The sequence below is a fragment of the Xenopus laevis genome, chromosome 7S, assembly GCF_017654675.1.
Source record: "Xenopus laevis strain J_2021 chromosome 7S, Xenopus_laevis_v10.1, whole genome shotgun sequence".
In the NCBI taxonomy this organism is placed as follows: domain Eukaryota; kingdom Metazoa; phylum Chordata; class Amphibia; order Anura; family Pipidae; genus Xenopus; species Xenopus laevis.
Genome location: NC_054384.1, coordinates 86,444,428 through 86,684,836, shown reverse-complemented (window position 1 = coordinate 86,684,836; position 240,409 = coordinate 86,444,428). Strand labels below are relative to the sequence as shown.

At 38.4% G+C, this 240,409-nt stretch overlaps 3 protein-coding genes across 3 annotated transcripts; 1 reads left to right on the top strand and 2 right to left on the bottom strand.

Moving 5' to 3' along the window:
• Positions 1–8,319: 8,319 nt before the first annotated feature.
• On the bottom strand, positions 8,320–133,895 carry LOC108697689 (espin). The gene is made up of 14 exons (XM_018227966.2): positions 133,151–133,895; positions 122,102–122,295; positions 97,908–98,094; positions 95,666–95,848; positions 94,165–94,296; positions 80,622–80,838; positions 78,175–78,419; positions 32,738–32,899; positions 31,725–31,905; positions 21,722–21,867; positions 20,586–20,876; positions 10,699–10,778; positions 10,580–10,591; positions 8,320–8,809 (listed from the first exon to the last, which is right to left on the bottom strand). The coding sequence occupies exons 1-14, from the start codon at positions 133,442–133,444 to the stop codon at positions 8,662–8,664; spliced, it is 2,472 nt and encodes an 823-aa protein (XP_018083455.1). The 5' UTR covers positions 133,445–133,895; the 3' UTR covers positions 8,320–8,661.
• An 18,700-nt stretch (positions 133,896–152,595) lies between these two features.
• LOC108697688 (60S ribosomal protein L23a-like) lies at positions 152,596–153,098 on the bottom strand. The gene has a single exon (XM_041571482.1). The coding sequence runs from the start codon at positions 153,096–153,098 to the stop codon at positions 152,643–152,645; it is 456 nt and encodes a 151-aa protein (XP_041427416.1). The 3' UTR covers positions 152,596–152,642.
• A 6,998-nt stretch (positions 153,099–160,096) lies between these two features.
• On the top strand, positions 160,097–234,299 carry LOC108697249 (cytosolic acyl coenzyme A thioester hydrolase). Its single transcript, XM_018227156.2, has 8 exons — positions 160,097–160,154; positions 177,969–178,060; positions 189,550–189,664; positions 195,793–195,807; positions 197,413–197,499; positions 211,441–211,557; positions 222,419–222,603; positions 233,986–234,299. The coding sequence occupies exons 1-8, from the start codon at positions 160,097–160,099 to the stop codon at positions 234,088–234,090; spliced, it is 774 nt and encodes a 257-aa protein (XP_018082645.2). The 3' UTR covers positions 234,091–234,299.
• Positions 234,300–240,409: the final 6,110 nt, after the last annotated feature.

Below are 240,409 nucleotides of genomic sequence, written 5' to 3'. Positions count from 1 at the left end.
AGCGCCTGTGGCAACAGAAATTAAAAACAAGCATAGCGTAATACGTTCCAAATAGGTAATATCACCCTGTGCATGCACTTAGTATTAAGTCCGTGTTTTCTCCCCTTTTTCCTTAGATGGCTGTTAGTGGGGGGGGGGGGTGATAGGGTAACAATAGAGGTGATAGGAAGATGATGGCTTCCCTGCGAAGAGTTAAATATACTCCAGGAGTGCTTCCACCTTCTATAAAAATGCCTACTTACAAACCACAGCAGTGGTGTTATGCATGTAACAGAAAGCTCTTTTCTGGTCCCTCCTTTGGGTCACGGACTTAATACTAAGTGCATGCACAGGGTGATATTACCTATTTGGAACGTATTACGCTATGCTTGTATTACGCTATGCTTCTCTTATATATGTCCCTCTGGGAACATATATACGCTTGGTTTTGGACTTGTCCAAAACACCTGCCAAAGCCCTGATTACATATTTACCAGCAATGATGTTTTTAAAGTGATACCGACACTAAAAAAATGTATTTTCAAAATATAAATCTAGATTAAGGGGCAGATTTATCAAGGGTCGAATTGAAAATTCGAATTTTCGAATGAGTTTATTTCAGTGTAATTCGACTAGGGAATAGTCCAAATTCAATTTGAATTTAAAATTTTTTGAAATTTATCATGAACTGTCGCTTTAAGAATTTAAATATTCACCATCTAAAACCTGCTGAACTTGTGTTTTAGGCTATGGGGGACCTGCTACAATCAATTTGAAGTTGTGTGGTGGACTTTTTTTCCAAAAAATTTTTTTAACATTTTTTTGGTGAAAAAATTCGAAGAAAATTCGATTCGAATTTACAGCTCGATCCTATTCATCCATTTTAAAAAATTAGATTTTTTTTTTAATACATTTTGATTGGTCATTTTTTTTCTGAATTTTGAGTTCATGGGAGTTTCTAGAAACTTAAAATGTAACCAAAAAAAAGGTGACTTTATTCAAACGCAGAAAAGATCTTTCACAACTATTGGTTGAGGTCTGACTAATGTCAGAACAGCAAACAAAATTTTAAAAGAAAGAAAAAGAAACCCCACCAATATTTATGATTCTAAATTTATCAGAAAAAGGTGATGCACCCTACTTGTTCGCTGACAATTCCTAAAAAATTGTAATGATATTTAAAGTGCCAGTGCCGCTATAATTCATCCGTAAATAGAAAAATTCATTATTTAAGTAAAGTGCAGTGCAATAATTTAGAATATTAGACCCTAAAGGATAAATTGAATTGATTTAAAAAAGTTTGTTAAAAATGACCAAACATGATAGTGGGTTAAAAAATGTAGTCACAATCCAAAGAATTAGATAATAGAAATTGGAAAAAATAGATGGTGGAGTTGTCCCGTAATCTAGCTACCTGATTTTTTTCTAGAGCCTGGGACACCACAAAGATAAGGCAGGACAGGGTAAAAGGAATTGTTCTTCTCTAGACTCTTTTAGAGATCAGGCCAAAGACCTGAAATTTAGATTAAAAACTAGAGGCTACTCCGGCAAAATAGTCAAGAAAGCATACAATAGAGCATTACGGACAGAGAGATCAGAACTCCTGCAAGTCAAAACGAAAACAAAAACACAGGATAATAATATTGTAAGATTTATTACCACTTACAACACTAGTAGCTCTCAAATTCAGGAGATTTTAAAAAAAGTTTCTAGAAACTCCCATAAACTTGAAATTCGACCCTTGATGAATCTGCCCCTACAAACCTATAGGTCATGTTTTTCACGATAGTTCTGCTTCTGTAAGTAATTGTTACTTGAACTTCCTAAACCTGACTGTTTTGCCAACCTGACTGTCCCTTCTCAAACTGTCAGTTAGGGGCAGATTGATCAAAAAATTCGAATTTCAAGCTATTTTTGCGTACGACTAGGGAAGAAAAAAATTCCAAAATTCGAATATCAAAATGTATTTATTTATTTATTTAAAAATTCGACCATTCGCCATCTAAAACCTGCCAAATTGCTATTTTAGCCTATGGGGGAGCTCCTAGAACCTATTTGGAGTTGGTGGACTTCGTTTTTTTTGGGGGGGAAAAACTTCAAATCATTCAATTCGAATGCGGTATGACTTCGATTCGTACGATTCTAATTCAGCCGAATACGTACCTGTTCAATCGAAAACTGACCTATTCGGCCGAAAAAAAACCCTTCGACTTAATTTCGGTTGGTCTTTTTGAATTTCGAAGTTTTTCAAATTCGAAATTTGACCCTTGATAACTATGCCCCTTAAAGTTCTAATGCTAACGGACTTCTCTGCACAAATAGGGCAAAAATGTAAAAGCATCAGGCAAATACTTTTATGGTAAAATTATAAATAGCATTCAAAGACAATGTTATAATAGATAATAAAAAAAGGTTATTTTCTGATGTCACTATCTCTTTAATATCCTAAGTAAGATTCTATTAGAGAAGTGGCAACCCTACTTAGGGAAGATGTATCATATTTAGCGCCTCTAGTTAATCAGTGAACGAGACTGCCCTTATACAATGGTGTTCAATTAATAAACAAAAGTGTCATATTCTTCCTGCCACACAAACAAAATATACACAAAAGAAGTAGTTTGAAAACATATTATAGATTCTCTTTATTAGCCTTTATACAATATAGATCTGGACACAACCTCTAGGAGAAAGCAGGAGATATATGACATTTGGTAGAAAAGAATTGCTATAATGGCAATGACAATGAGTATGGCATCTGAGTATATCGTTTACAAACCAAATGTTAAGTATATTTTTCCGTATATTTATATATATATATATATTCTCTTTAAAATGTGTGTTTTGAAAAAAAAAAAAAAGAAGAAATTGCACACCCAATAAGACTGACATTTTCCTAAAATCTATAATCATTTAAGAATAAATTCTTTCTATATACAACATTTATGCACATTAGGATGAAATGAAGAGGCTTGGGGCAATCCTTCTCTGATACAGTTAATTGTATAGTAAACAACCGACTGGGAGATTGGTAGAAAGTCGTGGAATACACGAAATAATGGAAAACAATGATCTGATCTCACCTGTTCTTTTGCAAAACACAAATTGAGGAAAGGGGTCACATTTGGCTTTAAAAATTTCCTTTTCAAAGTTGTTTATATTTCATGGAAATGAAAAACCTTTAAGCAAAACAATTTATTTTCTGGAATTCTCGCTGTTTTGTGTATGGAGGGGGTGGATGGTTTTGGTAACTGTCTGTTGGGGGGTAAGATCACCTTGTTTTTTAACAGAAAGGGGCAGATTTATCAAAGGTCGAGGTGAATTTTCGAATTAAAAAAGAATTTTAGTGTATTTTGACTAGGGAATAGTCGAAATTCGAAATGTATCATGTACTGTCTCAACGTCAACCATTCGACATCTAAAACTTGCCGAATTGCTGCTTTCTAGCCTATAGGGGACCTCATAGAACCTATTTGGAGTCAATTGGTGGACTTTGAAAAATCTAAGTTTTTTTGGGGAAAAACTTCAAATCGAATTCGATCTAATTCACTATTCCTTTGATTTGAATTCGGCCGTATACGGACCTATTCGACCCAAAAAAAACAAACTTGATTTCGGTTGGTCTTTTTGAATTCGAATTTCGAAGGTTTTGCAATTCGAAATTCGACCCTTGATAAATATGCCCCAAAGTGTATTTCTAAGATTAACTTCTGTCAAGTGTAGAATTTATTTACAGTTATTTGATTTTTACTGATCTGATCTGCTCAGTCCCTTAAATTTCTAAGTGTTTTTTTGTTTCATCGTGTGTCTATAATTAAACGGGAATATAATTATAATTCATCTTCTGTTTCTTTTCCTGTAAATTATTAGCAAAATACTGTTTGAAAGCATCATCAAACTGGCCATACATGGTCAATAAAACCTGCCAACTTGGAAGCCTATAGACCCATGTATGGGACCCTACGGAGGAACTGCCTGACTGATACCTGCCAAAAACAGAACAAATGTCTGTCGGGAAAGTTTGGAATCCTGTTGGTGAGGACTGAATGGGTGTTTTGGTGTAGTCCTTTTCCAGCACATCTAGTTAGGCCCACAGTATGAACTAATCGTTAGCCCCACATCAACAAACAGATCAAACCAATTTGTACCTAATTCACCTATGGCACAAGGGCGCCATTGTTCATTGGAACCTATCCCAAAAAACAGAACATATTTTTAGGAATTTGGACAACTGCACAATTTTATTTGGACAAATTCATAAAACAAACACTAGGGGGGTTATTTATTAAAGTCCGAATGCCAAAAACTCAAAAAATTTCTAATTTCAAATCCTGCATCTCAGACCTGCCGACAAGGTTGGACTGGGGTGCTCTGGGGCCCAATAGGGCTGCTGTTGCAGGGCCCCTCTATGCCACCACTGCACTCCCCTCCTCCACGCGTATGCGTGTAAACGCACAAGCGCACTATGTTGGGATGGTCTCCAGCTGCAGGAAAAGGAAGCTCAGGGTGCGTATCTGGGCGGGTGGGGCCCACCAGGTTTTTTCCCGCAGCTCCAGTCTGACTCTGCCTGCCAAGGTTCTATATAAGTCAACAAGAGAAGTCCCGAAGAAATCCTGATCTGTGCTGGGTTTTGTGCAATAATGCAAAGGTTTTGTGGATTTCAGGCAAAAATCTGAAAATATCGGGTGGGAAAAACTGAAAGATTCATACAATTCAAATTTTTGTACAATTTTTTTGAGTTTTTTCCCACACTGGAATTTTTTCGGGAAAATGTATTGATAAATAAGGGGAAATAAAGCTGGCCGTAGATGTTGAGATTTTTAAAAGATCAGAACCTGATCGTGAGACCACGTTCTTCTCAGAACGATCGTACGAATTTACCATCAACTAAAAAGACCAATTTGCCAGGAAAACAAAGGGGAGCTGCCTGCTTGGCCCTGCAAACATAGATAGATTGCACTGGGACCGACAAAGATTTTTTGACCTGGCCGATCAATTTCCTGACAGATGTCGGCCGTAAAATCGTAAGATGTTCGATCGTTCGAATCCCACTGACCGCACGATAATTTCGAAGGATTGGTCGGGCTTTGCTAAAATCGGTCGTTCGGCAAGAAGAATCATCGTGTTTATGGGGAGCTTAACTCGTGCAGATTTGATCGGAGATTATTTCAGAAAATAATTAGATAAATTCGGATTTTGATAAATAACCCCCCAAAAGTGTTATTGCACTTTATACTCCTGTGAGTGCCAAACTACTGACACATGATTAAACTCCTGTCATTCTCCAAAGCTTCCAAAATGGGCAGAACTCTTTTTATATCCACTAGAATTGCTGCATGTGTTACTGCCTATGGACAGTGTCCTTGTAAGTATTATCCATCATTCATGTATAATTTATATGTAAAAATGCAGGAGAAATGTTACACTTAACAGGTAATCCACATACTTGCTGTTTATTTTAAAACCTACGCTAGAAAAAAGGGTAAATATTCCCTTGAGGGCAGTGTACAGAAGCAGAGTTCAGAATTATGTCTTATAACAGGAAGCGAAGGGGAAATAAAGCCTGTAATAAGTAGTACTGGTAAAAGACAAAGAGTGTGACTATAGTTGATGCAAGATAAGGGGTGATTTACAGATCCCTGGGACGCAAGTGTTAGAGCACTAATGGGTGCAAGAGTGTAAGCCTTAGCACAAAGGTCGGTGCCATTCTACAACAGCAGAACACAGTGTAGACAGTGTTCATTCTGCTTTGTAAATTACCCCTTAAAGGAAAACTAAAGCATAACTACAGAAGTAGGCTAGACATGTTGTACATTATGGGCCAGATTTGTCAAAGGTCGAAGTGAAGGTTCAAAGTTAAAAACTTCAAATTTCGAAGTAATTTTTGGGTACTTCGAATAGTCCAACTTTGATTCGAAGTTGAAAAAAATGTCGAAATTCGAATATCGAAATTTATCATGTACTGTCTCTTTAAAACGTCAACTTCGACCATTCGCCACCTAAAAGCTGCCGAAGTGCTGTTTTAGCCTATGGGGGACCTCCTAGAACCTATATGGAGGCAATTGGGCGAGTTTGGGAGATCGAAGTTCAAAGTAGAAAAAACCTTGAATCAAAGTAGATCGAAGGCGCTATTTGATTAGAATACGGACCACTTTGACCCTCAAAAAACTTTGACCTCTATTCGATTGGTCTTTTTGAATTCGAAGTTTGAAGTTTTTTTTAACTTTGACAGTTACTAAATATGCCCCAATGTGTTGGGCTTTTATACCAGCTCAAGGCAACCATAGCCCTTTAGCAGTAAAGATCTGTGTCTCCAAAGATGCCCCAGTAGCTCCCCATCTTCTTTTCTGCTGATTCACTGCACATGCTCTGTGCTGCTGTCACTTACTGAGCTTAGGGACCGACACACAATATACTGTAAATACAAAATAGAAATGTCACAATATAAGGCTGATTAGTAATTAATACAAATAATTAATACATGTTGGCTCAAAACCAGTGCAATTAGCATCAGAATTTAATAATCAGCCCTGTAGCATCAGCTTATATTACAGACAAACCTCATTTTCTGCTTGATAATTAGCAATGACCCCTAAGCTTAGCTTCTCAACAGTTGCTCAGAGCCCACTGAGCATGTGAGTGTCACAGACACTTTCTAAGATGGTGACCCCCTGTGACAAGTTTGAAGTCCTGGATCATTGCTGCTATTGACAAGCTGAAACTTTAGACTGGTGCAATAAGTTTAGTATATAAAATATGCCATTTTTTAAACATCTTCATTTTTAGGGTTTAGTTCTCCTTTAAGGCTGATGGCAAACAAGGAGATTAATTGCCGGCAATAAATCTCCTCTTCTGCAAGCAAGTAATCTTCTGTAAATGCTTTCCTCCTGGCAATAAAGTGAATCTCTGGTGGTAAAACTGCTTCAGTCTTCTAAAATTGCTTGAAGTAGCCACAAGAGGGAACGTCAAGTGATTTTGGAGACTGAAGCGACACATGGGTTTTGCCACCAGCAATTCACTTTATTGGCAGGAGGAAAGTATTTACAGAAGATAATAAGTCACACATGTGATAAAAATTAAATAAAGACGAACGGTCAAACTAATATGGATTCCATAGATTGCAAACCTATAACCTGCTATTAAGTCCACTTCCTCAATGGCATAATTATTAGGGATGAACCGAATTCACTATTTTGGATTCGGCCGAACCCTCGAAATGGCCGAATACCAAACAGAATCTTAATTTGCATAGGCAAATTAGGGGTGGGAAGGGGAAAACGTTTTTTACTTCCTTGTAAAGTCACGCAATTTCCCTCCTCACCCCTAATTTGCCTATGCAAATTTGGATTCGGTTTGGCTGAGCAGAAGGATTCGGCTGAATCTGAATCCTACTGAAAAAGGCGGAATCCCGAACGGAATCCTAGATTCGATGCATCCCTAATAATTATACCACCAGTAGGTAATGTTGTGGTCTGTTGCAAATTCAGGCAAATTATGGGTTTCAATGCTTTTGATTGTACAGTATCAGTAAAGCAGTAAATGATGACTTTAATATACTAGTAGCCTGCAATTGCTCATTGTTACAGGGTTGCATACAGTACAGGTATGGGATCTGTTATCCAGAATGCTCTGGACCTGGGGTTTTCCGGATAACAGATCTGTAATTTGGATCTCCATATCTTAAGTCTACAAGAAAATCAAGTAAACATTAAATAAACCCAATAGGCTGATTTTGCTTCCAATAAGGATTCATTTTATCTTAGTTTGGATCAGGTACAAGGTACTGTTTTATTATTACAGGTATGGGTCCTGTTATCCGGAATGCTCGGGACCTGGGTTTTTCCGGATAACGGATCTTTCAGTAATTTGGGTCTTCATGCCTTAAGTCTACTAGAAATTCATTTAAACATTAAACAAACTCAATAGGCTGGTTTTGCTTCCAATAAGGATTAATTCTATCTCAGTTGGGATCAAGTACAAGCTACTGTTTTATTATTACAGAGAAAAAGGAAATTATTTTTAAAAATTTGGATTATTTGGATAAAATGGAGTCTATGGGAGACAGTCATTCCGTAATTCAGAGCTTTCTGGATATCGGGTTTCCGGATAAGGGATCCTATACCTGTACAAAGAAAAATTCTAAATCATATTTAAAAATGTGGATTATTTGGATAAAAAAAAATCTATGGAATATGGCCTTTCCGTAATTTGGAGCTTTCTGGATAATGGGTTTCCAGATACCAGATCTCATACCTGTATATGCAACTAACACAACAATATGAGCACTTGTTTATAGGCTTTACTTTCTCTTTTCAGCCTCGGGTCTAGCGGAGTAAATCTGGCATGTGGCACAAGATGGCCACTGAAGTTTCACAAGTTTTAAAAAGGTTTTTGCTATTTCAAATGAGATGTTGTAGTACTTTGATGAAAGGAACTTTTTATCACAGAGTCAACCACAGTGCAATGTTTAAACTCGTTCGTTTTTTAGGTAAAATTCAGACTAAATCGCGTAAGCTTAAAAACGCCCCAAATGTCCCCATATATTCATTTTCTTTTTGTAGCTCCAAAGTTGTTAATATCGTGGGTGAGGTTTTGCACAGACGTTACCATGACATCCTCCAACTGAACAGTGCATTGAAACGGAGACTGAACAGCAAGAAGGTGAAAGTAAGAAATAAATTGCAACTAATGCTTTGCTATGTCCCCTTTCTTTAGGATAATTTGCCTCTGCCAAGGTGCCAGCTTTGTTTCATCATAACCGAGAGTTCTAAGCTTTTCTGTTTGTTCTTTTTCACGCTCTTCCTCCTCTTTCTTTAATTTCTCCTGTTCTTTCCTGGAGAGGTAACCATTAAAAAAAAAAGAATTGTTAAACAATAAATGCAATAGTCTATACACTGCTAAATGTAGGAACGTCTAAAGCATTTCTTACACATGGCGATGTTCAAGCTAGTGCTTTATATTCTTATTTTAGCTCATACTGTGACAAGTTAAACTTAGGAGCATCCACGTTCAGTCCTAAGGCTCATGGGAGAGATCTTGGTTTCTCTGCGATCATGTCACCTGTCACTGCCTATAATGGAAATCCATGGAAGTACCCCTCATTTCAAGAAGAAATTACATTTATTTATATAGGAACAACAAGGAAGTCAATTTTGGTTTTTGTACTTCATTTGTACTTATTTTTTGACTAATTAGATGCCAACTGCTAATCATACTATGTATATATAAAAATATATTTTTGGCTCCTGTGTATTAAACTATATTTAATTGTATACTTAATTGCTGAAAGCAAGGCAAGAGCATGAGGGTAGCATAATGGGCTGCCCTATTTATACATTTTTTGAAATTGTTGCCAAACTAACCTCTATATAAAAGATGAATTTAAGATGTGCCGGGAGATCGGTGGGTTCACTTATCTCCCGGCGCGTCTGTACCCATGTCCCATGGCGCATGTGTGTCTGATGCGTGGTCCCGGGCACCCGATATTCAAGCACGCCATGACACTCGCGTTTGTCGCGGAGCATCATGACGTCATCAGGTAGCACGAGATTCCACTTTGCCGCCAAATCTCCTTTAAAAGCCCTGCTCTTTCTGGTAGCGGTGCCCAAGCAGGCTTCTGTTTAAAGATCCCGCCTAAAGCAGACTACTGTGATTGATTCCTGGTTTTTTGACTCCTGCACGTCTGACTCTGATTCTTGCCGCCTGTCCTGACCTTTTTGCCTGTTTTGAGACTACAATTTTGCCTGATCCTTGCTGGTACAGTTTACAAACTTTCACTCTCCAAAGAGCACCATCCCCTGTTGGTTCTGCAGCAGAAAGCCCGGGGCCCCAAAAGGGCATTGGTGAACACCGGAATTTGCAGGGGTATTCTGGTGCATTTAGAGTGCCAGCTGCCAATAAGGTTCCTGACTGGCGAGACGTTACAATGAACTCCTGTTAAACAGTAACTCAGGGCCGCTCCTGCTATGAGGCGAGGCGAGAACCTTGCCTCAAGCGGCATCGAGTGGTCAGTTACAAGGGGCAGCAAAAAGCCGGCTCTTGTAACTTTAAGAGCCGAACTTCTGGGTTTTAAGGGGGCAGCATCTGGGGTGCTGCCTCAGGCAACAGCAGCCCCAGAATTGCCACTACAGTTAGTGATCTATGCTCTATGCCGGGGATCTCCAACCTTTTGAACCTGTGAGCATCATTCAGAAGTAACAGAAGCAACACAAGCATGAAAAATCTTCTTGGGGTGCCAAATAAGTGCTGGGATTGGCCAATTGGCCTATGTGGATTGTCAACCTACATTGAGGCTCTGTTTGGCAGCGCACCTGGTTTTTATGCAACTGAAACTTGCCTTCAAGGCTTAAATTGAAAAATAAGCCCCTGCTTTGAGGCCACTGGAAGCAACATTCAAGGGGTTGGAGAGCAACATGTTGCTCATGAACTACAGGTTGGGGATCACTGCTCTATGCTATTGGTTGAAGAGTGCTTACTTTCCATTTTGCAGCCAATTAGTGACATGCATAACATCTCAGCGCATACCATGCAAACTAGCTGACATACCAATCCAAATGAATAACTAAGCCCGAAGATCAAAAATTAGAAATTTAACAGAGCTTACCGTTTCTGTTCTCTGTTACACGTCCGATGTGGGAGTGGAATAAGAGAGAGAGAAAATATTATTAACTTTCTCACAAAGAGTCTAGTGCCACCTCCCAATAAAACATAAAAGTCTCTTACTTTTCTTCCTCCATCTTCTTCCTCAGGATTTCCCTGCGCCAAGCTGGCATGGCGGATAAACGGGCAGATTCTTCTTCTTCCTACAAAACAAGACAAGTGGCCTGTGAAACGTTGGGGCCCATTTTAAGGGGATTAAGAAACCTTATCCGTTTGCAAAATTCAGGTTGTAACAATGAGTCAGGGTCAATCCTGGTCATGATATAGATATGGTACATAAGAGCGGTACAAGGAAAATGCCACCCATTTACTGCTTAAAGATAGATTTTTTTTAACAAAATGGACCATATTTTCCAGCAATCTAACATCAGTTTACTTTACAATCAATTAGTCAGACCCTAAACATTCACATATTTATGCAATATTCTGTGCACACTTATTTTTCTTCTTCTTCTTCATGGGGTGAATGCTGAACACAAAATTAATTTGACATTTTCTACCATCATACCTACGATGAACCAGAAATATCTAAACACAGGCATTCGAAATTCCAGAGGATGGCTAGGAAAGGGTAATACATGCACAAGTATTCTAAACTACAAGTTTTCTAATAAAGAAGTTTTTTTTTCCTCACCTGTCTCTGGTAGCTGCAGTTTCTCCTAATCACTCCTGCCTTACTAACACAAGGTTTGATGGGAGGTGTAGCTGAATAACTGATGAGCCACAGAAGAGTGTTACTACTTACTAGCTCTGTCATTGCATCATTGTAATGTTACTCCCCTAGTGCCAAGCCACACAGTTTTCTGCTGGATCAGCCTGATTCTGAGCTGGTATGGTTTTAAATTGTCAATTCGATAGCAAGGCCTGTTTGACAATAATGGCAGTAGCAGAAGTATTTGCAAAAAGATATTTATCAGGACATGTATAGCCAATGATATCCTATTATTAGTAAATGTGAGCCTATGACTAAGAGCAAAACATGTTAGGCTATACATGTCCTAATAAATATCTTAACTTTTTCCAAGTACTACTGCTCTGGTGCTGCCTTTATTCTCAAACAGGCCTCGCTATCCTATTGACTTTTTCTTCACTTTTTGGTAAAATCCTTGGAATGGGGTATTAGTAGTGAGACCCCACCACATTATCCTCTATATTTTTGTATTTACTTATGCCTTTAGGTGGTTTTGAATTTCCCCAGTCTTTGCCACCCAACCTACCAGTAAATTCTCAGCCTGGCTGTTCAGACTCCATTTTCTTGGAAATTCCTTTCTAATCCCTTCCACAACAGAGTAATTCTGGTTATACATTAGCCCACCAATGGGTAAAACAACTGCTTGGTCAATCGGTTGTAATTGGTGTAGCCCAATCTTTTTCACAAACTCCTGGGTTTAGTCACTGTGTGCCGGAACAGAGCAATCTACTCTGAGTGTTCAAAATGGTTACGCTGGGCTTTATGGACATGTTGCCATTTTGACAATTTGTTCAGAAACTACTGAACTGCCTGATCCCTCTCTGATTAACCAGCTTACAATGTTTAAAAATTATGCTGGCAGAGGTTAAGTCATTTCTGTAAAATCAGTGATAAAATGTATTAAATCTATTATTTTCTTTTCTCTTCATAATTTTTCTCTTGGAAGTAATGTTATATAACAAGTATGCATGTAATGTACACTGATATGTTACCATAAACAAACAAAAGAAAAAGAGAAAAAATGGTACAATAAAATATAAGTTGAAAAAATAGTTTAAAAATAATTAAATCTAGGGTGCAGCATTAAATTCCCTACTCTCTTCTTGTGTGTGTGTGTGTGTAGACTTCAGTGACTTCTGACCAAGCCCAGTGGCCCTTCGCTTGGAGTATCTTGAATCACCCAAAACTTTTTGTACATGGGATTTTAAGGGTCATCTGAATAACTTTAGATCAATTTTTTACTATCACCTTTAAGGCTAATAGAAGCTTACACATAGTGTGTCTGGAGGCTCCACTACTAAGATTTTCCTCCAATACTCCCCCTTAGTTATAGTGTGGGCATTATATATATATATATATATATATATATATATAGACTTTAGATGGTAAGCTCTTGTGAGCTAGGACTATAACTGGAATTTACAATCTAAAGTCGATCTATATTTACCGGTATTTAAATGTTTGAAATTCAAAAATTGTATTTAAACCAACCCACACTGCTTTTCTTGTTTTCCTCCTCTTTTTCTCTTTTTTTTTTTTAGCAATCTATTACGGAAGCTGGATTTCATTGTGCCGCAGGCTACTGTGTAAAGGTTATTCTGTTTGAGCAGGAGACAACTGACTCTACCACATTTAGAGATGCAACAGGTGTGACCCTCTCCCTTTGTTCTGTTTCTTTTACAGAATATGTACTTAAGTACTTAGATACTCCATGAAAATCGCATTTCTGTTTGCCCGTGTAATTACAGCTGGGATAACTACAGACTCATATTATGAAGAATATATTATTATATTATGACAAATCATGACAAAGGAAAGGGAATTATGTATACGTCATTTTTTAATTAAAGTATACATGTTATATTGCACAACTTGATGTTGTCCTCGGCTGACAGTATATTCAGCAGTCCCAAGAATATGCGATTGCCCCCTGATATTAAGATAAGTAGTTACTTCCCACCCATAGGAAAAATGCTATAGACACCCTACAGGGAGCAAACAAGTGTAAAACAAGCCTTAGTTAAATTACAAATATATAGTCAGATCTCTAGGTCTATTGCATGAGAAAGAAAAAAAAAGGAGCAGAAAGAACAATAAAGATAAGGATCTTTCAAAATGTTGTGTTTCTTTTTATTTTTCTAAAATAATGGCACAATAGAGTGTACAGCTTAATATGTGCCAATGCAGTTACCTACAAAATGAACCAGCTGATTTTCTAAAGGGCGTTTGTTTTTAGCTTGTGGACTGTACTAAAACAAAATGGTCCAGTTTGTGAAATCAACCCACACACTGTCCCAAGCAAAATGCTTCCCATGTTTGTGCATTTGTGATTAGAAATAAAATAACCATAGTTTTATTGCACTTATCTAACCAGCGGCACGTGCCAACAGCATACAACTAGAGCATGGGTTGTCAGTCGCCTATTTGTTATGCTGGTCGTACTTACTGTATATACTTTGTCATGCCAATCATTATTGGCATGACAAAGTATATATAACCAATATTTCTTTGATGACAAAGAAGTTCTGCACAAATTCTGCCTCTACTATTAGGACCATATGCATATGTTGTTGTTATTATCACCATAATGTCTACCAGACCAGAAAATTACTCAAATAGGATAAAAAAACAACAAAAAAGTCATGTCATCATTTAGAGAACTCTTGAATAAAATATATTTGCCATAGTGCCCCTCCAAAACAATTGCTTTTCATACAAGTCTGTGAATCAAGATGCTACAAGCCTCATTCTGTAACATCTGCCCAGCAAATGTTTGTATTGCATGCTCAATTATGAGGTTGCACACCAACTTGTTTCTTTTGGCTTAGTGTATATACCATAGATGCCAAAAACACCCAAACCGAGGCAGCAGGCTCTTTTAATTGGGGGGAGTCAAAATATTTGGATATCCTAAGTTCCAGTGCCTGCCATCTGCTGTAGTGTCCTGGGGCAGCACAAATTTGGACAATTAAATCAGAAAAGTCTTTGGATGATTGTTCCCAGATCTCAAATCCTGCCATTGATCTTATAGAACATAATTTTACTTGAATATTTATCCCTGTATTATCCATATGAAAATGAGCAAATAGAGAATGAGATAAAAAAAAACAGTGTTTTTTAATTGGAAGGAAGAATATGGAGCTGGAAGAGGAATCTTCATTAGACACACACAAATTAAAAAATGTTTTGAAAACTTTAAACAGCAACCAACACACACCTAGTCACTTATGAATCGGTATTAAAAAAATAAACAAAAGAATATGGAGAGCTCAATTTCAATTTATTTATTTAGGAATGCCATTTTTAAATAGATATAGCACTTCAAAATATACAAAACAAATTAATTTTTTTGTTCAAAGCTTGACCTTGGAGATATTTTGTCTTTCATAGGATTTAGATTAAGAGACCTGCTGTATAGAATTACACTTCACACTCTATTGTGACAAATTTAGAAGCGAAACTTGGCAAAAATTTGGCTCATCACTGCTATCAACATCTTCAAAGGGACCTTCAAAATTCAAGGGACCTATGCCATTGACTTTTACATGAATTCAGCAGGTTTTAGGTGGAGAATAGTCAAATTAGAACTGCTTCCAGGGTCGAGATGTGATAAATTTTACATTCAAATTAAAATTTGAGTTGGTGGCTTTAAATTTGAATTCGAGTTTTGACCCCCAAAAATTTTTGAAAATTCGAATTTACCATTTACCATTCGAACTTTAGTAGATCTGCCCATTAAAGCCATTAAAGACTTACAATGTAAATTTATTATATGTGGCTTCCAACTCAATCTATAATAATAATAATAATAATATGCAACTGGCAAAAAAAAAACTAGAACAATCTACATATCAGCTTTACTGGTTATTTGTATCAAATTATTATATAAAATCCACTCATTTGTTTTAACTGCTGCGCTAACTACCAACAAGATCAACTCCACTAAAATGAGTTTTGTGGTTGACAAGTGTGTACTTCATCAGCGGCATTTCTGATCTCCATTTATCTCTATCATCTAACTCTACCATAACAGCAACACAATGATGTTAAATGTTTAAAGTACAACTAATTTAATGCCATCATAATTTTAATTTTCAAACATTGTTTGGAATTAAATGAAAAACATTTTGAGTATATTGTTTTCACTGTCTTCATCATTTTTTATGAACTTAATGAACTATAAACTAAGAAAACAAATTCAAAATATAATTAGTGTTGCTCTACACTTCTTTCTCATAATTATACCTATGCACTCTATGTGCATCACTTTACTTTCTTTCTGTATACAAAAACTACTACGTTGTAATCTATTTTTTATGTTTCTATTGGGCTTTTTAGTGAAAATTACCCAATCACAGAGAAATAGGTTGACATAAATATCCCTTTTCATATATGTAATCTTAAACACATTTCAACAGCCCCCTCCTTGTAAACAAAACAACTATCCTTTCATGGAAGAGAGACCAATTCCTTCCATTTCCACTCTAATGACTATGTGCACCATTTGTTAGGCCTCTTCATTACTTTTCTGCTGGGAATAGTAAATAATTCACCAGCTTTGACTGGAATAAATATGCAAAAGAAACATCATATATCATCTCTTCTTTCCAGAATGAAAAACTGCAATCAATTTAACGACATATATCATCGTTTGTAAATTCTTCAAGTTCAGATACCAGTTGGATAGAGTCCTTTCTACTTTTAGGAGGGGGCTTCAGATCATCAGATGCAACCACAGGATTTTCCTTAATTTTAATGTCTGTGGGCACTGGAACTTCTTTAATTGATGCAGTTTGGAGGTCAGTTTCTTCCAGTAGCCTTATTTCTCTAAAGCCATCAAAGCCTCCCATAACACTATGCCGTAAATATCTGTGTTTAATGTCTTCAAAGCCATCAGACCAATCTCTTTTTCCTGCTTCTATCTCTTCCATTACTGTTTTGTGAAAATTCCTAATGAGCTCTCAGTTGTTGCTGCCAAGGCGGTCAAACATTTCATAGCATAAAATATGTCTACATTTTCTCTCTTCTCGTGACATGTTCATTTCTAGTAGTTGAAAGTAACCGAGCATGAAGAGATCTAATGTTAAACTTTAATACTCAACTTGGACACCGTTGACATGGGGCAAAAAGTGTTCATTCCAGTAAATCATATTTGCCCTGCTTAGGCACCTTATCTGCCTTGTGGGAACTTGGCATGTTATGTTCCTCCAGTGGCTAAGCAACTTTCCTACTACTTGTCTCTGCTTCATTAAATATAAAAGCCTATCATCATTACTAGAGCCTTTGCACAGTTTTAGCCTTCCTTCTTCACCCTCCTAAATCTGTATTTTCTAACCCATGCATTCCCTTTCTTTTAGTATTGCCATTTTTTATGGACTCTGTGAAGGTCCATTTTTTCCAGTGCTCCAGAAAAAGATATACTATTCTCTCTTTCCTCATGTCTATTTAGTGTTGTACACAGCTAAGCTCGGTCTGCATTGGAAGACTTCTGTTCATATGATCTTCACTAAGTAATGGTTCTCCTAATGCATCCATAATAGTGCTCTGGTTGCCTGTTTCCATCTCCCTTGGGAATATACCTTGATCCTGATATTTTAGTTGAGAGTGCAGTATTATAGAATCTTAATTGTGCATTCTAGGTGGAACATGGAACTGACCATTGTTCGTCACATAGTCTTCTTCTAAAATTGGTTCTCTTTCATATGCATACCCATTAGTGACTACTGGTAATGATCTTTTCCTTTTGTAAATTCTTCTTGATGCTTCAGAATCATTATGAGGTTGTGTACATAGCTCATAATTAGCCTTAATGTTTTTAACAGATACACCACACTGCTTGATTTCTTTTTCAACTTCTTCTTTAGTAGAACTAAAGGACTGAGATCTCCCAATATTTGTTCCACCATCCTTTACAGGACTTTGAGGTTGTTCTTGTGTTTCACGGGTAACTAGGTCTGCAAGATCAGTTTCTTTTCCACCAAGAGTTGCAAGAAGGATTGCCATACTTTTTAAAAGAGTGGAGATATTGCTACACCAAGCTGGGAGATCCTCCGCTCTACCTTGCATTTGCTTTGGGTTAACTGTAAAATGTTCTTGAGCCAATGCAGCAGATACAGGAAGTAGTTGTTGTAGCTCTTGCTCAAGTTGCTCGAGCTCTGTCTCCACCATTTGGACTTTGTGCATTACTTGAAGGTTCTCAATTTGTTTCTCAATGCGATTTATATCGCTTTCAGTCATGAGTTCTCCAAAGGGTCCCAAAATTGCATTATGAGCATGAGAATATCTCCAGCCTTCATGGTGGTAGTAACTACCGGCCTCAAACTATGGCAAAAGAAGAAAACAGAGGGAAAAAATATCCCTCAGAATACAGAGCCATTTTTTTCTTTTTTTTTTTACATGTTCTCAGAAACTACATGTTTTTAGTGGTGTAACGGCATACAGACTAAATGTCAAGCTTGTAGTGTTCTGTCTTACAAACTGGTTCAGGAACCAAAAGAACAGAAGTAAAGAACAAACTTTTTATTGGTGGAACATACAGTTCACACTCCACTACTCATGCACAATTTTGCTTGTTCATAGAACCAAGAACACAATACCAATGATAATGAGGGAGACGGGTGATGATGATGATCATGACAGAAAGATCACTCATTACACCACTAAATGACCATGTACAACATTTAAACTTGCAGTATAATGTGTTCACTTGTTTCACTTTTCACGGTTACATACAGTGCTTTATATTCTGTATTATAGTAAAAGATAGTGGGGCTCATTTATCAACACTGGGCAAATTTGCCCATGGACAGTTACCTATAGCAACCAATCAGTGATTAGCTTTTTAAAGCCAGCTGCAAGTAGAACAATGAATGCAGCAATTTGATTGGTTGCCAATGGTTACTGCCCATGGGCAAATTTGCCCAGTGTTGATAAATGACCCCCAGTGTTTTTTTGATGACGCTTAACACTAAATGCTGCCGATTTTGACACATAAAATACTGCAGTTTAAATGCATATTTTAAAAAAAGTAAGAAGAAAATCATGCCCACACCATGCAAACATAAGAATTGGTAAAACAAAACTTTAATGAAAATTAAACTGTTGTGGGCCATTTTGACATTTTCTTTTATTACCAATTCTAAAATTGTGAAATGTTAATGGGACAAAAAATATAGGACTAAAGTAAGTATACTCATACGGCTGTCATAAGAACTTTCTGTTTTTTTTTTAACTCCTCTATTGGAGTCCTGGCTGAATTAATGTTAATTCTGTTACATTGCTTACATAGTCATGAAAGTCACGAAGAGTAAAGCAAAAGATTGACTGCTTTGACTAGCCATTACATTTACAAATACTTTTTACTGCATACTGTTGCTTAGAATTAAACCTTCCTTATGCAGGCTGATTGGTACAGGTTAAATAGCAGATATCAAATAAGCTCTGTAGAACACCATTACATACTAAAGAGCTTATCTGCTATGTAAACTGGCCTTTCCTCCTTTAAATGGCTGCCCCATGGCTACAAAGCAGCTAATTTATATAAATATATTATTATTTCTGAAGAAAACACTACTTTTTTAATGGTGTGAGGCTAAAGTACATTATGGGGCAGATTTACCAAGGTTCAAATTGTAAATTCACAACTCACAAATTTGAATTTAAAACCACCAACTCGAATTTGAATGCGCCATTTATCGACCCTGGAAACAGTTCTAATTCGACTATTCTCCACCTAGAACCTGGCAAGTTCATGTAGAAGTCAATGGCAGAGCTCCTTTTTACTATTTGAAGATGTTAATAGTAGTGATGAGCCCCATTTTTGCCAAGTTTGACTTCAAAAGAGTTTAAAAAATTTCACATCGCTCTAAAATTCAACCTTTGATAAATAACCCGCTACTTTAAAACACTCATTTTTTGCTGTTATTGTGCTTTTAAGGAAGAGATCATTTCTAGTTGTCCTTAGAGCCATGACAAACGAGAGACTAGACTGGATAAATCATGGGTTACCCATCTCCTTGCCTGTCAGCAGCCTTCATTTCTACTAGTGTGGGTCTTATTAATGTTTTACACTTTTATGATCAGCTCCATTTATGTCATTGTCACAGGGCTATCAAGTCAATCAGTAATTCATTTTCATATATTTTTTGAACAAGTACAAGAAGTTAAATCTAATGCTAATTCAGTAGAGGTTCTTTATACACTGTAGAATTGTGATTATATTCTAATGCTGTCTAACGTTGCTCTTTTAGGCACGGCCCTCTTTACCTCTTTTATCATTTATTTTTTTGTATGTAATCTGTATGTCTAATGTATACACATTTCCCAAAAACAGAAGACTACACTGGTGCTTTATAATTACATGTTAATAATAACTTTACTACTAATATTATTAACAATGCCTGTCTCTCCCTATAACTACATGCTCTAGCATACATTATGAGAAGTACAAAGGCAGTTGACCCACTAAAGATGCAAATGTTTACAGCCTTCCTAATGTGTTTACTTTGTTTATCACATTTTGTCTCCATACAGACTGATCATCAGAATAACGAACAGCCAATTTTGATGTCTGAAGATATTTTATTTTCTTATTTTTTTATACAGTGCTACGCAATATGTTGGCGCTATATAAATACATGTTAATAATAATTTTCTTAGTATGAGCTTAATATTCCTTATGTGTATGGAATCAGCTACTTTAAATGCAGCGTTTCCATGAGCCTGTACAGTGAATCATATTTTATGCTTATGCTTCATTCATATTTACATTTTGCATCTGTGACTTCTCTTAAATTATTTTATGGTTCCCAGTGTTGTTTCTTGCCTGAGGCAGCACTGCACCAGGGAAGTCAAAAAGTCATCCTTTATAATCAGAGATTTTCATTTTCTAATCTGGTATTTCCTAGTGTAGAAAGCAAGGCACATACATGATGTTAAACACTATACACCTCTACCTGACCCAACAGCACATTGCTGTTCAAAACACAGTGCCAATAGAACATTCCTGAACAATTGTGATTCCTATGATCCTAGCATATATATATATATCCATTTGTAATACATAAGAAGAGAGCACATCCCCCTCTTTTGTGAAATAGTGTATATTTCACTGGGTGGTGTGCTCTCTTCTTATGTATTACAAATGGATAGATAGATGATAGACAGATAGATGATAGATAGATAGATCTTAAGAGACCAAGTTCACTCATTAAAGCCACACCATAACCAAATCAAAACACTATATAGCTTTTATTCTTACCGTGCGTTTTTTCTCTTCTTCCTCCTGTATCTTTAGTTGTAGCTTCCTCACCATCACTTGCCGCTTCCATTCTGGAATAGGCCTGCCCTGCTCATCGTGTGTTGGTATCAGTGACTCTACATCAAGTTGGCTTGGCTGGGCCTGAGCCAGAGGGGATGAGTTTCCATTTACGAGAGGTTCAGGAGATTTGGGCCCTACTGTGCTGGATACGGAAACTGTACTGGTAACTGCATTGCTCGGTGGTGTTGAAGGTGAGGAGGGTGGTGGAGTTGTTGAAATGTGAACCTCTGCCTAGAAAAAAAAGCACAACAACAAATGTACATTTGCATTTCTAACAAATTTAATAATAAACTTTCAAAGCAAAATGAAAGTATGAGCTTAGTAAACACAGACATAAAATCTCAGGCAATATGGCACGCATTTAGCCAGTGACATCCGTATTCTGTATTCTCTAATACTGAGCCCATAGTCTTTTTTACAAAACTATATCATTGTTTTTATAAAAGAACACAGTACTTCACAATTCTATTCTGACATTGGGCATATAATACAATTCCTGCAAGTTTCAAACAGAATTCTTGCAAGAATTCAAGGAGGGTCTTGTGTGGAATGTAGTGCCGCCACATCTGTAAGGGAAATAGGATTAAGGTTACAGAAACAAGAAGAAAGGTCAGGTAACAAGTGTATGACTCAAGAGAAGAGGCTTGTCTAAAGAGGTAAGTTTCATTGGATGACAACCTGCTGTGGTATGCAACTTCCCCTTATTCAGGTAGTGGGTTCCACAGTCTAGAAGATGCCAGTTTAGTATTTAAAAGAGCAGAGAGTTTTCATGATCTTAACTGGAAACTCACACAGCAACCTCTCTTTTATCATTCTACAGCCTTCCCTAGGCCAAACTTGGACACACTGCTTATCATAACCAGCCAGTGACTCATTACAAATGCTTCATGTCATGTAAAGGTGGAGGAGCTTTTTCAGGGAACAATGTCCCTTTCAGTTTCATAATAAATTGCTCTAGACATTGGGTTGTATCTGTTTGCTTAAGTATTAATATTTTACTTAATAATATTATTTCCCCAATTCAAAAAATATTATACAATGAAAAGAAAACAGGGAAGTAGAAATAAGATACATACATTTGCGCCATGCTGCCCACTGCCAGAGAAGACTGTTGTAAGTCCTTTACTTTGAGGAGTTGGTTTTAGATTTATTCCTGCTTTAATTTCTGCCAACAGCTCAGAATTGTCACCAGCGGGGGACATCATGTTGAATGACCTTGTACCTGTAGAACATTGTGAAAGCATCATTATATTATATGATAGGTAATTGTAAGAGAGGAAAATATTTAATACTAGTCTGACCAACATTTTAAAAACGTTGTCATGACCTATAATAAAATTGGCTACCAACAGACAATGTAATGGTTACATCAAAAATTGCATCAAAAATACCCATAGACCAGTCATGATTATGATAGAAAAATCTTCCGGACTTAGGATAAATATTATATACCAATCTTCTTGCCAAATTCCAAGACAAGTGCTCAACAGTTGTAGTATCACTGGATGCATTTAAAGCCTGCTTGTGGGAGGCCCTTAATAGATTTCGACCAGGGGTAAACTTTAAAAAGTTGTCTCCTCTGCCAGTCCCTGGTGGCACTGGTGATGGAGACTGAGATCCTTTAACAACAATGCTCCTGTTGGCCGTGGCAATTAAAATGCTAGCAATTCTAACTAATCAAGTGGGAAATTCCAGTGTCTTCCCCATATAATAAAGATCCTCAAACATTCCGATACACCCCTTTAATTCTGGTAGATTTGTTCAAATGTATAGGTAAACCTCATGCTAATAATAATTATAATGCCAATTAAAATGCTAAATCACTGGGCATCGCTCCCAATACATTCTACGCCAAATTGAATATGTATTGAAATGTATTTCCGTCCCCAAGTACCTATTTATATAACATAAATCGAAAACAAACAAGTCTCATTTGGTTTTATAAGGTCAAATTTAAGGTCCAGGTGGAGCAGAGGCAGTTCGGGCCGAGTAATCTCCCCGAACTGCCTCCCCTGCCTTCCCGTCTGCTAGAAAGTAAATCACTGGCGGGGTGGCACTCGGATCGCTTTGTTTTCCAAAGTAGTCTGAAGTTTCCTCATGAGGCAACTTCAGACGACTTCGGAAAATGAAGTGCTCAGAGTGCCACCCCGCCAGTGATTTACAATCTAGCCGGCAAGAAGGCAGGGGAGGCAATTCGGGGAGATTAGTCACCCTGAAAAAGAGAGGTGATTTGTCGGCGGGCAACTAATCTCCCCAAATTGCAGCGTGTGTCTCTGCCCTTAAAGAAACATTGCAAATAGTATGCGTATATTTATTCAACAAGGTTCTGCCTTATCTGACACACACACATAAATACAGAAATTATACTATATAATAAAGAGGAGAGGAAAGAACATAGTTGGTCAAATAGGAAAAGCAGCAGTTGGGTTTCTCTACTGCAGCAAACTGAACATGCTTGATCCTATGGCGTACGTGACTTAATAATTAGGCGTTTCCCTACAGTGCAGTTTTTGACTTAAGCAGCTGGGCTGACTCATTCTCCAAATCTACTAAATGCCATTTGCATAACTTACAGACAATACTGTGTATATTTGGATGCCCAACACAACTCTCCTTAAGTTCAGTTAATGAATGGCAGTATACCTATGGAAATTTCAAAAACAGAAGCAGAAAATATACCCAAAATGAGAAAAACAAAAGTAGCAAATTAGCAAATCAAACTTGGAACAATTGGAAGATTTCCAGAAGCAAGGGGAATATAAGGGGTTATTCACAAAGGGGAAGGGTGCAAAGTGCAGAGCACATGTGCAAGGCAGCATCTTTTCTGCATTTTGCATCCTGCCCCAGCACAAATGCCCACATTCAAGGTCTTTGCGCTTCAAAAGAACCTGTGCGTTCCAGATAACTACAGAGATGCCTCCATTCATTCCGAGACCATATACGAAGCTGCAATAAAAACATATAGCATCTGATTTTATTTATCATTGCTAAAACTTTGAGGTAATTTACTAAGGCCAATGGTAGAGCATTTAAAGTTGAATGAGCCTGCCGTTAATGATCATGCAAAGAGCACTCCTGTCCCAGGTTTGGCTTTGCTCTGCAACTCACATTGGAAAGAATTGTGACTGAAAGACACATTTGCAACAGAGCAGACAGAAAAGACAGGGCTCCATTGTGGCCTGTATCCGCAGCAACTCCTTAACCGAATGACACAGAAGTAACAGGATGATTAACTGCTCATGAATAGAAAACTTACAATGTATTCATGGGGTCGGCTGCAAGTCTCTGTGCTAACAGTATGTTCCTTTTAATAACCAGTGCTATTCCAAGTTGGTCAACCAGTTACTGACTCCAGACAACCACTGTTCCTTATTACTAAAGTCAGCTTCTATGAATTAGAAAAATATTATGTATAGCATAACCACATCATAAGATAACCATCCTTTTTATATGCATTCGAAAAATTATAAACTCTTGCTACCCCCTAGATCAGTGGTCCCCAACCAGTAGCTCTCCAACCCCTTGGATGTTGCTCTCAGTGGCCTCAAAGCAGGTGCCTATTTTTGAATTCAAGACTTGGAGGCAAGTTTTGGTTGTATAAAAAACAGGTGCACTGTCAAACAAAGCCTCAATGTAGGTTGACAATCCACATAAGGGCTACTAAATGGCCAATCAGAGCCCTTATTTGGCACCCCAAGAACATTTTTCATGCTAGTGTTGCTCCCCAACTCCTTTTACTTCTGAATGTTGCTCACGGGTTCAAAAGGTTGGGGATCCCTGCCCTAGATGAAGCCTATAATAAAATATGGACTTCAACATTATTTAATCAAGCATTGGCTTTATATTTACATTTTTGGCATCTTCTGATGACCAAAAAGTGGGAGTGGATGCAAGAAACTGTGGGCTCTGTTATAATCTTGTTCAAACAGGACAACTGGGATTTTCATGCACCACAGGATTAGTTCTTCATAATATTCTGTCATATTTGACAAGACAAATACATAAAATACTGAAACAGATGACCCTTCTTTATAACATATATATATATATCTGATCATTGTCCCTTGTAATGGCTTGTGGTGTATATAGTTCATTGTCTATGACTTTTACTCTGTACTTGTTTTCCATGATTGAATATTATACCTTAAGGTCTAGACCTATGTCAAATGTTGCTTACAGTACACCTGGTGTTGTGTCTCTTATAAAATGGCAGATGTCTTCTCTCAAATTCTGGGCATAATACATCTGACATGCATATTACATGATTCTGTTATTAGATTATGGGTGTACATCAAAGCAGCTGTACCTGGGATATGGCCACCAGGGATGTCACCATGCCTATGGGCAAGTACAAACAGCTGGTAAAAAATAAGCTTAATCGTTCATGCTTTTATTCCAGCTGCCTCATTGTGATCTTTAAGACATTCCCTCCAATGAATCCTAAGGTTATGCACAAGCGCATTCAGGAAAGAAAACTTCAAAAGAGGCTGGCACAAGCCTGGACCCACGAAATGGTGAAGCCGGAGTCAGGTTGTAAAAGCTTACATTTATTTTCCATAAGAACCAGGCCTGACGCGTTTCGTGTCTACCAAGGACACTTACTCATAGTGTCCTTGGTAGACACGAAACACATCAGGCCTGGTTCTTATTAAAGGGATACTGTCATGGGAAAAAAATAAATTTTTCAAAATGAATCAGTTAATAGTGCTGCTCCAACAGAATTCTGCACTGAAATCCGTTTCTTAAAAGAGCAAACAGTTTGTTTTTATATTCAATTTTGAAATCTGACATGGGGCTAGACATATTGTCAATTTCCCAGCTGCCCCAAGTCATGTGACTTGTGCTCTGATAAACTTCAATCACTCTTTACTGCTGTACTGCAAGTTGGAGTGATATCACCCCCTCCCTTTTCCCCCCCAGCAGCCAAACAAAAGAACAATGGGAAGGTAACCAGATAACAGCTCCCTAACACAAGATAACAGCTGCCTGGTAGATCTAAGAACAGCACTCAATAGTAAAAACCCATGTCCCACTGAGACACATTCAGTTACATTGAGAAGGAAAAACAGCAGCGTGCCAGAAAGCATTTCTCTCCTGAAGTGCAAGCACAAATCACATGACCAGGGGCAGCTGGAAAATTGACAATATGTCTAGCCCCATGTCAGATTTCAAAATTGAATATAAAAAAATCTGAGAAATGGATTTCAGTGCAGAATTCTGCTGGAGCAGCACTATTAACTGATGTGTTTTGAAAAAAACAAATTTTTCCCATGACAATATCCCTTTAAGGATAATAAATGTAAGTTTTTTTTTAACTCTTTTACAACCTGACTCCGGCTTCACTATTTTGTGGGTCCAGGCTTGTGCCAGCCTCTTTTGAATTTTTCTGATGTTTGACTCCCTTTGCTGAAGGTCTGGGGCGTGTGCACCCGGGCCCCACGTTTACAGCGGTAAGCTTATATAAAGTGCCTCTAAATGCAGCACATACTGGTTAAACAATTTGCCTAGTTTGTATAGCATGCAGGAAAGGCCTATATTGTGGAACATTACCCATTAGGGCAGTTACATGGCAACAATGGTTTCCTGGTGATACAATCGGTTCTAAAATCCTTTGTATACTGAAGTAGCAACAGCACTGGAAAACACATCTCTGCTCTCTGCTTACATAATACGTAATATTAAAAAGTAAATGCTGTATTATCATAACTGCCATTGTGCCATATACAATTAGCAGGTGTGGGGCTTTAGTGCCATTCTTTGGCTTTTGTCATGGCCGCTGATTATAAAAACAGAGTGACTGAATGGTGCCCTTCATCCTACAGTGTTAAAAGAAAGTCAAATATGCCTTGAAGTATCGTTAAATGCTTCAAGGCAAAGTTAATAATTTCTGGTACAGGGTTTATGATACAGCTTCACAACATGTAAAAGAACAATACTGGAAGTGGCCAATTAGTAAGGAAGTCTAAATCACCTACTGAACCAGAAGATTTGTACAAATAGTTTGACCATGCTTCAAAAGATCTAATATTCAAATAATATAAGATTCTAGTAATCAAATAAGGTTTTAAAGCACTCCTCTGCTATTTTTTTATAAATGCATACATAGACAAACTATACTCAATACGTAAGGCCATTTTTACATGTTGCCTTTTGGGAAGTAGACCTCATGACCTAATAGTATGTAACGTAGCGAAGGAAAATCTTTTCTCAATGTTATTAAGTTCATATTTAGGAGTATTTGGAATGCACATTGAAGTTTGCACAGTTGACTAAACTTTATGATGAAGCACAGTGTTTTTAACGGATAATAAATAATCATAATAAAAAAGAAAAACATATTTAAAAAAGATTTTTATATTAGTCTTCAACAATAACTAAAAAATAAATTTCCTTGTCAAACAACCTTACAAAGTATGCAGCATAAAATGGCTCCCAAAAATATCAAATACAGAATGCTATTACAAATCAAAGAAAGATTATAAAGATCATCTATACTGCATGCCAAAGCACAAGTATGAAGGCAGACCCGAGCTGTTCATGGGTGTCTTTGCTACTACTAAATACCCACAGAATAAATGACTGCTTAGAGGCTTAAGAACATAATTCCAAAAACTACACAAATTTGAAGTGTATAAATATGTAAAATAAGCAAATTGAAGGAATAGTGAAGTACTTAAAGTACTTACTCTTTCTCTGTCTGAGAGCTGTCACTTCCGTGATGTAGAAAGAAGCAAAAAGGGTGCAGACAGAGGAGAGATGGAGTGGCAAGAATTGGGATCCAGGGCAGCCAGCAAAACATGCAGGGTTCAGATAAAAGGAAGCATGATTGAATAGGTTTGAAAAGAAACGGACGGGGAACAAAAGGAAGGCAAAAACGGGTCACATGGAACACAGTTTTCAAGCAACAAAAAGAAAAGAGTAAGAGTTAGAGAGGCAGTGTAGAAACATATAAAATATCTGAAATTATCCCATGTAACTAATGAATTAAGAAGTGACAGATTTCCTTTCTATGAATGTAGAGTAAATTCTAATTAATTACTACTAAACAACAGGAAATGGGTTGTTCTGCTGAACATACCATATAATGGGATTTACACAAACTCTGCTTTTAATGCTTTTATATTAGGTCCAAGACAAGCTCAAATAAAATATATCTTGTTTCTTTACATATTAAGTAGGCAGCTTACGCATGCAGTCTACTACAAGGATGATTACTCTATAATATAGTTCTTTATGTAAAAGGTGTGCTTTTTAAGAGACCTGGTCCGTGCCTTCTGGTCAATTTAAGAGGTGACACACAATAGTCAGGTACTAGGAGTTGCAGTAATAAAAGGATATCCCTGAAATATAAACTGAAAATCATGTAATTTGTACTTTTACAGGTTTACCCCCCAACTCACTTGTACTGGTCTCTCTCAGTCTAGTTAATTAGATGAACTGTTTTGTGGGCATGGTTCCTCAATACATATTGCAAAGAAAAGGTAGGTTTCATCAATTGCCAAAGATTTATAAAGCCTGTGGCATATGGGGGCCTGTCACTGCTGCCAGTTATTTATATGTAAACTATATATTTGAGGCAGTGACAGCGACAGATACCACTCAGCAATTCTAAAACAAGAGAGATTCCCATTTAATGCTACGGAAAGTAGATTTAAGACAATTTGCAATTGCTCTTCCTTTTTTTTTGTGGTTTTATTTAGGTTTTTTTTTTAGTTTGGCATTTCAGAATCTTGTCACTAGGGTCTAATTTTCCCTAGCAACCTGCCAGTGGTTTGAAAAGAGACTGGAATAAGTACAAGAGGGGACTAAATAGGAAGATATGTTATAAAAAGTAACAATAAAATTGTAGCCTCACTGAGTAATAATTGTTGTCTGCTGGGGTCAGTGGCCCCCAATGGAAAAGCTGGAAAGAAACAGGAAGGTAAATGTTTCAAAAACCATAAAGAATAAACAATGAAAACCAAATGAAAAGTTGCTAGGAATAGGACTTTCTATAACATACTAAAAGTTCTCCATCTCCCGACCTGTCACTAACCATTCCGATCAAATAAAGTAGTAAAAGAACAGATCAGCCGATGTTCTGCCCCTGACAGCAATCGTACAAATCTTAGGTCCGACAAAGCTAGTGACAGTCTCCCACTGAAAATCATCCGATCGGCAATACACGCAGAGATATTATCAGCAGCTGACAGAAATCTTTTAACCTGTCCGATCGGCCAAACGACCGATCTTCGACGGACGAAAATTGTCGGGACTCTCCACACACGGTCCGAAAATCGTACAAATCAAGGATTCGTACGATCGGATCTTTGCGTCTATGGCCAGCTTTAGAACTAAAGCTCAACAATAATCAGGCTAGAAATGTTACACTTTATGTTTTTGGCTTTCATACGTTAGTGGTATAGATCTGTGCCGCCAAATGTGCCTTCAGAATTGCTCATCTTCTGCCAATATAGATATGTACTGCATATGTATAAACAAAGAATCTTGTATCATACCTGATTTACAGTCAATCCTGGAGCATCAGGAAACCCATTATCCAGAAAGCCCCGAGGTTGTCTCCCATAGACTCCATTTTAATCAACTCATTAAAATTTTTTAAAACATATTCCCTTTTTCTCTGTTACAACAAAACAGTACCTTGTAAACCGAGACAGAAAGATCCCTTATTTGGAAAAACCCCAGGTCCCGATCATTCCGGATAACAGGTCCCAGTCCTGCATAACCTCACTCTCTGTTAATATTTTGACAATATGCATGAGCCTAAAGCTTCATTTCTAATGGCAGCCCTAGAGCACACTGAGTGTGTGATGTGAATAACAACAAACGTATACATTCCTATTAAAGTCCTTCACTCTGGCACATATGAGGCACTGTGGTCACACACAATCAAGGGTACACATATATACAGGTTACATGAGCCAGAGAAAGGACAATGGCACGTATATATTACTCCCACTTCCTGAACCAGCGTTATTTCCTGTCAGGTGATCAGTGAGGCAGCACACAGAACATCACAAAATGGTGGCTTAAGGCAAAAGGTGCAGAATTATTAAGAGATATGTATATGGCAGTTTAATAAGGTTCTGTAATAGGTCGCTTATTTGGATTCAGCCTTTGTTGGGCACCTGAAAGCAAACAGCTGGTTGCTACGGTTGCTACGCCTGGACAAAAGTTGCACCTTTCAGTTCAGAATATCCTCCACATAAAATGAATAGATCAGATATCTCCCTCTCCAGTTCACATGTCTAATGCTGCAATGACTTTTCCTTAGAATGATATTTCATGCCAAGGAGTTAAAAATGGCCAATGTTGGCCACTACAATGGAATTAAAGGCGAATTTAACCGTAAAGTAAAAAAACCCTACCCTACATAGACCCCCCTCCTTCCCCCCAGCCTAGCTGCACCCGGGCAAATGCCCCTAACTCTTTACTTACCCCTCTGTGCAGATTCTGTCCAGCGGAGTTCATGGCAGCCATCCTCTACTCTTTGGTAATCTTCGGGATGTAAGTGCCGTATCAGCACATGGGCAGTTGGAGCAATTTTCTGTTTCGCAACAACTAGGCATGCGCCAAAAGTCACGGAATTTGCACTGCTCTAATTCTGAAGATTACCGAAGAGCCAGAAGATGGCTGCTGTGATCTCCGCTGGACAGAATCTGCACCGAAGGGTAGCAGCTAGGCTGGGGGAGGGGGGCTATGTAGGGTAGGTTTTTTTTTTAACTTTACGGTTAAATTCTCCTTTAAAGGAATTGTTCAGTGTAAAAATAAAAACTGGGTAAATAGGCTGTGCAAGATAAAAATGTTTCTAATATAGTTAGTTAGGCAAAAATGTATAAAAGGTATAAAGGCTGGAGGGACTGGATGTCTAGCATAATAGCAAGAACACTACTTCCTGCTTTTCAGCTCTCTTGGTTTACACTGGCTGGTTACCCTGGTTACCAGGCAGTAACCAATCAGAGACTTGAGGGGGGGGCACATGGGTCATATCTGTTGCTTTTGAATCTGAGCTGAATGCTGAGGATCAATTGCAAACTCACTGAACAGATATGTACCATGTGGCCCCCCTTCAAGTCGCTGACTAGCTGAAAAGTAGGAAGTAGTGTTCTGGCTATTATGTTACACATCCAGTCACTCCAGCCTTTATACATTACATTTTTGGCTAACTATCTATATTACAAATATTTTTTATTTTGCACAGCCTATTTACACAGTTTTTATTTTTATACTGAAGAGTCCTTTAAAGGAATAATGACAGACATACACTGCTGTGTGATTGCAACCTTTAGCCCTTCCATAGGCATAACTGTAAATCATTGGTCACTTCTGTTATAATGAGGCAAGGTAAGATGGAAATCTGAAGAGATATTTTTTCCACAGTTTGAGATTTTTGCATACTTTTCTCACATTTTATCAAGTTATCTTTTTTGCTTAAAATGTCTGTAGATTGAACCTACAGTGATACTAAAGGGCACATCAGTGTGCGTTTGAAAGTAATTTTACTACTATAGTCTTAGGAACTATACTCAATTTTGAAAAAACAATTGTGAGAAAATCTGCCCCATAATGCAATGTGATGTCATGTACTAGCATAGGGTTGGCAGGACAACATAGGGTTTGCAGCCTTTCCTAAATGAATGTTCATTGCCAAAATATCTTTTGAAAGAATATTTGAACAGACAACGCTAAACCAATGGGAATTTGTTTACTCACCCCACTGGATGTCTGGGAACCATTCCTATATTTGTATCTATTTTCCTTATTAATAACATTGGCATTAGGAATCAGTTTTACCAGCCAGGCCAGTAAAATACAAGCCAGATGACAACTCGTGGTGTTTAACAAATAACCTACTACATGGATATGAACCCCTTCTTACTTCAGATGTTTTTTAAAATGATAACTATTAGCAGCTATTAACCAGCTCAGCCTATGGTTGAGCTGGTTACAAGGAGACTGACTCACTGGAGGAAGAACTAGCAAATTAGTGCATTTTCAGTTAAAATCCTTTAAGATGTTTATTATGTAAAGGCACCAAACATATTAGAACAATATCCTTGTTTATACAGGAAAACTTACTTCCGGTTGAATTGGAAGAGCGCCGATGACTGGAGCTCGAGATGACAGAAGACTCTGTTGGCAATGGAGGTGGAGGTGGTGGGAAACACAGATTTTCTGGGAGAGGTGGTGGAAGAGGAGGAGGTGGAACATTCCCAGACATATTTCCATTTTGCACAGTTTCATTTGAAATCACAGATCCCTTAGGAGAAAAGAAATCTAAGTATATGGGCATAAGATACTTTTCACAGAGGACCTTATTTATTTGCATCTTTATTTTGTGTTTATATTTATTCTGTGTTTAGGTGAATGCTGCCATGCTGTTCTATATCAAAGCACCCTGTAAAGCTGCATACATAAATAATACATTGATAATATTCTAAACAAGAACCTAGTTGTTATGGGTTTGTGCTTGGTATTCAAAAATGCATTGTACTAGTGGCATCAATCCAAACACCTGGTATGCCCTTAATCAGATCCACTGTTCTGGAAAGGGTTGAAAGTAATTTGACCTTAAATGTATTAAAAATGAAGCAGTATAATCAACAGAGGATGCACAAAGTTCAGCTGCAACATGGTGAAGACGCAGTAACCCACATTCACCAGTATTATTAGCAGTGCTTAAAATAAATTGGCTATGGGCACATGAGTGGCCTGTTATTTATTCTCATTTATTAGTGGGACTCTTCTGAAGGTTTTTACAATTGCTTAGCACCAGTATACATACACAGAATATATGTTATTGAGAAGACATTCTATAACATACATATATATATAGATACATTAATTTTAGGATTAATGAAAACTATATGTTATTTAGTTTTCATTAAGAAGTTAAGAAGTTTATAGGACTCCTTTATCCTGCTTGGAAAAGTGCAAAAAAAAAAAACCCCCCAGATTTTTGCAATCATTGTACCAAAAACAGGTAATCTACTGTAACCAAGCCTTTATGTGTTTTTTTTTTTTTAAATAGTAATCTCAGATTGTGATCTAATGAATTTATCTAGCTACAAATATGGTGCTTGTCAACTTACCTCTTCACTGTGTGCCATCGTTTTCACCTGTAATGGTTCCGTTGTGCTCTGCTCTATATATTTATAATAATCCCCAGTACTAGGCTGTTTATTGAAGTTCCTTGACTTTCTACAAGAATCAGCCCGTCGAAGCCCCTCTGGACTGTTTTCACGAGAAGGCAACTATAAGACAACAAACCAAAACAAACAAAAAAAGAAAATGAGTAAATGAGTGAATCCTTAAAGGGGACCCGTTGGCCAAAAAAAATATTCAAAATCCTATTTTATCACATTAGTCAAGCAAAATGAACTTTAATTACAATATATAAATGATCTGAATCTTGTTTCCTTCAGTCTGGGAATTCATAATTATAGCAAGCAGACAGGCATAGAAGAGGGGCAGACAATATTTGATTGACAGCTGAGATTTTTAAATGAGTTTACAACAGCTATGAATGCTTTAATAAAAAATAGAAATTGGATTTCATGTTTAATTTAAAAAGGAATTTTATTATACATCTTTGTGTATCTGGGTGATAGGTCCACTTTAATGACGTTATCATGAATAGCTCATTTTAACATTGCACTGTGTGTGCAGATTCTAGCCAGGCACTGGGTACCCAGAAGAACACTAATGCACTTATTTTAACCTTAAGTATGTTATAGAATGTCTTCTCAATTGTACTTTTTTTGCCTATTTCCAGCTTTTAAATGGAGGGTCAGTAACACTCTCTCAGTGATGGTACAATCTTAGTGCTAATATTACTTTTTTATTAATTATCTTTAAGACCCTCTTCTACTCATTTTACAGCCTGTCAGTGAAACCACTTCCTGGTTGCTAGGTCAATCGTACCCTAGCTACCAGGCAGTTGCTAAAATTCCAAACCAGATAGCCGCTGAACAAAAATGTAAACAATTAAAAAAAAGAACCAAGCAGAGATTTTAGACGATCACTGTCTACATTATACTTAAATTTAATTTTTTCGTTTTTCTGGTTCCACATCTTAGGATATTTTTATGCAAAGATTTTAGATGTAATCCATGTCATGAAAACAAATCATAAATATTTCAGTGGTTCTACAGTGACTAACCTATTCATTAACCAACAAGAGTTTGCCCAGTAGACCAGTGTTGTGCTTAATTGGTGGGGATATGCAGTTAAATACTATTGGTACAATGGCTTCATTGAAGCCACATTTCTTCCAGTCTATTTCCCACTGGGAGGAACAACTTTCACTATGAGAACAGCAAGGGCTTCTTGACTGTAAAGTCAACTAAGCAGTTTAATTCCCTATCCTGGGAGGTGGTGATTTCTGATTAAGTGATTGGGTTCAACCATGGGCCAGATGTCTTTCTAACAAGAAGGGAATTAGGTAATTATGATCAATGAAAGGAACGGGGAGTGACTGATCCAGGGATTATGACTGCTGTTTTGGGAACAGAAAGGAGTTTTCCCTTTCTGCAAGACTTAACTGGCTACTGGCTGGCATTTCCCTGCACCCTTTAAAGGAACAGTAACACCAAAAAATGAAAGTGTTTTAAAAGTAATAAAAATATCATGTAGTGTTGCCCTGCACTGGTAAAACTGATCTGTTTGCTTCAGAAATACTACTATAGTTCAACAACAACAAGCTGCAATGTAGCAATGGGGGAAATAGAAAAAAGGCTATATGACACAGGTTAAATAGTGGATAACTGATAACTCCATTATGTTCTACAGGGCTTATCTGCTGTGTAACTTGAGCCTTTTCTCCTTTGAATGGCTGCCCCTATTGCTAAACAACAGTTTATTTATATTAACAATAGTAGTGTTCCTGATGCAGACACAGCCGTTTTACCACTGCAGGGCAACACTGCATTCTATTTTTATTACTTAAAAACACTTTTATTTTTTGATGTTACTGTTTCTTTAAGTCATGACTGATGTCTGTTTTCAATGTGATATATAATGATATAACAGTTTTTAAATATGGTGCAATTTTATGATAGTTAAAGTGTTTAGTGCTAAAACACTGTGGCCAAGCTCAGTTATACTGAGTATGAAGATTGTAGACATATGCCTTCTTTGGTGGATAGCATTATTGCAGCTTCACATCTTGAGCCACAGTTTTGTGTTCTTTAGCCCTTTCCCTGCCAATGACCTGAAAATCTACAGTATGTCGCTGGCAAGGTACATATCTGGGCTTTATGAAAATCAATGAAAAAGTGCCTAGCAACGCACGGTTTCTGGCATTCCCAGCAGCTGGCAAAGGTAAAAGCAAAACTCACAAAAAAACAAACAAAAAACATACTTTTAGGGAAAGCATTATACTTATTAAACTATGGATCACAAGCCAAAATGAACCTGCAAGGTTCTTGATTCAAAGTGCAATGTATTTCTACAGCAGACATTATTAATGACATTGTGTTAAATAATTAATTCTAAAACTTTTAAAAGCAAAGCTTGCTTCTTTTGTAGCAAAGATGATTGCCAGAATTAATCTGGAATCTGGATCAAAAAACACTATTTTACAGGGACGAAAAGGACCAAAAACTCCAATTCACTTGATGGTAGTACACAGTAACAACTTAAGTTTCTTTGTCCTCCTTTTGTAATATTTGCCTGGTTTTGAATGATTGAAATCCTCAGGGAACATTATATATATATATTCACATAAAGGTATAGGTGCCAAAAATAGATGTGAAAAGGGAAAGCATAACAGTATTGAAAAATAAGTCATTCAACTTAGATCGTTGTCATAGGGTAAGTGACAAACAAGATAGAGGTTCAAATGCCAGCATAAAAGGTACTCAGATTATCAATGTCAGTCATGGGTGTCTGCAGAAGAGGGGGCAATTGCCCCACCCTGACTTCTATAGCTAGTTCCAAGAAATTGTTTCTAAATTTAATTCCCAACAATACAAAACGTTTTTTCAACTTCCCGTTCCAAGGCAAGCCTTAATTAGGCTATTTTTGCATTGTCACAAATAGGTTCATCTTCAGTGGGATGCTAACCTGATATTACAGGTATGGGTCCTGTTATCCAGAATGCTCGGGGCTTGGGGTTTCCATAATTTGGATCTTCATACTTCTACTAGCAAATCATTTAAACATTTAATAAACCCAATAGGCTGGTGTTGCCTCCAGTAATGAGAGAAAAAGGAAATCATTTTTTTTTTTTAAATGGATAATTTGGATAAAATTTAGTCTATGGGAGTTTCTTCCCCTAATTCAAAGCTTTCTGGATAACAGGTTTCCTGATAATGGATCCCATACCTGTAGCTTACTTGCACCTCCCTGGAAAAATTTTCTGCGGACACCCATGAGGTCAGTATTTATTTAAATATACCAGTCACAGAAATGAGGGCTTCTTGTGTCAGGGGCTATTCCGTTGTGTGTGGCCACAGAGGCAGGTTGTCAGGAGTTTTTTTAAAATTGATTCTTTTAGTAAAGACATAGAAAAAGTCCCTTTGGAAAATAACCAGAACATTCAATCGTTTTTTTTTTTTTAAACTGCTTACATTTGAAGTACTGCGGAAATTTGCAGTCTGTAAACTTGAATCTGCTTTTTTTGTTTGGGGTAATATCATTACTATTGTCAGTGCTCAGTAAAAAATGTAATACGTTATTGCGTTTTTGTTAAATAACAAAAGATTACAATAACTTTTAAATTTACAGGTAACTAGAATTTCAGAGAACATACAAATAGGCCATTAGTCTGGCAAGTAATAACCTTGACGTGAAAAAACTGCCCCTTAAAGGAACAATTCAGTGTAACAATAAAAACTGGTTAAATAGATAGGCTGTGCAAAATAAAAAAAAATTCTGATTTAGTTTGTTAGGCTCTATTATAAGTTACTTATAAACTCACACAGGTATAGAATTCATTATCCAGAAGACTACATTTTAATCAAATAATTTAAAAGAATATATATGTTTTCTCTGTAATACTAAAACAGTACATTATACTTGATCCCAACTAAGATATAATTAATCCTTATTGGAGGCAAAACAATCCTGTTGAGTTGAATTAATGTTTAAATGATTTACTTAAGGTGTGAGAGCCAAATAATGTAAAGATCCCATATTCAGAAAACCCCAGGTCCCAAGCATTCTGAATAACAAGTCCATCTGTATTAATAATAATATAGATTCAACCAGGGTTCTAGACCAAAGTTTCCTCTAATTAATTCTCAGTTATGTGTGCAAAAAATTATTTTGTGTGCACATTTTTAAATCTGTGTGCGCAGGTCAGAATAAATGCAAAATGTTGTATTTTCACACAAAATTCTTTGAGCACACCACAATTTGTTGTGTGCACTGGCCTCAAGATTTGTGTGCTTGCCCATGAGCTCACAGCTTAGAGGGAACATTGTCCTTGACCCTTCATAAATGCAAAAGCTTAACAGTGTAAACCAATCAGCTGTTCCTTTTATTAGTCACATGAGAGTGCATTACTAGATCTAGGGGCTTATTTATTAACATTGGATACAAACATCACTGTTGTTGCCAATAGAAGCCATCCCAATCTTAGCTTTTGTTTTCTAACTTCTAACTGCTGATTGGTTGCTATGGGCAACATCACCGGTGATGTCTCCAATGTTAAAATTAAACCACCTAGTGTATGCACATTATTATAAAAGCCTTTTGTTCACATTTACATCTGTAGGGCATTCGACCTGCAATGCTCTTTGCCTTACACATTTTTGGGGTAAACAGTGTCAAGTAATTAAAGTGCCACATGGAGGCCCCTGTTTGCGTAGGTAGACATGTTATGCAGAGGGAATTCTGCCTGTATTGGAATAAGATCTGCCAGGCAGGCACTTTATCAACCCAACATGGTTAAGCAGTGGAAAAAGATCTCCTGGCTACAGGATTGGTTAGCGAGGGTGGTTGTTAATGGTACATTCTCTACTTGGAGTAAGGTTCTCAGTGGGGTCCCTCAGGGCTCGATATTGGTCCACTTTTATTTAACTTGTTCATTAATGACTTAGGGGAGGGTATTGTAAGTAATGTATCAATGTTTGCAGATGACACAAAATTATCCAGCCCAATTAATTCCATCCAGGATGTGGCATCCTTGCAACACGATCTTGACAAACTGGCAATCTGGGCAGCTAAGGGGCAAATGAGATTCAATGTTGATAAATGTAAAGTCATGCACCTGGGATGTAACAATATCCAAGCCACTTATACTCTTAATGGGACTGCACTAGGCAAATCCATTATGGAAAAGGACCTTGGAGTCCTTGTATATGATAAACTTGGCTGTAGCAAGCAATGCCAGTCAGCAGCATCAAGGGCAAATAAGGTCTTGAGCTGTATTAAAAGGGGCATTGATTCATGGGAGGAGGGGGTCATTCTTCCACTGTATAGAGCACTGGTAAGGCCCCATCTAGAATATGCCGTACAGTTTTGGTCTCCATCACTCAAACTGGACATTATTATATTACCGAGAGTACAGAGAAGGGCAACTAAGCTGGTAAAAGGTATGGAAAATCTTAGCTATGAGGAAAGACTGGCCAAATTAGGGATGTTCACGCTGGAAAAGAGGCGCTTAAGGGGTGATATGATAACTATGTATAAATATATAAGGGGATCATATAATAATCTCTCTAATGCTTTATTTACCAGTAGGTCTTTCCAGCTGACACAAGGTCACCCATTCTGATTAGAAGAAAAGAGGTTCCGCCTAAATATTGGGAAGGGGTTTTTTACAGTGAGAGCTGTGAAGATGTGGAATTCTCTCCCTGAATCAGTTGTACAGGCTGATACATTAGATAGCTTTAAGAAGGGGTTGGATGGCTTTTTAGCAAGTGAGGGAATACAGGGTTATGGAAGATAGCTCATAGTACAAGTTGATCCAGGGACTTGTCCGATTGTGACTTTGGAGTCAGGAAGGAATTTTTTCAGGCAAATTGGAGAGGCTTCAGATGGCGTTTTTTTGCCTTCCTCTGGATCAACTGTCAGTTAGGCAGGGTAAAAAAAGTTAAAAGGTTGCACTTGATGGACTGTGTCTTTTTTCAACCTTACTTTCTTTGTTACTACATTACTATGTTAGATGAATTTGCACAGTTATGAGATTGTGCTAGCATTAAAATAGTCAACAAATCCTGTTAATTAATTAATTAGGTCTGATGTTAAATAAATTACATAAGTTATATATTTTTAAATAATGCAATATTACTCTTTAATATGGTGTGAATTTGTCTAGATTTTTACATCACAACACCTAATTGCTAATTTTAACAGGAACACAATGTACAGTGTTCAATATTTTACTGCATGTCACAAGAATGACTGCCTTCTACCCACTAAACAGCTGTGCTGCAATTTTTTATGGAATTTCATTAGATGGTACAGCACTCTCTAATATATTAAACAGACTTACTCAACCCTATAGTTAGGATGGTGCAGGATAAAGTAATTTAATTTATTGTATTACAATTTATTTATTCTCTCAGCCACCTGCTTCAAATAATTAGTGACCCATATGTTAATACGAATTAATCACCTTTTATTTACACATATGCAAAAACCACATATTTTAAAAATTACCACGTATAAATATATATCACAATTAATCAATACAAATAGAGTCAATTAATTGATATTGGATTTGATGCTGTTAATAATAATTTCATATTCCAAATTGATAATTATGGACCAGTTGCTGTGGCTATAAAGTTCATTAGTTGGTTAGTTTGTTATTGTCCCGGATAGATCCATAATAAATGTCCATGTGTTCCTGTTAAAATTACATTACTGAGAAAAACGCTAGCTGTTATTTCTTCCTTCTGCCGCTGTTAAGTTAATTGCAACATCGATTGCTACTGTTGCCACTTTAATAGATCCTCCTTCCAGTTGGAAACAAAGTGGAAACAATTGTAACGATTTATGACCAAAGTCACTCTTAACAGGCCACCTGCAGCCAGCCACTTGGAATTATGGCAAAATTGTTAAAACTGTTGCTAAATGGATATCTCGTGCTGAGATTTTTTCAAGGCCCATACTACATCAGGGAGTACTATACTTCTCGCTATTTCTGAGATAGTAGTACAGAAATAAATGCCGGTGATTAATTCGTATTAACATATGGGTCACTAATTATTTGAAGCAGGTGGCTGAGAGAATAAATAAATTGTAATACAATAAATTAAAGACTAAATACCGAGTGCAGATTTTGAGATACTTTTTAATACTAATTACTCTGCAATTCTTTATGGTCAGGTTCCATATATAACTTTATAACATGAGCCACAGCCATTTAATTTCAGCCAGTATATTCTCTGTGCACTTCATAATTGTTATGCTATTCCTATTATATAGTATTTTTTTTATGTCATTTCTGATTTATTAGTTTTCTTTCCAATTGCTTCCATGCAAAGAACAAACAGGTATTTGGTTTCTAGCAGAGTAGAGTGGAATTTGGCACCTCCCCAAATAACAGGCACAACCATTTAATAACATGGCACAACCAGTGCTGTAATGCAATATATGCAAGTTAGCAAAATACTCCATTCATGGAACAAAAAGTAGCATGCCCAGGGCACAACATGTCTTACATATAATTTTAATCAAAAGTGATGTTGCTGAAAAGAAACAAATGTGTCAACACATCCAAAGAAGAAATGTTTTAGGTTAGATGCAGTGCTTTCTCAGGTTCGAAGACAAAAGAGAAAAAGTATGATGTCTTTAGATAGATATTAAGGGGCAGATTTATTAAGGGTCGAATAGTAAATTTGAATTTGAATTTTCGATTTTTTTTTTTGTGTCAAAAATTTGAAAAAAAATAAATGTAATCCCCCTATTCAAATGTATATTAGAATGTGAGATGTATCAAACCTCGACCATGGAAACAGTCCTAATTTGAGTATTCGCCACCTAAAACCTGCCGAGTTCATGTACAAGTCAATGGCAGAGGTCCGTTGAGTCATTTGGAGATGTTAATAGCCTTCCTGACATTCGAGTTTTTATTTTTTTGTTCAGAGAAACTTCAATTTGTTGTCACATAAAAGAACATATATTTAAGTTTTGAATAAATAAACTATACATTCACCAAGATACATTCCCTTTACCAGGTGTAACACAATGCTGTTAGTAAGTTAAAATTTAAACCATAGTTAATTAAATGGTAAATGAAATACGGTTTTAAAGTATGTTGGATAAAGCTATTCCCCTTACCTTTCCACACTGTTACCTGGAACCACAATTAGTTCCCTGATCCTATGACGCTTCAATGTATGCCTTCTCTCTGTAACTTTCACCTTCTTTATCTCATCATTGTTCCACAAGTTACATCTCGTACCTTGGGTTAAACATCTCAAGTACCAAGTTTATATCCTATCCTACAAGATATACTTTCACATTTCAGTGTAACTCAATTTGTGATGCCTTCCAAATGGCTCACACCAGGAACACACTATTCTTTTACAACTGGGGTCATCATGACACTACAAACATACAGATAATCACCATCTTTCAACAGCAATTTAAATTAGTGGGGATTATTATACAGGTATGGGATTCATTATCAGGAAACCTGTTATCCAGATAGCTCTGAATTACTGAGTCTCCCATAGACTCCATTATAATCAAATACTGCAATTTTTTTAAAATTATTTTCTTTTTCTCTGTAATAATAAAACAGTACCTTGTACTTGATCCAAACTAAGATACAATTAATCCTTATTGGAAGCAAAACCAGACTATTGGGTTTAGTTAATGTTTACATGATTTTCTAGTAGACTTAAGATATGAGGATCTAAATTACAGAATGATCTATTATACGGAAAACCCCAGGCCCTAAACATTCTGGATCACAGGTCCTATACCTGTATCTATATTCATAAAATTCTTTTTAAAGAACCAGTAAACTTGCCAAGTAGGTTTCTTCTTTAACCGAGCCCTTTTCCTTATGCCATACATTCAGTAACATATACAGTCCGGTAAAGCGATCAGATCAACTGTTGAGCATAAAAATAAAAACTGGGTAAATAGATAGACTGTGCAAAATAAAAAAATGTTTCTAACATAGCTAATTAGCCAAAAATGTAATGTATAAAGGCTGGAGTGACTGGATGTCTAACAGAACAGAACACTACTTCTAGTGATCGGTCGGGATTTCCCCAACCTGCAACCAACCCTAATCCTCCCTCCCTTGGCTTGCCCGCAATAGAACTTCCGGGTTGCTTTTATAGACCCGCCAAAGATGTCATAAAAGGGGCGGGGCGAGCAGACACAGCGTCTATAAAAGACATACCCGGAAGTTGGAAACCGGCATTTGACGGTGGCGGATCGCCACCCGCAAAGAAGCGTGTGAGGACGGCCAGAACCTGCCCGAGGGTATTGGGTCAGCCCGCACATAACTAACTACTTCTTGCTTTGCAGCGCTCTTAGTTTCCACAGATTGGTTGCCAGGCAGTAACCAATCAGTGACTTGGGAGGGGGGTCACAAGGGTCATAATGGTTTGCTTTTGAATCTGAGCTGAATTCTGAGAATCAATTTCAAACTCACTGAATAGTTATGTCCCATGTGGCCCCCCTTAAAATCACTGACTAACTCCGAGTTAGAGAGCTGAAAAGCAGTAGTGTTCTGGCTATTATGTTGCACATCCAGTCACTCCAGCCTTTATACATTGCATTTTTGGCTAACTAAATATATTAGAAACATTTTTTATTTTGCACAGTTTTTATTTTTACACTGCACTATTCCTTTAGAAGGGAGAGTAAGTGCATTGCATACAATAAACAATACCACGAGAATTCCATTCCATTCTGATCTACTTCAGAGATTAAAAGGGCATCAATCCAGTCGGAAATGGTGCCACACCTGACAACTACCTACAAGGGCTTGTAACAGATGTTGTCCTGATGCAGTCTTAAATATGAGTGCTTATTCAGTTAACATGACAAGCATCAGGTTGGCTGCTATTATTTATTGGACGAGGGAAGCAGGAACTGCAACAGGGCTGTCCAACTGGATGCCTGATGTGGCTGGCTGAGAATTCTTTTATGGACTCCAGTCTGCTCAAGCACTCCATAGACTTCAATATAAGACATATGCCCAAAGACACTTGCAAGTAATCAAATTTAACCAGTTAACTCATAGCAACAGGTTGCATGTTTCGTTGTTTACATAAGTGCAGAGAGTGCTTTGTTTTCAGAGGTTAGTATTCTCTTAAAGAAATGGTAACAAAAAAATAAAAGTGTTTTAAAGTAATAAGAATATAATGCAGTGTTGTCCTGCACTGGTAAAACTGCGCCAGAAATACTACTATTGTTTGTATATAAATATATAAATAAGCTGCTGTGTAGCAAAGGGAGCAGCCATTCAAAGAAGAAAAGGCTCAGATAGCAGATAAGCTCTGTAGCACATAATGGTGTTTTCCGTTATCCACCATTTAACCTGTGCCATATAGCCTTTTTTAAATTTCATTTCATTGCTACACAACAGCTTGTTTATATGAACTATAGTAGTGTTTATGAAGCAAACACATCCGTTTTACCAGTGCAGGGGAAAACTACATTATATTTTCATTTCTTTAAAAAAATGTTGATGTTACTATTCCTTTAACTTCATGCACAAAGCTCTTCAAGCTCTCTATCTACATTAATGTTTTGTTCAAACTGTTCTTTGCCCTCAGTCAACCAACTATTCCCATCCTGCTTCACCCACACCTTTCACTTTCACTTACGTAGCTACAAAGGATAATAGATATTTCTTATGGTGTTAAAGTTCCTTAACCTTTATCTTGTTTTATTTAGCACATGTGAGCAACTAAACAACTTTTAAATAAATATTCATGCAAGCACCACCTTATAACATACCCTGGTATCCAGTGAGAGTGCTCGGACTAAATTCAAATCAAATGGGTTTTTACTCACACGTGATAAGTAACAAAAGTAGATATATGTTTTCACTGTCTGTCCAATAGAATACCTCCCAAAATTTTGGAAATAAAAAGAGGGACAAAAAAGTTGGCACACATAGAGCGCCAAACCTTTTGAACACGCCCATTTTTGTGGCCACACCCCCTGATTACCATGTTCATTTTACTAAATTTGGCAGGTTACTAAAGTTTGAACATATTTCTGTGTTTTTTTTCCACTTATAACAGTTTTGCTAATGAATTTGGTGAATTGCCCTTTAAGCCATGAGTCTAACCTTTCCCAAGGGACCTGTAAACTTATATTGTAACAATTACTTATTTGCTTATCTCAAAATTGTGGCTCTGGCTGTTCTGAACTGTCTGCCAGTTACGTTAGAAACTTTGTTTCTTTTTCTGGCTGTTCAGTGCAGAGAAAAACGGGACTTTCCAGTACAAACGAGGGACTGCAGGTTGAGCTGTCAAAAGAGGGACTTGTCCCTCTGAAAACGGGACAGTTGGGAGGTATGCAATAGACTGATAAAAACTAGCTTCTGTTGGTTTCTGCACTAGTGCAATTTAGCAGCAGTGTTAATAGCAAGCCCATATCGTATGCCAGTTTGGCAAAACCTGCCCAGACTGGCCCTGAAATAAGGAGACTTTCAGACTTAATAAATCTATTTGGCACATGATAAGTCATTGGTTTGGTCAGTGTATTATAAATACCACTAGCATGCCGCAGACATCATCGATTAACCTACAACCAAGTAATATATAGCTGAATTAATATGGAGACTATATGCAAGGCTACAGGACCAACCATGGTAAGACATTTGCAAACTTAGGGGGTTATTTATCAAAGTCCGAATCTATCTCAATGTTTTCTGAAAAAAACTCGGACCAAATCCGCATGGGTTTTTTGGGCTTATTTATTAATACAATTTCCAGAAAATGTTGTTTGTGGGAAAAAAATCAAAAGAATCGTGAAAAATCAGATTTTCACGATTATTTGGGATTTTTGACATGAAAACTCAGAATTTTGCCCAAAAACTACCAAAAACTCAGCACACATCAAAAAATCATTGGGACTTCTCCCATTGACTTATATGCAACCTCAACAGGTCTGAGATGCCGGATTTTCAGATTCTGACTTTTCCATCCTCGGGGTTTAATAATCCGAAAAATTCATGATTATATTAAAAGTCAGATTTTATAAAAATCTTTTCGTGATTTTTGCATTCGGAGTTTAGTAAATAACCCCCTTAGTGTGGGCAATTTCAAAGTCATGGGTCTTCATTGTCATAGTGCTGTGGTGCCACTAAGCTGATACTAAGCCTTAAATATGTAAACTTCTAGGAGTAGTTCAATGGACTATGTTGTTCTATGGGGGCGATTTACTAAAATTCAGATTTCTTTTTTTCAGAAATCATAGTTTTTCCTCTAAAAATTAGTTTTTTATTTCTCTAAAAATCTAAATAGTCAAGATGTATTAAGTTTAAAAACCATGAAAACTCTAATACAAACCTTCTCAAAGTAAAAGTAGTCAAAGGTCCTATAGAAGTCAATAGGAGCTGCGCTGATTTTTTTTTCACTAGTGATTGGCCAAAAAACTTGAATTTTTAGAGATTTTCTTATCGTTTAGTGCATCATTCAACATTTATTTTTTTCAGTCATACTTCTTATATTTGGATCTCCTAATAACTTTCATGGCATTCATGGTTTTTTTTTGGAGTTTAATTGTGCTTTCAAAAACCTAAACCCAAAATGCTTCCTAACATATGACAAACAGGTGAACAACCTGAATATCTAGACACAGTGGGCAGTTGGTAGGAGGATGTTAAATGAATGCCAGTAATATGAAAGAAAGATGGCTGATCACAGGGAGGCACATTTACTCAGGGGCACATTTACTTTAGAATGAAAAATAATTCGATTTGAATGAAAAATACTTTGAATTTCGAAGCATTTTTTTGGCTACTTAGACCTTCGACTACGAAATTGAACGATATGAACTAAAAATCATTCGACCATTCGATAGTCGAAGTACTGTCTCTTTAAAAAAAACTTCAACCACCTACTTCGCCACCTAAAACCTACATAGGCTTCCCTAGCAATTTCTGATTGAAGAAAAATCGTTTGATCGATGGATTTTTCCTTCGATCATTCGATCGAACAATTTGTGGTAAATCCTTCGACTTCGATATTCGAAATCGAAGGATTTAACTTCGAACCATAGTAAATGTGCCCCCAAAGGTCGAATTCATGGGAGCTTTTAAAAACTCCCAAAAATTCGAAATTTGTTTAAAAAAATCTAATTTTTCAACCTCGGGTGAATTAAATCGACCCGAAAACTCGGATCAAATTCAATTTGGATTTAAAAAAACTCTATTCAAGATTTTTCTCTGAAAAAACCTCATATGTCAGGAAGGCTCCAAATTGATCCCTGCATGTCTCCCGTTGACTTAAACAGCAATTCGGCAGGTTTTAGGAAATGAACAGTTGAATGAGTATGATAAATCTCGAAAATTAAATTTGTTTTTTCTTTTAAAAAAACTCAAATCGAATTTGAATAACTCCCTAGTCGAATTTGACAGTTTTGACCATAACATTTTTTTTTTTTTAGAAAATTTTAATTTTTCGCATTTTCAATTCAACCCTTGATAAATGTGCCACTTAGTCTCAGCCAGAAGCAAACAGTAAGAGGAGGCCAGGAATTCAAACTTAAAGCCACAGTAGCAGATGAGTGCCAGCACTCCCTCGGCATGAAGCTCATTACTGTTGCACCAGCAGCTCATGTCTAAAGCCAACTCAGGCAGTAAATACAACCTCCTGGATTGGGTTCCCAGATCGCATATCTGCTGACAGAAGAAACGAGAACTCCTATTATGCTAACAACTGGGCAGTGCATCCACTCACAGTCACCTTTGCCCTTTCATCAATAGGAAAGGAAAAATGAAATAAAGAAGGTGGCATGCAGCATATGTCATTCTAAGTCATGACCTAAACATACAGTAAGCATAAAGGAGTTAGTCATATGCAAAACTATCAGCTGGTCATTTCCAGTATGAGCTTTTTCACTTTCACAGTGATACTACCCACAGGTAAACCAGAATAACATGTTGTTTGTAGAGAATTTCAAAAGTTCATTAGGTTGATTTTGTTTTATATAATTATAATCATGATAACCAGTATCATAATGGACTGGATTTTGCCTGTTTGCAAAAATAACTAGGGATGCACCGAATCCACTATTTCGGCTTCGGCCGAACCCCTGAATCCTTCGCGAAACATTTGGCTGAATACTGAACCAAATTCATATCCTAATTTGCATATGCAAATTAGGGGATGGGAAGGGGAAACATTTTTTACTTCCTTGTTTTGTGACAAAAAGTCATGCGATTTCCATCCCCTCCCATAATTTGCATATGCAAATTAGGATTTGGATTCGGTTTAGCTGGGCAGAAGGATTCGGCCGAATCCGAATCCTGCTGAAAAAGGCCGAATCCTTTCCGAATCCCAAACCGAATCCTGGATTCGGTGCATTCCTAAAAATAACCCATCATAGAGACTTGGGCAGCAGCCCTGTGCAATTGACACTATTTTGCACTTATTCTTATTTATTAGTATAGTGTGATTGTGTACTGAAAGTATATAGATGCATTATGCTGCACTGCAGAGAATTTTCTTATTGCTGGGATCAGGATAGATAGATACGATAGATAGATAGATAGATAGATAGATAGATAGATAGATAGATAGATAGATAGATAGATAGATAGATAGATAGTTCAGCTCTGACACCTTAAAGGAGTCAAAAATCAGAGTGTGCAGAAAAATACTGTATGTGAAAGAGAGATAATTGTCATTACAGACAAGTATGTGAAAGTGCATAGGAGATTATAGTTGTTTATTAGTGTGCAAGTGCATGTTAATGCATGTATTTATGTCTGTGTGCATGAAAGTGTTTTCTCACTGTGAATGAGTGTGAATGAGCTCAAGTGTGGAAGAGTATTTCAGCCTGATGTGACTATATCTTTGCGTATAAGAATGAACCAGAATCTTCAGCACAATGGGTGCAAATGCCGCAATTGCAAAAAGTGCAACGTCCCTCGGCGACTGCAATAATGGTGGAATTATCATACCTCACAGCATTTTGGAAATAGAAAGAGGGACAAACAGATTTCCCACGCAGAGCTGCGGCGAAATCTTTTTACCACGCCCATTTTTGTGGCCACACCACCTAATTACCATGTTCTTTTTACAAAATTTGGCAGGTTATGAAAGTTTGTGCTATATGTGAGTTTGTGTTATTACAGTTTTGCTACTGAAGGTGAATTGCCCTTTAAAGGACCAGTAACATCAAAAAAAATTTGTTCATATACATTGAAAAGAAAACCCACCAAACTAAACTTTAAAATTGCAAAGCGGTTATTAAGAAATAATTTACCGAAACTCCGCTTTGGCTCCTCTTCAAAGGCTACAGGGCTACGATCCATCATGCGGCACTTAATTTCTCCTCCCAGATTATCTCCTATAGGGAGGAGAGAGGCTGGAGAAATCGAACGCCGTACGATGGATCGCCCGATCGCTTTCTAAAGAGGAGCACAAGCGGCGTTTCTGCAAGTTATTTCTTAATAAAGACTGTGCAATTTTAAGACAAAGGACCGCTCAAAGTTCACCCTCCCTATTTCTGTTCCTGTCGGGTGCTCTGTCCGCAGCGTCCCCACTGCTAAAATCCGTATAGCACCAAAGAAATGGACGGCACTCCGATCAAAGGAATACAGGTTTATTACATACTCCTGTAAGGATCCAACGCCCTACGCGTTTCAGAAATCACTCCCTTAATAGGCCTATGATTAAGGGAGTGATTCCCGAAATGCGTAGGGCGTTGGATCATTACAGGAGTACGTAATAAAACTGTATTCCTTTGATCGGAGTGCTGTCCATTTCTTTGGTGCTATATATTTGCAATTTTAAAGTTTCATTTGTCTTGGTGGTTTTTTTTTCCGGTGTATACTAACAAATTTTTAAAAAAATTTTTTTTGATGTTACTGGTCCTTTAAGCTGCAAGTCACAGTTTCACCAAGAGACATGCTTATCTTAAACTGTAACAATTGTATCTTTGCTTATCTTAAATTGTTAGAAATTTATCTATTTGCACCTGGCACTGGTGATGTGTGGGTCAGGCTTTTCCCGATCCGCACCCACCCACAACCCAACCATCCACCACCCATTCCCGACTTCCGGGTCTCTTTTATAGTCTATGACATCACAAAAGGGGTGGGGCGAGATGCGTGCCTATAAAAACTCAACCTGGAAGTTGGAAGTTGGCATTTGGAAGGTTGCGGTAAACCCGTGGGTATCGGGTCGGCCCACACATCACAACTGCCTGTTCAGTGCAGGAGATCGAAGAGAAAGTCAAGACATTTCAGTAACAATCCAGGACTGTGGTTTGAGCTGTCAAAATCGAGTCTGTTCCTTGAAAAACAGGACAGTTGGGAGGTATGGAATTATGAGAAAAACACTGCATTGTAGGTAAAAAAAATGGCAATTGCGTCCAAATTTGCACTTCACTTGAAGTTGTTGACACTTTACTTGGGGGGTCATAAATGCCCCCTTGAGTGTGTGCTTGCAAGTGTGTAAATGTAAGACTGTGTGTGAGTATGCAGTGACTGGATCTGCAATATCTCAAACCTTTAAACATACCTACTGTAGGTTGTGAGAGTTGGCTGTTGCTGGTTTATGAGGCAGCTAATTTCCTATTTCCTCTACTGTACATTCTCCATAGTGATCCAGCACACAGACGGGTGCAACTATAGACGTCATATTCATTAACCAAATACTCACATAGAAAGGATTTGTTGAGTTAAGTAAATTCAGCTTTCAACCAGGTATGTAAACTTTCCTTTTTGCATATTTTGAAGGCTAATGAGAAGGCAGGGACAAAACAATGCAATTAAGAGAAGAGTTCATTCTTTCAAATAAAAGCCAACAGGTGACAACTAAGGGCATCAGCCACAGAACAGATGGGAAAGACATATATCCTCACATTTGTTGCTAAGTATTATCAATTATTAAATCTGATGCTTAGTGACGTGACACATCATGTGATCCACTGAATCATTGGAAATGATGTCCCCTTGCTTTAAAATAACAAGCCTCATTCACAATTGCCCTGGGTGAAGAATGTGTTAAAACATTAATGGGTAGTAGGACACCTGCACAGTGGTATTGCACCAAGGCTATGATCTGTTTGCACTGCATGCTGAAGATTAAAGGGATACTGTCATGGGAAAACATGTTTTTTCCAAAACGCATCAGTTCATCTGCTCCAGCAGAATTCTGCACTGAAATCCATTTCTCAAAAGAGCAAACAGATTTTTTTTATATTCAATATTGAAATCTGACATGGGGTTAGACATATTGCCAGTTTCCCAGCTGCCCCAGTCATGTGACTTGTGCCTGCACTTTAGGATGAAACTACTTTCTTGCAGGCTGTTATTTCTTCTACTTAATGTAACTGTGTGGGACTTGGCTTTTACTATTGATTGCTGTTTTTAGATCATCCAGGGAGCTGTTATGTTAGGGAGCAGCATCTCCTTACCTTCCCATTGTTCTGTTGTTAGGCTGCTGGGGGGGAAGGGGGGGGTGATATCAATCCAACTTGCAGTACAGCAGTAAAGAGTGACAAGTTTATCAGAGCACAAGTCACATGACTGTGGGCAGCTGGGAAACTAACAATAGGTCTAGCCCCATATCAGATTTCAGAATTAAATATAAAAAAAATCTGTTTGCTCTTTTGAAAAATGGATTTCAGTGCAGAATTCTGCTGGGGCAGCACTTTTAACTGATGCGTTTTTTTAAAAAAACATGTTTTCCAATGACAGTATCCCTTTAAAGAATCTGGTGCAAGGTGCAAAGTGTAGTGCCGGGGACCATAAGCACCTTGCACCTGAATTACATGCATTGCAGGGGAGAAGAACCATGCCGCTAAACTACTGTCCAATCTTGATGACTCATTTACAATCAAAGGCAAAAGTGCAAAGTGCTATTGTGGATGCAGAATTGACTGTGCATTGAAGTTATACAGAAAAGCCACAGATGCTTCATTAAACTTGTGAGCATGGAAGCAAAGAAACCCTGGGAATACCCCCTGCACCCATGTTTTGCAATTTGCGCATTGCCCTGTGCTTAGTAAATGAGCTCCACAATAAATGATTTAATTCACTGTTCTGAAGCCAAGACAGAGCAGCTATTCTTTACATAGACACTAAATGGGGTTATCCACACCTGTAGGAACTGTTAGCAAGCTATCATTAAACCAAATGGCCAGTAACCCTGCTTAATAAACCATATCATAAAACTTTTACTTAAACCCCAGCGAGTTGTGAAGAAAAGCATTCTGCCGATGATGAATATTTTAGCTCCCAGATCAATATATCTGGGGATCTAGTGTCTACAGCAAAAGAAAACATGAATATCACATCACCTTTATCGCATTCTCAGGCTACTTACTTTTCTACAGCTTCTATTCTGGGGATCAGAAAGAGACAATTCCTAAGCCAATATCTTATTCTGCAGGTGAAAGAAGAACAATGCTCAAGGGTCTCTGTGTCAGCGAGGTCCTGCTGGTAATTGCTGGTGCTGTCCACAATTACACTCTGCCCTTGTACAAATACACACAGACATGTCCCTTACAGTTGCTCAGTAGGAACGCCTATGATTTTGCATCAGGTAAATACTGCAGGGAAATTTACTTTTCTATTGGAACGGATAGAATATAGATCACATTTTTGAAAGAGAAGGTTTTCCTTAGTACGCTTCAAAATATTTACGAACTGTTTTAGGAGAATGGTTCCTTTACCTGCATAAAATAATATCCTCAGATATATAGCTGTACACTGGCAGATAAGATAATGCGATATTCTCTTTTTAATACACAAATGCCATAAACAATCAGTAATGATAGCTTTATAATACACAAGAGCCAAGAATATTCTGTTAATTATATCCTTATACTACACAAGAGCCATGAATATTCTGTAAATTCTATCCTTATAATACAAAAAATCCATTAACATTCTGTAAATTAAATCCTTATACTACACAAGAGCCATGAATATTCTGTAAATTATATCCTTATAAAACACACGTGCCTTAAATATCCTGTAAATTAAATCCTTATAATATACAAGAGCCATGAATATTCTGTAAATTAAATCATTATAATACACAAGAGCCATGAATATTCTGTAAATTGAATCCTTATAATACACAAGAGCCATGAATATTCTGTAAATGAAACCCTTATAATACACAAGAGCCACGAATATCCTGTAAATTATATCCTTATAATACACAAAAGCCATGAATATCTTGTAAATGATATCCTTATAAACGGTGAGTTCTGATGTCATCAGTTATAAACAGTGAGTTCTGATGTCATCAGTTATAAATGGTGAGTACTGATGTCATCAGTTACAAACAGTGAGTACTGATGTCAGTTCTGTCACATGACTCACTGAAACTTGTGTATTATAATAAATAAAGCACACCCTGTGCAAAATATGAGGATATTAGAATTCACCTTCGGCTTCGTGCTTATATATGGACATGGAACTCCTTGGTAACTTATAATATCCTTATATTATACAAGAGGAGGTACTTTATTCACTATATAAACCACCATCGGTTATAATCTGCGCTTAATAATGTAAATGGTGCCATGAGACTCTGAATTTTGAGTATTATAGGAAATAATAATGCAATACCTTAAACAGACCCAGTTTACCGAAAGCTATAATTTTGTGATTTTCTCTCTTAATCTTGTTGACTTCACCTGATGAAAAGAAATGGCAGGAAGATTATTTGAAGCCGTAGTTACACAACAACACTATTAAGGGACAAGACCGCGGAACATATTTATAAAATTAGGGTTGAAATTCAGCAAACATCGCCACTTTCGTGGGCTTGTTCACCTTCCAAACACTTTTTTTAGTTCAGTTGTTTTCAGATTGTTCCCCAAAAATACAGATGTTTTTTAATTCCTTTCCATTATTTATTTTTTTACTGTTTTGTCTCTGGTGTTTGAGTCTGGCAGCTCAGTAAATTCAGGCGCAGACTCTAAACGGTTACAATTTTGCAACATTTAGTTGATACATTTCTCAGCAGCATCTCTGGAGTATTAGCAACTATTGTATCAATTCTAACAGCTGCCTGTAATGAAACCCAGAGATTCTGCTCAGCAGGGACAAGGATAAGACATGTATCAACGAAAAGTATCAAATTAGAACAGTTTACAGGGTTGGCGACCCCCCCTCCCCAGAGCTGCTTTGAAAGGTGAAAAATTACACTTTACATTTCAATATTAGGAAGACGTTGACACAGAAAATAATTGGAAAAAGTCGTTATTTCTGCTATCTGAAAACAACTAGTTGTTTGACTGTGAACACACCTTTATCAGTACGCAGTTAGGAGAAATAAAGTCTTATTAGCTACAGGGACAACTTTAGAAGGTTGGGGGCCCTGCCAATACATATGGCTGGGCCCCTATTTGAAGGAGTTAATATGCATAAATGACGGCTGTGGGGTTCCAGCTGTTGTTGAATTATAAGTCCTACGTTTGGCTGTCAAAGAATAGTGAAAGTTACTACTGTACTACAGTTTTAGGCCTACGGGTTAGACTTCTCGTATTTGCTGAATGCAAGGGTTTTAAATGTCCATAATATAAGAGCATTGTATGTATTTATCTCATAACAGAACTGCACACAGACAACGTTTCTATTGATTGTAATAAACCATCTGACAATATTTTGCAAGGTCAACTGTATTGCAATACGGCAGTTCCAGTTTCTGTTCACTATAAAACAGCCAGAGGAAATCATTTGTACTTAGAATAAATTGTATCAGTGAGTTTTATAGATATAGGCAAATGTCTGTGTGTATGTGGGAGAGGTCATCGGATCTTCATCTTAGGACCTGAAAGGTTCAGAACAATGCAGAGGTCCAAAATGATACCACTTTGGCATACACAGCATCTCTAGAATGGGTAATGCTTTGGACTTGGGGTTACTGGATAAGGGATCAGTTAATTCACAACAGAATGACACATTTCTACTTAACAGCATTTAAACCTGAGATACTTGTAGCCTTTCTTGTTATCATTAAAGAATGAGATTTCCATATAATGGATCCCATACCTGTATATATTACGTACAATATGTCATGCTAATATGCATACATACACACAAAGGAGCACGCACAAAAATACTCAGACACACTCACATACTACATTAAGCCATTCTATAAAACACACTGACAATTAAGAATGCAAATAACTGCAAGAGGCATTGGATGCTGGATCTGCCGATTGTATCCTGTACATAATAAGGATAATTCAGAAGAAAACCAAACAACCCGCTTACCTGACTGCTTATACAGCGGCTACATACATCAACAGGTGATTTGGCTATTAAATGCAACTTTTGCGTAGAAATATTTGCGATGAAATGAAGCAAAAATCAATCTTACCTGTGTCTGCCTTGGCTTCCCTGCCTGTCTGTGACCAGAGAGTTATCTGATACGTCCGTTCAGCACACCTGTGACACTCAACCCAGCTTCTCAGGTTACATTAACTCTCTACTGAATTACCTTCGCCTGCACCTATCAGATCACACTGACATGACATTTCATGGGTTCCCCCGGCCAATCGAAATAGATGGAGAATAATTTAGACACATACACAAAATATGACATGCTTTGTCTCAAAACACATGCTTGCCTGATCCATGCATGGCAGATATCTACTGGTGCGCTCATTATGATGCTATCAGCTAAGTTGTAAAAAATATGCAAAAATGAAAAAAATAACCAATGATTTTAAACTGTGATCCACAATTCGTACTGCATTATAATACCTATTGCTGCTGAGCAGAAAGCAAGGGGTTAAAGTCCAACTATTACAGGCAGCACTCCCTCATACAGGTAAAAAAAAAGCCTTTATTTAAATCTCAAGGGCGACAGCGATGTTTGGAGCCTAAAATGGCTCTTTATCCCGCAAGAGGTCAAAGAACAAATCAAATATTTGTGATCCGATTAATGTGCTGTGTAAGAAATACTAATTCTGCAATTTACTTTACTCTGTAAACTCACTTAACACAGGAACTTGTTCCTTACCTCCCCCATCAGATCGTATTACCCCCAAGACCTTAAACATGTGGCTGGCAGCAGTTAAGGGTTAACCAACAAACACCTTGCTCACATTGTGAACTAATATAAAGGGTTATTATCACATAATTTCCTTTGCAAATTACCCTATTTAACCTCTCACAAAGAGAGAGATACATATAATACACACAAACAAAACACGCACACAACCGCACACAAAGAAATTTACAATATATATCCGTCATTTCACAAAGAAATACTAACTGGGAATGTCATGCCCCTGAATATCTTATGGCAGTTGGGGGAACTCACAAGTTAAGGTCCATCGGACCACCATTCACTTCCCAGTCATAACTTCCCCCAGACCTTAGACTAGTTGGAGTTCGATCTGGGAGTACAAGTGACTTGGATTCCTGGATCCGAGCCCCCAGCCTGGGACAGAAAAGCAGAACATTTTGTTTAAAATATGGAAATAAGACTGTTTGCACAACCATTTGTAACAGAGCCGGAAAACATTGCAAGACAGTGGTTTGATGTAAAATATTTGGATAATGCAAATTTGGGAGTAATGCCCTGCCCTAGTCCTATGCTGTACCCATTAATGAACAATAAATATCCTCAACACCCTGTTTATATAAACAGCAGAAGCCACTGTAGTAGAGTTAAGAATCTTTACTAACTTTTTCACATATATCACTTTCTATTGTCTACTGGAGAATTCCAAGAAAAAATCCCTGCATAATGCTCTTCTCAATCAGCAGGAAAAGTCCTCCACGCAAATGTTCCAACAACACTTACAGTATCAACAGCTACAACTGTAAATATGCAGATAAGGAATGTTTAAGAGCACATTCACGTAAGATAAAAACTTTCTTAGTATATTTTTCCATTACAAGTTATTTATACTTACAAAAACACACTTTGATTCTTAAAGGGCAGCAATCATTTTTTTTTTTTTTACTTACATGAATTCATATACTGGAAATGATTTATTTGAGAATTCCCCATACTCCTTTATCTAGGAGGCAGTGTAGACATACACAAGTGGTATGTGAAATAAAGACATTTAGTTTTTTTTTTAAATTAATGCAAGTGAGTGCTTGGCTTAACCAAACATATGCATTTTAATTGACCGTACACCTCGACATACACAAACAGAAAGAAACATCAATACAAAAATAATAGAGCCTTCATGGACCTTTAAATGCATTAAAATATTTACTTGGTTTTAATCCTCTGGACCAAAATATCTATCTATCTATCTATCTATCTATCTATCTATCTATCTATCTATCTATCTATCTTTCTATTATCTAACAGGGAATGATTAAAGATCCACTTCACAGATGTTTATAATGTTTATAAGGGCAGTTAACATTTGAGAAAAGAGGAACAATTTATCTTAAAGGAACAGTAACTCCAAAAAATAAGTGTTTTAAAGTAATGACAATATAATGTACTGTTGCCCTGCCCAAAAACTGTTCTATAGTTTATATAAACAAGTTGTTGTGTAGTCATGGGGCAGCCATTCAAGCACAGGATACACAGTAGAAAGACAAGTTCTAAAGAATCCCATTGTATACTACAGAGCTCATCTGTTATCTGCTGTGTATCCTGTGCCTTTTCTCCTTTTCAACCTTGAATGGCTGCCCCCATGGCTACACAGCAACAGCAAACACAAAAAGACGTTATATTCTCATTACTTTAATACACTTTAATTTTTTTGGTGTTACTGTTCCGTTAAGGAAGGGAAAAAAGTTAACCTTGCAATAATTAAAACAAACATATCAGAAGAAGGTAAAGTGGCAGTGTGCATGTATCTAGCTATAATGTCATAAAACTATATACAAAGACCATATTACAGGTTAGAGTCCAGGCAGATATAAATCAATTGGCAGATAATCATTAATAGCCAAGAAAAAATATGTTTATAGTCAGTGCATTAATAGCCAAGAAGAAATATGTTTATAGTCAGTGCAGTAAATAGACCATAGGGATAACATAATTGCAAAATATATATATATATATATATATATATATATATATATATATATATATATATATATATATATATATATATATATATATATTTTACAGTGGGTAAAAGTCTCTGAAATGGAACACATGCTTGCTCATTCAATGTGTTTGCTATTAGTCATAGTGGACTATTACATCTCATACTGACTCAAGTTCCTTGTTTATTTACCTGGCACTACAATACACACACTTTATATGCAGAACATGTGAAGGACTAGTCAGATAAATTAAGCTGGTACTGTTTGGATAGGTTATAATGTAAATTAATATTAGCAGCAGGTACCAACAATGTAGGCACCCCCCTGGCAGGAGCAGAGGACTACAAAGTATCCAAAGGTTTTGGGGGAAAGTATTTCAGGGGGAGCAGTAACTTATAGCTACTATGGATAAACCGAATTCAGGATGCAGTTCGGTATTCGGCCAGGATTCTGCGTTTGAAATATGATATGAAAATAATAGTAATTTCTCTTAAATACATATGAAAAATAAAATAATTGGTGATATCAGTGAGTGGACACACAGAGAATGCACATAGCTTTAAAAGGGAACCTCTAGTTAATAGTTAAGAATTGCAGCTGAACTAAAGGATGTGGCAATCAATACACTGGAAATTCCTGCACAACTCATTGATGTTATTTTTTTTCCTATTGTGTCTATAACAAAGAAGAGTTCTTCATACCCTACCAGTAAAATGCATGGCAGTAAGCCTCACCCACACCAATATTAAGATATTACTAGGCACAGAGTTCCCAGAGGACAGAGGAGATAGATGGACACTAAGGGGGCACATTAAGAGTGATTTCCTGGGGAGAAGATGTGCTCACAACAGGGACAGGGACTGTGTCTCACACACAGGTCACAGGACCTTATGCAGGGCCATTGGTAAACTATATTGAATATTTTACAGCAGAATTTTAACAAGTTTGCAATATGAATGGGCTAAAGAATTGTCCCACAAGCAGGAGTGGGATATTTGTGGATAGAGTGTGTGAAACTGAGATTTGGACTGGAAGAGTGGGTGAATGCAGGTCCGGACTGAGAATTAAAATAGGCCCTGGCATTTCAGGTACACAGAGGCCCAAACAGCCCCCACCAGCCCACTAAATACTGACTTTCTATAGCACCTTATAGCAGCCCCTCTGGCATTTGCCGGAACCCACAGATTGCCAGTACGGGCCTGGGTGTATGACCTCCCATGCAAGTAAGTAGAAATGTCCTTAGGTTGCAGTTGGCTATATTGGAGTTTAGGCTATTAATGTCTATATTAGAGTTTAGGCGGGATATGTCTATGTTGGAGTTTAGTAGCATGGTGATAGTACCACACAAGCCTTAGGGTCAAAGTGTATCTACAAAAGGAGTGCTCAGTTGAAACTGCCAATATGCTAAGTACGAGCACTCGAGAAAGGTATAGAATACCTAGAAATGTTGTGTGTAAGGATTTCAATAAAATGTGAAATATATTAGCACAGTTGCTGGATCCGAGTGTCATCTATTGCAAACGTCCTATATAATTGTTTGTGAACTCTAGAACAACGGTGTAAACAAACACTATGGGGCAGATGTATTAAGGGTCGAATATCGAGGGTTAATTAACCCTCGATATTCGACTGGCGAATTAAAATCCTTTGACTTCGAATATCGAAGTCGAAGGATTTTGCGCAATTTGTTCGATCGAACGATCGAAGGAATAATCGTTCGATCGAGCGATTAAATCCTTCAATTCGAACGATTCGAAGGATTTTAATACATCGATCGAAGGATTATCCTTCGATCAGAAAAAACTTGGAAAGCCTATGGGGACCTTCCCCATAGGCTAACATTGACTTCGGTAGCTTTTAGGTGGCGAACTAGGGGGTCGAAGTTTTTTCTTAAAGAGACAGTACTTCGACTATCGAATGGTCGAATAGTCGAACGATTTTTAGTTAGAATCATTCGATTCGAAGTCAAAGTCGTAGTCGAAGGTCGAAGTAGCATATTCGATGGTTGAAGTAGCCAAAAAAACACTTTGAAATTCAAAGTATTTTTTATTCTATTCCTTCACTCGAACTTAGTGAATGGGCCCCTATTTGAAATGGCAAGGTGTATGTACTTGAGAGTAAATTGCCAAAAGGGTTATGGACATATGCAGTAAAAACAGGTGTTTTAACAAAGGTTTAAGGCAAACTCCATACTACATGCTAACTGGGAAAAAGCCTAATCTATTTGAATGTTTTACATACCAGTACGATAGAAAAAAACTAGACTCAAAGTGTAAAAAGGGAATTTTTGTAAGATATGATAAAAATAGTCCCTCATACCTGGTGTATTACCCAAGCATAGGAAAGGTATTTAAACACAGGCTAGTAAAGTTTATTACAAAGAGTGTGACTGAGAGACTGATGTGTTAGATGCTGATAACATTTATAGGGAAAGGGGTGTATGCCTTATATCAAACCCAAATCCAGCGGTGGTCCCAGTATCTGAATTTGAGAGTGCAGAGGGCAATGACAATGGCCAAATACACGACAGCCATTGTATCCTAAAAGGGACAGAAAAGCCCTTCAGTACTTAGATGACTATGTACAAAAGTCAGATTGTAATGATCAGATGCTGACAAACAATAACAACTGTTAAAGAGCACAGGATGTACCACAAACTTTTAGAGAAGCCATAAATTCACCCCAGTCACAGATATGGCTTAATGCAATTAAAGATTAAATAGATTCACTAAAAGAGAATGATACGTTCACACTGACCGCTCTACAGAAGGTAAAAATGCAGTGGGGGATAGATGGGACTATGCAATAAAAAGCAATGTAGTTGGATCTGAAACATACAAAGCTAAATATGTTGCTAAGGATACAGTCAAGTAAAGGGAATTGATTACATGGAGACTTTTTCTCCAACATTTTGATACAAATGGCAGTACAGTACGATTTTGTTGTTCATCATATGGATGTGAAAACAGCTTATTTACATGCCCCAATTGATTTTAAGATTTATATGGACCAACCAGAGGTATTTGAGATCAAAACTGAATTTAGTTCTCAAACTGAGTAAATGATTGTATGGTTTGAAACAATCCGGTAGAAACTGAAACAAAATGCTGCATTACTACCTATACACAAATTGATTTGTACAGAATTCAGTAGACCATTGTGCATACATAAGGCAGTCTGGAAATGAGAGAGTAATACTATTGATATGGGTTGATGATCTTATTATTGTTGCCAGTAATGAAACATTACTAAATGATGTGCTCACTACAAGGTTTAAAATGAAAGATCTTGGGAAGCTCAAATATTTTCTAGGTATAAATTTTGAAAAAAATGGTGAAGTGATAAAATCGAAACAAAAGAAATATATATATATATATATATATATATATATATATATATATATATATATATATATATATATAATTCCAGAAAGAACCGCACTCCAACTTGTTCTGTTGAATAAATTCACATTTTATTGTGCTCAATTTGCGTGTCCAACGTTTCGGCCCACATTAGGGCCTTTGTCAACGTGTCCAACGTGGGCCGAAACGTTGGACACGCAAATTGAGCACAATAAAATGTAAATTTATTCAACAGAACAAGTTGGAGTGCAGTTCTTTCTGGAATTATATGATGAATTTTGATCCAGCACCCACCATCGAACTAACAGATCCAGATCAGAGTGCGGCTGCCTATGTGGAAATATATATATATATATAATACACAAAAGCCATGAATATCCTGTAAATTATATCCTTATAAACGGTGAGTTCTGATGTCATTTCTGTCACATGACTCACTGAAACTTGTGTATTATAATAAATAAAGTACCCCCAGTTGTAAAATATGAGGATATTAGAAGTTACCTCGGAGTTCCATGACCTGTATAAAAACAGGCCTCGTTTATATGGTCATGAAACTCCTCGGTAACTTATAATGTCCTTATATTTTACAAGAGGGGGTACTTTATTCACTATATATATATCATAGATACTTGAAAAATTTGGTATGTCGGATTGTAAACCGAGATTGACTCCTTGCGAGCAAAAACTGGAGTTTAATGATCCTACAGATTTGAGCTGGGTGATAAGTAAACTGTCTCAACACTTTTCAGAGCCAAATGAAAAACATTTGACTATTGCTGACCATGCAATGAGATCCTTGAAAGGTACTACTGATTTTGAGTTAAGCTACAGAAAATGTAAGGAGAACTTATAACTTGAGGCATATAGTGATGCTAGTTGGGCCTCCAGCCTAAATGACAGAAGAAGCACAACAGGATCTTGTTTTAGTCTATACACAAATGGTGCACTGATTTCTTAGAAATCAAAGAAATATCCCATGGTTGCACTGTCTTACTGTGAGGCTGAATATATAGCACTGGCTGCTACCACAAAGAGAGTTTATACCTTGTGCAGTTACTCAAAGAAATGGACAGTGAACGTCAATATGAGACAGTAAACATTTTTGAATCAAGGTGCAATAGCCCTCGCAAAGAACCTGGTTTGCAAATACCATTTTCTTAGATCTGTACTAAATGAGGGTAAGATAACTCTCGAGTATTGTCCCACAAACAAAATGGAAGCAGATGTTATGACTAAGCTAGTAACAAAGTTTAAACTGGGAGAATTTGTACATTACATATTTGGAGTATAAACCAGTGTATGAGAGCAGGTATTGGGGGTGTTAAGATATGTATTAATGGGTGTGCTCTTATACAGATCCCATAGTAATCTGATACGGATACAGTGTCATGTAACACTATCTTTGTCTGCTAATGCAGAAGTGTTAATAAAGTTATGTCTTCTTGAAGCAAGAGAAGCATGGTGTCTGTGTGCAGTTTCTCCTCTGTCTAAAAGAAAGTTGCAGGCTCACGTGAGATTGAGCTACTGGTTATCCCATCTCTTAAGCAGAATGGCAACATATACCCATATCTATCACAATTGCCTTTAATATTATGTTTGTCCAAGAAATCTTTCAAGCCCCTCTTAAAGGCATTAACTGAATCAGCCATCACAACATCACCCGGCAGTGCATTCCACAACCTCACTGTCCTGACTGTGAAGAACCCCCTACGTTGCTTCAAATGAAAGTTCTTTTCTTCTAGTCTAAAGGGGTGGCCTCTGGTACGGTGATCCTCTTTATGGGTAAAAAAGGTCCCCTGCTATTTGTCTATAATGTCCTCTAATGTACTTGTAAAGTGTAATCATGTCCCCTCGCAAGTGTCTTTTTTCCAGAGAAAACAACCCCAACCTTGACAGTCTACCCTCATAATTTAAATCTTCCCTCCCTCTAACCAGTTTAGTTGCACGTCTCTGCACTCTCTCCAGCTCATTTATATCCCTCTGAAGGACTGGAGCCCAAAACTGCCCTGCATTCTCTAGGTGAAGCTTCTTACACTATAAAAGAGAAGCTACAGCTCAGAGACAAAGCACAGACCATTTGCATTTATAAAAGAGAAAAGTTCCAGTGCCAGAATGCAGGGTACTGTTATGGGTCCCTTTGCATAATAATGATTTGTTTTTTTCATTAATTCTGAAAGTGAGTCATCATAATAGTTCTATAGTTGAGACTTTTCCTAAGAAATGTAGCAGAAAAAAAATGCAAATTCTTGTGAGTGGCACTACCCTAAGGGCAGGCTTTCTTGTACTAATAAGACTACAGGTCTACAACTGGACTTGCTAAGCAATCTTGAACTTTTCACCACTCAACCAAGTGGTACCAGCGTTTTTAACCATTAATGGTAATGCAGCCACAGATATCCAATCACAATGGTTCCATTGAACATATTCAGATAGGTGTGCAAGTATCATCCAATCACAATGGTTCAATGGATCTCATTGAGGAAATAGTTAATTTTTCAAACTGAAAGTGAGAATTGTTGTAAAATCATCAGTGTAAGGATGTTAAAGCACTGTAAAAGACAAGAAACCGGCATTTATACAGGTATTGGATCCTTTATTTGGAAACCCTAGCTCTGAATTTGGGAAGGTTGTCTCCCATACACTCCATTTTATCCAAATAATCAAAATTTTGAAAAATGATTTCCTTTTTATCTGTAATAATAACACAGTATCTTGTACTTGATCCAAACTAAGATATAATGAATTCTTATCGGAAGTTAAACCAGCCTAGTGGGTTTATTTAACATTTACATGATTTTTTAGTAGAATTAAGGTATACAGATCCAAATTACAGAAAGATCCATTATCTGCAAAGCCCCAGGTCCCGAGCATTCTGCATAACAGGTCCCACAGCTGTATATCAAAGAAGAGGAAGACTGTATATCGAAATATATATGAAACACACTCTTGCTCAGTATTTGCTTTTTTAATTCCCACCACCTTCTAGAACATTATACCACTGGGATAAAACTGAGAAAGTGTTAAGGAATAAAAGCATCTCGATGGAGTTTTAAAAAGCCTGTGAATATCCAGATTGTGTCTTTGTCAAAACAGCATGAATGTCAAAAAAAAAAAAAAATACAAGATCAAAACAGAGTGAATATACTATATAATTAATAGTAATTCCATATGTTGCTGGAATAATGGAAAACATTACGTGTGTTTTCAAACTAAACAATGCCCTAAGACAGAAGTTGGTAGGCCCAAAAAACCCAACACGAAACACAAGAAAAGTGCACTGTAGTTAGTGCAGAGAACTATACATTGGGGAGACCAAACAACGGCCCAGTAAGCAAATGGCCACCCAAAGAAAGCTGTCTACTCCTTTGAGGACAGCAACTTGCACCCATCCCTAAATTGAGGATGGGGTCTGCAACACCACTTAGCAACTTACTAGCCTGTGTATGGGGCCCAATATCTGGCTAAAATTGTGCCTATATCTATCTGGAAATTTTAAAAATCCCGTTGGGGCAAAGACCTCATCAGCTCATTGATGTAGTTCTCACCCAGACGGAATGCATTTACTATTGTTGTGATCCTCATCCAACAAGTGGATCTTTTGGTATATGGGCAGCTTTAGTGATATATTACTATTAAATACTGTATATCATGACCTGAATAAATTAAAACCTTCATGAGTATACCCTAATGCTTAAATCACACACAGTACTCTCTCTGCCAGGGGAGCAAAATGCTGATATAGCCCACTACTGCATGCGGCATCAAACAGCATTTTTTTCACAGGAGTTTTTCTTCCTGCAGGGAAATGCCATGTGTGAGATTAGCTTAAAGGGGAACGATCGCTCAAATGAAAATTTAATATAAGCTTCAGCATACTGAAATAAGAAACTTTGTAAATACAATCAATTAACTATTCTGTAGCGTTTCTGAAATAATCAAGTTTATCTTCACTATTCCACTCTCAGCATCTGTCTCTCTTCATTCTGTCTTCATGCAGCAGTTGGGTGTCAGATATTCATTGACAGTTAGATCCAATATATCTTATAGGGGGATCCTTTTTCCTAAAAGATGTATTAGAGCTCACTCTATTAAAATTGCCAGCCCCTGTCCTGCTCCCCATACACACTGTGATCTGGGCCACTCTATTTCCCTGGGCCCCCCATGGCCTTGGAGTCTGTTTATAGTAGTTACACCTTGAGTTTAGCCATCTGCTACATTCTCTGAAAACAATCCTTTTTGTTAATGTTGCCTCACCTGCTACAGTTCCCTTTCTCTTGCTGTTCTCTTATAACATGATCACCAGCAATACATAGGTTATGATGAAATATTATATTAATATTATTTGTTTTTGGCAATGAACACAAAGCAGATCCACAATCTAACGATAACATTTTCTTTTTATCACCAGAGTCAGGCAGCGCCTGCTTATATGAAGAAAGTCTAATATTGTATGTAGATAGTAATTACTACTCTGTGGGTAAAATAACCTACAACAGTAAGGGGCACATTTACTAAGCTCAAGTGAAGGATTCAAATGAAAAAAACTTTGAATTTCGAAGGTTTTTTTTGGGTACTTCGACCATCGAATAGGCTACTTCGACCTCCGACTACGACTTCGAATCAAACTAAAAATCGTTAGACTATTCAATAGTCAAAGTACTGTCTCTTTAAAATAAACTTTGACTACCTACTTCGCCACTTTAAACCTACCGAGCATCAATATTAGCCTATGAGGACCTTCCCCATAAGCTTTCTAAGCTTTTTTTGATCGAAGGAAAATCATTCGATCGATGGATTAAAATCCTTCAAATCGTTCGATTCAAAGGATTTAATCGTTCGATGGAACGATTTTTCCTTCGATCGAAGTATTTGCGGTAAATCCTTCGACTTCGATATTTGAAGTCAAAGGATTTTACTTCGAGGGTCGAATATCGAGGGTTAATTAACCCTCAATATTCGACCAATAGTAAATGTGCCCCCTAATGTAAGGAACATTTATAGGAAATATAAAAAAAATATAAACTCTGCTTCTAAAAAAACCTTTTTCCTCTATAAGCCACAAGCTACATTTCCACAGGCTCTGGTGCACTGTGAAGTACAGAAATGGAAAATAAAACTACCTAGACAACATTAGCGGCAAGCTAATGTAAGGTAAAGAGTTATTTACAAAGAACCCCCATGAACACATTTAAAATTATTTGGTAAACTCGCTTTATTACTCTAGTGACCTTTGAACTGGAAATCAATCTCCTATCATCTCTTCCTGGGCAAAATTGCCAGTAGTTCACATTTCAGGGAAACCAGATACCCGTGTATTTATTTTCTGGCAACGTAATCTCCAAAGTTTAAAGCTCTATCCCTCTGGTGCTAGCGCAACACTTTAATTCTACATCACGTACAAAACATGTCTATAATAAAGAGACAACAGGATAATATGGTTAGGCTTTTTTCTACATTTGTCTGGAACATCAAATTGCTACTCCTTTCTAGATCGAAGTCGCCCTTCATTATTTCCACCTACAAAGAAGCACTTTGCTGTGCAAGAGAGGGACATAAATAATTTAATAGAACTTAATATCATATTTCTTGATCATGGCAAGATAATTAATACTAAGCCCCTAAACAACCGCCCCTCAAAATAATGAAGCCAAGTTCTGATTCATCCATATAGTATGTATTTATAAATATGTTAAAATGACATATATATGAAACATTTGCTATATTTAGTGTTCTGCTGTTCAGTAGCAGCCTGATTAAAGGGATTAAAAAACTCAGCCATCACATTTCCAGCCCACGGAGTATGTAAGAGGCAACTCTGCCAAAGGAACACAAAGGATCTATTATTCTTATTGTTGTTCTGTTTACCCACCGGCTACTATAATAAAAAGACCAATTGGGCAGCTTCTATCTCGGCAAGAAAAGCTTTGTCTGATGAAGATTAAAGGGCTGCATTCCACTTTAAAATGTCCATACAAAAACATGATATTCCATATCTTTAAAAGGAATAGCCACGGGCTTTCTGTTTCTGGGAATAAGTGAGCCGAGTTAGACACTAAGCAGCAATAATAGCAGGAAAATCACGCAGTTTGCTTCCAGCATAAAGAGTAAAAGTGTATTTTTAGATTATAAACTCTATAGATCATGCTCTCTTATTACGTGCCTGTAACATGACTGCACTGTTTGTTCTTCCTGTCTGTACTATTAATGAATACTGGGTATACTTGTAGCATTGACATAAAAAATAAAGGGAAGCTCCTGAGCTACTTTACATACATGAATTAAACATTTTTAAATGTAATTGATATTGAAAGAAAGAAAAGTCAGAACAAGAGAAAAAATGGGATAATGAAATACTGTTTTCAATAGAAATTACAATTAGAAATAACCATATTTAAAGGGATCCTGTCATCGGAAAACATGTTTTTTTTTCAAAATGCATCAGTTAATAGTGCAGAATTCTGCACTGAAATTTCTCAAAAGAGCAAACAGATTTTTTTATATTCAATTTTGAAATCTGACATGGGGCTAGACATATTGTCAATTTCCCAGCTGCCCCTGGTCATGTGACTTGTGCCTGCACTTTAGTAGAAATGCTTTCTGGCAGGCTGCTGTTTCCTTCTCAATGTAACTGAATGTGTCTCAGTGGGACATGGGATTTTACTGTTGAGTGTTGTTCTTAGATCTACCAGGCAGCTGTTATCTTGTGTTAAGGAGCTGCTATCTGGTTACCTTCCCATTGTTCTTTTGTTTGGCTGCTGGGGGGGGGGGGAGGTGGGTGATATCACTCCAACTTGCAGTACAGCAGTAAAGAGTGATTGAAGTTTATCAGAGCACAAGTCACATGACTTGGGGCAGCTGGGAAATTGACAATATGTCTAGCCCCATGTCAGATTTCAAAATTGAATATAAAAAAAATCTGTTTGCTCTTTTGAGAAACGGATTTCATCGCAGAATTCTGCTGGAGCAGCACTATTAACTGATTCATTTTGAAAAAAAAATGTTTTTTCCCATGACAGTATCCCTTTAATGAATGTATAATGAAACTCTACATAGGATTAAATTGTTTGCATCATGCAAAAAACAAATTTTGGGTGGATTTCCCATTTAAATGTTTAGAAACCATCGCCTAATGTGAATGGAGAGCTGGGGCATGGCTTGTAATAATCAGCTGTTGTGTCTATGGATATTACACAGTCTCTGAAGAGACAGAAGACACTATTCTAGCATTGTTTACATAGAGGTCAGTTCTTGGGTAGGAACAAGGCAGTAGAGGGAGGGATTCAGTGCTAATATATTTTTGAGCCTCTGCTTAGCGCAAGTACTGTTAAAATTGTTTTAATATACAAATTTCAGTGGGCACTTTAAAATGCCTGTCTCCGCCTTAGTGGTGATCCCCCAGTGGTAAATGCCAGGAATCAAAGCAACATTGTGTTGTGGAGTCAGCACACATGTCATATAGCTTGACCTACTTTATTTTCTGTCTAAACAGTGATTTATTTAATTCATGATTGCTTCACTTAATGGCTAGCAATTAGTTGCATGCAGCAGCCCTGAGGCGCGCCCCAAACAGCTCCGATTGAGAACATAATATTTCTCCTTTCCCCTTTCTGATTTCTCTCTCTCTAATCACAGTTATTTTTTTGCACCTGCACAAACACCTACTTTATTCACTGGCTGGGGAATGGCATGAATGGTGACCTACATTCTTTCAGGCATTGAATGGAGGGTGCAAGTGCTGCACTGAGGCCATGCTTTTGCATCCTAGTTTACTACTCAGATTCACCAAACAGCAAAAGAAATTTTTTTGCACCCTACAGCAGCTTTTTCGGAGGCACCGCAGTACGGTATCCATACTGCCAACTACATGTATATTTAATTATAACACAGTAAAGAACCCACACTTCCTTACTAAAATTGATTGAGGTCTAATTATAATAATTTATAAAGTGCTTAGTGCTATTATAATCACGTGCTCAGTTCCCAATCAATTTAGCACCAAAAGAAAATAGCTGCAGTTTCCTAAGCCCTGGGCTCGCCATCAAAACTCTTTTTTAAAAAAGTTTATTACTTAAAATAATCCTTCACCAATTTTATAAATCGAATCTCGGATCTATAGAAATTTTAACGGAGTTGTAGCGCTACAAGCGCAGCATTCATTCTCTTGATTCTCATTTTATTCTACGGCACTGAGGATTTGTTGGTTTTATAACAAAGTTAGATCTCTCTTTCTCAAGTTAATTATATGTAGTTTCGAGACCACAGTCCTCAGTGTCCTGCCTTTCTTTTATGTTTGGTGTCCCAGGGCTTAGGAAATTGCAGCTAGTTTCCCTATATGATACATTAAGATATAATGCAACTCCTAGCTCTCTGTTCGGTCTGCATTATGCCATATAGTGTATATTTTTTTTACTGTAATTACATTAACCACATAAATGACACAACATCCAAAAATTAGGGTTTATTTTACTAACCTACTATTGCACAAGTGCACTGTTTCCAGTTCATTCAAAGTAAAGTTTGGTTTTGCGTGAATAAAGGGATTCTGTCATGATTTCTATGGTGTCGTTTTTATTGCTAAATTACATTGTTTACATTGTTTTCTGGCAGGCTGTTGTTTCTCCTACTCAATGTAACTGAATGTGTCGCAGTGGGACCTGGATTTTACTACTGAGTGCTGTTCTTATATCTACCAGGCAGCTGTTATTTGGTTACCTTCCCATTGTTCTGCTTATGGGTTGCTGGGGGAGGAGGGGAAGGGAGGGGGTGATATCACTACAACTTGCAATGCATCAGTAAAGTGTAACTGAAGTTAATCAGAGCACATGCTACATGACTGGGGGCACCTGGAAAACTGAGAGTATGTCTAGCCTAATGTCAGCTTTCAAAATTAAATATAAAAAAAATCAGTTTGCTCTTTTGAAAAAACAGATTTCAGTGCAGAATTCTGCTGGAGCAGCACTATTAACTGATGCAGTTTGAAAAAAAAAAAACATGTTTTCCCATGACAGTATCCCTTTAAGCATCAAATAAATGGAAAGCATCTAGGATAAAACAGATGAAGGGCAGTTACTGATACAATTTAGCAGGAAGGAAGAGAGGATTCAAGTAAGCAAAGACTGATGTGATGTGTCATCAGCCTATAGTTGATAGTGAAGCCTAAAAGGGGTTTGTTTACCAAAGGCTAAATTATAGATGGAAAATAGTAATGGTTTCAAGACAGCAGGCGGTGCCAGAAGAGAGGAGCTGAAGCAAAATAGTTAGAAAAGTGAGACAAAAAATTAGGATAGGGCAGTGGCATGTACTCAGAGTGTAAGAGTATGTGCTCTCTACAATATAGCACAGGGTGAGGATGCATCAAGCTGATAAAAACCTCAATGTAATATAATAAATGCCATTCAGTTGGCACTTGGTCTAGTAACCCACAACCCTCAGTCAGTTTTCAAACAGATCAGCAGTAAACGCAACTTGATAACTGACTGCTGCAAGTAAATACAAAAGCAATGGTAGAGTGCTTACACCCCTGAGCATATACCTTTTGCAGTACCAGTTGCTACACTGGGGGACCCACGCCTGCCACAGGGGTCATATAGTTACATGCAGAAAAATACCAGTGGCACAGTGAAATTTGAAATTGCAAGGTTTATTCAGCCCAAAAACATACAGAAAAAAGGCAACGTTTCGTGCCACCTTGGGCCCTTTATCAAGGCCTGATAAAGGGCTCTGGTGGCCCGAAACGTTGCCTTTTTTCTGTATGTTTTTGGGTTGAATAGACCTTGCAATTTCAATTTTCAGTGTGCCACTGGTATTTTTCCTGCATGCTGCAAGTAAATAGACCTTGGGCAAAGTTTGTATCTTTTATTACATTTTCCGTTATGAGTCTAGTCATAAATACTTTCTTAGGAGAAAACAGGGAAGAAGAATATATTGATACAATTACCTCTCAACATTTCCATCAGACAAAACAAAGGTTTCTAAAAGATAAACTCATAAAGACCAGTTAAAGTCTGAAGTGTGTAGGTTATTAATAGCACATCGGTAGATATGTCAGGCAAGTATAGACAATTCACTCATCTTAGAGGCAAAGGGCAGAAGCATGAGTTAGTTGGGTTTCCCAGCATAATATTTAATGACAGCAATTATCAATTTGCACAGATAAAGATTGAATCCACCATGTTTTTGCCCTTTGCACCCTGTGAAAGGAGAAGGTACTAAGGTGTCTCCCATCCTGCCTCTATTTTATGCATCGTTTTAAGGCAAAGTTAGGGAGCAGTGGAGGAAGCAGGCCGCAATGGTGTCCAGTTCCTACATCTAGTCCTATGGCAGATGGTAACGTGGTATGGCAATTGGTCCAGCACAAGGCACAAAGTGCTGACAGACCCTGGACAGAAGTGCTCTTTAAATATGCATGGCTCTTTAAGGGGCATGCTTCAACATTGTGTTCCAAGGGATATGATCATTATTTGATGCCAAATGATATTGCAAATGAAAAAAAATGAACAAAAAGAAAGAAAATACAAAATGAAACATTACATAAGCTGAACAAATAGGGCAAATTTTGCAACCAAAACAATAGGACTGTAGTTACATTACTGGGTGTAGAGTCCTGCAGCGGGTCAGGTACCCGCGGGTTACCTGCAAAAACCTGCGGAACCCTGCAGGTTGCAAGTAGAAGTTTGGTGATCGGGTATAGACGCGAGTCAGCAGTTCTCCGGGTTTGCGGGTCGCAGGTCTTCTCAATAGGGAGTTTCATTCTTTTTTTTCTGATCACGCCTACTTCTAATAATGTCACTTCCGGTTTACAATGACAGCACTCCGTTTTACTCCTTTTTTTCTGATCACGCCTACTTCTAATGATGTCACTTCCAGTTTACAATGACAGCACTTCCTGTTTTACTCCTTTTTTTTCTGATCAAGCCTACTTCTAATGATGACACTTCCAGTTTACAATGACAGCACTTCCTGTTTTACTCCTTTTTTTTCTGATCAAGCCTACTTCTAATGATGACACTTCTGGTTTACATTGACAGCACTTCCTGTTTCTTGATGGTCAGCGAGTCGTTGATCGAGTTGCGGATAAGGTACTTGCGGGTCCAAGCGGCTAAGTATGCCGGTTGCGGGTCCGGGTCAAGGTTTAACAAATTGGTTCTGCACAGGACTCTAACTGGGTGTTGATCTATGTAAAATAAATGGGGTCCTCAGTGGTGCAATTTGGCAAGGAAGAGGGTTGCCTCAGGAGGGGGGCTTAAAGTTGAATCCTTACTTTCATTCTCCTTTAATACACACAAATACACGTACATGTAATAACTAGGTGTATCAAAAGGAAGAAAAGTACAAGTTAACAATGGAGAAGTCAGGAGACTGACACTGTAAATTGGTGGGTACATAAAGTCACAGAGAAGAGAGTAAATTTATAGACAGGTGCAAAGAGATGCACAAAAGGCTATAGGTGTGTCTAGCAAACATCCAGTCTGCTAGCCTGAAGGTAGAAATTAAAAATCAAATCAATTCCCTTAACAACAGCGCCGGCTGCAGGTTCAAAGCAAAAAAGAATAAGAGACCCTCAGATCAGCAACTGTCAGCTGTAATTATCTAACTGAACTAGGGTTCTATGTGGTGTGGTTCACGGTTCTGTATTGGGTCCACTTTTATTTAATTTTTTTACACTGGAAGGAGAGGGCTGAAAGCAGTGTTTGCCAATAATGCAAAAGTGTGCAAAACATCTGAATCCATCCACAAGGTGTGATCCTTGCATAAAAAAATTACAATATTAACGAAATAGAAAATAGCTTTGAAACAGGCACAGTTCTAAGTATATACAATGGGCTTCAGTATCAATTTAAAAACCCAAAAGACAAACTTTTAATGCTAAATGATTGTTTTCCTCTCTATCAAAAATGCCCAATATTAGAGATTCTACGGTAAGACTCAACTTTGAATCATTAAAGTGGCACCAATAATGATCTTCTTCTTCTCTGGTTCTCATGCAGCAGAAAGTTTTGCAGAGATAGCTGCTATAAGAATTTTGGTATATTGAATTTCTGTGACTTTTGTAATCCCTCTGCTATTCTGACAAACCTGCACCAATTTTGGCCATAGGTTATAATGGTAATCGCCACAGCTGATTAAAGGCAGTACCGTAACTAGAGGGGGGCGACCCTGGTGCGTGACGCTCAGCTGGGACTCCGCCCCCCTCCGTACTGCCCAAACTTCAGTGACGCACATCGCTGCCGGGGGGATTTCAGTGGCGTGCGGCGTTGCCGGGGGGCCCTGAGGGGGTGCGGGCCCTGGCCCGATTGCACCCCCTGCTCCCCCGGTAGTTCCGCCACTGATTAAAGGGGTTTTCACCTTTAAATGAACTTTTAGTTGCAATTGGTTTTAATTTTTTATTACAGTATTTGTTTTTATTTATTTAGCTTTTTATTCAGCAGCTCTCCAGTTTGCAATTTCAGCAATCTTGTTGCTAGGGTCCAAACTACCCTAGCAACCATGCACTGATTTGAATAAGAGACTGGGATATGAATAGGAGAGAGTCTGAATAGAAAGATGAGCAAATAAAAGTAGCGATAACTATAAATTTGTAGCTTTATAGAACATTTGTTTTTTAGATGGGGTCAGTGACCCCCATTTGAACACTGGAAAGGGTCAGACGAAGGCAGCAAATAATGAAAAAACTATAAAAAAATAAATAATGAAGAAAAATTGAAAAGTTTCTTAGAACTGGACCTTCTATAACAAACTAAAGGTGAACCACCCCTTTAACACTTTTAAGGGGAAAAAGACAAGACAGAAATGAGGACATTTTACTTTATGTAAAGTGCAGTAAAACATTTATTTTTGCATTTTGCATAAACTGTTAAAAAAAAAAATACCCAAGTGGGGAAAAGCACACAAAGTAAAAAAGCTTAACCTTTATTTAATCTGCCCCATAGTATTATTGTAAACTATGCTTTGATTATAGGAACTGTATGAATTTTACTCCTAAGACCTTGGGGCACATTTACCAAAATGTGATAAAAACTCACCCACTTTTTATTCATTCCTATGTGATTCTTTAGTTGAGTATTTATAAAGTGAAAGTTAGAGTTCAACATTTGATTAATATGCTTCTAAAATTCCCATATGAATGAATAGAAAAAGCGTGAGTTGTTCTGTGAGGAGCTCTATTTTCACATTGCTAAATATGCCCCCTTGGCATATTTGACCCATATGCATGCTACATTGATGAAACTGAACTCTATGATTCTCTACCATTGGGTTTGTCATATCCTGGCCTCCAAATGACTGCTCAAATACAGGAGAAGGAAAGGTTAAAACTAAGTAAGCCTTATCAGAAAGCTCCACCTAAATATGCCAGTAAACCCTCAAAGTAATGCTGCTCCAAGTCCTCTGTCAAAAAAACACAGCATTTCTTTCCTTCTATTGTGTACACGTGGGCTTCTGTATCAGACTTTCTGCCTTCAGCTTAAACCTCCTTGCCCCGGGCGTGAGCATGCTCAGTTTGCTCTTCTTCCCCCCCCCCTTCTCTGCTGTAATCTGAGCCTAGAGCTATAAGTGAGCAGGGAGAAACTCAGGCAGGACGTGATGTCACACCAAGCTAATACTGCAGCTGCTATCCTAAACAAACAGAGAGCTTCTAGAGCTTTTTACTCCAGTATGGTACAACATTTTACAGAATAAATATAGCATTCTAGCTTGCACTGTTGCAGCTAATATATTGGCAATATAATGCTTCCGTAGCTTTCCTTCTCCTTTAAAGGTATGCCTAATTTATAAGGGGGTCAATTGTATATTGCAAAAAAGTTATAGTAAGTTAGGTTCTAGATGGCAGGAAGTCTGGAAGCTGGAATCTGCTGAGAAGTTTCTAGAGAGGGGGAGGTCCTCAGTCCAAATAACCAGATTAGGAAGTCCAGTGTGTGTGTTTAAGTAAGGCTTGGGAAACTTAAAGAGATGCCAGTGCAAGGAAGGAAGAAGAAAATTGGGAGCCTGTATCAGGTTCCCACAATGAGGCTGTATTGTTGCAGTACAAGTTGTGCTGAGCATGAGAAGAGTCCTGTGCTAGAGATGTGGCTCCACTCTGGGTGTACAATCAGGTGTTCCATGACTATGAAGAAGTGCTGCAGTAAGGTTTAAATGTTTTGGTTTACTCCCAAAGTGTCTGCAGTAGCCTGAGCCTGAGCTTTATTCTAAGCAGGTATTCAACTATACATGCCTGTCATGCTTACAAACCGTACCATGTAACAATCAGTCTGATCAGTTTAATGTGTCTGTCCACATGTTTGCAACCGTTATGGGCTACAGCTAGAGATGTCGCGAACTGTTCGCCGGCGAACTTGTTCGCGCGAACATCGGGTGTTCGCGCTCGCCGGAAGTTCGCGAACGTCGCGCGACGTTCGCCATTTTGGGTTCGCCATTGTTGGCGCTTTTTTTTGCCCTCTCACCCCAGACCAGCAGGTACATGGCAGCCAATCAGGAAGCTCTCCCCTGGACCACTCCCCTCCCCTATAAAAACCGAAGCCCTGCAGCGTTTTTTCACTCTGCCTGTGTGTGCTGAAGAGATAGTGTAGGGAGAGAGCTGCTGCCTGTTAGTGATTTCAGGGACAGTTGAAAGTTTGCTGGCTAGTAATCGTTTTGATACTGCTCTGTTATTGGAGGGACAGAAGTCTGCAGGGGTTTGAGGGACATTTAAGCTTAGGTAGCTTTGCTGGCTAGTAATCTACCTTCTACTGCAGTGCTCTGTATGTAGCTGCAGTGGGCAGCTGTCCTGCTTCTGATCTCATCTGCTGACTGCTGCAATAACAGTAGTCCTTGTAAGGACTGCTTTTATTTATTTTTTTGTTGTTTTACTACTACTACTACTACTACTATAAGAGCCCAGTGCTATTAGTCTAGCAGTGTTGGGGAGTGGGACTGGTGTGCTAATCTGCTGCTCCTAGTAGTTCAGCAGCACCAACTTTAATTTTTTTTTTTAATATTCATTTTTTTTTTATTTTACTTTTTTTTATTTTACTACCGCTGTAGTAGTGTATAAGTTGACCTTTTAGGCATTATTTGCCCTGTAGGCATTATTTGCACACTGTTTTCTTCAACCCGCCATCTAGCTGTGTGACCTTGTTCACATTCTGTCTAAATATCCATAATATTACCGTCTCCAGAAAAAACACCGGAGTGACTTTTTTCAAGCAGCCATAATATATTTTACGTAATCCGTATCCATCGCTGTAGTAGTGTATAAGTTGACCTTTTAGGCATTATTTGCCCTGTAGGCATTTTTTGCCCAGTGTGTTATTCAACCAACTGCCATCTAGCTGTGTGACCTTGTTCACATTCTGTCTAAATATCCATAATATTACCGTCTCCAGAAAAAACACCGGAGTGACTTTTTTCAAGCAGCCATAATATATTTTACGTAATCCGTATCCACCGCTGTAGTAGTGTATACGTTGACCTTGTAGGCATTATTTGCACACTGTTTTCTTCAACCCGCCATCTAGCTGTGTGAGCTTGTTCACATTTTGTCTAAATATTGATAATATTATCGTCTCTAGAAAAACCACTTGAGTTACTTTTTTTCAAGCAGCATTCATATATTTTACGTAATCCGTATCCACCGCTGTAGTAGTGTATACGTTGACCTTGTAGGCATTATTTGCACACTGTTTTCTTCAACCCGCCATCTAGCTGTGTGAGCTTGTTCACATTTTGTCTAAATATTGATAATATTATCGTCTCTAGAAAAACCACTTGAGTTACTTTTTTTCAAGCAGCATTCATATATTTTACGTAATCCGTATCCACCGCTGTAGTAGTGTATACGTTGACCTTGTAGGCATTATTTGCACACTGTTTTCTTCAACCCGCCATCTAGCTGTGTGAGCTTGTTCACATTTTGTCTAAATATTGATAATATTATCGTCTCTAGAAAAACCACTTGAGTTACTTTTTTTCAAGCAGCATTCATATATTTTACGTAATCCGTATCCACCACTGTAGTAGTGTATACGTTGACCTTGTAGGCATTATTTGCACACTGTTTTCTTCAAACTGCCATCTAGCTGTGTGTATTATCGTTTCCAGAAAAACCAACTGAGTTTTTGTTGTTGTTGTTGTTTTTTTAAAAATAATGCCAGGCAAAGGCAGGCCGCCACGCAGAGGCCGTGCTAGGGGCCGTGCTGCTATGCAATCCTGTGGCCCTAGCAAATTGCCCAGTTTTAAAAAGCCAATGACCCTGAACTCCCAAAATGCTGAAGAGGTAGTTGACTGGCTTACACAGCACACCCCATCCTCTACCGTTTCTAACTTTACCACAACATCCTCCTCATCCTCCACTGCTATGGCCACCCCACGTAACACTTCCTCCACCACCGGTGCCCCTTCTTCACTGGAGTCAGAGGAGTTATTTTCCCATGAGTTTCTTGAACTGAGTAATGTGCAACCATTATTGCCAGAAGAAGATGAAGGAGATGAGGACCTTACACCAGATTTAATTCTGGCAGAGAACACGATAGAGATGGACATAATGAGTGATGAGGAGGAGGTCCCCGCTGCTGCTTCCTTCTGTGATGTGTCAGAAGAAATTGATGCATCTGAGGAGAATGATGATGAGGAGATTGATGTTTTGTGGGTGCCTAGTAGAAGAGAGCAAGACGTTGACCTTGTAGGCATTGTTTGCCCAGTTTTTTTGGCCGCAGCCACTGAAGCACAGAGGCCAGAAAAAATATGCCATATAAATGCTGAAAATAGTCATTTTTTGCCATACGTTGACTCAACGTATATGGCAAAAAATGACTATTTTCAGCATTTATATGGCATATTTTTTCTGGCAACTGTGCTTCAGTGGCTGCGTCCAAAAAAACTGGGCAAACAATGTCTACAAGGTCAACGTATGGCGAAAAATTACTATTTTCAGCATTTATATGGCATATTTTTTCTGGCAACTGTGCTTCAGTGGCTGCGTCCAAAAAAACTGGGCAAACAATGCCTACAAGGTCAACGTATGGCAGTTGTTTAAAGAGAACAGTAGATTACTAGCCAGCAAAGCTACCTAAGCTAAAATGTCCCTCAAATCCCTGCAGACTTCTGTCCCTCCAATACAGAGCAGTATCAAGCAGATTACTAGCCAGCAAACTTACTATCATCTGTCCCTGAAATCACTAACAGCTCTCCCCCTACACTATCTCTTCCAAGCACACACAGGCAGATTTTTCAGATACATTTTTGCCCTTGATCCCCCTCTGGCATGCCACTGTCCAGGTCGTTGCACCCTTTAAACAACTTTAAAATCATTTTTCTGGCCAGAAATGTCTTTTCTAGATGTTAAAGTTCGCCTTCCCATTGAAGTCTATGGGGTTCGCGAACCGTTCGCGAACCGCTCGCATTTTTGCGCAAGTTCGCGAATATGTTCGCGAACTTTTTTTCCGACGTTCGCTACATCCCTAGCTACAGCTATGCAAAGCCCCAAACTTTGTTGAAAATTGCCAGCAACCTACAGTAATCTATGTTTAGTGGTGATACAAACACTTTGTCATAACACAAAACCTAAGGTCAATTACATATGGCACAATTCCAGGTGTATCCTGAGGGAGAAGGTTGCTGATGACTGCTGTTACATAACATATGGGCAACCCCAGAGTCTCAGGAAGGATTATGAAAGCCATGGATTTCAGTTGGTCAACCAATAAACCTCCTCTGGCTCATTGTATCCATAAAGTGTACAGAGGAGTTTGCCTTGATTTTTCTGGATTAGAAAATAGAATTTAAATCGAGCAGAAATATTATTAAAGCTCATTAAATTGAGTGGCCATGATGTGCAGAATTATATGAAATTCATAAATGATGAACATGTTGAAACACACTGTTCCTTATAGTATAGAGTCATATGAGGGACAATCGACTACCATATTTCTCCTGCCAGAATTTGAATGAAATTGTGACCTATCATACCAGAAAGGCTAGTAAGGAAATCTGTATAGCTGCATTAGGTAAACTGTGGAATCAATAGAAATGAGCTGTAATGTGCAGGAAAACATTGGACATTGCAAATATACCACACTTCTTTATTCATTACCTCATTCTCCACATGCCTGAGATTATTTTTAGCTTGGACGTAGATTTCTGCTGAATGCTGTCCTTCTGGAGGGGTCGGGGCTGGATAGCATGGAGGTGGGGGCAGTCTAGAATCAGGATCAGGGGGTGACGTTGGTGAAAATGTTGGTGGTGGAGGAATTACTGAGCTATCGCCTTTCTTTCGGTTCACTGCTGGATCTAGCATGTTCATGTATGTCTGCATATCACTTATAGTTTCGGGGGGTCCTGCAGGAAAGAAAAGTAATTAAAGCTGCATTATTAGGTCTTTCAAAATATAATACGTATGTTGTGTTACCCCAAAAAGTACCAAAAATATATTTTGCTAAAGCATATGATACAGTACCACTCTTTCTGATTAAATTAAGAAATATTGACCTGTAACTTAATAGTTGTACTCAGATAAAAAAATGGCTGAAGGATATATAACAAACAAAGACTGGATCAGTGTTGTTAATGGAGTGACACAGGGGGTTGTCCTTGACCCTTTGCTTTTTTTAATTTGCCTATTAATGACCTGGAGGTTGGCATTGTAAGTAGTGTGTCTAATTTTGCTGATGCTACCAAATTGTGCAGAACTATATGTTCCAAGCAGGATGATAGATCTGGGCAACAAACAGGAAAATAAGATTTAATATATTGATAAATGCAAGGTTTTTGGTAGAAATAACTTAAATACCAGTTATACATGGATGGTTGTGTGCTAGGGGCTGCATTCATTGAGAAGGATTTGGGTTTTTTTTGGGCTTTTTATGTAACTCTAGGCAGTGGCATTTAGTGGCTACTGAAACAAATAAATCTCTGTCTTGCAAAAAAAGGACGTTAATTCAAGGGATGCAAACTAGGAAAGGCCTCACCTTGAATATGCAGTGCAGTTTTGGGTCTCAGTCCTTAAGAAGGATATTAATGAGCTGGAAAGAGTGTAAAGACAAGCAAGTACACTATAAAGATTGGGGTTATTTTCTCTGAAGAAAAGGTGCTTGAAAGTGGACAAGATTATAATCTTTACATGTATATTAAAGGACATTATAGACTGGCAGCGTGGAATATTTAGACACAGAAAAAACAAGAGGCCACCCCTGTAAAATTGAGAAACTAAAAATTTGCTTGAAGCACCGAAAATGGTTCTTCACAGTGAGGACAGTGAGGTTGTGGAATACCATGTCTGGGGATGTTGTGATGGCTGATTGTATTAATGCCTTTAATAGTGGCTTGGAGAAATTGTTGGACAAGCATAATTTCCAAGGCTACAGCTAGTTTAAAATAAGTATGTATATATATTTTTATATACTGTATATGCTGTTTGCTTGTGGATACACAGGTCACAATGTAGTGACAAAAACATGGGACTCTGAGTGTGCCTCGGGTGTAGCAGATGCATCAGTAAAGTCTGTTATAATGTTTATTTAGCTATTTGTGCTATTCAAAAAGTCAGCATATATTCTCCTTCCACTGCTACAGGCTTAATGCCACAAAGTTATAACCTTACCCTTCTGGATAAAAAAATAATATAGTGGTCAACATCTGCCATTTGTGTTTGACTCAAACATAATGGAGAATCCACATGATCAATGACCATACAGGCACATGTTCATTCTTAGAAGACTCATTTTGGCAGATCAGCCTTTACAGTGCAGAAAAGCAAGGACACTTTAAACTACTTTAATAAACAAATGGCACGTTGTGTCAACATGAGAAACACAGAAACAAATTGGCACAAGTAAGATGGGCAGAGGGAAATTTTGACTTTTCAATCTTCTTGGTAACATTCATGTAATGTCCTCTTTTATATTGCCTCACTTTCTGTCTCACAATACCACACACACCTCTATTGCTGTTGCATAAATGGTAACAGATAGTTGTTCTTGGCAATGATGGCATGGGTTGTTTTGAGTAATTTCTTTATTCCATACTGCTCTTATGAAAAGAAATAAGAAGGTATGATTTTACAGTAAGGCATTGTAGAGGCGGTGAATATGGTAGGGGTACAGTATGTAGAGGGCACAATGAACTGAGTAATAGTAAAACAGTTGTACATATAAAAATTGGCACGCAACAATTTTGATGTGCGGCAATTTTTTTGGACGAAACTATTCGGACACCCATTGACTTTAATGCATTTGGACCAAATGGTTGCGTGTATAAAAATTGACGTGCGTCAACATTTTTTTGACACCCATTGACTTCAATGTTTTTCACAAATTTTTCGCCAGCACCGATTCGCACATCAATAATTGAGAATTGTATTTAATGTGGCACGGTACAACTTGTGAAATGTATATTATCTTCTTGATATTAATTTACATGTATGTATAAAATATACTGTGAATTTCTCATATGACCAAGAGCTGAATAGTTTCACAGATGCATTGAAATGCCTACTCTGTTATCAGCCATGAGAATGCATAACCACAAGGATACTGTACTTACTTGGTCCAAGACCTTCATGCCGGTTCTTTTTGTCACCCACACTGGATTGGCTGGAGTTGCAGGAGTCATAGTTGGACAATGTACTAGAAGGAGACCCCATATCAAAATGGGCAGGTTGTGTTGACATGGTTGCATTTGGAGAAGACATTCCAGAATCCGGCTGCTTCAGTTCCATATCTGCAGAAGGATCCCGGGATAGGACTCTGTGCTCCACACTCTAGAAGACAAAATAGGTAACAAATCTATAAATCATAATCAGGCAACCGTAACTCTTTAAACAAACAGGAACAGCTTGCAAATTTTCCATTGTTGAACGCCAATTGGGTGCAAGGAATGGTTGAATGGCTGGGACCGAAGGAGGCAGGTTAGTCATCCCTGACCCTTAATTTCATATGCCCCTGATATAAGTGGTATATTTAACATGAAATGTGTTAGAGACCTTTAGTATATTATAAAGCAGGGAGTAGTGGCTGATGCTGCAATTCATCTGTAACAAAGAAGCCATAGGCTCCAGCAAAAAAAAGCAAAGGATGCAATAATCTGCTTACATTGCCCATTTTTACTGCCAAAGCAGGACCCCCTGATGTTTGCTTGTTAGATTCCCTTCAAACTGACAATGTTCTGTGCACTATGAATAAATCCTTCTTCACGATCGTGGAGGAAAAATATAGAACCTTGCACAGCTAAGCTCACTTTCCCCTTGGGACCAATGAAATTGTCTCATGTCTTCTGAGAAGTACCATCACAATAATTATTATCACTGTTAAGGGTAACACCATTGCATTGCCTTCTGGAAGCCAGATTTATATTGCAGCAAAGTGATTTTCTATAGGCAGCAGAAGACAGAGTACATGATACTAGAATAAACTGCCATTAGTAGAATATGACTGTCATATATTTTTTCAATTATTATATTGTTCATTGTGTGGATTTCAACATTGCCCTGGGACCACCTGTGCCTCGGTATGACACTAATTATTTACTAATTAAGATAATACCTGCAAAAATGACAATTCCGGTCAGCTACATCAGGGATACAAAAACACTTCCATTAGGATTGGTCGAGGTACTCATATTATATTCACATCAAAGTCTACTGATACTTAAAACAATGGAGCATAAAATGGATATTCTATGACTTGATCCAGGAATTCTCCAGTTGCCCACTCTCCTGAGCTATCCCTTTTATCCCAGCCATGTTGAGAAACCCCCATACAACATGCCTGAGTGGTAATTTATATGAATACAACTTGCCTTCATTTTGAACACAAGGGCATATTAAAGGAGTGGCAGGGGAGTCCTACATCAGTGCGCATATGCAATTCTAACATCCACAACCCTTGCACAGAAATGTATGGAATATTAATAATTTACTAACAACACACAGATATACTTACAGCTAGTCAAAAAGAATAAAGCACAAAAATTTAGAGTTCCCTAATGAAGCTGTGCTAGACTTTCTTTCTGGTTCTGTATCCCTAATCGCTAAAACCAAAAATATCCTTGTCAATTAGGGGAACTAATGCATATTCTTTGCTGCAAAGCCAGAAGTTATGTCAAGCAGATAATTGGTTGATAATTGCTTTTTTCCCCCCAATTAAGAAGTTAACCATTACATATGTTTAGATAACTAATTACATCTCTTTCACAACATCTACTAGCTTCGCTTAACCATAGATATGGCATAACAGCCTTAAGCAGGTAGAGCCAAATTTGAGCCTAATGGGTTTGATAAAAAGACAAAATATTAATAACAGTTGTAAGCATTTTTTGCTTAAATATGTACAGTTTAGAAAAATAAACTCAGCGTATGAACAAAAGATTGTTTAACCCAGTCAGATTAGTGCCTCTGTGCAGGCAATACACAAAAAAGAGCAAGGGCCCCCCTGTTATTGACCCATCACCTAAAGTTGCCATATACAGATGGGGAGAAGAGACTTGGCTATCAGCAGTGGTTCAGACAGGAGAGAATAAATAACAAGCCCTCACACACTAGTCCCCCCTGCCAGTGGCAGAACTACCAGGGGGGTGCACCCAGGCCTGCACCCTCTCGGGCCCAAAGAGTTTGGGGCGCGAGCAAATCTGCTGCCACAATCGTTTCTGGAGGGCCATGCACCCGACCCCGCGCTGGATAATTACGGTACTGCCCCCTGCCATTGCAGAGTCTGCTTTAGTTACATTACTTATTTTCGTATTGAAAGTCTGAGACACTGCTTTTATTTTCACTAAATTGCACAAAGGGAATACTTAAAGGAGAACTAAACCCTAAAAATGAATATGGCTAAAAATGACATATTTTATGTACTGAACTTATTGCACCAGCCTAAAGTTTCTGCTTGTCAATAGCAGCAATGATTAAGGACTTCAAACTTGTCACAGGGGGTCACCATCTTGGAAAGTGTCTGCAACACTCACATGCTCAGTGGGCTCTGAGCAGCTGTTGAAAAGCTAAACTTAGGGGTTGTAGCAAATTATCAAAAAAAAAGAGGTTGGCCTGTAATAAAAGCTGATACTACAGGGTTGATTATTAGATTAGGATGCTAGTTGCACTGATTTCTGTGCTGCCATATAGTAATTATTTGTACTAATTACGAATTGTTATGTTTTGGGTAGTCGAGGATGAGTAGAATATAACAGTGCTTTACTAGCAGGCTCTCATGCAGCCATTATACAACAGTAACTTTCACTTTTAAGCTGTCAGGAAGTATGCATAGTATAAGTCTGGGCACATTTGTATAAACACCACATATTCCCCCTATAGTAGGAAAGCATTTGGGCAAATGTAATAAACAACAACAATGCATCATAAAGCAATAATATACATTTTTCACATCACATAGTCCTGGGTCCATGCAGGTAGTTTTCGGATTCTCTCAGTACGCCTTATAGGTTCACTTTCTTCAGGCCTATTGCAGTTGGAGTAGGAAAATGTCCTTTATCAAATGGAGCTTCTCCAAAGTCATTCCTAACAGGAGCAAGATGACTTGCATTACATATGCGTCCATCAGACAGTTCATATGTGTATGGTCCTTGCTGGTGTCTCACTTCAAGTGGAGTAGTAAATTTAGATTGTCCTTGTTTCAATAATCCTGGTTTCTTAATTCTGACTAAAGATGCAGGCTGCACGGGGTACTCGACAGGGCTGCCCGCTTTCTACACTCCTTTTTGCCCTGGCCATTGAGCCTATGGCTATTGAGATTCGACATTCTCCCCTAGTTAAAGGACTTCTCTACAAAACAGTTGAGGAAAAAATTTCGATGTATGCAGACGATACACTACTCTATCTTGCAGACCACCGCACCTCATTTCAGTCAGCACTGGACATAGTCAAACGGTTCGGGAATTTTTCAGGCCTCCAAATTAATTGGGAAAAATCTGTAATTTTTCCTTTAGATGATCTGACCCCGGATATGCTAGACCCTCAATGCAAACTTAAAATTGTCAACACTTTCAAATACTTAGGCTTACACATTCATAGAAACCCGTCCACATTTCTCTTACACAATCTCCAGCCACTTTTAAACAAATTTAAATTGACCTTAGATCATTGGACGGATTTACCTCTCACTCTCATTGGTAGAATTCATATATGCAAAATGGTTTTCCTGACATAATTTTTGTATATTCTAAGCAACACACCATGCCATATTCCAAAAAAAACTTTGCTGGATATAGACCGTATCCAATCCTCATTCATATGGGGCAACAAAACCCCTACACTTTCCCGTGCTACTCTGAATGCCTCACCGGAACATCTAGGTCTAGCATCCCCCAAATATGAGTTATATTACTTAGCTTCACAGAGCATACACATAGATAACTGGTGGTTCTTTGACACTGAAAATCCTGCATCAACTCTGGAAGCACTTTACTTCACCTCCATAGAAAGCCTTAAAAATGCCTTGTATAGAAGCAGGAAAGATGTAAGCCCTCTACCACCGATACTTGACGCCACTAAGAGAGCCTGGGATGCCATGCTGCACTTAACAGATAAGACAGGGTCCATTTCCCCGGATACGCCATTATGGGGCAATAGCAACCTATCGCATTTCTCTACATTTACAGAGGCAGGGACATGGGCTAAACTGGGTGTAAAATGTATAAAACACCTGTACACTAACAATACTATGCATACTCTTCCACTCATACGACAGGTTACCTCTCACCCCAACCTGTCTGAGTTCCGGCACATGCAGATAGCACATTTATGCTCTACCCAATTCCCCAAGCCACCACTGGTGCAGAGTGCTGACATAGAGAACCTGATATCTCACCCTACTAAGACTAAGCTCCAATCAAAAACATACAAACTGCTACTGACTAGGAAATATGACCCACGACCTAGGGTTAAATATAAGTGGGAAGCCAGTGGGATTCAACTAGATCCGGATGACTGGGACGAAATTATTGAATCTTTGTACAAACCTCTTGTTAGCACTAGGGATAAACTTATACAGTTATTATACATCAGACGTACCTTACCCCACAAATATCGCATGTCATGGGTAAGCGGGATTTACCACATTGTCCGAGATGTAGTGAACAGCTGGCTGACTTCATACATATGATGTGGAACTGCCCCACTGTGCAGAGGTTCTGCAACAGGTCACTCAATTTATGGGAACAGAACTAGTCCTACCGCAGGTACTCAACCGTGCCACATGTTTGCTAGGATTAGTAGATTCCATGGTACCCAGAGTAAGAACCAGACACTTAATGAAACTGCTCTTGTTCTACGGGAAAAAGACTGTAGGTCTACACTGGATGGGACCATCACCGCCAACTTTGCGGAAATGGATTGCTCTTGTTAATTCACAACTAGAACTTTACAAACTGTGGCAAGAGGCTGACCGGGAAAGTTCGAAGAATTATGGTCTCCATGGACTGAATCACCCGCAACATCGTTATAATTGTCTCCAGCCTCCTTATTGCTGTCTATTGTTTTCTTTCCTTTCTTCTCCTATTATATAATTTTTTTTTTATTTTTTTGTTGTTGAAAATCAATAAAAAGCGTTCTTTAAAAAAAAAAAAAAAAAAGATCCAGGCTGAAAGTGCAGTTCTCTTGCACCAGGTTTTCTGTCAGTATAAGCCTTGCATTTGGCTTGTTGACGTTTCACAATGTCAGCAGTAGATAATTTTGTAGGCACAGTATTTTGTGGAATTTTGATGTCTGCAACATGTAACTTAGTGCGCATCTGTCTGCCATGTAATAATTCAGCTGGAGATGATTGGGTTTTTGCATGGCGCGTTGCTCTGTAGTTATGTAGGAACTCTGTTTCCAAGATATCCCAGTAAGATTTACTGTCTGTAGTGCTTCTTTCAGACTTCTGTTGAATCGCTGGATTTCTCCATTTGCTTGTGGGTAACACACTGAAGATTTCCTATGCACAATATTCCTCTCTCTCAGAAAGGATTCAAACTCATATGAGACAAACTGTGGTCCGTTGTCTGATATTAACTCCTTTGGATTACCTTCTCTGCTGAAGACTGTAGACAGAAATGTTAATACTGTAGCTGCTATTATATGAGAAACAAATGCAATTTCTGTCCATTTACTGTAATAGTCTATCAAGCTTATAGCAAATCTACAGTCTATAGGAGCATCTGTAAAAGGACCGACAATATCAATAGCAAGTTTTTCCCATGCTGGAAATGGGACTGATTTTACATCTGGTCTCAACTTAAGTTTGTGTACAAAGTTCTTTGCACAGCCACAATAAAAAAGTTCTTTATAGAAGTAAGAGCAGTTTCATAAGTTTCATCAGGTAATGGTAATGTATAGAATATACACTGTCCCTCTGCTCCCAGGCAGTGAGTAAGTAAAGCACACTTTCTAGCAGCAGAAATCTCCCCTTGGTCAGCAGCAATAATGTTATTTTCAAACATTCAGATCCAAGCAGTAAAAGGTATGGTAGGCTCACCAGGGTTTGGAAGAAAAGGTGCAGGTTGCTGCAGAGGTAGAAGAGCCATCGCGTCGTCAACATCACACTAATCAGACTTATATTGTGACTTTTATATTCTATGAGTACTGTATGTTGTAAGTGGGTCCCTAAGCTCAGTAAGTGACAGCAGCACAGAGCATGTGCAGTGAATCAGCAGAAAAGAAGATGGGGAGCTACTGGGGCATCTTTGGAGGGCTGTGGTTGCCTTGGGCTGGTACAGAAGACTAAAACATACTTTAGTTAAGCTTTAGTTCTCCTTTAAAAGGAAACGACTGCACTTCCAAGCCATGCAGCCCAATAGGCTCTGCAAAAACTTAAATCTTTCAGCTCACATTTGCCAAAGTTAATGTATACAAGTTATTGTTTATCCCAAAAGGCACAGAAGCCTCATAGGTTGGGAAGGTCCGTTTTTCCTAAGTTCGGACAAAGCTTCCTCCAAGATTTTTTCAGAGTAGCGTCTTGTTTCCAGTAGCCCAATAGTCAACACAATGCTCTCCTAGGTCTGGCAGAGCCCTAAAGTTATTGACACATTTAAGGTATGCCCCAGTGTCTGGACCAGCCATGCATCTGTATGCTGAGTGAGTGGCAGAAAGTTGCACTAGCTGCTCTGCATTTCAGTCATGTAAGAGAAGCATTTGATCTGCTGAGCTTTTGAGTCAAATATGAGCTGTATAGCCAGACGGGGAAAAAGGTGCTCCAGTGATATGAATGAACATCATATCAGAAAAGTATTCCTTGTACTGACGCATATACAAATTTGCATGCACATTAATAGATTCAAACTCATTTACTTTATAAACAATTATATTACTGCATAGTTGTAAGACTCAAAGAACTCAAGCATCAGTATGTTACACTCCCGCCATGGCTCTTATAAATTTGCATGACAATTTGAGGTTTGAAAAATTTTAAGGCATCAAATTTAGGTTTACGGATTTATTTACAAAATGCACAGAGTGCAGTGCATAAGTGGTGTATAAGTGGAGTATATTGTACAAGACACTTTGCCATGGCTGATCTTACTGCCAGAGAATTTAGCTACATTTTCTGGTCATTTGGTGCTATGGGTTATAAGACTGGGGAAAATATTGTAACTGTTATCACCTAAGCCTTTATATATACACTGAGAACCTTTATCAAAGATTTTCAGAACCTACTGCCTGGCCCTGTTCAGCTCTAAAACTACAGTATAGAGACAAGACTTTTCTTTCTGTAACTACTGGTTTCAGCATTACTCCATTAATGTCAAGAGTCATGAATTTTGACTGCTATATATTTAATATAATAGTATTTATTTTGAAGCGCACTTTAAACACCATGCGACAACATTGCAAAACTCATCTCTACCCTGAGCAAGTTAAACATAACACACGTCAGTTTCTATTCAAACGTCAATAACAACAGATAAATACTCTTGCATGGGAGAACTTACCTTCCACCTCCCTGTCAGCTTTCAATGCAAACAACAGTGTACAAAAACGGGCAGAATTTGCAGAATCCTATGTCTGTCCCTGTTATGTGATACCCACTGAGTCCAAAGAAAGTCAGGTTACAAGACTTGCACATTTCCAGTGCAGCCAAAGATGCTTTCAGGGAACTAAAACACTTTCCATCCTACTCATATGGTAATGCCGACAGATCATTGACATTTACTCACAATCATCTGGTCAGATTCTGCACAAGATAGTAACTCTATCACTCGCTGGAGTATCTATTTAGAAGTCAGATGCAATTTAAGTTGCTTATAAATGACTTTTCAGGTCCAAACAACCCTAGTTAAAGAAACAGAGCTTTTTGGGCTATTTATTTTATATGTGATATGTCAATACATAGAGGCACATTTATGGAATTTCGAATTCATGTGAGTTTTTTTTTTTTTTAAACTCCAATAAATTCGACCAATCGAAATATATTACTAAAATCAAATTTTCTCAACTCCGACAAATTGAATCGAACCGAAAACTAGAATCAAATTAGATTTGAATTTAAAAAAAGTCGATTCGAATTTAAAAAACTCTATTTCAGTTTTTTTTATCTGAAAAAAACTCGAATGTCAGGAAGGCTGCAAACATCACCAAATTGATCCCTGGGCCTCTGCCATTGACTTATACAGAAAGTCGGCAGGTTTAAGGTGGCGAATAGACGAATTCGAGTTCTTAAAGGGCCAGAGTATGATAAATCTCGCAAATTTGAATTAAAACTCAAATTGAGTTTGGATAATTCACAATTTGAATTTGAGAATTTTGACAAAAAAACATTTTCAAAAATTAGAATTCTCACTTTAAACCTTAATAAATCTTAATGTAAATAGATAGGCAACATCAACTGTAAACAGTGTCGGACTGGCCCAGCGGGATGCCGGGAAAATACCCGGTGGGCCCCAACTCTTAATGGGCCAGACCCCTCTCCAGTTTTTCTTAGGCGCCGTGCAGCGCCTTCTGCGCATGCGCTTGGCACCAAACACCCAGGAGCGCTTAGCGGCGCCTTCAAACAGGCGCCTTCATGTGCACGCACTCAGCACGTCACAGTAGGGGGGCGGGGGGCCCTGGGCAGTAGTCCCGGTGGGCCCCAGGCCCCCCAGTCCGACCCTGACTGTAGATAGAATACCTTTGTGGGTGTTAGATGGTGTGAGTTCATTAAAATGGGGGACTTGGGGACAGAAGAAGGGCCCTTCATTAAAGATTTGCACCAGAACTTATGCAATACCCTTGAGACACACCATAAAAAAGTGTTGTTTTTTTTTGTACCTCTTGCCCATCATTTACTAACTGCCTCTAGCAACCATGCAGTCTGAAATGATCTCTCTACATCAATAAAGCAAGCCTAAAGAAAACTATACAGTTACTAGGTTATTACTGTTACTATATATATATATATATATATAAATATATATAAATATATATATATATATATATATATATATATATATATATATATATATATATATATATATTGCACTGTTTTAATTCAAATATAAATGCAGTCAATATACTCTCTGGTTTTGGGAAAGGCTTATTAACCATTTGAACGCAAGCACCTACTGATTAACATCTTTATATATCCTGTTGGAAAGTTAGTCCAGAAAATCCAGTTAAAACCAACATTTAAATCCCGAGGTTATTTACTTTATTCTTTAAAACACGGATTACATTTAGCTCTATGACCATCCCGTGTATTTGTGTCAGATCTGACGCCTTAGTTAATCTTTAAATGAAGGGATACAGATATCCCTGCTCAATTTGAAATGAGTAGGAGCAGAGTAAGTAAGTTTCCTAGCTCCTTGTGTGGCCTAGGATCATGCCAGGAAACACCCATGTGCTACCAATGACCTACTGTATGAAATGCTGTTGAACACAGGCAGATAAAGGGGAAACTATTAGAGGCACATTTATCAAGAGTCGAATTTCGAATTCATGCGAGTTTTTTTAAAACTCCCATAAATTCTAAATTTGACTAGTCGAATTTATTAATAAAATCAAATTTTTCCAACTCAGACAAATTTAAATAACCAGAAAATTCGAATCAAATTCAATCAAACTCAGAAAAATCTATTTCAGAAAAAAACTTGAATGTCAGAAAAGCTGCAAACATCACCAAATTGATCCCTGGACCTCTCCGGACCTCTCCCATGGACTTAAAAAGTATTTCGGCAGGTTTTAGGAGGTGAATAGTCTAATTCGAATACTTAAACGGACAGAGTATGATAAATCTCGAAAATGGAATTTGAATTTTTTTTTTAAAAAAACTCGAACCCAGTTTGGATAACTTCCTAGTCCAATTTGACAGTTTTGACCATACAAAAATTAGAAAATTTGAATTCAAATTTTCAATTTTCCCCTTAATAAATCTGCCCCTTAGTGTTCCATTGAGGAAATGCATTGCTAGAATGCTCACTGACAAATTTCTGAACAGTAGGTCTACTAAATTCTGAAAGGGAGAGCAGGAGTGGACTAGGAAGCAAAGGGTTACTGAAGTGGCACGTGGGGGTCTAGGGTCTGAAGTCTAAGGGGCAAATTCACTAAGATTCGTAGTTGCGCCAGGCGTAACTTCGCCGCACTTCGGCACACTTCGCCAGGCGTAGTTTCGCCAGCGCTTCGCAAATTCACTAAAATCCGAAGTTGCGCTCAGGGGTGGCGTAAGGTTGCGAAGTTGCGCTAGCGTTGCTTCGATAAGTAAAGCGAAGTTACGCTAGCGAAGGCTAATTTGCATACGGCGCGAAATTCAAATTTCAATGGAGGAATACGTATCAGCACTACAAATGGCTAGAAAAGCTTCAAAACATCAAATAAATTTTTTATTTTGCCCTACACATGTGCCCACTGTCTAGATAAGTTGCCATGAGTCAGGAAATGTAGGGGGGAAGGAGGGGAGCCCCAAAAAATTTTTCGATCTTTTTCAGCCTATCACCCATAATGTAGAAAACACGCCAGCGTTTTTTGGGATTTAGAAAAAATTTTGACTTTTTTTGAAACAATCCCTATCTACTCTATTGCGCTTCGCCAGGTCTGAGGTGGCGAAGGAAGTCTAGCGTAAAAGGTAGCGTTCAGTACACTGCGCGCGTTAGTGAATTTGCGTAGTTACGACGCTAGCGAAACTTCGCCAGGCGTAAGGGTGCGAAGTAACACTAGCGAAACTACGCCAGCGTTCGTTAGTGAATTTGCGCAGTAACGAAAATGACAAACGCTAGCGTTCGGCGCTTCGGAGCTTAGTGAATTTGCCCCTAAGGGTGCGGCTATTGTGGTGAGCTAGTGGGCGGGTGCACAAGAGGGACTTGCCATGGGAGCAAGTTCCCCTTGGCCCTGTTCTGCATTACCCTAAGTAAAAAAAAAAAGAGAAATCAGAACAAGAAATACTCTGTGACAGAGCAACCATTAGCATTGGGCAGTGTTATGTTTTATACAGCTTTTATAACACTTTTCATATCAAACATTCTCTGCCTGAATCTGTCCCATTTATCGTCAACAGTTTATGCCAGGACATAGGTAGTAGAAATTAATGGAATCATTTTTTTTGTCTTTTTTAAAAGATGAATTGCACAATCACTACATATGCCACTAATGTAAATTGGCAAAGTTGAAGTATAATGAAAGATAATGAAGGCTAACCCTTATGAAAAAGAAAGTAACTGCTATATATTCATATATATGCAGAAATTCAGAATGACAGCGGTGCCAAATATTTTTGCCATGTTGGAGTATGTTACTACATATTTCAGTACAGGTGAATCAGGAACTGGTTTTTAAGAGATATATAGTTATATATACACAACACACACCAATGTAAAGTGTTTAATTAATAGCCTTCCCCAGGGTCACACTGGATACCGTGAAAAATCCTGGTTGGTCCCAATCCATGGGGAACCCGTGGTCACTGCTCACAATCAGCACAGAAATCTCTCTTTTCTTATTTGAAAGGTTCCATTGTGGAACACGTGGCTATCTTTAATATCTTTAATCGCCACGTCAATCACAGGGAATCCTAATTTGTAAAACCGGGCAGGCAGTTTTGACATGGGCAGTCCTTCAAAAAAACGTGCTGTCTGGGTCAAAACTCAGTGGCAACCCTAATGAGCACAATAGTAACATTTTCTGATTCCATGCAAGCCTTCACAGCTACACAAGAGCCTTACAAATATTGTGTTGCAGTATTCAGCTACATAGATCCATAGACTGGTGCAACAGAACAGGAGACCCAGCCAGCGAGAAAAAGTTAGTAAGTTAACATACTGAAGGTGCTTAACTGTATATTCTACTTTAAAAAAGTGGATAAGACATAATACTGTTGATGAATGAATTGATATTTTACTCAATATATACTGGCATGCAAAGTACATCTAGAATGCATATGGAAAATATCCATGCCATAGCTTTTTATATTTAGGGGGCTGCTGTCCAACACCAACATATATTTTTAAATGCATAAGACTACCATTAAAGAGGCGGTGGCTACAAGCACATAGACGCTTGGACTTCCTTTGTGCAGAATAACTGTTACAATACAAAAGGTTGTGTGGGAGCATTCTAGGTTAAAGGATAATGAAAGTCCAACTGACAAGATAATGCTCCATCAATATAATGTAAGTCTAAATCAATTCTCTGGATACATCTTGTTATACCAGTTCTGCATATGATACAAATTTCTATCTGTGCCTAGTCCTGGCAATTAAAGGGGAACTATTGTGAAAATGAAAACGTAATATAAGCCTCAGCATACTAAAATAAGAAACTTTCTAAATACAATCAATTAAATATTATGCATCATTTCTGAAATAATCAAGTTTCTGTTCACAATTCCTCTCTTAGCATCTGTTTCTCTTCATTCTATCTTCATGCACCAGTTGGGTGGCAGATAGTCAATGACTGTTCATTATATATTATTATATACTGTAACTTTTAGGGAGGGTTCCTTTCCTAGCAGACGAATTAGGGTAGGACTCCACGAGCGATTTTGTCGCGATCTGACGCGCTGCGACAAAACGCATGCGACAAAAATAAGACAAGAGATAGAATTGTTGCATGGTGTCACAGCGTTGATCCGACCCGATCCGACTGTCGGATGCAGACGCTGTGTGCTGCGTTTTGCCGCAGCGCGTTGGATCATGACAAAATCGCTCGTGGAGTTCTACCCTTAGAGCTCACTCAAATAACTGATTCCAGTACAAACAAAATCTCACAAAATATCTGCCTTTTGTACACATTCTGCATGTAGAGAGACAGGATTTCTGGTGATTTTAAAAGAGTGAAGTCTAATACATCTTCTAGGGAAAAGGAGCCCCATTATATGATATATTGGATCTGTCAATGAATATCTGACACCCAACTCCTGAATGAATAGAGAATAAAGAGAAACGAATGCTGAGAAAGGGATAGTGAAGATAAACGTGATTATTTCAGTAGATGTACAGAATGTTTGATTGTATTAGAAAGTTTCTTGTTTCAGTATGCTGAAGCTTATATTAAATTTTCATTTTTGCGATAGTTCTCCTTTAAGGGAGAATACCTCAACCGTGTACACTTTTGCCCTCCAACTTGTGCCTGTAATTTATCCACCCACTTAGATTGTAAGCTCTGTGGGGCAGGGACCTCATTTCTACTGTCTCTCTCACCACACAGCACTTAATATCTGTGTACAGGAATGGGACCGGTTATCCAGAATGCTCGGGACCTGGGGTTTTCCGGATAACGGATCTTTCCGTAATTTGGGTCTTCATGCTTTAAGTCTACTAGAAATTAATTTAAACATTAAATAAACCCAATAGGCTGATTTTGCTTCCAATAAGGATTAATTATATCTTAGTTGGGATCAACTATAAGCTACTGTTTTATTATTACAGAGAAAAAGGAAATAATTTTTAAAATTTGGATTATTTGGATAAAGTGGAGTCTATGGGTAATTCGGAGCTTTCTGGATATCGGGTTTCCGGATAAGGGATCCCATACCTGTACTTGTAAATATACATTTATTGTATTTATTATGTTATTTGTCTTCCCTGAGTATACTTTTATATATTGCACAGTGTCCTTACAGCACTTTATAAATAAAGTTATACATACATATGCCATTTAATACAAAATACAGGTAATCAAGAAGAAAGTAATTACCATATTTTCCACAGTCCTGAGATATTTCGCACAATGAAAGTGTCCATTATATTCAGCGAGCTCTGCAGCTGTGTATCCATCAAGATCTCGGACTCCTAATTTAATTCCGTTAACCACAAGGATCTGGCAGCACTAAAATTTAGGGGCAATAACAATAAATACTTAATAAATATCCCCTAATGTAGAGGGACAATAACTAATACCATAATAAAATACTGACAACTGGAAAAAATGTGTAATTGACAGTTAAGAAGAAGAGTCTTGCCTTCATCTAATTTAAAAAGAACATATATCCTCCTTTTTAATACAACTCATTATGAAATGCCAACACTTAAAATGAATGATGTTCCTCTGCTTTACAGAGAATGTGTGTCCCACCCACTATGGAATGCAGAGGGACTTCAAGTCTCACAATCTATTACTTGTTAATGGAACAATTTGAGGGAGGGGTTTCATTACACTGTGAGCCTAAGGCATGTTGGGAAACAGTTAGTTGATTATCAGGGGTTCCTTTCAATCAAATGAGTTAATATAGTGTTTATGCACCATTTTTACATAAGCTCAACTTTATGTCACAACTATTTTTTTTAAAAAAACTCTAAAATCTGACATTCTGTGGTTTTGTTTATTTTCTTACTTTCTACCCTAGCAATTAATGACTGTCAGAAAGTAGTGTGCAACCAGGAAATATGCATATAGGCATAAAAGTGTCCATAACTTATTGTTCAAGTGCTGATTACGTTACATGCGCACACCGGATCTTTGATTGCATAATTCGTCACAAATCAGGGGGGAATACATAAAGTTCTTGGTACCTGTTAATAAACCCTGTTAAAATGCATTCAACTGAATTAAAGGAGAACTAGACCCTAAAAATGAATGTGGCTAAAAATGACATATTTTATATACTGAACTTATTGCACCAGCCTAAAGTTTCAGCTTGTCAATAGCAGCAATGATCCAGGACTTCAAACTTGTCACAGGGGGTCACCATCTTGTAAAGTGTCTGTGACACTCACATGCTCATTGGGCTCTGAGCAGCTGTTGAGAAGCTAAACTTAGGGGTCGTCACTAATTATCAAGCAGAAAAGCAGGGTTGTCTGTAATATAAGCTGATACTACAGGGCTGATTATTAAATTCTGATGCTAGTTAATGGTTTTCTGTGCTGCCGTGTAGTAACTGTCTGTATAAATTACTAATCAGCCTTATATTGTGACATTTCGATTCTATATGTACTGTATATTGTGAGTGGGTCCCTAAGCTCAATAAGTGACAGCAGCACAGAGCATGTGCAGTGAATCAGCAGAAAAGAAGATGGAGAGCTACTGGGGCATCTTTGGAGACACAGATCTTCCATGCCAAAGGGCTGTGTTTGCCTTGGGCTGGTACAGAAGCCCAAAACATAATGTACAACATTTCTAGCTACTTCTTTAGTTAGGCTTTACTTCTCCTTTAATTTGGCAGATTACAATAGCAGAATAACAGACAATGGCATAGAACCTCTAGCTCTCCATTCTCTGCAGCATCGTGTAGAGGGGTTCCACCCCAGTTATCCGTGCATATTTCACCTCCATGGAGAAGGAGCCAGCTCAGAACCTTGGCATGGCCTCGGCTAGCAGCAAAATGCATGGCAGTTGCTCCGTCACCATCTTTATCAGAGAGGCTGATGTCTGTAAAGCTTATCTGAAGACAGAAGAATACACAGCATTATTCCTTTGTTCTGACATTCAGGCTTCAAATATACAGTTTAAAATGTATAATTTCTGATCTGGCCTGATTTTTTTGCTTTCTTAAAGTTGGAAAACTCTTGATGAGCACTTTGATTAAAGCTATACATACCACAAAATGTTTCTTAGTCCAGAGGATCCATATCCCAGACACAACCAAGCTACCAGTGGTGCTGACAAGACATGGAACTCAAACATTTAAGCTTATCAGAGCACAAGTCACATGACTTGGGGCAGCTGGAAACTGACAATATGTCTAGCCCCATGTCAGATTTCAAAATTGAATATAAAAAAATCAATTTTGAGAATTGGATTTCAGTGCAGAATTCTGCTGGAGCAGCACTATTAACTGATGCATTTTGAAAAAAACATGTTTTCCCATGACAGTATCCCTTTAAGCATCACACTTTTTAAAGAGACCTATACCTATTAAAAGAGGTTTAGGTAGTATTTATTTTACTATAAACAGTAAAGTGGGAAGGCCCAGCCCCCTTAGCATTTTTTTCTGTATACAAACATTTGCAAATAAGAGTGCAATTGGCAGTGATGATCATAATACAGATACAAACCCCAGCCCTGGGATTAGTACATGTTTCTGAGTAGTTATCACCAATGCAGAACACTTTTCTGCTATTTCTTTTATTGGTGCACAAAAGCTTTAGTAAAACAGATATCAACCACAAAAAAAACAAAGTCTTTGCGAATATATATTATTTACAGAATTCTCTTACAGTAATTTGTAAATGTAATAACTATAGAAAACTGTAAGGCTGCAGTTGCTGACAAATGGGTGCAAATGTTGTGCTTATTCATCTAAACACGCTCCTTATAGCTGTGTCAAGCATCCCTGCACCCATCACAAGCGCATCAATAGACATGGTAAACTTGCGCCCAAAGTATCACACACTAATGCCACTTTAATGGCATGTGTTGCAATTGCATTCATTTTGATGTACAGGTGCAACAGTGGCAGACGCAGCTGCAATGACACTGGAATTTTTGGGGTGACTGCTGATTTGTGTGTATAAACATTTTGTGTCTTTGCATTACTCTTTGCACAGCAATGTGTTCATAAATGCCATTTTGTATCTATCTCTGCATTCTCTGTAGCAGAATCCATATGATAAACAAACTTAGAGGAGAACTGAACTGAGTCAGAACCAGAGAACAAGAAGAGATGCAACTACAATTATAAATATACAGGTATGGGACCTGTTATCCAGAATGCTCGGGACCTGGGGCTTTCCGGATAACTGATCTTTCTGTAACTTGGATCTTCATACCTTAAGTCTGCTATAAAATCATTAAATATACCCAATAGGCTTCCAATAAGGATTAATTATACCTCAGTTTGGATCAAGTACAAGGTACCGTTTTTTATTAAGCTCCCCATAGACGCGACGATTCTTCTTGCCGAACGACCGATTTTAGGGAAGCCCGACCAATTATCGTGTGGTTAGTGGTATTCGAACGATCGTACATCTTACGATTTTTAGGCCGACATCTGTCGGGAAATTGATCGGCCAGGTCAAAAAATCTTTGTCGGCCCCAGTGCAATCTATCTATGTTTGCAGGGCCAAGCAGGCAGCTCCCCTTTTTTTTCCTGGTAAATTGGTCTTTTTAGTTGATGGTAAATCCGTACGATCGTACGATCGTTCTGAGAAGATCGTGGTCTCACGATCAGGATCTGATCTTTTAAAAATCTCAACATCTATGGCCATCTTAACAGAGAAAAAGGAAATCACTTTTAAAAATTTTGATTATTTGGATAAAATGGAGACAGCCTTCCCGTAATTCAGAGCTTTCTGGATAATGGGTTTCCAGATAATGGATGCTATACCTGTATTTAAAACTTCTTAATGAATCGATATTGGAAAGTTGCTAAGAATTATATTTGCTATATTACTAGCTGCTCCTCATACAGATTACAGACAAGTAGCACAAGCAATTGAGGATTAAAGAGAGAAAAAGAAGGCACATTTGAGCACAAGTGGAGATCAATAGCAGAGACTTACCAACCAAACAATGACCGAGCTGTGGCCCATTTGGGCAGCTGCATGTAAGGGCGTCATCCCATCGTTGGATCTCATGTGGGGATCAGCTCCACAGTCCTGGACCAAATACTGGATGACTTCCAAGTGACCCTCTTGACAAGCTAGGTAGAGGGGTGTGGCACCATTCTTCGTCTGGGAATTAATAGCGCTGCAAGCAGATAATCCCCAGTGATTACTGACATATTCCCTCATTCAGTCTTGTTTTATATACAAGTAAAAACATTATCAATGCGCACTTCTCCTTGATCAACTGGCTGCTGGTGTCTCCCATATTATACTTTGCCTGTCAGTCATATAACCAGAAGTTAAGTTGGTCATACATGGGAAGATTTAAGATTTGGGCACGATTCGCGGCTTATCTGCCATTGTATGAAGCCTTCTGACGGGCCCTTCTTGACTTGACTGATGTGGTCCTCACTTCAAGGGCTCAGATTAGACCAATATCTCCCAGTTTAGGTGGCCATATCAGGGGAAAAGACCTGCTTGTTTGTTGACCTCGCCAAACGAGTGGATCTTAAAGTGTATGGTCAATTGTACTGGTCACCTCAATGGAATCTTTTAAAGGAGAGTTCAACCTGTAATAAAAAAAAAACCTCCCCCTACCCTGGGTAGACCCCCCTCCTTCCTCCCCCTAGCCTACCTGCCCCCCCCCGGGGGCAAATGCCCCTAAGTTTTTACTCACCCCTATGTGCATATTCTGGCGGCGGAGTTCACGTCAGTCATCTTCTTTCTTCTGTCTTTTTTGTAAGTTTCGGTGCATGCACAGTTGGAGTAAATTTCCGCTCCCGAACCACTGCTCATGTGCCGAAAGTCACGCAAATTTCTGAAAAATATTCGGAAATTTTCGTGACTTTTGACGCATATGCAGTTGTTCGAGACCGGAAATTTACTCCAACTGTGCATGCGCCGAAAATGCTGTCAAGACACGAAGACTACCAGATATTAAGAAGATGGCTACCGTGAACTCAGAGGCCAGAATCTGCATGGAGGGGTGAGTAAAAAATTAGCCCGGGGGGGCAGGTAGGCTGGGGAGAGGAGGCAGAGAGGTCTACCCAGGGTAGGGGTGGAGGTTTTTGTTATTACAGGTTGAATTCTCCTTTAAGTAGTCATAGACAAGCAATTACCACTTAAACATGTACAGGGTTGGGAGGTAGTGAACATTACCTATCGGCACAGAATGGAAACATATGAAAAGTTACATATTTCTATATGGAACATTATGCTCATTCCTGTTTATTAAAGGTACCAGTTTAAGATTATCATGTAACTGGAGAATTCTGCTGGAATGACTATGCGGATTCCATTTAACTGAAATCAATGTGCAATCAGTGCAGCACTTGCATTTATTAGACATGCCCCTAACTTTTCATCTTTTATTAGTATACAGCAGAACCTCAATTTTACATCCTCTGATTTTAAGTTTTCCCTCATTTTACATTGTTGTTTTGTGGTCCTACCCATATATTATGCATAATACATTTCCCTGATTTAACACCATTTTTTTCTGGTCCCCTGAAAACTGTAAAATGGGGCTTCTACTGTATGTCTAATACGATTGAACTAGGGTGCAGCTGCTATTTCACGTCGCTGCATTGAATAACTGCTTATGTCCACAAGATGGCGATACAGTATCATTCAGACTCCACCGTTGTCCCTTTACAGAAGTATAAACAAAAGATTACTTGCATTCTTCTGCAATAAACTCTAAGGTTTATAAACGAGATTTGCTATGCTATAAAAACACAAACTGTATTCTTATTAGTAAAAGGTGCAGGTTTATTGTTGCCTGAATAAAGTATGAATTAAGTACACAAGTCCAACCCTGCTGCCATGTAGCCTTCCCAAACAAAAAAAACTCACTCTCCACCAATGGTGACCAGAAAAGAACCAAAATCAGGGCCCCAGTGCTGCATAGAAGGGTTGTTAACCACAGATCCACCCTGCTGCACATATCCATAAAGATGTCAATCATACAGTGAATGCGGTGGCAAATAAGAATGTTGGAGTAACTCTAAAGGATGCAGGGGGGCTGGAGGAGAAGAGGCCCAAACAGTCACCTTAGAGTTCCATAATCTGTATCAGAGCCCTTAGTCTATGGCTTTGTGCTTTTATATGATCATGAAACTCCTTGTTACTATAGAATATTCTATATTATATTATATTATATTATACTCACATAACATACATAAAGCCTCTAACAAATTTGTGATGGGTGCAAAACAGAATCAAAGAAAGGTACGAATTTAGGGTCTGATTTGTCCGCTTCTGCTCTGTATAAAACAATATATTAAAGGTAATACTTTTATTTAACTTAAATCTTATAGATGGACCTATTGCTTGCAACTTTATAGATTTGATTTATTAGCTTTCCTATTTTGTCTCTGTTCCAACAGCAAAGAAAAATTCTTTTTTTTTAATACGCAATTTTACCTGTATTACTTTTGACTCATCATTCATTTCATTTAAAAAAACATTCCCTAGTTGCTAGAGTATTGGGATAAATGATATTGTTCAAGCCTGAGAGTTGCAGAACAAAAAAATAAACTACTGAAAAAAAAACAGCAAAATATATAAAGACCCACTGCAAACTGTCTACAGAGACAACAGGGTGGTGGATCATGCCAAGAACAGGTAGTTGAGTGATCTATTTGGGGTACATTTGACATTTTCTGTTTGTACAGATCATCTGATATCCAACAGAATTACAGAACTCTGAGCTGACAAACGTGCCCAAATGGATAAAGTTATGCTCAAATAATTCTGCCATTCCTATAAAACACTGCCATCCCGAACTTTGGCCTGTCTCCCCTCTGAAGCCACCTCTACCATATGTCTCCTGCATGGGCATCTTAGTGTGCCAGCTGTTGGTTTCCCATCCTGCAGATAAGGTTACACTCCAGAGAAAGGTGCTAAAGAAATACAATAGAGACAAATGCACTAATTCATTATCAACTGCTGGTATGTTCTAGAAAATAAACTACTTAACTAGATATGGAAACTGCAAGTTAATACTTCTGCACACTGCGTCACAGGTACTTCTCCTGCTTCTGTTACGTGATTATAAAGTATACGCCGACACCATTCTGTCACTTTGCACTGCTCACTCTGTTCTTGGTAGAAAAATAAATTACTGCATTAACCCTGTCTTGTCCATATAGCATGAGTCTAGTGTAGTAGCTTCTGCTCTGAAGCACTGTAGATTTTGAACTACTGGTATCAATAGAGCACTGCGCACTCCCTCTCAGGTGCTGCTTGCTTTCACGTATATTAACTAGGTCTGGTTACCAGCAATTTGCAGTATGTAGCAGAGATTAAACATTTAACATTCACCAGCTGTCACTGCAAAGGTGCTTTGTCTATGGCAAACTGAGGTAGAGATAAACCAAAAGGGCCAAAGGGAACTAGAAGTGGAAATAATCTCTCTAACCATAATGAATTTCACATCAATGTAAAGGGCCCTTCTGTTCTACAGGAAAGAATGGCTAAAGGTGGCCATACACGGAGAGATCCGCTCGTTGGCAATGTCGCCAAACGAGCGTATGTCTCCCCGATATGCCCACCTTGAGGTGGGCAATATCGGGTTGATCCGATCGTGGGACCTAACAGGCGGTCGGATCACGGGACTGCATCAACGAACAAATGCAGCCGTGATCCAAAGGGATTTTTAGTCCCATATGATCAAGATCTGGCCGACTTTCGGCCAGATCTTGATCGGGGAAGAATGTCGGAGCCAATAAGCTGCAGACGCGGTCTGTCGACAGCTTTTATCTGCCTGTGTATGGCCACCTTAAGAGGCTGGATAAGGGTTTAAAACAGCAACTATAGTTTTAACTCTCCAGTAAATAAGTAAAACTGTTTGCTAGAGAACTAGAGTGCATATAAAGAAAATGATGATATAATTGGTATTACTGAGACGTGGTTGGGATGAAACGTGTGACTGGACTTTGTTTACACAGTTTTTAAGAAGTACAGAGGGATGGTGTTTGTCTGTATGTAAAGTCAGAATTAAAACTATGCACTAAAGAAATTACCAAGGATAGCACTGGTATGTGTGTGAAAGTCTTATAGTAGAGATTTCAGCTGGCCGCAGGGTTGGACTGGCACAGAGGGATAATCCTGGTGGGTCCTAGTCCTGGTGAGCTTTGTTCCGTGTCTGCGACATCGGCGGGGGCGGGGTACCTTGTCCTGGTGGGCCCTCTTGCCCGGTCTGAGGTGTGCAGTCGCAGGGTTCCTTGTCATGGTGAGCCCTGCTGCCCACTTGAAATGTGCATTGGCAGGAGCTTGTTTTGGTCAGGGCATGTTTTGCTGGCCGGTCCCGCTTCTTGTCCAGGCTGTGTGGTGGGAGTGGCAAGGGGTGGTAATGGTGGCAAGACACTTTGTTCTTACATCACACGTTTTACTTGTGCTCCGTTTTTAGGATGCCAGACTAAGCTCTTAAATATTACCTTAAGATTGAACTGCTGCCCCAAATGGAGCAGATGTCTTTAATACAGTGGCTACGTGGTTCCTGCGCCAGAACAATATCTGGAGCAACAGTTCAGGCCACATAAAGATTTCTACATTAATACATGAAAGCTCCAGCAAAGAATGCAGGGCGATGCTCTTCATAATTAAACAAGAAATTATGAGGGGATAGGGGATTGAAGGTGAGGGTTGAAGGCGATAAGGGAGGGTTGAAGTGAACTTCTGAGTAGGGGATTGAAGTATGGAGAGAAAAGCACAGAGAAGACAAGAGGAACCTAGAGTAAATGACATGTTAAAAAGTGAATAGCTGATGGAAAGATCGAGGATGGAGGGGGTCACATTGGGTAAATGAGAACGTGGACTACTACAAATGTGAGTTTGGCAAATGCCTGAAGGACACACAATAAAGAAACTGGCTGATGGAAAAAATGGGAGAAGTAGGATAGAAAAGGAAGGCTTAAGACACAGATAGCGAAATATCATAAATAAAATGGTTTGGATGCCACTGGCCAGAATAGTGGGCCTTTGAGGTTACGTTCTCTGGTGGGCTTCAGGTACCCCAGTCCAAAACTGGTTGGACTAAGAAAATTATCATTGCTTTATGCCACATAGCACTCAGTATTAGTGAGGTGAATGAAGCCCAGTTACAAATGTAAGAGGCTTCACAACCAGATCTTGGCAGATTTAATTGCCTTCTATGAGGAGTCAAGCAGAAACCTAGACTCTGGGACGGCAGTGGATTTGGACTTGAACTTTGCTAAAGCACTTGAGACAGTACCACACAGAAAGAAGGATGCAGATTAAATTAAAGAGATACTGACACCAAAAATTCAATTTTTTTTTACAACATAACATTTTCTTTACATGTACTTTATCATTTGTCGTAAACAAACGTTCTTGTTACTTTTACATTACCTACACAATCCCCCATGTTCCTCTATGATGGAACTATCATATTTGAGCTGCAGTAGTCTCTTAGGGGCAGATTTACTTAGCTCGAATGAAGAATTCGAATGGAAAAAAATTCGAATTTCGAAGTATTTTTTTGGGTACTTCGACCATCGAATTGGTCGAATTCGATCGAATCGAATGATTCGAACGATTCGAAGTAAAAATCGTTCGACTATTCGACCATTAGATAGTCGACATACTGTCTCTTTAAAAAATACTTCGACTTCATACTTCGCCACTTTAAACCTACCGAGGTGCTATGTTAGCCTATGGGGACCTTCCCTAGCACTTTTCTAAGTTTTTTTTTGGTCGAATAAAAATCCTTCGATCGATCTCTTAAAATCGTTCGAATCGTTCGATTTTTATTCGATCAAAGCTTTTGCGGTAAAATCCTTTGAATTCGATATTCAAATTCGAAGGATTTTACTTCGAGGGTCGAATTCAAGGGTTTTTTAACCCTCAAAATTCGACCCTTGATAAATCTGCCCCTTAGTGTTAATTCTAAGTGACAAGGGATAGTCAGGCTGGCAAAACAGTCAGGGTTCTGTAACTTTAAGTAACAATTACTTACAAAAGCAATTACAAAATCAGACCTATTAGTGAAAATATGAATTATAGGTAAGTTTTAATGTAGTCATTTGCTTTTCAACTTGTTTATTAATAAACTGGAGGTGGGCATTGAAAGTACAGTCTCTATTTTTGCAGGTGATGCTAAACTGTGCAAAACTAGGAGTTCCATGCAGGATGCTGCCACTATCCAGAGGATTTTTATTAAATTGGAGAACTGAGTAACAAACTGGCAAATGAAGTTCAATGTGGATAGCTACAAGATTATGAACTTCGAAGTTTTACACTAAATGGTAATGTGTAGGCCTCCATAATTGATAAGAATTTAAGGATTTTTGTGGATAACAAACCTTGTAAATCTAGGCAGAGTTGCTCAGTGGCTGCTAAAGCAAATAAAGTGAGCCTTGCACAAAAAAGGGCATTAACTCAATGGATGAAAACATAATTTTGCCTCCTTATAGATTCTAGCTAAGGCCTCACCTGGAGTATGTAGTGCAATTTTGGGTTCTAGTCCTTAGGATATTAATGAGCTGGAGAGTGCAGAGACGTGCAATTTAACGGGTAAAAGGTGTTAAAGGGAATATTCTCCTTTAAATTAACATTAACTTTTAGTATAGAGAGTGATATTCTGAAATAATTTGCAATTGTTTGATTTTTTACTATTTATGTTTTTTGAATTATTTCATTTTTTTCAGTGGCTCTCCAGTTTGCGTAATCTGGTTGCTAGGGTCCAAACTACCCTAGCAACCATTCATTGATTTCAATAAGAGGTTGGAATATGAATAGTAGAGAGTCTGAATAGAAAGATGAGTAATAAAAAGTAGCAATAACAATACACTTGTAGCCTTATAGAGCATTTGTTTTTTTAGATGGGGTCAGTTACCCGATATGAAAGCTGTAAAGAGTCAGAAGAAGGCAAATAATTAAAAAAAACTTTAAAAAAAAATGACGTCCAACTGAAAATTGCTCAGAATTAGCCATTCTACAACAACATAAATAACTTAAAGGTGAACCACCCCTTAAACTACGAGGAAAGACTGTCATGGTTGGGTTTGTTTTGTCTGTAGAAAAGGTACTTACTTTTTACAAGAACATTGGAGGACAATACAGACAGATAGCAGGGACATTTTTAACACAGAAGTCACCCAATTTATAATTGAGAAATTGAACTTTGATTTAAAGCAGCAAAAATGTTTTTTCACGATGTCGTGCTGACAGATTTTTTGATAATTTTTTCAAGGCTATATTAGTCCTAAATTAGTTGAGATCCTTGAAGTGTCCCTGAAACAATTTAATTTGCAGACCACATAAGAATGAATGGCAATGCCCCTAAATATCCTGTTTAGGGATGTCGCGGACTGTTCGCCTGCGAACTAATTCGCGCGAACATCGACTGTTCGCGTCCGCCGAATGTTCGCGAACGTCGCGCGACGTTCGCCAATTTGGGTTCACCTTAGCTGGCGCTTATTTTTGACCTCTCACCCCAGACCAGCAGATACATGGCAGCCAATCAGGAAGCTCTCCCTCCTGGACCACCCCTACACCCCCTGGACCACTCTCCTTCCTGCAGCGTTTTTTCATTCTGCCTGTGTGTGCTTGGAAGAGCTAGTGTAGGGAGAGAGCTGGTTAGTGATTTGAGGAACAGTTGATAGTAACTTTGCTGGCTAGTAATCTACTTGATACTGCTCTGTATTGGAGGGACAGAACTCTGCAGGGATTTGAGGGACATTTTAGGTTAGGTAGCTTTGCTGGCTAGTAATCTACCTTCTACTGCAGTGCTCTGTATGTAGCTGCTGTGGGCAGCTGTCCTGCTGCTGATCTCTCATCTGCTGACTGCTGCCTGTAACCCAATAGTCCTTGTAAGGACTGCTTTTATTTTCTTTTTTGTTTTTTACTTTGCTACTATAAGAGCCCAGTGCTATTAGTCTAGCTGTGTTGGGGAGTGGGACTGGTGTGCTGCTCCTCCTAGTAGTTCACCACTACCAGCACCAACCAGAGTCAAAATTGTTACAAAGTATCTTATTTGCACCTGTTAGCTGTTCTGAGCTCTTTGCCAAAAGCTAATTAAGTTAGCTGTTCAGTTCAGAGAAAAGAGGGACTTTCCAGTACAAAAGAGGGACAGGGGGTTGAGTGGTCAAAAGAGGGACAGTTGGGAGGTATGCAAGTGCCACCTAGCTGTGTGAGCTTTTTCACATTCTGTCTAAATAAAAATAATAATTCTGTGTCCGTAAACATCACCTGAGTGATACAGCAGCAATAATATATTGTAATATATAATATCCGTATCCACTACTGTATACGTTGCCCTTGCAGGCATTGTTTGCCCAGTCTTTAACCAAGTGCCACCTCGCTGTGTGAGCTTTTTCACATTCCGTGTCCAGAAACATCACCTGAGTGACGTAGTGTGATTTCTGCCCTTTACAGCACAAAACGCAGCGCTGTGTCAACAATGTATTTTTCAGATACATTTTTGCCCTTGATCCCCCTCTGGCATGCCACTGTCCAGGTCGTTGCACCCTTTAAACAACTTTAAAATCATTTTTCTGGCCAGAAATGTCTTTTCTAGCTTTTAAAATTCGCCTTCCAATTGAAGTCTATGGGGTTCGCGACGTTCGCGAACCGTTCGCATTTTTGACGCAAGTTCGCGAATATGTTCGCGAACATTTTTTCCGCCGTTCGCTACATCCCTAATCCTGTTGAAATAAACAAAAACTGGTTTGCCTTTTGATAAATATGCCCCAAAGAGTTGCACATGAATAAGGATATATTGCTGGTTAAAAGAAGACTTAAAGGAACAGTAAATAAAAGTGTCTATTAAAATATATTATACTGTTGCTCTGTGGTGGTAAATCTGGTATGTTTGCTTCAGAAACTCTTCTATAGTTTATAGAAATATGATGCTGTGCAGCCATGAGGGTAGCCATTCAAAGTTGAAAAAGTAGAAAAGACACAATATAGACAACAGATAATCTTTGTAGTATACAATGGGATTCTTCAGAACTTATCTTTTATCTACTGTGTATCCAGTGCTTGAATGACTACACAGTAGCTTGCTTAAATAAACTATCATAGTCTTTCTGAAGCAAGCACACCAGCTGTACCAGTGCAGGACAACATTATATTATATTGCCATTCCTTTAAAACGCTTGAATTTTTTTATGTTACTGTTGCTTTAAAACCTTGTCAAAATCACAAAAAACAGCATCCAGTGAATGCACCAAGGGCATCCAGTAAAAAATAAATGCAAGAATGGCTAATATGGCCAAAAGGCTGTGCTAAAGAAGTTATAAATCAGTGACTTGAATCCTGTTATACTTTCAGTTTATCACACCTGCCTGCACACACACACTAGTGCATATTTTGAATGCAGCAGTCAGACGAGAATAAATGAACTGCACCGTGTTTTAACTTGTTGCTGAAAGGTTTTTCATTGTACATTGATTAAAATGGAATTAAAATGGAATTGTAGTTTTTTTAGTCTTGCATCAATACTTCCCAGATGTTTTTTTTTTTTTTCAAAACTGAATATAAATCTAGTTCTGTGGATTCAAAAGCTAAGCTAAAGGTCTGTGTTGAAAGGATGACAATAAACTCTATCGACTGTTTTCACATTGCACAAAAGCCCGGACAGAGAATAGGCTCTTAGATTTATTGTCAAGTTGAGCCATCACTATAAATTTGATCAGGAGCGACTCTGATTGTTTATCTTTCAGGCAGAGGCACACACTGAATTGCGTGCATACAAATTCCTGCTTGTGCTCAGGAGGCATACAAAAGGTTCCTATTCTGTTATAGCAGTGCAATCAATAGAGCCACTTATTTCTATGCATGTTTTGTAGTTATAAATGTTATACAATGATCAGTTATTAGGAAGCTTTGATCAATTTTTGAGTGCAAGATTCTGTTAGCAGGGAAACAGTTGCAGGCAGTCAGAAGAGAACAAGAAGGTAGGTAGGGTAACTACATAGATTGTGCAGCAGTTTTGCAGCCACCACCACCTTTGGCACATTGTCCACCACTAAGTTATATATTACAAAATATTGGAACTGCCAGCATTTAAAGGGGTAGTTCAACTTTATGTTAACATAACTTTATAGTTATATAGTTATAGCTTCTTCTAACTCTTTCCAGCTTTGAAATGGGGGTCACTGACCCCCATTTATAAAACAAATGCTGTGAAAAGGTCCCCATAGACGCAAAGTTCTTTAGTTGGTGAAAGAAAGATTTCGGTGCAATCCGACCAATCCGTCAAATTATCGTGAGGTTCGTGGGAATGGAATGATCGTGCATCTTACGATTTTTCGTCCGACATCTGTCGGCCAGGTTAAAAAAATGTATCGGTCCCAGTGCAATCTATCTATGTTTGCAGGGCCAAGCAGGCAGCTACCCTCAGTTTTCCTGGCAATATCGCTTGAAATGGTCTTTTTAGTTGATGGATAAATCGTACATTTAAACGATCGTTTCGAGTTAATCGTGGTCTCACGTTAATGAAAAGATCTTTTAAAAATCTTTACATCTATAGCCAGCTTAAGCTACAAATTTATTGTTATTGCAACTTTATTCTTTACTCACCTTTCTATTCAGGCCCTCTCCTGTTCACATTCCAGTCTCTCATTCAAATCAATGCATGGTTGCTAAGATACTTGGATCCTAGCAAAGAGACTGCTGAAATTGGAAAAATGAAAAATGCTGCTGAATAAAAAGCTAAATAACGCAAACGCCAAAAATTATAAAAAATGAAAACCAGCTGCAAATTGTCTCAGAATATCATTCTCTACATCATACTGAAAGTTCATTTAAAAGGTGAACAGCCCCTTTAACTGCAAAATGGAAAACCACAGCCTGCCATAGTCACTATAAACCATGGGTCCCCAACCTTTTCTTACCCATGAGCCACATTCAAATGTAAAAAAATTTTAACAGTGGAAACAATTTTAAGTGGTGTCAAATATGGACTGGGATTTTGGTACTGGTAGCCCCTATGTGGACTACCAGCTTGCAGGAGGTTCTGTTTGGCAGTACACCCGTTTTGAGGCCACTGAGAGAGAAGGGAATGGTAAGCAACATGTTGCTCGTGAGTCACTGGTTGGGGATCACTCCTATAAACCATGTACTACTGAAATTAACTGGAAATAGTCATGGTCCAATGCCTAGTTGCAGTGTTTCCCATTGCACTCCGAAGAATGTTGCCCATAGGGATTTTGTGAAAGCAACAACAATCAGAAGACTTGGGTCTATATTAATTTTACTGGTGGTCAGTAGCAATGTTTCCTGTTGTGTAGGATATGAGCAAAAACAATATATATGTTTTATAGCTTTTTAGAGACTGTAAAGATATAGGGGCAAATTCACTAACCTCCAAAAATTCGCCAGCGACGGCTTTGCTCACATCGCAACACTTCACCATGCGTAGATTCGCCAGGACAAAGCTAATTAACTAAAATTCGAAGTTGCGTCCAGGGCGCAGAACGCTGGCGAAGTAGCGCTAGTGTTACTGCGGCAAGCGAAGTGAAGTTGCGCTAGCATTAATTTGCATATGGCGGGAAGTTAAAGTTGCATGGACGTATATGTTTCAGCAAATACATTACACTACACAAGCCCAGGAAACCTTAATAGAATAAAATAGAGTTGTTATATTGCCCTACACATGAGCCCAGTGTATAGTTTATGTGTTATGTATGTTAGGAAATGTAGGGGGGAAGCCGGGTACCCCAGAAAAAATTTACGATCTTTTGCAGCCTATCACCTAGAAAAAATTTTAACTATTTTTTGAGGAAGTCCTATCTACTCTATTGTACTTTGCCTGGTCTGAGGTGGTGAAGGCAAGTCTGGCGCAAGAGGTAACGTTCAGTAAAATCCGCATTTGCGTAGTTACATCCATTCGCCAGAGCGCAACTTCGCCAGGCACAAGGGAGCGAATTACCGCTAGAGTCTATCTCCTTCACTAGCGAAGTTACGTCAGTGACCGTTAGTAAATCGGCGAAGTAACTAAATGATGTCACGCTGGCGAATTTTCGCTAACGTTAGTCACTTCGCCCTTTAGAAAATCTGCCCCAAAGTGTAGCAGGTGCAAAACACACTGGGTACATTTGGGCAAGGTCTAAGAATATACTTGTTTGGGAACACTCACTTTACTTTGTATTAATATGCAATCTAATGCATTGATTAGTATTTTCTGGTTACTGCTATTTGTATCACAACCACCAGTGCAAATTGAGAACTCAGCTTAGAAGGAACACTGGTCTGTTTGGTAGGTCAAGCATTATAGCTGTAGCTCAATAAAACTGTGCTCATGTAACACAAACTTTTGTGTAGCGAGGAATGAAGGGTATCTCTTCTGCACATTGCTTCCAAGGCTATATATTTAAGAAAACACTGTAGGGAAAATCCAATTAGTATTTAATGAAGGTATAGTATAACTTGCCAAAACAATGGTTCTAAAAATACTTAATGCCTACAAAGGTGCCCTATGATATCAGTGTAGGATTCCCCAGAAAGCATTGATCTCCTTTCAGCCCAGGAGCACAGGGGAGGCCCAGATGACAGTCTCATTAATAGAGTATCACAAATCATAAGAAATATCACAAATCATAATCAACAAAAACCCCTATACCATCTAACTCATGGTGGATTTCTTTTAGAATACCCAATCCTTTGGTGCTTGGTGCATTCTGACCAGTATATTGCGCTTTTCCTAGTACCTCTGGAGAAGATTTTGGAAAATATATAAAAAGTGTCATAGAATGATTTTAATCCAATATAAGGAAAAATAAAAATGTAAACGTGGTTAACATAGGTATGCCTCTGAGGAAGTCACAGATGAAAAGCGTAAGGCTAAGTGATGTCACAGGAGAGCGCCCAACTTTTTTTGTAAGGAATAAAATGTTTTACACTATTGCTGCTGCACATTACTCCACAGCCGGCACCAGAGAGGAGGTTGCAATTTTGGGTCAACAATTCAATATGCAAGTTATAAAAGAACATGTTTGTGAGTACCCATCTGCAAAAAAACAAGATTTATTAAGGGAAGTGAATCCCATTTTTCTCTTCTCTAATGGTGGCAGTGCAACTCTAAGGGCTCTTACTGACGAGCGGTTGAAGCTGCGCTCCCCTGTGTTCCGTTTTTCAGAGTTCAGCTGCATGGGAGCGCAGGAATAGACGCATTTAGCTTTTTTCAATGGGGCTGTACTCACACAGCGCGTGTAGGCGCTGAGCGCAGGTTGAGATGCAACATGCTGCATTTTTCCTGCAATCGGCGCCTACACGCGCCTGTGTGAGTACAGACCCATTGAAAAAAGCTAAATGCGTCTATTCCTGCGCTCCCATGCAGCTGAACGCAGAAAAACGGAACACAGGGCAGCGCAGCTACAACCGCTCGTCAGTAAGAGCCCTAAGGGGTCTAATACACCTGGTGTACTTAATAAACCTCATAGAGCACTATATGGGGTGTCATATACTAAACAATATTACCCTATATTAGTTCTTTGTTCTTGTGCCTTTTGGCGCTGGCTTTGTTTTTAGATATTACTGGTTGGACTTGAAGGGATACAAGTGTAAAGCCGGCCAAGGAGTGTAAACTTATCCAAAACCTCATGCTTCATGTTTTTTAACCTTTTGCATTGGATATTGGGTATAATTTTTACATAATTTGTATACTCAATGTAGACACCCATAATTGTACTGGGTAATATGTTGGCACTTTATGATAATATGTGATGATAATAATAAAAACTGATTCTATTACATTCTACACCTATTTTATTAAAACTTAGTATTCAATCAATTACATTTATATAAAAATATACAAATAACTTATTTTACAGGAAAAGTAAAGGTTTAATCACAAATGTTAAGGTGGCCATAGATGCAAAGATCCGCTCGTTTGGCAACATCGCTAAACGAGCGGATCTTTCCCCGATATGCCATTAACGAGCATGGCTATGTCGGAGGTAATCTGATTGTTTGGCCGTATGGGCTCCAGCGGGATCGGTGGGGTCAAAATCAAACCTGACCGATCGACCAAACGACCGATTTCCGCCGGATGAAAGCTGTTGGCACTCTCCACACACGATCCGAAAATCGTACGAATCATCAATTCGTACGATAAGATCTGTGTGTCTATGGCCGGCTTTAGGCACAGGAAGGATCCTCAATATGCCCCAGAGTGAAAAACATAAAAACGGTTTTCACTGCACTTGCACATTTGGCCCAGGTCCGCAGTAATGATCCAATGAAGCATAAGTAGATTGCAATGGTGGAACTATAGCAGTACCCCAGACCTCTGCAGTTTAATCAGGAGCATTGACCTGGGATCTCAGGTAAGTGATTTTTATTACTGGGGGTGCCTGATATTTGGCACCCAGCCAGCAATCAGATTAAGTTAAGGTTTACTACACATGCCTGCAAGTTTTCAAGCTATTCCCACCAACACCAAGATCTTATAGTTATTTGGGATAAATATGTGCAGTGCGTAAAGGGTTCCTATTAGCTGCCATTCAGGTATTTGAATCAGTAAGCCATGTTTTTAATTATTTGAATAAAATTACCATAGCAGAGATTCACTTATCTTTCCTCATGACTAAACTAAAAGGATAACAAATGTCCCATGCAGTATTGTAGCATAACACAGAATTTTCATTTACAAATAAGACCTGATGGCAGAGTCCCTTTAAAGTTCTGGAAGGAACACAAACCTTTATATAAATATTTATGAATGTTACCCAATACTGTATCACACACAGTGGAAACAGCATGTGCTTCAGCTATAGTTTTCATTTAAGTAGTGGGAAGAATAAGAAATAGTCATTGAAGCAAAGCTAGAAAACAACAGTGTCTAAAAACAGCATCATCAGCACCATTCCCAACTCATCTGGCCAAGTGGTGCACAGAGCAGGTCCTTCTCTGGCATAATAAGAACCAAAGGCTTTTGATCATTAAAAATAAGAAACCTATGGGTTGAGAGCAAAAATTGCTAAAAAGTGAAAATTAAAACATATCTAAAATATTTACATTTGAAAATATTAATCAACAGTTAATTGTTTATCTTAACAATAATTGATGGGTCCCTACCTAGGACAACCCGGTTCTAAGTGGGGTGAAGGTCCAATAGATAACAAAAAGTCAACAAAGTGGCATCTGAATACTACTTTGTTGACTTTTAGCAAACAATTTAGGGCTTTAGGATTTTTTTTATCTATTGGATCTTCACCCCACTCAGAACCGGGTTGTCCTAGGTAGGGACCCATCAATTATTATTAAGATACACAATAAACAGTTTATCAATGGCATGACCACCCTCCAGTGCTACTGTCTCCTGTCACCCTCTGTAGGGTCTTGGGTAGTGATCCCCAACCAGTAGCTTGTGAGCAACATGTTGTTCTCCCACCCCTTGGATGTTGCTCCCAGTGGCCTCAAAGCAGGTGCTTATTTTTGAATTCCAGGCTTGGAGGCAAGGTTTGGTTTCATAAAAACAGATGCATTGCCAAACAGAGCCTCGATGTTGGTTGACAATCCACATGGGCTACCAAATGGCCAATCACAGCACTTATTTAGCACTCTAAGAACATTTTTTATACTAGCGTTGCTCCCAAACTCCTTTTACTTTTGAATGTTGCTCACGGGTTCATGTTGGTGATCCCTGGCCTAGGGGTTGGCAGGTGACATCCATGATTGATGCAGAAGGTACAATTCGCAACTGCTTCCAATCCTTTTTGTCAGGCAGGTCACAAAAGATCTGGAATACACTTATCAATACACTTATCAACATCATTCCCATTACCTTATGGGGTTCAACAGGGCTCAATCTTATCACCAATACTATTTGCTATATATATGCTCCCACTTGGAAATATCATCTACATTTTGAGCCAAGTGGATTTCTAATGGTGGCTCTGAAGAGAGTAGTAAAACTTTCTGTTTATAGAATAATGCCACCGCACAAGTACTATATCTATATCCTACGTACCCTGAGTTTGTCAGCTTTGTTTGTGTCACATGGCAAATAAGATTTTGATGATTTATAAACAGTGATTTATTTACAGCGAATCTCACGAAACGCGAATTTTGATGCCCGTGTCAATTCGCATCAATTTTGACGCTGGCATTAAAGTCAATGTGCGTCCGAATAACATTGACGTACAACGTTTTTCACGCGAGTGACTAATCCACCACGCGTCCAAATTTATTCGCCAATGGTGAAACGCGGAAATTCACGGACAACGGCATGCTGCAAACAAATGCAAATGACATACTTTATTATTTTAGTGTTAAATATATATCCCCCCCCCCAAATATCAATGTCCCTTCCTGGTTTATGGGAAGTGTATTGAAATTACTAGAACATATTTATTCTCACTGTTAATTACTATACTTTACTGTTTGTGATTAGGCCTTGTAGAGCACTGCAAATATTTGCGGTGCTATATAAATATATACACTACAGGTATGAGACCTGTTATCCAGAATGCTTGGGACCTGGGGTATTCTGGATAAGGGATCTTTCCATAATTTGGTTCTCCATACTTTTAGGGGCACATTTACTAAGGGTCGAAGTGAATTCGAAGTGAATTTTCGAATTTAAAAACTTCAAATTTCGAAATAATTTTTGGGTACTTCGACCATCGAATTGGCCAAATTCGACTTAGACTCGAATTGAAAATACTTTGACTATTCGTCCATTCGAAAATCGAAGTACTGTCTCTTTAAAAAACCTCGACACTTGGCCACCTTAAACCTGCCGAATTGCTATGTTAGCCTATGGGGACCTCCTGGAACCTATAGCCAACATTTGGCTAAGTTTTTAGAAGTCAAAGGTTTTTTTTTTTGAAAATCGTTCGATCGATCGATTAAATCGTTCGAATCAAAGGATTTAATCGTTCGACCATATGATTTTACTTCGATCGCATATGGCCATATTCGAACAAAAAAAACGATCGTACTACTGCAATTCAATGGTCGAATTTCAAAGTTTTTTCACTTCGAAATCCGACCCTTAGTAAATGTGCCCCAAAGTCTACTAAAAAATCAACACTTTAAATAAACCCAACAGTGTTTGTATTGCTACCAATAAGGAATAATATATTAGTTGGGATCAAATACAAGGTACTGTTTTATTAATAAACCAAAAAAGGGAATCATTTTTAAAATATTGAATTATATTATTAAAATGGAGTCTATGGGAGATGATCTACCCATAATTCGGCGCTTTCTGGATAATGGGTTTCCGGATAACAGATCCTATACCTGTACAACATATGCAGATGCTGGGGACAAAAGCTCAATGTAAGAACAGTATCAGTCTGATCAAAACTCACGTCCCATTGTTATATATGTCCTACAATATAAAGTCATACTATATTTTTGTTCTCCTAGCACCTATGAACCCCAGTAAAGAAATGGGGCACTAATGACAAAGATGCAAAGACTCCATTCATATGTATTGGTTACTTCTTATTAATTTACTACAGGGCACCCTCCTGTGGGCATTACCATAGAGACCACAAACAATGCAGTCTGGAACACAAGCGCTTGTTATCATTGACTGTCACTGGCTAACCTGATTAAGAATTAACAAGAAAGGCCTGTAAACTATGCAGCATGAACTTACAGGATAGGAACGATCAAGTTTAAAGTGCATTTGCTTCCATTTGGTTACAAACACCCACTTGAGCTAAATGCCATTGTCGGCAGCCCTCATTACCAAAGGTTAAATCAAATTTTAATGTAAAGAATTTGAGCACTTTGCAATTACTCTACTAGATTCTATTGTAAAGATTCAAATGTTGTATTAAAGCATACAATATTTTATAAGGATCATGTTGTATGTTTATTATTATCTTTAAACTGTAAAATAAATCATTTAAAAAGCTTAAAAAAAGCTGCAAGGGGTTGTTCACATTTACATATAGGGGGTTATTTACTAAACTCCGAATGCAAAAATCACGCAAAAATTCATATTTTTTTTTTTTTTATAAAATCGGACTTTTTCGGAATTTATTAAACCCCAAGGACGGAAAAGTCATTATCAGAAAATCCGGCATCTCAGACCTGTCGAGGTTGCATATAAGTCAATGGGAGAAGTCCCAATGATTTTTTGATGTGCGCTAGGTTCCGGGCAATACCTCGAAGTTTTCTGGTGAAAATTACGTAAAAATCGGATGAAAAAGTCTGAAAAATTCGCGAAAATGAGATTTCTTTTCCCGCAAAGCAAATTTTCGGGAAAATGTAATAACAAATAAGCGTAAAAAACACGAGTGGATTTGATCGGAGTTTGTAGCAGAAAATATTGAGATAAATGCAGACTCTTAGGGGGTTATTTATTAAAGTCAGAATGCCAAAAACTCGAAAAAAATTCTAGGTTTTTGTTACTGCGCGAGTTTCCATGTATTTCCACCTCTGTAAAAAAAAATTGATAGCGCTAAATACCAAAAAAAATGAAAATTTCATATTTTTCATAATATATGAATTTATACCAAAATATATTTAATTCAACGGATGAAAATCCAACTGGTTTGGAAAGCCTCATGTCTCTCGAACGTGCCAATAGCAGATATGTATAGTTTTAGGGAGATTTAGGACTTCTGTACTGCAAAAACTCCCTGAAGTATAGAACTGAATTTTGAAAGCATGAAGGCAGACTTTAGATTCCAAGGCCAAAAAATCCTGTAAACAGTAGGTTTACCCCAGAAAACCATATATTTTTGAAAAGTACACATTCTGCTGATTATAAAATGGGTAACTACCGTATGTCTCTCTACTCCTAACTACCAAACAAGCTTGTCTGAACGTAGCGGTTTTTATAAAAATGTATCAAAATTCTGAAAAATCAGGGGGTTTTTTTTGCTGCTCTGCATTTCCCACAATGTATTAGGTACCAAGAAAAATAACCCTGCATATGATTGCCAGGGGTCCACTGAACAGTTTGTGCATATGTTTACCAAAGTATCTGGCATTTAGAGGCCCCAAAATGAAGTTAATGCATACAAATAGTCCTGTGGGTCACTTCAGCTAATGAAAAATCAACACATTGACTGCATTTTTTGTGGGGTAAAAACACAGAAATATATGTTTACCCCCCAAAACCATATAATTTTTTTAAAAGTACACATTCTACCGAATCTAAAATGGGTACCTATGCCTTTCTGCTCCAAACTACTGAGTAGCATGGCTTTCCCAAAATTGGCGGTTTTTGGAAATTTGAAAATTGCCTCAAAGCTTCAACTTTCCAGCATTGTTTCATTACTAGCATAAAGCATCCTAAATATGAATGCCAGGGGTGTACTAAACAGTTTGATGCCCAATATGCATAGATTTACCAAACTATGTGGCATACAGAGATCCCCAAATCCAAATAGTGCATTTGATTTCTCACGAATGACACTCTGGCTACTACAATATAAGCACACGGTATGTGTATTATGTGCGATGAGACCCCCTAATAGTATGGAGACCCTAAAAAAACCATATATTTACCAAAAGTACACATTCTGAAGGATCTAAACCAGGTAATTACATCTTTATACTGCAAACTACCAAACCACAAAGCTATGCTAAACATAACTATTTTTTTGAAATTTTGGAAAATAGCCACAAAGCTTGCATTTTACCCCATTATATACCCCACATTTTGTAACGTACCAGCAAAAGGCATCCTAAATATGAACGCCAGGGGTCTACTGAACAATTTGATGCCAGATATGAAAAGATTTACCAAATTAGGTGGCATACAGAGACCCCCAAATGAAAATAGTACATATGAAATTTTCACGTATGACAATCTGGCTACAATATAAGCACCCAGTATGTGTATTATGTGTCATGAGACCTCCTAACAGTATGGAGACCCTAAAAAAACATATATTTTATGAAAGTACACATTCTGACAAATCTGAAACGGGTAAATACATCTCTATTTTTTGTTAAATCACACATAGTCATAATGTTTTCTATTTCTGTGGGGCACTGGAACTTAACATTACAATTCAAGCGCAGGATTAACCCCTGTAAATATTTTCTTCGGGCCAGCGAAGGTTAATAAAAAACCTTGCTGTAGTCTGCAATTTATTTGTGCTACTAATTAGTTAATCCCCAAACAGCATTACAGATAGGCCTATAGCTAAATCTGCATACTCTACTATTCACATATTTTGCCAATGATAATATATATAGTTAACCTGAAAAACTGCAGCAGGACCTGTGTAATACAACAGTAGAGACACCAAATTCGTCATTATGATTTGAGTCCACTAATGTAGTAGTAGATAGTCTGCAACATCTCTTTTCCTAGTGGAGATCTTGCAAATTCTATTCTGGGCAAAAGACAGGGGAATCACTCCAAAAGAGCAAAGGAATCTCTGAATACCAGAAATGGAAGCCTTGATCCAAGATATAACTGTTAAATCACCTTTTTCATCACTAGCCAGCAATCTGCTGAGAAATAAGAATTGTAGAAGGCCTAGAATATAATTTGCACAAGTAGTTTTTCCACAGCCAGACTAAACCACTTTGAATGCCAGTTAGCAGCCAATAGTTTCCCCAGACAGGCTTTTTAGAGACCAGGCACCAGGATTTTTTACTCTTACAATGGTAAGTACAGGTATGAGATCTGTTATCCGGAAACCCGTGATCCAGAAAGCTCTGAATTAAGGAAAGTTGGTCTCCCATAGACTTCATTTTAGCCAAATAATCCAAATTTCCTTTTTCCCTTTAATAAATAAAACAGTACCTTGTAGTTGATCCAAACAAAGATATAATTAATCCTTATTGGAAGCAAAAACAATGATTTTCTAGTAGACGTATGGTATGAAGATCCAAATTATGGAAAGATCCGTTATCTGGTAACCCCCAGGTCCCGAGCATTCTGGATAACAGGTCCCATACCTGTATAATGTGAGACAACTATACTAAATAATAATAATAGAAAACTATACTAAACTGAGGTCTAGGGAGGATTCCTCTTATAAATGTTATCTGTAATTGATGGGGGCAGTTCCAGATTTTGATTCTGCATACATGCTTTTATATCTGACCAACTATACAGCATGACTTTAGCCGAGTCCTCCTTTGGCGGCTCAGTGTCTGATTACACTGTTATACCCAAAGACAAGGAATGTCCAACCACAGGACACCCTGACTCCTTGCAAACTGCTTTTTATATGTTTTTTTAAACAACCCTTATGTTTCTCAGAATTCACAGAAAGACACATAACTACAGCTAGGGGACCTATTATCAAGAATGTTTGGGACCTGGGGTTTTCAAAACAAGGGATCTTTCCATAATTAGGATCTCCATATATTAAGGGGGTTACTTATTGAAGTCCGAATGCAAAAAATGTGAGGGGTTTTTTTTACAATAAAATCTGAATTTTTAGTGGAAAAAAAACCTCAAATTTTTCAGATTTATTATACCCCAAAGATGGAAAAAGTCAGAATCTGAAAATCCTCCATCTCAGACCTGCCGAGGTTGTATATAAGTCCAGAGCCGGGACGCATGTGCAAAATGAAGCTCGAGGGACGGGTGCGAGAAACGACTATCGAGGCGCGTGCAAGAAACAACTATAAAGGGGCGCGTGTGCGAAAGGAAACGTGAGGGGCGCGTGCGCGAAAGGACGCTCGCAGGGGCGCATGCCTGAAAGGATGATTACGGGGCGCGTGTGCGAAAGGACAGTCATGGGATGTGTGCGCGTAAGGACGCGTGCCCGAAAGGACACCCGCGCGAAAGGACGCTTGTGGGTCGCATGCGTGGAAGGACGCTTATGGGGCGCATGCGCGAAATGCCGCACGCTCGTCACGTGCGCATATAGACGCACACACGTGTGAATCGATGCCTGAATAGACGAGACAGTCGGGGAGAGACGGGACCAGACATGGGGTAGGCGTCAGAGGAGGTACATGCCTGGCGCCCCCCGAGCTTTTGCAGCCCTAGGCACATGCCTACCCCTTGTTCCGGCCCTGTATAAGTCAATGGGAGAGGTCCCTATCCTATTTGGAAGTCCGACTATTTCCAACTAGTTTGCTCTGACTTTTTTCAATTAAATTATCAGACAAATTCAGATTTTTTTAAATTACCCCCTTAAAATAACCCCAATAGGATTGGTTTGCCTCTAATAAGAATGAATTATATCTCAGTTGGGATCAAGTACAGTATAAGGTACTGTTTTATCATTACAGAGAAAATCACTTGAAAATCTGAATTATTTCAATAAAATGGAGTCTATGGGAGTCTGACTTCCCGTAATTCTGAGCTTTCTTGATTGGATTGCATGCCTGTATTGAATTCTGAATATTATAGTAACAAATAATAAGTGATTAAGTGATAAGTAAAAAAAGTATGAAAGTTACATTTCACCTATAGACACAGTCTATAAATGCATATACCCTAATGATAAGGTGAGATCAAACAAAGAAATGGAAAAACACAGGAATATAATGAGGACTCCTTACAATCAGAAATAAACAGCAGCACATAGATATTGACATGAAATAAAATGAAACACTGGCCTATTGAGTACTTAATTGTAGGTGACAGCTAATAAAGGTGGAATTTCAATAGTTTGTAACAGAAACTATCATCACAGGCACACAAGGCTTTGTGAGGAGAGATCTCACCCATGCTTCAATAATTCATGCGATTCCTTAACTAAAAGGGCAGATGACTAGTGCAAAAGTAAATGCAGGGGAAGCATGGAATGGAATGCTCCAAACATGGGAGGGAGGTAATTAAAGGAAATCCAAGTCTGAAACAAGAGCTTTTCATAAACCTCCTCAAAAACATCCTCACGCCTCAAATTGAGGTGTATCTTTACAGTATCTGGCAAGCAATAATTGCCAGATATTTGTTAGAATGGAATATTAATTATGACATATTTGAATATTTATCTTAGGGATGTCCAACCAACAGCACTTCAGCTTTTGTAGACGACCATCTGGGGCAGATGTCCCTTAGCCTGGGACCCCCAGCTTGTATATATTTATGAATGAATATTTTTATTTATATAGCACCACTTATGCATGAAGAATTGTACGGCAGAACAGTAAATTAATAGAACAAACAGGGGGTTAATAATACAAAGTACGATAATACAAATCAATACAAAGTACAGTCAAAATAAAGCTTAGTGTCAAAGAAAAAAGAGGATAGAGGTACCTGCCCAGTAGAGCTTACAATCTAAATGATTCCTCTATCCCGCTTTTATATACCAGTTGTGTCGTATATTAAAGTATAAAAAGAAATATTATTTAATGAAAACCAAACAGTATTTTTTTTATTTTCCCTTTATACCCCATTTTATTAATTATCCTAGCAAGAATTGGAAAGTTATAATTGTCTGTGAATTAAGCCTGTGTTTCATTAATAGAGATATAAAATATAGTTTAGGCTTGTACTATTAGGAACAGAAAGGCATGAGGCCACAGACAGCCTAGCAACATGAGTGGGGTTATATGTCAAATATCTAGCCCACAGGTACTTATTTAAACATTCATGTGCACTGAACAGCTGGACTGACCAAAAGTTGACTGGCATATATGAGGGTGTGCCTGTGCAGGGCCACCATCAGAAATCACGGGCCCCCGTACAACAACATTTTCTGGGCCCCCTGGTCCCCGCCCTCCAAGCCCCACCACAGATCACACACACAAGTTGTGAAAAAGGCATTTGCGGTCAGGCCCCCCTACATGTTAAAAAAAATCAATGGTGGACAGGGCCCCCCTATAAGATGTGACTAAAATAAAAGTTTTTTTACAAACATTGGTGGCCATTGGTAACCTTAGCTTAGAGGATGTGGTTCAGCCAGACAATCTAAGATGGCAGCCTCCAAGAATTTGATTTAGCAGAAATGATTATAAACTCGTTAGAATTGAATCAGTGCAGCCCTGATAATTATATTTTTAATTAAAAAAATAAATGAATATGAATAAAAGGAGACAAAGCAATTCAAATTAAACAGAAACCCTCCAAGGTGGAACATAAATTAATATTAGCTCTAAATATTTTTTTTTATTCATAAAAAGCGGGTTTAAATATTAAGATTAGAGTAACCTGCTCAACAAGTATATTGTATATTACTACAATAGCTAATGATCAACCCCTACCCCAACTCAAATTAGCCAATGTTTTAGCACCAATGAAATAAAACTGCAGGCAAAAACCTACATATATGGAATCGTATTCTTACTTTGGGCAGTACTCTAACAGTTGCTGCAATGTAGGTAGATCTCCTTTGGCCGCTGCATAATGCACAGGTAGTGCCCCAGTGTCTGTCGGGACCATCGCATCATTGGTCCCAAAGCGCAATAACCAATTGGTAATTTCATGGTGGCCGAACCTGGCTGCTAAATGCAGAATAGTGGCACCGGAATTGTCCTTATCCTGTAAGGGAAATACAGAAGACTAGTGTTAAATGTCAGCTCCAGCCATACACTAAATAACAAGTATCTTTCATTTTGAAGTCAATATTACAGGGAGTTCAAGTTGGCTCCACACAACTCAACATTTTGGCTAATTTAATAAGCCCAATAGAAAATGGCACCCTGCAATCAGATCATTCTGTATCCACCTCTATGTAAACACTCAGCAATGACTTCAACTGAGAGAATGAGCCCATGGAACAGCCTTCAGTCTGTGACTCTCTAAAGAGAACTCCCAGCATCCACTTTCTGCCAGTCCTTGAATTTAAAAGGGACCCGTCACCCTAAAAAATAATTCTAAATCCTGTTTTATGATGTTAGTCAAGCAAAATAAACTTCACTTACACTATATACATGATTTCAAGCTTGTTTCTTTTAGTCTTGTAAATCACAATTAAATCAAACCGGCAGCAGCCATTTTGTGGACACATATTAAGGGAAGCTAAAATCTTGCCAAAATCTTGTTTATGCACCAAAATAAGGCACCCTACTGCTCATGCCCGTGCACTGGCTACAAAATTAAACGTTGGAGACATAGGTCGGTAATGTAAGGAGGTATTACAGAATGGAAAGTGAAAGTAATTGCCTGCCCCGCCTCTATGCCTAAGGCATAGAGGAGGAGCAGGCAATTTATGATTTACAGCTGAGAGTTTTAAACGAGTTTATAACCAGTATGATTGTTTTAATAAAAAAAAAATAATTTGGGTTTCATGATTCATTTTAAAAGGACTGTAATTATACAGATTTCCATGTGTGGCTGATAGGTTCCCTTTAAGTATTAGGGAACAGTTATTAACTGTTAATATAAATATAATAATAATATTATTTTATATTTTATAATTTTCTTTCATTAAGCGAATGTTTAATTTTGCCTAATTTATACAATTGGCTCTGTAAACTGCCAAATAAAAATAAGGAAGCAAAGCTGGAAACCTTCCAAGAACCTGCTGGTATAATGCAGTGAGAACTATATACTACAGAACACAGATCGCGGGCCAGGATGATTTCTAGTTTTTCAACACAAATAGCAGCATCCAACAAGAGCCAAGCGCTGATAGTTGAACTGCCCCAAAGCTAGTGATACACAGATGCCTGCACCTAAATATAATGAGCCCTTGGGAAAGATAATATTATAATTTAGAATATAAGCCATGTCATCAACATAAGCACACACACCATGGCTGCACCCCCACCAAATACTGTATATCTTCACCCTCTGTGATGCTGCATTTCTAAATGAAATTATAATTAATTATTCTATAATCATTTTATTAAATTAGTCCTAATTAAAGGGTCCCCCCCGTCACCCAAAAAAATTATTCAAAATCCTATTTTATCAGATTAGTCAAGGATAATGAACTTTAATTACACTATATAAATTATTTGAATCTTGTTTCCTTCAGTCTGGGATTTCATAATTATAGCAAGCAGGCAGCAGCCATTTTGTGGACACTGTTATTAAGACAAGCCTTGTATCATCTCAGAATCTTGTTTGTGCACCAGAATGGGGGACCTGATGTCCATCCCCATGCCCTGGCCACACAGTTATATGGTAAAGAGAACTGAGGGAATGTGTGGGGAGCAGTGACATATAAGAAGTGCTGAATTGAAAGTGAAAGTAATTGCCTGCCCCGCCTCTATGCCACAGGCATAGAGGAGGGGCAGACAATATTTGATTGACAGCTAAGATTTTTAAATGAGCTTACAACAGCTATGAATGCTTTAATAAAAAATAGAAATTGGATTTCATGTTTAATTTGAAAAGGACTTTTATTATACAGATTTTTGTGCCTGGGTGACAGGTCCACTTTAAAAAAGACCAAAATGATTTTCTGGCCTAGATTATCAAGATTTAGGTTGTCTAGAACAGGGGTGCCCAAAATGTACATCAGAATCTACCAGTAGACCTTTAGCTGGTGATGAGTAGATCTCAAGACACTGTCAACAAATAGCTTGTCTAAATCAACCTCCTGTTTCATGCTTTTCATTCAGATATTTACCGGTATTGTGTTTCGGTCACATAAATAGTTGTTTGTTTAATATAGCAATATATATTTTCCCATTAATATTTTCGATGGAACGGAGTGCAAACAATGCTTTTATGAATGTAGATCATGATGGGACATCATCAATAAAAGTAGACCTCACATTAGTAAAGTATAGACACTCCAGGTCTAGACCCACTGGGAGCCAGCCAAAGATTGTTATACCTTGTCATCTAAAGTTATAAACAACATATAAACTTTGGGTTATATTAGCCTGTAGTCTCTCCCAGCATTCACATATCATTTGTTAAGGTTAGGAAAGCAGGGTACTGAACTGCTACCCGATTGCTTTGTATACAAAATGGGGAATTCACAGCTTTTGGCTGTTGTTTCTCCTACTATGTGTAAATGAATGTGTCGCAGTGGGACCTAGCTTTTACTATGGAGTGCTGTTCTTAGATCTACCAGGCAGCTGTTATCTGGTTACCTTTCTATTGTTCTGTTGTTAGGTTGCTGGGGAGGAAAGAGAGGTGGTTGATATCACTCGAACTTGCAGTACAGCAGTAAAGAGTGACTGAAGTAGGGATGCACCGAATCCACTTTTTTGGATTCGGCCGAACCCCCGAATCCGTCGTGAAAGATTCGTCCGAATACCGAACCGAATCCTAATTTGCATATGCAAATTAGGGGTGGGGAAAACATTTTTTACTTCCTTGTTTTGTGACAAAAAGTCACGCAATTTCCCTCCCACCCCTAATTTGCATATGAAAATTAGGATTCGGTTCGGCCAGGCAGAAGGATTCGGCCGAATCCGAATCCTGCTGAAAAAGGCCGAATCCTGGATTCAGTGCATCCTTAGACTGAAGCTTATCAGAGCACAGGTCACATGGCTGGGCGCAGCTGGAAAACTGACAATATGTCTATTCAATATTAAATATGACAGATTTCAAAATTAAATATAAAAAAATATGTATGCTCTTTTGAGAAACAGATTTCAGCGCAGAATTCTGCTGGAGCAGCACTATTAACTGATGTGTTTCTGAAAAAATTACAGTATTCTTTTAACTCTACTAAAAATCATTTAAACACTAAATAAACCCAATAGGTTTGTTTTGCCTCCAAGGTTTCATTATATCTTAGTTAATGTTTTATTATTACAGAAAAAAAGAAAATAATTTTTCAAAAGTTGAATTATTAGATTAAAATGGAGTCTATGGGAGATGGCCTTCATATAATTTGGAGCTTTTTGGATAATGGGTTTCAGGATAATGGATCCCAAACCTGTAGTATAAATGGGGCACAGTCGACTCCAATTGCTCAGACAAAGCAGCAGACATCCCCAACATAATGTAAATATAACACTAAAAGCATCCGCAAGGGATTAGCTTTGACCCTTTCTGTTTCTTATTTCTTTTAATGTACTCCTCCCCCAATTAAACTTTTCTGGTCCCGAGTTGGTACTAACACAAGTGTTTCATCACAAACCAAGACACATTGCACAAATATTAACTCAGAGATAACATATCTGTACATGACAATTACATTGTAAACAATGCTGTTCCTTTAATGTGTTTGTTGCTGAATGCTCCACATACGCCAAGTCATACAGTGTATACTGTTTCCTCTGTATAGAGTTTAACTATATTATATTTCAATGTGGCACAAAGGCTGTCATCTCTACTGCCTGAATCTACACCCTGCACCTTACTCTCAGCCTACAGGAAAGCAAAGGTCTAAAAGATCATAGCATTTTGTGTTACCATCCCCATGTGTAAAGGCAACACCAAACCTATACTACATCATATTTGGCATATTAACGTATATACATATATATGTGGTTTCACATGGGTTGGCATTTGTGAACTAATTGTTGCCTGGTGACTGTGCAAAGCTTAATAAAGAGGTTAGTGTTCCTATTAGTACCAGAAGGGCTGAATAGAAAATTTATAGGTAAACAGGTCTGTTTTGGTGAGCTAGGACTGCTATGGGGCACTAGATTGCCCCTCCCTCATTGCACTCAATTACCGTATATACTCGAGTATAAGCCGTCCCGAGTATAAGCCGAGGTAACTAATTTTACCTACAAAAACTGGGAAAACTTATTGACTCGCGTATAAGCCTAGGGTGAGAAATGCATTTTAGGACATATTCAGTAGAGCACACACTCCTGATCCCGACTGTGTGCAGTTTGTTCAAAAGTGTCCCACCTATGTAATCATTCCAATGGACACCCAAGCAGTGGGCACCCAGTGGTCCTAACAGGGTCGGACTGGGGGGACCGGGGCCCACCGGGACTGTTGCCGAGGGCCCCCCTCCGGCCACCCGTCCCCCCACTGTGACGCGCCGGCTCAGCAAGGAAGCCGCTCGGGTTCTGGCCCGGCGGGGGCCCATGAGGGTCGGGGCCCACCGGGTATTTTTCCGGTGTCCCGCCGGGCCAGTCCGACACTGGGTCCTAACACTAATGGGATTGGAGATGCCATAGTGGAGCAGTGGAGGTACCTGAATGAGCACGCTTTTACCTAAACACGCTGATGTTACAAATCGACGGCCTCCCATGTATTATACAGTATAGAGAAGTGACAGCAGCTTTAGACTAGCTGGAGATGGCTAGAGGTTGTTGTGTAACACCGCTACATATTCACTAGACATACCATATTCCAGGGGCTGCAGGAGCGGCGTGGCTGATCTTGTGCCTGTAGGAACCTTATCACACGTGTCACTGTTTCCGGTCGGTGCTATTGTATATTGCACCCATTGCTAGCTGCTGCGTGGAGTCATAGAGATTGCCGCATACAGAGAGAACCCAGCAATTACAGGACGGTGAGCAGAGTGAGTTATTCATTGATGGGCTGGGGTTTGGGAAGGAGTAGCTGCCACTGGTGTCCAGGATCTGGATGCGCAACTGGAGCTCCCGGGGCTCAGGTTCAGGCAGTGCATCTCTACTGTGCGCCGGTATCTCTCCTCGAAACTGTCATTTAGGAAGTGCAGGATCAGGGCAGTCTTGCCAACCCCACAGATGCGGGGTCACGGAGGAGCTCCTGAAGCGCAGCCTTTCCCGTACTGACTCGAGTATAAGCCGAGGTAGAGTTTTTCAGCAAATTTTGGGTGCTGAAAAACTCGGCTTATACTCGAGTATATACGGTATAAACACAGGCTAATACAGCTCTTTTACCAATATGCTTGCAGTGTTCTTAAAGATATTCGGTCATGATTTTTATGATGTTGGTTTTATTTCTAAATTACACTGTTTACACTGCATATAATTCACTCTACAATATAAAGTTTCATTCCTGAACCAGCAAGTGTATTTTTAGTTGTAATGTTGGTGTGTAGGCAGCCATCTCAGATCATTTTGCCTGGTCATGTGCTTTCATAAAGAGCCAGCACTTTGGGATGGAACTGCTTTCTGGAAGGCTTTTCTCCTACTCAATGTAACTGATGTAAATGTGTCGCAGTGAGACCCGGATTTTACTATTGAGTGCTGTTCTTAGATCTACCAGGCAGCTGTTATCTTGTGTTAGGTAGCTGCTATATGGTTACTTTCCCATTGTTCTGTTGTTAGGCTGCTGGGGGGGGGAAGGGGGGTGATATCACTCCAACTTGCAGTACAGCAATAAAGAGTGACTGAAGTTTATCAGAGCACAAGTCACATGACTGGGGGCAGCTGGGAAACTGACAATATGTGTAGCCCCATGTCAAATATCAAAGTGAAATATAAAAAATCTGTTTGCACTATTAACTGATGTGTTTTGAAAAAAAAAAAAAAAAATTCCCATGACAGTATCCTTTTAAGCTCAAGGAACCTGCTCAAGAATTAAGCTATACTGGGAAGGAATCCTACCACATCTCTCCTCAGTAGGGGGGAACCTGGATCTCTACCCAGGGTCGGACTGGGCCAGCAGGACACTTGAAAAACCTGGTGGGCCCCCAGCCCAGACCCACTGCTCCCTGAACTCCCTTCTGGCCCCCGGTTGCAGGCGCAAGCAGGAAAAATGTAAGCGTGGGGGGATCGGAAGGGGGTAGCAGCACCGAGGCCCTGAGGTGTCGTCGCCGCTGTGGCAGGGGGCCCTGAGGTGGTGTGGAGGCCCCGAAGCAGCAGTCCTGGTGAACCCTGGGCCCCCCCCCATTCCGACCCTGTCTCTGCCAACCCACTTCAATATATACTTAACATAGGGGCTCGGTTGTACAAAAACCCATGGTAGCTCTCTTAATGAAAGCACTGCTTCATGCCAGAAGGCTCATTACACTGCACTGGAAAGACCCCAGAGGCAGTTACCGAGCTGTGTGCCACAGAAAAACTGGCCCTCATGAGGAAAGGCCAGCCGGCCAAAAGCTGGGAATACTGGCAGTTGGATTGACTCCCTCCCCCCCAGTACAGTTTATGGCCACTATAGTGACCCTAGCCTAGGTATCCCTTGATGTTACACAAAAGGATTACGCCACAAACATTGTAAAACAAAGCTACTGACCATGCAAGGTTGTTAAATCCATAAACCCAAAATGTCAATACTGTGTGCTTTATATCAAGATTGTGATTGAACAAATTGTCTGTTTATTCTGTAAGCTTTAGCTTAAGGGCACACCTGGCGATTCAGGGAGATTTAGTTTCCTGGCGACTAATGTCCCTGAACTGCTTCCCCCTGTCATGTGCCATGCCGCAGGCGACTTTTCATTAGAGCCAGTGCCAGACAGGGGAAACCATTCGGGGAGATTAGTCGCCCCAAAGAAGAGGCGATTAGTCGACAGGCGACTAAATCTCCCCAAATCGCCAGGTGTGCTCTTACCCTAAACTTCACCATAGCAAAAATGAAAATATACTCGAAATTAGTAGTCAAAGTTAGTAGGCAGGTGGGTGCAATCTGAGACATACAGCTATGCACCCACTCCCCAAAATATGTGCACTATTTCTCTATAAGTGACTCTCTCTCTGACTGGCACACTTGCTTGGGCACTTGCCATCTTATGACAGCACTGGTAACTGTGAAATGGGTAAAGTCAAGGGGGATCTTGGAATGTTTAGGGTTACTATATCATTAGTTACATGGTTAATTTGGGTTGAAAAAAAAAACAACTATTCAAATCTTCTTCCACCATACATAAAACTACCCTGCAGATTTGTGCATTATACAGAGGTACGAGTATGGGATCCGTTATTTGGAAACACATTATGCAGAAAACGCCAAATCACACAATGGCCGTCTCCCATAGACTCCAATATAATCAAATAATCCCAAATTTTTTAAATTATTACCTTTTCCTCTGTAATAATAAAACAGTCCCTTGTACTTGATCCAAAACTAAGATATAATTAATCCTTATTGGAAGCAAAAACAGCCTTTTGGGTTTATTTAATATTTACATGATTATCTAGTAGATTAAAAGTATGAAGATCCAAACTATGGAAAGATCCATTATCCGGAAAACCCCATGTCCCAAGCATTCTTAGGTCCCATACCTGTATATCTATGCTGGTCCAGTTCTTATGGTACCTCCCTCTTTCTACAGGCAATGAGACAACTTGGGGAGTTGTATTAGCTTTGGGAACTTTCATCTACTGTATGGCCAGTCTGTAAGTCCGAGTGGACATTCAGGGTTATTCCAGGATGTTTCATTTGCCTGACTCAATTTACCTGTAGGCTCATCCTCACTCAGGGGATAAAGTTGTCCCGGCATTGCTATTTATAGTAATCTTCCTTCCTCTAGTCAAAGCCTGGCAGGCTCACACCCCTTATTGCTGATGATAGAGGCCATATATTATTGAGCAGGTTAATCCTGATAAGGCCAAGCTGTAAGATATCATTTTAACTGGTGTTCTAGAAAGGGGCTGTTCACCTTTAAATTAGCTTTTAGTATGATGTAGAGAGTGATATTCTGAGACAGTTTGCAATTGTTTTTTATCATTCATTATTTTTGAGTTTTTTAGCTTTTTATTCAGCAGCTCTCCAGTTTGCAATTTCAGCAGTCTGTTGCTAGGGTCCAAATTAACCTAGCAACCGTGCATTGATTGGTATAAGACTAAAATATGAATAGAACAGGCCTATATAGAAAGATGAGTAATAAAAAGTAGCAATAACGATACATTTTAAGCCTTACAGAGCACTTGTTTTCTAGATGGGGTCAGTGACCCCCATTTGTCAGAAGGAGCAGGCAAATAATTCAAAAACTATAAAAAATAAATAATGAACACCAATTGTAAAATCAATTAGAATTGATCCTTCTATAACATACTAAAAGTTAACTCAAAGGTGAACCGCCCCTTTAAGTCAATATTATGTTCAAATGCATAGAGATTTTTTAATTTGTTGGTGTTTCTGGCCCTTTCAAGTAACATAAACTCTGGCATTGCCCATGCTTTGTAATGTCATTTATCTCTGAATCCGAATACAGAAGAACAGATGCCCTTGACATTACAGTATAGGGGTTATGGTGTCAGTATTACAATAACAAAAAACAATCTGTAATTAGGTCACAGCAATGGGTTCTGGGTAGATAATTTTAAGGGTGCGTGCTAGCACATGGGCAAATTTGGGGAGATTTAGTCGCCTGGCGACTAATCGCCTCTTCTGCGGGGCGACAATCTCCCTGAACTGCCTTCCACCTGCAATAATGAGAAAATGCCAGAGCCAATGCACTCGCGGCGCTTCAATTTCCAAAGTTGCCCGAAGTTGGAGGAAACTTCGGTCACTTTGGAATTCGAAGCGCTCCAAGTGCATTGGCGTTTTCTCATTATAGCAGGTGGAAAGGCAGTTAGGGGAGATTGTCACCCCGCAGAAGAGGCGGTTAGTCGCCAGGTGACTAAATCTCCCCGAATCTGTATACTAAAGCCCTAAACCAGTTGCCTCTGATAACGAACATGCTAGGGGAATATGTAGTAAATATGGGGGGTATGTACTAAACATATAAGACACACATTGATCCTGTGTTATCGGATAGTAAGTATAACACTCTCCTAGGGCCAGATGGTGAAGAGAGCAACACATGGCAGGCCAGATATCAGTATGTAAGGGCATTATGTTACCCCCAGGCTCACAGGGGAAGAATATGGAGTTTACAGAAAATCCTCATGGTTGCATTTAGATTATAGCAAATATCTCCATATAATACAAGAAATGTGACATGCAGTAAACCTGAATTGTTACACAGCACAAAGCAACAGCTGTTCCAATGGGAACATGGAGAGGAGTGAGCACAATACTGTGAGAATGTAACCCTGTCATTCATTGGTGTAACTAAATGTGCCTGGGCCCCATGGCAAAATCAATTCAGGAAAATAAATCCAAAGGCACACAGGACTAATTGCAAGCAAGATTGCCTTGTGCGTTTAATGTGGAGTGCAACGTTTCTGGGCCACGCCCCTTCAGCAAGCTTGATAAAGGGTAGGGATGCACCGATTTTAGGATTCGGTTCGGGATTCGGTCTTTTTCAGCAGGATTCGGCTGAATCCTTGTGCCTGACGGAACCGAATCGGAATCCTAATTTGCATATGTAAATTAGTGATGGGTAGGGAAATTCAGTGATTTTTGTCCCAAAAGAAGATTTTTTTCCACTTTTTCCTTTCCTGCCCCTAATTTGCATGTGCAAATTAGGATTCGAATTCAGTTCGGTGTTGGTCCGAATCTTTCATCAAGGATTCAGCAGAATCCCAAATAGTGGATTCGGTGCATCCCTAATAAAGGGGCGTGGCCCTGAAACATTGCACTCCGCATTAAACGTGCAAGGCAATCTTGCTTGCAATTAGTCCTATGTGCTTTTGGATTTTGTTTTTATGGATCTTTATATGTGAGGCGGCCGAACCTGTACCTCAGTGCACCAGGTGTCTTTGACCTTCATTCCATTTAGGAGAGTTTATTTTGTTTAAGAGAAAATCTATTCAGGGCCCCAAACATTGGTAAATTGGCCAATGCTACCAACATAAACAAAACTGCTTATGATAAAGGGCCCTTTACACTCCTGGGCCCCACAACAAAGAGATTGGGGGATCCTTTCTAGACCCTTGCCAAGTTGGTGTCAATACACCCCCAAGTCTTTGGGGTGACCTCAGATTAACTAAACTCTTCACACTTTGAGAAACATCATCACTCTCTTTACATCACCACTCTCTTTACATCACCACTCTCTTTACCTCACCGCTCTCTTTACATCATCGCTCTCTTTACATCATCGCTCTCTTTACATCACCGCTCTCTTTACATCACCGCTCTCTTTACATCATCATTCTCTTTACATCACCGCTCTCTTTACATCACCGCTCTCTTTACATCATCATTCTCTTTACATCACCGCTCTCTTTACATCACCGCTCTCTTTACATCACCGCTCTCTTTACATCACCGCTCTCTTTACATCACCGCTCTCTTTACATCACCGCTCTCTTTACATCACCGCTCTCTTTACATCACCGCTCTCTTTACATCATCATTCTCTTTACATCACCGCTCTCTTTACATCATCACTCTCTTTACATCACCATTCTATTTACATCACCGCTCTCTTTACATCACCATTCTATTTACATCACCGCTCTCTTTACATCATCACTCTCTTTACATCATCATTCTCTTTACATCACCGCTCTCTTTACATCATCACTCTCTTTACATCACCATTCTATTTACATCATCACTCTCTTTACATCATCACTCTCTTTACATCATCACTCTCTTTACATCACCACTCTCTTTACACAGGCCTTATGTGCAGCTTGTTGCTATTAAGGTTTGTTGTTCTCCAGCCTGGGGCCCTCCAGCTGCTGTTGAGTCTCCCAGCTTGGAACAAAATAGGGAGTTGAAGTTCAGCAGTGTGAGGACCACACAGGTCTGTGAAGTGACTTACCTCAAAGTCGCATCCCCCCTGTGTGAGCAGCCACTGTAAGCAGGACAAGTTGCCGGTGGCCGCAGCATCATGAGCCGGGGTGGCCCCGTTTCTGGCCCGGCTATTTCCCAGCAGTTGCGCCTCATCCAGCAGGTAACGGAGGCAGTGGAGTTTCCCTCCTCGGGCGGCATGATGGACCGCAGAGGAACCCATGGGATCCGTTAGATCGGGCTCTATGTGTCGCTGCGCATTGAGGCTTCTCAGTGTCTCCACATCCCCCTGCCGGGCCGCCTGCAAGATCTTCTCCAGGCTCATCGTGTCCAACTTGGCGCTGTCCCTCCAGCAGCATTCCCCGGCGACCCCTGTCCGCTACTTGCAGCCCATGAGCCAGGGAAGCGCACGGCCGCTGCGCAAAACTGCAACAGGGTCGCTGGGCTGAGGCTTCTCCTGCACTTTCCCTAATTGCACTTACTTTCCCCGCGCATCACTCACAGCGCCCCCAGCGGCCTATTCAATAAGCGGCGTGACTGACATTCCTCTGCTCGCTGGTCAGTTACCTACAATTAAGTTACAAGAGGTGTCAGTAGGAAGGTGCAGCCTAATCCTGCCTGGCTTTACATGACCTCTAGTAGAACAGCCATGGGTGGGATATTGCCCTGATCTCTGCCCTCTGCAGCCTCTGCAACAACAACAAGACTTCCCCTGTCCCTGCAGCTCGACTTTATCCTGCCCTCCAGCTCAACCCCCTCCTCCTCTTTCTTTCTTCACTAAATGCGTTTAGTAAGTGTAATCCCTCCCATCCTAAATGGCTCCTAAACCACCTGCTCTTGTACTCTGGTTACACCTCATAGTAACAGCACCAGAGTAACCCTGCTGCTCACAGCTCAGCCACCCCTATAACTACTACATCAAGTCTGCAATCCTCAGGGCTACCAGTGCAATCATGTCCCTCTCATACAATTTGCTGCATAAATAAACCTATTAAAAGAATGGTTCACATTAACTTTAACTTTTAGGGCAGGACTCCACCGCCATCCGACGGGCTGTGCAAAAACGCAGGCATCACATTGGATGCGACGGAAATAAGGTAAGTAATTCTATTAAAGGATCGTGTTGCAGCATTGATGTGATGCACAGGGCCGCCATCAGGGGGGCACAGGGGGTACAAATGTACTGGGCCCGGGGCTGAAGGGGGGCCCGGCAGTGCTGAACTTATCGAAAGAGCCGGGCCCCCTTGACAGCGCCAAAGCGGCTTCCTTTAGATGTCCCAAACAGCAGAAATGTGGAAGTGCCGAAAGTTACAAAGTCCCAAAGCAGCGAAAAGACCCGAAGCCATGTAAATAGCCGAAGCCGAAGTCCCGAATCGGCAAAAAGACCCAAAGTCACGTAAACAGCTGAAATTGAAGTCCTGAAGCGGCGAAATGACCCGAAGTCACTAGATGAGGCGAAGTTGAAGTCCTGAACCACGAGTTCAATTCCTCTGAACACCAATGTGTATGTTTTTTTTGGGTTTTTTTTTAATCCCCTGGTCACCAACGTATTATTTGAATACTCTTATGGGCCCCTGCCACCAATGTTTTTTTTAAAATATTGTTTGGGTCCCCAATTTTCTTTTTTAACTTGTAAGGGGGGCCCTGGCGCCAATGTTTTTTTTTTAACTTTTAGGGGGGCCCTAGACCCCAATAGCTTTTTATAACTTGTGTGTGCGGGGTTACCTTTTTTAGCGCTGATGTCTGTGTTGTCTTTTAACTGTGATGTGGAGTGAGTCGGTTCTGGGGTGGGGCTTGAGGGTAGGGCACAGGGGCCCTCAAAAAATTTTTTGTTGGGGGCCCCGTGATTTCTAACGGCGGCCCTGGTGACGCTACACGACTGTCGGATGCAGATGCTGCACACTGCGTCTGCATCCGACAATCGCGTCGCGTCTCATAAACAATGCGACACAATCCGACAATAGAATTACTTACCTTATTTCCATCGCATCCGACGCCTGCGTTTTTGCGCAGCACGTCTGATCGCGGTGGAATTGTCGGTGGTGTCCTGCCCTTAGTATGCTATAAAATGGCCAGTTATATGACCACCACTACCCAACTTGTCATTTATCCAAGAATACGCAAACAAAACAGGCAAAATGTTTTTATTGCTTAATGGATGTTCAATTTTTAACAATAATGACATCAATGCATGAAGGAACATGTAAAACTGTGATGAGGCTCCAATAAAAAAATATTTTTAAAAAAATGACCAGTTATGAGAAGTTTGTCAATTGGTCTTTATTATTTATTTTTATAGCTTTTTATGACTCTTTGCAGCTTCAAATAGGGGTCACTGACCCCAAACAAAAAAAAAATGCTCTTTTATGTAAAGCTACAAACATGTTATTATTTCTAACTTTGATTAATGGTCTTTATATATCAGCCCTCTCCTATCATACTCCAGTCTCTTATTCAAATCAATGCTTTGTTGCTAGGGTAATTTGTACACTAGCAACCAGATTGCTGAAACTGCAAAGCTGCTGAATTAAAAGCTAAATAACTCAACAACGTATTAAAAATGAAAACTATTTGCAGACGATCACTCTCAGTCTCTATATCAGACTACGGGCAGAGACACAAGGGCAGATTCGGGGAGATTAGTCGCCCGGCAACAAATCTCCTCTTCTTCAGGGAGACTAATCTCCCCAAACTGCCTTCCTGCCGGCTAGAATGAAAATCGCTGGCGGTATGGCACTCGGAGTGTTTTGTTTTCCAAAGTCTCCAAAGTCGCCCAACGTATCCTCGTGAGGCAACTTCGGGCGACTTCGGAAAAAGGATCGCTCCAAGTGCCGTCCCGCTGGCGGTTTTCATTCCCCGAATCTGCCCATGTGTCTCTGCCCTAAAAGTTAACTCAAAGTTTAACAACCCCTTTAAAGCTATGTATCAATGTTGTGTCCAAGTGGCAAATAATGAATTCCTTCATCATTTTTTTATATTGTTTATTTCTGTTTAAAAGGGAACGGACACTACAATAAACAAAGAAACAACTGCACTGGATGTTTCATTTATTTATTTCACTGGTATTGTTCTTGTCTTATTTTTTTCATATTTTTATTTTTTTAATATTTTATTTTAATTCATTTTATCTTATTATTATAAAGGATCAATTTGAGCAGCTTTTGCACAAGGGGTGTTCTGCACTGGGTTATAAATCTGGCACAAGGAGCAGAGCCCAGTACTTAATTCAGACATAGGCTGAATTAAATGGGGGAGGTGGGATTGGGAAATGGGGGCCAATATAGGGGCCTATGCACGACTTCTGCTTGCCACTCATTAATATATTGTTGCCAAACAATCACAGTATACATGTGAAAGTATTACTTTTTCCCTAACATTTATTTTTCAACTTGCAGCACTGATATTTCACATAGGATGGTTTTTATATATAGTTATTTTAACAAATATTGCAAGTGATACGTCAGTTTAGTTACATCAAATACAGTATATATGTATAAGTAACCATAGTTCTCATTTACTTCTTGTTAAAGCCCCTGTGAAGAATAAGAAAGCTCTAGCAGCCTAATATCTGAATGGATTCTTATGACGGTTGCACAAGGCAAGCCAGCTTCACACTCACTAATGTGTCAGACACACTTGTCAAGATCTGCATGAATGTGAATGTTCTGTGCAGCCTTACCTACCAATGTTAGCCTCTCTGGCATTACATTTCAGACCATTTTGAACTCCAGCAGCAACAGAACAAAAAAAAAAAACAGTTCCCCTTAAAAACTAAATACAGATATGGGATCCGTTATCCGGAAACCCGTTATCCAGAAAGTTCCGAATTACGGAAAGGCCGTCTTCCATAGACTCCATTATAATCAAATTATCCAAATTTTAAAAAAAGATTTCCTTTTTCTGTGTAATAATAAAACAGTAGCTTGTACTTGATCCCAACTAAGATATAATTAATCCTTATTGGAAGCAAAACCAGCCTATTGGGTGTATTTAATGTTTACATGATTTTCTAGTAGGGTGGGAAGATCCAAATTACGGAAAGAAAAAAGTTCATGGGTGCAGGGCAGGCCCGGACTGGCAATCTGTGGGTTCTAGCAAATGCCAGAGGGACTGCTATAAGGTCCCATCGCAAGTCAGTATTTAGTGGGCTGGTGGGGGTTGTTTGGGCCTCTGTGTGGGCGGAGTGGGCCTCTAAGTACCTGAAATGCCAGGGCCTATTTTAATTCTCAGTCTGGACCTGGCGCAGGGTATACTTGGGTATTTGGATACAATGAAGTGCCATGGTGCTAAATCAGTGTACAATTGTGCAAAAGCACAGTATACGAAAACGTACTGTGCACACAAGCTATTACTTTATACTCTACTGTAAAAGAAAATATTGGAAGATAACAAGTGTTTACTCTACATGGATAAATATAAAAATATCCCTGCAGTTTACCCAACTTCCTTCCATCATCCAAATAGCATTGCCATTTAAACATAAATTGTTAGAACTAGACAAAGAGTACCTTAGCCGCAGACTAAACCTACCTCATACTGGTGATTGCCATAGACATACACACAGTATCTAATGATTCCGGCACAGCATAACATTCCTGAAAGAGAATTGAATAGATCCACTTATTGATCCAAGCAATGCAACTAAGGCTTCTACTCTGCATTGGTTTATGGCAGAGGACAGCATCATAAAAAGCAAGCTGCTCTGACCTTATCTTCCATCCACAGGCAACATATTTTAGCAAGAGATACATTAATCAGAGAGGAAAGGTATTCACTTTGTGACAAGCTGGTGTGAATAATAGGTAGATAGGACTCCAAGCTGCTCTTTGGCAAAACAAAATGTGCAGTGATTGCTTTTATGTTATCAACAGGAACAATGCACCTAATGTATTCTTTGTAAGGTACAACATTGTCTTTTTAAATAATCTATTGCCACTTTACCATTGGTTGTCAAGCAGAAGAAAAAACTATTTCTGGGTTACAAGGGTTATCACTATTTGTATCTACAGTAGAGATTTTCTAATCTACAGTTTTATAACTAGTCAGTTTTTCTATAATTTGTATAATTTTGTGCTTGGCTTCAGCTTTCTTTTGAATGGCTTCCATTTGCTTACTGTTGATACTTTTTTTTTTAAAGGAAAACTATACCCCCAAAATGAATACTTAAGCAACAGATAGTTTTTATCAAATTGAATGGCAAATTAAAGAATCTTACCAAACTGGAATATATATTTACATAAATATTGCCCTTTTACATCTCTTGCCTTGAACCACCATTTCGTGACTCTATCTGTGCTGCCTCAGAGATCACCTGACCAGAAATACTTCAACTCTAACTGTAACAGGAAGAAGTGAGGAAGCAAAAGGCAGAACTCTGTCTGTTAATTGGCTCATGTGACCTTACATGTGGTTTGTATGTGTGCACAGTGAATCGTACGATCTCAGGGGGCGGCCCTTATTTTTTAAAATGGCAATTTTCTATTTATGATTACCCAATGGCACATACTACTAAAAAAGTATATTATTATGATAATGGTTCATTTACATGAAGCAGGGTTTTACACATGAGCTGTTTTACTCAGTATCTTTTAATAGAGACCTACATTGTTTGGGGGGTATAGTTTTCCTTTAACTGTGATAAAGTGCCAAGTGCCAAAATATACTGCAGAACTGTAAGGGTCTGGAAACACGGGCAGATTTGGGGAGATTAGTCGCCAGGGTGACAAATCTCCTCTTCTTCACGTCGACTAATCTCCCCGATCTGCCTTCCCCTGCCTTCTGCCGGTGTCAATCGCCTGGGGACAGGCACATGAAGTGCTTCATTTTCCGAAGTCGCCCAAAGTTTCCTCATGAGGCAACTTCTTACAGTAGTAAGAATATAAATGTCACAATATAAGGCTGAGGCTGATGAATAAATAATTATTGGTCCATGGCAGATCAGAAACCAGCACAATTGGCATCAGAATTTAATAATCAGACCTGTAGCATCATTTTATATGACAGACAAACCTCATTTTCTGCTGGATAATTAGTGACAACCCCTAAGCTTAGCTTCTCAACAGCTGCTCAGAGCCCACTGAGCATGTGAGTGTCACAGACACTCCTCACAAAATCCAAAATAAGAAACTCCTGTGATAACTTTGAAGGCAAATAAAATATGTCATGTCTAGCAATAATTAGGGGTCCGTTTACTAAAGTGCGGTAAATCTGACTTTAAGTTTCCGCATGTTATCGCTGAGAATATTTTTACGCCAGAATATTCGCAGCGACTAAGTTTACTAAACAGCGATGCGCTCAGAAGTCATTGTGATTACTTGCGGTAACTATGTTAAGGAACCAGCTTACGTTAGCGGTAATTTTAGCGAGTTGCGAATTTTCTGGCGAAAAATTACGTTTTTGTGAATATTTATGCTATAAAATAGTCTTGTTTTATGGCGGTTATAATGGCAATTTTTACTGTGACATTTATGGCCAGAAATGCATCTTCAAAACTCATAAACTTTATTGATTGATGAGTATACTATCCAACAACATCACCAGAGTAACACCAATCAAACACGTCTGCATCATATAAACCCTTCTGCCAATAGAATCATAGGAACAAGAAATGATACCAGTCAATCTCTTTGCTTCATAGAAATGCACAGTTTAATGTAGCCAATCACAATGAAACCAAAAAAGCATAGAGGCTGACGAATCCTTGGACTGTGATGCCGCTGCCAATAATACGACTCTGAGCTGAAACTGCTGCTGGTACAACAGATAGAAGCAGAAGCCAAAACATCCTGTCAGCAATAGCTACAGATCTGTCTCCTGTTAGCAAAGAATTATGGGTATTATGGGATATTTCCTGCCCCTTGAGAATTTTCTGGCGAACAAAATACTTTTACGCCACTACATAAGTGGCGGTAAAAGTTTTTGAATATTCTGGCGTTAATTTGGACTTTAGCACATTTCGCTGTTTAGTAAACCATGCGTTAATGTGTACATAGCGTTATTTTCAGCGAATGCGATAACTGGCGAACAATTATTCTTGCGCAAGAAAATTCGCAAATTTATATTTACCGCAGGTTAGTAAACTGGCGATAACATATTTGGCGAAAATTCTGTCTATATATTGTGCGAATATTTTTAACGCACTTTAGTAAACGGACCCCTGTAGATGGCCAGGCAGTTGTGTTGCACAACTAGAGAGCAGTGCTGTAGTTTGGGGCAGGAATCCCCAGTTTCAATCATCACGTGTTTGTTAATAACAGTTTCTTTTATACTGGTGTAAACAAAACAAAAAAAAAAAAGAGAGAGAATCTTTGCATGATTGCATGCAATTAGTAATTCCAACCCTTTGGTGTTCACAAAAACATTATATCAGGTCTAATTTCCAAATTTATATTTTGGGGGGCGATTTAGTGAACATAAGGCCTATTCACAAAATGGAATCATACTTTGGCTGAACTCAGCTGGCTGGAAAAATGCTCTGAAACTTTTTTTGAGGCCATTGGGCAAAGGTAAAGAGTTTGTGCTGCAGCTTTAATCCATGATCAGGGACAGGAATGCACCTCATCTTCAGCAGAGCCAGAAACACTTGATGCTATATCTTTCGTCTTTGTGTTGCGTTTGTTCAGCTCAAGGCAGGCATATTGGGTATATATATATATATATATATATATATATATATATATATATATATATATATATATATATATATATATAAGTGTTTTAAAATAATAACAATATATAATGCACTGGTAAAACTGGTGCGTTTGCTTCAGAAACTCTACTATTGTTTACTGTATATAAATAAGTTGCTGTGTAGCAATTCAAAGGGGAAAAGGCTCAGGTTACACAGCAGGTAGCAGACAGGCTCTGTATAACATAATGGTGTTATCTGTTATCTGTTAGCCACTATTTAACCTGTGCCATATAGACTTTTTCAATTTCCTCCATTGCTACACAGCAGCTTGTTTATATGAACTATAGTAGTGTTTCTGGAGCTTACCAGTGCATGATATTTTCATTACTTTAAAGCACCTTAATTTTTTTGGTGTTACTGTTTAACATTTGGGCAAGACCGATATCCAAGCTTTCTGCCGATATCACCCACCACCATACATGTGCCAAATATCATATGAAAGATAATCTTTCTGCATGTAAGGCCACTTTAAATGAACTGTTGATTTCTCTGAGAATTGCTTTTTTGATATTGTTTTATGTTTTATAATTTTTATGTTAATATGTTCGTTTGAAATAACAGTGTATGTAAAATAACATTGATAATTGTTATGATTTTAGTAAATGGGACATATTTCTGACCTAAAGTCCTTATTTTAGTGGCTTAAAAAAGTAAAGGAAAATCAGTTAGGTTATCTTTACTGAAACCTGAATATCTCATGAAATTCCAGTCTCAGGGTAACAGCACACCGCATAAAATATGCCAAACAATATCACAAAGAGAGTACATATGTAATATTTGCTTTGCTCTTCCACATTGTAGTCAGGTGATATAGGAGGTTAGAATTATTCTCTTCTTTTGCTGCCTTTGATTTGGTTGGATCAGTGTTTGCTGAATTGATGCAATGCAGCGGTTTGTAAGATTTGGATATATAACTAATAACATAATAAAGACACAGCTAGAAGTACACCAAAGAAGGTAAGAGTTATGCAGAGTATTGCTATGGGTTGAGGAGGGATTATTTTAATAGAAGTAACTATACTTTTTAGCATGTAAGTTTTAATTCCAGTGCTAACAGTAATAGTAGAAAATTGTCCCAAATGCCTTTACAAATAATGTTTACTTTGCCTGCAGTGTTGAAAATGCATGATCATTTCTAGAGCATGTGAGTATTTGTACAGGTATGGGACCTGTTATCCAGAATGCTCAGGACCTGGGGTTTTCCAGATAACAGGTCTTTCTTTCGGATCTTCATACTTAAAAATATGGATTATTTTAATAAGATGGAGTCTACGGGAGGCAGCCTTTCCATAATTGAGCTTTCTGGATAGCAGGTATACGGATAACAGATCCCATACCTGTACATGAATATACATACAGTGTAGTGTTTTTTATGGTAGGGCTTTTGGGGACTATTCATTAATATCTAATCTTCTAGATAACAGAAAAAACTATAGCAGAAAATAGGAGAAGTATGAAGAGTGTGCTGCAAATAAAAACCAGGGTGTCTACACGTTGCACACAATTTACCAATGTGCATTCTGATGAGCAACAGCATTAATAAACTGTGTGCAGATTATGATAAGTAACATATGGCTGCATGTATAGACAAAAACCTCCATAGGGATCCCTAGATCCTTATCTAGGCCATTGATATTTCCATGGCTAGAACAAGATTGAAGAGCACGGTGTGGATTTTGTGAACACAACTCACAATAGTACATGCTAAATAATGTTATTGTCACATCCGGTATCCCAAACCCAGAACGCCAAGGTTTCAGTCACAGCTCATGCGTCTGCCTGTAACAGCCGGCTTTTGCGTCCGGAGGAGTACTTCACTGCACGGATGCCGCCAAGTCTAGAAAGTGATAGAGGCAAGGGTTCTGGGACAGCCCATGGTGAATATCAATCAGTAAACGCAGTACAAAGTTAGGATCCAAAACAATAGTTAGTAAGAGGCAAAGGTCATTACAGGAAGAGAATCAGCAGAGATCAGGGACAGGCACAGGTTAAGAACAGGACAATAAACACACCCAGGAACTATCTGACCAGGGGCGTAACTAGAGAGGAAGCAGACCCTGCAGCTGCAGTGGGGCCCAGGAGGTATAGGGGGCCCCATGAGGCTCTAATTAAGAAGACATTTCAACATATATTGGTAAAACAGGACAAACTCTGGATATGTTGGGGGTCCTAAAATGTATTTGCTGTGGGGCCCAGTAACATCTAGTTACGCCTCTGTATCTGACAATGGACCTATGTTGGGCAGTGAGCAAAAGAGTGAGGCGCCTTTAAATACAAGCAAGCAAGGGGATCCTCCTGTGTCATTCTAATAGTATCACCCTGCAGTGACAAGAGAGAGGGTGTTCTTGAAATGAGTTTCAACCTCCTCTTGGCCATGTTTGGACTACACTATAGCGCTACTTGAACGTGAAGCACTGAATAGCAAAACTATAAATTAGTAGAACAAACGGGGTCATTACAATACTAAATACAAATAACCACCACATACAATACAAATAAATACACAGTACAGTTACAATAAAGAGTAAGAGCTTAGTGCCAAGGAAACAATAGGCTGCAGGTCACTTCCTCACAGAGCTTACACTCTAAATCGGTAGTGCAAGTTTGCTGAATGCTTTCTGCTAACTGGTTGTTATGGGTTATTAGACCAGGAGACTTTGTACCTTTGATAGCATTAATCCTCTAGCTTTTTATTGGCTCTAATGCGTGCATGTGGGTTTGAGGGGGTTATTTATTCACGTCTGAATGCTAAAATCTCGAAACATTCAAGTTTTTTAAATCAGAATTTTTACTGGTGAAAAAAACCTTTTCATTTTTCGAGATTTATTATACCCCAGGGATGCAAAAAGTCCAAATCTGAAAATCAGCCATCTCAGACCTGTCGAGATAGTATACACGTCAATGGGAGAGGTCCCTATTCTATGTGGAAGTTTCTGTGGTCTGCCTGTGGCTGCTACTCTTACAGTTCAGCTAGCTTCCTGCCAGGCCTCATGCTGCTTAGAAGGTATAGTGATTCTTTTTCTCTCTGCTATTTACAGCTTTTAAACATGATTGTACGATCTTTTTCTATATAGTAAATATAAAATAGTAGGTGTAAAGAAATCTTTAGATGAGATTAGAGGTTCAGAATGTTAGAGGTTTTTCTTATATTTAGCTACAAATTGTCTCAAATTATTTGAGCTTTTTGTGGTATTCGTATTTTTTTATGGTCACTTTTCAGTTTTTTTTTTTGTTCCTACATTTTATAATCTTTTAATAAATTCAGTGACAGTAGTGGTTTTAAAGTTGGTGTTAGTTGTGGTTTCAAAAACCTCTTAAATCATTCAAATCTGACCTTTAATAAATAAACCTGCACATCTTTCCCTGTATACTGTATCATTCCTTTATATATAGATATAGTACAGCTGAAGAAGGTCAGAAGGGGCCGAAAGGAAAATGTGACAAGCAGTCGAGGATCTGGAAATCGGGACAAGAAATCAAATGAGCATTGCAATGACTTGCTGTTTTGTGGGGCAGGGCTGTAAATTATACAACTGTATAAACTATATTGTATAAATGATATAACAAGTACAGATGGATTCTCTGAGTGTAAGGAAACTTTAACTTTAAGTTCTGTTTTAAAGCAGATCAATGTGGCTATTTGTCAGAGTTTAAGAAACTACTATCAACTACTTAAGTAGTAGTCAAATTCCTTTGGGTGGTAGAGTTCAACAAAGGATGCTGAGCTCTAACACCCTGCTATATGAAAAAGAGCAGGCATTGTGTAAAATGTAATATAGTACTTTTCTAGAAGAATTTCCTTAATTTTTCTGCATTACTGCTCCTTTTTAGTATTTTTTTTTTTTTACAATTGGCAAAAAACTGCTTTTGTGTAATCCCAAACAATCTGATTATTTCAATATTTCTCCCTCATAGGATTATGCGCCCAGATGATGCAAATATTGCAGGAAATGTCCATGGTGGAGCCCTTCTGAAGATGATTGAAGAAGCAGGAGCCATTATAAGTACACGCCATTGTAATAGCCAAGATGGGGTAAGGATTTTCATTTAAAGTCAAAACAGATTTTTCATGCATGAAAGATATTAAAGGAATTAATATTAATGTTTTACAGTATTTCGTCCTTGGGCATCATTCTGAGAAAAATCATTGCATGTCCTTCTTAAATACAGATTGCATGTCTGCCACACCAAGATAAATCGTGTTTTTTCTTAACTTATGTACAAAACCTGCATCTAATAATTATTTGGATTGTTATTTTGTTTGTGGTTTAGTATAGTGTTTAAAGTCTGACATCACTCATTGTTAAAGGGATACTAGTTTTGTGAAATCTGTCTAGTGTCAGGAACCACTGACCCAAAAGTTGAAGAATGGATCAAGGAGGAAGCAGGAACTGATGCACAGCAGTGTTCCACCCCCCCCCCCCTGGAAAAAAAACATTCAACCGGGGGAGGGGGGAATAAAAATGTGTGCCTCTCCTTATTAGAAACTGGTAGGACATTGTGTGCTTCTGCAAATAAAGCACATAGTCCTACCGACTTCTAAGAGATTAATTCTAATACTGTGCGCAAGCTACAGGGGAACTGGGTGAGAGAAAAAATTGCCCGGCAAACCACACAGCAGTAAGGTCCTGGGAAGATATACATATTATTACAGGCACAGGTATGTTAAAAATGCAGAAAAGTACCGTAGTTCTTTAAAAATATATGGCAGTAAACTTGAAAGCAATGTCAGGGAAACATCAGCAGCGAGATACAGAAGGGATCAAAGTCCAGGCAAATGGTCAGGGTGAGCAGCAACCAAAACAAGGTGAGGAACAGGCCAACAAACAATACTAGAAGACATAATGAGTACTCATGAACAGCAACAGGACCTACAATCAGCAGGGTGACAATGAATAGTCTGTCTGTTGCTGTCAATTTGCCTTTTAAAGGAGAATGAATGAGAACTCCCACACCTCTCCCGACCACATCATTGTGCTCCCCACTACTTTCCTGTTTACGTTATCTGTTCCTAACAAGCAGAGAAGCCAGCAGAGTTTGTGAGCGTCATATTGTTCTGTTTAACTCTCTTTTCCAAGGAATCGCAAACACAGAGCATACGCAGATGAAGCCAGATGTTGATAAGCATCAATGATGCATGCACCTAGTCCTAGAATGCTGGGAAGAGAAGATAAAGCAGTGTAAGAAAGGGCTCACCAACCCAGCAGGCTACTCTGTTTTTTTTTCAGATTACATTAGGAAAAAGGGCCAATATTGTGGGACACAGTGAGACACAGAGAGATGGGGAGGGAGGCACCTAACACAGAAAGTGACAGCAGCACAGAACATGTGCAGTGAATCAGCAGAGAAGAAGATGGGGAGCTATTGGGGCATCTTTGGAGGTAGAGATATTTTCTTTGGGCTTTGGTTGCCTTATAGAATATTGCAGTATAAAATCCAGAAAAGAAGGTCAATAAATTGTAACAGTTTAGAGAATCAGCAACCAGGCTTGCTGAGCTGCTTCTGGAAAAAACGATGCAATAATAAAATGAATTAATTATACTACTTATTTATTATTATTATTCTTTATTTATTTACCACCAACAGATTTTACTCAGCACACTTGAGAAAGAATTCAGCACTCACATTAGCTAGAGTCATTTATATCAGGACACATTTAACCTGCTTGTGGGTTTTGGAGAGTGGGAGGAAGACACAGAAAATCCAGTAATTCTGTGTAGATATATTAGGGTCTGAATGGAACCACAATGCCACCTTGATACTTTCTCTCCTTGTACTAAAACTTTCTTTAAATGAATGTAAAGGCTCAAATAAAAGGCACTTCTAAGCCCTTAATTTACAGTATTTTTTTTTCTCTAATTTGTATGATATTTGCAAAATATTTATGCTGCTAATATAATTAATTTGAAACAACAGCGTCCCATTCTGGTCAGTATTTGTGACTGTACAATAGGTGATAATTTCGGAAGCAGCAGACGAAAGCCTAAGGGTGTTGCCCTGCTTACAAATGCATCAGATGACTCTTCTCTACTCTTTTGTAAGCAGAGCAACTTCCGAAGACTATTCTCAAAGTCGTAGCATGGTCTGAAGAAGTGACCAGCAGGTGGCACTGTTGTTTCAATTTCATTAATTAGAAAAAGAGCAAATTTACATGCATTTGTTTTGATGGTTTCTTTCAAATATAGTATTTGTATTTTGTCCCATTCTGTGCACAGTTTTACTGCTAGGAAAAATAATAGTATTGTTAAATGTGCCGATAACTGAAAATATGATTTCTACATTCTGACTTGTTATTAATACAAGTTAATGTAACCCAATTATATGTTTTGCATTCACATAAGTTGTAATTGTGCTCTCAAATGCACTCATTTAATTATGACACATATATGACAATCCTCATTTTGTTACTTAATGCTATCTTTTTAATTCTTGGGTTGATAATGAACAAACAGTGTTATTATAGGCTACATAGCATGCTAACAAACAATTCCTTACTGCTTTTGTATATTTCTGCTTTTTTTAACAAGACTTTAGCACTTATTACCAGGCAATGGCAGATAAGGTGATTTGCCATCCACGTTAAATCTGCACTACAGCTGGAGACAAATCTCCAGAAAATGCTTTGCCATTGCCAAACATATTACTTGTGACGATTCAGCTTAATCTTTAGTAAATGTTTACATTTTTGCGATTACATGAGATTGCCGCAAGTACTGTGGGCAACAAATCTTTTCATTTGCCATTAAACACTTAGGAACAGAAACCACACTATCACTTATTACATTTTCTTGAATTCAAGTTTGTCTTTAGCCTCCTTTGAGCACGTCCACTTGCTTTGTCTACAGTGTATTTAAATTTAACCTTTGATAAGACCACTGAAAGAAATCAAATGATTCCACCATCCCTAAAGCATTTTTAATTCCTGCTGCCATCATTAGTTATGGGCCCCTCATACTACTCAGTTAGCAGGGTACTCCCCCCCAGAGAGCAGCATATATATATATCTATGTGCTATGTAAATGGAGAGGCCTTTCCTTTTGGTTTATTTCAGCAGAGATGTCTTCATTCCTCCTCTTCTGATCTGCCCCCTCTCCTCCCACATGATGGGGGGCTCTTTTACTAATCTGTCATTTTATAATGGGAGCACTGAGTGGGAATGGGTTAGCCTAGAAATGCAACTCAAAGAGTGCCAGGATGGGCTATATGTTTTCTGTGGCCCCACCTAAACAGGCCCGGATTTGCGGCAAGGCCGCATAGGCCCGGGCCTAGGGCGGCAAAGAAATAGGGGCGGCATGCCGCCCAGCCGCCGTTCATAGTGTGCATAGTGGCAAAAGTACCTGTTACTTTAATTTATAATGGTATTAAAAGCAAGAGCTTCTATATGGTCACATAACTCCCCTCTACCTTTTCGCTGCAGGTTCTCTGAGATTTGCCCTTTATGTTTTGCTTGTCTCGAACTTGATTCCTGAGTATCACATGCATTGCTGTGGCATTGCTTCATTGCTGTCGCAGTCATGGTCACTGCCAAGGCTTAAAGGAGAACTAAAGGTTAACTAAAGTAGATAGAAATGTTGTTCATTGTGTTTTGTGTTCTGTGCCAGCCCATGGCAACAACAGCCCTTTAGCAGTAAAGATCTGTGTCTCCAAAGATGCCCCAGTAGCTCCCCCATCTTCTTTTCTGCTGATTCCCTGCACATGCTCTGTGTTGCTGTCACTTACTGAGCTTAGGGACCCACTCACAATATACAGCACACATAGAATAGAAATGTCACAATATAAGGCTGATTAGTAATTAATAGAGATGGTTACTACATGGCAGCACAGAAACCAGTGCAACTAGCATCAGAATTTAATAATCAGCCCTGTAGCATCATCTTATATTACAGGCCAACCTCAATTTCTGCTGGATAATTAGTGACAACCCCTGAGGTTATCTTCTCAACAGCTGCTCAGAGCCCACTGAGCATGTGAGTGTCACAGACACTTTCCAAGCTGGTGACCCCCTGTGACAAGTCTGAAGTCCTGGATCATTGCTGCTACTGACAAGCTGAAACTTTAGCCTCGTGCAATATGTTTGTTGAATAAAAAAAAAATCATTTTTAGCCATATTTATTTTTAGGGTTTAGTTCTACTTTAATGTTGGAATAATGCTGACTAACAAATTGATATTTTTATAGATTTTATACAACACTGCAGAGTATAACATTGGCTTCTCTGACAAATGATAAGCTTTAAACAGGATTCTTATTTTTAGCCACAGTTAGCAGATGATATTATTACTGTGATTTAGAAGAGGGAGGCATTAGACTTAGTCGGGTGTTATCACTGACTTCAATTGCTGTTTCTGTGCTGTAGAACTCCAGGTGTCCATGACACATCCCTTTGTGAGACCAACAGCCTGATTCATCTTAACCGGCTGAGGATTTAAGGCAGGAAAAGTCATTGTTTTATGGCTTTTGATTACAAATTTTGAAGTAAAATAGTAAAAAGTTCCCTTTAATTTGTCCCAGGATCTTGGAGGGTCTTAAAAGATAAAATTTGAAATGACATAGTTATGGTAATAGATGGCCCAAGGTAAGCAGAAGACTAGACTACATATATGTTAGGGGTGTCCTGTGTATCAGTGCTTTATTGAAGTACTATAAGAGCCCATAGTTGCTGGGGCAGTGGCACATGGAGTCAGTGGCGTAACTAGTTGTTACTGGGCCCCATAGCAAATTCAATTTAGGGCCCCAAAATATTTATAAGTTGGCCTATTTTACCAAGATATATTAAAATTGCTAATTAATTAGGGTCTCACTGGGCCCCCTACACTCCTGGACCCCCCTGCAACCGCAGGGTCTGCTTCCTCTATAGTTACGCCCCTGCATGGAGTAGTTTCAAGTGCTTTTAGTGCTGGTGATCCTTATTTGTTAAGTGAACAAGGTGCACATTATTAAATTGCTGCTTGGAAACATTACTCCAGATTGTAGAAGGATTGCCATAGCCCAGCATGACTGATAAGCCCTCTGAGCTTTGGTTAAGTCCTTTTACACCAGGAATTTGGAAGATTATTCTAAAAATTACTTATAATACTGTCACTTAAATAAATGTATCAGTTTAAATAGACCCACTTCCCCATAATGTTTCTTGTATACCTTTTGTTTCCACAAGGTGGTGCACTGTTTTTAATTTTGTTTGTATATTTAAACATTCTTACCATTTGAAATTCACATTTGTCTTTTTGTAGGGCTCATTTATGACCCAATAGGTGCAAGGTAGTGATGTGCGGGCTGACCCAATACCCACGGGTTCGGGTTGACCTCACACAATGTTTTCCGGCCTTCCAAATGCCGACGCGCCTCTCTCACCCGCCCTTTTCTGACGTCATCAGCGGGGCGCCGCTGGGCTCGGGTGGGCGTGGGTGGTGGGAGGTCGGGTTGCGCGCGGGTGCGGGTCGGGAAAAGCCTGACCCACACATCACTAGTGCAAGGGCTAGCATGCTCATAGTCCCATAAATGGGTCATATCAAGTTTTAAATTTTCACTTCAGAAGGCTCTGCCATACTTTTCACAACTACGTTGGACATTATTTTGTGGTGAATATGCGTATTTATCAAAATGCTAAAGTTTGTATCTGCAGATGAAATTCATCTGTGCAAAAGTTTCTTAGCGAATTTTCTCTAGTGTTACTTTCTTCCTAGCGAAACTTCATTAACATACGTCAATTTATATATTTCGGGTACATAAAGGTCATGTACAGTATGTATTTATTACTGATGTTGGTGAAATTGCTTGAAGTGGCCACTCATTAAAAATGTCCAAGGAAGCGAAATAAAGACAAAAGAGATTCTCTATTTGCCTAGACATGAGCCCATCCTAAAACAAATGTGGCACGAGCTTGAAATGGTTAAAAAGTGAAAAAAGTACAGGATATGACGTCCCCGATATAATAATGTTGAGGTTGTAACTTCATCTTATTAATTCACCAGGCAGAATCTGGCAAAATAGACTTTGGAGAAAAGGGTAACATATAGAAAAGTTCATACTTTGATAAATTTACGGATTAACAATCGTTCGCCTGGCGAATCAGTGGAAAATTTCTCATGCCCTGAGCTTTTTCACAAGCATATTGTCTTCTTCTCCTTTTAGTAAATTGGTGATGTCCCTGTGAATTGTCATTTTGCTGAATTTTCACCAAAAAAAGCATTTAATTTTTTAGTAAATTTGCCCTTTTTCTTTGCACTTGCATATGCTGCTTGCACAGTTTAACTGTGCTTTGTATTCTAATTGTCATTAAAGCTTATCTAAAGTGCAACATATTTCACATCACTGTACAATATATTGGTGAGGACACACACGTTATGAAAGAAACAAAGCAATTCCAAACAATGGAACGAACATAAATATAGCATGAGTTCATAGGGCCCAGGCAGTGCTCTCAACCACAAGGGAGCCCTGTACTTAGTGCCTGCTTTCAGAAAATTTTAAGTACAGGGCTTCTGATGTGGCTTGGCCATTTGTCCCAGTTATGCCTGCAGAATGGCATGCTGGTAACCTAATACAGCCCTTGCATGCTGAGCACAAGGGACATCCACCAGTATACCATTTACACAACATACTGGAGACGCCAAAACGCCAAAATGACTTCCTGACATGGTCATGAAACTCCTCGGTAACTTATAATATCCTTATATTTTACAAAATATAGAGAGAGAGAGAGAGAGAGAGAGAGAGAGAGAGAGAGAGAGAGAGAGGCAAGGTTTATCAAGGGTTGAATTTCGAATTCATATGAGTTTTGTTTTTTTTTAAAACTCCCATGAACTCGATGAATAGAATCGACCCGAAAACTCTAATCGAATTTGATTCCAATTTAAAAAGCTCGAATGTCAGGAAAGCTAACAACTCAAAATTTATGCCTGGACCTCTCCCATTGACTAAAACAGCAATTCAGCAGGTTAGAGGTGGAAGAATAGTTGAATTCGAGTTGTTAAAGGACCAGAGTATGATAAATATGGAAAATCAAATTAACATTTTTTAAAACACTCAAACCGAATTTGAATAACTCTCTAGTCGAATTTGACAGTTTTGACCATAAAAAAACTCGAAAATTTAAATATATATATCTATATATATAGATATATACACATACATAAAGGTATTTTAGCATTTTTATTAGTTTTCGCTATATTTGGAAAACAGTAAATCTTGTAGCCTTACCAACCTCTGGCTTTCTTGGGAACTGGCATCAGCAATGGGTATAATCTTGCCAGCCTGCCATTGCAACCGGCGGCACACCTAACTCATCTTTTTTGCATTTTGAATTAGTTTGATGAGTCTGAAGAGTGATCATGCAATGCCTGTGGCATTCCCTGTGCCTGACTGGCTGCCCATTGAACCATGCTTGTGTTAACTGCATGCATATATAATTGAAGAATGTGTATTCTGCCAGCTGAAAATTGTTAGGTCACAAGACCAGATCAATGCTTTGAGCAACTAGATGAAAGACTGTATTTTTTTATGTGTGATAGTTGTTTTGTGTTTCCCTAGGAGCGATGTGTAGCTGCACTGGCTCGTGTGGAACGCACTGACTTCCTGTCACCGATGTGTATTGGAGAAGTGGGCCATGTCAGTGCTGAAATTACCTATACTTCTAAGCGCTCTGTGGAGGTTCAAGTCAATGTCATGGCAGAAAATATCTTAACGGGTAGGTATAGCATTGCCTGTGTGCTAATTTGAATTCAAAGTCATGCGTTGAATTGTAACAATACAAAAATGCCCAGCTTTAGCGTACAATTTTTTTTTGGGGGGCACAAAAAAAAGTTTATTTCTGTACAGTTTCTTAAGATGCAGGTTTAGATGATGCCAATCTTGTTTGCAACATCCAAAGCATCGTAATCTGGAGCCAGGCGGATGTATGCTTTCTTTTCACCATCAGGCCTTATCAAGGTGTTCACTTTTTGTACATCAATGTCATAGAGTTTCATCACTGCCTGCTTCATCTGGTGCTTGTTTGCTTTGACATCAACAATGAAAAGCAGAGTGTTGTTGTCCTCGATCTTCTTCATGGCTGACTCAGTGGCCAGAGGGAACTTGAAAATAGTATAATGATTATGTTTGTTCCTTGTGGGGCCACTCTTTCTGGGATATTTGGATTGCCTCTTCAGTCTCAATTTTTTTGGTCTCCTGAAGGTTGGAGAGGTCCTGATTTTCTTTTTCTTGTGACTGTGGACTCCTTTCAAAACAGCCTTTTTGGCCTTGAGAGCCTCAGTCTTTGGTGGGACAGCTTCCTTCTTCGCTTTAGGAGCCATCTTAGGCCAAAGGGAGCGTAGAATTTTTAAAGTGATTTAAATGTTGTCTCTAAATGAAGCTTATAAGTACATTCCTGCCTGGTCATTTTTCCCTTTTGGTCAATCAGACTTTGTTGTGTCATTTAAAGGTAACCAGGCAGTAACTGTTCATAATGTGTTGCTTTACAGAGAGATATACTGTGCATCCAGGAAGGATCTTTTTGACTATTAACCCTTCTCGTGTGTATAGGTTCAAGGAGAAGTTTAAATCCATGTAGGGAACCTTGTAAGGGGGTATTAGGCAACTTAGAACTAGATCCTAGTTTTGGTGTTGTACTGTTGTGCTTTTCCTGAGGAGTACTAGTATAGTAACTGACCTGAAGAAGAACTGAATTACTGCTACAACATGTTTTATGGGCAGATTCAGCTCATTGGAGCTGGGATACAGACTGAAGACCATAATAATGTCTTCAAAATTGGCAACATATGCTAGTGCTCCCCTTTAGGATATTTCTGCAGGACATAGCTGTAATTTGCACTCTGCACTTGTGCTTGTAAATGAGCCCTAGTGACATGGCAGCTATTATAGCAAAGAGACAGAATTAATTCTGCATGATAATTGTCAATTTCATATGTATTCAACCTATTGATTTAAGCACATTAACTCCACTGATGCAAACAGAACAGACAGTGGCAGGGAATCAATTGCAATTGAGTCTAAGCTAATCATCAATATTGTATGTATAAGACAGTGCAGCCTCATAACCTGATTTTGAGTTTTTCTGCATTTTAGTTTTTCTGTGGCTCCACCATTATATAATTCATAATACATTTCCGTGATTTGACACCATATTTTTATGACCCCAGAAATGGGGGTTCTACTGTAGTTGTTTTTGTTCCTATTCTCCCTAAAAATACAGAAAGCTCCAAATTACAGTGAAGACATCTCCTACAGAGTCAGTTTTAAGCAAATGATTCCATTTCATTTATTTTCGTTTTTCTCAGTAATAATAAAACAATAGCTTGTACTTGATGAATACTAAGCTGTATTAATAAGTGTTGGTGGCCAAACAATCCTGTTGGGGTTATTTAATGTTATTATTACTGCTGCACAAATATGACAGCCCCCTCATAGAGGAACAGGGTAGTAAGAAAGGTAAAAACATCAGGCAAGTACTTTTATGGCAAAATTATAAATTGCAGTCAAAGACAATGTTATGATAGATAGATAATAAAAAAGGTTATTTTCTCATGTCAGTATCTCTTTAAGATACTATCTCTTAATACTAGAAAATTATGTAAACATTAAATAAACCCCAAAAGCTGGTTTTGCCTCCAACAAGGATTAATTATATCTTAGTTTGGATCAAGTACAAGGTACTGTTTTATTATTACAGAGAAGATGGAAATCATTTTTAAAAATTTGTATTATTTCATAACTGAAGTCTAAAGGAGATGGCCATTCTGTAATTCGGAAGCTTTCTGGATAATGGGTTTCTGGATAACGGATCTCATACCTGTATATTAAGAATTGACCTTATAAATGTATTTAAATATTTTTCCCTGGCAGATTATGTAAATCCTGAATCTCCACACTTTATTTATGCTCGGCACATCGGATTTTCAATTTTTTTTGATTAATATGTATTACTTGCATCAAAATACAGTATGTGTTATGTGGTGGATGTCCCTTTTACCCATTCACCCTTATCTGCTTTTCTACTTTCCCTACCTTTGTTTCTGTCTTTCTACTTTTAACAAAACACAGAAACATACATACATACATATATACATACATACATATATATATATATATATATATAGTCCAAGAAAGGAGCACTCTCAGGTCTTACAAAAAAGCAAAGAGTCTTTTATTGTGGGCACAAAAAAACTATACTATATATATATATATATATATATATATATATATATATATAGATATAGATATAGATATAGATATAGATATAGATATCGATATAGATAGATAGATAGATAGATAGAGATAGATAGATAGATAGATATAGATAGATAGATATAGAGATAGACATATATATATATATGTGTGTGTGTGTATAAACTCCAGGGAAAAGTCTGTGTGGCTGCAGCAAGTAATGCTGTTTAATTCTATTCTGGCTTAGGAAAAGCTGGATAGTGGGTCCCTGGAGTGAATGGAAGAGAGCAGGGTGTGCTTCCATTCCTTGCTTCAGTAAGGGTTTTCAGCTGCCAAGCTAGAGGCAGTTAACTAATTAAGCTACAGGTGAGCTGTAGTTAAAAGGAGGTGTGGAGCAACACCTCAAGGCTTCTTCCCCTGGATATCTCCTGGAGCTGGAGGAGGGTGTGGGGCCATGTGAGGACCTTCTTGAGTTAAGGAAGGTGCCTGTGTGTAGCTGGGAAGGAGAGTGATTCCCTGCTGACCTGTGTTTGAGCGAGAGCTCTAAAGGACTGGAGAGGAAAAGGGAAAACCCTCCCAGGAGACAAGTGTGTCTTGAGTGTGCCCAGAGAGGATTCTGGGATTTGCAGTCCACCAAAAGCCAGTGAGGGCTAAGGAAACCAAAATAAAATTGCCAAATAAAGGTCAGCAAAGCTGCATTTAAACTCAAAGGCAGAGAGAGAGAGAGAGAGAGAGAGAGAGAGAAAAAAAAAAAAAATAAAAAAAAATAAAGAATGCCTCTGTCTCAACGTTGCATGTGACCTTTGAGGGTGGCTTACGGAGAGCCAATCTCCTTTGTACTCTGTCTTCAAACATTCAGACAGGAATGTCCAGATAGAACCTTGTTGTTTTTTTGCAGCATTTACTAGTTATGCTTAGAACTGAAGTAGTTTAACACATAGTTCATTGCCCACAGTATGAGAGCATGCATATTCCCAGGCATTACAACTGGCCCATGCTAACCTATGTTTTTTGGTGTGCATTGAACAAATAGGGACCCTTTGACTCGGGATCTGTTAAAGTACACATAAATATACAATGATGAACACAGAAAAAAGTTTATACAGAAACATGCATCCACAATTACACATCAACAGAATTCAAAGCCATAAAGTGAAATATTAGTTCTGCTACTTCTCTGTATGCATCCCATATTTGTATTTATACCATGGCTAATGTTTATAACATTAGCCAGATAGAACATGAGAATATGCTGCTGAGATACCAATCTCAACTACATTTATGAAATATGGAGCAGCCATACAAAGCCTTTGGCTTCCCTGATCAGTCTGTGATTAACTCGATTAAATTATCTCATTAAAACATATTAGTAATTTCATAATACAATCTCTGTGAAGCAAATATAATAATCATATTCTTCAACATGCCAGAGCCCACCCTGAAAGCCACTTGATAGGTGTTTAATATTCTCTTTCAGGAACATTCTACTAAGTGGATTAAATGTACTAATTTTATTATTGAATTGGTTGCAATGACGTTTAACTGCATATTGAGCATGAATATGTAATCCAGATATATTCTTGCTGATGGCGGAAGGAATTCGTAAATTTAATTACCAAGGAACATCAATTTTTTTTATGTTCTTGAGGGTTTGTCCACCAACAACTTGGCTGGCACTAGCAGCATTACCTAATCTGCTATTTTACTCAAGTGAGAGGGGCAGGGCCACCCTAATATTTATATATCTATTATATATCTATTCCTAATTGTAGTCCTAACCCTTGGATTTACTACTCCGACATAGAACAAAAGTGGCATGTGGATATAATGTATTATATGGGGCTCTTTGCATGGGCAGTCTCACATTTCTTAGACAAACCCCTGCCCATCCCATATTTTTGGATGGAATTGTCTGTTCATTTAAACTAGAAATGCAAAAAAGTGGAAGGCCCTGTTTATATTAATATTATTTTAAACAGTCTTCTGTATTATTGATAGATCTGCTTAATATTATAATAGCCTATCGTGTCTTTCACTCTATCTTTAATTAAGTTACAGGACTAGAATTTAAATCTTGTCCTGTACATTTTGCTCATCACAAGATTTCTGACTCAAATGTCACACCATGGAGTGAAATACATCAGTATTTGTAGTTGTTTGTGTAGTCACATTTTGATAGTTTGTGTAACATTGCATAAATTATTTAAACTGCAGAATGTGATATTGGTAAACGCATATGCCCTGCACATAGACACAAGGTTTTGGGATTCTCCGTACCATTTTTAGACTAATTTACTTACTTATATTTATAGTTTTTTTGTGTGAAGTGTGCAGAGCCAGATAACTTTAGATATTATATAGCCTGCTGCACTCTTTCTATTTTCAACCAGGCAGCTAGACATAGGAGGCCAGAAGAGTATAGGTTAATTCCCCCCTACAGACTGACATGGGATAACTTCATCCTGTGTTTGAAAGCCGCATATAAATACTCATCCAATAGTAGTTAGAAAAGTAAAATATATATATATTGGGACATCAAATATATGAAGTACTTCAGGAACATATGCAGCTCAATTCTTAGGTCCCCAAGTTATTGGCTAATTGCCCAGCACTAACCAGGCCACTAATTTACTGTCTGATGCAGGGTATCAGTATTAGGATGTGATATTAGCAGAGCAACAGACCATAACCACACTAAAAAAGGAGCAACTTTAAAGGGGAACAACATTTAATTACATCAAATATCAACCAATAGCATTTCAACACTAACAAGCTTTTATTCGTAGGCTAATAATTGAAACATTAATTGAAAAAACTCCAGTTGAAAAGTTAATTTCATCGTATATCTGGCTGCGAGTGATGTGCAGCCTGTCTGAAACCTCTGGGACCTGCGCATATACTCGCAGGTCAGACGAGTTGAGGCTAGGGTTGTCACCTGTCCGGTATTTTACCGGCCTGGCGGGTAAAAATGATGGTTGATCCCAATGTTATTAATAGGGGAAAAAAAAAAAAAAAAAAAAAATATATATATATATATATATATATATATATATATATATATATATATAGGAAGGCCGGTATTTTTTTTCCAGAAAGGTGGCAACCCTAGTTGCGGGTCGCCATGGGGGTTGAGTGGGTGACCTTACTGTGCCACCTTCTGTTTGCCAGGGAGTCTAAAACAGAATTCAAACGAAAGCACACACATAAAACAATATTGTCTTAATTAATAAAGATTAGTAGTAAAGCCAATAGAGCCACAAAGTGTTTTTCAAATGTGCCTGGAGAGCTACAGTATATTGCAGAAGATCCACCCCTCTGATACTCTTCAAGATTCCTCTTTTCGGGGAAATTCATGTATACCTCTAATGAACCACTATCAATGCATACAACCAATCATCAGACAATAGCCTGTTGCAGGAAAGAGAATTTCTAATTAGTTCTTATGGGAGCCGGAGTAATATTACTTTACCATTTTATCCTTTTAGAGGTACAGATTAGAAACAAAAACAGCAGATCTAAATGAAAAATTGGATTTATTTGACCTTTTTTTGGTGGAACAACTGTTCATATGGGAACCCTGTTATCGTAGTAAGGAGAAAGCCATTGGTCTAGCCTTTATCAATGCCTCTATCACAGGAAAGAGACTTCAGAGCTAACATTTACACGGAGGAAAACTTGTCATTGGTTATGTAGATACAGAGATGACATTTGGGTCAAAATCAAAACACATGAGGTAAATCTCCTACACTGAACAAATAAACTTGGTAGACAACAACATCAAGATCACATTTTTGAACTGTTTGATATACATTAGAGGGCAGAAAATGTAATATTCAATGCAGGAAACCCACTTTATGGATTACTTTTTACTGTGTCCTAACCATTAACAACCTCTAAGAACAAAGACTAAGGGGTTTATTTACTAAAACTCACATTTTTCTAGTTGAGTTTTAAAAGGTAAAAAACTTGAATTTTTTGAGATTTATTATACCCTGAAGCTGCTTACAATTCGAATCCAAAAATACTCCAGCTAAAAACTTTCGAAATCATGTAAAAGTCAATGGCAAATGCAGGTCTGGACTGGGATTCAAAATATGTCTTGGTATTTGAGGGCCCCAAAACAGCCCTCCACCAGCTGAATAAATAATGACTGTCTATGGCAACTTACAGCAGCCCCTCTGGCATTTGCCAGAATCCATAGATTGCCAGTCTGGGCCTGGGCAGGTAGTCCATTTTACCTTTAGTACATGTGTTATGCCTTCATAGTTCTCAAATGTTTCAAGCTGTTTGCATTGTTTTGCGATAATCCAAAAAAGAATTCCGGGCTACAATTCGGAAAAAGTTGTACAATTCGAATTGACGCTCAACTTTGCTGCGTCATTTTTTGCAAAATTGATCATAATTAAAGGGAATTTAGGTTTGACAGTTTGATCAAATTTTTTCATAATTAAGAGAGAAAAATTTGAGTTTTAGTAAATAATAATAAGTTATTTGACTTCTACATCAAAACGTTAAGAATGTCACAACCAACACTGGGTCTAGGGATAAGGCATACCTACATCTCACAGGAGTGTTGAAAGGTCGTGGCTAACTATACTGGGTCTTTGACAATCCAGCAGCTAGATAAAGAAGTAAAACCAGAAAAGAAAAGATCCAAAGCAAACTAAATCAATTCAGGCATGGGATCTGTTATCCAGAATGCCTGGGGCTGTCATGATAACAGATCTTTCCGTAATTTGAATCGTCATACCATATGTCTATTAGAAAATTCATGAAAACATTAAAACATCTAATAAGGATTAATTTAGTCTTACTTTGGAACATGTACAAGGTACTGTTTTATTATTACAGAGAAAAAGAAAAACATTTTCAAACATTTGGATAAAATGGAGTCTATGGAAGACTGCCTTTCCATAATTCTGAGCTTTCTGGTTCACAGTTTTCCCATACCTGTATAGTCATCCCATATGTGGCTAGTTACATGGGAAAACCTAAAGTCTATTAATTAAATTAAAAAAAAAATACTCAATGGGCATGTTGCCCAACAGAAGGGCTAACTTCTCAGGTCAAGCTGGAGCACCCCATGTATACCTAACAATCTTTCAATTTATGTCAAGTTGGAACAACCATGCCTAATCTAGGTTATGAGGGTGCAGCACAACATAAGAGCCAGTCGTTACCTCCAGGTATCCAATGTTTCTTGACCCTATGGATTATGGTGATTGCATTACGCTTAAGTTCTTACCACTCATTTACTTGAAGATAAGTGGCAAAACCTCAAGATTACTTAAAATCCAGTTACTTTAGATGTTAGACTGAGAATAATTGCAATAGTCACCCCAACTGCAGCAAGATGGGCCATTGTAATTGAGAGCTGCTCAGTGGACAACATAGAATGTTTGTGTTTGCTTGTAGGGTTGTTTTGCTGATTACTGGTTCCATATCTTGGTTTTGAAGCCCTGTTTGCAGTGAACCTTTGGCTTCTGTTTTATTTGAAATTTCTCTTGCTAAGCAGTTGTTACCATGGAAACCCATTTTCAGCTTCACACATGGCAACTGCGAATAGATGTGTGATGATTGCTCAAATATCGACACAAGTTGTATTTTATGGCTTTGTCTTCACATCTTTTGTTCCATGTTCTTTGTTTGACCTCTTCTTCATGGGCTAAAATTTTCCACCAAAAGATAGCGAGCCTTGCTAAATTCTAGAGCACCATTTCATATTGCCGTTGATGCTTTAGCACCAGCCTTTTTTTAATTTAAAGAACTGTTCAGATAACTCATAAATTGCTTCATGTGGGTGATGTTCTTTCTGAAGCTAAAACCATATGGCTTATTTAATGTGAAGATAGCTGTGGGTTGCTAATAGAACATTACTTCACAACTGCCTTGTTGGCTGTTTTGGTAGCAGGGTTTATTGGTTCATTTTACTTAAAGGAGAAGGAAAGCTACCAAGGCAGTTTATTGCCAATAGATGAGCCACAATAGTGCAAGCTATAAGACTACATTTATTCTGCAGAATGCTTTATCATACCTGAGTAAACCACTCTAGAAGCTCTCTCTGTTTGTTTAGGATAGCAGGTACCATATTAGCTTGGTGTTGACATCACTTCCTGCCTGAGTCTCTTCCTGCTCACTCATAGCTCTGGGATCAGACTACAGCAGGGAGGGGAGGAGGGAGAGGAGCAAACTGAGCATGCTCAAGCCCGTGCCTGGAGGTTTAAGCTGAAAGAACGAAGTCTGATACAGAAGCCCATGTGTACACAATAGAAAGAAAGAAATACTGTGTTTCTTTTGCCAGTGGACTCAGAGCAGCATTAATTTGAGGTTTTACATGTGTATTAATATACACATTTCTGACAAAGCTCACTTAGTATTAACCTTTCCTTCTCCTTTAAGTTCTCTGTCTTACTCCTTTAGCTTTGGGGGCCAAAATTGATGGGTGCTCAAGACCTAGAGAGGAACTCTCTATTACAGAACTGAATATTTGGTGTCTCCGTCACATAGACATACAGATATTGGACCTGTTATCCAGAATGCTCAGGGTTTTTCCAGAAAAGGGACCTTTCTGTAATTTGCATCTCCCTTACTTTATCTACTAAAAAATCATCTATATATTAATTAAAACCAATAGGATGGTTTTGCCTACAACAAAGATGAATTAAATCTTAGTTGGGATCACATACAAACTACTGTTTTATTTTTACAGAGAAAGGGAAATAATTTTTATAAATTTGAATTCATTGATAAAAAAGGAGTCTATGGGAGACGAACTTTCCATAACTTTCCATAATTCAGAGATTACTGGAAAGTGCCCTTTTTGGAACTCCCTTGGAACCAACGTGTGGGGGTTATGATCGTTACGCAATTCTGAGGGGCACAATTTATCTCTCAGTGTCTGTCCCCTACTATAACAAAAGAGGGGGGATCACTGCAATGATGTTTAAGGATTTTATCCTGCTGTACAATAGGCCAGAATTTTTATTATCTTCTCAATTTGGTCACTGTTGTTACTGAATTTACTTACAAAAGGAATCCTAGTGTTGTTTTTTGTGGAGTTTTTGAGATAGGAGTTGGTCCCTTGGAATGAGACCCATGTCTCTAGCTATCCTGGTGATAAAATGGTTCCCTCCTAGCAGTGGCTACCTGCATCACTAATTGGATTGGTGGGGTTAGCTGTTTATATGCTCTGCACCTTGTGGATTTGGTTACACTTGATAAAGAGCGTTGCTCAAAACATGTAGGGGCAAATTCACTAAGATTCGTAGTTGCGCCAGGCGTACTTCGCTGCACTTTGCCGCACTTCGCCACACTTCGACAGGCGTAGTTTCGGCAGCGCTCCGCAAATTCACTAAAATCCGAAGTTGCGCACAGGGGTAGCGTAAGGTTGCGAAGTTGCGCTAGCATTGATTCGCTAAGCGAAGCGAAGTTACGCTAGCGATGGTAAATTCAAATTTCAATGGAGGAATACGTAGAATCACTACAAATGCCTGGGAAACCTTCAAAACATCAAATAAAAATTTTTTTTTGCCCTACACATGTGCCCACTGTATAGTTAAGTTGCCATGAGTTAGGAAATGTAGGGGGGAAGGAGGGGAGCCCCAAAAATTTTTTCGATCTTTTTCAGCCTATCACCCATAATATAGAAAAAACGCCAGCATTTTTTGGGACTTAGAAAAAATTTGAACTTTTTTGAAGCAATCCATATCTACTCTATTGCACTTCGCCTGGTCTGAGGTGGCGAAGGAAGTCTAGCTTAAAAGGTAGCGTTCAGTACACTGCGCGTGTTAGTGAATTTGCGTAGTTACGTCCGTAGCGAAAATTCACCAGACGTAAGGGTGCGAAGTAACACTAGCGAATTTACGCCAGCGTTCGTTAGTGAATTTGCGAAGTAACGAAAATGCCCAACGCTAGCGAACTAACGCTAGCGTTAGGCGCTTCGGCACTTAGTGAATTTGCCCCGTAGTGTGTTAAATAAAAAGCACCCGGAATTTTGCAGCATTTATCTGCTTTTGGCCTCTTCTTACAATTATCCTTTACCGAGTGATAAGGCTTCACTGGACGGAAGCAGTAAGAAACAGTCTAAAAGTGAATCTTTCTTCCGAAACATAATAAAGCAATTCAGGCATGGGACCTTTTATCCAGAATCCCTGGGGCTTTCATGATAACAGATCTTTCTGTAATTTGGATCATCATACCATATGTCTATTAGAAAATCATGAAAACATTAAAACATCTAATAAGATTAATTATGTCTTACTTTGGAACATGTACAAGGTACTGTTTTATTATTACGGAGAAAAAGGAAACACTTTTTCAAACATTTGGATAATTTGGATAAAATGGAGTCTATAGAAGACTGCCTTTCCATAATTCTGGAAAGATTCAGAACAAACCAAAATAATTCAGGTATGTGACCTGTTATTCAGAATGCTCGGCACCTGAGGTTCTCTTACTGTAAATTGGATCTTCTTAAGTCTATTACAAAATCATGGAAACATTAAATAAACATAATAGGCTGGTTTTGCTTCCAATAATGATAAATTATATCTTAGTTTGGATCAAGTACAAGGTACTGTTTTATTATTACAGAGAAAAGGGAATTCACTCCCACTTACAGGCTGATACATTAGATTAGATGGCTTTTTAACAAGTGAGGGAATACAGGGTTATGGGAGATAGCTCATAGTACAAGTTGGATCAAGGACTAGTCCGATTGCCATTTTGGAGTCAGAAAGGATTTTTTCCCCCTCTGAGGCAAATTGAAGAGGCTTTCAATGGGTTTTTTTTTTTGGCCTTCCTCTGGATCAACTAGCAGTTAGGCAGGTTAAAATAGAGTTAAAAGGTTGAACTCAGGGTCGGACTAGGGGGCCTATGGCCCACCGGGAACGCTGTCCAGGGCCCCATTCTGGCCTCTCCGACCGCCCCCTACCATGAGGCACTGCTCGGTGTGCACACATGAAGATGCGGTTGACGTGCATGCATGAGGGATTGTAGAATCCCATGTGGGGAGAGCGGATCTGGCCCGACGGGGGCCCATGGGGGTCGGGGGCCCACCAGGTTTTTTCCCGGTATCCCGCTGGGCCAGTCAGACACTGGTTGAACTTGATGGATGTGTGTATTTTTTCAAACTAACTTACTATGTTACCATGAAATCAACTTTGGGAGACTGCCCTTCTGTAAATCAGAGCTCTCTGGATAACGGATTTTGGGATAACAGATCCCACACCTGTATATTAGTGATGTATGGGCCAAAACCCGTGGGACCTGCAGGTCGGGCAGGCTCAGCCAAGTTCCTGCACAAAATCTTCAGGTCACACGCGGGTTGAGTTAAGCTCTTCTCCTGCTCTCCCTGCCCACAACCTAGCACTTCCAGCTTCTGAGGCCTACATTTATAGACTTGCGCCAGCCCCGCCCTTTTGTGATGTTGGGGCGGGTCTATAAATAGAGGGGGAACAGCAGGCTGCGACGGATGCTGCTTGTGAGGGGTCAGGTTGGGTCGGGTGTTGAGAATTTCTCGACCTGCACACCCGACTGTATATGTCTTTGAATTAGGCACAGTTCCCTGATTTAACATTTTGCATTTCAGTTTGCCAGTTTCAGCACAAAATCAATTGTTGCCAATGGTGCCCAGAATAGTAAAAAGGAAAGTTATCATTTATTTATTTTTTTAAATGAATGGCAGTTATCAACATTGTCATTTTCTCACATGTTGTAGGTTTAGCCTCACTGCTCTAATGTTAAATCGGTTACACTAGTTTGTCATAATTAAATTGCTATTATTAGTGATGGAACTCCTAACTTATTTTACCATAGAAGCTATTTAGAATTTTAGGATTTACTGGAAAGAAAAAATTATTGTGACACGTTTTAATGTGCTTTCTGGGCTGTAACCTTTTCATTATGCATGAGCTGAACCACAGATAGCATGTGGCTAGTGATAAAAGACCACGTGTGTTCCATCACTTTATATGCAAACTAGATATTATCATATCTTGTCTAAAACTGAAGCAGGCGGAGGGGAAAAAAACATTCCTTCAGTCAATTAGGCCAAAAATAACATGCTTTAAAATAACCTTTCTAACAACGCTGGCACCTTCCGCCCCTGCAGAGGTGAGAAACTAGAAATCACAATAAATGTGACAATCCCTATCACACTGTGCTGGGTATTTCCACAGACCGTTGCCCTTGAAGCTCTTTGTAATAAAAACCCAAATCTTTTTTTAGCATGTTTGTTAAAAAAAAAAGAGAAATTAAAAAAAAAGAAAATAATAGCACCTCCACTTGCTTTCATGAGACAATCTATACAAAGTTTGCAGCCTCTACATTTCAGAGTCTGTAGGAAACTTTGCATATGTTGGGTCAGATTTGCAGAGTATGGAGTTGTGACTGTAACCTTGATTCTTGCTTATGTTTCTGTCTTATGTTTTGATGAGCTCAGCACAGTGACTGATAGTGACAGACATACCTTGATTGCTTTGCGTATATGAATAATTTATGGAACAGTAAGCTTGAAATTCCGGGGTTATAGTAGCCTTGCTAGATAGTTGATTTATCTGCTTCATCATCGCTTTGCTGGTAACTATTTTTCGTTTAATTAGTTATGTATTTGGGTATATAGTAGCAGTATGAAAGGGATGTGACTTCTGCAGATATTTTTCAAGTTCATTGTTGTTCTTATGCTGTTAAGCATACTTTTTCATTTTCATATGTATTCATTATTTCGCCTAGTGGCTAAAATTTTCCTTTTCATTAAGACAGTTTCACTGTAAAAACAGCCTTCATCACATGCCTATCCTTGAGTGCAAACAAGCCTGTCCTTATAATAATGGTATATAAAATGTTTAGGATACAGCTGCAATATTAGCTTGGTGTGACATCACTTCCTATCTGAGTCTCTCCCTGCTGCATTTTTATGCAGCGATTCTTCCATGTTGTGTATGGATCACAGTGAGTTTCAGACTGTTTTGGGCTATGCTCTTGTTCGATATCCAGTAGTCCCCCTTACCTAATGATGAGATCACAGATGATAGAAAATGTCATTATATGAGCTATCGCACAACAGAAATGTCTTTGGCAGGGAATAAGTGTTCTCCAAATCTGATAAGTACTTGGTTTTATTTCTCTCTGTTTCATTAACTGCAATAAAAACGCACCTACCAGGGTATTCACTTGGACACCTGTATTATTCTTTTGTCTACAGTACAAAATCTCAGTTTCATGCTCTGTGGCAGAAAACTGCCGAGGGCTCCGAGCAACATAAACACAGGCCTGCTGTAATATCCTTGGATTTGCTCCACTACAACCCCCTGTTATTTACACAATCTATTTAATAATTCAGAGGAAGTCATTATGCCAGATTTTATGCAAATGAGCACTCACTTGAAACAGACTTTCACATCAGTGCATAAGAATTTTGTCTGTTTTACTACTAATAATGTTGTAAATGAGATGTGCCACAAAAGTTCAGTCATTGTATTTTTTCTCTATTAAATGTGAAATCTATGGATTGTACCCTCTGCCCACTTCAGTTTAAGAAAACAGAGTAGTAATAAACCAATTGCAGATAAGGATAGTAATATAGAGAAAGCACTTTAGAGTCAGGAAATCAACAGCACATAGTCCATGGAGAGTAAGTGGCTAGAATGCCCACATTTCCCATTCAGTCCAGGAAGGCAATCTCCAACCCCATGGCCCAGATATGAAGCATCACTAGGTGGTGTTCATGCATTGATTGTCATATTATCTTTGCTTCAGTAAATCACTCCAAAAACCTCCATGTTCAAGTAAACTAAAGCCCAATGTAAGCAGTGTTAATATATCTGATCACCAACCTAATGAAAAGTATTAGGCATAAATGTAAATATGTAAGTAAGCCAATGCCTCAGCAAATGTAACTTAGATTGCAGCAGGCTCATTATTCCAATGTTTTCTTCATCCAAAAAAGTTCCCTGTCTGCAGCATTTTAAAACCAGATTCTAAGATATATGTTATGGTGGGAATTTTTGAGCATTGTAATTAACAGATTACACTTACTAACAATGACATCTTACTGAAGCAGATAGATATTTTGCATTTGCATAGTCTTATGGCAGTGGGTGGGTGCTCATTACAGCACCTCCCCCCCAAAGTGTATTGCTGGGGAAAATGTCAGTCATCAAAATGCCAAAATTGTTGCCATTTGCCATCCCTTGATTATCATTGGGAATAATGGTTTATGGCACCTTAGAACAGTGATCGAGGCACATTCTAGGGGGTGGGGTGGGATAGGTAGCACTGGGGGTGGAGCAATGATGACATCAGACACAATAAAGTAGGTGGGGTGTGATGCCAAGGTGCAGTTATTGCCTCACTTGGACACAACTGGCTGGATTTCCAACCAGTTTTCTCAATGTTTTAATCCAGACAAAAAGTTTTGAATGGACAGAAAGTTTTGATGTCGAGTTCAAAGCCACATGGTTCGAAACCCTATATTTTGCCTGATGGGTAAGCCCTATCCTTTAATTACAGGTATGGGATCTATTACAAAGAAATCACTTATCCATAAATCTCTGAAATACAGCAACGGTTTTTATTTTGTTTCGGTAATAATTAAAAAATGAACTTGATAATTCATTTATTGGCCAGATTTCACAAGACTGAATTGGCTGTATCAGCCATAGTTCCAAGACTATCAAGGGCATCACATAAATGATGACCCCAAATTTCATCCTGAATGACCTTCCTGATGAATTACAGGAATAGTTCTACCTCTTCTAGCTAGTACTCATTAGCCTCAACTTTTTATGTGTCCTCCTCAACCTCAGGGCTCATTCTACACTGAGACCTTCTGCACCCAGGTTCTGGGCCAACAGGATTAAAAAGAAAACTGTAGGCTAATTCCCTCTCTTACACACTAGTGGTTAGCTAACTATCTGCATACCTGTCAAATGTCCTTAATTTTTGGACCAGTCCCAGGTAGCAGAACCCCAAAAGGGTGGGGCTAACCAAAATGTGGGTGGTCTATGGGGTGTAATGGGGAAATGGCTGAATTGGATTAGACTTGTGCCCCAAAGCTTTGTGAACTTTTGTTTTAAAATGCTGCCACAGATGTATCTTTCAGCAAAAACTTCCTATTTCCCCTAAATTCTCTTCTGACTGTAAATGCCCCGTGTTGGCTGGAGGGGTCGGCACCTCTCCCGACAATATGAAAGAAGAAATTGCCAGACTCGGAAGGCCAGTGTAGCGGGGAAATCCCCTGCATTTTTATTTTGTCATATGATGTAACGTTTCAGGGACGTACCCCTGCTATGGAGCAACTCCAAAATAATACATACATTTTTTATTTTATTTTTGAACTATTATGGTACATGTGTGCAGCTTAATGAAAGACTAGTCTATTTTTAGGTATGGCTACCTCTTTCCATTCCTAACAGCTTTATTATAACACCCCGCACCCCTTGCAGCTGTTCCACTAATTGAAAGTCCCGTTTCCCTAGCAACAAACCTCTGGGATGAGTGATCTGAACATGTAAATGAGTACAATTGCACCACATTATTTTATCAACACATCAACTTTATTTCACACAAAGTGTATACACTTTATTTTTTCTTTTTAAAGCAAATGGAGTTAATTGTGTGTGTGTGTGTGTGTGTGTGGCTGTCCTCATTTTCACACGTATTTTTCTGTATCGCCGCAAGAGATAATGACAGCAGCTCGATTCTCGTTGTATGAAGAAAAACTACCGAATAAAACGGACAAATTGTCAAAACCACAGGGAAAATATACAGATATTAAAAAAGCATAATGTCAGTTGCGTGGCTTCCCACCTTGGAAAGTAGTTCTTAGTCTCCTGTTCAGTATGAAGTTGGGTTGCCGTTGAACATTCTGGTCATTATTGGTCAGAGTGAACAAATTATACTTTTAAAAATGGGCGTTGGTTGGACAATTCCTCTCCCTTAAAAGACGCATACTGGCGGGGGAGGATACTGTAGATCCTTTACACTGAAACCAAGGTTCAACAGACACTGATTACACTGAATGCTACTATGCAGTAAGACTTTTTATACTAAGGCCGAAAGGCAAACAAGTTAGGGACCGCCATATGGGGTGTACCTTGACGTGGTATGGTGGCTTTTCAACTTTATGATCATAACTTTGTAACTAAAAACCCCTGTTTTATAAACTTTTGATACAGGGGACTAGGGAATGTGCATTAAAACTATGCATTAAAACAAGCACTTCCATTATACTTAAATATACTATTACTTAGCCTTTAGAGTGCTTCCACATCTCCATTTTTGTACAGAGTGAACAAATTAGTTCATTCTTCTTACAGGCTTGGTTTGGGCACATTTTATATAAATGCAATGGACTGATTCCAATTGATCATAACAATTTGGCAAATAACAAATCTATAATCAATATTGATCTATTAAATAAGAAAAATACTGGATATATATTTTATAAGATAACATGTAATTCATAAGGGCCCATTTCCTTATAGAAAGGCAGTGTACAAGGTGCAAAAAATTGCCGTAATTGCCTGTTTTTTGGAGGGAGTGAGGGACTGTCTTCCGTAGGTCTCTGCATGCTGTTTCAAAGCCCAGAGACCTGTGGCTGCCTGACTAGACCTGTGGCTGCCTGACTGATACAGCACTACCTGAGTGTTGCTCTATTCAGGGAAGGGGGCAGACACTTAGGTAGTAGAGAAAGCTGGCATGCCCCTCAATGCTGTTCTCTGCATCTCACACTAGATTTTTTTGTCATCTGGCAAGAAGTACAGAGCACATCCGCCTCCCCCGTAGAAGAAAACTTGTGTTTTTTCTCATATTTTACTAGAAACAAACTCGACCTAACACCATCTATGGAATTGGCTAATTTACTAATATCTAAACTTGAAAAATCAGATTTTATGAATATTTAGAATTTTTCGAGTTTATATGCTTTATATGCTGAAAACTATACCCCCAAAATTAATATAAAGCAACAGAGAGTTTATATCAAATGAAGTGGCATATTAAAGAATCTTACCAAACTGGTATATATATTTGAGTAAATTTTGCCCTTTTACAACTCTTGCCTTGAGCCACCATGTTATGATATTCTCTGTACTGCCTCAGAGATCACCTGACCAGAAATACTGCAGATCGAACTGTAACAGGAAGAAGTGCAGAAGCAAAATACAGAACTCTGTCTGTTAATTGGCTCATGTGACCTAACAAGTATGGTTTGTTTGGATTGTGTGCACCGTGAATCCTAGGATCCCAAGGGGCACCCCTTATTTAAGGCAATTTTCTATTTATGATTACCCAATGGCACATACTACTAAAAAAGTATACTATTATGAAAATGGTTTATTTACAAGAAGCAGGGTTTTACATATGAGCTGTTTTATGCAATATTTAACCTTTATAGAAACCTACATTTTTCGGGGGTATACCCCTCAAATTTTTTTTGAGTTTATCGGCTTAAAAACCATGAAAACCTCAAATTCATCGAGTTTTTTTAGCATAAAACCAGCGTCGCACCCCAAAACTCCCAAACTTCGTGAAGGTTAAAAACATCTTCAAATGGTTAAAAGGACAGCTGCCATTGACTTTTACATCAATTCGACAGATTTTAGATGGCGTATTTTCAGATTTGAAATTTTAGCAGCTTTGGGGCATAATAAATCTCAAAAAAATATAGTTTTTTTCTCTAACAATTTTTTTTGAGAAAAAAAATCAAGTTTTAATAAATAACCCCCTATGGGTCATGCCGTAGCCCCCCCCCCCTTAGTTCTCTTGCACTTCTGCCCGGGGCCTAGTATATGCCTTCCTTAGACAGAGACAATGATACATATAGATTTAAATTGAATTAGTTGATAGGCCAATTGGATTATATTTTTTTCATTTCCTGTTTGATCTCTGATACATCTAGATCATGGTGACTAATGTTTTAATGGAAACAGTTTTGTACTTTGTCAGTGTTAATAAATGAGCACTTTCAGATAGGTTAATGATTGTTAATTACCACCTGTATTTGACTACTTGGTACTGTACCTTGGTGCTGGCTCAACGCTATGCATTTTCTTCCTGTGCCATTTCAGAAAATCTTCACTTTTTCCTCTCAATCCACTGCTGAAGCCCTCTTGCATACTTGTATCGGGAATCCTGTAACCTTTGTCATCATTGCTTTCAATTTTATACCTATACAACCAATCTTAAATCTACTTTGGATGATCTTTTCCATTATTGATGGGTCAATTATAAAGCTCTTTTTCCTACTTTTTTAAAACACACTAATCTGCATTTGCTTATCAAAGTTGCGGAGTCTCATAATCAAGTGTCAGCCAAGTAATGTCAAGTAGAGAACCTGACAAATCAGTAGAATTTGTAGAAACAGGTCAGATTCGCCCATCACTAGTAAAAAGTACTAAATAGATGTCATATAGAAAATAATAAAGAATATGGGAAAATATAAAAGGGCTGATAGACTATGTCCTTGGCTGAGGCTGACTGGTAGATTCTTTGGTATTCTGGCAGACTAGCCTGACCCTGCAGCTAAGACAACTAGTGTGTTTAGTTGATAGAGAGCATTTTCACAGCAAAGCTTGCCGTTGGGCAAATGCTGAGGTGCTGGTCCCTCTTGGCTAGAGAAGCAGTTTCATGCACGAGAGAATAACAATCCATAAATAAAAAATACTAACAACATCATCAGAAAACCATTTGAAAAGGTTCGGAAAACAAGAAGCCATTCTTTCTTATAATGTAAAACATTGAGCAGTATAAATTACACGCTTGATTTTCCTATTCACACCCAGTAGCACCCCTGATCCAACTGAAAGGGACCTTTAAATGAACTTAAAGTATAATGCAGACAGCTTCAAATTGGTCTTTATTTTTTATTTTTGAAGTTTTTTTTTTGTTATATAGCTTTCTTGTTCTGTAGCTATGGCCAGATTTAAATAGTGGGTGCCCCTAGGCCCAGCTGTTCATCGTCCCTGTCCCTTCCCTTTTATTTTCATCATCTGGACCAGAGCAATGGGGATTGGCACATGGTAAATGTAAAAAAATATTATCTCTAGCGTATCCCCAGTGTTTTTGAATCAATGTGGGTATGGTTGGGCAGAGTGCCGCCCCCCTAAAATCCTGCTGCCCTAGGCCCGGGCCTAGGCGGCTTTTCCACAAATCCGGGCCTCTCTGTAGCACTGTTTGTTCAGCAGTTTGGAATTTCAGCAGTTATCTGGTTGGTAGGGTTCACGTTACCTTAGCAACTATGCAGTTATCGAATGAAACTATAATATGAATAGGAAGGGGTTTGAATAGAAAGAAAGAAAAATGTATGGCTATGATTGTAGCAATAATTAAAGTCTGCTTAGTCAGTGAACCCTATTTGAAAGCTGGAAAGAGTTAGAAGATATAAGAAATAAAAAAAATGAAGACCAATTGAATAGGCCATTCTTATCGCAATCAGATATCTTCTGCATTTAGCTGCGAGTGGGTTAGTGTATTGGCCAGTATGGGCCCATGAAAATATCAGAGTCAAGCAAAGAATATATATGATAGAAAATACAATTGGCATTGTGCTATCCCTGTACGAACTACAAATGTATAAATATCTGATCTCCCAGAAGGAATCAAAAAAGCAAAATATGACATGTTTGTTATAATAGAGAAAAAAAAGCAGCAGAGCCGTATATACTTTCAGCTGTTCTCAGTATCTCTTCTTTTTGCTGTGATACGTCTGTATTTGTTATTGATTCTTTTGTTTATTCGATTTCTGTCTTGCCTTTGTCATAATACATACTTGTCTCCTTTGTGTTTTGTCATCTCCTGCCAGAAACAAATAACAGGACACCGTTATAATTAGGATCAGCAAATCTTATTAGGAACACCACTGCAGGTGTTATTAATGTTCACAACTCTCAAGGGCAACTTGACATTTGGTACACTGCCAGTGATTTAGACTTTCCTTTGTCTCTAAATCTCAACAACAACTAGAATGATCCCTCTTCAGACACTGTTATCTTGCTCCTCTGGGTGAAATACAGCCTACTCGCTTAACCCAAGAAGACTAGGAGGAGGAGATGCTTGAGAAACATTAGGGTAAATTATTTTTATAAGGAGCTGTAACTAACCAGGCAAATGGCCTTTGAGCTAGTGAGCCTAAAACTAATTTATACATCTTAAATGTTTTCCTGGTCTTAATTTTCCTATAGCAGTGGTAGTTCTTGGACATTTTTTGGTTCAAGCTTCCCTTTGGTCAGTGACCCACCAGGAAATATGTTGTATCAGTCATTCAGACATAGTTGCAAATATCTAAGGATATCTTCAATAGAAAACAGTTTCCATTCCAAGTAAATGGCGTGCTTCACAGACAGGTTCAGATGCTTCTTTGCTGGTGAAAAATAAGCCATGTTTTCCATGAGCTATAATATGTCCATAATGTGGACTTGTATTGCGGAAAATGTAACTGAAAATGTGGACAGATCTGGGAAAAAATACATTGCGTTGTATAATGATAATACAACTAACAAGAAGCAGTTATCAAATAAAAGAAATGTAATTGTCTACACCACTACATAATATCGTATTAAATTTTACAAAAGTACGATTTTTTTTCTGGTTGGAGTTTTAAAGGGGAAAAACGCTGGTTTTTTTTACCTCAATTTTTTTTTAGATTTATTAAAACCCCGAAGCTCTGAATTAAAAAGTACTCCATCTCAAACCTGCCAAAGTTATGTAGAAGTCAATGGCAGTTGTCCCGTTTACAATTGCAATATATCCTGATCTGAGCTGGTTTTTACAATAAGCCGAAAAATGTGTGGTTTTCTGGTGATAATCCGAAATAATCATAGTTTTCGTGTCTACAATTCGGATTTTTTTTTACTATTTTATCGAAACTTTATTATTCATAAATACGGTAAAAATGTGCACAGGAGTTTGGTTAAAGTGGTTTTAAGAAAATAGTTTTCGGATTTTAGCAAAAAAAAAAACCTTAAACTTTACCAGACATGGGCAGATCAAAACTGTATGCCATCACCAGAGCATTTGCCATTCTTTTGAATGGGTTAGGTGAGGAAGGGCTGTACTGGCTGCCTTTGTTCTATCTGTTTGGAAAACCAAAAATATGTGTTGGGCCAGAATCAAATCAGTGAGAAAACCGCAGTGATGCAACAATGACAAAGTAATTCAATAGGAAGGTGTTTACCTCACCCAGCCAATAACAAACAACCTATCTACTATTGTCAATAACATTTATTTAGGTTATTGTTTTGTTGGGGAAAGCGTAACTATATTTTTGCACCTTATAGCTGTACAAGAGAATGGAATAGAATATACAGTAGTGGATGTAGGGGGATACTGTTATATGGTTGTGGATGTTAGCTTAGGCCCAAAGAAGGAAACATACAGTTGCTATAGCAACCATTCTGTCAGGATAGTTTTATTTAGGACCAATCGTAATTCTTATTCCCAAATGCATGTTGTCAGGTTCACAAAGTGCTGAGAACACATTTCCTATATTATTTGCTTGTACTTTTCCCATATTGTATAATTGCATTTGAATGAAACATTTTTCCATGTGACAGAATGATTGGAGCAAATAGCTTTATCAGACCGACTGATATATTACTAACATGTTTCAGTTATGGGATTTCGTTTTTTCACTTGTTCATGTGGATAGCCTATCTGTTTCTGTTAAAGAACATTAGCCTGTTGCTTGTAATGAGATTGTAGCTCCTCCAGTCCCAACCTCCAGTCCTAACATTACTGTGGCTTAAACATAAACACTTCCATACATCTGAGCTGCAATTCATATAGACCCATTTAGCATGTGCTGGTGGGGTAGAATAACCACCCAATTTCTTGTAAAACTGTTTATACAGTTTAGGAGAAAATTACACCCAGTGAAATATTTTATATATTTTTTTTTTTATTTGGTGTTAAGTTTCTTGTACAACATGTGGATGAACTTCCAAGGAGGCAAATGCAATATACGTACGATCGGACTTCCCCATCTCCCGACCTGCCACTAACCAAATAAAGTACAAAAGAACAGATCAGCCGATTTTCTGCCCCTGACAGCAATCGTACGAAATTTATGTCCGACCAAAGCTAGTGACAGTCTCCCACTGAAAATCATACGATCGACAATACATGCACTATACTCTATACACTATTAGCATGTTCATGGGCCAGAACAGCATCTGCTCCACTGTGGAGAAGTAGAAGCTTGAAAGGCACTCATGCTGTTTACTCTTGAGGGATCCGTTTCACACAGATGTCTCTCTACTGGTGAGAATAACACTTGCAGAACTGCAAGTTCTGTTTCCTACGGGCAGTGGTTCTTGATCCTCTTTACTTACTTACTTCACTGTTACTGTTCCTTATTCTTTATTGCCTTACCATTTGCTGTACTTTACAAAATTGTATTTCTCATTGTATTTATAGAGTTGTAAGTCAGCATCTTATATCCTTCCTCCAACACCATAGAGAGGGCCCAGCTAAGAAAGAGTCGCAGTGTAAATATTTTTACTTTCCAAGCTGATCGATTAACATTCATTTCTTTAGTATGAGATGGCTTTTTCTGATTTAAAAACAGATACATTTATTTATAGGTTCAACAAAAAAATACCAATTTTATGTATCCTTCGTTTGTGTGTTGGTAGCTGCTCATGCATGGTGCTACTGAAATATAGTGCTCCTCGGAGAAATCACATATCAAGATCAGCTGACAAGTACAAGTCTTCTTTACTTCTAAATGATGCATTAGAGAAGCAAATTGTAATCCACTAGATCATGCACAAATCTAGCAAGAAATCTAGTATGGCTTAACACAGGAGGGCAGGGTTATACATCATTATCTATTTTACATTCCCTGGGTCAGGATCCTGCTGCTCTATGGTCTCCATTTTTCTACTAGTAATTGTGTTTCTGCAAGGAAATGTTAAGGCTTAATTTAATGCATGAGAATCCTGACAGCAGAGATTTTTCTTCTTGCAAAATATTTAACAAGCCTTTCTTTTGCTGTTTCTAATACTATGTTGCACACTTGTACTGCATATATTTTTTTATTATAAGCAGCTTCAGCTGGGGAAAATCACTAGTAGTTTTTTTCTTTTTTGCTAGTTGTATTTTTTTCCATTCAAAAGTCAAAAGTATTTTAACTAGGTTGAAATAAATGACCTAGGTGTAAACATCAATTCATACATGCAGCCATTAAGGATATTTCCGTCTTATGCTTTAAAACAAGGGACTAGCATACTGTTCTGGAAGGCACTTACTTCATGGCTCTCTGAATTAGACTGTGCCTTTCAAGGTCATATAGTATAGTGACTCTTGCAGGCAATATCAAATACAGCAAAGCTGGTGCTGAAGTGCTCAATACCGTTCCCTGGCGTAGGGTTGCGTACCAGCCTTCCTATATACAGTATTTATCTTTTTTCCCTATTTATAAGATTGGGATCAACTATCATTTTTACTGTCCAGGCCGGTAAAATACTGGCCAGATGGCAACCCTACCCTGGAGTGATAAAACCGTAGACATAGAGCAGGGAAATTTTCTTCCCCGTTCCAAATTTTTATGCAGTTGAGAGGGATCAACGGTTATCACTGAGGCATGCAAAAACGGGTGAATTTTGGGGGCAGTGCTTATGGGCATTACAGAATATAAAAGTTATCTTTGATTTGGGATTTACTTGGATTAGAATTTAAGCCCATTCCGATTTGCAGAGTTAAACATAGACATGTCAGCAATTATTGCCAGCTATCATTTTAATATTAGTGTTTCGCTTATTATATACACTTAAGGGGTTATTTACTAAAGGGATACTGTCATGGAAAAACATGTTTTTTTCAAAACGCATCAGTTAATAGTGCTGCTCCAGCAGAATTCTGCACTGAAATCCATTTCTCAAAAGAGAAAGCAGATTTTTTTATATTCAATTTTGAAATCTGACATGTGGCAAGACATTTTGTCAGTTTCCCAGTTGCCCCAGTCATGTGACTTGTGCCTGCACTTTAGGATGGAATTACTTCCTGGCAGGCTGTTATTCCTCCTACTTAATTTAACTGAATGTGTCTCAGTGGGACTTGGCTTTTACTATTAAGTGCTGTTCTTAGATCTTCCAGGGAGCTGTTATCTTGTGTTAGGGAGCTGTTATCTGGTTACCTTCCCATTATTCTGTTGTTAGGCTGCTGGGGGGGGAGGGGGGTGATATCACTCCAACTTGCAGTACAGCAGAAAAGAGTGATTGAAGTTTACCAGAGCACAAGTCACATGACTGGGGGCAGCAGGCAAATTGACAATATGTCTAGCCCCATGTCAGATTTCAAAACTGAATATAACAAAATCTGTTTGCTCTTTTGAAAAATGGATTTCAGTGCAGAATTCTGCTGGAGTAGCACTATTAACTCATGTGTTTTGAAAAAAACATGTTTTCCCATGACAGTATCCCTTTAAAGTCCGAATGGCAAAAACTCGAATATTCAAGTTTTAAAAAAAATGCAAATTTTTAGTGGGAAAAAAAACTAAATTTTTTGTGATTTATTGTACCCCAAAGCTGCTAAAAGTCTGAATCCGAAAATACTCCACTACTACTGTATATCTCCAAGCTGTCAGGGTCCTGTAGAAGTCAATGGCAACAGTCCCATTTCAAATTTGAAGATACAGTATCATGGTATGCTCTGAGTTTTGGCAAAAATCTGAAAAAAAATCAGGGGTTTTGAACGATTTCACCAAAAATTAGAGTGTTTTAGGCATAAAACCCAAATTTTTCAAGTATTTCTTCAAACTGATTTTATCAAGTTTTTTCAATGATAAATAAGGTCATATTGTGGATTCTAGTTTGGTCAGACTTCTTTTACTTAAAAAATCTGAAAAAATCGGATTTTGATAAATAACCCCCTAACTGCATATAACTTACTACTAATATATATCGCACTACTACTACACTCTAAATTGCTAATTGTTTAGGCTTATATTTTGTTTTATTTAATATTACAGTAAATGCAGTATTGTTATTTTCATTTTGTAGGTGCTAAAAGAGTAACAAACAGGGCCACTTTATGGTATGTGCCGCTGTCTCTAACAAATGTGGACAAAGTAACTAAGGTTCCTCCAATTCAGGTGAGTGATAATTATTCATTACTTACTTACACACATATATAAGACTGACTTATTTGCCCAGGTTGGGAGACCAATTCTTTAAAAATGTTTTGTCAGACATTTTTCTATGCAAGAAACATTTTAATCTCTTGCAAGCTCCTACCATTGTTTACAATATATTATTCTGGGAGACTGGCCAGACAAGATTAAAAAAAAATTGCATAGTTTGGAAGATGCTTTGGAAGATCCCAAAAAAACACCAAATTGAAGCAAAAATAAAGTCCAAATAAATCCAGAAGAAATTCAAAAAGAAATTCAATCCTTTAATTAATCAATTAAAAATTACCCTGTGGGGACAAAACCCCTGTAGAAAAAGTTTTAAACAGTTTTTATAAAAGTTAAAAAATATATCATAATATCAAAGCTTGAAACACTAACTGACCCTGATTAGTACATCATACAATGTTACAAAAGATGAATTGCTTTTTACCTTGCCTTTGCAACATATCGATTCAATTCTTATATCTGTAAGGTAAAAGGGAAAGGCAACATATTATTATTTCTAAAGATAACAGGCTAGATTAAATTCTTCATTGAGTCCCCGTGGGACTTTTGTTTGTAAAATCCAAATCCAGTGGCACTCTCTGTGTAGTAGAAGTTTTTTTTATTATCCTGCTGATTATTTATAGTGATTTTTTCAAGTATCTGCCATCTTAATTGAGCAACTCTGTGACCCTTTTCAAAGAAATGTCTAGCAAGAGCAGTTTCCCTTCTTTTTTTATTTGTATCTTTTTCATCATTTTGATCAACAGAGGGCTGGTAGTTACGTATTGTGTTTTTGTGCTCATTTAAGCGTAGTTTTATTGTTCTACTCGTCTGCCCAACATAGGCGAGTCCGCAAGGACATTTTATGCAGTAAACGACTGCTTTAGTGTCGCAGATGAACCAACCTGCGACACTAAAGCAATTTTAGATCCCTTCAAAGGATGTGTCACACTGTCCCCTGTAATTATCCCACTGCAATGGCCGCAGTTATGACGGGGGTAAGTGCCTTGTAATTTATTACTTGTAAGGGTTTGTTGTATTTTTGGGCCCCGGATCGTTTTTTGTTTCACCAAATCACCTACTGTGCGTCCTCTCCTATAGGAGAACAAAGGGGGTTTGTTAAATAAACTACCTTATTTTACCTCAGCACTTAAAGGAGAAGGAAACCCAGTCGGCGAAAAAACCCTCCCCACCTCCCGTGTGTTGCCCACCCTCCCTCCTCCCCCCTGGCCTACCTGTCCCGCAGGGCAAATGCCCCTAACTTGTTACTTACCCTTCTGAGCAGGTCCAGTCCACGGAGTTCACAGGCACCATCTTCTTCCACGCGATCTTCTTCCTGCTTTGACCGGCGTTTTGGCGCATGCGCAGTAGGAGCATTTCGCCGGTACGGATCTACTGCACATGCACCAAAAGTCACGACGTTTTTGACTTTTGGCGCATGCGCAGTAGATCGTACCGGTGAAATGCTCCTACTGCGCATGCGCCGGTCAAAGCAGGAAGAAGATCGCGTGGAAGAAGATGGCGTCGGTGAACTCCGTAGACTGGACCTGCGCAGAAGGGTAAGTAACAAGTTAGGGGCATTTGCCCAGTGGGATGGGTAGGCCAGGGAGGAGGGAAGGTTAGGGCAACACACGGGAGGGGGGAAGGGTTTTTGCGCCGACTAGGTTTCCTTCTCCTTTAAGATGCCCCAATATTTCAAGACAGTTTTCTTAATGATCTTTGAGTTAGTGTCGAATGTCGTAACTAATGGCATGCCCTTTCCATGTCTCCTCTCATATTTGTTTTTCTTCAGAATTTCTTTTCTTGAGATCTCTTGTACCTCATTTTTAACCCTCAACAATTCATTTTGTTTGTATCCTTTGTCCTTAAACTTTTCCACCATTTTAAGGGCCTCATGTGGGTATAACTCCTCATTGGATGCAATCCGTTTAATTCTAGTAAACTGACTTCTGGGCAGCCCTCTGAAAACTCCAGGGGGATGGGAACTAGTGGCCTGCAAAAAGTTATTTCAATCGTTTGGTTTGCAATATACGGATGGAATGAACCCAGTGCCAGTATATGTTACACAGGTCTGGACTGAGAGTCGAAATAGGCCCTGGCATTTCAGGTACACAGAGACCCAATCAGCCCACACAGAGGCCCAAACAGCCCCCACCAGCCCACTAAATACTGACTTAATATGGCACCTTGTAGCAGCCCCTCTGGCATTTGCCAGAACCCACAGATTGCCAGTCCGGGCCTGATGTTACATTCACATCCAAAAAGTGCAGGGTAGTTTTGTGGTGTTCTAAAGTGGACTTAATGGTTTCATGCATAGTATTTAGATATTCTAGAAACTCAAATAGCTTTTCTGTGGACCCAATCAAAATGAAGAACATGTCGTCCACATTCCTCTTATACGTATATATGGAAGAACTGTATTCATTATTATTGAGAATAAAATTATTCTCAATAAGTAGGAGAAAACAGTTCCACAGTGCAGCACTGGCTCTTTCTGAAAGCACATGACCAGGCAAAATGACCTGAGATGGCGCCTACTCTCCAATATTACAACTAAAATAATACACTTGTTGGGTTAGGAATTACATTTTTATGTGGTGGAGTGAATTGTTTGCAGTGTAATTTAGAAATAAAAAATACACCATATAAATCATGACAGGATCCCTAAGTTCAGGATTGGTTCATTAAATGAGCATTTTCAGTTTTTGAGTTTTTCATTTGAAAACTGTTATGGCGCAAGTTACTGATTGTTCAGAGACACAAATAGGATTCTGGCTTCTAAATATAGAAACGCCGGTGCCACTGTGTATAGCTGCATGTATTGTGAAGTGTTGTCTGACTCTGATGTGTGTACAAATGCATCTTCTTTGTCATATTACTCTGGAGGCCAATGTGTCTGCAGTCCTGTTCATCTCCAAACAGAACAAATACAGTATGCCATTTACTTTTATTCATTCTAAATAGGTTAGATTTTTATGGTATAAGACTTGTGTAATACACCTAGTAGCATAAACCCAATGTAAAACTAACCATAAACTCACCAGCCCACTACAGTATCTGACCAATCGACCTGCAGGCTAAACAAATTTACAGTTGTGTTCAGAATATTATCAGTCTGTTTAAAAAAGTGAATAAAGCCTTATAATTAGGGATGTCGCGGACTGTTCGCCCGCGAAATAATTCGCGCGAACATCGACCGTTCGCGTCCGCCGAATGTTCGCGAACGTCGCGCGACGTTCGCCAATTTGGGTTCGCCTTAGCTGGCGCTTATTTTTGCCCTCTCACCCCAGACCAGCAGATACATGGCAGCCAATCAGGAAGCTCTCCCTCCTGGACCACCCCCACACCCCCTGGACCACTCCCCTTCCATATATAAACTGAAGCCCTGCAGCGTTTTTTCATTCTGCCTGTGTGTGCTTGGAAGAGCTAGTGTAGGGAGAGAGCTGTTTAGTGATTTGAGGGACAGTTGATAGTAACTTTGCTGGCTAGTAATCTACTTGATACTGCTCTGTATTGTATGGACAGAACTCTGCAGGGATTTGAGGGACAGTGAGTTTAGGTTAGTTAGCTTTGCTGACTAGTAATCTACCTTCTACTGCAGTGCTCTGTATGTAGCTGCTGTAGGCACTGCTTCTGATCTCATCTGCTGACTGCTGTAATAACCCAATAGTCCTTGTAAGGACTGCTTTTATTTTCTTTTTTGTTTTTTTACTTTGCTACTATAAGAGCCCAGTGCTATTAGTCTAGCTGTGTTGGGGAGTGGGACTGGTGTGCTGCTCCTCCTAGTAGTTCACCACTACCAGCACCAACCAGAGTCAAAATTGTTACAAAGTATCTTATTTGCACCTGTTAGCTGTTCTGAGCTCTCTGCCAAAAGCTAATTAAGTTAGAAACTGTTTTTTTTCTGGCTGTTCAGTGCAGAGAAAAGAGGGACTTTCCAGTACAAAAGAGGGACAGGGGGTTGAGTGGTCAAAAGAGGGACAGTTGGGAGGTATGCAAGTGCCACCTAGCTGTGTGAGCTTTTTCACATTCTGTCTAAATAACAATAATAATTCCGTGTCCGTAAACATCACCTGAGTGATGTTTTTACAGCAGCAATAATATATTCCGTATCCACTACTGTATACGTTGCCCTTGCAGGCATTGTTTGTTCAGTCTTTAACCAAGTGCCACCTAGCTGTGTGAGCTTTTTCACATTCCGTGTCCAGAAACATCACCTGAGTGACATAGTGTGATTTCTGCCCTTTACAGCACAAAACGCAGCGCTGTGTCAACAATGTATTTTTCAGATACATTTTTGCCCTTGATCCCCCTCTGGCATGCCACTGTCCAGGTCGCTGCACCCTTTAAACAACTTTAAAATCATTTTTCTGGCCAGAAATGTCTTTTCTAGCTTTTAAAATTCGCCTTCCCATTGAAGTCTATGGGGTTCGCGACGTTCGCGAACCGTTCGCATTTTTGGACGCAAGTTCGCGAATATGTTCGCGAACATTTTTTCCGCCGTTCGCTACATCCCTACTTATAATGGCTTTTATTTCCATCCATGCAGATGTGTTATTCCTTTACAGAAATTGAAGAAAAGGTAATATTAGGCTGTTCCAATAATAGCAGTCTGTAGTCTTCTTCACAAACATTCACTGTATAAACTGAAACATGTTTCAAGATGTTGTTTTCCTTTGAATGACTGAACTAATATTTAGTTGTATAATCAGTGTTTCTGAGAACTGCTGCACATCTGTGTTACATGGAGTCCACCAACCTCTGGCACCTGTTACATTCCACAATTCTTCTGCATTTCTTGGTTTTGCCTCAGAAACAGTATTGTTGATGTCACCCCAAAAGTTTACTTCTGGATTAATAGATTGCGCTGGCCACTCCATAACATCAATCTTGTTGTTGCTTGTTTACTGGCTTGTTTACTGGGGTCGTTGTCTTGTTGAAACGCCCAATTTAAGGACATTTCCTCTTCAGCATAAGGCAACATAACCTCTTCATGTACTGTATTTGCATGTATTAAAACTGATCTGTGATCCCTGATATACAATAAATAGGCCCAACTCCATAGTATGAGAAACATCTCCATATCAATAATATAAATGCAAGTTATACACTAAATGGCAGTGTGTTGGGAGTTTCCTTAAATGAGAAGGATCTAGGGTTTTTTTTGTGGATAACAAGTTGTCTAATTCTGGGCAGTGTCATTCTGTGGCTACTAAAGCAAATAAAGTCTTGCATAAAAAAGGCCATTAACTCACGTAATGAAAACATAATTCTGCCTCTTTATAGGTCCCTGGTAAGGCCTCATCTGGAGTATGGGGGCAGTTTTGGACTCCAGTCCTTAAGAGGGATATAAATGAGCTGGAGAGAGTGCAGAGACTAAGTGCAACTAAACTGGTTAGAGGGAGGGAAGAGTTAAATTATGAGGGGAGACTGTTGGTTGGGGTTGTTTTCTCTGGAAAAAAGGCGCTTGCGAGGGGACATGATTACACTTTACAAGTACATTAGAGGACATTATAGACAAATAGCAGGGGACCTTTTTACCCATAAAGTGGATCACCGTACCAGAGGCCTCCCCTTTAGACTAGAAGAAAAGAACTTTCATTTGAAGCAACGTAGGGGGTTCTTCACAGTCAGGACAGTGAGGTTGTGGAATGCACTGCCGGGTGATGTTGTGATGCTGATTCAGTTAATGCCTTTAAGAATGGCTTGGATGATTTTTTGGACAGACATAATATCAAAGGCTATTCTGATACTAAGCTCTATAGTTAGTATAGGTATGGGTAGATAGAATTTAATTAAAAGAAGGGATGGGTGTATGTATGGATGCTGGGTTTTCATTTGGAGGGGTTGAACTTGATGGACTTTGTCTTTTTTCAACCCAATTTAACTATGTAACTATGTAACTATGTAATTGCACCACCAATCTTCACAGTCTTCACAGTGTACTGTAGCTTAAATTTGGTGTTTGTGGTTCGTCTGAACTAACTGTCTGTGGTCCCTAGACCCATAAAGAACAATCTTGCTTTCATCAGTCCACAAAATTCTGGCAAATTGTAACCTCTTCCTTACATCTTTTTTTTGACAATGGGACTTTGCAGGGCTTCTGGTCGATAGCTTTTATTCACATAGGCGTCTTCTAATTGTAACAGTACTCACAGGTAACTTAAGATCTTCTTTTCCTGGATCATTGTCTGAGTCTTTGCCATTTTGGTTATTCTTCTATCCATTCGAATGGTAGTTTTCTGTTTTCTTCCACGGCTTTCAGGTTTTGGTATCATTTTATGCACGTCTTTATATGTTTTCCCCTCTCCAATCAACTTTTTAATCAAAGGGATGCACCGAATCCACTTTTTGGGATTCGGCGAATCTCTGAATCCTTTGTGAAAGATTTGGCTGAATACTGAACTGAATCTGAATTCCTTGTTTTGTGACGAAAAGTCGTGGGATTTCCCTTCCCATCCCTATTGTACATTTGCAAATTAGGATTCGTATTCGGTTCAGCCAGGCACAAGGATTCAACTGAATCCTGGATTCGGCACATCCCTACAGTATGCTGTTCTGAACAATGTCTGGAATGACCCATTTTACTCAGATTTTCAGAGAGAAATTGACAATAACCAGCATGCACAACATTTGCTCCTTCCTTCCTTAAAAAAGGGCTGTAATTGACACATGTTTTTTCACAGAATGAATGACCTCACTAATTGAACTCCACACTGCTATTATTTGGAACAAGCAATTATTTTGAACACTGCTATTATTCTGAACAAGCCTCAATTAATGATTCAATTATTCAGAATCAGCAGCATGTATGTCATGACTGTTGGGTCTGTTGATTTTGTGTTACTCTACTACACCCACTAATAAATTATAATTTCTAGCAAAACGGTGATTGATCAGGTTAGTGATGTTAGACTGCTATTATTCTGAACACAACTATACGATATGACTTTCTATACACATGGGTGGCCACATTCAATTTTCATAATAGATAAATCTTCTGCAGCCCAACAGGACTATAGGATGGTATGTGTTGAAACCAATCCCTGACAGTGTGGTTAATATCGGACAGACTGGGCATGTATGGACAGATTTTTTTAGTGATATGGGGTAAGAATAAGAGTCTGCATAGTAACCATGCACACTTGAGCTGTATAAATAAGGTATAAATGGTCTGCCGTGTTTTTTTTTTTGTTGGTATGTGTTGAGTTGTTGGGTTAAGCAAACTATTTTGCAAACTGAAAGCAAATCACTGCTTTAAATATTTTAGTCTTGGTAGGACTAAAATCAGCAAAGAACTAGAACAAAGTAAAATATTTACATGATGTAATTCCCATAGGCTAGAGATGTCATCTTTTATAATGACATAGAACCACAGCTATAGATACACCCTTATGTAGCTAGTACACAGTGTAGTGTCTCCATATTGTAAAAGAAGGAGAAACATTTGTCTCTACTGCAAATACAAATACCCAACAGACTTGGTGAACAAATACAGCAAGCAAAGATAAGATATGGTAAAAGTGAAGTAATATTTTAACAGCGTTGTATAACTGAACAATAGATTAAAAGGACAAATAGGGGTCAGAAATGCTATTTGGAACATGGTCATAGAGCATGGTATTTTCTGGCAAAAATCCTTAATGGTAAACTAGCAGCCTGTTGTAAATCTGGCTCCTGGAACTCTTTTGGGTGTTTCATTTCATGCAATGAGTTAAATATATGGAATCATTAAGAACTGGATAAGCATAATACTGAACAATTCTTGTTTTCACCAACGCACTCACCCGCCCACCTTCCCTCACATTCACATGGTTACTGAGCAGCAGAAAAAAATATATGTATATATTTGGTGAGAAGTCAGACTGGAATTTGACACTGTTGTAAACACTATGGATTTAAATAGACCTGTGAAGTCTATAATGTTAGTTGCAATTATAACCATCTTTGAATTCTGTGATGTCTTTCAGTTTCCACATTCTACTTTCAACTTATATTTAGTTTGAATCTTAAAATCCAGTGTAAACCAGGGAAGACCAGCAAAGAAACAAAGTGTAAACATTTTGAGCAATCAAACTACAGGTATGGGATCCATTATCCAGAAAGCTCTGAATTACGTTAAGTCCATCTCCCAGGGTCACTTTTAAACAAACAACTAAAACATTTTTTTAAAAAATGTTATCTGTTAAAATAAAACAATACCTTGTACTTGAGCCCAAGTAAGATGCAGGTATGGCACTTGTTATCCAAAATGCTCTGGGTTTTCCAGATTAGGGATCCTTCCATAATTTGGATCTCCATGCAAACTAAAAAGTTTAAACATCAATTAAACCCAATAGGATGTTTTGCTTCCAGTAAGGATTACTTATATCTTACTCCCTTCTTATTACAGAGAAAAAAACAATCATTTTTTAAAAAAAATTAATTATTTGATTAAAATGGAGTCTATGGGAGATGGCCATCCCATAATTCGGAGCTTTCTGGATAATGGGTTTCCAGATCCTGTATCTTTATCCCATTGAATTTAAATATTTAGTAGATTTAGGGTGTGGAGATCCAAATTACAGAATGACACCTTATCTGGAAAACTGCACCTCAACAGCTATGTAATGCCATATTCATTGTAGGCATTTTGGAGCTGGTTATTTATGCACATATTATTATGTATTACATTACTACAGACAGTTGATCATTATTGCACATTGTTTTCTTATGTGCAGCAAAATACATGAAAAACTGATATTAACTTAACATTGTGGTGGTTTGTGGGAAACATGACTTTGTCCAAAGGTTTGTGGGAAAGTAGAACACATCTGGCTAATAAATGCATGCAGTTATGCTTGTATTTCCACAGGCATTTTTATACATCAATACAATTTCAATGTGACATAAAAACGACCTGAAATGACCCAAAAGTCTCTTTATATTTAATTACTGTTTAAATTTCAGATATTATCAGGAATGTATTAATGTTGCATGGGACATCTACCCAACACAATACCCCTATGCCCCTATGGCCAACCAGAGTTGTTCAAGTGCTAGTACTTTCACCTTAATGTATCTTAAAGGAACAGTAACACCAAAAAATTAAAGTTAAACTATACCCCCCAAACAATGTAGGTCTCTATAAAAAGATATTGCATAAAACAGCTCATATGTAAAACCCTGCTTCATGTAAATAAACCATTTTCATAATAATATACTTTTCTAGTAGTATGTGCCATTGGGTAATCATAAATAGGAAATTGCCATTTTAAAAAATAAGGGCCGCCTCCTAAGATCGTACAATTCACTGTGCACACAAACATACCAACAAACCATACTTGTTAGGTCACATACTTGTTAGGTCACATAAGCAAATTCAACACTTCTTCCTGTTACAGTTAGAGTTATAGAATTTTTGGTCAGGTGATCTCTGAGGCAGCACACAGACCATCACAAAATGGTGGCTCAAGGCAAGCATTGTAAAAGAGCAATATTTACATAAATATATACAGTAGACCAGTTTGGTAAGATTCTTTAATATGCCACTTAATATGATGTAAACCAGGGGTGCCCAAACTTTTTGCAACGAGGGCCAGATTAGGTGAGATGAAAATGTGTGGGGGCCGACCATTCAGCCCGACATTCTTTGAACCATTAACATTACAAGAATGGAGTAGCCGTAGCAATAATATTTGGGCACATTAGTGAAATGATCTGCCACTTGGTCTATACTGCTGCCTGTGTGCTGAAGGTGTTAGTAATAGACACGTACTGGCACGTAGTGACGCCATACTTCTTTAGTTTACTGTACTGGCACATCAGTACGTCTATTGACACCTTCAGCCCTAAAGAAGTATGCGAAAAAAGTGCGTCTCTACGTGCCAGTACGTGTCTATTACTAACACCTTCAGCACACAGGCAGCAGTATAGACCAAGTGACAGATCATTTCACTAATGTGCCTTAATATTACTGCTATGGGATTCTTGATTGCCCTGTGCTGGGGGGCCTCATTATTATTAATTTCATGATGGAGGCTGAGGGCCAGTGTAAACTTTAAAAAGGGCCGCAATTGGCCGCACTTTGGACATGCCTGATGTAAACTCTCTGTTGCTTAAAGGGGAAGGAAACCTAGTCGGCGCAAAAACCCTCCCCCCCTCCCGTGTGTTGCCCACCCTCCCTCATCCCCCCTGGCCTACCCTCCCGCTGGGCAAATGCCCCTAACTTGTTACTTACCCTTCTGCGCAGGTCCAGTCCAGGGAGTTCACAGACGACATCTTCTTCCACGCGATGCATATAAAGAACTGTGAAACATGTTGGTAGTATAAAATTGAGGACTAATATTCACAAGAGTAGTCTTTACAAAAAACACAAAACTAAAAGACTTGTATGTCATCCATATATTGGAAAGTAATGCTCTTGAATACATCCCTAAAAGCAGGAGAAGATAAGTTTTGTGGATAATTGTTTAACTATATTGAACACCCCAGACCGCTATGACAAAATCTTCTAAATAGTAGGGTCTCTTAGTAGTACAATGGTTACTCACCACATCAAGGAAGTGGCCCAGGTGCACCGCCCTGGGCCCTCAGCACAAGGGGCGGATAAACCGAAATATCGAATAGAAGCAGGCACTCAAGGGCAAAAACTTCCACCAGGCAAATGTTCCAAAAGTGAAAATGTTTATTATGTCAGAACAGCCTGACCCGTTTCGTGTTCCAAACACTTAATCATTGGCTCCCCAGACCGCTATGCTTAGGATGAAGTTCGAAAACCACATAAACTAAAAATATTCCCTAAAATAAAAATATATTACTGCCCTAGGAGTTAAAAAGCACTTGGGAACGTCTTTATGTTGTAATTTTAACATGGCATTCTTACTTTAAAGTGTCCAGTACAGTGTCGGAGATGTCAGCTATGAGCAAATAAGAAATACAGATTTGCTTTTGCTGTTAACTAATTTTTACATATTTGAAACATTGCTTACGTCACTAGACAGTTAATAAAAATACAATGGGTTACTGGATTATGGTCTGGACAGGACCACAATTTGTAGCTGCATTATTGACATTGCTAAGATCTTGTCAAATACTGTCAGCTTACACCTGCTCTAAGTAGCTATTTTCTATAAGTAGTTATGGGCAAATCTGACACCGTTTCACCATAAATACGCGAAACTGCGAAAAAACAATTTTTCACCTATTAAAGTCTATGGATGTAATTTTTGATGCGAAAGACGCCAAAAAAATTCACTCATCGCTATCTATAAGTACTTTGTTGGGAGGGGGCATTACCTTGGTTTTGCTTGCCCGTTAAGAGAGTTACTAAACTTTAGTTAACATAGGAGCGAAATATTTGTGAAAACATGGGAAATATCAAAAAAGCGATGCTGTCTATAATGGTCTCCTAGAGCCTGCAGGCATATTTGTTTCTTCCCACCTTCATATGTGCTGCATGATTATTTATTTGTATTTGTCTGTAGTATGAAAGAAAAGAACTAGAAGAGGAAGGAAGGAAACGTTATGAAGATCAAAAACTAGAACGTATGGAAACCAAAGAAAGGAATGGTGAATTTATTGTACCTGTTGCTAACCAAGGTATGACAATCTAATCTATCTCTCTCTCTCTCTATATATATATATATATATATATATATATACGTGTGTGTGTGGGTGTGTGTAATCTATTTACCATATATTGCTGGTTAGATGCAACTTCAATATTTGACTCCAAAAAAGACTTAAAACTATATTAATACAGGAATGTATATGGTGACATCTGATTAGACTGGAGAGAGTTTTGAAAGGGTTTATGTATTGTTCCTTTTTTTCCATTTTTTTAAAGGAAAACTATACCCTTGAACAATGTAGGTCTCTATAAAAAGATATCGCATAAAACAGCTCATATGTAAAACCCTGCTTCATGTAAATAAACCATTTTCAAAATAAATTACTTTTTTAGTAGTATGTGTAAACCCATGCTTCATGTAAATAAATCATTTTCATAATAATATACTTTTTTAGTAGGATGTGCCATTGGGTAATGCTAAACAGAAAATAGCCATTTTAAAAAATAAGGGCTGCACCGTGGGATTGTAGGATTCACAGTGCACACAAACAAACCAAACCATACATGCTAGGTCACATGAGCCAATTAAAAACAGAGTTCTGTCTTTTGCTTCCGAACTTCTTCCTGTTACAGTTAGAGCTGCAGTATTTCTGGTCAGGTGATCTCTGAGGCAGCACACAGACCATCACAAAATGGTAGTTCAAGGAAAGAGATGTAAAATATTTACTTAAATATATACATATCAATTTGGTAAGATTCTTTAATATGCCACTTTTGGGGGTAAAGTTTTCCTTTAGGTTTTGTGTTTTATTCACTACAAGTTTTTCTTCAAAAAATGATAACAGTTTTCAGCTCAGCATTCTGAGCATTCTAGCTTGCACTATTGCAGCTAATCTATTGGCAATAAAATGCCTCTGTAGCTTTCCTTCTCCTTTAAGACAGTCTTTACGGTTGGCAAAGAACTGCATCCAGTTACTGAGAATCAGCAAATGATTACATAACATTGACTTGTACAGGGCTGCATCTGGCACGAATTCAAAAACAAAAAGTACATAAGCGGGCCAGAAAGGACCAAATTGCTTCTGAGTAGAAGGATCAGCTTGAAAATGATATCACTTCTTATTGAAAGCTCTATTTTTCAAACAATCCTTGTCCTACTTGTTAATTTTAGTTAGCTTTAAACTTTGAGAGCAGAACATGTCTGTAGGCAGTTATATGGTTGTTGCCTAGCAACATTTCATAAGGGCCAAATGAGTTCCTTTGCTCTGCTTTCAGACAGATTATGTTCCGTTAAGGCATCTGCACCATCTTTTACATTTACTAATAGCAGCAGATCTACTCAGCATTTACTCATCAAGCTTCCATTTTTATGTTGCAAGAAACAGGTCGTGGAAAGCTTCATCTGCCAGAAGATTTTGGTGCTTTCACTTCTTTTAAAATAAATGTTTGTAGAATAGTTACTTGTCTGGCGTCATCTTTAGGTGACACTGTAATTTGTGTGTGTGTTTGGAGGAGGTGGTGTTAAAGTTTGTTGATGATAACAGTCCAGCCTTCAATAAATCCCTAAAAGCAAGAGCCTGGACTTACTGCTTTATTATTTTCTAAAAAAATTGGCTGTATATGATTTAACTGGGCATAGTCAGTGCTTAGTCCAGGATATAGCCTAAGGGCTCTAGACAAAACACCTCTTTCCTGCTGGCATTGCTCCTACTAGAAAATGGGGAAAAATAATATTTCATTTCCCTGAATGTGCGCAAGTACAGTAGTGCCCCACTTGTTTCCTTATCCAGTATAAGGTTAAATAAGCCTTAAATATACAAAGATATGGTAGACAGATCTGCATATTTGTGAGCAGGGCCGCCATTAGAAATTTTTGGGGCCCTCTGGGTCCTGCCCATCCCAGCCCCCACCCCAGATCCTGTCCACACCACAGTTAAAAGAACACACAGACATCAGCGCTACTAAAAGCAAACCCTCCCGCCACACACACAAGTTATAAAAAGCTATTGATGGTCAGGGCCCACTTATAATAAATTAATAAAAAACTCTGGTGACCAGGGTCCCCCTATAAGTTAAAAAAAAAACATTGGCGCCAGGGCCCCCCATAAAAGTTTTTTTTTTTAAAAAACCATTGGCGCCAGGGCCCCCCTTACAAGTTAAAAAAAAAATTGGCAGCTGGGGACTATAGAGTATTAAAATAATACATTGGTGGCCATGGGATTAAAAATAAAAAAACAAACATTGATGTTCAGTAGAACTAAACTCATGGCTTAAGGACTTCGACCTCCTTTCATAACTTTTGGTCTTTCGCCGATTCAAGACTTCAGCTTCGGCTCACTTTGTGACTTCGGGTCTTCATAATTTATTGTGAGACCACTAGTAAAGAGGTCTGCAAATCCATATCTGTAAATCTTAATTCTTGTTCAAGGCACTGTGTATTATAAACAGGCCCGATCCTGCCATGAGGCAAGATGAGCACCTTGCCTCAGGCGGCAGTGAACGGCGAGTTACAAGGGGTGGCAAAAAGCTGCCTCCTGTAACATTAAGAGACGAATTTCCATTTTTTAAACTGGAAATTCGGCTCTGCTAGTGCAGAAAGTGCAGTACGCCCTAGTTGTGCTAACGATGAAGCCCCTCTTGACCCACTCCAACGTTATACTTTTAAGCGTGGAGTGGGAGAGGGGGGCGGCATCAGGATTGCTGCCTCAGGCGGCAGCAGCCCACAGATTGCCCCTGATTACAAGCTCTGCAGCTCACATTGATTTGCTTTGGAGTTGGTTCGCGGTTCAGTTTCCATGGTTTCAATTTAGATAGATTGATAATGCTTTTTCTCACCTTTAGGAATAACCACGCATGCTGGTAAAGAAAATTAAAGCCAAAAATAAAATGAACGTATAAAGTATACAGAAGCTGTTATCATAATGTTAAACGGTACAGGAGGTTAAAGATGGTTTAGCAAAACTTACTGTTTACGACATATATTTAGAGTGAAATTTTGTGAACCTTTTAAAATGTTCTATATTTTTACATGATATAACTTAAAAGTTCAATCAAGTAAAGAATAAAAGTAGGAAAAGGAAAATAGTGGATACTATACTTCTATTTTCCTTTTCCTACTTTTATTCTTTATATGACGGTTTAGGAGTTTTTTAAATCTTAAAATTAATTAATGAATTGCCCTATCTAATATACATAATTAGCACCAGCACTTTGAATTAATATTACTTTTGAATCAGGCCGTCTGAGACTGCAACAAGCTTAGCACCAGCACTTTATAATTCAATTGTACTCTCAATTAATTTGTTGATGGATCTCGGATAATCCTTTCACCGAATTAGCACCAGCACTTTATTAATTGATATACACGTGGGAGTCTTAAGATGGCCATAGATGTTGAGATTTTTAAAAGATCCGATCGTCATCGGGAGACCACGATTATCTCGGAACGATCGTACGAATTTTCCATCAATTAAAAAACCAATTTGCCAGGAAAACAAAGGGTAGCTGCCTGCTTTAGGCAGTCTGAGACTGCAACCAGGTTGGGACTAGCACTTTTTTTTTATTACCTGATTAATTCATTGGTGGGTGGTACATACTTTTTTATCAAATTAATTGATTGATTTTTTAAATAGTACCTATCTAATTTTGTGTGGCAGCAAGTAATTAATTTCCTTTTAGAATTTAGCACTGGCACTTGATTACCCTAATTGATCAATTAATCATTGAAATACATGAATTAAAGAAACAAATCATTTGAGCGTTTTATTGTATAACGTAATAATTGGTACACGGCATTCAGTTTCAAACCTTTCACATCAGATATTGTTAGAGAGTGTGGGGGTTTTACTATCTTTTTTTCTTTCAAATAATCAATACTAGTAATTCATACCTCCCCCTCTCTGTGAGGTGAACTTCGTATAAATTGGAAAATAAATCTTTTTAAAAAATATATTTGGTCTTGATGATCCAATAACATATCTGCATGTGCTTAAAGTAACTAATGTACTTCCAAATCAGCGCACACTCAACGGAACAGCAGGAAGCAGTGAATGTTAAAAAATGTTTATTTCCCGAAACATCCCCGTTAACGCATTTCGTATGATCCCACGCGTACTCATAGGCATACGCTGATTTGGAAGTGTATCGTTTCTGAGGTCTCCCCAAACTACGGGTTCGGGGCAGGGATTTGGAGTAGTGGGTGACCCGCCGTGATTGAATGCATTTGAATGTCCAGTGTTAAAGCCATAGGTTCGGGGCATTTGCACCCAGACCAACCTAAGTAAAGGCTGAGCGTTTTATGGGGGTGTAAAGCTTGCACATTGAACACATGTTTATAAGCTAAGCTAAGCAGGGCTTGAGAGCACCCAATTCGGTGTGGTTCAGTAACAGAGCTGCTATAGGGAGACATGAAAAGTTGCAAAAATGAAACTTCAAAAATTGAAAAAAAATATATTAAACTTGAAAAATTATTTCTGGTGAACTATCTAAAAATAATGTTTTGCGGAAGGTGAACAACCCTTAAAAATTTAAAGTTCCAAAGTTGCTCGCAGAAGAATTGCTATTGCTTTCATTAGACAGTTTTTATTGGGATGGGGAAAAACGTCAAGGGGATATTGCTGACATTATCTAAGTTACGGACTCCTGGGAAATATGTGACAATTTTTTTTCAATCTGAGTTGTTGTGTTGTTTCCTTTTTTTTCTCTGTCACAATCAGCTCCCTGAGCTTTAGTTATATTCTTGTGGCTAAGAATACATTTTCATTCAGAACCAAGGGACAGTCAACGCACATACATTCAGATAGGCAATGCTCACAACCACCTGTGTGACAGTCTGTGCTCTTTTGAGGTCTTACAGAGTGTCCGATGAATAAAAATTCCTTTGGCTTAACAGGTTTTCTGATGTTATTTTCTTTCCACAAAATGCAGTTTCTGTTCATGGACTGTAGTTTTACACTATATTTTATTCTGAATAGCATGCACATGGGCATATTCATTTGAAAGATGCAAAGTGCTTTTATTTGCATACTTTCAAATGTTTGTCTAATTTCCACTTTTATGAGAATATTTTCCCCTACTTTCTAAATGGCAATTAACTTTGATCACACATCTTTTGTTTTTCATGTTTTTTTTTACTCTTTCTTCTCGGTAAATGTACCTGAAGCTGGCATTAGCCATTATATCCTAGATTTAGATTTTTTTGTAGAACAGTCTATGAAAAATGCTGTATAAAAACTAATTGAAAATCACTAAAAAAATTTATTTTTTAGACGTAGAAGTCAGGTGAAGCTGCATTATACATTTCTTTTTTTTATTTTTCCTTTTCAATGCTTAATGAATAGTATTGACAGAAATCTAAGATATATCCTAAGATGTCCCCTTGCAATACACTTTTATTCTTACTAGTATGCAAATTGTATTCTGTATTAAGCTTTATTCTGACCAGCAGAACCCATTATCCAGAAAGCTCTGAATGACAAGAAGGCCATCTCCTATAAACTTCTTTCTAATCAAATAATTCAAATTTTTGAAATTGAAATCCTTTTTGTCTGTAATAATAAAACCCTACCTTGTACTTGAAGGTATTTAGGGGGTTATTCATCAAAATCAGATTCTTTCTGATTTTTAAGTAAAAAAAAGTCTGAACCAAACTAGAATCCACGATTTGACCTTATTTACCATTGAAAAAACTTGATAAAATCGGTTCGGGAAAAAACTAGAGCAACAAGCGAACTTCAGTTAGAATTCCAGTAGGACAAGGCTATAGGCAGTATAGAAATGGACTCAGAAAAGTCCACAGGAGGACCCTGAAGAAATCCGCATATACCTCAGTGGGGATGCATTGTTCGGACTGGATCATTTACAAACCAGATCTTGCTTGTGATTCTGCCAGATTGTGGCCTCAGTATAATATCACAGGCTCCATATTTCTGTCTTTTGCTTTCATAGGGGAGGATGAGTTTAGGGGCTGTACTGTAGTTGTTTTCTAATGGTTTGCATTACATGTTTCACTTCTTACAGCTAACTTTGTTCAATAACAATAGGTCAGGCAGTAAAGTCTTAAGATTGCCGGAAAAAAATAGTAAAACATCACTGGTATTTTTCATAAAGGCTTTGGATTTATTAACTGTGTCCTTTGTTTTTACTGGGATTGCTTCAGACAGACAAAAGAAAGGTAAGAAATACTACTAAACTTTTTTGATTCACATTTTGTATTTCTGTTCTGACATGTGGCCTATGTCCTGTTATTTGTAAAAGGATATCAGCTTGGAACCATAACTGTAGAACAAGGATTATTCATTGTGCTGCCTGCTCTTGTGGAATCTGCATTTCACTGGAAGCTTTTGAGCAGAAGTTTGGACTTCCCCTTGGGATGGAACATTTAGCTGCCCCCCAAGACCTTACAGATACATTATCTTTTTGCCTTGTGCTGTGTTTTCTATTACATATTTTTTAAAAATGTTGACATTACATGTATAAGCATTATATATATATAATTTCTTCCCTCATCTACCACTTTATTTCTGCCATTGTATTATTTTTTTTTCTTCCCTCTCTCTCCATTCTCTTCCAAACTTTTCTTTTCACTTCATTTCTATTCTCTTCTGTATTTTCTTTTTTCATGGAGGTTCAGCTTCCCTAAATCTTCATTAAGCTCCACCAATGGGCAAAAATCTAACTAAACTTCTGACTTCATAAAAGTTACTTATATTTTGCTTTCTCTCGGGAGTGCTGCACAATTCTGTCTTGAGGATATCAAGGAGATAAATTGATTTAGGTTTCATTCTTTTAGTCCAAAAAATCTGTCTTCTTGCAAAATGTTAGGTCATCCATAAAAATACTTTTGTGAAGGGTGCTAACCTTAAAAGAGTAGACACATTATTTAAACTGTAAATCAGTTCAAATTGTCCGGAGATGGGTTTTGGATTCAGAAATGTTGATTTTAGTACATTATAAAAAAAAGTGAGATGCCTGGATTAACTCACCAGTATAAATCTGTAGCCTGTGGTTGGGCATATATTTTGCAATGGGTGTGCTTACATAGGCACAACAAAAAAAATAAACACATTTGTTGAACAGGTTCCCTATATTTAGAGTACAGTTTCTGTGGAGCATTAAAAGTGGCATCAATGTGGTGTTTGGTTTACTTTTAAAATAAATAAAAATAACAATTGAATATTTTGTCATTGAAATGTTTTACAACTGCCATTATGTGCCACGTATTTGTTTATCTTTCTTCATTGCACCAGCATTTCAATAGAGCATTTTAGTTAGAGACAATATGCAGCTGTGAGAGTTAAAGAACAAGGCTAGCTGATTACAGCAAACACAATCATTCAACATTTCACATTTATTGAAATATATGAAATCACTTGTGACACTGTTAACATTTTTGTAAAATGAAATGGGACAATAATTTCCCTGTGAAAACCAGCAGGTTTTATATGTGTTTATTTAAATAAAAAAAAACACACACAAAACATGGTTGCTAGGGTTCCACAGGGTTATTATGACAGATGCATACAGAAGGGATTAAGAAGAAAGATAAGTCATAAATAATAAAAATGTAGCAATGGAATCAACTGGTTTCGGTGTTCATTGCCACACAATCCCATTTTTATTTCAGTTTTCAAATAAGCGAGGCTGTTAAAACACAAGAAATTGAGAAAGAAGAACAATTGCAAATTGACTCAGAATATTGAAAATTAGGATGCCTGTCATATTAGAAAATGTAATGCTTAGCTTAACTAATATAGCAATATTTTGTATTACATTCTAGAAGATCATACTGTTGGATACAGCCAGTCCAGCCTGATTCATTTGGTGGGACCTTCGGATTGCACGCTGCATGGTTATGTTCATGGAGGTATGCCGTCACTTAGTGGGTTTTTTCTCATATTTTACCAGAAACAAACTCGACCTAACTCACATCCATGAATTTGTTTTGTTTTTTTGTTTTTTTATTTCAGGTCAAAAAAATCAAATTGAAGTATATTTTAAAAAAACTCGAAATATTTGAGTTTCAATACGAATTGTATGACTTTATCAAACTGCCACTCGAAAAACTTGAATTTATCGAGATCTCAAGCAAAAACTAGGTTCAAACACCCCAAAACTCCCTAAATTCGTGAAGGTTAAAAACATCTTCAGATGGTTAAATGATAGCTGCCTTTGACTTTACATGCATTTGACAGGTTTTAGATTAGAGTATTATTCGGGCTCAGATTTTTAGCAGCTTCGGGGCATAATAAATCTCAAAAACATTTGCGGTATTTCTTCTCTAAAAATGAGTTTAACTAAAGAAAAACTTCATTCAGGTCATCTGGTTAAACCATCTGCAATCTAACAGCCACTAATTCAGCAACAAGAGCCACACTTTGTACATCATGCATGCAGCCAGGGCCGCCATCAGGGGGGAACAGGGGGAACAAGTGTCCAGGGCCCGGGCATGAAGGGTGCCCCGGCAGTGCTGCAGTTTTGAAAGAGCCGGGTCCCCCTTGCGAGTGCTGAAGCCTGCAGCCAGCTGAAAATGTGGAAGTGCCGAAAAGCCGAACTCCCAAAGCGTCGAAAAGACCCAAAGTCACGAAAATACCCGAAGCCGAAGTCCTGAAGCGGTGAAAAGACCCAAAGTCATGAAAATAGTGGAAACTGAAGTGGCGAAAAGAACCGAAGTCACGAAAACAGACGAAAATTGAAGTCCTGAAGCGGCGAAAAGACCCGAAGTCACGAAGGGAGGCGAAGTTGAAGTCCTGAAGCCATGAGTTCAATTCTACTGAACACCAATTTGTGTTTTTTTGTTATTTTAATCCCCTGGCCACCAATGTATTATTTTAGTGTTCTATAGGCCCCTGCCACCAATTTTTTTTAAAAAAATATTTTTTGGGACCCCAAATTTTTTTAGAGAGGAGCGAACTGAGCATGCTCAAGCCCTAGCCCTGGAGGTTTCAGCTGAAAACAGGAAGTCTGATACAGAAGCCCATTTGTACACAATAGAAGGAAAGAAATGTGTTTATTTTGACAGAGTACTCCGAGCAGCATTACTTTGAGGGTTTACTGGTGTATTTATATAGACCTTTCTGATAAAGCTTACTTCATTCAAGTCTTTCCTTCTCCTTTAAGAATAATCCAGGCCTTCAAAGTTGTCAGAGCAGTTTTCCATCTTGGATTTTGTTAGGAGTGTCTGTGACACACACATGCTCAGTGGACTAACCTTAAGGGTAATCACAAATCATCAAGTAGAAAATAAGGCAGCACAGAGCATGTGCAGTGAATCAGCAGAAAAGAAGATGGGGAGCTACCGGGGCATATTTGGAGGCACAGAGCTTTACTGCTAAAGGACTGTGGTTGCTTTGGGCTGATATACAAATTCAAAACAAAATTTACAACATTTCTGCCCTACTTCTTTAGTTAAGCTTTAGTTCTCTTTTAAAGCCTTTGTACATGTTCAGAGGACATCCTCCCAAGTTTTATTTCTAGGGCAATATTTACAAATACAAGAGGGGGGTTGTGGGTGCACTCCTAAGGCCATATAAAAATATATATAAATACAATAATCCCCTGTCTAAAAAAAGAAAAACAGGGTTTTTTGTTACAAAGTTATGATCATAAAATTGGTAAGCCGCCATACCACGTCAAGGTAAACCCCATACGGCGGTCCCTAACCTGTTTACCTGTGATCAAAATTTAGAACCTTGGTTTCAATCTGGACTAGATCCTCCCCCGCCACCTGCATATGCGGCTTTTGTAGGGGAGACTGCCCAGACCAACGCCCATTTAAAAAAAAAAAAATGTGATTGTGAAGAGACTATAATGAAGGAAAAGTAAAGTTGTAAAGTTGAAAGGATCTAGTCCAGATTGAAACCAAGGTTTTAAATTTTGATCACAGGTAAACAGGTTAGGGACCGCCGTATGGGGTTTACCTTGACGTGGTATGGCGGCTTACCAATTTTATGATCATAACTTTGTAACAAAAAAAACTGTTTTTCTCTTTTTAGACAGGGGATTATTGTATTTAAATATTTTTTATATGGCCTTAGGAGTGCACCCACAACCCCCCTCTTGTACCTGCAATATTTACAAAGGCATGGAAAATTGTTGAAAGAAAAATGTATAAAAAATATGTGTTGTTTATAAAGCTGTGCACTAATGATTTAACACCTTCTAGCACTATTTCTAAAAATCTGAAACAGAAACTGTTTTCTAAAGATAAAGTAAATTATCCTAAACACTGGTAACTTTCTGAAATGTATTTTTGTAAGCTGGAACCTGTGATCTATTAATGTATACCATGATTTACACTTGATATACCCCCCTCCCCCCCATTACAGTGTGCAAGAGAGGTGGCAATATATTGACTGCTATGACAAGTTATATCAGTTCAGTGTAGGGCAGAGCATCAGCAGGATGAAAACAGTTGGATGGTGGATTGGAGGTGTGATGTACAGTTGTTGGCACTAGGTGCAGCCAAAACTGAGTGGGAGGGGCCACGTTTATTATTCTTTGTCCAGAAACATTAGTAAAGGTGATGGCACACGTGGCAATTTGTCACTTGTAGGAATTTATATAAAATGCCCTGGGTAAACCGTCAATCATGTAATTGCACAAAATTGCTATTGAGAAACAGGCGACAATGTGCCCCACTTTCCATCACCCTAAGGGTAACGAGGCATTAAATATTCAGTCACCCGCACTTTATATGGAACCCGAATTGGCACTTGTAAAACCATTTGCTGCCATAATTGCTCAAAAATGCCTCCTTAGTGAATTGTATGCAATTTTAACATTTAAACAGTTTAAGAGGCAATTCCTGTTGACTTCCTATGTACAGGATATGATGTCACTGACATAAAATTGAGGAGGATGTAGCTTTGTTTTATCAGTTCACCTGGTCTGAGGTGGCGAAGGAAACTCTGGCGAAAGAGGTAACGTTCAGTAAAATTCGACCTTTCGCCAGAGCGAATAGTAGTCGCCTGGTGATAGCGTGTGAACGAAGGCTATCGACGGTCTCTTTCGCTAGCGAATTGTCGCCTATGCCTGTTAGTAAATTGGCGATGTTCCTGGGGATTGTATTGCTGGCGAATTGTGGCTAGAGGCGGCCACTTCGCCCTTTAGTGAATCTGCCCCGAATGATGGGGAGCTACTGGTGCATCTTTAGCGACACAGATCTTCCCTGCTAAAGGGCTGTGGTTGCCTTGGGCTGGTACAGAATCCCAAGACATAATTTGCAGAATTTCTAGCCTTCTTCTTTAGTTAAGCTTTAGAACTTCTTTGAGGGCAATAGGTTAACACAAGATGTGTGAAGGAGGGCTATATAAAAAATATAGTAGGTGTACATTGCTACTGTTTTTTGCACTGTGCAAGATGTTCCTGTGGTATTCCCATGTTGCGCTTCATATTGAGTGCAAAGACTTGCGCGACTTTCCTGTATACAATGATTGTTATATATATGGGAGAGACGTGGGCTACCCATGTCATGTGCCCAAGCTTGTTGTTATTTAGACATGCAAGCTAGGGAATGTCAAGAGGAGCAAGGGGAGTAGTGATGGGCTAATTTATTCGACAGGAGAGAGTTCACAGCGAATTTGCCCGTTTCGCAGCTGGCAAATAAATTAGCGGATTTGCAGTTTCGGCGTCGGCGTCAAAGTATTTTCAACGGTTTCGACGCCAGCGCCAATTTTGACACCGGTGAAGATAAATGGACGCCCATTAACTTTAATGGACGCAGGCAGCAACTTTGAAGCCGGCGCCAATTTTGATGCCGGCGAATTGTCGCAAATTTTTTTTGGCGAAACGGGACAAATTCGCCCCTCACTATAGGGGAGCCCTTAATTACAGAGCTCACTTGCACGTGACATCAATCTGCCGGGCATCTTGCACCAAGTTCTCTAATTAGTTCCAAGGTGTAGAACCCAGTACATTGTACTACACACAGGGGAGCAATTTTGTGCCCCTTTACACAAAAGGACTAGTGCCTGGGACAGTGGTAAATTAGTCTTTTAAAATATTAAGTTACAATAACCCCTTAGCATGCTTGTTTGATTTACACTTATAGTAAGCTTCCAACACTGTCATTTGTTAAATATGGCGGTAAATTGTTTTACTGTTAGTTTTCCTTTAATAGCATGTGTGCTAGAAAAAACATATGCATGGAATACAGACACTTTCCCTAAGCTAAAATAATGAGTAGTATCTTTACTGATCCAATGACATCATTTTATTTTCACTTGAACACCTACTACCATGTCATTGCCTTTTGTGGTGCAAATAAAACTGGTTACTATAGTAACCCTTCATTATCAAGCAGTGTCTCTGCTTTAATTACACAGCTCCAGACAGTAATTTAAAAAAAAGGGGCACTTTTCAAAACTGAATACATTTGTTGGTTTAAATATAGCACATGTTCATAATATCTTACATGACTCCCTAATTGAAACTGGAAGGAATGATGCCGTTTGAAAAGTCCCTGCAGAGCTTTTTATTTTACAGCACCGGGAGAAAGTGGTAATGGAATTAGACTCACACCCCCAAATTCATTATTAAACGACAAGTGTAGATTTTGTTTTGGAAAATAAGACGGAGAACAAGGTACCAGGAATGGTAATAAGAGAAAGCAGAAGTAATTAATTCACTACAAAGACCTGATAGCTTGAGGTACCATGACATGCATTTCCTTGTTTGGAATTAAAGGGGAAAATTCGCATACTTTTTAAAGTAGAATTCATAGTCACGTTATTGTGGAAAGAAAGTTCAGTAAATCATATTGCCAGCATCTAAACTCATAGCATTCTTTAGCAGGAAGACCTATGGGCTTTAAAACCAGTATTGTTTGTTTTGGTCACTTATAAGGTTAATGAGGAGGAAACTATTTAGTGAGTTGTCTAAAGATAAAGCACATCTGTGAACAATTTCCAGTTTGAGACAATTTCCAGTATCACCAGCTATGAATTTTATGAGCCATATATGCTTCGTAGCTGCCTCTTTCCAGCATTCAAACAGAGATCACTGCCACTAGCAGCCAAAAAACTTTTTTTTTTAATTGTTGGTTTTTAATACTTATCATTTTATTCGGGCCCTCACTTATCTATATCCAAGTCTCTTTTTTTAAACCATTGTCTGGTTGCTAGGGTAAATTGGACTCAAGCAATCAGTTACTGGAATTCCAAACCGGAGAGCTGCAGAAGATACATCTAAGGAATTTCTCTGCATGAAGTTAAGGTGAACTACCCCTTTAAAAAATGCTTATAAATCAATGCATATCAGAATTATACATTCAGAATAATAAAACGACAACAATATGTCAGACAGAATAATTGGTAATATAGGAATGGAAACTGCGAAAGTCCACCTGTTGACACTATACTAATAGATATAGAGATATATTAAAATTGGTCTTAAAGGACTCATGTCACCCTAAAATAGTAAATGCCTCCACTTGCGCTAGGCAGAAGCTCCTGGTTTGAGTGGTCATGTTGTGTAGCGCACAAGGAGCTTCTGGCATTGACGCCTCACACTCTGATTTCATGTGCATTTGTGCATAAAGAACCAGTTAAGGCACTCACTCATTATATGCATGTGTATACCCTTACATGGGCACCTGCACTGATAGATGCCTCCCAGTTCAAACATCCTAGCGCTGGCAGGGGCAATTGTTTCCCTAAACTGGGTTCTATAAACCTGCACCTCTGGTGGGGGAAACGATTTAAGGTGAGAACGAAACCTTAACAAAGAAGTAGGGTACATATGCTGCACTTTATGTTTTGGCATTTTGTACCAGCCTAACAACACCACAGCCTTTTTATTCTGAACATTTTTTTCTTTGAAAATGCCTCCAGTAGCTTCCTATATTTGTTTCTGTTGATACACAGCAGATACTCTGGGCTTCTGTCAAGTTATGTGAGCTTAGGGACTGTCTCACAACATACATTATTTATACAGTATTTATACAATATAAAATTCAAAATTCAAGAAGACTGATTAGTCATTAGTTTAGACTACTTGGTAGAAGTGAAACCAGTGCATTCTACATCAGAATTCAATCATAATCAGTCCTGGTGCATCCGCTTCTGTGACAGATGTAAATTCTGTTAATATTTTGATTTCCAGTGACCCCTATGGTTTACTTCTCAGTAGCAGCCCAGAGCACACTGAGCATATGCACTGTACTGCTGTGCGCAAGTTTGCATGGAAACCATTGGACAATGTTGGACTGCGGCTCTTACGGTTTACATCCAATGCCCCCCCCCCATTTAAAGGAATTGTTCAGTATAAAAATAAAAACTAGGTTAATAGGCTGTGCAAGATAATACATCTTTCTAATATAGTAAGCCAAAAATATAATCTATAATGGCTGGAGTGAACAGATGTCTAACATAATAGCCAGAACACAACTGCCTGCTTTGCATCTTTCTTGGTTTCCACTGATTGGTTACCAGACAGTAACCAATCAGTGACTTGAGGAGGGGCCACATGGGTGATAACTGTTTGCTTTTGAATCTGAGCTGCATGCTAAGGATCAATTACAAACTCAGTGAACAGTTATGTCCCATGTGGCCCCCCTTAGAGTCGCTGACTTAAAGTGGCCATAGACACACAGATAATATCGGCAGAAGACTTGAATATCGTTTGGCTCGTCGATCCGGCTGGAAAATTTTGATCGGTTGCCATTGAAGGGACCCAAACATCACCCATTGTTAGTAATGAATCGTCAGATACAGGTAGAATTCCATTGTTTCTTCCCGTATATCTACCTGTATATCTGACGATTCAGCTCTACACGTGTGTATTGAAACGAACAATCTTTCTTGGAAAGATCTTTTCCAAGAAAGATCGTAATTGTTACGTCTATGGCCACCTTAACTCAGAGTTAGAGAGCTGAAAAGCAGGAAGTAGTGTTTTGTTATGTTAGACATCCAGTCACTCCAGACTTTATAGATTGCATTTTTGGCTAACTTTATTAGAATTTTTTTTTAGTTTGCACAGCGTATCTATTTAACCAGTTTTTATTTTTTTATCTTTTAAATCAGGGGTGCCCAGGGGTCTACCAGTAGACCTTTAGCTGCTGATCAGTAGATTTCCAGACACTGTCAACAAACAGCTTGTCTAAATCACCCTTCTATTTCATGCTTTTCATTCAGATGTTTATTATGTTAAGGTTACATAAGAAATAGTTGTTTTGTAAAATATAGCAATATGCATAAATCAATCTCATAAATAAATATTTAATTATCCATGGAACAGAATGCTAATAATGCTTTTATGGATGTAGATCATAATGGGACAACATCAAAAAAAGTAGACCTCACATTAGTAAAGTATGGACATCCCTGCTTTAAATGCAGAAATAACATAGCTAACTGATAGATTTTTGGTATACATAAGACTAATAGGAAATGACATATATTAGGTCCATATCCCACAGAGAGATTCTCTGGTAGGCCAAACCAACCCTGCCAATATAGTTATAAGCGCAATAATATAGGCTGCAAACCACATCTGTACAAGAACAGAAGACTGCAAATATTTACAAGTTGGCTCAGTTAGTTCTGTCCATTAAATGCTTAATTCTGGTTTTGTTTTATGTCTTTACAATTGGTTTTTATTCATAATATTCATGTTTGGCATGTCTGGATCCTTCATTGAAATAGTCCCCACTACATCCACTGGATTGATATTCCATATATTTGTTGCTCATTCCTTGCATAACTGTTTCCTTATGTTACCTTTTCAGGAAAATGCTTTCGTCTTGAACTCTAGTAATTCTTTACATGTATTTGAATGTTTCTATCATATGGTCATTCTCCCTTCTCAAGCGGTACACATATATGTTTGCAAACGTTTTATAGATGTTTTAGCTCCCCTTTAAACAAGTAATGATTTAAGATTAACTACAGGGTAAATTCCAGTGGCAGCTGGAGTGGAAAATATTCTGTTTCAGGAATCAGATTATTCACATTTTCCACTGCCGGACAAAGTGTAACCTAATTCTGAAACTGTCTGATAATTGAAACCATATGAGTTACATCTGCTGTAATGGAATGTTTTCTAGCAAACTTGACATCATATGATAATCCGTCACGTTTCTCATTTTTATTTTAGTTTCTTTTAAGAACATGCCAAAAAAAACAATATGAAATGGTTTACAATTAAGACATAGGCTAGATTGAAGGAAGTGGCCTGATTTTCCAGACAATGGCTGTGGCATTGCAATTTAATGATATGCCTCTAAATTTAGTAATATAAACTGAGAAATCCTTATTGGCATTTCATTTCAAGTCATAAATTTGTCTGGTTTGTTGTAAGATGAAGGCAGAATGGTGCATCAGTATACATATAATAGGCTGACTGTTTGATCCAAATGTTTTTCAAAATGGTACACTTAAGGGCTAGTCCACACGGGGAGATAGCGACGCGTTTGCGGTCGCGGCGACGAAGCGCCGCGACAGTCGCCGCGACCGGCGCAGGCGACAGTTTTGTATGGGCGCCTATGTAAAAACGCCTGTGCTAACCACACGAGGCGATGCGCTTTTCAACAGTCGCCTGAAAATGCCTCGCCAGGCTTTTTCAGGCTACTGTTGAAAAGCGCATCGCCTCGTGTGGTTAGCACAGGCGTTTTTACATAGGCGCCCATACAAAACTGTCGCCTGCGCCGGTCGCGTCGACTGTCGCGGCGCTTTGTCGCCGCGACCGCAAACGCGTCGCTATCTCCCCGTGTGGACTAGCCCTAAAGGGATACTGTCATGGGAAAAAACATTTTTTTCAAAATGAATCAGTTAATAGTGCTGCTCCAGCAGAATTCTGCAGTGAAATCCATTTCTCAAAAGAGCAAACAAATTTTTTTTATATTCAATTTTGAAATCTGACATGGGGCTGGACATATTGTCAATTTTCCAGCTGCCCCAAGTCATGTGACGTGTGCTTTGATAAACTTCAATCACTCTTTACTGCTGTACTGCAAGTTGGAGTGATATCACCCCCCTCCCTTCCCCCCCCAGCAGCCGAACAAAAGAACAATGGGAAGGTAACCAGATAGCAGCTCCCTAACACAAGATAACAGCTGCCTGGTAGATCTAAGAACAACACTCAATAGTAAAAACCCATGTCCCACTGAGACACATTCAGTTACATTGAGAAGAAAAAACAGCAGCCTGCCAGAAAGCATTTCTCTCCTAAAGTGCAGGCACAAGTCACATGACCAGGGGCAGCTGGGAAGTTGACAAAATGTCTAGCCGAATGTCAGATTTCAAAATTGAATATAAAAAAATCTGTTTGCTCTTTTGAGAAATCGATTTCAGTGCAGAATTCTGCTGGAGTTGCACAATTAACTGATGCGTTTTGAAAAAAACATGTTTTCCAATGACAGGATCCCTTTAAGGAAGAAGACTTGTAAACTGCATATTGATAAGCTTCCAAGTCTGAGAAAATCATTCAGTGGCCCTTTCCACATACACAGGCAATGTTCTGTTGAAACTTTGTGGATGAGCATGAGTGTAAGTGTTCAAAGCAGCACACACTTCAAATTTTGGTAAGCACTTTAAATTTTGGCATGTGAACACATAAAAATAATTGACATCACTTTTACAAACACTTTTGATGCATCATTCAGTGCTTGATGTGCACAGTCTAACGTTGCATGCTGTCTCCAACAAGTTCCACAAAGTAAAATATTTGTGTCTGCCACCTACTAAAATGGAAAATTGCTTTGAGGTGGAGGGAGATGTTTACTATTACAAAGGTTATGTTGCTAAATAAACCTTAAACTGCTGCTGCAAATGGAATTCTTGGATTATTTGGTTAAAGTCGCCCTACCCCAATGGATAACATGTAACCTTGGGGGTGGTTTTATTAGAATAATGTAATACCCATCACCTATTCTCCATTTCTTCATTTGCTAGTGCGCAATTGCCGTAATACTCATGCAAGCCTTGTGGAAAAAATCCAGCTGACATTTAGCCTAAATAAGATGACAAATGACTTGAGAACTAGAGAAGGTATTAGTCATCCAATGATTTCATGGTGGCAAGTCCACCTCCATTAAAGCCTCCTGAGCTAAATAGCTTGGATGTAATTCAGATTGTTGGCCTTTAGCAAAATCCTGGTTTTTAGTTGATGCTTAAAAACAGATGAATTAAAGGAGAACTAAACCCTAAAAATGAATATGGCTAAAAATGCCTATGTTATATACTGAACTTATTGCACCAGCCTATAGTTTCAGATTCTCGATAGCAGCAATGCTCCAGGACTTCAAACTTGTCACAGGGGGGTCACCATCTTTGAAATTGTCTGCGACTCTCACATGCTCAGTGGCCTCTGAATAGCTGTTGAGAAGCTAAACTTAGGGGTTGTTGCAAATTATCTATATCACTTTTTGTTGTCTTGTTTTGGTACTGCAAACCTTTCCAACTATTCCAAGCTACTGTAAAGATTTAGAAGTTTGTAGATAAAAATATAGTACAGGCACGCAGCTTTTTTTTCACTGAAATAAAGTCTGCTACATATTTAATTGAAACCACAGATTTCTGTGTAATAAATAAATACACTTAGACATCGAAAAAGAAGGACGGCACTCCGGTACGTGGAATATGCTTTTTATTCCAGATTCATACAAGGATCCAACGCCCTACGCGTTTCGGGAATCACTCCCTTAATCATAGGCACATGCCTATGATTAAGGGAGTGATTCCCGAAACGCGTAGGGCGTTGGATCCTTGTATGAATCTGGAATAAAAAGCATATTCCACGTACCGGAGTGCCGTCCTTCTTTTTCGATGTCTAAGTGAATTCTAGCAGTGGGGACGCTGCGGACTGAGCACCCGATTGGAGCAGCGAATAGGGAGTGTGAACTTGGAGCGGTCCCCCTCTCGTGAAGTTAATAAATAAATAGCTGCACAAAACTAAATTAAAATATACTGCACCCTCAACACACACAGTACTGTGTTCTCCTGGTAAACCACAATGCTTACTCCTTGCCTTCCAAATGAAAATAAAATACTCATCGCTATAATTCCAGTCTTCCATGTCATGCTGAAAAATATTACTATTTAAAAGAACAGAAGCAGCAAAAAATTTTAAAGTAGTTCAAATATAATGTACTGTTGCCTTGCACTGGTAAAAGTTAATTGTTTGTCAGAAATACTACTACTATAGTTGATATAAACAAACAGCTGTGTATTCTTGGGGGCAATGCTGGAATGTATGGCCTGCTCGCATACTCTAGCTTTCTGTAATTTTCGCCTGTGCTTTCGCAGTGATGGAGGGATCGGCACCCTCCCAGCAGAGCAGTTCCAAAAATTTACTGGCACTCAAGGCTGATTCAAGCAGGGATCAACCCTTGAGTGTTTATTTGCAGTTTGTGCAACATTTCGGGGTTGTATCCCTTTGTCAAGTTTCTTGATAAAGGGGTACAACCCTGAAACATTACACAAACTGTAAATTAACATTCAAGTGTTTATCCCTATTGAATCAGCCTTGAGTGCCAGTGAATTTTTGGAACTATTCATGGGGGCAGCCATTCAAGCTGAAAATGGAGAAAAGGCACATGTTACTTAGTGGATAACAGATAAGCTCTGTAATGGAATACAATGGTATTCTGCAGCGTGTAAATATTATCTGCTATATAACCTGTGCCTTGAATTGCTGCCCCCATGGCTACACAGCAGCTTGTTATAAACTATAGTAGAGTCTCTGAAGCAAACATTCCAGTTCTACCAATGCGGGCAACACAAAATTATATTTTCATTACTTTAAAGTGATTCTGACACTAAAAAAGTACATTTCAAATTACGAATGTTGAACGTTTTCTTGCTGAGAGGTTTGTTTTTGTAAGTTATTGTTAGTTGAAGTTTCTTAACCTGACTGTTTTGCCAACCTGACTGTCCCATCGCAGCCTAAGCATCAGTAGCAGATTCGGGGAGATTAGTTGCCCCATCGTCAAACCGCCTCTTCTTCGGGGCGACTGCCGAACTGCCTTCCCCCTGTCCTCCGCCGGCTAAAATGAAAATCGCCTGCAGCAATTCACACGCGACGCTTGTTTTCCGAAGTTTCCTTGTGAGGCAACTTCGGGTAACTTCGGAAAATGAAGCACCACGCGTGCATTGCCGCAGGCATTTTTCATTTTAGCTGGTGGAGGGCAGGGGGAAGGCAGTTTGGGGAGATTGTCGCCCCCAAGAAGAGACGATTTGTCACTGGGGCGACTAATCTCCCCGAATCTGCTTGTGTGGCCTGACCCTAAACAGTTAAAGCTTCTAATGCTAACGGACTCCTGCTGCACAAATATGGCAGCCCCCTCATACAGGAACATGGGGGATCAGACAGGTAATGTAAAAGCATCATGCAAATACTTTATGGCAAAGTTATAAGTAGCTTTCAAAGGCAATATTATGATAGATGTAAAAAAGAGTTTCATTTCTGGTGTCAGTATCTCTTTAAAGCAGTTTCATTTGTTGGCGTTACTGTTCCTTAAGATAAATGAACAAACCTATACTTATGTTAATGTAGAAAGAAAAAAAATGACCCTTTTGATATTCCCCTAACCAAGCCCGGACTGGGGCAAATGCCAGAGGGGCTGCTATAAGGTCCCATAGAAAGTCAATATTTAGTGGGCTGGTGGGGCTGTTTTGGCCTCTATGTGGGCTGATTGGGCCTTTGTGTACCTGAAATGCCAGGGCCTATTTTAATTCTCAGTCCAGACCTGCCCCTAACAGATCAATAATAAATGACATTTAGAAACATTGATATTGAAGTTTATTGCCATGCGCTATGAATTTTAATTTGTCAGCATAATGTATGTTATTTACACTGTGACCCTAACCCTTTATTTTAGAACTTGGCAAAAACGATTAGCAGAGATACTCTATCTCATCTTCTAGTACACTTCCACTGCCACTGTTAAAGAAACCTAAGTTACATTCTTTAAATTGCAAGTCAGGACTACAGTCTCAACCTAAATGCTGTGTAGACAGTTTAGAGAAAATGCTCACAAAGTAAAAATTAATCTTAAAAGGCTTTGAGGGCTTCTTCAGTGAAGTCAATTATTTTATCATGAGAAACACTTGAAGGGAAAATATACCGTGTTCACAAGAAAGGTTTATCTTTTATTCGTTTTCATTAAACACTTAATTATGAGCACCTAGCTTACCATGTGCAGAGAATGCTCCTTTAGATGTGCAGTGGCTCCTCTCTTTGTGGAATGCCTCTTCCATGTAAACAATGTATATATCTGCCAGCATTTAAAAATATTTCCTGTTTTAAACCAGAGGCAAACTTGCCACATATTTCATACTGTTCTCAATGGCTAATTCATGGGAAATACACTTTGAGAGCTTGTTGTAACCTCAGTCTGTTTTACCAATCAGCTCAGATTTTCTTTCCAAACATATAATAAATCTTGTTTATACAAACAAAAATATATGAGAAAAGGTCTGCACTGTATGCAGTGTTTTAATGAGCACAATTTCCTGTTTGCATGTTTTTTTTCATTCCAAGAAAAAATCCAAAAAGCATATAAGTACATATATTTTTCTATAAAATAACTTGTTTTTTAAAATCAGTTCTGGCATTATGCAATCATAATGTCACCCTTATATGGATGAAACAGTTTATTGGAAGGTATTTTTACTGCAAAATTATTGAATGTCTCATGTGAATCCTGTGAAGTTGATGATTCACAAATAGGAGAATCCATTTTTGGAAATTGTTTACAATCAGGTATTTATTGTGTGTTACTACCCTTGTGGTTCTAAGTGGCCTAGTGTAGGATTGTGGGAGCTGATACTTGTAGCTATTATACGCTAATCTATTAATCCTTTCTTAGGTGTTACTATGAAAATTATGGATGAAGTGGCCGGAATTGTTGCTGCTCGTCATTCTAAAACCAAAATAGTTACAGCTTCTGTGGATGCCATCAATTTCCATCGGAAGATTAAGAAAGGTACAGTATTTGCAGTGTGTTCAAGAGCTCACCATCTGCCTGCAACTATCCTTTATCCCAGGGAAAAGGGAAATGCAGACATTCAGATACCAAAAAATTCACACTGCAGCTCTCCGAAAATGGTGTTTTAATGGTACCAAAGACTAGGAATTTTTTTGGGATTATTCGGTTCCCTTGGCAGTGGGAAAGCAGCCTGCACCCAACGATACAAAAATCAGAGGTATAGTGGTAGCAACTTCATTTAGACTATTTGATATGACACCCTTCAAAACTGGTGAGTTCTACAAGTACCTAAGAATTTTTCTACATTTTCCTGACTACTATCAACAATAGTGTGTGATTACTATTTGATATGACATTCAGATACCAATTAACAGTGAATGCTGCTCAAAATGTGTGAAAACACTTTTATGGTGGGGTTAAGCTAGTGGTTGCTCTGGGAACCCTTATTTGAAATATATTCTTGATTAAATTATGAATTCTATATCATAACATATGATACATGTAATAAAGCAGGTCACACACTCCTGGATTTTAGCCTCCAGGTGATGGGCCAGTAATATACTAATTAAGCAGGAAGTAGGACTGCTGGCACCTGTCTGTCTGGGAGAGCCCAACTAGTCCCTGTCTTCACAAACAACTTACTGCTCCAGTTTTAGCTGGGAACCTACTAACTTCAGAGTTCAGATTGCCAAAATACAAGGTACAGACAAGAATCAGGCAGAACGTAGTCAAAAAAATAGGCATGCAACGTCACCACATGCGCAACATGTGCATGCAATGGAAACCGGAACACAACCTCTGGCCAACACACCCGAATGTAAGGGAATGCACTGGATCAGCAACACGTCTTACAGAGCCATATCAGGCCGATCTTTTGTCCATCAGGCCAACAATCTGATCACATAATGGGCCTTTTTAGACCCAGCAGGAACTCTGCCCTCATATTATTCAGCTCGATATCTTGCTTGGTGACCTGATATAAGTTTGGGAAGCCATTGATTTCACTCCATACATGGAAAATCCTGCTAGCTTGGTCAGGACTGGCCAATGAATCAGCCTGTGTGGCTGGTACAACCACTTAAGTGCCATAAATCATAGAATTTATATTTCTGGGTTACTTGTAACTCTATGGAAAAATGGGTTGCCTAGCAATGCATGGTGCTCGTTGGGGCTGATATATAAGGGCTTTATGAAGACTTTATGTTTGCTCGATTGCCTGTTTCATAAATATATCATTATCATTTCTCTTATCTCATACTTACTGTAAAATTAAGAAAAATATCAGTTAAAAAATAAACATTAGTATCTAAGGCAGAAAGATACATACAAGTACATCAAATTAAACCTTACAAGGAAGTAAGCCTGCCACCTGGGGGGTGACGGTAGATTTCTGGTCTAAGCTAGGGGGCCTGGACTGCTGCTAAAGGTGTGGACCTTCCTGGAAAAGAGACAGGTCTTAGTTAGTCCTATGATATGATGTATACACAGGTCCAGGCGGTAACCTGCGAGGAAGGCAAACAATCAAGCCAATTTGCTGATATTTTTATCTCCTTCTGCGTATTTATAAAGTATGGCCCCATATTGCTTGCATTGATTTGACTGCAAAGCCTTATATTATACAGTAGTTCACAGCAGAACTAAACCCCCCTTGGGCAGGTTAGAGAGTTCATCATAACTAGAGCCTGATGGCACCCAGGACCAGTAGAGACATGCCCAGAACTCCCCTGTCAACTCACATAATGGGAAATGTCTGGCAGCGGTAGTGAAATTTTCCGGCCGAAAACCTCCAGTGCTGCACTGGTGGCCGATGTGCCATCATCCTTAGGAATGCATACTAAATGTTTACAGCTTTTTCATGTTTCTTTTGCAATGTTCCTGCAATTTCCCCAATGTTTATCCTTAACCAGAGGCATATTTCATTGCAATTCTGCAGCCAACATCCCCACAGCCATCTAATATGTCAAAAAATAAATATAGCGCTGGGAGCCATAATTATGTGTCTATAAAAACGATGAGCCATTTATCTATTTATTTCCATTATTTTGGATGCATTGCTTGCAGAATAACAGTGCTATAAATTGCTAAGATTTCTTGCTTGAATTATGTGTTTGTAGCATGAGTTTCAGAGAAACATTATCAAGTCAGTCGTTACTGCTAAACATTAAAGCAGCACTCTCCTAATTTACCTTAGATTTTGCAACACATTAAACATCATATTAATAGGTTAGGACTAGCAAGCAATGCCATTTAAATTGGACTAGCTAATGTATAGTGACGGATCTGAAAGAGTCTTCTGCTGTATTGCTTCCCACTGAGTAGTAAAACATTTTATGTTATTAATGTGATTGTATTTTTAAAGAAGACTGTAATTTGAGGAAAATTGCAATAATAAAAAATTTGTTCTAGGGATTCATTAAGCAATCAGTAAAAAGAGCTAAAATGATTTCTGCTCTGTAATTAAATGGTTATGGAGAAAAAGAAGTCTGGTAATAAAAAAATCTGTGCATCTGTGTGTTTATGCATAAAATTCTTTATATCTGTCCTAACAAAGACTGAAAAAAGAAATGCAGAGCATCCAACCTGTTCCATTAATTCTCCTGGCATCCTTATTACAAAACATAATACAATTTTACTGAAAGACTTCAAAAATAGAATTGTCAACCGTCCCCATTTTTTTCATGTTTTTCTTGTCCAGGTCTCGGTGGCATCCATGTTTTTGTGTTTTAGATGTTGCTTTCACAGTGCCCCATGGTCCTCTTTTCCTACTTCATGCATTGCTTATTTCAGACATCTTTAGAATGCTTATTGTCTTCATTTTTAGGAACCTGGCAGACAGGATTTGTCTCCACTGTACTACCGCAAGCAACAAATCTCATGAAAATACATCTCCGTTATTACACATTCATATCTGCATTCAGTAATAGGTAGCAATGACATCCTAATACAATATCGCATGATACATAGAACCTACCTTAAATCAGATAATATTTGCTTTAAATGTGGGATGGATCCGGGCTCATATCTCCACACCTTCTGGACGTGCCTGAAGTTGATCAAATTTTGGGACAAGGTGGTTAACTACGTAACACAAACTCTTAATATACTGAATGTGCGGACGCCGTAGGCATGCCTTCTAGGTCTCGTTGAAAACATTACATTTGACAAATTCCACCGTATTTTATTGAGGTTGCTGTATTTTTACGCAAGGAAGGCGATTACTCTAGTCTGGAAATCACCCAGAGCCCCCTCCTTAAAACAGTGGAAATCCCTAGTGAACGCGGCTCTTCCCCTATACAAATGAACATGCCTGAGTAGAGGTTGCCCGGACAGGTTTGGAAAGATCTGGGGCCCATGGTTAGTTGAACTTGACACAGCCTCTGTGCAGGACAATGGTTAATGTGCTACAAGATTTATACTCTGCGTCACTTATGAAGCTTTGCCCTCGGCCTACCCCCCCCCCTTTTTTTTCTTCTGTTACCCTTCCCTCTGTTAAAAAGGATTAAAAATGCTTGTACCATCTTTTCCTGTTTCAGTCTAGGTAGGCATTGCTACAGTGATGATTATACAGAGATATGATAGACTGGTGTAAATTTGAACTGTTTATTACTGTTTTGTCGTGGATGTATCAAGCTGGAAAATAAAATCTTTTAAAAAAAAATAAAAATACATCTCCGTTCAGTAACATTCAGATCATCATATGTATAGTACAATTCCATCAATGGTAGACAGATTGTGTACAAGTTGAGGAAATTCAAGACTTGTTACCATACCCAGAAGTGGTCAATCATCAAAGATAATCCCAACTGAAAGGTGTCTAACAGTCTGAGAGGTTACAAAGGAATCCAGGGTAATTTCTAAGAAGCTGAAGGCCTGTCTCACATTGGAGAATGTTGAAGTTCATGAGTCCACCAACACTGAATAGCAATGGTTTGTATGGCAGGGTAGCAAGGAGAAAGCCACTGCTCTCCTCCAAAAATATTGCTGACCATCTACAGTTTTCTAAAGATCGTGTGGACAAACCAGTAGACAGATGAAGCCAAAATAGAACTTTTTGGCATAAACAAAGAGCATTAAATTTGGAGAAAGAAAAACACTGCATTCCAGCATAATAACCTTATCTCATCTGTGAAACATGGTGGTGGGAGTGTACTGGTTTAGGCCTTTTTTGCTGCATCTGGGCCTTGAAGGCTTTCCATCATTGATAGAACAATTCTTAACTATATGAGAAAATTCTAAAGGATAATGTCAATACATCTGTCCGTGAACTAAATGCAGCAAGACAAGGAGTCATTCTACCAAAGAATGGTTAAAGAAGATTACATTGAATATTCTGGAATGGCCAATTTCAAAGTCCCGACCTTAATCCAAATGAAATGTTGTGGAAAGGACCTAGGGGCCCATTCACTAAGGGTTGAAGTGAATTTTCGAATTCAAAAACTTAGAATTTCAAAGTAATTTTTGGGTACTTCGACTATTGGATAGGCCAAAATTGGATTCGAATTGAAACAACTTCGAATATTCGACCATTCGAAAATGGAAGTACTGTACACTTTGCCACCTTAAACCTGTCGAATTGCTATGTTAGCCTATCGGGACCTCCTAGAACCTATAGCCAGTATTTAAAGTTTTTAAAAGTCAAAGTATTTTTTTTTTTAAAATTGTTCGAATTGAACGATTTAAACGTTCAATTGAACGATTTTTACTTCGATCGAAAACTGCAGTTTTCGATCGAAAAAATACTTCGACTATCGAAATATCAAATTGATGGTCGAATTTCGAAGTTTTTTAACTTCGAAATTCGACCCTTAGTAAATGTGCCCCCTAAAGTGAGCAGTTCATGTGAGGAAACCCACCAACCTCCAAGAGTTGAAGCTGTTTTTCCAAATGCAGATATATTATTGGATCATCTTTTTTTCAATAAATACATGACCAAAAATAATAATAATAATTTGTTTAAAATTGTAAAGGTTTCACAAATCTTCATGCACCACTCTAAACACTTTACAATGCAGCATGGTAGCTTAATTACAACATTTTTGTTCTTTCACATTTTTCTACAAATAAGGCCAGTCATGAAGGAGTTGTGTTCACACTAGGTCTGTTGGTAACCTCCTCTGTAATAGTGTTAATATAACATTTATGCACCGCAAATATCACTAATTAAAGAGAAAGTGACACCAGAATTTTTTCTTTTTTCACATCTATCATAACATTGTCATTTGCATGCTGAATTTTTCCATAATAGTATTTGCCAGATGCTTTACTTTTCCTATCTGATCCCCCATGTTCCTCTATGAGGGGGCTGCCATATTTGTACAGCAGTAAGTAGTCCATTGGCAATAGTAAATATGAATACACACTACTTCTAACAATAGCATGTGTGGTTACTTATTTTTTCAGTGCACCATTATCATAATCTTTATTTAGAGACCAACACAAAGGTAATGGAATGATCGTTTTTCCATTAGAGCACTTACCTTGTGAATGCACAGGACATGGATACATGTTACATGTTATTGCAGTGAATGAGTGGCTGCAATTGATTTTACATTGTGGTCAGGGAGGGTTGTATAAGGATAAAGTGCACTAAAAGCATATCAAATACAGGAACTGTAGATTAAATGGAATGTTGCAAACTGTGTATCTGATTATTTCACACAGCAAAAATAGCTTTTCTAAGTATAAAAAGCATTTCCCTTGTTGATATTTATTGAAGAAAGCTGACCAAGTGTCTTTGTAAATAACATCTGTATAGTACCTATTTTTAACATAGGTTGTTTAAATATTTGGTCACGGTCAATGTTTTTTCCCTGTTTTGTTTTTTTTCATTTTCCACTAACCTGCCATAGTTTCCACCAGAAATTGTGTTCTCTGTTAATAATCATGAATTATTAATAATAATACATTCTTCACATGCTTAGTTAACATCATCAAAACTTAGAAGGGTTTAGCAAGAAATATTTTTAGGAATTACATTCATTGTGGCTCTTTACAGATGATACGGGTTGAATTTAAAAAGGGCAAAAGGTTTGTTTACCTATTTACATTTAAATATACATATAGGGAGGACTTATTTAGTATTGTTGAAGGGCAAGTCAACCCCAAAGTAATAATTTGCCTAATAAAAGAAAACATAATTCTAAGCAACTTTTCAATATACGTTTATTAAAAATGTTCAGTGCTCTTCAAGTTATTTGTAAAAAAAACAATTGCTATTGGAAGCAGTTGAAAGTATTTGTTCTATCAACTCAAATCGATTCATAAAGATTTGACAATATGTTTGAGGAATATTAGTGAAAATAAATGGAATGGATGGAAAAATGTATAGCCCTCCTTGAGATTGGAGATCTCAGCCCAATCATTCTTTTGGGGATCTGAGTTACAGAGTCTTTGGAAGGCTCAGACAATTTCAGTTATCAGTTTTGATATATTTGATAGTCTAGTTGGGTTTCCCAGTTGAGCCTATGATATATATATAAATATATACCATTTAGTTCAGTACAAACTTAAATGGTTGATTTAGTATTTGAAAAAATCCTCAAATTATGTATTTGGTACATTCCTAAACACTAGAAACAACGACCCATTTGTGTGGAATGGCACACAGGAGGCTTTCTCCGATGTCTTCATAATAAACCTGTTGGCAGTAGGGTTGTCACCTTTTCTGGAAATAAATACTGGCCTTCTTATATATTTATTATATATTTATATTTAATAACATTGGGATCAACCATCATTTTTACCGGCCAGGCCAGTAAAATACCCTAGTTGGCAGTGACTGCCAGACTTGTCAAGTCACCCATACTGTATTTCTCCCCTGGTGAGGGCAGTAGTTTGAGTGGAATGAGGCTTGGTTGTGTGATCAGGGCAAAAATGATCCAGATTCATATATTGGAAGCTGATATGTATCTATCACTAAGCGCATTCATAAACACATTGTAAATGGAGGTACACTTCATTGCATGAAGAAGGTCTCTATTCCTCCTATTTGTTTCCCATTTCTTGAAGCATTTGCAAGTCTGACTTGTTCAAAGGGTCTTGGATCAAAGGCCTGCACATTATTATTACATATCACAATGTTTACCATCACACAAGGCACCATTCCTTACTTATTTATAGTAAGAATTGTGGCATGAATAAACACTCTTTATTAGGATATAAAACACAAGAGCCATGAGTATCCTGTAAATTATATCCTTATAAACGTTTCTTAATGATGTCATTGGTTATAATCGGAGCAGTGATGTAATATGAAAATATGAGGATATTAGAAGTCACCTCGGAGCCTTCGGCCTCGTGTTTTTATTTGGTCATGGAACAAGAGGGGGTACTTCATTTTCTATATATTTTACAGGTTATTAATATCTTTTCATGAAAATGATGTTAGAAGTCACCTTGGAGGTCCATGTCTAGTATAAAAACACTCAGCTTCACGGCATATCCCTTGTTAAGGCTATAGAAATCCTTGGGAATATCCTTAAAAATAGTAAAACTGGGGTTTATTACTCCTAAAATGTTTGTGGTGTATTTCAATGTTTTATATTATAGTGGTCACATCACTCAATGACATTTCTGGCACGAAATTTAAATACTTAAAGGCTCCTTGTCCAGTTTCTTACTGCAAAACATAGATCTATTGTACATAGATCCTGGGTGCACTTATAGTATGATTTCTTTGTTCTTGACCCTTGGCTATCCCTGACTTCTGCTGATTCTCTGCCTGTACTGACTGGTTTGTTTTCACCCAGGAATGTGTTCTTGACTACACTTCTGGTTCATGATTTTGTACTGTATTGTCTTTTATTGTTTTGACCCCGGCCTGTTCTTCAACTACGCTTTGCTTTCACCCCGTTCCTCCTGTTGCATGTTACGGTTCCCCACTCTTGCATTGATTCTCTCACTTTAAGACCTGGCGGCATCCGAGTAGAGGAGGGCTTCTCCCAAAGCAAAAGGTGTCTGTTATAGGTGGAAGCTTGATCTATTTAGACCTTCTCCTCTTCATGTTCTGTTCTAAATTCTTAACTGCTGCCTGGCTTCTAGGATAAATAAGCCTTAGCAAACAGCAGTTAAAATTCCAAGCCTGACAGCTGCAGAAACCAGAACTCAAAAACCACAACAAATAAAAATGAAGACTCCTATAATTGTCTGCTTCATGCTTGAATTTCATCTTTAGCTGAACTACCCCTTTATTGAACAGAAATTATTTAAATATTCTTGTGCAGGACTATACAGCTGGAGGCCTACACGTCAGGTGCTGACCCCAGAGGGATTTTTATTACCTGCAGCCTTCCAGAGGGACCCATAGACTTTATGATTGTATGAATTCATAATTTATTTTACATATATATATATATATATTTAGACCTGTATATCATGACTGAGCACAATGATGATAACTAGGAAATGAAGCATTTAAATGGCAGAAATCCGAGTCTTAATGATTTTATATTAGTCATGAATTCACATAATGTTTAAAGCATTGGCAGTACAAGCAGCACAGAGGAAAACACTGCTTTATAAACAGTCCTGGCTTTCGTGAGTCATAATTTAGGTTCCAGTTTTGTTTAAAATACAGTTTTAATTTTACTAACTGTTCTTTTACAAGAACAGATAAATCTGATATTTGTGTGTATCAACTTCACTAACATGTCGCTCACAAAATCCCATGGGGCCAGCTATAAGCATAGTATGGTCAACATTCAAACGCCTACACCCAGTGTAAATGCATATAAGATGGAGGATTGTGTATTAGACTATGTGATTCTATACTTAATACTCAGATCCCCTGCATGGCCTGGGAAAGGAGGCAGCAGGAAGTGAATCAGATGAGTGCAACTGGTTTTTGAAGAAATAATCAATAAATCAATCAAAACCCTTTTTTCAGCACATTCCTTCTATATTGGAAAGAGTGCCATACATATGTTTGTTTTTCATACAATAGTATATTTATCATTGTGAAGTTAGAGATCGCTCCAGTCTTCTAGAGTGAAATTTCCGCCACTCTCCATTCATTTTTATGGGATTTTTAAAAGAGGATTTATCAATGGGTGAAAGTTGGTTGATTAATTGTCAAACAGTTTTGAACGTCAAGTCAGGGCAGTGTATGGTGCACTGGTAGAAAATTAAAAGAAGTCTCTTCACTTGCCCTGGTTGGGCCAACAGCCAATGGAACAAAAAATGTGTTGGCCATACCGTGATTGGCCCCTCATAATGGATTTGACCATTTATAGGTCTTCTGACATTGCTTTTCACTAGTAATGGTCCGAAAAACTAATTTTTTTAGAGATATCTATCGTAGTTTTTACATTCGGATCTTTTAATAAATACCATGACATTCGTGATTCTAGAGAAAGTGAGTTTAGTCGTGGTTTAAAAAACTGCTAAAACTACTAAAACTACTAAAATATGAGAATGTTGATAATTAAGTCTCTAAGTTTGCATAAGTCATGTAACTGTTAAATGACTTGTAGTATCCTTTGTCATTTGTACTAGGGAGCAGATTGTTTTCTCCCAATTCAATTCCAGATTTCCTGACAAACTTCCACTAACTTTTCATGAGATAAATGCTACATTTTGCTTATCAAGTTCAATCGGTATCTGGACCATTATCTGTTTTAATACATTTGTGGTAGTTAACACATTTGCTAATAATATGGAGCGCTAGATGTTAACATTCAGCCTTTATGCTGGATATTCCTTTCAAAACAAATGAAATGGGAAAAGGAGTCTGTTCTACTGTAGGTCTTTTGATCACCTGTCTTGCAACATTGCTGCAGGATTCACAATCAGAAATGCACAAAATGTAAACACATTTGTATAACAATTATATTTTCAAATATCATATAAACACCAACTGTGTTGCGTTAATATACAATGGACAGTTGTTTGGACGTTTGTGTTTGTTCACTGTACAAAAACACAGTTTATTGGTTGGAGATCCCATTTAAAGTGGACCTGTCATGCAGACGCATAAAAACTGTATAATAAAAGTCCTTTTCAAATTACACATGAAATCCAATTTCTATATTTTATTAAAGCATTCATAGCTGTTTTAAACTCAGTTAAAAATCTCAACTGTTAATCAAATATTGTCTGCCCCTCCTCTATGCCTTAGGCATAAAGGGGGGGGCAGTCAATTACTTTCCATTCAGCACTTCCTAGATGTTGCTGCTCTCCACTCACTCTTCACCACATTCTCTTCACCGTTTAATTGTTTAGCCAGGGCATAGAGATTCTGGTGCACAAACAAGATTCTGAGATGATACAATAGCTTGCCTTAATAACAGTGTCACAAAATGGCCGCTGCCTGCCTGCTAAGATTATGAATTCCCAGACTGAAGGAAACAAGATTCAAGTTAATTTTGCTTGAATAATATGATAAAATAGGATTTTGAATCATTTTTTTTGGGTGAAGGGTCCCCTTTAAGTACATTCCTTTTTGTCTGTGACACTGTAAAAGTACAGAAAAATGTGCCACGGCAAACAGCTGCTGGAAATGATAAACAGTCTTATCTCAAAGTCCTGTAACATGATAACTTGCAGGTTCCTCTGGTCTTAATAAATCCATGTTTATATCATTGGGTAAATTACTAGTGTAAGTTAATGTGGGTTACTTTATAGATGATATAAAGAACTTTTAGTAATCATAAGGCAATGGACACACAGGCTGAAGGCTGTTGGCAACCTGAGTATTTTTGCAGGCTGAGAGAAGCAGACCTGCTTTGTGCCCCTGCTCCATTTGATTCAAATCCGATCAGCCTGTTTTTCTATCCTTGCCAGGGGTATCGGCTATATAGATCTCGTTTATGCCATTTTACATCTCACATTCAAAGTAAAATAATGTATTTGTCTGTTGCAGGTTGCATTATTACCATATCTGGCCGTATGACCTTCACTAGCAATAAATCTATGGAGATTGAGGTGTTTGTGGATGCTGATACCCTAGTTGGTGACACAAAGGAGAGATATCGAGCTGTCAGCGCATCATTTACTTATGTATCCTTAAGCAAAGAAGGCAAACCTCTGCCGGTGCCTCAGTTAGTGGTATGTACCAGATTTTAATTCTATCCTATCATTACCACAATCCTGTTGTCAAAACTATAATGATTTTTATTTATAGATTGTCTATGTGTACAGTAGCTCAGTATATGTGGCAGTACACTAATTTTTTTTAGTATTTGCAGAATATTATTGGCAGATGGTCCCTTTTTTCAATTGAACCATATTCTTGATTCTGGAGAGTTTTGCCTTTTTGATGCTGCTTTTTGTTCGATGATCCTAAAATTTGTGGTTTTCCTCCGTTAATCTGATAAATTCGAATTTTTTCAGGCAACCATTTGAAAAAGTCCCACCAATCAAATTATCGCACGATTTTGCCGAGACTTTTTAGCAATTTAATTCAGATTGTGGTTGGGAGTTAGCTGAAACTTTAATTTTTAATATACTGGGTAAAATTTGAATTTTAATAAATAGCCCCCTAAATTTCAGCTCTAAAATTACACTTTGATAAATTTGCACTCAAGTTGGGAGTTTTCAGCCTATTCCTGAGAAATTCCTGATTATGAGTATCAAAAAATATTAGTTGAATCATTGCTTTTTACAGTCCTCAGTGCCATATATAATGATAATAAAAAATCAAGACAGGATATTAACTATTTGCAATTATAAATAGGAATTCATATTTCATTCTTTTATTGGGAAAGCAGTCCTGAGGGAATGAGTAGAAGGTCCAAAATATGATCATTTATCTGCTCACATTACTGACAGTGAGAGATCGGCCTATGGTTTATCCATTCTGAGCATATTTGTCCTTATGTAATGAAATTGCTCCTTGAGAACTGCAGTGCATTACAGTTGTTTGCAGACTCACATCAATCCAACTTTCTTAAAGTAGCCATGCAATATCTAAAATACCTTGTTAACCTTCTCTCCAGATAGCAAAAACCTATTCACTGATCTAATTGTAAGATTCAATAAGATCTGGCCATTAACTTCCATCTATCAAAAGATTTTATCAACTCTATCTTGTTATATCTTTTTTTTTCTCCACCAGGTTCCACTTTTTTTTTATTTTAGGAAATGCTCCATATAATTCATAGAAAGTTTTTCATATTCATGATTTTCGTCTTTCAAAGATCTTGTGTAGTCATTTTCTGCACTAGCATCGTTTTTCATTAAAGTCTCATTTCATTGTGAGCCTGCTATAATTAGACATTGTTCTGACAAGAATGAGATTGTGAAGGACATTCCATTAGAATCATTTCCAAACATAAATGCAATAACGGGCTATTATGAAGCATATCATGTAGCCCTCAAAAGTGCTTCTGTGAAATAAGAGCTTTGGATATCATTTCAAGAGATGTTAATTGATTTCTTGCCATATACGTGACATATGACTTGTTAATGGGCTGGATTATGTCAAAAATGATGACTCCATATGAATATTTCTGTAGGTAAAAATCCATTTCAGGGCCAAATTTGACCTCAAGTTTGCAGATTTTAAAATCAGAAAGGGGTGAGAAAAAAATGGCATGGTATTTTGAAAGGCTTTGAGAGTTTGTTCTCCAAATAATGGTGTGTATTGGACAGCAAGGATGTGCCATAGTGAATAAAATGCCAAATACAAATGCATATGCAAATTAGGGGTGGGGAGGGAAATTGTGTGACTTTTTGTCAGAGAACAAGGAAGTAAAAAATGCTTTCCACCCCTAATTTGCATATGCAAACTATGGTTCGGCTTCGGTTCGGTATTCGGACGAATCCTTCGCGAATAGAGAAAAAATAGTGGATTCGGTGCATCCCTAGATCGAAAGATTAAATCCTTCGAATCGAATGATTCGAAGGATTTTAATCCATCGATCAAACGAAATTCCTTCGATCAAAAAAAGCTTGGAATGCCTATGGGTACCTTCCCCATAGGCTAACATTGAGGTTTGGTAGGTTTTAGGTGGCAGTAGGGGGTCGAAGTTTTTTTAAAGAGACAGTACTTCGACTATCGAATGGTCGAATAGTCAAACGATTTTTAGTTTGAATCGTTCGATTCGAAGGTCGAAGTAGCCAATTCGATGGTCGAAGTAGCCAAAAAAAAACATTTGAAATTCTAAGTATTTTTTATCCTATTCCTTCACTCGAGCTAAGTAAATGTGCCCCTATGAATCTTATTAGCCTCTTCACTTTGGAAACACAGTGAATACTACAGTCCAAGATATAAAAGGAGTTATATACATAGCTTTGTTGACACCTGCACTTGTGGAGAAACACTCAATTTTTTTGGATGCATATTTGTGCAGCATAAACCTACCATTAGCAACACCTAACCTAAAATCGTTTTTGCATTGTAAAAGAAAGTGTAATTGTTATTGCGAGCAGTATCTTTTTAGCAGTTTTATAGTCTTTGCACTGCTGCCTCTGACTCCTGAAACAATGTAGCAAAAGCCAGATAATTAACAGACCTGGGAGAAAACTGATTGCTGCAACAGTGTTTTAAGAGTCAGAAGCAGCGAAAATGAAGGGATAAACAAATACTGCTTTCAATTAAAATTACATTTTACAAATATCACTTAATTACTAGATTGTTGCTTAGAATTATATTGCTAGAAGTTGCTTAGAATTAGATTTTGTTTCAATATGCAAAACTGTTTTTGAGTGGAGTTTTTGATTACGGTGTATGAACAGACTAATGTAACATTTGTATTCTGTTGCATGGTCAGCAAGCCTGATCAAGAATATTATAAGTTGCAGTCTGTAAAGAAGAATAGGAAGGCCAATGAATCAATATAACATACGGAACAGGTAATGACGTCTAACTGAACATTTTCTCATAATATTGTAGGTCCATATATGACAAATTAAAAAGTTAATAGAAGGTGAACTTTCCTTTTAAGTCAAATATTGGGGGAGATAACACCCACCTTGGTTTTTTAAAGAAATTGGCCAATTTTTCTGACTTTATTATATATGCAAAGTTGTAAATCCAGATACCTTCGTCCAAGCTAAGCTTGTGGAACTGGAGGCCTGTGGGCTGGATATTACCATCTGGGGAAATTATTTTTGGCCAGTGTCACCGTAAACGTATTGTATGATAACTCTATTTTAGTATAATCCATTCCCTGAGCATTTGAATCTGATAATCATCTCACTATATGGATATGTGCATGATCTTTTTTTTTAGCATTATCAGCATTATTAAAAGGAGAGCAAAGCAGGAAAAGCAGCAGCTCATATAATGAGAAAGTCGCTGCAAGAAAAGGATACAGGCAAAATTATCTGCAGTAAAATTCGAAGGATGAGCAAGCACAGGCCGCTTTAAGGATATGCCCTTAGATATGTTATGCTTATATAATCTCATTTACCCCATAAACCAGTATTAATGCTAGCTTTCAGTTTAATGACTACACTGTTGCAGAAAATAATAGGGTTGTAACTGATGTGTTCTGGCATTGTTTCTTATTTATCTACCTCTTTTTTTTCTGCTTAGTAAATTGTATAGAGCAACTAGATGCAGTGCTGTAAATAATAGAATGCCTCGGTCTTCCCCATGCAACAGGAGCACAGTAGTGCCATTGGTCTCATGAGGGAAAGCTAAGCTAGAATGTTGCCTTTTGAGCTGATGTAACTAGATACAGTCACACTACACTGCCTCTTGCAATGCTAAACAACCATTACAGAGCAAATGGAAACCTATTTTTTATAGTGTCCCTTTCAATCTAGATCAAGTGGGGTGAGTTTAACATGGAAAGACAGTGAACGGTAGTAGTCGTTATTTTAGGACATCCTATAAAAGCTTTAATAGTTTGGTTTCCTCCAGAGTATGAGGAATTTAAGGAGAACTAAAGCCCAACTAAAGAAGTAGGCTAGAAATGTTGTACAATATGTTTTGGGCATTCTGTACCAGCCCAAAGCAACCACAGCCCTTTAGCAGTAAAGATCTGTGTCTCTGGTGATGCCCCAGTAGCTCCCCATCTTCTTTTCTGCTGATTCACTGCACATGCTCTGTGCTGCTGTCACTTACTGAGCTTAGGGACCCACTCACAATATACAGTATATCATACCTCCCAACATTTGATTAAGCTTAGCTTCTCAACAGCTGCCCACTGAGCATGTGAGTGTCACAGACACTATCCAAGATGGTGACCCCCTGTGACAAGTTCAAGTCCTGGATCATTGCTGCTATTGACAAGCTGAAACTTTAGGCTGGTGCAATAGGTTCAGTATATAAAATATGGCATTTTTAGCCACATTCGTATTTAGGGGTTAGTTCTCCTTTAGCCCCTGCAGTCAGTGGTGTAAGATATATGCTGTTGAATCTATGAAAGATTTGTATGTCCTCTATCTCGAGAAGAAAGGAGAGTGAACGATTAGGCCAGATTTTTCCAGCCTTGATTTCTGACCTAGAAATTACTTTCAGTTGCCTGGTCTCTGGGTAGTCACGTTTTATGCTGAGAAAAACATCACTGGTGATGTTGCCCATAGCAACCAATCGGATCTTGTCTTTTTCTTCTAACTTGTTGGTGACTTAAAATCGTACTCCAGTGTTTGCCACATCATAAAAAATAGGCCCCTTGATGGGTTTAAAGCAAATCTTTGATCCAGAAGGACCTTGGAATATTTCTGAAATTGAACTTATTTGGAAAAAGCAATTCCAGTCACCAGCAGGAAGGGGCAGCAGCAAGATAGTGTCCTATATTGTATGGGATATAGTAGGACTTGCCAAGCTGCATTGTTCTTAAAATTTTAAAGGAAAGGTAAAAAAATATATATATTTCATTTGTCAACATAATAAGGCTTTCCATAGATTGTAGGGTGTTGTAGTTGTGGTACTTCATTTATTACCTGGGGCTGCTGGTAATCTTGGGTAATGCTGGCAGAAAACAGGTTCTACATCCTGTATTACTGATGCCACTCAGAACTACTCCTATTTTACTCCTATTACTGATGCCACTCAGAACTACTCCTATTTTTCAAGATGATGTTCTTTCTGGCTGGTTAGTCTAGGCTGGCATGTTACAGAACTAAATATAAATTTGTAGTGCAGGAAGAATTCAGTAAATATTCATTGGGTAGCCCTTCAATCACTGGCCTCTTCATTTATTTGTTTCCCCAAACTATTAGTTATTTTTTCCTTGAGTTATTAGCCATGATTTATAAATTGCTGCAAAATTGGATACATACTTCAACAGATATATCTCGAGCAGTAAGTCTCAAAATTCAATATCTCATTTTGATAAAGGTCGATATTTTGTGCCCACAAGGGACAAGGTTCCACTTTTCCTACCTCTACTGTAATAAATCTTTAATCAAAAAATGTATAGTCATTCAAGCACACTGTTCCCTCTAAGCTGTACGTTTGTGCACGCACACGCAAATTTTGAGGCCATTGCACAAAAATAATTTTGCGTGAAAACATTATTTTTATTTTGTATGCTAAAGCATTTCTACACCAAAATACATTTGCCAACCAGCTTTGAGCAAGTAAAAAAGTCTTGTGGGCCAAAAACTTGCAAGAATGCTCTAAAGTCCTTCAACTGAAGCAAAAGTGGTAAGAAAACATTTCACAATGGAAAACATGCTAAAGGGAGAGTTGTTTTAACCTATAACTTAATTTTTGTTTTCCTCAATTTCTTATTAACCCGTCCCATGATTACAAGCAGCAAGGACTCTGCACCCAAAGTAACATACAGTGTTTTTGTATTGGGAAAAATCTAATACAATAACTTAACTAACTCATATTTGCCCTCTGCTACAGAGTTTAAGTTTGAAGTGAAGTTTGCACCACCAGCCCATTTACGGCCTTACGAGGAAACTTCGAGCGACTTCGGAAAATGAATCGCCACGTAGTCGGCGCAGAGTCATGGAAGGTGTTTGGGGAGACTGGTCGCTGCAAAGACGAGGCGTATAGTCACCAGGCAACCAAATCTCCCCAAAACGCCCAGTGTGGCCTAACCCTTAAGTGCCAGTAGCAGAACCTTTCATGTTTTTATGTGTACTTTTAGTCATGGTATACTATGAGGGTTATTTATCAAAATCTGAAATTTTGAGAATCACACCTACCAAATGCGCACGGACTCCCCCCCATTTATCAATAGATTTTCATGAAAATTTCTTGTGTGGAAAAAATGAAAAAATCTGAATTGTACAGTTTTTTGGATTTGTCACCGAAACCACGAAATCTTCGGATTATTGAGCGAAACCCAGAGCAGATCAAGATATCTTCAATATGTCAACGGGACATGCCATTGACTTCTACATAGACTCGGTCTGAGTTGGAGTACTTTTTAATTCAGACTTTAAAAACCATCAGGGTTAATAAATCTCAAAAAATTTGTGGTTTTTTTTTTTCCTAAGAAAAAATTGTGTTTTTCACCCGACCTGAAAAAATCAGACTTTAATAAATAACCCCTTAACTGTTTAAAGAAACCGTTCAGTATAAAAATGAAAGCTTGGGTAAATAGATAGGCGATGCGAAAAAAAAGCAAAAAGTTTCTGATATAGTTAGTTAGCCAGAAATGTAATCTGTAAAGGCTGGAGTGACTGGGTGTTTTATATAACAGAACACAACCCAACTTCCTTGCAGTTAGGAATCCTTACTATGCTATGTGTGTCATTCTTGCTTGTTCAGGTATAAACCGATATCGATATCATATTTTTAATATGGTGTATATTTAATAGAACATAATTCACCACTGTAGGCAAAATCACCATTTATCCAGTGACAGTTTTCTGTTACATTATTTACAGACAAGCTGCATCAGAATTGCACAAGAAAGTCACATCCTATAAACCAGTACTGCACCTTAGAGGATCTCATTCAAACAGTCAGTTTTATATGCGTTGTTTTTTTGTTATTTATTTACATAGTTACATGGTTAATTTTCCATCTTGTTTAATAGCACATTAGATGAGAACAAATTAGGGCAATTCATTACAGCCTCTCTCTAGAACACTTGACCAGAAATAGCAACGTGTGTCTGTGTTATATATCATAATTAACAGTGCTCGGAAATGAAAAACTTTGGTTACTAGAGAGATGACCTTCTGGCTGTTATTTTCCTACTTTGTTTTCCATGATTAAAAATGATTTCTTATAAGTATCAGTATAAGGTATCATTGACATCACTCACTTTTATGTAGGTTTGAGCATAAGCTGCACAGTGTGAATCCATTGACCACGCAGTCCTTTAGCAGTAAACAGTAATGGGTTCTGAGCATTACAGTTTTTTAATGTTCCCAGATATAAATGTACAGCACAGCTCTTCGGATCTGTAAATCATTAGTCTTCACAGAACTAATTGAAAGTATTATCCTCAAGACAAGGAATGGCGAGCGCTGTTAGTATAATTGTAGGGAATAGGGAGTCTGCTTTTGTGAATATTCTCTACTCACTGTGCTCCAGTGTCTGCTGTTGGTAATAAAGGAAATAACTTTATTATAAGCTTATTATAAAGACCTTTTTCAAGTAATTCATAACTACACCGCAATAGGGTAATATTCCACTACTATTATTAGGCCTTTCCTGGGGTTGACACGTCTCATAGTAAAACAGCTTTGGAAAAAGAAATATCTGGGGAAAAGGCTGGTAAGTTTATCAACAGTTGAAGATGTTGATCTCAGATTCAGTCAACATAGAAACTAAGAAACTCTTAGCTTCTGTAAGGAGGCAGCGTTTTCCTAAAGAGGTGGTTCACCTTTAAATTAACTTTTAGTATACAATGGCCATTTCTAAGCAACTTTTCAACTGGCCTTCATTTTTTTGTTTTTATAGTTTTTTATTTGACTTTTTCCAGCTTTCAGATGGGGTCGCTGACCCCGTCTAAAAACAAATACAGGCTACAGATGTATTGTTATTTTGCTGTTGCTACTTTTTATTACTCATCTTTCTACTCAGACCCTCTCCAGTTCATATTCCAGTTTCTTATTCAAACCAGTGCATTGTTGCTAGGGAAATTTCAACCCTGAAACCAAAGTGCAACCCAAGAACTTCTAAATCCCTGCTAAGTCATTCAGGGCCATTGCCTTGTTTTTTTTGGGAATATGACTGGATGATTACTTACAGCAGTATCATCTATATCCATAAATCTTCTACAGTTAATCAAGTATACTCTCGTGTCTGGGGGCTGCTTTATTCAGCAGTTTATTCAGAAGGTTTCTATCAATAGGAAGGTAGTGTTCCATTATAGTATTTGAATTAAGTTTACCGAATACATTAATAAAACAAATGGGGATCAGCTGTTTTATGTCAAGTATAACATGTTAAGAAACAAGTGGATGGAGTTCACTGCCCGAGAGAGCTTACAATCTAATTATAGTCGGAAGAGAGATGCAAGATAAATAAGGTAAGAAGTTAACATAGTTTGTGTATTCACTTGACATGCAGCAGTAGTTTTTTTTAGGAATAATAATAAGGTAGATGTTAAAAGTGCAGAACTTTTTTAAAAAATAAATCAAACTCTTGTAGCTGCAGTCATTTTCCTGGTGCCAGAAAAACATAAACTTGTCAGGTCTCAAAAAATAAAGCTGACCTTGTTGTTCCTTTTGCTTGTTTGCCAAGTAACTGGAGTTCAAACAAGCTGACAATCATTTGCGAGTTGGATGAATTTAGGGAGTCCCACTGATGAAACAGAAACAGGGCTAGCTTTCCCATAATTAACACTCCACACAGAGGGGGTGAAGATAACCTATAAATTAGTTATGTCTCTTTGGCAGGCTCTACATGATTCATGTCTGTTCTGATAACTCTGGAAATGTAGGGATGGACATACACACAGCTCCATCTGACAAATTGCTTCTACTAAAACAGAAACGTTCAGTCCATGGCATTGCTAGAAGTTACTGGGAGCTGCAGATAAGTCCCATAAAACTTTGAAAAAATGTTTACCAAACATATACTGAAAATACATGTGGGTTGAGGTTCCACTGGTCCATTTTTACTGCAGATCGCCCTAAGAGACGCAGATTTGGCTGCACTTATTATGACTCTCTACATACCAGAAAACTGGTCCGATTTTTCATCAGTCACATACAAATACATTAAGGGACAGATTTATTAAGGTTATAATTATATATTCGAATTTTCAAGTTGGATTTTTGGTCAAAACTCACAAATTCAAGTTGGGAATAATCTGAATTCGAGGTTTATCAAACCTTGACCCTCTGAATAATTCGAATCTGATAGTACGGCACCTAAAACCTGCTGAGTTCACACAGAAGTCAAAGGCAGAGGTCCATTGACCCATTTGAAGATGTTAATAGCCTTCCTGACATCCAAGTTTTTTTTTGAGAATTTGACTAAATTAGAGTTTAGTCGAATTCGATACGAAGTCAATACGAGTTTTCTGGTCGGTAATATTCGTTTGAGTTTTAGATGTTCAAGTTTCTACTTAAATAAGATACTATTTGAGTTTCAAGGTCATATGAGTTAATTCGCCTGAAAATCCCTTATCCAGAAAGCTCTGAATTACATGAAGGCTTCAGTGCTGTAAAATAAAAATATTAAAGATACAGATATTTGTGTTGAATTTAATATGGATGAAAATGGGAACATTGCAAATCTCTCAATGTTGTGTGCTAATTAGTTGCTTGCAGCAGGATATTTATAGGCATAAGTAACAGTCTATCTCCGGTGCTTGTGAAGCTGTATTTACAGTAATATGCATCAGATACTGGATTATTTTGCTTGTCTTGGTATCTAGAATGCTCTCTGAAATTCCATGCCTGCGCTTGAATTAGTATAAGTGCAATGATTCACGGAAAGCATTACTGAGCCTTTACAGCTATAAGCAAAAGCTCAGAAAAGTTAGAATTCTTTGCTTAAAATATTGTTATTGATAAAGCAAATAAAAAGTATCCTTGAGACATCTCAAGGTTACTCCTATCATGTTTTAGTGCTATTGTCAGTATGGTTCTTATATAGTTTTAATGATCAGGCTATGACATATTGGGGGTCAGTTATTAGGAGCTGCTACACCAGTAGTCCTGTGCCCCATATACTAAATCTGAGGCCAGGCAGCTGATCATGCTCCGGAACAAAATCGTGCTCAGCAGCTATAGTATCAGTTCAGTTCTTACCATTCCATGGATCTGTGAGTTTATTGTGGCATATTCAATCGCATGCTCTGCAGGGCTTATGAAGAGTTTCCAAATAAAATTAGAAAGTTACAGGAGCCTAAAGGAAATGAAAGCCTACATTTTCCTACCATATATATAAGTCGGGCATATCTTCCGCACCCAAACCACATAATTTGTACTCATATACCCCCTTCATTTGCCAGCGCCATCACATTTTCCTAAAACAAATAGCAGCTTTAACCTGGCGGCCATTTTCCCTCCAACACATCAGTAACATTGACATCTGCAAACAGGACATGTATGCTGTAAAGTTCATGCAATGCAGAATGCAGATTTACACAGGCACAACATACTTAGATAAGGTTGAGCACTGTAATGGTTAAGTTGAGCTCAGGAGAGGTGGTTAGGAGACACAAATAGGATCAGACAGCTACAGTTTCTGTGGGAACCAGAAATGCTATCTCTTTATTGGATGTTAGACTCAAGGGTGTGTTTAGTAATCTGAACTGAGAAGAACTGAGCATGCTCATAAATCAAGAGTTGAAGCAAATTCCTGAGGAGGGGGCCGAGTAGGTTAGAGGAAGAGAAGGATTTCTAAGTGATTAAGTGGATGCTGCAACCTTACTGCTAACCTTTTAACAACCAGAGTGGAAAGTATCTAAAGATTTCAAAGAGGCTGTTCACTGATTAAATTGTTGTGGAGAGGGTTTACATGTCCTTTAAAGGTAGGTAATTCAATAACAGTGCTAGAATGCAGATCAATGAAGGGACCCTAGCATACAGATCAATGTAAGCAATGTGCTTGTGTGTGAATATGACATGGTTTAGTGAATACACGCATAATGATATCATACATACTTCAGTTCATGATCGGGGCAGCTCATTTAAGCATACTTTGCTTATTGTTACTAAATAGTAAACTGTTACTACAAAAGATACAGTAGGGACCAACCAAATGGCAATTTTAGAATCTGAAATGAATCTTTATCTTTTTTTAAGGAATGCACTGAATTGGTTTGTGATTTGGCCAGTATTTCTGCTGGTGTGCCTGCTTTTTTGACTCAGAAAGGCTCAGGCAAATCCATTCTTTAGGAATTGGGGATTCGGAAAGCCTTGGAAAGCAGGGTTCGATGCATCCCTAGCATTTTTCAAACATTACTCAACACCCTCCTCAGACAAACATACATGTGCAAAGACTTCAGGCTTCTTTCCCATTGCCATTGCCCAAAACACAAGTGCAAAAACACTAGGGCAATGGTCTTTGTTGGCTGCTTTCTATACTAGGCTAATGTGCAGTCAGATGCGGGGACTGTACTAAATGTCATTAACTGAATGATGAATGTTTAGTTCTGTTTTTTGCAGATTGAAAGTGAAGAAGATAGAAAGAGATTTGAAGAAGGAAAGGGACGTTACCTACAAACAAAAGTCAAACGACAGGCACATTTGCAGCCTTTGACCCAACAATGACCATCCAACTGAAGCAATCTGCAGGAGTCCGCTAGGAATGTGAATCCTAAGACTACCCAAGCTGTCCAAATTGTCTCTATGAAATGAAAATAAAAATAGTGTCATGTGATGTGAAATGCAATTTAAAGACCAGATTCTAAAGTATGTATTACATTTATATTGAGTAGGACAAATATTGAAAATATATTATTATTGATTAGATAAAGTTTTATTCGCATTTTAAATAATTTACCATTACTGCTATCAACTATAAATGTTCTTATTTTGCACTTGCCTGTGGTTGGATCACTTCACAGCTGCACGTACATGACAGTTGATGGGAATATAAAAGGGAAGGCTCCCCAATCCCTCAAGTTTGTATTTCTAAAACCCAATACTGACAAACCAGTGTTCTATATTCCAATAGGCAGGGCCGGATTTACATAGTGGGCGCCCCTAGGCCCACTGCTGTTCGTCGCCCCTGTCCCCTCCCCTTTATTCATGCAAATTTTCATCATCTGGACTGGAGCAATGGGGATTGTCGCACGGGAAATTTTAAAAATAATTGTACCCAGTGTTTCTGAACCAATGTGGGTGTGGTTGGGCAGCATGCTGCCCCCCTAAAATCCTGCCACCCTAGGCCAGGGCCTAGGTGGCCTTTCCACAAATCCTGGAATTGGCCTGCCAATAGGTATTATTACAGCAGGTGCAAAGGAAGAGCAGACTACGGTACTTTTTCAGCTGCTGGGTGCAACTTCTATGGAAAGAAGTGGTAGACAAGGCAGAGCCCCCTATTTCACATACAATGGTTTTAACTTGATATAATGTTCTAAAAATATTCCATTACTCCATTTGCCTCAGAAGCAGTTCTACTCCAGCCAGGGGCATCTGGAATTATCTTTTTCTAATTGGTGGAATTAGTGGTTCTATATAAAACTTGGTACTGGATTCCACACGGACTTCCTTTCTGTTTTGTGTCTCAAGTCTCTTCTTCGAAAGCTTTGTCTCTGCTATAACCAGCCAGTTACGAACCTGTACTGCTAGACATACAGTAACCTGAACTATATTTGCCCCCCATTCAACAGTTTAGAAGAAAATAATTGGTTGGGGGGGTGATTATTTTTGGAAGGCACTGTATTTGTGCTTCCAGTAGAAAACAAGTATTGAACAGGTATTATTTTTCACTTGGGCAGATTTAATGATAGGTGCTATAATTGCAACCAGAACATCAGTGTGAAGCTAATCATAGCAGCCAATATTTCCTCTGTACATTTGCACTTTAATCAATGTGCCACATTTATACCAAAAAGGCCCAATACATGGCCATCTCGTGGTTGTGAACTAGAGACTGCACAATCAGGTATGTGTCGCTGGTATGTGTAGTTAAAGAACAACTGAATGGCTACAAGGTGCACTTCCTTGGTTTGAAAGAATGTTAAGTTATATGCACTAAAATCTGATAAATATATAGTATCAGTATTTGCTCACGTTGCCTTAAGGCAAACCAACTGCTGCTCCATTAAAGCTCCCAGTCCTCTTTTGTACTAGTTGCCTGCTAAAAAAAGGTAGATGTTAGGGTCAGCTCAGCTGTAAAGCCCCCAGAAACTGTAACATGTAGCAATGCTTTATATTAAGGACACAAGTCAATTGATTTCGGGCATTTGCCTGCCATGATTTTTAGCCAAAACACACCAAAATTGCCCTCCATTTGTATTAATATGTCAGCGGAAAGCAATTCTGATTAGAAGCAATGTTTTTCATGGCAACAAGCAGTGATCAAAACACAAAGGATTAAAGCCCAAGTGAGCCAGGCCAAGCCATACCTATAGATACAAGTGTTTACTAATATGCAAATCACTTGAGCTTTGCTAATTCCATAATTCCGAGCATCTTCTTTAACGATCACGCATCTCCTTATATGAGTCATTAGTTATTTTAAATTCACTGACTAACTCGGCATCATCTGCCTCCTTCAGCGTCAGAGGGTCACTAGTTAATGGCACATTGTTTTTGAAAGGCAAATCATGGGGGAATTTGTTTGGGGAATTAATCTATAAATAAGATGTGACCAAGTGATCACAAGTCACAGGAGAAGCACAGCTTACTGGCTTTGTCACAAGTATTGCGCTTAGATCTGAGCAATGTCTAATGTTAGTATGAAAGTTATATTCCAATATATTGCCAGCATTAGTCACTTCGCCCTTTAGTAAATCTGCCCCATAATTAAATTAAGCTGGCCATAGACTGCAAGAGATATTCATTTAGTGAGGTCCCAAATGAATAGATCAGATTTTGGTTAGATATGGGGCCAGTGTGGGCCTCCTACCCAGGCCAATAAAGCAGGGATTTACCCAATTATGGATTCAGTTTTGGATTTGACAAAATCCAAGCAGAATTCAGATTCAGCCGAATCCAAGAGCCTTGCCAAACTGAATATTAACCCAGTAAAAATCATCTGTTCCCTAATTAGGGTTGGTATTTGGTTTGGGATTCAACTGAATTCTTCCCGTAAGATTCAGAGTTTTGCCAAATCCAGAAAATAGGGATTTGATGCACCCCTGCAATATGGAAGCACCAGCAGCGTAACGATGCACCACAAAGAATCACTAAAGACTAAAGTCAAGTCGAGTTGTTGTAAGGAAAAGTGGGGCCCCTGATTCGCTCAGATTCCACCAAGTTCACCCAAAAAGGGTAGAGGTGAATTTTTTTTTTTATTTTGCCACTGGGCTGTATCCCAGCTCTGCCCCAAATTCACCTGAACCCAACCATTTTCCAAGTGCAGGATTTCTATGCAATTAAAGGAAACCTCTCAGATCTCAGATTGTCTATCAAAATCTGCTACTGAGCCCAACCCTTCGATGTGGAACCAGACAACAAAATGTTGTTATTTTTTCCAGCTTATTAAAGAGAGTGGGCTGCCACTCCAGCTAGATGCTTTTTCAAAAATAATTGCAAGTGAAAGATATTAAATAGTAACTTAAAAGGTTATAGAAGCAATGAAACAACAGGCACAGTTTGTTTGAGGCAAAGCTACTCACCACAATGAATCCCACATTTGCTTATAAACAGCACACACACTTCTGATTGACTGCAAAGGACCACAGTGAGTGGAGCAAGAGTTCTTTGATATACCACGGCTGGACTAGTTTCAGAAGCCCTTTTCACCTGGTTCAGAAACTGGCAGTTTATATCATACAGCTACACCAGGCAGCACCACATATTCTGCTGAAGGTTAGATGCTGACTGTTCATGTTGAAGACATTGAACCTGTAAAAGAACCACTTCCTAGTGTCCAGAGCATAATTGGTGCAAGCGAAGGAGATCCTAAGAGACACAGAACTAAGCAATGTAATCAGGCCCGGATTTGCGGCAAGGCTGCATAGGCCCGGGCCTAGGGCGGCAAAAAAATAGGGGCGGCATGCCGCCCAGCCGCACTATGGGGACGCCTGCGTCCCCATTCAATTACAGCAGCTGCGCCGGAGAAAAAACGCCGGCGCGCTGAGAAGGGGAGGTGAGGTGGGCGCTAGGACCGCGCGGCCTAGGGGCGCCGCACATTGAAATCCGGCGCTGAATGTAATCCCTATATAATAAGGACATGCACTTTGAGCACTTGCAGGCACAAGGGAGCGCTATATTACTATTCATTAATTTGGCTTATTTACTAATATTTCAAAAATTTGGGTTGAAAAAAAACTAAAAAAAATTGAGTTTACAAATGTACGCAAACGTACAAATCGTATGACTTTTTCAAATTGCTCGAAAATCTTGAATTTTTTTAAGCAAAAAAAACAGCGTCAAACACCCCAAAAAGCTCAAAATTCTACAAATGGTTATAGGGACAGCTGCCATAGACTTTTACATGAATTCTACAGGTTTTAGATGGAGTATTTTCAGATTGATACTTTTAGCAGCTTCAGGCATAATAAATCTCTAAAAATGTGTTTCGACTTTTTTTTTTTTTTTTACTAAACAAGCTCTACTAGAAAAAAATCAAGTTTTAATATATGACCCCCCTTATGTCAGCCTTAAGGTGGCAGTTTGTACCTTTAGGACCCCCCCCCATAGTAAATGAGTCCAACTAACTGTCAATAAAATGATGCTACAACCTTAAACAGCAACACAGTATTAATACAGTAATTCAAATAGTGGGAAAAGGCATGGAATGTGGCATGCTGCTGAAGGCAAGCTTATATAATGTATCTGCCAATGTTTGTGCCTAGGGAATAGCAGAGTGCCTATAAGTACTGCTCTGTACAACTCCATAAAAAATAAAGGCAGCTGGCACGCATTAAGAGCATATCAGAACTCTTGCCATTACAGCGACTTGGCTTCCTAATCTCATTTACTGCTTCCCAGCCCTTCTATTTTACCCGAAACTGTTCTCATCACAAGATGATTTAATATATCCGGTTGGTCAGGTTAGAAATAAGAGGCTTTTGTAAAAATAGGTATTAACAAATGTTACGATGCAAAGAAATAAATCTAAGGGTTTATATGAATGACAATGTCTCGGTAAAGGTTGTTGCATTATAAGCAATGACGACCCTTGTCCTTCCATTGATGTGTACTTCACCCTCTTCTATAAGTTATCTTTTTACTAGGGATGCATCGAATCCAGTATTTGGTTCGCGATTAGGCCTTTTGCAGCAGGATTCGGATTCGGCCAAATCCTTCTGCCCGGCCGAACCGAATCTGAATACTAACTTGCATATGCAAATTAGGGTCGGGAGAGAAATCACGTGACTTTTTGTCACAAAACCAGGAAGTAAAAAATGTGTACCCCTTCCCGCCCCTAATTTGCAAATTAGGATTGGATTTGGTTTGATATTCGGCCGAATCTCTCGCCAAGGATTCGGGGTTTCGGCCGAATCCAAAAAACTGGATTTGGTGCATCCCTACTTTTTACTCCCTTTCTTCTGTTCTGTCCCTCCTTTTACCATCCTCATTCTACTGCCTTTTCTACCCCCTTTCCTGCTGCATAAGCATGTAAGCACCTTTCCTTGTTTTCACAATTATTCTTCCTCTCTTTTTTACCTATTTTTGATTTGTTTTCATATTTCTCTGCTTTCTTCTCTCTTTTCCTTGCTCACTCCTTCCCTCTCCTTCCCCTCCCAATGTTCTCCCCCACCTTTTCCCTCACCATCAGCCTCCCCTTTATCCTCTCTCATTACAGGCCTATCTTCTAGCTTTTCTGCTTTCCACGTCTCACCTTTCGTTTAATTACATGATCACCCTTTATTCTCTTCATCCCCTATTTCTTTCCCCACCTTTTTTTTTTAAATATTTAATAATAAAGTTAAAAATATGTGATTTATGATATTAAGACCACATTTTGGAAAAGGTGTTAAAATGGCAGTAAAAAAAGGAAATTCACAGTATTTATAATTAGAATATTAATTCACATTACTGTATACAAATCTAAATTAAGCATTGGCATTGGGAGCTGCCGTTATGACCCAGTAAAGAAAAAGGTTGGGGGATTATGGAGGGTGTGATAATGGGGGTGGGGGGCAATATTAAGTTCCTTATGTTAAATTAATATTTACTGTAAGTGCTTGGTTTCCTTTACTAAGTGAATATGCTTTTTGCACAGCAATCATATATAACTACAAATAATATTTGGTCTATTCTGCATTCTTTTGCTTTCATACACATTATGAATCTAGCACAAACAAAATATTGGATATTGCACACTGGCTCACATTCACTGCTTGCTTCATTTTTTACTCAACCTGGTCGTTATGGATTTCCTCCCCACTTTCCAAAAACATACAGGCAGGTTAATTAGTTTGTTATGGAATTAACCCTAGTGTGTGTATGTTTTCGAAATGTGATAGGCACCATAGATTGTAAGCTCCTCTGGGGCAGGGGCTGATATAAATGATGACCCTTTTCTGTAAAGTATTGTGTAGATGTGTTGGAACTACATACAGTAAATACAAGATAATAAACGTGTGAGACAATGCAAATGAGTGCAAGTGCTAAATAGTTACATGAATACATTGGATGTAATTGTGCTATGAGTTCTGCAACTGTAGAACCTCAGTTTAGCAAATTGTTGGAGTAGAGAAACAAGGCACAGTTTTTCTCACTCAACTTTATAGTATTGTTGCCCCAAAAAATTGAATTTAGGATCTGGCCACACGGGCAGATTCTGGGAGATTAGTTGCCAGGCAACTAATCTCCCCGATATGCCTTCCCCTGCCTTTCACGGCTAAAATGAAAATCGCCTGGGGGCAGGCACTCGGAGCGTTTAGTTTGCCAAAGTCGCCCCAAAATGTTTGTGAGGAAATTATATGGCCGATTTCAGAAAACGAAGCAATCCGAGTCCCTGCCCCTA

Excerpts from the sequence above, each read along its gene's own strand:
- LOC108697689 (XM_018227966.2), bottom strand. The coding sequence starts at position 133,444 with ATGAGCCTGGAGAAGATCTTGCAGGCGGCCCGGCAGGGGGATGTGGAG. Across the intron at positions 20,877-21,721 it reads GTGGGCAGCATGGCGCAAAT|GCAGAGGTTCACATTTCAAC; the intron begins GTATGTATCTTA and ends TTTTTTTTCTAG. Across the intron at positions 10,779-20,585 it reads AAGAAGAGAAAAAACGCACG|GAAGAAGAAGAATCTGCCCG; the intron begins GTAAGAATAAAA and ends CTTGTTTTGTAG.
- LOC108697688 (XM_041571482.1), bottom strand. The coding sequence starts at position 153,098 with ATGGCTCCTAAAGCGAAGAAGGAAGCTGTCCCACCAAAGACTGAGGCT.
- LOC108697249 (XM_018227156.2), top strand. The coding sequence starts at position 160,097 with ATGCCTAATCTAGGTTATGAGGGTGCAGCACAACATAAGAGCCAGTCG. Across the intron at positions 178,061-189,549 it reads CTAAGGTTCCTCCAATTCAG|TATGAAAGAAAAGAACTAGA; the intron begins GTGAGTGATAAT and ends ATTTGTCTGTAG. Across the intron at positions 197,500-211,440 it reads GCATGGTTATGTTCATGGAG|GTGTTACTATGAAAATTATG; the intron begins GTATGCCGTCAC and ends ATCCTTTCTTAG.